The sequence below is a fragment of the Equus caballus genome, chromosome 1, assembly GCF_041296265.1.
Source record: "Equus caballus isolate H_3958 breed thoroughbred chromosome 1, TB-T2T, whole genome shotgun sequence".
NCBI lineage: Eukaryota > Metazoa > Chordata > Mammalia > Perissodactyla > Equidae > Equus > Equus caballus.
Window position 1 is genome coordinate 57541698 of NC_091684.1, and position 252940 is coordinate 57794637.

Sequence of the window (252940 nt, forward strand, 5' to 3'; positions counted from 1 at the left end):
TGGGCATGGATGTTAGCTCAGGGCCAGTCTTCCTCAGCAAAAAGAGGAAGATTGGTGGCAGATGTTGGCTCAGAGCTAACCTTCTTCAAAAAATAAAAAAAAAAATAATCAGGGGGCCGGCTCTGTGGCCGAGTGGTTAAGTTCACTCGCTCCGCTGCGGCAGCCCAGGGTTCGGATCCTGGGTGCGGACATGGCACTGCTCCTCAGGCCACGCTGAGGCGGCGTCCCACATCCCACAACTAGAAGGACCTGCAACTAAGATATACAACTGTGTACGGGGGGGTTTGGGGAGATAAAGCGGAAAAAAAAGATTGGCAACAGTTGTTAGCCCAGGTGCCAATCTTTAACAAAAAATAAGAAAATAAAAAAATAAAATAATCAAAGCAAAGAGACACATTTTGAGGTGGCCAATTCTGATCCCCTACACCAACATTCTCTAAAGACCTTTGTAGGTTAGAGGCCGTGAGAGGTGCCCATGGATTCACGTTTGTCCTTGCTCTTTCTCACTGTGTATACAGGGGTCCCTCCCACCCACGCTGCTGACCAACAGCAGCCCCAGGACCACTATCAGGTGCTTCATGCAAATTCTCAGAGGGGATAGCTACAAAGAAGCTGCCTTCTGTACCAGCCTCCCTACCCAGGCTGCTCCAGCAGCTGGACATGCCTGGCTTCCAGACTCTCCTGCAAACTCTGACTCATTCACTCAAGCCAGAGCTGCTTAGTGACTGTTCTCTGACCTTCAACAACCCTTGTTGGGCCTTTACGTCCCTAGCTGCTTCCCCTATTGTGTAAGGCCTCATTCTTGTAATAAACTCCTTCTTCCGTAATATTCACAGTGGCTGTGCTTCCCTGGTTGAACCTCGACTGAAACAAGGAATGTTTCATCCAGGCCACAGTAAAGCCACCGGAGCTACCCCTGCCAATGGCCCACACCAGTGCCTCATTGTCTGTGGGCCCGTGAGAATTAGAGCCTTTGTCTCTTACACAGTAGTTTCTATTTCCATCTGTTCATCCCTCTGCCAGGTAACATCAGGAATAAGACAGCCTTTAGCCTAATGCTATTCACAATCCAGTTGTGGAGATAAGACCCAGCACATCAAAAAACTGCCTCGATGGGGCTGGCCCCATGGCCGAGTGGTTAAGTTTGAGCTCTCCGCTTCAGCGGCCCAGGGTTTCGCCAGTTCAAATCCTGGATGCAGACATGGCACTGTTCATCAGGCCATGCTGAGGCAGCATCCCACATGCCACAAGTAGAAGGACCCACAACTAAAAATACACAACTATGTACCAGGAGGCTTTGGGAGAAAAAGGAAAAATAAAATCTTAAAAAAAAACTGCCCTAAGTAGTAAACCAGAGCCATGCTCCCCAAGAGGTGCACATGGCAGGCAGTCCATTAGAGTATGGGAAAAGATTAGAAATTTTGATGATATTTATTTTATCTCATTTTTTAAATTTCTATCTTGGGGTGTGTGATAGTGTACAATATATGAATATATACATGTATATGGGAGTATATACCAATGCTTTTTTTTTTCTGATAGGAGCATGTGGTTAGAAAAGTTGGAGCCACTGTCCTAGGTATGAGGCAGTTCAAGATTAGTACTGTTGGGAGCTCATAACAGGGGGATTTTACTGTGCTCTGGAGGAAGAAGGATTTGGGCTGGTGGCCCCACCTCTCTGAATCACCTCTTACTGCTGCCCCCTCAAAAGTCTGCTCCTCCTCCTCTGCCCGCAGTCCGCGCCCCCTTTCTTCCCAGGGTTCTTCCCTGGCTGCTCCCTGGGCCTCAGTGCACTTTTCCCAGATCTTCCCTGGCTGGCCCCGTTGTCGTCCAGCTCCTGTTCTCTCCCATCTTTGTGTCCTTGGTTGTTTGTTTGGAAACCCCAGGAGTTCAGGGGCCTCCTGTGTACTGTTCCTAGCTGTATCTCCACTGCCTAGAATTGTGTCCAGCACATAATAGATGCTCAAGAAATATTGGTGGAAAGAAAGGGAGGAGGAAAGGTCTTTGGAGGGACTCCACACGCAAAGAAAGAGGAGACACTGCTGCCCTGGCAACACAGCTCTTTTTCCTCCTGCTCATGGACTCTGGTGGGATGTTGTGCCCTCCAAAAGCAGTGGCATCAGGCCTGCTGCTTTTGTCCCTGCTCTGAAACTGTGGTGTCCGCTCTTTCGCAGTGAGCAGGTGGCTTACTTCCCCAAGGGTGGCTCTCATTTCAACCAGGTTTCAGGCAGTACCTGAGTCAGCTCGGAATAGAAGCCTGGAGGCCTCACCGGCCCAGGCCAGCCGCTCTTGTCGGCACCATGCCCCAGGGGGAAGCGCTTTTCTGTTGATTTTAGTTGGTGTTGCTTTTTTGTCTCCTCATGCAATTTCAGCAGCTTGGCTGAACAAGTTATTCTAAATGTCCAGACACCCAGATCTTTTAATTCTGAGGTTGTGTCCTGTCCCTCCGCACCATCATGTTTGATCCTTCCATCCGGGCTGGTGCCCCAGCCTCCTACTGCCCTCCACTGAGCAGGGAGCAACAATATATCACGCCTGGCTGACCGGACATCTGTACCGACCAGATTCCTAGACTATCTCTGAGTGGAACCTGACACTGGTAGCCATATGAGTATATACTCTTTTCCATTAACTTGGCAACCATATACCAACTTGTTTCATTGTTTCAAACTGATTTTCATTCATTTGCTTAATCAGCAAATATTTATTGTGCTTACTATGTGCCAGGTACTGTTCCAGGCACTAGAAATAGAGTCGATAACACTGCAAAAATCTCTACCCTCGTGGATATTAAAAACTGGTATTGTTGGTGTCTTCTTATGAATTTATTTCCTGTTTCTCCTAATAGGTTATAAATTCTTTGAGGGAAAGGGCAAATTTTAGATATCCGGGTCTTGCTAGAGTGTTCAATAAATACATATCTGCTGCTTGATAGTCTGAAGTCCTTACTCAGGCTGACCTCAAGCTAAGGAAACCAATATCATCGCCATAAAAAAATTAGCACCTTCAGGAAACACCAAATGCTTACCAGGTGTTAGCTCCTATCTTCACAATACCCTTTGAGTAGGGATTGTGATAATCTTCATTTTGTGACCAAGAAAACCAAGCGCCCTGGTTAAACTGAGCCACACAGCCAGTGGCTAGATTTGAAACCCAGTCTCTTTCTCCCTAGAGCCCATGCTCTGTGCTGCACTGGGTCTTGTCTGGAAGAGCTTTGATGTCAGGGACAGGGCCTTATTCACCTCTGTGCCCTCGGTGCCTCGAATGCTACCTGGCTCGTAGTAGATGCTCATTAAACATGCTGAGCCATGTATGCAGCGCTGTGTCAGTCCCAGCCCACCTCAGCTCAGCTAAACAGTAGGCAACAGGGCTGGTGACCTGCGGGCAGAGATCAGCCTATTTCTGTGAACCAAGTCTGAGTTTCCTTGGAGCGCCATCTCCCACTGGTGGTTTAGAATTAGTCCCTAGCCCTGAGCTCAGTGTCGGATGTACCTGGGGGTGAACCAGAAGCTCCTGAGGACTCATTGACCCTTACCCTTCCTCTTTGGAGCCTCCCACAATCCCCTCACTGTGTGCCCTCCTCCTTAGGTTTCTGGAGGCCTGTCCTGACCCTTAGTCTGGCTGGTGGGGTCCCTCATTTACCATGAGCTCTCTCCTCCCAAGAGCTGGACGCTCGCTCTTCTCTCAACAGCGGACCAGGGGCCTGCTTCAACCTACACACACCTCCGTAGCCCTGGGACCACCGCTTGATCATTTCCACGTTCCCCCTTACTTACAGCCTCCTGCATCTGCATCTCTTCACACAATATCAGATCTTTGGAAGTCAGTACCAAAAGAAAGAGAACCTGAGTTTACAATACCCCTCTGACACTGAGCTTCTGACCACGCTCCTCACGGGCCAGTTTCACCACTGAGTCAGCTCTTCCAAACCCAGCCTCCCATTGCTTGCAGGTTCACCTCCCTGCCACTGCCTGCTCTTGAGGCTTCAGTAGACCAGACAGCTGAGCACCCGACACTTTGTCAGTCGTACAACACTGCTGACTGCAGTGCTCAGTTGACAGGTGACACCCAGAGCCCCTCCTTAAGCACATTTGCCCTGTTCCCTGGTGGCTAATGCCCAGTTACCATATACTTGTCACTCTAACTCACTTGATTAATCCTAGCAAGTTTGCTTTGCTGCTAACTAATGAACAGTGAATTGCGGCCAGGTTGGTTCATGCCTCCACACTCCCTGGTGGCATGTAGGATGCTGGCAGGTCATCTCAGAGGGAAGCCAGAAGTTTACTTAAACACTTCATGACTTTAGGCCAAGAAACACCTCTAGAACATGAGTTTTCTGCAGAAGCCCATTGTAAAGAACCTCTTACCAAATCGATCTCCCAAGTGTCCAGAACCAAGTGGGTGAGAGAAATCCCATCATGCTGGCTCTAACTCCCAATGCCCCCTTTCTCCCATGCCTTACTTTACCCAGAAGATCAGGATTATTGGTTCCCCAAAGTGTTTTTCTCAAAGTGTGTCCTGAAACTGTTACCCTTCAGCAAACACAAGGAAATTCTGGCTAAACAAAGCTATGCAGGCTCTTTACTGCAGGACTTTCTATGATCCTGGTCCTTCTCAGGATGGGATATGCAGAGTTTCCCAAATTATGTGGCCGTGGAAGCTCTTCATCTCAGAGGATAGCCAAAGAACAGTTTCCACAGAAAATGTTTTTGGAAAACACAGGCTGAGTCCATACTCTTACATTAAGGAGAAGGCCATCTTAAAACATTTTAGTGGTTGATTTTTTTTTTTTTTTTGAGGAAGATTAGCCCTGAGCTAACATCTGCTGCCAATCCTCCTCTTTTTGCTGAGGAAGACTGGCCATGAGCTAACATCTGTGCCCATCTTCCTCTACTTTATATGTGGGGCGCCTACCACAGCATGGCTTGTCAAGTGGTGCCATGTCCGCACCCGGGGTCTGAACCGGCAAACCCCGGGCCGCCAAAGCGGAACGTGTCCACTTAACCGCTGTGCCACCGGGCCGGCCCCTAGTGGTTGATTTTTAAAAAAATATCCGTATGCCTTTAAACTCAAAAGTTTTTTAACTTGCTATTTTGAAATTAATGAACCAACTCCTTCTCCTCTCCATTCTCGTCATTCTTTTGAGTCCTGAAGATTGCTCTTGTAAAGTTACCTGTGAGCAAGCAAATTCTCCAGGTGTTGCCAGGGGTGAGGTAGATGTCGGGGAGAAGCATGCTGGGGCTGGGAAAACTCTCCAGGCAAAAAACTGGCTCACCAGGAGGATGCTCAGAGGCTCACCACTCAGTTCGCAGCCAGCCCAGAATTCAACTATGTATAAAGGGACTCAGGAAAGGAAGGAAGTACCAGTAGAGAAAAGGGCATTGGAGGCAGGGTCAGATTCAAACTCTGGCCTAATCCACAGTTTCTTGCCCAAGGCCTGGTGGTAGACAAATGCCTGTGAATAACCTACCTCTGCTATTTGAGTGTCTCTAATTATTGTCCAGTTAACTCACTAAAAAGAGAGAGACAGACAGAATCAGACATTGTATGCCTACTGATGGAAAAACACAGTACCTAGTAAACCTACTAAAAAATTGAACCTGAATCTTATTAGGCCTCCATATCTAACATTCAATTTGCATGGCATTCAGGGGACAGACAACTAGATTCAAGCCAGAATCATTTCTGGATTCTTTAGGAAATCAGCAAAATTCAGAATTGAGAATCTCTATAGGACATATACTGCATGAGAAAAAAAAAAGTGAAGAGGGAACCTATGGAATTAAAATAAGAGACTAGAACCATATCAGCTGTGTGCAGTGTGTGGATTTGTTTACATCCTGATCCAAAAAAACCAACCCTAAAAATATTTATGAGGCAATGAGGGAAATTTGGACGCTGACTGCATATTTGATAGTAAGGAATTATTGTTAATTATTTTAGGTGTAATAAAGATATCATGGTTACATTATTTAAGTCCTTATATTTTAGAGATACATACTGAAATATTCACAAATGAAATTATATAATGTGTGGGATTTGCTTCAAAATAATCTAGGGCAGAGGGTTGAAGTATAGGTAAAACAAGATTGCCTATGAGTCAATAACTGTTGAAGCTGGGTGATAGGCATGTCGTGGTTTATTATACTGTCCTTTCTGTCTAAAATTCTTCATAATACAAAGTAAAAGGTTGGGGGCGGCGCGAGTTGATCACGCCGTATGAGCTCCTGAAATTAGAAAGAAATTAGTCAATAGAAAATTTCAATTTCAGGGTCATATTTGGTGATACTTCAGGAATGGGGACATAATTCAGAACAGGAACAGTGTGTGTCTTCAGGTGCCCACGATCAGCACCAGTGTCTTGGGGTCAAGGAGTTGACCCCCTTGCAGTTCAGTCAAACCACTTCTCGGTTCCCAAAACCTTTTCTGGTTTTACCCAAGACCTGCCTGAAGATACGCCTAGCTGCTTCCCCTGGTCTGATCCCAGTCCTTTTATCTACTGTGTGGGGAGGAAGGGGAGAGTGGGAACTTAGAGAGACAAATGGAAGAGGCAAAAGTCCTCAAGGAGAGAGCTCCATAAGAAGGCTGTAACTGCTAATTCATGACACAGAAACATGAATATTCCAGAGGAAGGAGGAAGTTTTGGTGAATCATGTGAAATCTATCATGAACTAAAGCAATGCCACTGATGCTCTGGGTGGCTCCTGCAGAAGTGAGGATGGGTTCTGCCACGGGTAGCTCTTTGGGAGGAAGCTGGTCATGGCCATGGGGAGAGGATGCAAAATTGAATGGGCCCTAACAGGGACTTGGGTCTTTAGCTCTGCTAAAGTTACCCAATGGTTGGTGACATCATATGGACCGTCTCCCGTTTTGAGGGAGCTAGGAGAGAGACTGATTTTGCCTGGCTTCAGAGTGTCGCTGATAAATGGACCCAACGTCACATTTGGATCCTCAGAGGAAGCCCTTTGGAAAAGATGAGGCTAGAGCCTTCCCAGTCTGAGTCAGTGCCCAAACGTGGATTAGAAGGAAGGATCCTACAAAAGAAGCTATGTCCAGTAATAACTGCAGGAAATCTTGGCCAGCTTCACTGGATAATTGCCATAGCTGAGGCTATTCCAGTTAATCACTGAAGGTAATATTGTAGCTCATAAGGGGAAAAAACGTACGTAGCTGTACAAGTTTGTGCAGCTTAGATGAGCTTGGGGCCTTTTTTCAGAGACCTTCAGCATTTGAAGAATTAATCTTCCAGTGTCACCTATTCTCGAGGAAGCCCACTTGGTCATTTTGTGTAGGCACAAATTTAAATCCTGGGTTGCCAGACATAGATGTAAATCACTTAGCCAAGGAACAGATCCACCTGGCTAACCAGCTGGCGCAGGCATCTCCAGGCAGACTTAGAGCTCTTGTGGTTGAAGATGCCTTTTATGGGGGGAATTTCATGTTCTAATGATGTTCTCAAGGTTGGAGAACCCAGAAGTTTTGGGTTAAACCACCTGCAAACATCACAGGCCTATTGGACAAATCTCACCCCTGCCATTTTTTTTTTTAAGTTTTTAATAGGAAACATATCACTTAAGTTCTTGCAGAAGGAAAAAGAAAACAGAAACAGTTTTCAGTTAATTTAAGCAAAAAGGAGATATGGAATGATATGAGGAGTAGCTCACTAAATCAAAGGAAGCTTAAACAACCGCTTCTCTGGCAGGACATGAATAAAGCTGACTTGGGACCTTAGGAGCCATTGTTCTTGGCCCTGGAGCACTATCATGAGATGACTCTGCTCCAATCCATTTATCTATACCAGTCAACTCTCAAATACCCAGGGGAGAGAATCGGACTGGTCAGTTTGTCAGGTGTCTTTAGCCGTAGCTAGGAAACAGCAACATGGTCACTGGGGGGTTGTTGGTGAGCCAGAAGCCACTGTGGTTTGTATCTGTTAGAGAAAGGATGTACCTTTCATACTGCGCCGATGATGGGGATCCAGCTGAAGCTGTAGATAAAGGAAAAAAGTAACGAGGCATCTCTCAGAGACTGCGATTCTGGCTGTAGCAGAGTTCTCCAACAGCCACTGCTCTCTACTCATCTGGGAGGACTGGCCCTTCCTCTCGAGGCCCCCTCACCCAGCCCCGCTCAGAAGCAGGGCTCCTCACTTCTGTTCCCTTGGGGTTCACTGCAATGAAACTGCCTCTGACTGGGGCACATACGGTCAGGCAGGCCCATACTCCATCAGAGTGACTGGCCCTGAAGAAAGAAACCCCATCCTCAGCTATAGAAAAGGTCTTCTTCCATGAGTCATCATTTGATCTTAATTATCCAACTCTCTCCTGGTAATGATCCACCTGAGAAACGGGACAGAAGCCGTTGCCATGACTACTGCTGGCTTCCCTGGAGTTCTGGTTCTGATCGGACCCAGGGACTGGCGTGACGTATTTCTAGGTCAACAACCCACTCATTACAGGGTGCATCAAAAAATGAACCCATTCATACGGGGTGAAGATGCCTAAATCTTCCTCTCTTTGTTGAAAAACAAGAAAGATTAATAAGTCAGAACAAGGGAGAAATGAGCAAGTTAAAGAATTCCCATACAACTTTAAGACTACAGAGTTCAATGATAAAAATGTTAAAATTCAAGATTTTAAAACCAGCGCTGCTAATTCATGTCTTCTGTTCTTGTTAATTTTAACATGCCTATTTTGTTCACATTTGGCTGGAATTATCATTATTATCTTTATTGTCATTTTTAATACCCGAGATTTATTAAAAGTACATTAGCATACCAGGGACTATGCTAAACACTTTCAACATATTATTTTATTTCATCCTCTCGGCAGCCCAGTAAGGTGGGTGCTATTATTCTCCTTATTTTACAGGTGAAGAAAGTGAGGCCCAGAGAGGTTAAGAAAGTTGCCTCAAAGTCCTTCTGCCCCAAGGTGAGTGGTGGAAACTGAATTTGTCTGACTGCAGAACATAACTTCTTAACCTCTATAAAATCTTATGTCAGTCCAAAGAAAACTGGCCTGCTTAACATGAAGTCGGAACATTGAACATAATGATTCAATATTGCTACATACCAAGGAACCCACATGTCTCCCTCAGGCTGGAGACAGTGTGGTAAGGCTTTAGGGGCTTACATGTACTGCATTTGTGCTTAAGCCTCCAGGCCCTGGATAAATAGTGGCTAACCCTACCGTTAGCCTGACTTAGCCTGACAGCCAGGCTCCAACACTAGCCTCTAGTAAACAGACTCTTTAATTCAACTTATCGATGGGCTCAAAGACATCAGACTCCATTGGAAGAATGCTAGGAGGATGCTCTGAGCTCTGCACTGCCCATTAGGGGCTGTAAGTTTGTGCAAACAACCATAAAATTAAACCCACCCAGGGCGGGACATTGATTTCCAATTGGCATAGTTCGCCAGATGCTGTTTGGTCTAAGAACTACTTGACCTCTACTAGTGACGCCACCTGCCCTTGGCTTTGCAGGGTGTATTCCCAGCAGGGAAGGCCTCTTCACTAATGTTGCTGCTGGAACTTGGGCTGAAGGCATGGCAGGGTCCCCATATGTTGCAGGGGACAGGCTGGCCACGCCTGGGGTTGGATTCATCCTCTTATCCAACCCTGGAGCTAAAGCTGCCCCCAGGAGATTACAGGCGCTCCCACCCCCAACTAATTAAATAGGTGGCCTCCTGCAGCTAAAAGGGAATGGGGGCGGAAAAACAGGATGCCTGATTTAACTAGGACCTGGGTAAGTAGCTCACCAGCCGGACCCAGAAATCACGGGTGTGTGACTAAACAGCCTCTAATGGGCCCGGGTGGGTCTGTGCCTGAGGCCTGGAGTCCTGTTTATTCTCAACCCCGTTTGTAGTTTTCAAATCTTCTAGTCCGAAACCTTTGTCATAGAAGCTTTACACGTTATTAATAATAATATTATCTATTAATGAGTATATCTTACAACTGTTATTATTACAACCATTCCTGGTGTTAAAACATTGGAATAAAAGTGACTATTCAAAGACACTATTTTTTATCATGGGATAACCTGAAGATGATTCCACCACCTTACATGCATGCACGCACACACACATGCACACGCACCTGTAAAGAGCAGGCTCCTGGATTCAAAGCTAAGGGTCTGCCTAAATTACCACGGTTAGATCTAAATGTCCATGCAATTATAAGTTCAGATAGAAACTAAAATCATGGTTTGGATTAAGGAAAGAAACCTATAGCGTTTTTCCGGAGTTCAGCCTACAAGTAAATTATTAGTTGTTCTGTCTTCCATTCTGTTTTTGCTACAAATCATTTAAAAGGAAAGAAGACCTGAGAGGCAAAGAGGAAGACAGGTGTAATAATAGGAAATTGGGATAAATTAAAATGATACTAAGTCACAGCACAACTTGGCCTCTTTGCCACCAACTTTTGACATTCTAATTAGGGTAAATGGTTATGCAAATCTAGTCAGTCACTCATTTCCCCCTAGCCAGAGTGCCTGTGATTGTTTGAGTGAGGACTGTTGATGGCATAATTAAAGCTCTCCTAAAAATTAATTGGAAATTGGAGGACAGCCTCCAAAGATGCCCTAATTTGTGGGCAGCGCAGCACAGCTGTCCTTTTGTCCTGCCCGCCGCCAGGATGCCTCGAGTTACCCCATCAAGTATAATAGAATGTGACAATCGAGGTGTTCTCAAGACTCAGTGCACATGGTGGAGTGGAAGACACAGACCGAGAGGAGTCTGCAGTCCCCAGGCTCACCTCCTTCTGGGCATGTGCAGACAAGGAAACGTGGTTTCAGGTGAAGCCAAACATGGAGCACAGAACACCTGGGTTTGGGGGCATATAGGACACAAAATTAGTCATGAGTTGATAATTGTTGAAGTTGCATGATGGGTACATGGGGAGCAGGCAGAAGGATTAACTGTAGTATTTGCTTTGCTTTTGTCCATGTTGAAATTTTCCATAATAAAAAATTTTAATGCAAACGGTACCACACAAAATTGGGGTTCTCTTGCTCAATGTGCATTAAAAAGTCAATTATATGGCATCAGCTTTTGGGAAGAGATATCAGCTTTATTTTGTGAGATCCATCTGCAAGGAGTCAAGGGCCTGTGCTCTCGGATCTGTCTCCCCGATCCAGGGCTTGGGGCAGTTTATGGGATGTCGGGCAGGGCGGTCTGAAGCGTGGAGATGGATGATTGGAGGAAAGAGAAGTGAGGTCACTGATGATCTGCGCGAGCGTAGTCAAGGCTCTTCATAAGATGCGTGCTCACAAAATGGCGGCATTACCGTGATCTGAGGGTGGAGTTGTTAGCTCCTTGACATCAAAAAAGTCACTTATCAAGCATTTGCACAGGCCCAGTTGATGGGTTGGTGGTCTCAGCCGGCCTGAACTGGACAAAGGGTCTCAGTTCCTGAAAAACCACTCTTAATTACTCTGTTGATAAGATGGGGTCGGTTCAGCTGGTCATGGAGGGCCTGCAGTTACACATACACTACTGTTAAATTAATTAAACAAGGAGGCCATTAGACTGAGGTAGTTCTGCTGCCTTAGCCATCTACATGAGCAAACCAAAACCTAAGCCTATAAATGCTTCAAAGTTAAGAAATCAAAAGCTAAGGACAACCAATCACAAACAGGCAACTTAGGCTTTCCAAATAAGGCAACTGCTTAAGCTACAGCCAGTCAAATAATTGCCTTGCTCTACTTCCAAGTCTTCTCTATAAAAGTCTTGCCCCCAGCTCCTGAGGATGCAGTGCTCCTAACCACTTATTGACACCGCCCAGTTGAAATCAATTTTTGCTCAAATAAACTGTTAAAAATTTTAATATTCCTCAATTTATCTTTTAACACCACCGAAAAATAACATCTATCATGAGGAGGAAGTTCTTAGTAGCAAAAGTCAACTTATGGTTGCCCTCTTAGAGGAGAAGAGTCATAGAGTACCTAATCTTAAACATGAGTATGCTGTTCTATTACTTCTTATCACATCAACAACACATTCCCACATCCGACCCTGACTCCTCCCAGGTTTGCCCTCGCTTGGAATGAAGAGCAAAGACTAAGCAGAGGGGCTAGGAGAGAAGTGGGACCAGGTGAGAGACAGAAGAGAGGAAACCAACTGATTGGAGGAAAAGAGTGAGTTCCCCAGATAATCCATCCGGAACATTGACTGTGAATTAACTCCATGTCATAGAAAACCAATACAAGTCTATTTGACTTAAAAAGAAAAATAATTGAGAGAAGCTTTCCAAATTTAAAAAAATTAAAAGTGTCCAATAGTCAAGGGGCAAATTCTCTCATGATTAACAAGCTCCCCTTTGCAGCTATGAGTTAAAATGCAATGGGAGAAGCAGTTGGTAGTTTCAGTCCTATAGGTGGAGGCTTTTTAAAGATGGGGAGCCTCTTGGCTGCAGGAATCACAGGGCAGGATAGCTGCAGGAGATCACCATCTTCCCCAGTGCAGAATGATGCTTTTATCTTCATCTTTTAGGATTATCCATGTCTGGGGTAACAGTAATTAATGAGCTAGTAAAAAGCTGCCCCGGCCAGGCTGTGCCTAGTGTTTCCCAGCTTTGTTAGGAAAACTTGAGAGAACCAGTGTGAGCTAATTAATTGGTCTTCAGGTAGTAACTAAATCAAAGGTGTCTTGGGTAACCTGAGAAGCCAGAGTCTCCTCTTTCCCGAGAATCAATCAGCTCAAGATTGATGAAGGGCTGCTAAGGTCAGGCTTAGAAACATAAAACCATCTGCCAACTCTCTAGGGCTGGTACCTGCAGTAGAGCAATTTTAGAAGAACAGGTGTTCACTTTAACTTACCTCTTCTTTTCTTTTATGCTGAAATCATGATTTCAGCCAGAAAGAGCCTTCCAGTTGGTTGAGGAAATTCAAACTGTGTATTGTAACTTAAAATAACTTGGCCCAAAGGTATTGTGATAACCTCAACCAGCTCTTGCACAAAGTCATAGACCGCTCATCCCTGACAGTGGCCACTCTGGCCTCTCCATAAGCATTTGGAAGCATCAGGAAACAGTGACTATGAGGCGTTACTCCAGAAGGGCGACTATAGACTGAATATTTGTGTCCCCCTGCAAAATTCATATGTTGAAACCTAATCCCGAATGTAATGGCCTTTGGATGTGGGGCCTTTGGGAAGTGGTTAGGTCATGAGGGTGGAGCCCTCATGAATGGGGTTAGTGCCCTTATAAAAGAGACCCCATTTGAGGCCCCTTCCACCATGTGAGGACAAAACGAGAAGATGGCTATCTGTAACCCATGAAGTGAAGTCTCACCTCAAATCTGCCAGCAGCTTGATCTTGGACTTCCAGTCTCCGGAACTGTGAGAAATAAATATTTGTTGTTTATAAGCCACCTAGTCTATGGCATTTTTGTTATAGTAGCCTGAACAGAGGAAGACAAGGGCTAAGCCAGGAAACACTGTTTCACACTCTGAGTGTAGAACAGATCCAGTTTGGTCCGTCCACTTGGCAGAATATGCTTGAGAGCCCATAAAGTCCTTAAAAGCTGACACTTAAATGTTTCTGGTTCCTTGAAAGTATCTCTGGGTCAGTAGGCTAAGAACATTTTCAAAAGTCTTTGGTGATGGTCTATAAGCACATCTCTATGTTTGTTGACGATGGTTCAATAACTGGAGTTGCCTTTCCTCCATTAAAAAAAAAAAAAAAGATTCAAGGGACTGGCCCAGTGGCATAGTGGTTAAGTTTGCACATTCCACTTCAGCAGCCTGGGCTTTCCTGGTCCAGTCCCTGGGCATGCACCTAGCATTGCTTGTCAAGCCATACTGTGGCAGCATCCCAGGTACAAAACAGAGGAAGATTAGCACAGATGTTAGCTCAGCAACAATCTTCCTCAAGCAAAAAGAGGAAGATTGGCAACAGATGTTAGCTCAGGGCCAATCTTCCTCACCAAAAGAAAAAGAGAGATTCAGGACTTAACAACATTTTCTTCTTTTAAAAGAAGGTATTCCTTGTTCCTGCTAACCATTTACATCCCCAATTCCCCAAAATATGGGAAATTCCCCCCCCCCCAAATTTTTTTCTTTGGTAGATTATATTTTTCCAAAGATGGCTGCAGTCAAATATATCCCATCTCATACGCTCTTATTATAATGTGACATTAACAGTCCTCCATCTAGAGGTGGGATTTGTGTTCTTGCCCCTTGAGCCTGGACAGACCTTTGTAAATGCCTCCACCAGTAGAATGCGGCAGAAGTAAAACCATGTGACTTCCTAGTATAGTCGTAAAAGGTGATATAGCTTCCATTTAGCTCCCTTGGGGGATGTGCCTTGAGAGCCAAGCCCACACGGAGGAAGTCCACCTATCCTAAACCCATCATGCTGGAAACATCATGTGGAGAGACTGTAGAAAGATACAGAAAGATGTCCGAGGAGCCCTAACTCGTGTAGCTCCCAGCTGAGTGCTCCCAACACAGGCTCCAAACGTGTGCGAGCAAGACTTTGATGATCACAGCCCTGCCTTTGAGCCACCCCAACTGACACCAATGGAGTAGAAACAAACCTTCCACACTATGTCCTGTGCAAATTCCTAACCCACAGAATCTGTGAGCACAATAAACGATTGTTTCATACCTCTAAATTTTGAGTAATTTGTTGTACAGGAAAGTAACCAGAACGACCCTCTAGGGATATTCCTTGAAGTGTAGAGAGGGCATTAGATTTGTAATCACGTAGACTGGTTTTGAATCCAAATCTCACCATCTTACTAGCTGAGCCATCTTAAGCAAGTCAATTTCCTTTTTGAGCATTGCTTTCCTCAACTATAAAATAAGGATAATAATAGCTGCTTTAATATACGTCAAATTTTAAGAAGATGAAGAACAGTGTGATTAGTGAGCTACTGCTGGTGTGAGACATACGTATATATACAAAGACATATCTAGACACATAAACACACCCACATTGATATATTTCTGCATGCATAAAATGACTGGAAGAATACAAATCGGTGACAGCAATTGCCCCTGAGGAGGGAACTGGTAGATTAGGGATCAGAGGTGTGAGGGAGATTCAGTATAGAGACTCTGTATACTGTTGCATTACTTGAATCTTTTACCAAGTGTTTGTATTAACAGTTTTAAAACAATGATACAATTATAATAAATAAATGTGGGGATGTTATATGGCAAAATTTATATATTAAAGATTAAAATGTTTAATGAAGAGATAATTAAGACAGTGCAGTATTGGAATAGGAAAAACAAATGGTAAATATAACAGAACAGAGAGCTCAGAAACAGCCAATCCCATATGGATACTCTGCATATGAGGGAGGTGGCACTGCAGATCATAAGAAAGCATGGCCTTCTCAATAAATAGCTCTGAGCCAACCCACTCTCCATACAGAAAAAAAGGAAGTTATACCCCTCTCTCACACCATACACAAAAATAACTTCTAGATGAATTAAAGACCTAAATGTGAAAGGGAAAATTATAAAATTTTTAACGATGACATAGAAGAATATCTTCAGGAACTCAGAGTATGAAAAAAATTCTTAAGCAAAGCATAAAATGCACAAACAATACAGGAAAAAAGTGGTAAATTCAGCTACATTATTTGTTTATCAAATGACATGAGAGAATGGAAAGGTAAGCTTTGGGGTAGGGGAAGATATTTGTAACACCTATGACCGACAAATGACTTATTCAGAACTCCTACAAATCAGTAAGTAAAAGAGAAAACCAAATAGAAAAATGGGAAATGGATTTGAAAAGATACTTGACAAAAAAGAAATAGAAATAGTCCATAAACATAATAAAATATGGTCAACCTCATTAATAAAGATATGCAAAGTAAAACTTCAATGTGATGTTTGTAACTCACCTACCAGATTGGCAAAAATTGTTAAAAATCTGATCAAGCACTAGTGAGATATGGCACAATGGGAACTGTCATACTAGAGGGGTAGGCGTGTAGATTGGTAGAACCGCTTTGAAACCAGTTAGGCACTCTCCACGAAAGCTGAAGATACACACAGCCCACGACCTAGTGAGCACGCCACTGGGTACATACCCTTGAGAAAATTTTGCATGTGTACATTATGACACATGAAGAAGAATGTTCATAGGAGCATTTTTTGGTAATAACTAAAACAGGAAACGATTGAATAAATAGTGATATGTTCTTTCAATGGAATGCTATACAGCAATAGAAATGAACACATTACAGCTACACACAAAACTGTAGATGAATCTCACAAACATAATACGTAGTAAAGAAGCAAGATACAGAAGAACACATACAGAATGATTGCATTTGCGTGAAATTTGAAAATACACAAACTATACTTTATTTGAGGGGAATACATACACAAGTACTAAAATCATAAAGAAAAGCAAGGGAATGGTTATCATAAAAATCAAGATAACGCTTACCTCTGAGAGAAAGGAGATAATCAGGGAAGAGAACATGGGGACCTTCTGAGGTGCTGGCAATGTTCTATTTCTTGATCTGGAGGTAGTTACGTGGATATTTGCTATAAATTATTAAACTGTAAATATGTTTTCCATATTTATGCAATATTTCACAATAAAAGAGGTAAAAAAAAATTTAAGCCCAGAAATGGAGCAAAGAATCCACAGAAAATTTTAATACATGACAGAAGAGGAATTTTAGTTCAGTGGGAAAAGGATAGGTTATTTTGTAAGTGTTACTAACATAAGTGGCAATCTACCAGAAGAAAATAAAATAGCTTTATGTACAAAAATAAATGTCAGATGGATTTAAAAAACTGAATGTAAAAATTAAAACGTTAAAAATCTTGGAAGAAAATTTAGGAGACAACGTATACCGCCTGTGGTGTAGGGCAGATTTTTCTAACCAAAAGTGGAAACTCAGAAACTATAAAAGAAGTAATAGACATATTTGACTACATAAATACTTTAAAATTAGTTTGATGAAAGTCATACAGACAAAACATTGAGGAAAATATTTCCACACCTGTGACAGATAAAAAGTCATAATATACAAAGTGTTTTTGCAAACTGATAAAATGCAATTGAAAATAGGCAAAATATATGAATAGAGAGTTCAGAGATGAAAAAATACAAGTGGCAAGTAAATATATCAAAAGATGTTTAACTTCCCTAATCAGGTAAATGCAAATTAAGTAACAAAGAGCTATCACTTATCAAACTGGCAAAATTCTGCTGGTGAGGTTGTGAAAAGGACACAGTGTTAATGGCCATGTGAACAGCTCCAGCCTTTTTCGGAAAGCCATCTGACAAGATCTACTAAAATGAAAAATGCATTCTTCAAACCAGAAATCCCTCTCTGTTGAATCTATCCTGAAGAAACAAAAGTACCAGGACATAAAGAATAAATAAAGTTGCTCTCTGTAGTACAGCATATAATGGTGAAAACCTGGAAATAAAGTCAAAGGTCTTCAATAGGAGATGGATGGGATTCGTTGACTAAGTTGTGGAACAGCTATACTTTGGAATAATGTTCAACCATTGGAAAGAATAAGCTGGAGAATGAGCTACAAGATCTTCAGCAGATGACTGTTCCATGAAAGAAAAGGGAGCTGCAGAGAGGGTAAATAACATGACGCCATTACTTTAAAACGAACATATACAAAATGAAAATTGTATATGTGTGTCTGTAAGCCAATATACTACGTGAACATGGACAAAAGTATGGAAGAATATATACTATATACCAGGAAACAGTTTCCTGGGGTGGGGGAGGAGCAGGGAGGAGTACTAGTTGGGGAAGGAAGTGGGGGGAGTTGGGGTGAAAAAGAGACTCGGCGTTTACAGAGGGAATGCTGAACAAGTGCAGGAGTAGGAAAACTAAGCACTCAGCACTCACTAAAAGTCCTGAGATAAGAAGGAGGCCAGGGGCAGGGCCGACCCACAGCCGAGTGGTTAAGTTCACGAGCTCTGCTTGGGTGGCCCAGGGTTTCGCCAGTGCAGATCCAAGGTGTGGATGTGGCACTGCTCATCAGGCCATGCGGAGGCAGCATCCCAGATGGAACAACCAGAAAGACCTGCTACTGGAATATACAACTATGTACTGGGGGGCTTTGGGGAAAAGAAGAAGAAAAAAAAAGAAGATTGGCAACAGATATTAGGAGGCCAATCAGGACAAGTGGGTAGAAGAGGCTAATGTAGGGCACACAGACACAGAAGGCACCCAGGGCATAGAATCCAAGCAGGGTGAGGAGGGTACCTATGTTGTGATGGTGGGAGCCTAGAGAGGGAGAACAGGACTTCCCTGCAGGATATGGGTGGGAGATGAGAGAGATGGTTACACACAGGGTTTAGACAAATAAGTAAATATATGAAGGATAATGGAAGTGACATTTCTCGCTATTGGTGAAGGGAATTACAAATACAGAAAGGGCTGCTGATGTTGGATTAGAATTAGAGGTATTCATCTGAATTGATGGTTTTCAACATGTGTAAATATAAAAATAAATACAATTGTGTGTGTCTAAAGCATACATTCCCTAACTGTCCACTGAGAGAGGCTGGAGCAGCAACAGCCAATAGACCTAACAATTAGACTCTGGCTTCTAAATGCCATTTTGCACTAGAAGGAATCAGAGCTCCTTGGAGAAATGGCTGATTCCAGGTCTGCGGTGTAAAAAATACAAGAAGAGCTGGAATATCTTATTGTGCCAAAAAGCAAGGAAGTGCTCAAAGGACGATGTAGACAAAAGCCAGCTTGAATGGGCTCTCTCTGGCCAAATTTGGGATAATTTGAGCATCAAAATAAATACCAATAGTAATAAGTTATAATCTATTTCATAATACAGAAAACCATGAATCCAAAGAATATAAATAAATGAATGAATGAATTGAAAGTTTGTTGAGGAAGAGGATATTTAAATAGCACTTCCCCAGAAAATGCTTACAAAGGGAAAAAGAGTAACTTTACAATGAAGAAATCTAGCAGATGCTACCTTAATCAAGTCATCAGAGTAAAGGTCATCAGTCCTGGGGCTGATCAAAATCATGTGCCACCTAATAGGATGCAACAGGACACTGTGTCGGCTCTGTGATATTCCTGCCAAAGATGCCTAACCTGAATCTAACCACAAAGAGGCATCATGCAAACCCGAGTTGAGAGACATCCCACCCAAAAGCCGACCTGTAATCTTCAAAAGTGTCAATATCATGAACATCAAGGAAAGACTGAGCAACCATTCCAGACTGAAGAGACATGAAAAACTAAAGAGAACCTGTGATCTGGGACTGGATCCTCTTGCTATAAAGGGCTACTGGTGAAACGTGAATGGGGTCTGAGGATGAATGAGTAGTAATGTATCCCAGTTAGCGTCCAGATTTTGATGGTGTTATTGTGTATATTTAGAAGAACGTCCTTGCTCACAGGAAATACAAACTAAAGTATTTGGGATAATGAGGCATCAAATTAGCAACTTAATTCTTGAATAGTTCAGCGGGGAACATTTTTATACAGTACCACAAACTTTTCTGTAAGTTTATTTTGACAGAAAAAAGGGATAATACCAGAGAGAGAAAAATAACAAATAAACACAGGCATCTAATTTAGCTCAATTCCAAAATCCATTAAAATTAGAATAAAGGTATTTTTAAAAATATTTTATTAGGGAGTGAGGGATGGAGAGTTTGTGTTTTTGGGTTTTTTGCTGAGGGAACTTCTGGGGTGATGGAAATATTCTATATCTTGATCTGGATTGGTGATACACATTGTAGACATATGTTAAAATTCATATAATACATACGTGCCCAATTTCGCACATTGGCCAATTCCTTCTCCCCACTCTGGGAAAAATTGGGTGTTTTTTCTTTGGAGGATATAAATCAGAAGCTCTCTAGACCCCAGGGCACCAAGCACAGATGAGGGAGGGATGCATACTGAAAATTGGCAGATTAAGTAAACCTATACATGGCAAATGCTGCCTCATCCCACTTGAAGTTATTTTTCTTGACTTGGCTCCCTGAACTGAAAACCTTTCATCATGTCTCATTGGCTGGAGTTGTACCATATGCTCAATCCTAATCCAATGGACAGCCTAGGGAATTCGCAGAACGGGGAACGCACCCGAAATCAGGACAGCCTTGAAGTCTGTCATCACCCTCATCCTTAGTAACCTCAACACACATTTATCATGTGCTTATACCATACAGATTTGACTGTATTACCTACTGGACCAAAATTAAGTATTCCTGCAGCTACTAATCTGAGTAGCTCCTGCACCTCTCAGAATCCTAGAAGCAGCCACTACAGGGACCAGGGCCTCCAGCCACCTCCACAGTATTGCTTCCCTTGTTCAGCATCCAAATTTCCAGAAGATCGTTTTAGATTTGGCTAAACCTGAATAGCATGTCCACCCCGAGATTTGCAGGGAAGGTAGCCTCTGGCCACTTTGGCTTCCTTGGTAGAAGTTGGGCAATACCTCCTTGACTCCTAACAGTGAGAATTTCCTAACCCAAGGTGCTAGGAGGTTGATGTTCAGACGCTACATAACTCCAAACAAATGTTCACAACAACAAAAAGTCATGCGAGGCCTTTAATCTGTCTTGAGCTAACAATTGAAAACACTTTCCCTGTTAATTAGCTATCCTTCAGTTTACCTGATGCCTCTTCGACTGGATAGTCTCATTTCTTTCTCTGCTCCAACAGCATAAAGTTGTGAATCCTCTTATTGTAACTTAACACAGAGGGTTGTCCCTGGCCTCCAAGAGTTCACAATCTCCCACTCGCCTGATGCTCTCTGGTACTGAGGACTGACTCGCAGTTTTGACTCTGCTCTAAGTCCCGTTCCATCGATCAATGGCCTCTGTTTGGCACAGATTCTGTATAGTAGTTTGCATATGTATAAAACAGAAAATAGGATTGAACAATCCTCCCCTTTAACAGAATCTCACTGGAGTGCTATACATTTTTTGATCTAAGGATCGATTTCTTCTGGAGAAGATTATAATATTAATTTGCAGTGAACGTTTAACATTGCCAAGCCAGCTCCCTAATATTGCATAAAATAAAGTTTGTTTCCACTCCTCTAAAAATCAGTGCTGCTTATTCTTGCAGGTCTCAGCAGCCCAAATTGTTCTGCTTATGGTTGCATGTTTAATTAGTGATCCTTCTGTAAGTGTCTGCAATTAGCACCACGATGATTAATAAAATAACTCCTTTAAAGCTCCATTTAGCTAGCAGAACTGCACAATCAGGTATAATTAATTCATCATTAATAAATCATGGCTGATTAACTAATCTGTTTATTACCAACACATTACTGAACAGCTCCACCTGAGCACATCTAATTTTTCTATACTGAACAGAACTGGAAGGTAAAAAAAACAAAAAACCCCCGAGCTCCTCCAAAACCGCACTAAGCAGCAAGTATATTGGTATTGTCAGGGAGATTTTGAGACAATGCACATTTAAAAGTTTTTGAGCCGCTCAGGCAGTCGTCACGTGGGAGGGAAGAAAACAGTGGCTAAATCGGGAAGGCTGAATCACATTAGTGGTTCTCAAACTTAAGCGTACACCAGAGTCACCTGGAGGGCTTGTTAAAAACCAGATTTCTGGTCTCCACCTCCAGAGCTTCTGATTCAGTAGGTCGGGATGGGGCCTGAGAATTTGCTTTTCTAACCAGCTGCCAGGTGGTGTGGCTGCTGCTTGTCTGGGGACCACACTTGGAGAGCCACAGATCTACCCTTTCTCATACACTGGGGATGACTCAATTGCCATGATTCCCAAGTCCTTTCTATACCTTTTATTAGTTAAAAAAAAATAATATCTTCTAGGATTATTTATCTGTCCTTGCATTTACATGCTCTCCTTTCCACTGGATTGTTAGTTTAAGAATTACTTTCTTTTATTTCTCTCTGTCTCCATAGAACCTAACAACTGCTTTCTAGATATAGAAACTCTAGACAAAACCCAGACATGCTTGCACATTCGTCTCTGAATCTTGGCTCCGTGCCCCAGTCTTTCTAAACCCTGTCCTTCAGCACCCCCCTGACAAGGCCATAGCACTCAGTGGCTGTGCCATATGTATGCCCTAATCACAGACCAGCGCAAGTGCTCATTATCTTTTCATGAAAGGATGAACCTGGTCTCCCCAGTTAGAGTCCCTTGAGAGCTCTGTAAGCTCCCTCTCTAATCTCCTTTGCAGCCTGCCCCCCAGCTCTCCACCCCGCTGGCTTCTAGCACAGTGTCTCATACACAGGAGATGGCAAATTGCTTTTTACCAACCACACCAGACTGCTGAACAGGAGATCTGACCCACAAGCTGTGAATTCAGCTCCCAGCTGGGCACCTGACTTGCAGGATACATGGGAGCAACAGTAGAGGGGGTTCTCACCCTGAAAAGAACTTGGAAAGAGGCGAACAATCTACCATCCAAGAGTTAAACCACAGAACGAAGCAAATCCGAGCAGAGTAACAAGGTCAGCTTAAAGCAGTGGCTCTCGACCAGGGTAATGAATCTTGCCCCCTGCCTCTACTTCGGGGATATTTTGCAATGTCTGATGACATTAAAGGAATGGCTTGACTATAGTCTGGTTCAGGCAGAAAGACTGGGCTGGTGAGCAATGGTGGGCCTGGGAAGGGTTGTTCAGGAGACAAGCATCAGCAGGGCCCAGCCCAGGCAGATCTGCGAGGGAGGCTGAGCCGTGGAAAAGAGAATCCAGGCTGAGCCATGAGGCAGGTTACATAGAGAGGACTCACATCTCACACAAGTGCAGGCTAAAGCCAGCATGTCTTATAAAAAGGCTGTAAAAAATTGGTAAGACAACCAGGGAAATAGAAACATTAACTGGATATTCAATAATATTAAGTAATTGTTTCTAATTTTTTAGGTGTTGTATTAGTTTTCTACTGCTGTGTAAAAATTACCACAAACTTAGTGGTTTAAAACAACACACCTTTGTCACAATTTCCATGGGTCAGGAATCCAGGCACGGCTCTGCGGGGTCCTCTGCAAGGCTGCAATCAGGGTGTTAGCCAGGGCTGGGCCTCTGTCTCATATGAACACTTGACTGCGGAAGGATCTGCTTCACTCAGGTTGTGGACAGAATTCAGTTCCTTGCTGTTGAAGGACTGAGGGCCTCATTTTCATGCTGGCTGTCAGCTAGAGGCTGCCCTCAACTTGTAAAGGCCACCCACAGCTCTTTTTAGAGTTCCCCAACGTGGTACCTTGCTTCCTCAAAGCCAGCAAAGGAGAAAGAGACTCCAGAAGACTGGTGCCACAAGCATATGTAACATAATCATGTAACCACTTACACACAACTACATACATCCCATCATCTTTCTCATATTTTATTGGTTAGAAGCGAGTTACACAAGGGCATGAACATGAGGAGGCAGGAATCCGGGGCTACCTTGGGAGTCTGTCTACCAAGGATGTGATGCTGGTATTGAGGTTACTTTTTTTAAAAGCTCTTATATTTTAGAGCTAAATACTGAAATGAAAGTAAGTTATGTCTGTCTGGGATTTGCTTCCAAATAATCCAGGGAAGAGGGAAGTGGGCAGAGGTACAAGTGGTCACGAGTTAAAAATTGTTAAACCTGGGTGACACGTTCATGGATCTCATGATATCCATTTGTATATGTTTGACATTTTCATAATAAAATTAAAAATAAAAAGATAAACAGCATGTGTATTAGTTACCGATTGCTGCAAAACTAATTACCTCACCGCTTAGTGGCTTAAAACAACACACATGTATTATCTCAGTTTCTGTGGGTCAGGAATCTGGCACAGCTTAGCTGGGTACCTCTGGGTAAGGGTCTCACGAGGCTGCAGTCAAGGTGTCAGCAGACCAGCAGGCATCTGAGGCCTGACTGGGACTAGAGAATCCACTTCCAAGCTCATTCCTGTGCCTTGATGCCACCAACGTCAGAGGCCTCAGTTCCTTGCTCCATGGGCCTCTCCTTAAGGCTGCTCACGCCGGGTAGCTGGCTTCCCAGACAGCAAGTGACAAGAGACAGAGAGAGAGAGAGAAACCGACCAAAACAGAAGATGCAGTCTTTTATAATCTAATCTCAGAAGTCACACCATCACTTCTGAATATTCTGTTGGTCACACAGACCAACCCTGGTGCAATGTGGGAGGGGATAGGACAAGAGTGTGAATAGCAGAAGGCAGAATCATTGAGAGCCATCTTGGAGGCAGGTTACCATACGGCATAAGGCAAAAGTTGAGTGTTGTCAAAATTACCTTTGAAAATCCCATATATAACCTATAAAGCCTAGTAGACAGATATACTATTTCATAAGCCTGACACTGCCAGTTATTCTCCAGTGCTGGAAAACATCACTGTTTTGCTGAGTGCTAGATGAAGTTGTTGGCTTGAATTAGAGACTATGGTTGTTCCAAAAGTAAATATATTTAAACACTAAAATCACATTTGGCTCTGCTCTGAATGTGTAGTTAAATTCAAGTAAACTAAATACAGTATGATGGGATTCTAATGCATTGTTAAAGTAGGGAAGCTCATCATGTCTTGATGACATCTGCCAGTTAGGTCCACTTTGCTGATTCTCCTTGTTTCAGCTCCATAGTCACCAATAGCTTTCTGATTATACTTTGGCTTCCAAAACAGATATGCAAGTGGGGAGAAAATGCTCTGATGTTATCCATTCCATGGTTACATTTCTCATTGTAAAATTAAAAAGTTGGTATTCTGGCCTTATATATCAGTCTCTATATGCTAGGTTGATGTGAATCTGCATCTGATAGATTCATTGTTGGTGCATTTACATAATAGGCTTCTAGCCTGCACACCTGAGCCCCTGGACTGCGATAATTTACCCAAGTAATGCACCCTAGGGAGAACGTAGGGAGAGCCATCTGAGTGACCTGAAATCTTCCCCAGGTGTGGCAGCTATATTTACTGTACACAGAATATATCCATGAGCTCCCCACATTTGTCAGCTCCCCTTCTATTAGATGGGGGTATGTGACCAGTTCTGGCCAACAGGCTGTGAGCAGAATTGACACCTATCACTTCTGGCCAAAACAGAGTGAGGTTTCCATACACTCTTTCCTCCTGCTGCAGCAACCATGGAGGCCACATGTCGAGATGGCAGAATGCAAAATCAGCCTGGGTCCCTGTAAGACCGTAAGGAACAGAGCCCCTCCTCACCTTCACTAGACAGGTAATATGAGCACAAATAAAAGTTTGCTATAATAAGCTGCTGTGCTTTTGTAGATATTTCCTACATCAGCATAACCCAGTCTAACTCAATATGCCAGGGAGTGCTGACTTCCTGGGAGCACTTTTTCAGTCAACAGCAAGATTACGCTTAAGTCCTGGGATTCATCTCCAACAGTCTCCCTCCACATTCCTCTGCACCTACTCTCAGTAAGATCAGGTAGGCAAGAGATGAGCAGAAGCAGAAGAGGAGGGGAAAACCTAGCAGGAACTAGGTTTTTAAAGTGCCCTCAAACTGATCCTACTCACATCAACAGAAAACTCACTCTGTGCTAACGGGGGGATCAGAATTTGCCAGCCCAAAATGCGTCTCTTTGGCTTCATAATTTTTAAGAACAAAAGACTCAGAAAGAAACTTTGACCTTCCCCCCTAACAGCCTAAAAGAATTTAAGATAGAAGGCCTGTTCCAGAAAGGAGCTAATACCGAGAGATAACTATAATATTATATGAACTACGTGTGGTAGACAGGGAGGAACCTAGCAAGGGCCATTTGAGCAAAGTCCTCTCCATCTCTCATTGTCCTTACAAAGCATGTCAACATTTGTTTACCAAACATTTGCATTTCCATCTCCATGTAAATTGCCTCTCTTCCCTTTGAAGTCCCAAACCACAACCTCCAACATCCTCCTTGTCTTTAGCTGAAGATGGTATTTAAGGTGGTGGCTTTAGGAAGTTACTCAGTCTTCCTGGGTTTCTCCCATGTACACATGTTGTTAAACTTTGATTATCTCCTGTTATTCTATCTCATGTCAATTTAATTCTTAGACATCCAGAAGGACCTAGAGGGCAGAGGAATACTTCTCCCTCCCCTACACTAATTTTAGAGGCTCTTTGCTCCTGTGACCCAAAGACATCATTTCATTTCCTCTGGTTTATCTAGTCCGTGTGCTTCTCCTCCCACCCTCTTCCACCTCCCAGCTTCCCGGGCTGCCACTTTTGGGACACTACAGCCAGTATGGCCACTCAGTCAATTTCCAGCAGGCTGACCGAGTAAACACGGTAAATATAATCAGTTTCCCTGACTATTCTGACTGAACTGTCCATAGCTAAATGGACAATTTTTTAAAAATCACTTACAAAAGTGAATGTAGGGTTTGAAAATGTAGGATGAAAAGTCAATTCAGATGCTTCAAATAGCAACTTTCCTGCAAAAAAGAATTCAGGGTCATCTCAGGAATTTAGCATAGTTTTGTTTTTGTTTTTTAGGTGAGGAAGATTGGCCCTGAGCTAACATCTGTTGCCAATCTTCCTCTTTTTTTAATCTCCCTAAAGCCCCAGTACATAACTGTATATCCTAGTTGTAAGTCCTTCTAGTTCTTCTGTGTGGGATTCCACCACAGCACGGCTTGATGAGCGGTATGTAGGTCCATGCCCAGGATCTGAAGTGGCGAACCCTGGGCCACCAAAGCAGAGCACTCGAACTTAACCACTATGCCACTAGGCCCTAGCATACATTTGAGAGATAAAATTCATACCCTTTCAGCTATGCATTTATGTAAAATTATTCATACAATTTAGTCCCATGTTGGGAAAACCTGCACTTTGTGAAAACCCTGCAGTGTCATGACTCACTGATGAGTTGTGATGTGCTGTGAGGTGTGTGGCAAGTCACGGGTAACTTACTAAGTTAAAGCACTGAAGCTAATGAATTATTTATTTCATTGCAAATTAGGGGCAACACAAGATTACTGCTATAATAAACTCACTCTCACGTGCCTCAGCAAAAATAAATAAAAATGGAAAACATGATAGGATTAAGATGAAAAAAATGGGGCCACCAAAGGAATTTCTAACTGATGAGTTTGCAGTTTTTGAGATGGCTGAGAACTGCCAGCAATGAGATCACCTTAAACAAACACTCTTAACGACTTGAAAAAGTCCCCATCCCAAAGTCCATTATAGGTATTCAATATTGTAGATTTAACCGAATTTAAAGTTATGTTAAAACCCATTTTATTGAGGTAAGAGCAGAATCCCTTTTAAGTTATCACTCTAAAGCTATCTATCAAGATAAAGACATTACTTTACTTTTAGTGTTTAATTTTACTACCACACTCATACACACACATTTTTTCAAATTTCTGGCGTTTTATTTACTTAGTTAAATGTCATGATTTTTAGTATTGAACACGAGTATGTTCTGATAAAGGAAATAATTTTTTAGACACATTAAAATTACTCCCAGTCTTTCCCCCCACATATGAACAGCTTTTACTTTTCTATCTTCATGACCCATCCTTGTCCATATAAATTCATATTCTCCATAGACATAGCATAACATTGCCAACAATTTACAGTCTACTCTCATTTTCCTTCTTAGTAGTATATCATGAAATCTTTTTCTATATTTCTGCATAGTTATTGGGTCTTTTTAATAGCTGCAAAATATTCTATTTTACACCTAAGTTTAAATGGTTTGATCTTACCCCTCATGAATTTGTTCCTTGTTCTGTGATTGGTAGTTATAATCAAAGGTGACAACATTATTCCTTGTTTCCAGTTACTTACATTTCTTTTCTTTCTTTCTTTTTTTTTTAAGATTGGCACCTGAGCTAACAAACTGTTGCCAATCTTTTTTTTTTTCTGCTTTATCTCCCCAAATCCCCCCGGCACATAGTTGTATATCTTAGTTGCAGGTCCTTCTAGTTGTGGCATGTGGGACGCCACCTCAGCATGGCCTGATGAGTGTTGCCATGTCTGCGCCCAGGATCCGAACTGGCAAAACACTGGGCCGCCGATGCAGAGCACGCAAACCTAACCACTTGGCCACGGGGTGGCCCCTGGTTACTTACATTTCAAATGCATTCACAGGTAGACCCAAAACTCCATTAGTTAATTAATCAGGAAGTATTATTAAATCTCCATTGATATGTCTTCATTTTTCTAACATGAGGATTAAGTGGACTACTGTGCAGATTTGCTAAAGGCAGCCCCTTACATTTGTTTTCATGCAGAAAATACTTAGTCATTCAAGATAGCAGCACCGCAGCACTACCACCTTAGGCTGTCAGCGTGCCCTCTAACACGATAGCAACGCTTCCCCTAATGTCAACTCTTCCGTCAGGATGCAGAGAAATCTCCAGTTCTCCTCCTCGGCAGGAGCACTGACAGGCTAAAGAAAGCAAAACGAGTCACAAATTAAGATTGTTTTCACCCTTTTTAATTAACAGAACATAGTGAGAGACCTCTTATTACAAGCTCTAGATTCCTCCCAGGTCAGTTTAAAGAATAAATGCTGTCATCTGTCCATAGTCCCGCCCAGGCCACCCTCTTCTCCTGAGGATGAGAAGCCACAAACGCAGTTTGATCCACAAAACACACAGCTCCACATCTTCCCTTCCTGAGCCATTTCCTCTATCACTTTGTGTAATGCCCCAGCCACACCTCACCCATAGCTTCCTCCCGGCTCTGTCTAGGAGTAAGCGAGGACATGCGGAAAGACAGAGGCATGAACTAGAAGTCTAAGAAGATAAAGAGGGGTGGTCTTGGCCCTACTGAGAAGGTCCCATCTTCCTAGGTCTGACTAGGACAAAGTTCACTCATTGTGGTTATCGAGCAACCACACGTGTCAGGCAAACGAGGCACAGCCTCAGCCTTCCTGGAGCTCAGTGCTGGGGGGAGTAACTCAGCTCAACAAGGAGAGAACAGCCACCCTGCTCTCCCCAAATCGGGGTCACAAAGGCCTAACCCTCCCACCAAGGAAGATCCCCATCCTTTAGGGCCGGACTCCTACTTCGGTTACTGGGGCTGTGTAGTCTCCATGGGTGCCATCTATTTTCTCTGCCCCTGAGCAATACATTTATCACTAGGGGACTTAGTTCAAAAGCAACTTGTTTGATTCAATGCCATGACTAGCAATGGCAGTAAGGAACCCAGATGGTCATCCAATCTCAACTTGTCACATTATAAATAACCACTCTGGGCCAAGTTATACAGTTGGTTAATTTTATTCAACAAACACTTATTGGGCACTTACTGCATTAGAAGGATGTCTGTGTGTTGGGAGGGACGGAGGTGGGAGATGTTTGGGGTGGAGAATGTTTTTGAGTAGAGGGTTCAGGGTGAAGGAATTTAAAAACCTTTCATTTTCACACAGGTGATACATAACATTTATTACATCTTCAAGTGGATGGCACGTATGAGAAGGAATACTAGCTTAAAGTTTGGCAAATTAAAAAAAAAAATTGAAAAAGAGCTGTCCTACCATGCATGTTTTTCTTCCCCAGTTGCTGGGACCAGTAGCTGCTGAGAACGGTATGTGCAGACCCTTAAAAGAAGTGAAAAGTTATGATACAATCCTGAAGAAAACAGGGGCAACTGCGGTAAATTTATAAGTAATTACAATCAACTATCCAGTTTAACTAAATCTTCGATGATTTAGTCATTATGTTGGCCATGGTCACAGCAAAGTGTGGAATTACAAATGGAGATAGAAAGGAAGACATCGAATTTCTGGATCAGCTCCTGCAATTGACGTATTCCCTACGTCCTACACTTTCTGAAGACTGGATGACACTGCAGCTTTTAATCCTTGTCCTGTCTACAAGTTCATTATCAGCCCACGGGAGGAAAAATTAAGGCCTTCACGTAAATCTTTGTACATCTTTCAAGGGAAAATATCTCCTTCCTCCGAGGATACGCATGCAAGGAAAGGTGTGAACTCTGACAAAAGGCCAAATTTTCCACCAAGCCAACATTCCCAGGCTTTTGGTGCCAAAAGAACTTTCTTTTTAGTGAAGTATTTTTTCACCTGATTGTGCCCTAGTTTTAGATCAAAGGATAGATATTAAAATGAAGAAACAAAGTGTAAAGGAACAGCTGACAGAAAAATCTTTGTGGGAGAAAAGGACGCAGAGGAAAAGGCCCCTCCAGGAAAACTTACTAAATGTCATGGGAGGTCCCCGTAGGGTGACCAGCCATCCCAGTTTGCCGGAGACTGTCCTGGTTTTAGCGCTGAAGGTCCTGTATGCTGAGAAATCCCTCAGTCTCAAGCAAACAGAGATGGTTGGTCATCACTGTCCAAAGACCTTCCCACTCCAGAAAAGCATTTTTACAGGGAAAACAACTTGCCTTCTGTGCCAATTAAAATCCTCATTTAGCAGTTGTGCATGTGTAAATCTGCTCAGAAATTCTCTTCCATGGGGGAGGGTTGAGTCAGACTGTTTAGATGTCGTTGGGCATTTTCCTGAGTCTTTAAAAGTGCTTACTTGCTGAGTTTTGAATTTCACGTTTTGTTCCTCAGAGAGTAACTAAGTCAAGGTCCTGAAACCATCCTGGCCCTTGCCATCTGACCAGAATGGGAGCCTCGAAGTCTCTGCCCAGCCTGCTTCTGCCCTGGCTACCATCCCCTCCACCAGCCTCCTCCAACAGGCATTCCCCGCTCTTGCTGCTCAGCCTACTCTTCTCAAAGAGGATGTCAGTGGGAGGCTTCACATTCTTGCCCATCTTTGATTTCATCCCTCTGCTTCTGACTGGTAGAAAATCTCAAACACCCGTGACTCCAAACCCATCCCATCCACTTTGGGGGCAGGTCCGGGAAAGGAGGAGGGGAGGAAAATAAACGCTATTCCTGCCCCTATTTCCCACCTGCAGCCCAGGAGTTTATCCTTCAAAAACTAAATCTTGCCTAGATGTCAATGACCACACAGGCTGGTCACTGAAAAGAACAATAGGCTTTGGAAATGTAGTGGACATCAGCCCGTGAATTTTGCAAATGGCAGATCTGGAAGTGTTGGCTAGTGAGCCAGTGTTGTCATTATTATTAAAATAGCTAATGCTTATTGGGCACTTACCATGTGCCAGGCACTGTGCTAAGCATGTAACATGCATTGTGTTTACATAACCCTAAGAGGTATTATCCATGTTTTATAGAAGAGAGAACTGAAACTTTAAAAAGTTACGTCGTTTGCCCAAGGTCAATAGCTCGGAAGCTAGGATGCAAACCCAGGCTGTCTGACATGAGGGTCTAACCCTGCTACACTGCCTCCTTTATTCTATGCTTTCCATATGAGACTTCAGTGAAGGCAGGGGGAGGGGGAGAGAGGGAAACAAAGGCAGCTCAAAACCCAAGCAGCCTGAAAAGGTCATGTGAAGGGCACCTAAACAGCTGTTTGTTACCTTCTTCCTCCATTGTTTAACCTTCCCCAGGACCCAGCTCAAAAAGTACCTGTTACGGGGTCTTCCGCCACGCCAAGCCACGGCGCAAAATATCTGGAGTAAAAATCAAACGCTTGGGCCTGCCCATCAGGGTCTCCTTTAAGGGTGAGAATGAGTCCTTTCACCTTCCCTGTGTTTTCCACTTGCAGCAGATTCTGTGTGTTCACCTTCAGGTTCTCCAGAAATGACCTTGTTCATAAATGGGATGAATTATTATTGCAAACCCATTCCACAGACCTCCCACCACACAGACTGCGGAGCAGGCCAGGGTGCAGCTTGCCCAAGCAGCTCAGCAGAGGGGGAGGAAAGAGCAAGTGGAATATCTTCCTACCTGGGAATAAAACTCTCTGGCTGCATAAATCATGGTTTGACCAGACGTGGCACAGCCAGACCAAGCAAGAGCTGTAAATCGGGGTGCACGGCTCTCCCCAAAGTATACTTGTGTTTGTTTACCTGTTGTAAGTATCACTGAGCCGGACAAGGAGCTTTCGGGTGTCTGGAGAATAGCAGATGTCCTGGATCAGTGTGTCACCTATTGCAGTCTGTGAAGACAGACCAAACACCCCTCAGGAGTGCCCCCTGGGTCAAGTCCTTGATTCCCTGTGTGGGGAATGACCTCTCATGTGCATCTGCTTTGTGCCAGGCGCATCCATCATCTCCAATCCCAAGAGTTTTAGTTCAGTTTTGGGACTCAAGGTGTTGCCCAAGGAAGGCCAGTTTCTTGGTGACCAGAGGTCTTTAAGGGAGTTGAGCTTACTCAGGTCTGAGGGGCCCTGGAGTCAAAGCTCTGGATCACTACTGTCTTCTGTCTTTAGAGATGGGCGGCCTCATGCCCACCTCTTAGAGTCGTTGTGAGGATTAAATGAAATAATATAGGTGGAGTTTCTGCAGCAGTAACTAGAACATTCTACATGGCAAGTCCTCAGGTCTAGCAGTTTTAATGGAAGTAGGGACTAGAGGACTCATCTTAATGCTGCTCTGTTGGTAAGCCCACTGTTTTCACTGAGATTGTATGCTACAGGTCAATAACATAGCAACATTTTCTAAAGATATCTTGATGCACCCTTTACCGAAGACTGCACATAATCTTGTTCATATCCAAGAACACTGTTTATTTGCCTGGGGTACTTAGGGAGATTATGAGGGGACAAAAGCCCCTCAAGTCATCCTTTGGCACCACCACCAGCTGCCACCAGAGCAGATGACAGTTGCATGGTAGTTGTCTGGACATTAGGCAGCTTCAGGATTTCTAGCCCTCCCTAGGGACTGAGATGCTCCAGGTCCCAAGGCTGAGACTCCTTCTGCCTTGGGTGGTGCCTGGGCTCTCTGCCTCTGTGACCATGGCTGACCAATGCCCCTCCCCCTAGAAATGGGAACTCCTGCAGCCAGATCTCCTCTGCTCTCTGGGGCCTTTCAGTCTCTCTGAAGGGTCATGCAGCCCTTCTCTGCATGGATTTTTATGTCGATTTGAAAGTTTAATTCTCAGCTGGGAATCTTACTGCCAGATTCTAGGAACACCAAATGACAATTCTCATGATAAATAACCCTTTATCATCCCCACTGTACAAATGCTGACCCTGAGGCTTAGAGAGATAGGTTAAGTCCTGTCTACCATGAACAAAGTCTACCACTATGAATATTTTCCATTTTCTTGGCAACATGCTTAAAGCATACCATTTATGAGTTTGGCTGGCCTCCCAAAACCCAAGCCACAGGTGGAGCTGAGGGTTAAATCGGAATCCATGATGCTTGCTTATACTCTTTGAAAACTTAGACAAAGCAAGACACTAAAGAGAGTATAAATGCTATAGTTGAAAATTTACTGAGAGAAACACCCCAGTGGCACCCACAATAGGCCATTTCATGGAATCATTTTTTGTTTTTTGTCTTGTTTTTGTTTTTGTTTTTTGGTGAGGAAGATTGTCCCTGAGCTAACATCTGTGCCAATCTTCCTTTATTTTGTTTGTGGGACGCCACCACAGCATGGCTTCATGAGCGATGAGTAGGTTTGTGCCTGGGATCCAAGACTGCAAACCCTGGGCCACTGAAGCAGAGTGCATTAACTTAACCACTACCCCACTGGGCCAGCCCCCTGGAATCGTTTTTTCTCATAGAAACCCTTGCCCTAGTTCTGACTGGGGCTCTTCCATTTCTACAAACTAAGCACCTGGTTGTCCAGAGCTGCTCTGGTCCTCTGGAATCTCCATGGGACAATCGTAGTGCTACTTCATTAGGTGACAGTGAGAATTAAATGAGATAATACATGTGAAACACTTAGCATGTGGTATTGCACAGGGCATATTCTCAAAAATATTCTCTATTATTAGTTATTATTATTATTACTATTAAGCCCCACTCCCACACAGACTCCTTGAGGAGGCCAGGCTATGTATGTTGCTTTCTCCGTCCAGGTCCTCATGATTTCCTGGTCTCCTTCATCAAAGCACAGCCCTCCCACCTCACCTCAGCCCCATCCTTCATCACAGAAACTGGGGACACCAGCAGCTGCTAGGCAGTTTCCATTCTTTTCTTTCAATCCAGCCCGCCACACAGCCATCTCTCCTCCCAACCTACCGTGGAGGCTAATGCTGACAATGAAGAGTTAGGGAAAACTGGTCAACCTTCTCACCAAATAGATTCTGTAGTAAAATTCAAACCTCAAATCCACCACGAACTATTCATCTAAGCTTAGACTGGAACATTTATACTGGGAGAAAGTCTATCTTTTGGGATCAAATGGTACCGAATCTTTGTATTCAAACAGTAACTAATGACTATGTCACACCATCTCAGGTTTGATTCTTTTCACTAACCTTTATCAAGTCCTCCACTTCATGGAAGTCCTGGATGGGGAAAAAAGACAAAACCACTGTAAAACACGCAAGCTGTCAGTTGTGCACAGTTTCTGGCAACAATTAGAAAGAGCTCACCTGGGGGTGGGCTGGATAAAGAGGAAAGTCCAGGACGATCCCATCCTCTTCTCTTTTGGCCCTTAGTTCCCCACTCAGAGTGACAAAGGTTAGAGTACTATTCACGTTTTCTGGCCAAGATAAAAGTGTCTTGTTTTGTCAATTAGAAAACTCTTTGACAAGGAATCAAGAAATAGAACAATAAACTTCGTTATACATCCGCACGTCTGTTTCAATCACTGTTGTGTTGCCTGAGACTCTGGCAGCACTGTCCTTTCCTGGGATGGGGCCCAGGTGTGGGTTGCTGGGGTCCAGAGTGGGGAAAACTCACTGGATTCTAACTTGAGAACCAAGAACCTAACTGATGAGATTTGACATCATACTGCAAGGCTTCAAATCCCAGCTCCTTACTGCTCACTAACTGTATCCTTGTGCAAACTATTTAACCTCCTTAAGCCTCAATTTCCTCACAAATAAAATGGGGTAATAATGAAACCTATACTAATTTCACTTTACCAATAAAATGGGGGTAGTAATTAAACCTCTTAGGGATGCTATAATGTTTTCTAATGCAGATTTTAAAACATCCACTTACAATAACTCTATTAGTCTAAGATATGCCAAGGGAATGACAAATAGAACATACAAGTTATGAACAAGTCTGATATGAACAAATCAGATTTATTCTTAATAAGCCAAGCTATACATAAAATTGTGATTTAAAGATTGGACCACAAATGCTGATATAATATGCCTCCATGTTACTGATATAACTTGGGCCACTTATCTGACTCCAGTGTTCGTAACATTTTTAATGGAAACAGAGATTTGTGACCAAATTCTTTTCTCCTCGCTAATATTTCTGTAAAACTTAACCATATTTCAAAGTTGAGGAAATTCAGTATTGCTTATTAGCTTTCACTGAGTATAAAATTTACATTCTGAAACCCAAAGTTTAATTTTAATAATTCGGTAAGACATAATTATTTACAAAGCCTTTTTTCACACTTTATCTCATCTAACCTTAAGATGGGGGATCTGAGGGCTATCATTCCAAACCTCAGCCTCACACCAGCCAATGTGGGGTTTTCAAAAGGCACTCAATCCAACACCAGTAAAACCTACTTTTCAAGACTGAGTTCCTAAACAGTATTTCAGGATGCTTGCTTGCTTTCGTTCTTGTCCCCTGTCCACAGAAACCGAAATTATCTTTTGAAAACATAATAGACTACATCGTAGAGGGGCCTTGGCCTTACTCTCAAGTGTTGTCTCCTGCCAATCATCCCCTCGCCCAGGAATCTCTGGCAAATGCTTTGCACGTGCTGCTGCCTCTGCCCAGAATGCTCTGCCTCCCGCTCTGGCTCTTTGCACAGAGGCTTCATAGTCTTCAGTCCAAACGTCCCCTTCTCTAATGGATGCTGTTGGCCAGAATCTCATCCCATCCTGTCTCAGGGCCAGGACTATGTGAGGCAAGGAAGTACCGGGGAGATACAGAATTTGAGGAGGCACCAGCTCCCAGGTGTAACTTGAGGCCTTCATTGTCTCACCTTGCACCCGGCCCTGACCCAGCTGCCAGGAGTCTTGGTGATTGACAGCTCTCAGCTGAGTCCTGCTCTGGGAATTGCTCTTGGCTGAGCAGAGCTACTTTACCCAAAGTCAGGCCGCTTTTATGGGCCTTGGAGCACACAAAGGCCTGAACCTTTGCCTCTATTTGGAACTACACTGCTTGAAGGACCTTCGCAGCCTCAGACCTCCCTGTGGATTTGCCCAGGGTCTTTCCTTGTTGCTACCACTTTGCAGTTCAATTTCTCTGTCTGTTCAATCCTGCTTTCTTTACTCCTCTACCAATATTGATCCCAAGAATACTGTCCCAGTCCTTCCAGCATGCAAATGTGTCTCAGAGTCTGCTTGCTGGAGGATCTTGCCCTATAACACCTTCCCTTACTATCCCCATCTAAGTAATTCCCCAAAAAACTTCCTTTTCCAATTCCCCACTCCCTACAGCTACCCTCTGTCATATCATCCTGTTCATTCCCTTGTTTAATTTCCTGTTTGTTGCCTACACTTGTTCATGGCTGCTTCCATCTCCACTTTAGGGCATTTCCAGGCATCTCCTCTGCCTCACTCCCACAAAGGCCTGATCTTTATTAAACTAAATGCAGCTAAGATGGAAACCGGGAGGAGTAAGGTGCTGCCTCCTCTCTTCACAAGGTAAATATAGTCAGGGCTCATGAATCTTTAAAATTCAGAGTCAAAAAGCTCTAGTTGTGAAATAAATTTCACTGTGGATGGGGACATATTTTGGGGCAAAGTGTGCCTTTTGGTTCCCCAAAATCACATCATGTGAGACGCCTATTGTGCCTTGCGAGCTCCCCTCCTGTGCTGGTCACAGAGACTAGAGAGCTTCTATTTAAATACAATATCATTCTAGGGAACAACAACGTGGCTTTCCAACGTGCTTGGCACAAACTCGGAAAGACCAAAGTGTTATTGAAGGTTGCTGTTTTTGTTTCTGCGTAATGAATTGCGTGAAATGAAATCTGCAATGTCTTTATACTAGTCAAAAGAGTGTGTGAGAATTAAAAAACAATGTTTGCTAAGTGATAGGTTCATAAAAGAAAATCACATTACTTATTTTGTGAAACAGCACAGCTGCAGAAGCCAGGGTAGCATGGCCACAGAGAGGGACCTCGCATGCCGGCGTAAACCACCTTAATCCGAAGCGGGAACCTTCAGAGGAGGAAAAACCAAACAGAAACCAGATCATTCCCAGACAAGGGGGCTGCAAAAACTTTTCTTATTCTTTTCTGAATATTTCACTCGCATGACTAGTGGCTGAAACACGTTGTGAAAGGAGTGACGTCTAGACAAGCATCCTAGGGCTCCTTGGCGCTACATTGAGAGCCGGAACGTTCAAATTCACCAACACCTACCCCCCAGACGAACCGAAAACCAAATCCGAACCTCCCCATCTCTCTCTTATCTGCGCGCAAATAGGAAATGGGCATTTCCCTTAAATATCATTTCCTCTCTGGAAAAGCAGCTTCTGCTACCATTCAAGAACGGCTAAAACAATGCATATTTACTTTGTGTAAAGTTGTCAGTTGGGTGCAGTTTTCGGATAAAAGCAGTTTCAGACAGGTTCATTTCCGTTGCAATTTTTTGATGCATGTCTTCATCCAATTTCTAAATTAGAAACAAAAGGTTATTGAGACCCCAGAAATGCAAATCAGACTTCCTCAGACAGCAGCTGCCGTTAGTTAATCACACATTTTAGTTACATTAAGAGTTACATGCGTAAAAGGAAATAATTGCCAAGGAACTGAAGGCACTTTTATAAGGATTGTTTTTGGAAATCCATGTTTGCAGCACCCTGTGAAGAGATGTACAAAGACAGAACAGACTGAAAAGCCTACTGGCCTGGACTTTCCTTTGTCAGATCACTACCTAGTATAATGAGAGAGCGTATGCTCTCTTCTAAAAACAATCTCTATAAGTTTAAACTCCACAATCTCCCTTTCTTGTTAGATAAAGAGACCTTTGGGTAGTGACCACTCTGGGTAGTGACCACTCTGCCCCCGTCTATGCATGGTTCATTCCCTATCATGAGTCAGGCCTCAAGCAAGAGGTCACTTCCTCCAGGAAGCCTTCCTGACTGTTCTGTTCAAAAGTGCTGTCTCCTCCCTAGTGCTTAGACCACCTGAAATTACCTAATGTGTCCCTTTCCTGTCTGTCCCCCCCACCTCTGACTCTGAGCTCTATGAGGGCACAAACTGTGCTCTCTTGCTTTGTCCTGGCTTAGAACAATGCCTTGTATTCATCCCAGGATGGTAGGAGTTCAATAAACATTTCCTGAAAGAATAAATACATTGTGCACTTAATGTTCATTTAAAAAACCCTCAATATATTTTTATCCACTTACAGATGAAGAAATTAAACACAGAGAGGTTGTGTAATATCCTAAGATCACGATATGCCTAATAAGTGGTAGAGCGATTAAGAATGTGGGCTTTGCAAACAGTAACAACCAGTGAATCTACAGGAAAGTACATGGATATTCCCTGTACCATTCCTGAAACTTCCCTGTAGGTTTTTAATTTTTCAAAATAAAATGTTTTAGGGCCCGCCTGATGGTGTAATGGTTAAGTTTGTGTGCTCAACTTCGGCAGCCCAGGGTTCGAAGTTTTGATCCCAGGTGCAGACCTAGCACCACTCATCAAGCCATGCTGTGGTGGCATCCCACATAAAATAGAGGAAGATTGGCACAGATGTTAGCTCAGCGACAATCTTCCTCAAGCAAAAAGAGGAAGATTGGCAACAGATGTTAGCTCAGGGCCAATCTTCTTCACAAAAATAAATAAAAATTAAATGTTTTAAAAAAATAATGTGGGCTTTGGAAACAAACAGACTTGGGTTTGTATCCTGGGTCAGCCCCTAGCAGCAATGCAAAAGTGGGCAAGTCATTTAATCTCATGGAGCCTCAGTTTCCACAACCTTTAAAATCAGGATAATAGTACTTAAATCAAAGAGTCATTGTGAAGACACATACGTACATAGATATGCACATACACACATTCCTCTTAACTCAAGAAAAAAAATGGGTCAGAAATATGAGTTTTCCTTTTGAGAATGAAAATCAATTTTTTATTCAACAAAATGCTCACTAGTTAGATTTTGAATTTTAAAGAAGTCTGAAGACAGATGCGTTTTTGCTTTGGCCAAACTTACTATTCTTGAGCTCCTGAAACCCAGAAATAAGAATTGTAACTTTCTACTAATAAATTCATAGTTCACTTACCTGAGTTGTGTAAGTTAAACACCCTTTGTCTTTGTTGATTCAAATTCTTTTGAAACATTTTTAATACACTTTTATAATATGGCATAAAACAGTGGTTATTGTAAAAAATCAGCCATGATTTTTAAACTATTAGCTGATATAAAAATCCTAGCAGGAGACTTACTAAGCTTTTCTTAAAGGCGCACTGTATTCAAAATCTATAGAAGCTCTGTAGTCCTATAGAAAGAGAAAGCACTTAAGAAATTGATACTTATTTTCTGAAAACCTAAACATAACTCAATGGTTTCGTTTTTTGCTTGATGCTTTTCTTTCAGAAGAGTAAATCCAATAATGCACATAAAGTGCTCATCTCAGTGCCCAACACATAGTAAGTACTTGATAAATGTTACCTTTTTATTTTGAGTGGCTCAAAGCCCACGCTTTAACCTGCCATACTACGCTGCCTTCCCATAACAAAGACAAACTGTTATTGTCCCTTTAACACGCTGGAGACGGGAATACCAAGGATATCAGATAAAATGGACTCCTACAACGTTTCTGAGGGAAAGCGGCAATCAAGCAATTACTGAGTGCTGTCCTAGGCCAGTAGCATCAGCACCACTACCAAGAGAATTTGTTAGAAATACAGAGTCTCAGGCCCCATCCCAGATCTTCTGAATCAGAATCTCTGTTTTAACCAGGCAATCCCTCTGCACATTGAAGTTTGAGAAGCTCTGGTGTATAAGAAATGGCCCTGTGTTAAAGGGGCTTAGCGTCTTGGTGGGGAGTCAAGACGGACACGGAAAGCAACAGTGAGCAACACTAGAGAGTACGTCATTGAGATACACAGATTTTAACAATAAATAGCCTAGGCCTTTCAAGATGAGCCCTTGAGGTGGCCTTGGAAAAGGGCAGATTTTGGTGAGTTGAACAGGAAAATGTGGGCAAAGAGCTTTGTCTTGGGGAAGCTTCTCGGGCAAGTCACTTGACTTCACACTGTTCTTCTGTTAGATCTTTGACACTCGTTTTCTGTGAGCCAAGGTAAGGAAAATTAAGATGGTAGGAATGAAGGGGAATGAGCACCTGTCACCCCGTTGGCCTGGGCAGTGAGAAGCCCCACCTGAGTGGAGGAGTTGGAGGGCAGCCTCCCAGCCAACAAAGCAAGGTTGTTAATAATTGAACTCAAGCACTTCCCATGGCCTGTTGAATGTTCTCTGTGGAAACTGGCCCACATGCCCGTGCATACGAGACCGGAGAGAAACTGGGAGCCATTTAATTCTCTAGTGCGGAGTCTGCAATCACAGGCCTCAATGCTGATTGAGGGGGTGATAAAGAAAAGCCTGTGCTGGTCTTCCTGGATTTGCCTCCTTGGCTGCAGGAACCCACAGCGCCCGCCAGTCCTTCCTCTGTCTGAGCTATCCAAACTCCCTATCCTTCTCCTTCCTTCCTTTGTCTGTTGCTTCCCTTGACACTTACGACAAGACTCTCTAAAAGTATTAAAGCATCTCACATTGTAGCCAAGCTCACCATCTATCTAAAAATAGATTTCTTTGCAAATGGGCTTTTTTTGCACATCAGCTAAACACACACTTCACTGACCATCAGCCCTTTAATCCTCTCTGCCTTGCTATATTGCACCAACTGCAATTTGAATTTCTGGAACTGTAATTTCTGTCCCAGGACACTTAAAATGCACCTGCTATTTGCCTGAGGGACAAAATACAATTTCGGTTCCAATAATTTTTCCCTTTTACACTACAAGCTTATTTTCAAATGCAGCACATAACAGTTATAAACCAATAGCTATTCTCTTGCTTTAATATCCATTTCCTTTTGGCAATCTCACATGAGTCAAATTTCCAACAGCAAAATCAGTCATGTTTGTTTTTCTGAGTTCCAGTGTACTGCATCGGGACACTAAGGTTCCATCATCAAAATGACCCACAAAAAATTAATGATCAGAAAATCAGACAGTATAGTTTTAAAATACTCCCATCTTGTGGCAGTTTAGAAATATGACAGCCTAAACACGACAGTCCTGCTACAGATAGATTCCAGCAAAGGAAAAGCACTTGGATATAGAAAGTTCTAAATCATCCAAGAAGAAATGGAAGATTCCTTCTGAGGCATTTGGGTTTCCTGTTGGTGATGTTATGTCCACATAATGCAGCATTCAAGCAGTAGGTCATCTTCAGTTGTTCCCAATGGTTCCTTTGGTTGCCTCGTCTCTCCAGCTCCATCACAGAACCCCAAGTTCATACTCACTTTGCATACCCCACCCACCACACCCCACCAACGAGAACAAAAGATCAATAATTGTTCATTAACAGAACTTTTAGGAGATTTTGCCAAAATTTAATTGCTTATAATATTTTCACTTTCACTTAACAGATATCTATTTAGTTCCTGCCATGTGCTAAGCCATGTGTGTTGGAACAAGTCAGAACAGGTCAAGATCTCATAGAATGTGCAGTTTAGTGAGGAAGATGGGCATTGAATGAATTACAACAAGAGTGACGCATGCTGCCAACTGGGAGGCAAGGAGTGCTGTGGGAGCACATGAAAGAGGAGGACATCTCATCTAGTGGTGAGCATGGTGGGTTAAAGGCATGGGTCCTGTTGTCAGGCAGAACTGGAGTGGGATCCTGAAGTCAGCCACTTCGGTAAATTACTTAACCTTCCTCTGCCTCTGTTTTCTCATCTGAAAAATGTGGATAATAATAATAAGACCTACTCATACAGTGGTTGTGAGGGTGAAATGAGATAACATATGAAAAGCAACTAGCACAGTATCTGGATGAACTTCCCTGAAGTCATTGCTTCCAAAGCTGAGGTTACATTCCAGAAGCCAGTGAGGATACTTGGGAAGTAGAAATGCCCACATTAACATTTCCTCTTCCTTTGCATTGTGCTCTTCTTTCAAATACTGGGCAAAGGAAAACCCTTCAAAGCCCTAGAATAATCTTCTCTGCACTCTTCATCCCTTTTCTGGACATAAAAAGGAGATATGAGGTTGAAACTCCCTAGAAACTCCAGGAGCCTCTGACCCAATGTGGTCACCTCTAGCCAGGGATCCTCTATCTAAGGGAAGGCACCAAGTCTGGAAATGGCCACTGCACCACAAGCTTCCCCACATGAGTTAAAGTATGGATTGACTACAGTATTGCTATACACCCGTCTTTCCTTAAATACATAACCCACCAAGCTGTAAAGGGGCTTTTGGTATTCTCTAAATTTAACCATGAAAACTGGAACAGAAAGCAGTTTAGGAGCTAAAACTAAGCATTCCTCTTTAAAACTGTGAAGCCAATCCTCCCTGCTGTCACTGGAAATGATTGTTAGTGTTTAAAAGAATAAAACTGTACATATATGAATATTACATTTGATCCTAGCACGGTGTCCATCCAGCACATGGTAGACAGCCAGTAAATGCCAGTTGAATTGGGATAAATGTATACACTGAACACATAACAAAGTTGTTTTTTATGGATAATTTTAACAGGAAAACTCAAGAATAAACTGCTTTTTAGAAAAGGTATCCTCTGAAACAATGGTTCTCAACTGGGGGCAATTTTTGATCGTCATGACCAGGAGAGAAAGGGGGACTACTGTCATCTGGTAGGTATAGGCCAAGGATGCTGCCAAACATTGTACAGAGCACATGACAGCCTCACACAACAAAGAACCACCTGGTCCAAAATGTCAATAGTGCCGCTGCTGAGAAACCCAGCCCTAAACACACACACACATACACACACACATACAACAGCAACAACAAGTCAAAAACACTTGAGGCTTTGTTAGAATATGAAGGAGGATAAATATGAGCTCTCTACCCCTGTTGATATGTTATTTTCACTAAACATTAAAGCTGGTTTATAGAAAAATAAGTGAAGTACCACCCCTTATCACTACCACAGACCTCCGACCTATTCTAGTAGTTGGTCAGGAGTTCCTGTAGGTTTTTACACAGCTGTCATTGCAATGTATCAACTTTGTTTTTTTTATACTGTTTCTATACATTTTCCATGTCTCTATATGATCTTTATTGTCAAATTGATTGTCAGGCATTTGAGGACATTATCAATTTTTTAAGGTTTTAAATATGTTTTTCAAATATCTGTTCCATATTTCCTTTAGCCCTTAATCTGTTTTGTTTGTACCTAATGTACGGTGTCATAATTTCCTCATGCGAAAATTTTTAAAATGGACTTGTCTAGAAAGAAGACAAAGCAAAACTTTAGAATATTATAGAAGCTCTTAGAAGGTTGTTACCCAGAATTTTTTCCTTTCCTTCCAGCAGTCTTTCATTAAGTATTCAAAAGGTCAAAGTGCAACTACCTAGTCTTTAGTCTGTCCTCCAAGTTTTTCTGTGGTTAGTCTCATCTTGGTCAAAGTTTAAACAATTTTATTTATTTATTTATTTTTTTGAGAAAGATTAACCCTGAGCTAACATCTGCTGCCAATCCTCCTCTTTTTTGCTGAGGAAGACTGGCCCTGAGCTAACATCCAAGCCCATCTTCCTCTACTTTTTATGTGGGATGCCTGCCACAGCATGGCTTGACAAGTGGTGTGTAGGTCCACACCCGGGATCTGAACCAGCAGACCCTGGGCCCTCGAAGCAGAACATGTGCACTTAACCACTGCGCCACTGGGCCGGCCCCCTAAATAATTTTAAATGAAACAAAACAAACAAGACTATTCCTTTGAAGCCCTGCACTTAAAATCTGAAGTATTTTCTCCATAAAGTCCAACATTGTTCCATTCTCTGAGTCCCCATTGTACCTGGCACCTGTAGGTCTTTTAGACTCTGTGGTTTGACTATGGAATAATGATCAGGTTTACATGTCTGTTTCCTGTGCTAGACTTTGAGGACCTCGGGGTGGGCAAACTTGCTAATCTTTGCACCTCCCATCCCTACCCCAGAGCCTGGTTCATGGTAGTGTTGATAAATATTTGTAGAATATGTTAATGACAGGGTATAAACACCTACTGAACTGTGGTCAGCATTGAGGTTCAGCACTTATTTGTCTCTTAATATTTTCCTGAGTTCACTTGTGTTCTCTCTAGCTGTTTCAGGCGCTCACTGTCTCCAGCCATGGGTAAAAGAATCCAAGGGTAGAAACCACAGTTTATACTTCCATTATAATTTTTATTGATTATAAATTGGGGGAAGTGCTAAATTAGCCTCCAGGGGAACAGGATTCACATGTCCACAGAATAGAAAACTAGCAAACTAGTCTGTAGATATCTATTCAGTTGTCCCTGACAGGCCATCAAATTAGCCTGCTCTCACAAATTAGCCTGATCTCAAAGCCTGGAAGAACTGAACTGGGAGACTCTTTAGAGAGTGTCCCCAAATCACGGACTTTCTCATCTTCTTTTTGTTTCTTCTATTCATACTGAAGTATATTGCTTTGAACAATGCTAAGTTCTCTGCTTAAATTTTTATTTCCTAGTTTTTCCAAATATAAATAACATGCAAAATATATTTTAATGGAGAGATAGAGATAGACAGATAGATAGATATTCTTAAGTCTGGTGTTTAGTGAGTATACTGGAGGTAAAAGGAGTAAGTTTAGGAATAATTAATTCTTGTCACCTGGTGAAAATTGAGTACATAAATCACTTGAAACTGTTTTCAAAACTTTTCAAGGATATTATACGGGGACATGGGGCAAATATACTAAGACTTGACAGCAGTTTTAGTCAGTTCCACAATTTTTTGACGTGAAGTTATGTTTGCCAGATTGTTTCTAAAGATACTTCAAGATTTAGAATCTGGTTGTTACTTGTTCTCTCACTAATCCTCCCAAGCTCTCGTGTTACCTGATAAAGTCTATTAACTTTATTACTTTCTGCATTTTGTAGTTGGAAAATGGCAGCTGCAAGGTTGCGTAATGAATGCATCCTTAAGGTGAGGCGAGGTCTCTTGATCACCATTTTGCTGCTGCACTTGAGGGAGAAAATATGAGCACCGAGGGTCAATTAACGATATTCACCTACCTCAGTAAAGCCTCAGCTGTTCTCCATCTTGACCGCACACTAGAATCACTTGTGGAGCTTAGAAGGCCAGTGCTGCCTGGGTCCCGCCCCTAGAGATTCCTGTAATTGCTCTGGGATGTAGCCTGGGTGTAGGAATTTTTTAAGCTCCTCAGGTGATTTTATTTTATTATTAAAATCTTTTTTTTTTTTTTTTTTTAAGATTGGCGCCTGAGCTAACATCGGTGGCCAATCTTCTTTTTTTTCTTCTTCTTCTTCTCCTCAAAGCCCCCCAGGACATAGTTGTATATTCTAGTTGTAGGTCCTTCTGGCTCTGCCTTGTGGGACATCACCTCAGCATGGCCTGACAAGTGGTGCCATGTCCGCGCCCAGGATGCAAACCTGCGAAACCCTGGGCCTCCGAAGCAGAGCATGCAAACTCAACCACTCAGCCAGGGCTGGCCCCACCTCAGGGGATTTTAATGTGCAGACCAGCCTGACATTCACTGCACTCAAAGGCCCCAACACATACTTTGCCCAACTTAATAAGACTGATTTAAGATCATCAATTGCTTACTGTGTTCCTGAAGTGATTCTCAGATAATCAACTCTTGCACTAACTGCTCTGAGTGGAAGTCTTGTTTCCTAAAATCCAGGTGCTAACATAAAGCACCTAAGGTCAAGGAATATTTGATTATTCTGTTAATACTAATCCTAATCAAAAAGCCATTTTTAAAATGAGACTTTCAGTAAACTAAGTTCTTCCTATATTAGAGCTTAATTCCTTCTATCTTTCTACTGAATTACTTAATTCGTTGCAAAATATCTCATTTCTTTGCCCTGAAAATAATTTCTAATTGTCTGAACAATAGGAAAAGTTCAAGATATCCAGCTAGAATCTTTTATGCTAAATGTAATATCAGCCATGACCAGTCACATAAAACTCATCTAATTTCATTCTCCTCCACATGTGGTGCTAACTACATGAAAACAAGATGGCTAAAAGGGAGCTCTAGTTCTTTTTTTATTGGTTCTAGTTCTTCTTTACATGAATCTTCATCTCTCTGGACTTAAGCATTCTTGTCGTATAATTTGGTCAAAATCAACTTGCAGACATGAACATTGCTGGTATCAGTTAACAAAGTACACAAAGAGGTTAACAAACAGGTGGGTCTGATGTTTTTTGTGTAAAGAAATACTTGGTTCTAGAGTAATCTAGAATTTCAGGCCCTGCACTTCCAAACCAAATACTTACATTTTCTAGGAGGCAAACAGCAGCAGGATTCCCACGAAATGCTCTTGCTGTGAATGCATCTGCTATGAAAATAGGGAGCTTCATTTTCCTTGCAAGCTGTTTTCACAAGCTCTCAAAACTGCTGGCAGTCTGCTTTGCTTCTTGTTGAAAAAACTAAAAAGTTAATGTTTTACTTGGTGTACAGAAGCAACTAGCAGTTCCCAGATACAAAGTCAAGCAATTATTCTAACACACCTACGTTCAAAGATATGTGATCCCCTAATTTTTTTTTAAGCCTCTAAATAGAATTTGTTTTAAAATACTGGTTGAATAGAATATTTTCAAGTTTTCTATTGACCTTTAATACCCTACATATACTTAACATAAGTACGTTCTTTCTTAGAGTAGCCAAAACTAGCTCAGGCTACGTTTTTTAATGAAGTGCATGAAATATCCAAGGGGCACATATGTTGCTTACAGTCTCCCAATAAATATGACTATCCTTTATTTATTTATGTTAAATTGAAGTATAGTTGACATACAATATTATGTTAGTTTCAGGTGCATACTACTCTTTTAAAAGAATGCATTTTTTCTAATTATAAAAAATATGTTCATTATAAAAAACTCAGAAAATTAAGAAGAGTGACATCAGCGACATGGTGGAGTGAGCTCACCCAGAACTCACTCCCCTACAAATTACAACCAAAAGGAGCAACTTCATTCCAGCCAAAAAAATCCTAGTAACACAGAGATCGTCAGAGACCCACAGCAGCCAAATGACAGAGGGCAAAGAGGCTGGAGCCGCCCTTGGAGGAGCTGGAACCAGGTAAGAGAGAACTTCACTCCCTCCCCTAGAGACTGGGATTGCTGCGGGTGAGGGAAGGAGCGGGGGAGGGTTCACCTGTCCAATGGATCATCCAGGACTCCAACCGCCCGTGCAGTGGAAACCCTCTAATGGGGGAAAGCTTTCCGTGGGGGGACCCCAGCAAGCCAGGGCCCCAGGAGACCAGAGAGGGAGCACTGAACGGACTCCAGGTCTGCGCTGGAGAGAAAGTGCCCCTCCTCCCCAACCCGCGCTGCACCCCGGCCATCACAGCTGAAGGTGGAGGGCTTAGAACACGTGGTTCTCAACCCCCATCTAGCGGCAACAGGCTATAACTGCAACCAAATAATAGCATTATGCGCAAAAACCGCTCCTCTACCATCCAGCAATTTATAAAACCTCCAGACCAGAAGGAAAACAATAAAAACACAGAAGTATGCCCTGAGGACTTGGAAATAGGTAAATTAAGTGACAATGAATTCAAAATAGTTATCATCAAAAAACTCAATGAGGTGAAGGGAAATATAAAGAAACAAATCAACGAGTTCTGGAGGTACTTCACAAAAGAGATTGAAACTATAAAGAAGAATCAATCAGAAATACTAGAGATGAAAAATACAATGGATCAGATAAAACAGAATATGGACTCCCTGAATGCCCGTGTAGACACCATAGAGAGCAAATTAGCATAATTGAAGATAGGCAGGTTGAATGGCTCCAGACAGAGGAAGAAAGAGATCTAAAAATTTAAAAAACTGAAGAAAATCTCAGAGAAATAGCCGACTCAATGAGAAAATGCAACTTAAGAATCATCGGTATTCCTGAGGGCATGAAAAGGAAAATGGAGCACAAAGTGTGCTCAACGACATAATAGCAGAGAATTTCCCAAATCTAGGGATTGAGAGAGAAACGTGTGTGGAGGAAGCTTGCAGATCTCCTAGATTTGTCAATGTAAAAAGACCTACTGCAAGGCATATAGTAGTAAATCTGGCAAAAATGAATGACAAAGAAAGAATACTCAGGGCAGCAAGGCAGAAGAAAATAACCTACAAAGGAACCCCTATCAGACTTCCAGTGGATTTCTCTACAGAAAATTTACAAGCTAGGAGAGATTGGAATGACATATTCAAAATTTAAAGGATAAGAATCTTCAGCCAAGAATACTCTATCCAGCAAAAATATCCTTCAGATATGAGGGAGAAATTAAATCTTTTCCAGACAAACAAAAGCTAAGGGACTTTGTAGTCACAAGACCTCCACTACAAGAAATCCTCAAGAAGGCCCTCATACCTGGAAAAAGAAAAAAAGGGAGAAAGGGATCACAAAACACAGAGTGGGGAGACAAATAGATAGAACCAGAATAGGATAGCAAATATTCAACTATAGCATTAGGATAAAGGGAAGGAAATCACCAAAGCAAAGACAATATTATCACTCTAACCACAAACTCACAACACAAGTTGGAATAAGAGATGAAAATAATAATCTAGGAGAGGAGGAGGAAAGGGACTGAAACAGTCTAGGCTAAGTAAGTAAGAGACCACCAGAAAATGGACTATGTTTTGCACAAGATTCTGAATGCAAACTGCAGGGTAGCCACTAAACTAAAAAGCAGAACAGAGACACAAAGCATAAATAAGGAAAAAGCTAAGAAACCCAGCACAAGAAATTGCAGTAGTCAATGGGTAGGCTAAAACACACAGGACGAGAAAAAAAGGAAACACAGGAAAACTGGAAAATGAGTGACAGAATGACAGCATTAAGCCCTCATACATCAATAATCACCCTCAGTGTAAACGGATAGAACTCTCCAATAAAAAGACACAGAGTGGCAAGATGGGTTAAAGAACAAGATCCAACAATTTGCTGCCTCCAGGAAACATACCTCAGCTCCAAGGACAAACACAGGCTCAGAGTGAAAGGGTGGAAGAAAATACTCCAAGCTAATAGCAAACAAAAGAAAGCAGATGTCGCAATATGTATATCAGACAAAACAGATTTCAAGATAAGGCAGGTAAAGAGAGACATAGAGGGCCAATACATAATGATCAAAGGAACACTGCATCAAGAAGAAATAATGCTTATAAATATCTATGCACCCAACACAGGAGCACCAAAGTTCATAAAGGAACTACTAAGAAACTTAAAGGAAGATATCAAAAACAACACAATAATAGTAGGGGACCTCAACACCCCACTCACATCAATGGATAGATCATCCAGACAGAAAATCAACAAAGAAACAGTGGAGCTAAACGAAAAGCTAAAACAATTGGACTTAATAGACATATATAGAACACTTCACCAAAAAACAGCAGAATACACATTCTTCTCAAGCGTGCATGGAACATTCTCAAGGATAGACCATATGTTGGGAAACAAGGCAAGCCTCTACAAATTTTAAAAAATTGAAATAATAACAAGCACCTTCTCCAATCATAATGCTATAAAGCTAGAAATTAATTACAAGAAAAAAAGCTGAGAAAGGGACAAAGATGTGGAGACTAAACAATATGCTATTGAACAAGCAATGGATCATTGAAGAAATTAAAGAAGAAATCAAAAAATACCTGTAGACAAATGAAAATGATAACAAACCATACCAACTCATATGGGATACAGCAACAGCTATATTAAGAGGGAAATTCATCACAATACAGGCACTTCTTAACAAACAAGAAAAATCCCAAATAAGCAATCTTAAACTACACCTAACTGAATTAGAAGAAGAAGAACAAACAAAGCCCAAAGTCAACAGAGAGAAATAATAAAAATCAGAGCAGAAATAAATGCTATTGAAACAAAAAAGGCAGTAGAAAGGATCAATGAAACAAAGAGCTGGTTCTTTGAGAAGATAAATAAAATTGACAAACCCTAGCCAGGCTTACAAAGAAAAAAAGGGAGAAAGCTCAAATAAACAAAATCGGAAATGAAAGAGGAGAAATAACAACAGACTCTGCAGAAATACAACAGATTATAAGAGAATACTACAAAAAACTATATGCCAACAAAATGGATGACCTAGAGGAAATGGATAAATTCTTGGACTCCTACAATCTCCCAAAGCTTAGTCAAGAAGAAGCAGACAATTTGAACAGACCTATCACAAGGAAAGAGATTGAAACAGCAATCAAAAGTATCCCAAAGAATAAAACCCCAGGACCAGATGGCTTTCCTGGGGAATTCTACCAAACTTTCAGAGAGGATTTAATACCTATCGTTTTCAAGCTATTCCAAAAAATTAGGGAGGATGGAACATTTCCTAATACATTCTAAGAGGCCAAAATCATGCTGATACCAAAGCCTGACAAAGACAGCACAAAAAAGGAAAATTACAGGCCAACACTACTGATGAACATAGATGCAAAAATTATCAACAAAATTTTGGCAACCTGAATTCAGCAATTCATCAAAAGGATCAGACATCATGATCAAGTGGGATTCATACCAGGGACACAGGGATGGTTCAACAGCTGCAAATCCATCAACATGATACACCACATCAATAAATTGAGGAATAAAAAGCACGTGATCATCTTAATAGATGCAGAGAAAGCATTTGACAAGATCCAACAGCCACTTATGATAAAAATTCTGAACAAAATGGGGATAGAAGGGAACTACCTCAACATAATAAAGGCCATATATGACAAACCCACAGACAACATCATACTCAATGGGCAAAAACTGAACGCCATCCCCCTGAGAACAGGAACAAGACAAGGATGCCCTCTATCACCACTCTTATTTAACATAGTACTGCAGATCCTGGCCAGAGCAATTAGGCAAGAAAAAGGAATAAAAGGAATCCAAACAGGGAGGGAGGAAGTGAAACTCTCACTGTTTGCAGACGACATGATCTTATATATAGAAAACCCCAAAGAATCCATTGGAAAACTTTTAGAAGTAATCAACAACTACAGCAAAGTTGCAGGGTATAAAATCAATTTGCATAAATTAGTAGCATTTCTATACTCTAATAACAAACTAACAGAAAAAGAACTCAAGAACACAATACCATTCACAATCACAACAAAAAGAATAAAATACCTCAGGGTGAATTTAACTAAGGAAGTGAAAGACCTATACAATGAAAACTACAAGGCTTTTCTGAAAGAAATGGATGACAACATAAAGAGATGGAAAGACATTCCATGTACATGGATGGGAAGAATAAACATAGTTAAAATGTCCATTCTACCTAAAACAATCTACAGATTCAATGCTATCCTAATCAGAATCCCAGTGACATTCTTTACAGAAATAGAACAAAGAATCCTAAAATTCATATGGGGCAACAAAAGACCCCAAACTGCTGAAGCAATCCTGAGAAAGAAGAACAAAGCTGGAGGCATCACAATCCCTGAGTTCAAAACATACTACAAAGCTACAGTAATCAAAACAGCATGGTACTGGTACAAAAACAGGTGCACAGATCAATGGAACAGAATTGAAAGCCCAGAAATAAAACCACACATCTATGGACAGCTTATCTTCGACAAAGGAGCTGAGGGCATACGATGGAGAAAGGAAAGTCTTTTCAACAAATGGTGCTGGGAAAACTGGAAAGCCATACGTAAAAGAATGAAAATTGACCATTCTTTTTCACCATTCACCAAAATAAACTCAAAATGGATCAAAGACCTAAAGGTGAGACCTGAAACCATAAGGCTTCTAGAAGAAAACGTACACAGTACACTCTTTGACATCAGTATTAAAAGGATCTTTTTGGACACCATGTCTTCTGAGAGAAGGGAAACAATAGAAAGAATAAACAAATGGGACTTCATCAGACTAAAGAGTTTCTTCAAGGCAAATGAAAACAGGATTGAAACAAAAAAACAACCCACTAACTGGGAAAAAATATTTGCAAGTCATATATCTGACAAAGGCTTAATATCCATAATATATAAAGAACTCTCACAATTCAACAACAAAAAAATCAAACAACCCAATCAAAAAATGGGCTGGAGACATGAAGAGACATTTCTCCAAAGAAGATATACGGATGGCCAATAGGCACATGAAAAGATGCTCATCATCGCTGATCATCAGGGAAATGCAAATCAAAACTACACTAAGATATCACCTTACACCAATTAGAATGACAAATATATCTAAAACTAATAGTAACAAATGTTGGAGACGTTGTGGAGAAAAAGGAACCTTCATACACTGCCGGTGGGAATGCAAACTGGTGCAGCCACTATGGAAAACAGTTTGGAGATTCCTCAAAAAATTAAAAATAGAACTACCATACGATCCAGCCATTCCACTACTGGGTATCTATCCAAAGAGCTTGAAGTCAGCAATCCGTAGAGTCCTATGTACCCCAATGTTCATTGCAGCATTATTTACAATAGCCAAGACGTGGAAGCAACCTAAGTGCCCATGAACAGATGATTGGATAAAGAAGATGTGGTATATATATATATACAATGGAATACTACTCAGCTGCAAAACAGAACAAAATCATTCCATTTGCAATAACATGGATGGACCTTGAGGGAATTATGTTAAGTGAAATAAGCCAGCTAGAGAAGGATAATCTGTGTATGACTCCACTCATATGAGGAATTTAAAAATGTGGACTAAGAGAACAGTTTAGTGGCTCCCAGGGGAACGGTGGGGTGGGAGGTGGGCACAAAGGGTGAAGTGGTGCACCTACAACATGACTGACAAACATTAATGTACAGCTGAAATTTCACAAGATTGTAACCTATCATTAACTCAATAAAAAATTTTTTTAAAAACTCAGAAAATTAAAAAGTGACCCATAACCACACAAATGAGCAATAATTTCTTTCGATTTAACATAGTCAAAGGAGCCTCATACATTAATTAACTTTTGTGTTATTTTATAAATCTGCAAATGGAGACTGATAGAGATTTGTTAAAATAAAGCTTTTTGTTACAAGAATAATACTTTCTCTTTACTGAAAATCTACAAAATACAGAAAAGCAGAAAAAAAGAAGAATCTCCTATACTTCTACTCCCTGGAGATAAGTTCTGTTAACATTCTGGGTGTTTCCTTTGCTTTACTAGAAAGCATGGATTTGTTATAGTAATGGAGGGAATCCTCCCTCCCAAAATTATAGAACTTTTTAAAAATTCAGCAAATTAGGGGTGCTTTCTTTAAATCTAAAAGAAAATAACCCATCCTAACATGTATTTCTTGTTCTCAAGGAGGTTAAGATAAACAACCTGGGAGGCCCTGCTGGCTGCCCACACCTCCAGGCAGCTCCCAGACCTACGCCTTTCTTTTTCCTCTCGTTTTTTTTTTCCTTTAATTTATTATACAAGTGTTTTGCTTAATTTTCTTGCCAAATGCCTGCTTTTTTTCTTTTTTGCAATTGAAGTATAATTGACATATAACATTATATTAGTTTCAGGTGTACAACAGGATTCAAAATTTGTCTACGTTGCGAAATGATCACCACAATTAGTGTAGTTAACATCCATCACCATACGCAGTTACAAAAAGATTTTTTTTCTTGTGACGAGAACTTTTAAGATCTACTCTCTTAGTAACTTTCAAATATGCAATACAGTATTATTAAGTATAGTCAGTATGGTGTACATTACATCCCCATGACTTAATTATTTTATAACTGGAAGTTTGTACCCTTCAATAATTTCACTAAGTTTGTACCTTTGACCCCCAAGCAATAACATTATCATTTTAGATATATAGTGCTTAATCGGAATCTTTACCCTCTTAACAGTATAGCATGAGTATTTTCCAAGGGCACTAAATGCTTCAAAAATGTTGTTTTAATAGATATACAATAGACTTATAGATATTCTATAAATTATTTAATAGAATAATTTGGTGAATAAGTTTTTTTGTTTTTGTTTTTTGTGTGAAGATTAGCCCTAAGCTAACATCTGTTGCCAACCTTCCTCTTTTTTCCTTAAGGAAGATTATCACTGAGCTAACATCTCTACCAATTTTCCTCTATTTTATGTGAGATGCCACCACAGTGTGGCTTGATGAGTGGTGCTAGGTCCACGCCTGGGATCCGAACCTGCAAACCCCAGGCCACCAAAGCAGAGCATGTGAACTTAACCACTACACCACCAGGCCAGGCCCTTAAGTTATTTCTAATTTTTCACTCATAAAGATAATGTAGGGATCAAATGGTTGAATGTAAATCTTGGTCTGCATTTCTGATTCTTTAATTATACTAGATTCCTAAAAGTGAAATCCCTAGGTCAAAGTGTATAGATATCTTAACTTACACATACAGTTAAATTTATTTTCAGAAAGAGTGTACTGGGGCTGGCCCCATGGCTGAGTGGTTAAGTTCACATGCTCTGGTTCAGCGGCCTGGGGTTTTGTTGGTTTGGTTCCTGGGCGTGGACATGGCACCACTTGTCAGGCCATGCTGAGGCGGCATCCCACATAGCACAACCAGAAGGACCTACAGGTAGAATATACAACTGTGTGCTGGGGGGCTTTGAGGAGAAGAAGAAACAACAAAAAAAATAATAAAGAGTGTACCCATTTAGATAGCATATGAAAGTGTCCTACCCATTGCTAATCTGATAGATAAAAAATCTTGAGTTTTCATTTGTGTTTCTTGAATTATTCTAACTAGACTATAAAGAGCATAAAGTCAGAACTTGTTCTTGTTTTCCTTCACTGCTATAATTTCAGTTCCTAGAACAGTGCCTGGCACACAATAAGTATTTATTGAATTAATTAAGTGAATACACTGAGCATACATCAAAACTGGACTTTCATACATTGACTGACAGAGTTTCTCAACATGGTATCATCTGCCAGCCAACATTTCAGTTTTAGTAGCATCACCATTATTGGCAGTACATTGCAGTTTGTTTATGCAATTATTTGGAAGTTTTATTATAGGTTGCTCTGATTTTAGAAAATTTGAATGAAGAACAGAAACAAATTAAGGTCCTGATACTGAAGCATAGTTTTCATAAATTTAACAGAATTGACATTGTTATGGAAATCATAGGTGTGCCAAAAGGAACAATGTTGAACTTCATTGAACTCATTGAACTTCAGCCTCATTGGTCCTAGCCATCAGCTACATGTTCAACTGGATGAGAAAATATATATTGAAAAGATTGTCTAATTTTTCTACAGTGATCATGAATTATATGTGCAAGTTTTAAAAATAAAATGTTTGGGGGCTGGCCCAGTGGCGTAGTGGTTAAGTTTGCACTCTCCACATTGGCAGCCCAGGGTTGGCAGGTTCGGATCCCGGGTGTAGACCTAACACCACTCGTCAAGCCACACTGTGGAAGCACCCCACATAAAGTAGAGGAAGACTGGCACAGATGTTAGCTCAGCAACAATCTTTCTCAAGCAAAAAGAAGAAGATTGGCAATAGATGTTAGCTCAGGGCCAGTCTTCCTCACAAAAATAAATAAATAAATGTTTGTTTAAATGGTCTTCTGAAGTTTTCATAACCTAACTCACTACAGAAGAATAAAATTTTACAACTAAGTACTTTATCAGGCTCCCAGAAAAACTACATTGCTTCTCAAATGAAAACATTTATTTAAAGGGAAAAAATTCTCAAAGACTCTAACAGCCAACGTCATTAGCCTGTTTAACAGCCACCGCCCTCCACCCCTCCACCGCACACCCCCCCCACCCCCCTGCCCGACACACACACTGGTACTTCTCTTTTCCTAAAAGAAATCTGATTTTGTTTGGGGAGGCAATGTGCCCAGCCCCATCAATGAATCATAAATGGTCTAAGCCAATCAGGATGATCTCATTCTCCTTTGCCAGATGCTCACTATTCCACATTCTCTTGTAGCTAGAGATGTCTATATGACCCAATTGGGGTAAGATTGCTGGAGGGATTCTGGGGAAAATCTTTTGCTTTCTGATAAAAGGGCAGATCTGACAGGAGAGTGGACTGCCACTGCCCCCCCTCTTTTTCCTGTCTTGAACATGTTGCTGATGCCTGGAAATGCAACAATAATCTTTTGACCGTGAGGTGACAAATATGAAGATGAAAAGCTAACAAACTAGGTAAGAAATAAAGAGTATAGGTTCTTGATGATATAGTTAACCTGCTAAATAAACATGAGAAGCTCCTACTTCCAAACTTCTTAAGTAAACAACAAATCATTGTTAGTCCATGTCGTAGCAAAAATAATCATTCAAATCATTGTTAGTCCATGTCGTAGCAAAATAATGGCTCCCCAAAGATGTCCACATCCAAATTCCAAGAGCCTGTGAATACGTTATGTTACGTGGCAAGGGGGAATGAAGGTTGCAGATGGGATTAAGGCTGCTAATCAACTGACCTTAAAATAAAATTACTCTGGGTTATCCAGTGGGCCCAATGTCATAGGGGTCTTTAAAAAGGGAAGAGGGTGGCAAAAAAAGTCCAAGTCAGAGAGAGATTTGAACATGCTATGAGGCTGGCTTGAGGATGGAGGAAGGAGCCACAAGCCAAGGACTGTAGGTGGCCTTTAGAAATCAGAAAAGGCAAGGAAACAAATTCTCCCCTAGAGCCTCCAGAAGGAGCAAATGTGGATTAGCCAGTTCAGGATGCCATAACAAATACCATAGACTGAGTAGCTTAAACCACAGAAATTTATTTTCTCACAATTTGAGAAGTCTAAGATCAACATGCTGACAAATTTGGTTCCTGGTGAGGACTCTCCTCCTGGCTTATAGACAGCCACCTTTTTGCTATGCCCTCACATGGCAGAGGGAGGAAGGGAGCAAGCTCTCTTGTACCTCTTCTTCTTTTTTTTTTTTATTGAGTTCATAATGGTTTACATCAATGTGAGATTTCAGTTGTACATTTTTTCTTGACTGTCACCACATAAGTGCTCCCCTTCACCTCCTGTGCCCACCCCTCACCCCCCTTCCCCTGGTAACCACTGAACTGTTCTCTTTGTCCATGTGTTTGTTTATATTCCACATATGAGTGAAATCATATGGTGTTTGTCTTTCTCAGTCTGGCTGATTTCACTTAGCATAATTCCCTCCAGGTCCTTCCATGTTATTGCAAATGGGATGAATTTGTCTTTTTTTTATGGCCAAGTAGTATTCCATTGTATATATGTACCACATCTTCTTTATCCAGTCATCAGCCGATGGGCACTGGGATTGTTTCCATGTCTTGGCTGTTGTGAATAGTGCTACAATGAACATGGGGGTGCATATGCTACTTTGAATTGTTGATTTCAAATTGTTTGGGTAGATAGCCAGTAGTGGGATAGCTGTGTCGTATGGTAGTTCTATTTTTAGTTTTTTGAGGCATCTCCATACTGTTTTCCATAGTGGCTGCACCAGTTTGCATTCCTACCAGCAGTGTATGAGGGTTCCCTTCTCTCCACACCCTCTCCAACATTTGTTATTTTTAGTCTTAGTTATTATAGCCATTTTAACAGGTGTGAGGTGGTATCTTAGTGTAGTTTTGATTTGCATTCTCCTGCTGATTAGTGATGTTGAACATCTTTTCATGTGTTTATTGGCCATCTGTATATCTTCTTTGAAAAAATGTCTGTTCATCTCTTCTGCCCATTTTTTGATCAGGCTGTTTGTTTTTTTATTGTTCAGTTGTGTGAGTTCCTTACACATTATGGAGATTAACCCTCGTCAGATATATGATTTGCAAATGTTTTCTCCCAAGTGGTGGCTTGTCTCTTTGTTTTGATTCTAGTTTCCTTTGCTTTGCAGAAGCTCTTTGGTCTCATGAACTCCCACTTGTTTATTTTCTCTTTTGTTTCCCTTGTCTGAGAAGACATGGTATTTGAAAAGATCCTTATTAGTTCAATGTCAAAGAATGTACTGCCAATATTATCTTCCAGGAGTTTTATAGTTTCAGGATGTATCTTCAAGTCTCTGATCCATTTCGAGTTTATTTTTGTGTATGGCGTGAGATTGTGGTCTACCTTCATTCTTTTGTGTGGGCTTTCCAGTTTTCCCAGCACCATTTATTGAAGAGACTATCTTTTCTCCATTGTATGTTCTTGGCACCTTTGTTGAAGATTAGCTGTCTGTAGATGTGTGGTTTTATTTCTGGGCTTTCAGTTCTGTTCCATTGATCTGGGTGCCTGTTTTTGTACCAGTACCATGCCGTTTTGATCTCTACGGCTTTGTAGTACATTTTGAAGTCAGGGATTGTGATACCTCCAGCTTTGTTCTCTTTTCTCAGGATTGCCTTAGCAAGTTGAGGTCTTTGGTTGCCCCATATGAATTTTAGGATGCTTTGCTCTATTTCCATGAAGAATGTCACTGGGATTCTGATTGGGGATTGCATTGAATCTATAGATTGCTTTGGGTAGTATGGACATTTTAACTATGTTTATTCTTCCAATCCATGAGCAAGGAATCTCTTTCCATCTCTTTATGTCATTATCAATTTCTTTCAGTAATGTCTTATAGTTTTCATTGTATAAGTCCTTCACCTCCTTGGTTAAATTTATTCCTAGGTACTTTATTTTTTTAGTTGTGATTGCAATTGGAATTGTATTCTTGAGCTCTCTTTCTGTTAGTTCGTTATTGGAGTATAGAAAAGCAACTTATTTTTGTAAATTGACTCTGTACCCTGCAACTTTACTGTAGTTGTTAATTATTTCTACTAGTTTTCTGATGGATTTTTTGGGGTTTTCTATATATAAGATCATGTCGTCTGCAAACAGCAAGAGTTTCACTTCTTCATTCCCTATTTGGATTCCTTTTATTCCTTTTCGTTGCCTAATTGCTCTGGCCAAAACCTCCAGTACTATGTTAAATAAGAGTGGTGATAGTCGGCATCCTTGTCTTGTTCCTGTTCTCAGGGGGATGGCGTTCAGTTTTTGCCCATTGAGTATGATGTTGTTTGTGGGTTTGTCACATATGGCCTTTATTATGTTGAGGTAATTGCCTTCTATCCCAAATTTGTTAAGAGTTTTTATCATAAATGGCTGCTGGATCTTGTTAAATGCTTTCTCTACATCTATTAAGATGATCACGTGCTTTTTATTCCTCAATTTATTGATGTGGTGTATCATGTTGATGGATTTGTGGATGTTGAACCATCCCTGTATCCCTAGTATGAATCCCACTTGATCATGATGTCTGATCCTTTTGATGAATTGCTGAATTCAGGTTGCCAAAATTTTGTTGAGGATTTTTGCATCTATGTTCATCAGTAGTGTTGGCCTGTAATTTTCCTTTTTTGTGCTGTCCTTGTGAGACTTTGGTATCAGAGTGATGTTGGCCTTGTAGAATGTGTTAGGAAGTGTTCCATCTTCCCTAATTTTTTGGAATGACTTGAGAAGGATAGGTATTAAATCCTCTCTGAAAATTTGGTAAAATTCCCCAGTAAAGTTGTCTGGTCCTGGGGTTTTATTCTTTGGGATGCTTTTGATTACTGTTTCAATCTCTTTCCTTGCGATTGGTCTATTCAGATTATTTCTTTTTGACTCAGCTTTGAGAGATTGTAAGAGTCTAAGAATTTATCCATTTCCTCTAGGTCATCCATTTTGTTGGCATATAGTTTTTTGTAGTATTCTCTTATAATCCGTTGGATTTCTGTGGAGTCTGTTGTTATTTCTCCTCTTTCATTTCTGATTTTGTTTATCTGAGCTTTCTCTCTCTTTTTCTTTGTAAGTCTGGCTAGGGGTTTGTCAATTTTATTTATCTTCTCAAAGAACCAGCTCTTTGTTTCATTGATCCTTTCTATCGCCTTTTTTGTTTCAATAGCATTCATTTCTGCTCTGATTTTTACTATTTCTCTCCTTCTGCTGACTTTGGGCTTTGTTTGTTCTTCTTCTTCTAATTCAGTTAGGTGTAATTTGAGATTGCTTATTTGGGATTTTTCTTGTTTTTTAAGGTGAGCCTGTATTGTGATGAATTTCCCTCTTAATATGGCTTTTGCTGCATCCCATATGAGTTGGTATGGTTTGTTATCATTTTCATTTGTCTCCAGATATTTTTTGATTTCTCCTTTAATTTCTTCAATGATTCATTGGTTGTTCAATAGCATATTGTTTAGTCTCCAGATCTTTGTCCCTTTCTCAGCTTTTTTCTTGTAATTAATTTCTAGCTTTATAGCATTATGATCAGAGAAGGTGCTTGTTATTATTTCAATCTTAAATTTATTGAGGCTTGCCTTGTTGCCCAACATATGGTCTATCCTTGAGAATGTTCTGTGCGCACTTGAGAATAATGTGTATTCTGCTGTTTTTTTGATGAAGTGTTCTATATATGTCTATTAAGTCCAATCAGTTTAGCTTTCCAGTTAATTCCACTGTTTCCTTATTGATTTTCTGTCTGGATGATCTATCCATTGATGTGAGTGGATTGTTGAGGTCCCCTACTATTATTGTGTTATTATTAATATCTTCTTTTAGGCTTGTTAATAGTTGCTTTATGAAATCTGGTGCTCTTGTGTTGGGTGCATAGATATTTATAAGCATTATTTCTTCTTGATGGAGTGTCCCTTTCATCATTATATACTGCCCCTCTTTGTCTCTCTTTACCTGTCCTATCTTGAAGTCTACTTTGTTTGGTACAACTGCTGCAACACCTGCTTTCTTTTGTTTGCCATTAGCTTGGAGTATTGTCTTCCACTGCTTCACTCTGAGCCTGTGTTTGTCCTTGGAGCTGAGATGTGTTTCCTGGGGGCAGCAAATCATTGGGTCTTGTTCTTTAATCCATCTTGCCACTCTGTGACTTTTTATTGGAGAATTCAATCCATTTACATTTAGGGTGATTATTGATGTATGAGGGCTTAATGCTGTCATTATATCACTCGTTTTGGTTTTCCTGCAAGTCCTTTGTTTCTCCTCCTGTGTGTTTTGGTCTACCCATTGAATTATGTAGTTTTTTATAATGTGTTTCTTTGTTGTTTCCTTATTTATTCTTTGTGCTTTTTTGTTTAGTGGTTACCCTGAGGTTTGTATTCAGAATCTCATGTATAAGATAGTCCATTTTCTGATGGCCTCTTATTTTCTTAGTCCAAACTGATTCAGTCCCTTTCCTCCTTCCCTCCTAAGATGTTTTTCTCATATCTTATTCCAATTTGTGTTGTGAGTTTGTGGCTAAAGTGACAGGATTGAATTGTTTTTGGTGTTTTCCTTCCCTATAGGCTAATGCTATAGTTGAATGTCTCCTATCCTATTCTGATTCTGCCTACCTATTTGTCTCCTTATTCTGTGTTTTGTGACCTCTTTCTACCTTTTTTTCTTTTTTCAGGTATGAGGGCCTTCTTGAGGATTTCCTGTAAAGGGGTGGGGGGGGGGGAGTCTCATGGCTACAAAGTCCCTTAGCTTTTGTTCGTCTGGGAAAGATTTCATTTCTCCCTCATATCTGAAGGATATTTTTGCTGGATAGAGTATTCTTGGCTGAAGATTCTTGTCTTTTAAAGTTTTGAATATGTCATTCCATTCTCTCCTAGCTTGTAAGGTGTCTGCAGAGAAATCCAGTGAAAGCCTGATAAGGGTTCCTTTGTAGGTTATTTTCTTCTGCCTTGCTGCCCTTAGTATTCTTTCTTTGTCATTCATTTTTGCCAGTTTTACTACTATATGCCTTGCAGCAAGTCTTTTTACATTGACAAATCTAGGAGATCTGGAAGCTTCTTCCACACATATTTCCTTCTCTTTCCCTAGATTTTGGAATTTCTCTGCTATTATTTCTTTGAACACACTTTCTGCTCCATTCTCCTTCTCCTTACCTTCTTGAATACCTATAATTCTTATGTTGCATTTCCTCATTGAGTCAGATATTTCTCAGAGACTTTCTTCATTTCTTTTTAGTCTTAGTTCTTTTAGCTTAGTTCTTTAGTTCTCTCTCCTCCTCTGTCTGGAGCATTTCAACACATCTATCTTTGATTATGCTGATAGACTCTTCTACGATGTCCACTCGAGCATTCAGGGAATCCATATTTTGCTTTTTGTTTGTTTTTGTTTTTTAAGATTTTATTTTTCCTTTTTCTCCCCAAAGCCCCCCAGTACATAGTTGTATATTTTTAGTTGTGGGTCCTTCTAGTTGTGGCATGTGGGATGCTGCCTCAGCATGGCTTGATGAGCGGTTCCATGTCTGTGCCCGGGATGCAAACCAGCGAAACCCTGGGCCACCGAAGCAAAGCACACAAACTTAACCACTCGGACATGGGGCTGGCCCCCGTATTTTGTTCTATCTCTTCCAGTGTGTCTTTCATCTCTAATATTTCTAACTGATTCTTCTTTGTAGCTTCAATCTCTTTTGTGAAGTAGCTCCTGACCTCATTGAATTGTTTCTCTACATTCTCTTTTACCTCGTTGAGTTTTTTGATGATAGCTGTTTTGAATTCATTGTCATTTAGCTTACATATTTCTGTGTCCTCAGGACTGAGTTCTGGGTGTTTGTCATTTTCTTTCTGATCTGGAGATTTGATGTAGTGTCTGATGTTGGAAAGTCAGGTCTTTCTCATTTTGATATTATTCGGTTGCAGTTACAGCCTATCGCCACTGGGTGGGGGTTGAGAGCCATGTATTCTGAGCCCTCCACCTTCAGCAGAGATCCCAGGCATTGGAGCAGCCTGGGGCAGGTTGGGAGAGTGGAGCTTTCTCCTGCGTGAGCTCCAGGATTTCTCGATCAGCTCTCACTATCTGGTCTCCTGGGGTCTTGGCTGATGAGGTCCCCCCTGAAAGCTTTTGCCCCATTAGAGGGCTTTTGGTGATCCCACAAACAAACGACCCCTCCCCCGCTCCTTCTCTCATGGATCCTCCTGGGGTCATGGATCGCAGTCTTTAGGGGAGGCAACGAAGTTCTCTCTTACCCCATTTCAGCTCCTCCGATGGGGGCTTCAGCCTCTCTGCCCTCCGTCATGTGACTGCATGTCTCTCCAAGGTTTTTGTGTTGTAGGAATGTCTTCTGTTGGAGTATCAATGTCCCTCTTTGATGTATGTTGGAGGGGAAAGAGTCCTGGGCAAGTTCACTCTGCCATGATGCTGACATCACTGTCTTGTACCTCTTCTTATAAGAACATTAATCCCATCATGAGGGCCCCACATTCATGACCTCCTCTAAATCTAATTATCTCCCAAAGGCCCCATCTCCAAATACGATCACATTGGGGGTTACAGCTCTAAGATGTGAATCTGGTGGGGAGGGGACACAATTCAGTCCATAGCAGCAGCCCTGCCAACACCTTGATTTTAGTCCAGTGAGACCCATTTTGGACTTTTGATCTCCAGAAGTATAAAACAATAAATTTGTGTTGTTGTCAGCCACTAAGTTTGTGGTAATTTGTTAGAGCAGCAATAGTAAACTAATATAGTCCAATATTCTGTTACTTGTAGCCCAACACAATCTTAACTTCTTCAAAAATTTCCAAGAACAATAATAGTTAATACTTATTGAGCACTTATTATGTGTTAGACATGATTCTAAGAACATCTAATCCTCAGAGAACCCCCATGAAATAGATATTATTATAATCTCCATCTCCATTTTACAGATAAATAAATGGAAGCTTAGAGAACTTAAGTAACTTGCCCCAGATCATACATTTAGGCAATGCCTAAATTTGAACCCAAATAGTCTAACTCCAGAGTCCATGTTCTTAACCATTATGCCTTAGAATGTATCCAAGGATGAGAATTTGAGAGACCTCCACTTAAGGAACTAAAATCTTAGTTCCATGAAACTGTAAACTATCACTGCATAAGAGAAATTTTGTCTTAAGTATTAAAATAATTTTTTTAGACCATCATTAAAACAAAAACTCAGAGTTTAAAAATTCTCTTAGAATTTGCAGACACTCAAGAATACAAAGGACCTTGGAACAAGAAACCCTAGAAAGCTGTATTATTTTATGTATGAAAACTAAAGATTTATTTCTGAATAAATAACAAGAGTTGGCCAAGTATAAGTTTATGAAGCATTTTATTTGTTCTAGAACAGTAGTTCTCAGGTTTTAGCATGCAACAGAATCATCTGCGGGACTTGTTAAAACAGATTGCTGGACTCCATGCCCAGAATTTCTGACTTTGTAAGTGTAAGGTGGGGCCCAAGAATTTACATTTCTAACAAGTTCCCAGGTGATGCTGATGCTGCACTTGGACAATCACTATAGAAACAGCATGAAATTTATAATACCATAAATGTATAAAAAATATTTTTCTAAAATGTGTTATATGATTTTATTTTAATTTTTATTCTGGGTCAAAAGGTAGAAAAGGGAATTTTTAAATTCATCTAATTTAATCAGTTAACATCCCTATTTATATTCCATGCTGGCAGATTATGCTTAAGGTAGGCCTCACATTAACAATCTAAATTTCAAAAATTACTGTGTATTTCCTAAATTCCATGCATATACTATACTTTGGGGATAAAAGATGAACAAGTCACTAACTCTCTCTCAAGGAATTCTCAGCCAGTGGGAACACCAATGTAAAAATTATAATATGAAAGAAAAAGATATAGATAAAATGCTTAGGAACACAATGAAAGAGCAAGAGACTGTCTCCTGCCCATGAGACAGTCAGAGGGAAATCCAGAGATGAGGTGACATTGGAGTGGGTCCAAAAACACAAAAAAGTGTTCGGCAGTTCCAGTAGATGGGAACAGGCATCTTTGACAAAGTGCATGGGTGGATCACAAGGCAAGCAAATGGATGTGGAAATACAGGGAGGAGATACGAGAAGGTGAAGACGAGGCTATAAAGACCTGCTGGAGCCAATGTTCATGATTTGGTCTTCATCTTTGTGGGTTCAGAAATCCAAAGTTCAGTTCAACAGCTACTGTGTGCTGGGCTCCAATGCTAAGTGCCCAGGGAGAGGAGAGAGGCTCATGAGCCATAACTCTCTCCCTGAGGATCTAATCTAGAATTTATTTCTGAGGATGTCTCTCTTTTTTTCTCTCTCTCCTTAAAATTAATTTTTATTTCATTTCTGTGAGGAAAAACCAGCTTTAACCACCTCTGAATTGCTGAGAGAAAATTTGAGGCAGGTAAAGTTTAAGCAACTTGCCTTTCTTTACCCAGTAAGTGTGAAGCCGGGTACCTGAGGGTTACTGTAAATATTCATTAAGAAAATGATTACCTTTCAACTTTGTTCCCAACACACACATAGATGAAAAGAAGTTACTCTTGTTAATTTGTTGTTTTCTTGTTTAACCTGAGGGGTAACTCAAGGGTGACAAGGATTTATGAGCTTGTTTTGCAGAAGAAAAAGAATGCCTTCAAGGAAGTTACAATCACCAGATAACCAGCCCCCAGCTGCCCTTGACACCCAGAAGTCAGATTGCCCAAGGGCTTATCTGGAGTGAAAGAAACACGGATTACCCTTGTTTCTCCAAAACTACTTTTGTCAAGCCCCTTAGCTCCATAAAACCCCCTGCTTTCTTCTTCTGTGAAGCCAGATTTGAGAGAACCCATCCTCCTACCTTGTCATTTTGGCTGATTGGAATAAACCTTTCTCCATCTCTAAGCACTCGTCTCAGTGATTGGCTTAGTGCACATCAGCAGGAACTTATGATTAAGAGGTTCAGTATCAAGTGGGCTTGCACAAATTCTGACATCCTGGTCAACCTGATGGCTGGTCCTGAGGTGCAGCTATCAGGCAGGTCTCTGTGCAGCTATGAGGCAGAGTATTTTATTTATTTATTTAGAGGAAGATTAGCCCTGAGCTAACATCTGCCGCCAATCCTCCTCTTTTTGCTGAGGAAGACTGGCCCTGAGTTAACATCTGTGCCCATCTTCCTCTACTTTATATGTGGGATGTCTACCACAGCATGGCTTGACAAGCAGTGCAGAGGTCCACACCAAGGATCCAAACCAGCGAACCCTAGGCCACTGAAGTGGAACATGTGAACTTAACCACTGTGCCACCAGGCCAGCCCCTCGGGAGAGTGTTTTTTAAATGACCCAAATAATTTAAATTATCCTTCACTAGTTTCATTCACATTCCATTTGGACCCCTAGAGTGGCTTTCTATACCCCTCAATAATGCCAAACAAATATGCTGTTTAAATAGAAATCAATTACCCCCAGAGGGTACAAGCTCATAAATTTAAATTCATATAATTTCTCAACTAGTCATATTTTTAACTCTTTTTTTAAGTTGGTTTTTAATCACCAATTTAGTATACAGATATAATTTCCTTATAAACAATAAGATAGTACAGAAAAAACTAAAATCCCACTTGATAATTCCCTGTCCAACTAACTTTCCCAGAGGTCTATCAGGTTTATTTTTGAGAACACAACAGACACTTCCTTGAGTTCTAATCTTGGTTCCATTTACAATGTACATGTAGGGAAATCATAAACCTCTCTTGTTCAAATAGCTTAGTCATTAAACCTACCCATGGGTGTGCCTGGGAACACCAATGCTTATTTGCCCCTCTGCAATAGTCTTAGTTTGTTTACACTCTCCTGTAGCTACACACAACAGAAAGTGGATTCCTGTTATTCTGTTGCTGTTAGCATAAAAGAACCCACTTAGCTTTTGTTTATGACTCCTGCCTCAAAACTAGGCTACTCAGTAATAAATGCCAGTTTAGTTCTTTAAAAATGTAAATACTTAATAATAGAGTACTGGCATTCAAGGTGTACATCAACACTGTCTACTTTACTAGCTGGTGAAAAGAAAAGGAGTATAAAAAAGAATTAGAAATTATAAGTAAAACAAGTTTTAAATCAAAATTTGGAAGAAAATTTATTTTTAAATTAGTTTCATCTAGTTACTAAGATTTTAGATATACAGCACTCAATTCCTTTGTGTTTACTTTTATGCATATTTCCTAGACTTAATAGAGGTTCTGGAAGACTGCCTTTTTTAAAATATTTATAAGCTAGTTCTGAATTCCTCAACTACATTTATGTTCAAACACCCACTGTTTTGGAAATTTTTCACTTTCCTGTTAAAGTTTACAGTTCTCATCTTATCATCATGACTTACCATTTATCAACCAAATTTTTAGAAAATATTTTGCCTATTTGAAAACAAGACCCATATTCTTGTTTCAAGAAGTTCAAGGGGTTGAAGCAAATTCCAGAAAATAGGTTATAAACTGATGTGATTATCCTTTGTAAGCAAGAAAAACATGATTCAGTACTTTGCAGTGGTAAAACCCTTAGCATATGGCAAAAATTGCCTAAGTTCTTTCTACTGCTCTACAAAGAAGCCGTATTTGACTATCCAACTGTACTGCATGTTTATATTTTGAATTTTGAACTTTTGGACAGTCTCACAGTTAGAGACATTAATCTTTTTGTAAAGGACTGATGGAGTCTTGCCCTATCTTGAAATTAATGGGGAAAACTGGGTCTACAGAGTCTTTAGAGAAAAATACTACCTATCTCTCTACATACATACTATTTGGATTTAACTTTAGCAATGGTGGGAAATAATGTTTTTTGAAAATTCCATAATTATTACAATCTCATAAATAAGTAAACAAAATAATAACTTTTAAAACCTTCTAGTCCTCTCTACTTATATGTATCTTTCTGTTCTTTTCAAGTACACTTACAAATACATGCTTACAAGATGTATATGTATTCTTTATATATATTCATATATATGCATATATATATAATATCTAGTTAACACAAAAGAAAGCAGTAATGGAGAAATAGAGGAGCAATAAAGACATAAGACATATAGAAAACAAATAGCAAAATGGTAGACTTAAACCCTACCTTATCAGTAATTACATTAAATGTAAGTAGACTAAACTCTCTAATCAAATGGCAGAGATCAGCAGAATGGATTTTTTTTTTTTTAAGTTGTAACTATATGCTTTCTATAAGAGACAAACTTTAAATTCAAAGACACAAATAGGTTGAAAGTAAAAAAAAAAAAAAAAGGGAAAAAGATACGGCATGCAAAGAGTAACCAAAAGAGAGCTGGAGCGCTATACTAATATCAGACAAAATAGACTTTAAGGAAGAACATTTTATAACGATAAAAGGATCAATCCATTAGGAAGATATGACAATTATAAACATATACGCACCTAACAACAGAACCCCAAAATAAATGAAGCAAAAACTGACAGAATTGGAGGAAATATATAATTCAATAATTATAGTTGGAGACTTCCAATTATAGAACTGGACAGAAGATCAACAAAGAAACAGAAGACTTTAACAACACTGTAAACCAACTAGACCTAACAGACATCTATAGAACACTCCACAACAACAGTAAACACCACATTCTTCTCAAGTACACATGGAACTTTCTCCAGGATAGACCATATGTTAGGCCATAAAACAAGTCTCAATAAATTTAAAAGCTTGGAATCATACAAAGTATGTCCTTTGACCACAAGGGAATGAAAGTACATATCGATAACAAAAAGAAAAGGAAATTTGGAAAATGTGGAAATTAAACAACATTCCCCAATAATAAAAGGAACTAGGGTTCCTTGGAGAAATGGCCAATTCCAGGGCCAGGGCAGAAAAAATACGAGATGAGCCTAAAGCATCTTCTAGTACCAGAAAGTAAGGCAGTACTCAAAAAATAAAAAGGATAGGGGCATGTCAAAGGGACACAGGAGCCAATCTGAAAGGCTCCCAGTGGCTTAAGCAAGAACAATTTGAACAACAAAATAAGTAACGTGGTAGTGGCTTAGAACCCAGAGTATACAATGAATATCCATGAGTCTCTACTGACATAAATTAAAAAAGGAAGGAAGGAAGAAAAATCTCCCCTATAGAATAATTCAAAATAATTTATCTAGCTATTCTTCCTCCCAGGAAAGGGAGCTTAAATGCCCCTGCACCCTTGAGCATGGGCTGAACTCACTGATTTGTTTCCAAAGAGTGGCGCATAGGAAGAGGATAAAAAGTAACCCTACAGTGGAAAAATCTGGCAAACACTACCTCAGCCAGGTGATCAAGGGTAACATCATCAGTGATAACTCAGATTGGTAGCATGTACCCTTGACATGATATGATGAGAATGGCACTTTACCTCTTCTTCCCAAGAACCGCTGACCCCTGTCTAATCATGAAGAAAACATCATAAAAATCCCAGTTGAAGGATATTCTACAAAACACCTGACCAGAGGATGCTAAGGAGACCTGGCGACTACTGTCATGGAGTAGAGGGGTATACAGGAACTCTCTGTACTATCTTTACAACTTTTCTGCAATTCTACAACTATTTTAAAATCTAAGAATTATTATTTTTTTGTTTTTGTGTTTGTTTTTGAGAAAGACTAGCCCTCAGCTAACATCTGCTGCCAATCCTCCTCTTTTTGCTGAGGAAGACTGGCCCTGAACTAACATCCATGCCCATCTTCTTCTACTTTATAGGTGGGACGCCTGCCACAGCATGGCTTACCAAGCAGTGCCATGTCTGCACCTGGGACAGAACCGGCAAACCCTGGGCTGCCGAAGTGGAACGTGTGCACTTAACTGCTGTGCCACTGGGCCAGCTCCTAAAATCTAAGAATTACTTTTAAAAAAAGAAAAGAAAAGAAAAGAAAAAAAGGATCCAAGGCCTGCCAATAACCACGTAAGAGGGCTTGGAGGCAGATCCTCTGTCAGTTGAGCCTTGAGATAACCACAGCTCCAGCTGACCCTTTGCAGCTTTATAAGTGACGGTGAACCAGAGGCACCCAGCTAAGCTGCCCCCAGACTTCCGACCCACAGAAACTATGAAATAATAAGAGTTTTCTGTTTTAAGCTGCTAAGTTTTAGGGTAATTTAACAGCAATAATGACTAACACAGTACAATTTCTTTTATGTATAATACTTGGAAGCACCCCCTACAAAACTCAGGGACAAGTTGTATTCTGTCTGTTTGATAGTTATAATCCTCATTAGAAGTTAATAAATTCTGGGGTTGGCCCTGTGGCCTAGTGGTTGAGTTCAGTGTGCTCCACTTGGGCAGCCCATGTTCATGGGTTGGGATCCTGAGCACGGACCTACGCCACTCATCACCCAGGCTGTGGCAGTGTCCCACATATAAAAAATGGAGGAAGACTGGCACAGACGTTAGCTCAGGGCTAATTTTCCTCAGCAAAAAATAAAAATAAGTTAATAAATTCTCATTCTGTTTTTTACAACAGATTCTACAGCAAATTTACTTAGCCTGAGCCTATCCCCAAGAACTTCCAGAATATAGAAGAAAAATATATGTTGACGAATGCCAAATCTATATCCCTAGCACATATTAATTTTCTACTAGACACATCCACTTAGATTATACATGGCATCTCAAAGTCAACATACCCAACATTCCTATTTCCTATGTCAGTTACTGTCCCCACCATCCAACCCTGAACCAAAAATAATTCATCCTTGACTTCTTTTCACTCATTCACCCACAGCCCTTCTAATCAATCACTAAATAAATCACAGCTCCACTTTCTGGAAGGGAGAGTAGCTAGATGAATTAATTTGAATGATTCTATATGAGAGATTTTTCTTCCTTCTTTCTTTTTTTCCTTCCTTCCCTCCTCCCAACCTACCCCCTTCCTTCCTTCCTTCCTTTCTACTTTTACTTATGTCAGAATCAGTTTGCTAATAGCTCCTAAGTATTTCTCAAAGACATCCTCTGATATCTATCCCTAATATTATTGTTCTAGATTACTCTGATATCTATCCCTAATATTATTGTTCTAGATTAAATGATCATCGTCTCTCCTGCACCTTCTCCTTGTCTCCTCTCTTCTCCTTTCAATGTCCACCCTCCATACTCCAACCAGAATTATCTAATTTGAGGTGGATCATCAACCGAAAAACAAAAGCCAAGCTTTACAGAGTAGGTACAAACTCCTTCAAGATCTGATTACAACCCACTCCATTTATTTGTTTTTTGTGTGTGAGGAAGATTGTCACTGAGCTAACACCTGTGCTAATCTTACCCTATTTTATGTGGGATGCCACCACAGTGTGGCCTGACGAACCATGCTAAGTCTGTGCCAGGGATCTGAACCCACGAACCCTGGGCCATCAAAGCAGAGCACACAAACTTAACCAGTACGCCACTAGGCTGGCCCCTCCCTTCATTTATTTTACAATGTTCCAAATGCTTAGAGCTCCCACTTCTACCAAGTTATTTCCTACCTCCATGCCTTGGATCTTACTGTGTCCTCGGCCTTTAATGCCTTTTCTATCTTTCACAGTCCAGCTAAATTTTACTTATCCTCTACCTTCAAGCTCAGGAGTTATCTCCTTCAGAAAGCATTCCTTGAAGCCCCAGGTTGTGCTAATGGTCCTATTCTGTGCTCCCCAAACACCCTGTGCTTACCCTATCTGGTCACTGCTATAGTTTAATATACTTTATCTATTTAATGGAATGTATCTATATGCTCCTGAAAGTCAGGGACAGCTTCACTTTATGTCCTTTATTTTTTGTGGACTGAAACATATATACTAACCTACTAGGAATTCAGGAATGCTCCCAACTCAATTTCCATTTTATTAATAACAACTGCATCAGCCAAATTAGAAAAACAGCAATATATTACATGTGAAATATTACTTATTCTGTCCACAGACAGTACTTGGTATTCATATGAATTCACAGATTTCCCTGGAATAATTTTCTGCCTCCTGACACAGTGCTCGGACACTGTACTCACCAAAGAAATTCTATTAAATTCACTGTTGAAATGAGTTTAACAGGAATGAACCACGTTTATTAACAATGACATGACAAACACACATGAAACAGGATGGGGCTAGAATTATTATTATTTTAACTACTAATCTCTATGCTATATAACAATGTAACAACCCAGTTTAGAGATTAAGAAACTGAGGTTCAGAAAAGCTAATTGCAGGGCCAGCCCCATGGCCAAGTGGTTAAGTTCGTGTGCTCCAGCTCTGGCGGCCCAGGGTTCCGCCAGTTCAGATCCTGGACACAGACCTAGCACCACTTATCAAGCCATGCTGAGGTGGTGTCCCACACAGCACAACTAGAAGGACCTACAACTAGCATATACAACTGTGTACTGGGGGGCTTTTGGGAGAAGAAAAAGAAAAAAGATTGGGAACAGATGTTAGCTCAGGTGCCAATCTTAAAAAAAAAAACAAGAAAGAAAAGTTAATTGCCTCAGAATCAAACAGCTGGTAGGTAAGTATCAAAACTGGGGTTGCAACCTAGGTCTGTCTGATTTCCTATGAAAGACAATTCTAAGTTTTGCCATTGATTTTTTTTTTGTAAACTCTGGAGCATTACTTTATCTCCTGATTCTTCTATTTCTTGGTCCATAACATAGTAACTTTGCTAGACTGTAGTGAAAATTAGTTATTTAAAGTGCCTCCACCCCCAAAATGACTCATTGTTTGTATACTGAGAGGCATAGGGACATATATAATGAAACCTATACTTTTATCTACCACTCAGAAGCTTAAAATCATGTGCAGGGGGAAACAGTCTGTTACTCTATCATCTGTGCTATGTTTTCTAAGTTATTAACGTGCTTATGACACATTAAAAGCAGTACAATAATTTAACTTGAATTCCTTAAGTAGCTGTCTTCCCAGCAATCCACTGGAAGAGAAAAAAATGTTCAATATTTTTAATTACTTGCAAACATTTCAGAATGAGTGCGTTAGGTGCTTTCTTCCTTTTAAGTTTCCATTGGATAACTTAGTGTATAATTATTAAAATTTGATGAGACCTTTTGGTTTCCCTAGTCCCAGGAGAACACTTACATGACTTAAAGAAACAAAAGTAACAAGAATGTAAACTGTGTAATTAAGCCTTGTCTTGAGAAATAATTTTGAATCATGACAAGGACGATCACTACCTTCTAAAGACAGTAGGCACATATGATATAATTCAAAGAACAAGCCTTTCACAAAACCTTAATAAGACAGATTTAGTCTTCAAAAGGCATTAACTACCTTCATTAGACACGCTCCTAGAAATTTATTTGTGGGTTTTGTTACATTTTTAGCTTATTTGCCTTTCAAATAGGCAAAAGATTATGATACTCAAGTGTTTTATGTTATTTTGGAATCCCACTGGTGGGATGTGAACAACTCTCTTAATCTGTTTCAGTTAACGTGCTTCCCTCCCTCAGAAGAGTGCAATCTCTCTCAATTTCTCTTTCTCTTTCTCCTCTGGCCCTGCATGGAATTTTCCTGTCCTCTTCATCCTGATGGTGTTAATAGATGATCACATGTTCATTGTCTTGTTTTCCTCCGGGTGGTATGTGTATTTCTATTTCCTTCTCCTTTTTCCTCTTTTTTCTCATTATGGCCTCTAACAAGATCCTTTCCAGGGTCCCTCTGATCTCTATGCTAATAGGAAAGCACTGAAATGACACAAAAGAATACAAAGAGAAAAAAAAAATCCCCAAAACAGCTGGGAGCCCTTAGTTCTAACCATCTCTATGGTAACAATTCCACAGAGATCAATCTGGAAACAATTCTGTAGGGATCATTGGAGTAGTGGTGAGCCAATCTCACCAAAACCTTACTTCAGGATTCAACTTGCAAATGGGAATAGTTGATAGACGTTTTTTTAGAAAAGTAGTAAAATAGGAATCCAAATAAAAATTAGGTTTACCCCTATATAGTTCACTTTTTTCCAACTCAAAACGTCTTACTTACTGTAATAATAAAAACGCAAAATGAATGTAGGTACTAATTTCAAGTCCTTCCTAAGCATTAACACCGGCAAACAGCAGAGTGCCCAATACAAAGAAATGGTGGCCAAAAAAACACAAAGAAAACATTGCAATTTGGTAGTGAAAAATCATTAGGATGATTTTATGAGTGTGGCCCATAACCTTACAAACTATGCGGAAAGAATGCCAAATTCAATCAGGCAGTAAATAGATTGTTTGAACTCAGGCAAGGGGTGAAAGGGATTACAGAATTCCATCTACCAAATCAGATTGGAAGACTAAAGGCATAAAGTAGTGATGTGACTTGAAACCAGGGAAGAATTCCATTTGAAGTGTGGGAGCTTGGAGTCTTACTAACACAGAAATTATTAAAAGAAATGAGTGCAGGGGGCTCACAGGGTGAGTGACACCAAGACGTCAAGTTTAAGGCCTGTTCAAAAGTCTCCGGTCAATAAACGGTTAACTCAGGTCTCCTGACATCGTAACGCCAGTGTTTGTAGGGGAAGTAACTTCAACTTGCCAAAAATTATTTCCATTCCCTTAGCGCATGGTTAAATTATTTGAAACCCTAGGAAGATCCATAGTGCTTTAAAACCCTGGCCCCTGGAGTAAAACCACTTGGGTTCAAATCCTAGCTTCTACCACTAGGTGTGACCTTGGGCGACTTTTTCACTTCTTTAGAACTCAAACACCTCATCTATAAAATGGGGGTAATAATAACGACTATCCTTCAGGGTTGTAGAGAGTTAGTGAATTGCGCATAGCACCTAGCTCAAACAAGCCCTCAATAAATGTGACCTATTTTATTACATTATCCCGGCTTTGTTTTTCCCTCTGTTGTAATGATGACACTGTTCCCTTCTCCCTTTCTCTGAGGGGTATTTTGAGGGAGTAGGCTCAAGAAAGGCAATAGGGCACTATGACCTAACCAATTCTTACTGTCCCACACTTTTCTTCAGCACGTTAGGATGAATTAAAGCCATGAAATGGAAGTTTCCTTTATAAGAAGGTAACTGGGCCCCTGTCAGTTTTTGGAGAAAAAATTATTCAAGCTTCTCCACCTCTAATATACCATGAGCCCTCTCATGCCACCCTAGACGGGCCGGGCCTCCCAACATCTAGTCCAAAGTCCAAAGTCTTTGGGTGGGTATTGAAGGTCCACAACCTAGTTTCGTCCACATTTCCAATCTACAGAAACATCCCTGTGCTCACACTCATTTCCTCCTATCCCTCGTACTTCACGTACGTTCCTACGTTTGCACTTTAACTTACACTGCTTTTTTTTTTTTACCAAGACGGCCCTCCACCCTTTCTAGAGAAATTCGGCTTGCGTCTTTTTTTAATAATTAAAAAAAGGGCCACAAGGTGTCACTAGGAACCTTGGTGGTATGACAGCACAACCAAAAACTATTAGGTGTGACTTGTACGCGCAGTTTTCGAAGATGCAAAGCTCTATTCAGAAAACAGCCGGAAGTCGGCTGCCGTGAGCTGCCGATCTGTCACTACGGTTACAAAGCGGGAGATGAAAGGCAAGAAAGAACGCTAAAGTGAAACGAGAAAGCGAGGAGCAATCTGTAGTGAAACGTGGTAGAGAGGTCAAGCAAGAAGCTCCACGGATCAGACTCGCTGGGGGGCGGCGGGGGCGGCAGCGCCACGGAAGGAGGACGAGCCCCAGCCCCAAGGTTGAAATCCAGGCCTGGCGGACACTTCTCTATCTTCGCAGCTCAGAAACACGCCTACTTTCACTGCATAATACAAACATGGTGGATCAGAACAGCCCTCCTCGCGTTTGGCGGCCGAAGCACGTGGTGCCCTCTCCACGCAGGTGACGCCGGGGCAAGGGCAGGGCCTTTGCGGAATTTGCTTTTGGTGGGGGAAGAGGACCGGAGAACTTTCCCAAACCGCGACACCACGGTTCCTTCGACACACGCTGGCAGGACAACCGCTGCCACTTTACTTTCTCCCCGAGAGGGCAGAAAGGTGAGCCCTGAGAATTTGATGGTTTTACGGTAAGCAAGAGAGGCTGAGTCCGCCACCTCTTTCTCTAACCGGGCCGGCCGCGGGTTCTCCGCCTCTCCCAAGTGGGCAACCCACCCGCGCGCAGGCGCACTTCCTGACCCCCGTGCCAAGGCGGGACCGACTCTCTTGTCTCGCGAGAGCAGGGCCGGCCGGTCTTCGTTGCTCTCGCCCCACCCCCTCCTTCTCGCTCGCTTTCTCCCATCCCCCCCAGCCAGTCGCTGTGCTGCGCAGCACCCTTAGTGGTTGCCGCCGGCGGAGACGGTTGGAAGAACCGTTGTGGGGAGCGCTACACGAGACAAGCGACTTCTCCCTCCTCCCGACCGGACCCCGTGAGCACCGGCGTCGGCGCTACTGTCGCCCGACAGGGTATCTGAAGTAAAAGGGGGTAGGTTGGGCTGGTGGTTTCGAGAGCGGACTCGGGAGAAGGACGAGAGCGACGGGGAGGGGGTGGGGTGGGAGGGAAGTGTGGAGGTCGCCGCTCGGAGGCGGCCAGGCTGCGCCTCCCCCCGATCTCCCACTTCAAGGAGGGCGGCCTGCCGGCGGGAGGACTTGCTCGGGCAGAATTCGGTGGACGAAGGCGAGACCCGAAGTGGGAGTCACCCAGCATTTCCCCTCTTTGCCTGCTGGTTTGGCCTCCGCCATTTTGGGTACGGTGGCGTGGCCACCTCGGCTTCGCGCCCTTCCTCTCTTTCTACTGTTTACCCCTCAGCCTCCGAGAACTGGTTAGAAGGCCCGGGGGGTGGTGAGAGCGCCCTGGACGGGGTGAGGGTGGGAAGGAAGCGAGCAGGGAGAGGCTGGGCCCGCGGGTGGGGGAGGTGCTGGGCTGGCGGGCGCGCTCCCGATGGAAATGGCGCCGGATGCGCCTGGCCTCCCCCCGCGGCCTCCCTTCCTCCGCAGTCTCGGCTGGGCTACCTGGGCTGGCGGGACTGCGAGTGACTTCTGACGCAGATTCCCAAGATGAGAGAGGCTGGAGCTGGGGGAGGAAGGCCAATGGCGACGAAGGCGCTCAACTCCCAAATCCAGGACAAAGGAGGCGGACGGTCTCCTTTGTAATTCCGCCGCCCGGTGGCGAAGGTTTTTAAGCCAGGCTTGGCTGCCGGACCCGGAGGGGGGCAGGGGCGTCCTCTCCCTAGCTCTCTGGTCTCTAGGGCAGCTAGATAAACGAAAAGTCTGCGGGGAGGAATAAAGGACGCTTAGCCGGCCCTTATAGTCCAGATTTGGAACTTCGAAAAGAGTACGTACTCATTTTCCAAAGGGTTTTTTTCCACGCTTATCTTAACCGTATTTAAAGCCTTTGTGGGTAATTGTTTTGTAAGCAGAAAAGCGGGTGACTTATCAAATAGGAATGTGAAATGGGCATATTACAAACAGGTCTTCGGGGCCCAGTGAGCTCTGATACGTCTTTTTGAACTTGGGGTGGGGACGGGGTGGTTTAGCAATAGTTTGGTGTGGTTTGGTACGTACTGGGTTAGAATTTAAGTAGTTTTGCTGTAGGAGAACAGGTATTAGAACACAACCAGAGATGGCAAAAGTGTGTGTAGGAATTGTGATTGACTTGGAGCATTGAAGCTCCAAGAATTCCATTTTGAGTTAAGGTTCTTTTGGCATTAAGGCTGTAGAAGTAAAGTACTTCGAAATACTATTTATTTTATTTTGGTAGCTAGGCATTTTTTAAATTTAGTGTAGCACTGTGATAATATTTTGACCAAGAAAATAAGCCTGCTCAACAGAAAGACAAACTGAAAGGCCAGTCATGTGCTGTGATTTTAGTCCTTGGAGAACTGGGTCGGTAATCTTCACAGAAGGTGGTACAAAAGAGACACACAAGGCCTGAGAAGAAGAGTTTCCAAAAACGCATATGAATCTTTACAGGGAGTCTATTATCTACTTTTTCAGCTTTGAAAACAAAACCCTTCCTGTTGTTGAAGGCGTTCTGTGATTTCAGTGGACTTTAAAAAGCCCAGAGTTTCCTATAGTATATGATATAACAGCTTTCCTAGTTGGAATACCCTAGAAACCCTTTTTTTTGCCCTCTTTTTCATCTGTATCATAATCTGGAAGTCCGTCTAATTGCCATTGTATTTTTAATAACCATATTCCTTTTTGGTGTCCTTATTTTGGTAAACAAGTGGCTGAACTGAAGTAGGTGGTAACTTTGTTGTAGAAGAGAACTCATTCGTAATCATTTTGGAGACCACACTTCCTTTAGATACTAGTGGTGTATCTGTGTGATTTTTTTACTTTTTTGAATTAAGGAATAAGCACATTGGAAAGGGGGAATGATGTAAAATTTCCATTTTAATTAATATCATCACTTTTGTGCCAAAATTTGGAGTTCATTCTCGTTTTTTAGGACCAGTGGGCAACCACTTAGAAATTTATTGATGCATCAGACCCTTAGTTTATGTATTTATGCTTCGGAAGGTAGTATGTGCTTCTGTTATAAGGGAATTTTATATTTCATTGGGCCTCTCTTAGATGCTTTTTCATAACAGCTTTGAGATATAATTCACATACCATAAACTTCACTCATTTAAAATCATACAATGTGTGGTCTTTTGTGACTGGCTTCTTTCACTTAGCATAATGCTTAGGAAGTTATATTTAAAATCTCATATAAAACTGACTGAAGCTATCCTAATACTTCAACTGCTGTTATTTTTAATTGGTGCTAACACGTGGAATTCTTAAAAAGCAGAATTGTGGTTAGCCATGATACTGTTGCAAAGAAAGGTTGAGATGGATTATCCTGAATAATTAGTGATAGCTTCTGAGACAGCTTTATTAAGGTTTTAGAGCAGATTGTCTATTTGTATCCGTTTGGAGTTCTTCTTGGTTTTGTTTTGTAAGTAGAATTCTAGACTCAAATTTTGAGTTTTGAAGAGATGATAGAGTGTTGCTTTTTTTTTTTTTTACTGTGTACTCTCCATACACATGGGATGGAGAGTCACCCTGTAAAATAGTTTGTCTTCCAAATCTGGTTAATTTTTCCCCCAATTTAAAATTAACAGTGTGTTTTTCTATAGACTTAATTTGTTGTTTTTATATAGGTCTCATTGGTATAGGGTGATCCAAGAATCAAAACTAGTTTGCTTGTGAGGAATTTCTTAGAAAGTGCTGAGGTTTATAAATTTCCATCTTTTTTGTAATTTGTTTCTGAAACAGTATCTTTATATTGAAAAAATAAATGTGCTAAAATGATAAAAAGCACCACACTATAAGATCTTTTCACATCAGATTAGATTGACTTTGCACTATAAATTTTTTCATGAGGAAGTAACATTTGATGTTAGATCCACTCCACTCTTTTCCCTCTTCTGGTCTTAAATCACCGTTTATAGGAAACAGTTATTTCTTAGGTTGGTGTCATTTAAAAAAATTTTTTTTAAGAAAATGGTAAAGATCTTCAAAATGTTGACTTTTCTCTAACTGATTTGGGGCCTGCTTCTTTCAGGGCTTCTCTAGAACAGTATTTTTTAAATTGTCTAACTAGCATGTATTATAATAAACATTTCAAAAAACTCTTCTGTCTGCTTTATAATTCCTAAGGAAACTGGAAAGCATTTGTTGACTTTGGGAAAGACTTGTTTAAACAGTCCTTATTTCCTTTCAAGACTCAGAATAGTTTTCCATCCTTTAAGGTTCAGCTATTTTGTTTGTGGTATATTTCATTAGTTTTTACAGGATCCCTTAAAATCCAGTAACAGAGGCCATCATTAAATGATTACCATGCTGTAGACCAAGTACTGTGACTGATTCTTAAAACAGTCCTATGAGGTATTGGCATCTGCTATATTTTACAGTTGAACACAGAGATTAAGTAGTTTGCTTAAATTAAGTAGCTAGTGAGTGGCAGACTAGGGATTCAGACTCAGAATTTTCCTCTTAAAAGTTCATACCAGGTATTTGTGTGCCTAAGAATTAGTTGTACTGTCAAATAAAAATTTGTATTCTCATTTTGGATCTCTGTCTAGAGTGGCAGTAGGGTTCTTGCTTTTAAAAAAATGACAAGACAAATACTGAAGGTGATTCATATGCAGAAGTATTTGTAATAACCACATTTGAAAAATTTCTATATTAGCTTATTTTAAACTCATGGATTCTAGGAAAAATAAATTTTACTCTTCGCAGATGCTATCCCTAACAGCTGCACTGATAATTAGATCATGTGAAATTAAATATTAGTGAATGCTGTTGATATGAAATATAATCAAGCATAAAGGAATCAAGTGAACGCATTGTTTTGTTTACAGGGGAGGAGGTGGTGAGGGAAAGGTTTGAAATACTCAGGTGAGTAGGATTCCTACAGCTGCATAGTGAGATTTGTAAGGTCTGGTAAGTTTCTGCAGCTGAAGGACTTCTGCGTTAGCCTTTTCAAAATGTTCTGGAATTTTAAAAGAAAGGATGATTGTCTCTTGGGAAGGGAATTGGTTGGATGGGTTCTCTTGGAGGGGAAGGAGGGCTTCTCACTGTACCCTTTTTAATATTTTGAATGTGAATGTATTACCTTTTTTAAAAAATTTGTGTTTAAAAGTGAAGCAGTGAGTAGTGTGCTATGTCCGCTAACTTCCAAACAGGTGGCTTCAAAAAACACTGATAACTACTGGCAGGCATTCACTTTTAAGTGGCCTTTTACCTCAATTTTAAAACTCAGTTAACTCAGTCATTTTAAAACTTGCTCTTGAGGAGTGTTTAAACCAGATGAGTTAAAATAGAGGTGGGAATTTTTCCCCCTTCAGAAACAATTTGTTGCATTCAGAATTATAGTGCATCTAGTAAGATTAGACTTTGTACATTAGACTATTTTTCCAACATCAAAAAAGTACTCATTGTACTTTTAGGCTCTTACTGTGAGTGGGTGGTGGTACTGTGTGCAACTTTTGAGTAATTAAGTTTTAAAGAATTTGCATGACTATTCAAGTGAATAATAAAACCTGAGAAATGTGAATGAAAATTTGGGAGATGAAGAGGCTAGAGTTGACATTAAGATGACAGGATCGAGAAATTGGGAGAGTTTGAAGACTGATAGTAGAATTATGTAAATTTCCTTAAAATCAGGCAATGTGTAATGTTTGATCCTTGGAAATTGAATGCTTTTTGGTGGGAGAGCTCAGCTTTCACTGCCTTTTCCCAGTCTTTTTGCCTCCCTCCAAATAGAAAAGTGTTGGACCATTGTATGTGGCATTGTGTGAGCCATATGTGACATTTCCTATTGTGTACCACTGAGGTGTTTCTTCAGTACCTCTGGCAAGAGTATATTTTGATTGACTGCTTTATGTGCTTGTTTATTTTTTATAGCATTTAAATCAAACGGTATTGAGATGGATTGGGTTATGAAACATAATGGTCCAAATGACGCTAGTGATGGGACAGTACGACTTCGTGGACTGCCATTTGGTTGCAGCAAAGAGGAAATAGTTCAGTTCTTTCAAGGTACCTCTAGTATTAGTCAAAGTTTAGTAGTATTTTAATTTTCTATTTATATTACTCAGTTTTTAATTTGTAAAATCCATTTGTTTTGAGGATTTTGATTTGCATATGATATCTTGGTTTAATGTATTAAGTTATGAAATGTGCTCCAGTTAATGTTCAATACAGGATGTGTAATATGTAAAACCTAACTAATGTGCAATAAACTTAATTGAGAGTAATTATGTGTGATGAACCATGAATTAGCATATGGAGCATAGTTAAATTTGGTTTGAGCTTTTTTTTTTTCCATGTAATATAGGTGGGCTTTTTAGAGTGTATGTAATTTTAAAAGACTAGTCAAAAGAAAAATTTGTGTAATCCAATAATATTTGAAAAAGTCTTCCGTTTGTATTTTGGGGTGATGGGAAACTAAGCTTTTTTGTTTTGTTTTGTTTTGTTTAGACTTGTTTTAAATATTTGATTCAGATGGGAATGTTTCAGCCTTTAACACTGTTCCCCTTGATGGGGTTATTTGTCCTTGGGTTAAAGGGTTGGAAATCGTGCCAAATGGGATAACATTGACGATGGACTACCAGGGGAGAAGCACAGGGGAGGCCTTCGTGCAGTTTGCTTCAAAGGAGATAGCAGAAAATGCTCTGGGGAAACACAAGGAAAGAATAGGGCACAGGTGGGGATGGAGAGTTTGGGATGGTGTTAAATTTTTATTTTTGGGGGTTGTGGGTCACTATTGCTTAAATGGGGGGGTAACAACATTTTTCTGGGGTAGTTTTAAAGACTTGATAATTATCTAAATTTAACTTGGAAACTACAGATTTGGGTGGGGAATGATGCTAATAGTTTGCTTAAATTAAAATTAGATTGTTTCCATTTCTCTGTAGGATATTGTTGAATAATGCCTTTGTATAATCAGCTATTTTCTCTAAACACCTATCATGTACTAAAAAAAAGCTAAAATTATATTTAATTTTATGAATTGTTTTCAAATGACTAATTTGTCTATGTAAAACTTAAATATTAATTATTTAAGTTTGTAGGTGTAAAAGTTAACTTATGGTATATTTAGGCTGTTTAAAGTGGGTTACGTATCTAGATGTAGAAAAACTTACTGCATTTTGCCCAATATCTTATTTACTCTAATACATTTTTGCTGAAACTTGTACCTTAAACCATTTTTAAATAGGTATATTGAGATCTTCAGAAGTAGCAGGAGTGAAATCAAAGGATTTTATGATCCACCAAGAAGATTGCTGGGCCAGCGACCGGGACCATATGATAGACCAATAGGAGGAAGAGGGGGTTATTATGGAGCTGGGCGTGGAAGTATGTATGACAGAATGCGACGAGGAGGTGATGGATATGATGGTGGTATGTGTATCTAATGAACAAAGGTTCTGTTGTCATTTTCTTAATGTTCCTGACACTTTGTCAAGAAATATAGAAATGGCAGTAATTTCAGTACCTATTAGGTTTTAAAACCTGTTCATGAAAATACGGGTTCCCATGACCAGCTGTGGGATTGGATTGATGCACATATTGGCACCTAGATAACTTATGTAGAAATTAAAATGAAGATACTGGCATATTTTGACATTTTCTGTTTAGTATCAGGATGAAAATTAATTTTGATGTCTAAATGTATCCTTGTGAAAGACTTTTAATTTGCACCAAGTGTTAACTTTTTTTAATATCCATTAAGTTGGGAGTTGCAAAGTTGTAATAATAAGTTAACCAGACTGCTTACCACAAAGTATGCGTGTGTAAACTAGATGATAAGATTTATGTCTTGAAAGTGTATTCATGTGTTTCTCCCTTAAATTACACAGGTTATGGAGGTTTTGATGACTATGGTGGCTATAATAATTATGGCTATGGAAATGATGGCTTTGATGACAGAATGAGAGATGGAAGAGGTAAAATAAAAAGACATTCATTTTTAGGGGACTTTTGGTATTTGCTTTACAACCACTTAGTAATAATATAGTTGACTTGTATAAAAAAGTCAACTCAGGCATATTTCACTGCATGCCTAGATAGTGTTTTATACAGATGTGTACTTGAGGTTAATTCTCCATTTGATGTTTAGAACAACTGTATTGAGATTTCTTGGTTGTCAAAAAGGTGGGTGGAAGAAATATTTTGTTGCAATGCTTTCTTTTCTACATGTATTGTTAGTTTATAATCTTTGCAAATTTTATTCTGTAGGTATGGGAGGACATGGCTATGGTGGAGCCGGTGATGCAAGTTCAGGTTTCCATGGTGGTCATTTTGTACATATGAGAGGATTGCCTTTTCGTGCAACTGAAAATGACATTGCTAATGTGAGTAATTTTAGTCAGTTTGTTAGTGGTTTTATACTTCAGGTATATGAATTTTGAAGCATTCTTAATGTTCTTATCTTTTTCTTTATAATTCTAATATCAGTCCCTTCAACATGAATAGATATATTTCTGTATCCTTCAGTAGTTGATGAATATTTTTGTGTCTATTGTGTGCTGACCTACATAGGATTCAAGCAAGTAAAAGTTGAGTTCGTAAAGTCCAATTAAGAATTTAGTGAAAGACTGATCAGCATAGAGTGGTGATGACTAGAAAGAAGATTATTTCCCTTGTGTCAAGTTTTGAAAGTATAAGTATATAACAAGGCAGTAAGTTTTGGTGGTTTGGTTTGGCTTCCTTGGCTATATGGTGGGTAGAAACTGAGGGGCTGAAAACAATGGAAGTAGATGCTGCTGTTGATTTGAAACTGGTTGGTTTCAAATTGGTTAGAGAATCAGCAAACTTCAGCTGGTGGCCAATTCTAGTCATACTCATTTACCTATTGAGTAGTTGCAATAGAGACCCAGTGGCCTACAGAGCCAAGAGTATTTACTGCCTAGCTCTTAAAGAAAAATTTTGCTCTAGATTTTAGAAACCAAGTGGTCTAAGTTGGAGGTGCCTTTTAGAGAATTGCTTAAACCTAGTTAACTTGTGATTAGAACTAAATGATATTTGGGGAGCTATCCATTGTTCTGAACTCATAACACTCAATTTCTGTGCACATACTTTTAAGTCTCAGGCGACCTATTTGTATTTCAAACAACAGTTCTGAAATACCTTTCCTGGGAGTGGGGGCAGGAGACTTACTCTTCTCCCTCAGTACTAGGGTATGACACTTTTTCATCTCTTTAGGGTAAACTATTGTCTAGGTTAGAAATATTTTCTTTTTAATATCATCTAGCGTACTTTAAAGAGTAATTGCTTTGCATTTTTCCCTAAGTGTATAGTCTTATATTCCCAGAACCTCTGTAGTTGATGGGATTGTTAGCCTGGCAACAGAGGGCAGTAGAAGGGTTGGTTTTAATGGACAAAGGAAAACCAATGCATGCGGTAATTTACTTTTGATAATCTAAATAGAAAAGTAAATAACAGGTATTTTCTTTTATTTAGTTCTTCTCACCACTAAATCCAATACGAGTGCATATTGATATTGGAGCTGATGGCAGAGCAACAGGAGAAGCAGATGTAGAATTTGTGACACATGAAGATGCAGTAGCTGCCATGTCTAAAGATAAGAATAACATGCGTAAGTGGTATCATTGGCATGCTATTTTGTTTCCCAGGTGTGAGCTTACTTATATAAGAACCTTCTCATTTGTAATTCCTCAAATGTAAGAGATTCTAGGTAACTCCTGGTAGTCATAAGGACATGAAACCATATGGCCTCTAATAAGTTTAGATTTTAATGGGTTTCTAGGGGGCTTTTTATTGAAGAGTTTATTCAGACTCTTAATACTTGACAGATTATTGGAGCTCAAGTTATTAAAGAGGGAAAATAGGTATGTTATTTGCACTTGCCTTTTGCAAAATTAGTACCACTTGTTCACCTGTATGTTGATTAATTCTGTCATCAAATCAGTTAAGTTAAATTTCACCTTGACTAGTGATTCCTAAATCTGGCTGCACATCAGTCACTTGGTGTTTAATAAGTTTTCCTGGATTCTAATTCAGTTCGATGATTGTGCCTGGAATTTTTTTTTTTTTTTTAAGATTCTATTTTTTTCCTCTTTCTCCCAAAGCTCCCCCAGTACATAGTTATGTATTTTTTAGTTGTGGGTCCTTCTAGTTGTGTCATGTGGGAAGCCGCCTCAGCATGGTTTGATGAGCAGTGCCATGTCCGCGCCCAGGATTTGAACTGGTGAAACCCTGGGCCACTGAAGCAGTGTGTGTGAACTTAACCACTCAACCCAGGGCCGGCCTCTGGAATATATTTTTAAGAAATACACCAGCTGGTTCTGAAATAATGAATCAGCCCTTTTATAGATAAGGAAACTAGGGGCTGAAATACTTGTTACTTGTTGAAAGTTATACAGTTTGGACAAAACCTAGATTTTACCTCTATCTGGCATTCATTTTATCACTCCATTAGGAATTTGTAAGAATACTTTCAGGTTAATATTAGCCAGTTAACCTTTTTAATGTTTTTATTAATAAATATGATCCATTGTTCTTTTCTCTCCTGTTATTCTTACCTTTTTTCCCTAAAGAACATCGATACATTGAACTCTTCTTGAATTCTACTCCTGGAGGTGGCTCTGGAATGGGAGGTTCTGGAATGGGAGGCTACGGCAGAGATGGAATGGGTATGTAAAGTTTTTCAAATAAGCAGAGTTAGACACTTGAGCAAACAATCTCAAATTTTTTTTTTTTTTTTTTTTTTTTTTAAAGATAATCAAGGAGGTTATGGCTCTGTTGGAAGAATGGGAATGGGAAACAATTACAGTGGAGGCTATGGTACTCCTGACGGTTTGGGTGGTTATGGTAAGTGTCCTTAAGTTACTCTATTTCTGTTTGTGTTAGTCCCCATATATGGTGCAATTAAGTTTATGATTTTTAATATCTTAAACACTGAGACTTCCTACTAAACAGTTCTTAATGTCTTTTTTTCTAAGGCCGCGGTGGTGGTGGCAGTGGAGGTTACTATGGGCAAGGTGGCATGAGTGGAGGTGGATGGCGTGGGATGTACTAAAGCATAACCACCAACATAAAAGTCCTGACAACAGCATCTGGTCTACTAGACTTTCTTACAGATTTAATTTCTTTTGTATTTTAAGAACTTTATAATGACTGAAGGAATGTGTTTTCAAAATATTATTTGGTAAAGCAACAGATTGTGATGGGAAAATCTGTTTTCTGTAGGTTTTATTTGTTGCATACTTTGACTTAAAAATAAATTTTTATATTCAAACCACTGATGTTGATACTTTTTATATATACTAGTTACTCCTAAGGATGTGCTGCTTTCATAAGATTTGGGTTGATGTATTTTACTATTAGCTCTACAAGAAGTAGTATAGTGTAATTTTAGAGGACAGTGGTTCACTTCTGCAAAAACTACAAGTCTTAATAAGCAGACATCTGGAATAGAACTTGGAAAATATTAGTGTAACTTTTTTCTTTAATTTCTGCTGGACGATACTGTAAATATAAAACGTAAAGATGAGTTTAGGTGGCTTCAGGAGTATAAATTCAGCTAATTCTATATTAGTCCTCCTTTTTCAAATGTCATTTATCAGGCATAGCTCTGAAATGATGATCCTAAGAAGTATCTGAATTTCTGAATATTCCTAATTGTGTTACCTGGGGATGGGAGTGTTGGAGATTGAAATTCTAGTCCTAGATTTTAGAATAAAATCCCCTCAGCACTTGACTGAAGTACCAAAAAAATTATTCCAAAAAGTGATAGTTGTAAGTTATCTCAAAATGTCTTAGACTAGGTTAAGGTTCTCAGTGACATGAGAATTCAATACAAGTACAGAGGTATTTACTGTGGAGTATATTCTCACAGGTGTTTTTCAGTTTCCTGCCCAATAGTTAAAGCATATGGTTTTTTATAACTGTATAAATGACTACTTTAAAAAAAATGTAAGAAGTCCATGTCATAGTCTTAATTAAAATGAGAGTCCTGCAGTTGGATTTTGCATCTGGTATCTGTTTGGAGTTTTAAAGCCATTGTGTTAAAACAAAAAAATACTATATGTAGCAAGGAAAAGGTGCTTTTTACTTTTAATCCCTTTGATCAATATGGCTTTTTCCAAAATTGGCTAATGGATCAAAATGAAACCTGTCAATGTGAATTCAGTTATTGAACCTGTTACTTGTTTTTGCTAGAAATGTTAATGTAATAAATATCAATGTGGGAGATAATAGTACGCGTCTGTCCTAGAATGCTTTGTGTCGGTTACTGATTATATAATTATCACATTGGTAGAACGTACTAAATATGATGTCTAACTGAAGATTAGACAAACAGACTCCTAAGGAGTGATTTCTGCTGTTATAGAAGGTAGCTGTGATAGCCTAAAATGAGCCTTTAAACTCAGTGATTCATCTTAATGCCTGTACCCACTCCCTTAGTTACCATTTAAATATTGAGCTTCTAACACTTACCTTTTTTAAAGGTCACACATGTTTTTATTTTCCCAGGATAACCCTATTCTTTAAGCCATAAAAGTATAAAATGTTATCAATGAAAGTAGCCCTTCTAAAGCAGGCTAGTTTTTCAAATCTTTTATTTGGTTTATAAAACATTGCAGGGTAGAAGAATTACAATCACAATTCCTTGGCACCGTGATAGCATTATTGTGGTAGTACTGGCTAGATGAGGGAATGGTATGTGAAGTTTATTAAGATAAATACTTTCTGTGAGGGGGCAAACCTTGAAAAGTAAGAGTATAGGTTCGCAATCTCAAGGTAGAAAATTGAAAGTTTTGTAACATAAAATCCTAAATTAGTATAAATAGTTTTTAAATAAGAGCCCAAACTAAACGGAAGAAGTTGTATTGCTGTCATAAAATCTTGCCTCCAGAAAGCCCAACTCAATGGCAATACATCAGTTTTGAACAGAAAAGAATTTAAATGACTAGAAATCATGATTTGTTGAATGAAACCAGCCTTGGAATTTAAGCAAAACCACATTTTAAAATTTGTTCTAAGCACAGTAATAAAAAACACCTAGTATTCGAAATTTGTCATTTTTGATTATTTTCAGCAATCATAAAAATGTTAATCCATACCAACAATACAAAACAGTTCAAGAATATAATTCATATCTCTTGAGAACATTTCTATCAGAGCATTCAAGAAAGACCATCTAAATCTGTATGTCACTTCTAACTGAAGATCTCAAAAGCTGACTGGATTATGAAGAAAATCTTCAAGTAAAGTATTGGTTTCATACTTTGGCAATTGGAAACTAAATAATTTTAAACATTAATGGAGGAAAGGATCCTGCAGAAGAAGTGCCATTTTAGGGGGAAGGGCATAGCCATGATTAATTCACTAAATATAATGCTCTTAGGAGAAATGTACAATTCCTATAATGATGTGTTTGAAAGCTCCACAGACTTTAAAGTGCATGGCTGAAATTAGACAATTACAAAAACAATTGTAGGATCCCAAGTAGTGATGCTATTCAAATGATTAATTATACAAACGTAACTTACTTTTTACAGGTTAAATTCTTGGTATGCTATAAACAATATTAACGGGATTAGTGTTAAATATTGAGTCATGCTTGAAAGAGTTCAAGTATGTTTTTCATGGCAGGGCTGAGACCACCATCTTCATCTGTTCAAGACCCTGGTTTAGAGGTGCTCAGTATATGGTGAGTTTTTTACTCTCTACTTACACTGCAGTGGTAGACCACTACAATGTAATATTTCCTGAAAGTTACTGGAATAGAAATATAATACAAAATTTCCTAAATTAAGTCTGTCATATCAAAGGCAAAGTTTAACTGCATTTTAGATTTCTCTTTTAATGCTTAGAGGAGAATCAGTGAGCCTGTGATCCCGTTACTACTATTTTTCTGGGGAAGGATTTATGTCTTCAGCTTTCAAAAGGGGTGTGAGCCCTCCCTAAAAAAATTTAGCAATTTATCACGTGGCATATGGAAAGATCCGCAAGTAACTTGAGGTAAAAGGATGATGGTTTAACTTCCTTTCAAAATAATAAGGAAAAAGTTGAGGCAAAATAATCTCTCTTTAACCCTCTGTATATAAAAGGTATAGTCATGTGCCACATAAAAGCACATAAATAAAATTAGAAGCCACAGATGCACCAATACTTTTGGACTCGCATCCTGTCAATGACAGACTGCATATCTTTTGTTGGCACATAAGATTAATACCGGATAGCCTAGGTGTATAGTAGGCTGTACCATCTAGGTTGCCGTAAGTATACCTGATGTTCACTTGACAGTGAAATTGCCTAGTGACGCATTTCTCAGAATATAGCCCCATTGCTAAGTGATGCGTGACTGCATCAGCAAGTACAACATTGATTTTAGAGGAAGAAGACCAAAAGGGAATTTTCTAGGATAAAATATTGGCCTTTTCTAATGCAAAAATCGGCAAAGGAAGCGGAGGAGAAAGGGCAAATAAATATAGTCAGGTTGTTGAAATCTTATCAAGCTAATGAAAAATCTGTTGAATTGGAATATTAAAACTTGTAAAAAGTTCTGTGCATTTCTCATCTTTCTCTGAGAACTGAGAAGCTTTAAAGTGCGTTAAGAAAGTTACAGGCACCATCAAATAACATGACCATCTGGAGAATAAAACAATCTGAAGCCCTATTTTTCAGAAGGCCTTTACAAAATAAGGCAAATGTGTTAGCTATGCTCTCTGGCCTTTGAATGGCATTTTAAGATGATGATTACATCAATTAGGAGTTAGGCTAAAGTTAATTTAAAGCATGTCCCATTTAAAATTCTTTTTGAGTAACAATGGGGAAGGAAATATCAAATTATACAACTTATAATTCCCATGAGTTGAATATGTGGAAGATAAAACTGGTACCAATACTGTCTGAAAGCTGCTTAAGAAGGGCTGTCTGGATATGTTGTATACACACATTCATAACATTCACTGTAGGCATATGCTTTCATACATAAGGATTTCATTCTGGAGCCTTAGGGCAAATTAGATGAGCAGCTCTGAATCAGCAATGCATGACAGGAATCACAAACCCGTACTGGCTTTGGTGAAGAAGGCAAAGGCAGTTCGTTGTCAGAGCAAGCATTACAGAAAATTTCCCCACAGTTTCTACAGTGGTGCTATTAAATAGAAAAATCAAAAAACTTTATGAATAAAATTAGAAGCCATAGATGTACCAAAACTTTTGGACTCACTTCCTACCTCACTTACCTTTCTCTTAGACAGTGAGAATTCCTTTTCACAAAGTTTACAATGTGTTGCTTCTTTGTCTTTCAACCAAACCAGTCCCTAGTAGGAGGAAAAGTGTGAATATTAATAAATTGATAACACTAAAGATTATGTGTGAAAACATTTTTGACCAAGAACATTTTATAGGAATATATATATAGTTGAAGAAATAAAAATGAGTCCCTTTCTCACAGAGGTGTTCTAAAATACTTGCAAAGGAAGTAAGTGCAGAATTTGCTTCAAAATAATCTGTAATGGAGAAAGGGATATGAGTTGAATCTTAAATAAAACAAGATCACCATATATTGATAAATATTGAAACTGGTAGTAGTACATTTTACTCTTCTCTGTACAATTGTCTATGTTTGAACTTTCCATGATAAAATGTTTCTAAAAATATAAAAAAATCTATTACTGATGGGGATTCTCTTTAAGAAAAGAACCTTAAAGATTATCTGGTGCAACGTTTAGGGATAAATTTTCATGATGTGAAAGGCATATGAGTTTGGCATTATTTATACCTTATATGCAGCAAGTCCCTAAAATTTTAAGAGAATTTGAAAATCAGATGTTTGAGTTCATTATTTTAAGGAAGACTTCACCTTAAAGTTAGTTTTACACGGCTATTAATTTCCCTCAAGTTTATGTAACTCAAAAATTTAATAGCTACTGTGTAAAATATAGTAGAATAAGTAGTCTTACGCAGGCAGGAGTTAACTTGATACCTAAAGTTTCTAATTTGACCCATTCTTAACCAACCAAGATCTTTGCTAGAAAGAACATTTTTTCCCTACAAAAGCAACTTTGTTAAATGCTGCCAGTTTTATAATGCAAAGACCCAGGCGAAGGACGAGTCCTCAGTATTTCTGATTAATCTCATCATACGTTCCTTTTTAAAACAGCCAAGAGTAAGTCACATTGTCGCTCCTTCCAGAGACCCAAGTATAACTGAATGTAACTTGGGTAATGGAGAAAGTGCCACCTATAAAGTATCTCTGGGGCATAGGGACCTTTATCACCTAATGAAAGAAAAATTCTCCAAGCAAAAAAGCCCACAGATACATTCCCAAAAACCTGAGTTTTCTTAAAACTATCTGACAGCAGAATTCTTTGAAGAAAAAAGAAGAAAAAAGGACTAAGCATTCACAGATCAAGATCATAAGGTTCATTTCAGTATTTTTGTTTCACAGTCTTGACAACTAGCAGATATTATCTCACGTAGCAGAGGTCAGACAAATAGTGTTGGATTACTGCACTTGAGGCAGTCTAAGCCTCCTTAGAACACAGGATTGTAAGAAGTAAGGCTTTAACAAATTTTTTTTAAAAAGTAGATAGCTCATATTAGACTGACACCAGCAAAGAATCAGATGGCTTGAACTGTGAAAATTTTTTTAAAGCAAGATGGATCCTTAAAAGTAATCCAACTTGATGAACACCATAAAAAAGTAAAGTGATTTGGCAAATGTCCCAAAACCACCGAGTGGAAGCAGCTTTGTTTCCTGCCCAGGTTTATCTGTAAAGCATGGAGAGCCTGCTGTGACGCAGATTTCCAAGCAGCATCATTAGGTTCAGAAGTAAGCTTTCTGACATCAGTGCTGGGCCTTCCAGACTTATTTTAATTTGACTGAACTTATTCTGCTCCTCTCCCAAAGAGAAAAGCTGTACACTGTAGGGTAAGTGTAGTGTGTCAGCTGGAGGAGACCTCAGAGATCAGCATCCACAGGTTTCATCTTACAGATAAGAAAACTTGGGGTCCAGAGACAAAGAGAACAGATTAGTGGCTACCAGAGGAAAGGTGGGGGGGGGGGGGGGTGGGCACAAAGGGTGAAGTGGTGCACCTACAACACGAATGACAAACATTAATGTACAACTGAAATTTCACAAGATTGTAACCTATCATTAACTCAATTGAAAAAAAAAAAAGAAAAAGAAAACTTGGGGTCCAGAGAATTGAAGTTGCTTCCTCAAGTAAACAGGTGTTTTACGAGCAGGGCCAAGATTAGAAGGGAGGGGCAGCCCCAGGGCCGAGGGGTTGGGTTCACGTGCTCCGCTTCGGCAGCCCAGGGTTTTGCAGGTTCAGACCCTGGTCATGGACCTAGCACCACTCGTCGGGCCATCCTGGGGTGGCGTCCCACATGGCAGAATTGGAGGGACTTGCAACTGGAATATACAACTATATACTGGCGGGCTTTGGGAGGGAAAAAAAAAAAGATTGGCAACAGATGTTAGCTCAGGTACCAAGCTTTAAAACAAACAAAAAAAAGACTAGAAGGGAGCAAGCTATTGCTCTGCAAATGGCTGTTTCTCTGTGCCCAGTTCCAGAATATCAGCCACGCAACTTATAACCCCCAGAAAGGATGTTAGAGGATCCTCTGGAGAAACTCAGCTGCCCCAAAGCAAATTGCTGTAGATAGTAACATTTGAAGAGGGTACCCAAAAGTCTGCTAGTTAATAGATTGTTCTATATGGTAAAGCCTATCAGTCTGTAACAACCCACCCCCATTGACCCAACCAACACACACATGGCTTCCACCAAGAATTTTTGTGCCTTTTACTGAAATTGGAGGATTATCCAACATTTGAGGAACGACTTGAGTATGAGGTACCTCAGCCTAAGAAACACCCTGAGAATGGAATTAAGAAGAAACATAGAATCATAGGAGCAAAAGAAAACTTTAAAGGAACTATAATGAATATCCTCAGAGATAAAATAACAGGATACTATTTTAAAAAGGAAAAGTGAGCAAATAAGAGCCTGCTGAATATTAAAAACATGAGAGTAGAAATAAAAAGTCTCGCAGAAAGTTGCACCTGAATCTAGCCAAGCCTTTAGATTTAACTTCCAGTTTACAGTCAATAAGGGGATAGAGGAACAAGTTTAAGAATACTACGAACAAGCAATCAAAATCCAGAATGTGAGAAACTCTGTAGCTGTCCCAGACCCATCAAAACTGGTCAACAGTAAGGACAAAAAAAGAGAAAATCATGGGACTGGCCCAGTCGTGTAGTGGTAATGTCCGCACACTCCGCTTCAGCAGCCCAGGGTTTGCAGGCTTGGATCCTGGGTGCAGACCTATACACCGCTCATCAAGCCATGCAGTGGCAGCATCCCACATACAAAAAATAGAGGAAGATTGGCACAGATGTTAGCTCAGGACCAATCTTCCTCACCAAAGAAAAGAAAAACTCAAGTCACATATAAATCCATTTTCATACATTTAAAAACAAAGAAATATAGATAATATTTTGTTAAAAATAGACATGAATGATAAAACTATGAAGAAAAACAACATAATGATTAACACAAAATAGAGGATTGTTACTATAGGGAGAAGAATGCAATCAGGGAGCACATATGTTCTATTATATGCAATAGTAGAGAATATGCCAGCGTTTTTAAGATGCACTGTATGTGTACTCTTGTATACATGATATATTTAACAAAAATATTTTACAGAGTTTGAATAATGAGAGTTGGGCAGACATCCCTAGCCATCTCCTTAAAAAGTGGAAAAGCAGAATAAAGGCATATGCAGATGTGCAAATTCTTAAAATCTTTATCTTCATTCACCATTTTCCAGGAAGCTACTGAAGGATGCATTGCCCTAAACAAGAGAGTAAACCAAGAAAGAAGTTATGCGGTTCAGGTAACAGGACTCTAACATAGGAGAAAGATATAGGGGATTCTAAGAATGCAGCAGAAAGAAATGTCAGGACAGAGGTCAGAACAGACAGGAGCAGGAGAGCAGAGAACTCCAGGAGGGATGACGCCATGGAAAAAAGAAAGAACTAACCAATTACCTGATTCATTTTACCACGTGAAAAACTATCAATAAGTATTTTATAGAGGTGTTTGAAGGTATAAGAAAACTCAGATGGTCAAATACAACTAAAATTTAAAAAAAAAGGTTACATATTAATTCCAGAGGAAATAAAAAGTAGTTCAAGAAAGAAAATATAATCACTGTAAACTACCTGGCCCAGCAAAGAACAATATTTAAATAGTCATAATAAAGAACATACAGTAAATGAATTCCACAGAAACTTTTACTTAATTATACTGGGAGGACAGTGACGAGAAGACCGACCAAGCTGAGAGAACACAACTCATCTGCCGTGCTGAGCAGGCAACAGACAGGTCTAAACCAGAGAGGTCTTGAATCAAGAGCGAAGCGTATATATGTACTGCATATTATTTAGAAATAGGGGGATAGGGGCCGGCCCGGTGGCTAAGTGGTTAAGTTCGCACGCTCCACTTTGGTGGCCCAGGGTTTCACCGATTTGGGTCCTGGGCTCGGACATGGCACTGCTCATCAGGCCATGCTGAGGCGGCATCCCACGTATCACAACTAGAAGGACCCACAACTGAAAATACACAACTATGTACCAGGGGGCCTTGGGGAGAAAAAGGAAAAATAAAATCTTTAGAAATAGGGGGATAAATCCCAAAAGAAACAACTAAAAGAACTGAAAGTAGCTCCCTTCGAGTGGCAGGAGCTGGAGTTGATAAGGGAGAAGGGGGTGAAGAACAAGAGACCGTTATTTTTTTTTTAAGTCTTAGCACTATTTGACTTTTTAAATTATTTTCATGTAACACTCTGACAAGAAACAAAATGCCTTCTGTCACGGAAGTACTCACAAAGAGACTTTTCTCCTGTGTTGTAGAAGGCATTCTCGCATCTAGACACATTCAGAACCATATACTGATAAATTGTACCAATCACTTTCACATATATTAACTTACTCGATACTCAAAGCAGCCCTATGTAAAACTATACACCTATGTCAGAAGAGGAAACAGACTCCATGAGGATATGTGACTTGCTAAAGGTCAAAAACTAATACTAGACTGGCATAGGAACTCAAGGATTCTAATTCAAAGGCAATTTCACTCTATCATGCCACACTTTGTAGGAAAGTGGACAAAATTATTTCCAAGGTTATTTCCAGTATGAAAATTATTAATAATGTGACTCTAAAGGTCTAAGGAAGAGGTGAAGCCCCATCATCCCAGCTCCCCATTCAGTGCTTCTGCCAATGTACATCCCTGGGATTCAGTAATACCTTAGATTTATACAGGGCTTTACTTTATTGGATACTTTCACATCTGTCTATACCTTCCTATTTGAAGAGAACACTTTCTACTCACCTGCAATGCTTTATTGGCTTCTTTTATATCTTCTATTTTAAGTTTTGATCTAAAAAGATTACAAATAGGTCCAAATTTCAGTACACATATTTAAATACAGAACATTTAGTAATTCATTAGAAAGGTACTGGTTTTTCACAGAATAAAAAGTTGTATTTACTAAATGATTCTAATGACCTTTGGTTAGCTGGATTATATTTTATATTTTCCTATATTTTCTAAATGTCCTAAAGCAAAAATGAACTTTTCAAATTTAAAAATTGCTTTTTTAAGGAAAGAATATTGGCCTTTCCATGTGGTTATGGCAATATTAACAACACTGTCATTTATTGGAGGCTTATCGTGTGCCAGACACTATGTTATAAGCTTTGCATGCATAATCTCATTTAATCTTCAAAAAAATCTATTTTAAAGATGAAGAAAGTGAGGCCTGATGAGGTTTAGTCACTTGTAAATAAAGTGTATGGAAATATATGACTGTGTATGGCATGAAAACGGCACAGAGAAGGATAAAAATAAAAGAATATAATAACTGTGATACAATGACACTATAGGAAAACAGCCATAAATTATATAAGCCTCTGATAATCATGAAACCCCTGCTTTTGAGGGAAAAAAATGTATAAGTTTCTTTATATGGAAAGAATCGCATTTACAGAATACTGTATTTAGAAGAGTCCTGGTGATTTCTTTTTCTAAACTAAAAATTCTTGTTGGAATTAAAGTCTCAAGGAGGATAAGGGAAAAACTGGTATCATCCTCCACGTATTTTAAACTGTTAGCCATTATAGTACAGATATATATTAATTAGTCTAGATTCTCTTTCTTGAATATTCCATCCTAATATTTCATATGTTCCATGTTTTCTTCAAATATGAGTAATTTAAGTTTCAGTTCTTTAATCCTCAAATTAGATACTCTATCTACAATTAGAATTTGTTCAGAAAAATAAACAACATGTAAAGGCCTTCAAAATCTATCAAAAATTCTCTTTATAAGAATCCTTCAATAAGACACCAATAAGAGCAAAAATATTTCATTTTTAAAAGTATTTTTCTAATTAAAATTAATCATTTACATTTAAAATCGCAGGTTCAGAATGGAGAGTAATTTTCAGATCCAACCTGCTCATCTTACAGACAAGAAAACTGATATTCCGATTGCAGTGAGGAAAGGCACTGTGCTAGGCTCCCATATTTATTCTCAGTTAATTAGGAAAAGAACTCTTTGGGGATTTTATAACTCTCCAATTGACAAATGGAGACATGGGCTTAAAGGAGTTAAATAAATGACCCTAAGTCACACAACTGGTAAATGGCAGATTCCTCTTATTCCCGTGAGTGATATTAATACTAATTTTTTAATTTAGTTGTAACTTGAAAATGCAGATCTCAAAAGGTAAATTTAAATACTATTCTTTTTAACAAAATTAAATGTTTCATATTATTCTACATGACCTCTCCACCCCCCACCCCCCATTTTAAATAACACCTAAATGGTCTACATTAAAGCCTTTTAAAGCCAGTTCTGGTAAATTAAGAGCAAAGGTTAAGAAGTATTGGTCCAACCTCAGTCTCTCATCATCAACAAATTTTTAAAGAGATATTCATCATCCTGTGAATTAGGGAGGAATTTCTTTTTACTTAATTTCCATCTGATAACATCATCATGGGAGTAGGAGGATGAAGAGGAGGAGTAAAAGTGTTTCAGCAGATAAAGTGGTAATTCTTGTCACTGCAGAAGAGAACTAGAGTGGAGAAAGGATAAAATAGGTTGTGTCTCAAAATTGGCACTACTCATGTCTTAGGGACTATGGTCTCAGAAGCAGTAAAGGAAAACTAGTAAGTCTGCACCACAAAAATTCAAACATTAGCAATGAAAAAAACATACATATCATAAATGAAGTAAAAAGACAAGTGACAAACTGGGGGAAAAAGGTGTACACTGTGTACAATAATTAATTTACAAAGATCCCGTAAGAAAAAGATGAGCAACCCATCCAAAAAATGTGCAAAGGATATGAACAGGCAGTTTACAGAAAATAAACTGCTAAAACAAATGGAACACAAATAAATATGTATGCTCAGCCCTGCTCATGTTTAAAGAAACAAATCAAAATAAGATTTCAACCATCAGACTGGCAAATACAGGCACTCTCTCCTACCACTGGAGGGGTCTAACATTGAGGTGGAGGGTAATTTGGCACTATCACAACTTTTAAAGCACATTCCTTTTGGCCCAGCAATCACCTCTAGGAACTTACTCTTCAGATATATACTCATTAAAGTATACCAAGATATATCAAGATGCAAATACAAGGATGTTCACAGCAGTAGTATTTATAATATAAAGAAAAAAATTAGAAATAGTTTAAATTATAGCACATCCATCCTATGGAATATCTTTATGTACTGATATGGAAAAACCTCTAACATATTTTTAAGTAAAAAAACCCCATAAACTTCAGAAGAACATGCATACAAGTGGAGCTACACATGCATACTCCTTAGGTATGCAGTTGGCATACAAGTGGAAAATTTAGTAGTCAAAATAACTCCTGAAAATTCCTTTAAACAGCCCATAGAGTTCAGTATAGGACTGTGGAGTACATCCAATCTTCACTAGTAATTTTCACGCAAACTAAAATCTGAGACACAGTGAACCAGACTAAAGGAAAAAACAAGTCTGAATTCGGCTCTCTGGACATTCAAATGATCATGCCTTTAATACAACTATAAAGTCTCTAGTACTGAGTGGGAGATGAGTGAAAAGTAATACACATTCCTTGTTCTACTATTCTAATCTGTTTTAATATTTAACCTTTATGATCTTAATAAATATATTACTTTTTGTTGTGAGACTGTTCACTGTTGAGTCCCTAGCACTTAGGCTAGTGCCTGGCACATAGTAGAGACTCAAAAGGCATTTGTCAAATTAATAAACAGGAAATAAGGTAATAAGTACTTAGCATAGGGTCTAGCTCAAAGCACTCAATAAATGGATGCCAGATGAAAATTGAAATCTTGCTTATCAGAATCACAATACAAATTGTTCTTTGAATTTGTAGAAACAAAAACAGTTTTATCTTTTGTGTGTGTGTGTGTGTATGAGGAAGACTGACCCTGAGCTAACATCTGCTGCCAATCTTTCACTTTTTGCTTGAAGAAGATTGTCGCTGAGCTAACGTCTGTGCCAGTCTTCCTCTATTTTGTATATGGGACACCACCACAGCATGGCATGATGAGTGGTGTGTAGGTCCATGCCCAGGATCCAAACCTGCGAACCCCAGGCCACCAAAGTGGAGCACACGACCTTAACCACTATACCACTGGGCCAGCCCCAGTTTTATCTTTTTGAGAGCTGATATTTCCCTTTGTGATTTTAGTGAACTGTTCTTTCCTATGCCCTTGGAAATTGGTCTCAAGACTTCTTAATGGAATGTCATCTTTAGCAATTAAGTCTCCATTCTAGTATGATTTCTACTGAGTTTAATTTTTATAAAAGATATATATGCACATATATATAACTAATCATATCTATATTTATGATGAGATGCTCACATATAGATTTGTTCTGAGGTTAGCTAACTTAGGGATTGATACTTGGGAGGAAGGAGGCAAATTTTTTTTAATTTTATACCTTTTTGTGCTAACCATATAAAATATCAAAGGGATTTATATAGGTGATAGGAGTATAGTCATTACATGTAGCATTCTTGCTTTTACTCTTCTGTATTAAAAAAAGTGACACTAGGGCCGGCCCGGTGGCACAGTGGTTACGTTCGCACGTTCCGCTTCAGCAGCCCGGAGTTCACTGATTCGGATCCCAGGTGTGGACATGGCACTGCTTGGCAAAGCCATGCTGTGGTAGGCATCCCATATATAAAGTAGAGGAAGATGGGCACGGATGTTAGCTCAGGGCCAGTCTTCCTCAGCAAAAAGAGGAGGATTGGCAGCAGATGTTAGCTCAGGGCTAATCTTCCTCAAAAAAAAAAAAAAGGGACACTAGGGGCTGGTCCCATGACTGAGTGGTTAAGTTTGCACGTGCCACTTTGGCAGCCCAGGGTTTCACTGGTTCAGATCCTGGGCATGGACCTAGCACCACTCATCAAGCCATGCTGAGGCAGTGTCCCACATAGCACAACCAGAAGGACCTACAGCTAGAATATACAACTATGTACTTGGGGGTTTGGGGAGAAAAAGAAGAAGAAAAACAGATTGGCAACAGTTGTTAGCTCAGGTGCCAATCTTTAAAAAAAAAAAAGCGCCACTGTTTTTTTTCTAAATGTGGATGTAGTACATTCACCACTAAATTAAACCTTCCAGAGCTTACCCCAGATACTTAGCAATATGTTCAATCAGGGCACAAAAATGAAGCTGCTAACCCAAAACACAGACCACACAGAACAAGGAGGAAAATGTAAGAAAGACAGAACACCACTTCTCCTCCTTGTTTTACAGGAACCCAACAACACTTCATTGCAATAGAACCGACCACACTGCATGAAGTTAAGCCCTAACTCCAGATGGCATAGAACACCCTCCCCTTCTCCCAATATTGGTGGCTCCTTCTGAAACAGTATGAAAAAGATCTCTTCAGATACTTGGAAAATTTGACTTCTGTTGTTCTGAGGAAAATACATTACATGAGCTTCCGAATTCTCTGATTTGAAGAAATTAAACAAGAGTCTTAGCTTTTATCTCCTGGAAAACATTTAGAGCCAAGATCTACTAAAATGAACATAACTGTAAACAAAATCTCTCCAATCTACAGTCTTATTTGTTAATCTTTAGTTTTTGTTTGCTTTTGTTTTTCTTTAATAGTTCATACCTTTCTTTTCTACATTTAAACTTGTCTCCCTATTTGGTTTGGCACACTCAGACCTTTACAGAACACAACTACTTAGTCGAAGGAAAAAAGAGAAATTACTCGCTAAGTTTGTTCCCAAGTTCTTGAAGAGCTTGCTCCTGTTCATGATATATTTTTTTCAACTGCTGATTTTCATCCTGAAGGTTAAGGAACTCCTTCAAAACAATAAAAGAAAATGCAATTTAAAAGAAAGAAACAAGAAACTCCACATCATATACACACCATTAATTAAGAACACATATCCTTTAGCATTCTATAAAAAACAAAACTATATGTCCAAAGCTCTTTTATAGCCGCTCTAGCAATATCAACTATTTTCCATTCATTTAATCTCCTTACTGATAGTTTTAAAGATGATTCGTATATTCTTTTTCCTTGGTATAAATGTAAACTATGGTTTAATTCTCTTTTTAAATAACAACTTTCATCAAGATGTAATTTTTAAAGTTTTACCACCATTTACTTTTTTAAGAGTAATGATTTGTTGGGTCTCATTTCTAAGATGAGATAAGGCATCTTTCTCCTTTTGAAGATCTTCCTGCAAAGTCTGCCTCCATTCCTTCTCAATCTTCAAATCAGTTTCCAATTGCAACCTTGAATGACAAACAATACACAGAAGCTCAGTGCTATTTCTCAAAGGACAGTTGTAAGTATTTAAGAGCATCTTTTTAGTTACTTTCATCTTTGTAATGCATTTCCTTCAGTTATTTTCTTTCATAAATATTTTTTGGTAAACAAGTTCAGCAGCACAGGGTTTTGTGATCCAAAAGTATCAGTTTATTTACCAACCACAAAAACTCCTTGCTAAAGAATAATTTACGGCATTTATTAATTCTGCATACATAAAGGCTGTGTAAGCATAGAAAATGCCTGGAAGGGCACACCATGCCAATAAAACTGGTTACTTCTTGGAAATGGAACCAAGGAGAGAAATGTGGGGTTTTAATTATTTATATTTCTGTGCCATATGAAAAATTTTACAACAAACTAATGAAAAGTACCATTCTGATTTAAGAATTACAGTAGCCACTAAATCAATTAAACGTTAGTAACAGAAAACTCAGCCCCGGCACAAAGTGCTACTTTCCAGATGACTGTTGGAAGCTGACCAATTACAGGACAAATCTAAGACCAAGGAGATACTGGGAGAAAATCCACACTGCCTGGAATTGCCAGTTCACATTTGAAACCACTATTTCATCATTCTAACATTAAGTGCTAGCTGGCAAAACAAAAGTAGTCAAATTCCTACATTTTAGGATGACCAAAAATAATCATTTCAATAATTATTGCTCATAAGTCGGTATAACAGGTGAGGCATACACTAATAATGCTACAGTTTCTATTACTTTATATTTTAATTGCAATATTATATCATAATATTGAACATATCACAATATTATTTTAATATTTGTGTTAATCTTTTGATTACTTTTAATTGTTTCCTTATAAAGTTAACATTGCCATTTACAGCTACAATATTTTTCAGTCACGTAAATTTTAGATTTTTTTTTTGAGAAGATTAGCCCTGAGCTAACATCTGCTGCCAATCCTCCTCTTTTTGCTGAGGAAGACTGGCCCTGAGCGAACATCCGTGCTCATCTTCCTCTACTTTATATGTGGGACACCTGCCACAGCATGGCTTGACAAGCGGTGCCATGGCTGCATCCAGGATCCAAACTGGCAAACCCCACACAGAAGAGGAACGTGTGAATTTAACCTTAGCTGTGCCAACAGGCCTGCCCACCTAAATTTTAGATTTTATAATTCAGGTTGAAGAGAAGAGACACCTCAAAATGGAATTTACAAATTGTTGATAAATACTATCTCACTACATTTTTGAAAGGAATACAGAGCGACAAGTCTATGCTACTAACACAAGTAACCAAAGTACAGAGTGCCTTGTCAAGTGGCCTCATCATCCAGAATCAGAAAAAAGTGAGTGAAAAAGCAAAGGAGAAATTTTGTTTTTAAGTTATTGTAAATATATTGTCAAAACACATGTTGACCACCAAAGGCAGAGACTATAAAGGAAAAATATAACTATATAAACATTTTAAATGTCTAAATGAAAAAAAACACTATAAATAAAGTTTAGAAATAAACAATAAACTTAGAAAACATTTTCACTATATGTGAAAGACCCAGAGTAAATACATAAAGAGCTCTTACAAATAAATATTAACAAGCTAAACACCCCAGAGGAAAAAATAGATGATATGAACTGGCAATTCACAAAATAAAGAAATACAACAAAAGGCTGTCACTAGTAATCAAAGACACGCAAACTCAACAAAGCACAATTTTTCAGGCTAAAGGATTCCTTTAGGTTAACTATGATATGATGGTGTAGACCTACATTAATTGATATGTTACAATGTCCAAGATGTAGTAAACGCAATAAACAAAATACTAAAGAGCATGTAGCATGATCTTCTTTCTAAAAAATACAAAAAATATGCATACCAAAAAAAAGGATATTCATCAAAATATTAAAAACAAAGTGATCTCTAATTTTTATTTTCTTCACATGGTTCCATATTTTCTTATGTTTGGCCAACAGTATATAAGATTTTCATAATCAGAAACCAATAAAGTTATTTCCATTTTAGGGGGAAAATGGAATTTGTTTTTCTTGGACAAAGACCCAATCTGCCCATTTCTACAGAAACAGTTCCAATTTTTCTGAGCCATTGGGAATTCCCCTGATCTCCAAATTGTTAACATCTTCATGCGCTACCAAAATGGCAACTGAGAGACAAAATTACTATCATGCTTTCAGCAGGGGCAAACATCTCTCTGCCGCTGTGCCCAATCTTCCTGAGTAGCTTAGCCCCGCAGGGAAGAGCCAGGTCCCTGAAGCATTATTTGGGTCATGCTTTGGGCAGAGATCAAATAGCTGCATCATTGCACAAAAAATATCAGATATGTCTTACCTAACTTTAGTCAAATTCTAGGAAAGTGATTCAACAACAGAATACCAGGGTTTCAAGATTGTATTCTAGAGCCTGGGAAAGTGTTCCAGTCTTGCTTTTCACGTTTTTCATTTGGCAGGGTGCAGGAACCTAAACAACAAAGCTCTTGGCACCATTAATAAACTTGATGACTTAAATGCTCACTGTGATTTTTGTTGCCACGGGAGACCTGAAAGTGTTGGCTGTCCTTTTGTAAAAGTCTTAAAATCAAGAGAAAATGTGTGTTTGCTGAGTGTTTTTGTTTTGGGGGGTGGGTTTTAGTTTCACAATGTACAAACGATGCATGTTATCAACCAAGGTAATATTCCCTGGCCTAAAGCCTTATTCTACACACCAATTTCTCAAAATGTTATTTTTGTGGTAGATTTAAAAGGAACTTAGAATTCTGGTTCTGGACAAGATGGAGTAAACACATTTCTACCTATCCCTCCACCTAAGTACAGTTCAAAACCCCAGACATTAAATACAAACATAAGAAGATTCTAAAAGGGGGAGAGAAGAAGGCAGACCAGCTAGGAACCCCAGAACTCCAAGGGATAACATGGTGATGGGTTCCCTCAGGCTTCTCTGCCTCCTATACAGCTCAGACTGGGTGGCAGAGAAGCCCATAACGCACAAACGGCAATGGGCACAGAAGAAAAAAGCCCCAAGAAAAGCCTGCTCTCTCTTACCCAACAGCTAGGAAGAGGCAGCCTAGCAGGGACATTTGGTAATTATGAAATAAATCACAGTTTACTAAGTTGAAATCATTTGTTTTAATTTAAAGTAATTATGACAGAAACCCTTCTGACAATAAATGCCCTATTCCAGCAAAACACCAGAGGAAAAAACCAAAGGGCCTCCAACCACTATCAGCAAAGGCTAAGTGGGGAGCCCAGGTTTCCACCCTCACCTGGCAATAAATGAGGTGTCCTTCTCAATTCCCATCGCGGTAGTATCCGAGGCCAAATGGGAAGCCTGAACTTTCACCACCACCCAGCAGTAAAGAGGTGTCTCTCCCCTTCCACCCCTTTGGTATTAGTGGAGGCTACATGGGGAGCCTACCATTTTATCACCATGCATCAGTAATAAGGCATTTCTCACCTTCCCCACAGTGTCAGCAAAGGGCAAGGAGGGAGCCTAGATTTCTTCCCCCGCCTGGTAGTAACGAGGTATCTCTCCCTCTCCCCTCCAGGATAGTGTCAGCAGAGACCAAGGGGGAAGCCTGGACTTGCACTCCCACTTGATGGGAGCAAGGCAGCACTCCCCTGCTCCACAATGTCAGTAGAGACTGAGTGGAAAGCATAGATTTCAATCCCTGCCCAGTAGTTAGGCACCCTTCTCCATCCCATCCAGGATGGTCCTGGGCTTCTACTCCAATTTGGTAAAAACAGCCAGTGTGTACATTCTCCTGTGTGGTTTCAGTGGAGGACAGCTAAAATATAAGACTTAAATAAATGCAGTCTCATAATTCCCAAAATTTCCAGAATACAATCGAAAAACACTCATCATACTAAAACCCAGGAAAAATCTCAACTTGGATGAGAAAAAACAATCAACAGATGCCAACATGTCAGATAATTCCAAATTATCTGAGAAGAATTTTAAAGCAGCTATAACAAAAATGCTCTCATGACCAGTTAAGAACATGTTAGAAGCAAATAAAAGAAGAGAAAGTTCTAGCAAGCAAGCAAGCAAGAAACAGAGAGAGAGAGAAAGGAAAGAAGGAAGGAAACATAAAGAGACAAATGGAGAGGCCAGCCCTGTGGCCTAGCGGTTAAGTTCGGCACACTCCACTTTGGCAGCCCAGGTTCAATTCCCAGGTGTAGACCTACACCACTTGTCAGCCTCCATGCTGTGGTGGTGACCCACACATAAAATAGAGGAAGAGTGACACAGATGTTAGCTCAGGGCAAGTCTTCCTCAAGCAAAAAGAGGAAGATTGGCAATAGATGTTAGCTCAAGGGGAATCTTCTTCAGCAAAAAAAAGTCCATAAATAAGAAATAAAGAGTCAAATGCAAATCTCAGAACTGAAAAATACAATACTCTCACTGGATGTGCTCAATAAGAGGATGAAAATGATGAGAAAAGAATGAATGAACCTCAAAACAAAACAAGAGAAGTTATCCAGTCTGAACAACAGAGAGAAAACAGACTCAAAGAAAAAAAAAATGAATTGAGTGTCAGGGACCTGTGGGAGTACTAAAAAAAGAACATTCATGTTATCAGAGTCCCAGAAGGAGAGGAGAAAGCAGGTGGAACTGAAAAGATATCTGAAGAAATAACAGTGGAAAAATTTCCAAATTTGGCAAAGATAAACCTAAAGATTCAAGAAGCTGACCAAAGCCCAAAGAGGATAAATCCAAAGAAAGACTCTTGTGAGTAATTAGAGGATCAATCATTCAAATGACAGTCTATTTTTCATTAGAAACTCTGAAAACCAAAAGAAAGTGGCACTTTCCAAGTGCTGAAAGAACTGTCAACTCAGAATTCTAAGGCTATTCTGAAAATATCCTTCAGAAATAAAGGTGAAATCAAGACCTTCTTAGACAAAAGAAAACCAAGAGAACTTGTTGGCAACAGACCTACCCTCAAGAATGGCTAAAGGAAGTTCTTCAGACACAAAGAAGGAAACTTGGAACATCAGGAATGAAGAAAGAACAATAAAGACTTTTCTAAATTATGGTTAATGATTGAAGCACCAACTATAACATTGTCTGATGTGGCAACCTCTACTGTGTCATGTAGAGGAAATATTTAAGCAAGTTATATAATAAAATGGAGAGGGGTAAAAAGACCTAAGTAGAAGTAAGGCTTCCACACTTCACTCAAAGAAATAAAATGTTGAAACTAGGAGACTGAAAATTTTTAGATATGTAATACAACATCTAGAGCAACCACTAAAAATTCTATACAAAGAAATACATTCAAAAACACTTTAGGGGCTTGCCTGATGACCAAGTGGTTAAGTTCGCACACTCTGCTTCAGCGGCCCAGATTTTTGCCAGTTTGGATCCAGGGTGCGGACATGGCACCACTCATCAGGCCATGTTGAGGTGGTGTCCCACATAGCACAACCTGAGGCACTTACAACTAGAATATACAACTACGTACTGGGGGGCTTTGGGGAGAAGAAGAAGGAAAAAAAAAAAAGAAGACTGGCAACAGTTGTTAGTTCAGGTGCCAATCCTTAAAAAAAAACAAAACACTTCAGATAAATCAAAAAAGGAATTCTAAATAATGTTCAAGTAACCCATGGTAAGGCAGGAAAAATGAAATAAAGGAATGAAAAACAGAGAAAAAATAAAACAGCAGACTTAAGCTCTAATATTAATAATTACACTAAACATAAATAGGCTAAATACATCATTAAAAGAGAGACTGGCAGAATGGATAAAAAAACATAAATTATAAGAAACTCACTTCAAATATAATGATAAAGATTAGGCTGGAAGTAAAAATTTAGAAAAATGGAAACATTAATCTTTTGTTTAGTACATGAAAACATTAAAAGAAAATAGGAGTGGCCATATTAATATCAGATGAAGTAGACTTCAGAACAAAGAAACTTATCAAAAAGGTACATTATATAGTGATAAAAAGGTCAATTTACCAAGAACACATAGCAATCCTAAATGGGTAGACAGTAAACAACAGAACTTCAGATATAAAAAGCAAAAACTGATAGAACTGAAAGTAGAAATACTCAAATCCACAATTACAGTTGGAATATTTCAACAAATCCTCTCTCAATGATTGAAAGAACTAATAGACAGAAAATCACTAAGGATAGAGAGGAACTTAACACCTCAACCATTGGATCTACAGGCAGCTTAGCAAGTTATACATCATACATGGCATGTGGTCTGGTTTAATGATCTGTTAAACAGAATACATAACTCTATTTCCTATTATTGTTTTCTTTCTTTTTTTTTTGCTGAGGAAGATTAGCCTGGAACTAAAATCTGTGCTGATCTTCCTCTATTTTATATGTGGGTCGCCACCACAGCATCGCTGACAAGTGGCCTAGGTCTGCACCTGGCATCTGGACCTGCAAACCCAGGCTGCCAAAGCAGTGTGCCAAACTTAACCACTAGGCCATAGGACCAGCCCCTATTGTTTCCTTTTAATAAAAAAAGTGGTACATATTTACTGGGGAAAAAATTACTGACGATTAAAAAGTAAAAACTAAAATAGCCCTATCAGGGGCCGGTCCCGTGGCCAATTGGTTAAGTTTGCATGCTCTGCTTCAGCGGCCCAAGCTTTCACCAGTTCGGATCCTGGACATGGCACTGCTCGTCAGGCCGGGCTGAGGTGGCCTCCCACATGCCACAACCAGAGGCACTCACAACTAGAGTACGCAACTATGTACTGGGGGGCTTTGGGGAGAAGAAGGAAAACAAATAACCAAACAAACACTGCCTGGCAAAAGGAAGCTCTCGATTAAAAAAAAAAAAATTAAAAAAAAAAAAAATACCCCAGCAATCTGCCATCACTCCCTGAGATAATCATCCCCAGAATCTGTATTCTTTAAACTCTCCTCTATGTATATGTAAATATACACATATGCACAGTTTCAATTTTCTAAAAAATGGGATCATACCTGCATACTGTCTGCAACTTGCTTTTTTCAACTCAATAACATACAGCGACATCCTTCCTAGTTGGTTATATATAGATCTATCATATGAAGTACTAATAAAAATGTTCTCAGAAAACATCGTGTTCTTTGATAACATAAATCCCTTAGAGTTACAAAAGTCTATTATACTCAGTATCTAGAAACATAATGGCCATGAGATTAATGTTAAAAAACAGTAGAAAGAATAAAAGTCTCCTTGTCCTTGAGCAAGAAGATAGCAAGACAGTTGAAAGTGCTCTATAAACAACAAAGGGAGTAAAAATGTAAGTTTCATCATAATTATGCTTTTTAAGTTTTTAATTTTTTTTAAGATTTTATTTTTCCTTTTTTTTCCCCAAAACCCCCTCATACATAGTGGTATATTTTTAGTTGTGAGTCCTTCCAGTTGTGGCATGTGGGACGCTGCCTCAGCATGGCTTGATGAGCAATGCCATGTCTGCACCCAGGATCCAAACTGGTAAAACCCTGGACCACTGCAGCAGAGCATGCAAACTTAACCACTCAGCCACAGGGCCGGCCCCGAATTTTTTTATTTTTTAAGTAGAACTCTACAATATAGCTGGCATCATTAAATAAATGAAAATACTGGTATAATACATTATGTGCAAAAGCAGGGAGGTGGATGGGAAACATGTTAATACAAGTGTTTGTTTCCGGGAGTGGAATACTCACAGCTGTTTCTCCTTTTGGGAGATCTGTTTCTGCAGACTGTCGGATTTACTCTGACATTCCTGGAGATATTTCTTGTCCTCATCTTCAGCTTCCATTTGCGCCTTCTCAGCTTGCTGCAATCTGGTGTAATTCAAATCAACTTTGGGTAAAACTGAGGCTAGAACTAGGGTGTAAAAGGGTGAAGAAGACAAATAAAAGAAAAATGGGGAAATAGAAACATTTCTAAATGAAAACAAAGTTTGGGGGAAAACTCACAAACTCAAACGTGAAAGAGCCACACAATGTCTAGAAATTTTGTGATTTTTTCAATATAACATATAATATGCCCAGAATACTATCTTCAAATTTGTTTTATTTCTTGTTAGTAATTAACAATGCAAAGCAATACAGCCTTTACCACTTATGTAGAGCATAATGGATCAACTTTCAAAGTATATTAGGTGCGTTACTGCCTTTTTACAAAACCATGAAAGCATAGTACTTATGTCTACACTAGGTGAAGAAGCCGCATTGTTATATATTATGCTAGGATGTGTATGCCAGGAATCAAGTGTGCTACAAGGCCAGGAGCAAAGACCTGTAATTACTTCAAATAACAGCCAAGTCCTCCCTATAGGATCTTTATGCATTATGCCAAAGCTATGTGGCTGTATGAATGTGTGTGGTGTGTGTGTTTTAAGATTAAAAAGAATTTAGTACTAGTTGGCAACATTTTCTAGAGATCACTTTTGTTCCTCATCATTGAATTTTAAAAATTAGCTAAAAAAGTGACTTTCATTTTTTCTGTTTTTATTTGTAAGTCCTTGCTTCTCCCTGTGCTTAGCTCCACTCCCTACCTCCTATGGCCACCTAGGATTTCCTAGATTTAACTTCAATATATTTATAAGAAAACATCTCCCAAGTATTTAAGGGACATTAACTCCTTGTAGGGAATCGTAAGAGAAATTTCTATTAAACTAACCAAAAAAATTGCCTCTTCTTCTCTTCCTTGAAATCATACAAATGGGGCAACCCTCACACATTTCTGAAGTATAAATGCCACTTCCAAGGAAAAGAGAGTAACATTCAAGTTATCTCTAAATTTAAATTAAAAATATTACGGTGGGGGTGGCGAGGGCCCCAAGCTTATCTCTAACGTTACAGAAACTAAAATAAAAGTCAGAGTGAGGTAGGCCTTGAAGTTGTGCTATCATAGAAGAAGGCTACGGGGAACTGGAAAATTGAGGTGCTAAAGCACAGACGATGGCCAATCTGGGTTGTAAACTATTTTAACATATTAAAAAATCAGTAAAGGAGCCATTAGGCAAAGAGTGGGCCAATGAGGAAAAAACATCTGTGCCAACACATTGTGAAACCAAAGGTGAACTTATTTTAAAGCAATTTTTATATTTTCCATCAAAAAGTAGCTAAAAAGATAAAACTGCATCTGAAAATCCTGACCTCCAAAGGGTCAATACTCAAATCAGCCCTTGGGCACAAGGTTGGAGGAATGTGTTTTTGGAAATCCAAGCGCACCCACTCTGCTTTATGGCAGTGTATCACCATAGCAGTTGATCAAGAAGTGTATAGGGTTCCTAATACCCTTTTAGAATACTTAATAGCATAAATTCTTTTCTATTTAATATATTATAAAATTGTTGCTTCTCTTTTAGTCTGTTTAAATACGAGTGGTTTTCAGAAAGATATATCTTTGACCAGCTTGTACTGGTCCTGAGTGTCACTGCTGGCACATTTCACCAATGACAGTGCAATTGTCCTGGTTTGAGTTAACAAATCGTTGTCACTTCATAATGGAATGGACAGAAATCAAAGACAGAAAAAGGTAATAAAGATGTCCAAAATGTAAAAATGGGGATAAAGAAAACAAAAAAGAAAAAAGAAGAAAGAGGATGTCAATAAAAGAATATTCATGTCAATAAAGCATTAATAGTTATGTTTTTCATAAGTAGATTCAAAGAAAGCAATGATAAGACATATGTTGACACCAACATGACAGGTCAATGGAAATACATTACATTTTCCAACAATAAAAGTGAAAAATGCCAATATAAAACAATTCAATTTAAACAAAATTATTTCTTGGGTTGAGTTGAGGATCCTAGCTCAAAGAAACACAACTAAACTGCCAACTTCAGAAAGCTTGATTTCAAATAAAGAGATGGTGAATGACAAAGGATATGACAATCAATATGCATGGAGATCAATCAGGGATAATTCCACCATGATTTTGTTCATTTTTCATTTTCTCGAGGTTTTTGTTTGTGTATTTGTTTTATGTAATATATTGAACCACATGAAATTGCTGATATTAGGCCTTTTACAAAAATCTACAAAATGGTAAGTTCAAATGAATCAGCCTAATATAAAGCAACTTGATTCCATGCAACAACCAAAACAAAAAAGGCAAAATTCTGCTGGGCTTAAAAAAAACAAACCATGACCTAATCTAAATTTTCCTGATGGTTTTTGTGGCAGGTGTCAAAGCTGAATAAATAAAAGGAGAAAAGAAAGGAAAAGAAGAAACTAAGACTGGAAATGCTGTACCTTTGCTCCAGCTGCCTCATGGCTGCCGTAATTTTATTGGTTTTTTCCTCTAGTCGGGCAATTATTTCATTTTTTTCTTTCAAACCATCCTCAGAACCCTATTTAGAAAAACATAAAAACTGTAGAGGTTTTGATTTTCAAGCCTGAATATTTATAAGTTTTTTACACCATTTTTCTATGGGGTTGTTACTTTGAAAGTGAGCAGAGTTAATGGGTAGATTAAAATACTTATACGACATAAAAGCAGTAGCACTACTAGCCTTCATTTAAAATGTAATAAAGAAAACAAACCACTCGGCCCTCAATGTTTTTGGAAGACAACAGAATAAACTCTGTTAAAATATGCTGTTTCTCAAATTAAACTGTAAAGGGCTTTTGGCAACAAGTCTATTTAACAGCAATGTCACTTTATTAGAAAATTCATAACAATTATTACAGTAAAGCATTTCAGTCGAAATTAAATCTTTCGCAGGATTATACTGTATAAAGAAGTTCACAAAAAATGTCTTGCATATTTAGATTGACTTTTCCCAAAAGATTTTATCTTCATATTAAGATACATTAAGAAACATTAAGAATAATAATAATGTTAAGAAACATTAAGAAACTAACTTGGGGGCTGGCCCCATGGCCCAGCATTTGGAGGTCCTTGTGCTCTGCTTTGGTGGCCCAGGTTCGTGTATCTGGATCCCAGGTGCAGACCTACTCAACTCATCAGCCATGCTGTGGAGGCATCCAACATACAAAATAGAGGAAGACTGGCACAGATGTTAGCTCAGCACTGGTCTTCCTCAAGCCAAAAAAAGAGGAAGATGGCAATGGATGTTGGCTCAGGGTGAATCTTTCTCACCAACAAACCCTCCAAAAAACAAAAAAACTAATTTGGTGATTTTTTTATTTGCTCTTTGATACCTTTTTCTTTTCTTCTCTCTCTCTCTTTTTTTGCTGAGGAGGATTTGCTCTGAGCTAATATTTGTTGCCAATCTTCCTCTTTTTTCTTTTATGTGAGCCACCGCCACAACAAGGTCACTAACAGAAAAGTGGTGTAGGTCTGCACCTGGGATCCAAACCCAGGTTGCTAAAGTGGAGTGCCCGAAACTTAACCACTAGGCCACTGGGGCTAGCCCTGACACCTTTTTCATTGCTACATTTCTTAAGCTTCCATTTCGAAAAAAAGTCACTGGTTTTTTACTTATTTTTATTTCTTTATCTATTTTTCAAATATTGGCACCTGAGCTAACATCTGTTGCAATCTTCTTTTTTTTTCTTTCTTCTTCTTCTCCCCAAAGCCCCCCAGCACATAGGTATATATTCTAGTTGTAGGTCCTTCTGGTTGTGCTATGTGGGACGCCACCTCAGCATGGCCTGATGAGCAGTCCACAACCACACCCAGGAACCAAACCAGCGAAACCCCGGGCCACCGAAGTGGAGCACACAAACAACCACTCAGTCAGGGGACCGGCCCCCTAAGTCACTGGTTTTTATTACCAATATGGCACAGTTAAAATGGCTCATCTCTTAAAAACTAAATTCTTTATACAAATTATATAACAAGAAATTCCAAGAGTTTAAGAACATTCCTTACCTGCAACTTTTGATACATCTCTATGTTAATTGCTTTAACTTCCTCTAGTTGTTGTCGAAGGCCTATCAGAGTATCTTGTTTCTCATGGATGTCTTTCTCCAACAACTTCATGGCAAGTTCAATCTCATGTTTCATACTAACTTGTACTGCTAGCTCATTCTCCACATCCTGCAATTTCAACACATCCTCAATTCATATGCCACTTCAGAATGTCAAAATCAGATACAAAACAGTTAATGAGATCAAGAAAGAGTTTCTATTCAACATGTAGACTACACCTTTTGAGTTATAGGCCCCACAAAAGGGAATAAACCAGGTCCTATAACAACATAACATTCTAAATATTTTCAAATGCATATTTTGCTAAAATGAAAGCATTTTCTAGATTCTGCTAAATATCACTATTCTCTTGGTACAAGAATTAATATTTTTATTCCTCAAAAACTCAGTATTAATTTCCCTTAAACAAAAAACAGTCCATACAAGCGAAGGCGACAGATAACTCAAAAATCCCATTTCAGAAACAATTTTAATTTCTTCCCTTAAAGACTTTTACATCAGAAGGGAAAAAGGTTTCCCAACATTAAAGACAAACAGCACAAGGGGTGGAAAGGCTGGCAGTACTTGCTTCTTGACCTGGGTGGTGGTTACACAGGTATTTATGTTATAATCCATTAAGCTACACGTGTGTATTCTTCTGAAGGTATTATACTTCACAATTTAATAGGTTAAAAAAATGTTAATTTTAAATATGATTTTATTAATATTTGAATACATCATTCTATGTTACTTCATCTTTTGTAATGCTGGTAACAATCAATTCATTTCACAAACATAGATTTTAACACTGTTCAAGAATACTGTTTAAAAAACACTGATATGGTGGGAGCTTAAAGAATTTGAGGGTATTAGGGGATGGGATTGCTATCCCACCAAGGAAGATAAGGCCGAAAGAGATTTTAAGTGGTGCTTGCGTAAAGGTAAATTATCATTATTATTTTTGCTAATGTAACTTTAATATGATCTACCTGTCGTAACTGAGATTCATCTCGCAGCTGCCTTCTCGCCTCATTGTACATGTCATCCAGGCCCTGCCGAGAATGCTTGTATGTTTGAAGCTCAGCTTCCACATCCACTTTGGTAACCTAGGAAGAAAACATAAAACTTTTTATTCTATAATCACTACTTAATACAGCAAAGAAATAGCCAGTTTACACAAAAGTCCCCAAAAGTGGCAATTTCTGAGACAAGACAGTCTGTTTGCAACCAGTCTATACCTACCTCTAGGTGCTGCTGTGTTTTCATTAAAATCAATTTATTTTCACTTCGTAATTGATGATTTTCTTCTTGGAGTTTAATGATATTATTCTTTGCTATTGCTAACTAAAAATTATGAAAGAGGGGCAAGAAAAAAGATTTTAAACTTTTTTATTTATACTTGGTTTACCGGTTATGTTCACGGCTACAAACAATACAAAATAAAATCCAAAAACTAGCAAAATGCCTTTCATATCTACAGAAATTTTCAGAAGAAAAATGTGCTTCTATTATCCCAAGATACCAATTAAAGAAATTATACTATTTCCACTATTTCCCTTCGTAAGTTGCAACACATTATGTTAGTCAAAACATATGATGCTTATCTGATTTACAGTATGTCTTGAATGCTAAATGCCTGAGTAATGTACAAAGAATTATGCATTAAAGAAGAAGACTAAAGAATCATGCAAAGATAAAATCATCTATAAGGAAAGAAGGTTGTGCTATCATTGAAAATGTAACACAGACATCCATGATAACCAAATAGAATACCCTGTCAAATCTGGGAACAGTGAGAGACCATCACCAATATGAAACAGCTCTCATCATCAGAGTTAAATATAAAATGACTAAGTGGCTTGGCTCTGAGGCCCAGAATGAAAAGAAGGATCCTAGGAAAGGAAAGCAGGGACCGCTCCCCAATGCTGGCTTGCAAATAAATTTCTGAACACTTCGTCAGGAATACAACTTGAACTTCACAGGGCAACTAAGGCAAAGAAGAGTCACAAACTAGTGAGCAGCTCTCTCTAAATGGTCCCAATCTATCAAACTATCAAATGGTCCCAAGCTAACAAAATGAAGATGCATTCTTAACTGCAATCATGTAAACAATCATGTGCTCCCTGGTTTGGAAAAATTAGGCCAAAATTATTCTAAAAGAAATAAGAATTTTAAGGGCCAGCCTGGTGGCATAGGGGTTAAGTTTGCGTGCTCTGCTTTGGTGGCCCAGGGTTTGCAGGTTTGGGTCCTGGGCACCGACCTACACACCACTCGTCAAGCCATGCTGTGGCAGCATCCCGTAAACAAAGTAGAGGAAGACTGGCAACAGATGTTAGCTCAGGGCCAAAGTTCCTCACCAAAAAAAAAAAGAAAGAAAGAAAGAAAAAGAAATAAGAATTTTAACTAACATGGAAAATACGGGTCATAGCACTAGTAACAGATTTCTTCTTCTAGTCTAAATAATTCTTAAAATAGAAAGCAATGATTCTGTGGTTTGACAGATTTTTTGAAAAATTCATCTTAAAAGTAACTTTACAAATACTATTAAAAAAAGAGCTGAGATAAATTTCTGGTTCTGGGACCACCAGATAGCCACTTTGACAATGCAGGAAACCAGAGCACATGGAATGAGTTATACACATGGAAATGTGGAGAAAGGATAGACAAAATCATGCAGTGATGCCTGTAAAGAAAAGTAATCTGAACAGTGGAAAAAGAAGGACAGTATCATTTTAACAGGAATTTCTAACTACAGGTGATTCCACTATCTAAATACAAGTCATCCAGATTTAAAAATGAGAATCACAGCTTATAAATAGAAGAGTTTGTATGAGTTTCATCTTTGGGGCTCATTTAGAAGTTGACTATCTCAAACGATCCAGAGATTCACCTAAGAATTTGCCTGAGGATATATGGTTTCTCTAGAACTTAAAATCATCATTTACAACTATATTACAAGTGTCCGTGATAATGATGAAAATGTGTGTGTGTTTAACGCATTCATACTTAAAATGGAAAAAGATCATAAATACTAGGTAAGTAACAGACAATTATCCACGGCTGGGTGACAATACCTCTTCAATCAGCTTAGTATTTGACTTTTCTAATGAGTCAACTCTTGAATGGAGACTGCTGACTGTGCTGCTGAAAGTAATAAAGAAAAACTCATTCAAAATCATGCAAACTCACAAAGGCAAGAAAAAGTATGTTATCCTGGACTCATTATGTTGACTGTACTATCTGAATTTTTTTTTTTTTTAAGGAAGATTAGCCCTGAGCTAACATCTGCTGCCAATCCACCTGTTTTTGCTGAGGAAGACTGGCCCTGAGCTAACACCCGTGCCCATCTTCCTCCACTTTATATGTGGGACGCCTACCACAGCATGGCTTGCCAAGTGGTGCCATGTCCGCACCCGGGATCTGAACCAGCAAACCCCGGGCTGCTGAAAAGTGGAACATGTGAACTTAATCGCTGTGCCACTGGGCTGGCCCCTATCTGAATTTTTGAGTGTGGGAAATTTTATTTAGTTGGATAACTTGATTTGGCTAGGAGAGAAATAAAGACCATAGCAAGAGAATGAATATTTCTATTGAAATTCCATTTGATGCTGCTCATTACTTTTTGTTGTGTTCTTAACGGTCCTTCTTACACTTAACTTTTAGGAATGGAAATTCCACATAAAGATTAGTAAATATTGTTAAAACTAAATTTAAAATTATTTTTTAGAGAATAAACTTTAAATGTCCACTTTATAATTAAGTGGCTTAATGAAGCTTATAAACAGTAGTCTTCAACACAACCTCATTCCTGTTTCCCCCTCCACTTTCAAAAAAACTTAAAAACCTCCAGAGTCACCCATGGTTTGAGAAATGTGAATAGGAGATACCCAACATCAGGTACCAAGTCAGCCTGCAACTAAACAAACACCCTGTCTTTGAAAGATACAGTCAAAAGTTAGGGGACTGGCCTGGTGGTGTAGTGGTTAAGTTTGCACACTCTGCTTCAGTGGCCCAGGATTCGTGTGTTCCAATCCCGGGTGCGGACCTACACATTACTCATCAAGCCACACTGTGGCAATGTCCCACATACAAAATAGAGGAAGACTGGCATAGATGTTAGCTCAGCGACAATCTTCCTCAAGCAAAAAGAGGAAGATTGGCAACAGATGTTAGCTCAGGGCCAATCTTCCTCACCCCCCACCCCCCAAAAAAGACAGTTAGCTTACACCACATAAACACACTTGCTTTTTGCATTTTTGCTTAAATTGATCAAGACTGGACATTATTGTACATTTTACTGAGTCTGTTTTTCAAGGCCTGCTTGATTCTACCATTTCAAATTTTATCTAATAAAATGTAATATGTTGTATACATTATAGTAAAACCTATAACAGATTCAACAAATTTTATACCAGCCTCAGGAACAGGATTAGTATTTTAGTTTAACTGGTGAAACAAGAAAAATGTTTTCCATTCATATTAAATCATTTTTTAAATATAATCATTCTTAGGTAGACAACTTGAGTTTTTCAAACAGCACCAGGGTACCTTGATGGTGAGATCATAACAAGTACAGGACTAGGAGATGGAAGACCAAGGTTATGGTTCCTGCTTTTCTACTTCCTAACTGTGTCACCTTGAAAGTTGTAAAACCTTTCAGAGCTTCAGTTTCCTTATCTATAAAATGAGACAATAATATTTGCCCTACCTTCATGTAAGAATCAATAAAATAATAATCAAAAAAGCACTTTTGAAAACAATAATCCCTCAACAGTGATTTTCTTTGAGTAAAAGACAATAAGGGAGTTCTATTTTTTCTAATTCTGTTTTCCACTTTTGAAATATTCTAAATGTACAAGAACTACTTTCTAATTAGGAAAAGCAAGGAAACATTTTAATACATAAAATATACAAAAGTAAGACACAGTATTGCTGTAACTGATTAATATACATAATTCAAAAGAGAATAAAAAACCTCTTTTGAACCAAATGGGATAGACTCTAAGATAAACTGTTCAGTAAAAACAGTAAAGTTCAGAATAGTGAAAGAAGTATGAAACTTTATGTGCACAAGACTGAGGAGAAGCTGAGAAATATAAGAATATGATGCATCTTCTTGTTTATTTGCATAAAGTATCTCTGGAGGCACACAGGAACCTAGTATATTAACTACTCCCGAAGAAGGAAATCAGATGGTGGGAGATCTGGGAGGGAGATTTTTTATTTTATGTTTCTTTTGAAGTTTAAACCATGTGAATATATTATCTGTTCCCCAAAAGTGAATAAAAGTTTAAAAATAAATAAATAAGCAACATAAGGTTGCATTTAGAAATACAATCTCGGAATACAAATTACAAAATATACATATATACACATATTTCCTAAGTTTTTGTTTTTTTTTTTTTTTTTGGTGAGGAAGACTGGCCCATAGCTAACATCTGTTGCCAATCTTCCTCTTTTTGCTTGAGGAAGACTGTCACTGAGCTAACATCCGTGGCAATCTTCCTCTATTTTGTACATGGGATGCCACGACAGCACCTGCGAACCCCAGACCACCGAAGCAGAGTGCGCAAATTTAACTACTATATCACCAGGCTGGGCCCTGAAATCTATTATTAACACTCCATCATTAAAAAAAAAAAGACACTGATACAAGATCTCTCTTATCTCTCCAATTTCAGAGGGAAAGCAGGAGTTATGACTTATTAATTTCTTTTACTAAAATGGGAAAATGTTTAATTGTATTTTCTGATTGTAATACGTGTTTGAGTGGAACTCAGAAAATACAGAAAAGTATAAAGAAAGTGAAAATTATTCATTATCCCATCACCCAGAGATAGCCATTTTTGCTAACTATTCATTTTAATTAATGAGAACAGTCCATTTCTTACCTATGTAGCAAATATTACTCATTATACCTATGCTATCTAGTATGGTAGTCACAAGTCACATGTGGCCACTAATAAGTGCTTACAATGTGTCTAGTCCAAACTGAAATGTGCTGTTAAATGTAAAATACACATTGAATTTTGAAGACAGTACAAAAAAAAGAATATAAAATATCTCATTAATATTTAGGGTCTGGCCCCATGGCCTAATGGTTAAAGTTTCACACACTCTGCTTCAGTGGCCCGGGTTCGAGGGTTCAGATCCCACACACAGACCTACTGCATTTGTCAGCCATGCTGTGGTGGCAAGCCACATGCAAAGTAGAAGCATATTGGCACAGATGTTAGCTCAGGGCTCATCTTCCTCAAGTGAAAAACAAAAAAAGATTGGCAGTGGATGTTAGCTCAGGGTGAATCTTCCTCAGCAAAAAAGAAAAGAAAGAAAAACATAATTTTTACATTGATTACATGTTGAACTGATAATATTTTGGGTATATTGGGTTAAAGGAAGTATATTTTTTAATTAATTTAATCTGTTTCTTTTTTATCTTTTTAATGTGGTTACTAGAAATTTTTAATTACGTATGTGAATCACATATTTCTATTAGACAAAACTGCACTACACTATTTTACATACAGATCTCAGAAATTCTTCCCAGAGAGAGTATTCACTGACAGTTTCAATGACTGGGTGACACTGTAAGGAGAAAAGTTCCACCATAGAAGACAGCCACATTTACCCATGAAGCTCTCTGAAGTAGGAAAAATGAATTCTTGCATCATCAAAATGATATAAACTTCCACCCTATCTAACCTTTTCTCTCAAGAGTACAAGGATAAGTGTGAAATACTATTTTTAAATTCTCTGAAGATTCAATTTAAAAATCTGACTCTCTAAAATGCTTTCTTCTGTGTGATCCCGTGGCACCTTAACCCCAATCATGGCATTTATGAATTCTACTGTAGTTATTTTTTACATACCTATCTTTTCACTAGACTAGGAGCTAATTCAGGGCAAAGATCATGGTTTGTGCACCTTTCTGTTCTAAGAGCCTAGCAGTTGTTCAATAAACAGTTAGAAAAAAAAATTTGACTCTCATTTTCTGCTGAAAATAAATTATCTCCAATAATTCTCTGTATTCTTAATTTCTATTCTCTCTCTGTCCCCTCAACCCCTTCTCAAAGATGCTTAGAAAAAAGGAAAAGGTTAAGCTGACCTGAATAGAAAAAAAAAAAACCCTAAGACAACAGTCATAAATGTACTAAGTATCCAAGTGTCCATAATACTTACTTCAGTTGTCTATTTAATTCTTCAACATAATTCTTCTGGTCTAATATGGCAGCAATTTGAACATTCCTAGAGAGGGGGAAAGTAGCTTTGTGTTAGTTGGAAAGGCATTTATTGGGTGCCAAAATAAAAAAAACTTCTAAATCATCTAAAATTGTTTTAAAATCATAATGGTAAAATAACATTATCTTGCCTTTAAAATAAAATTCAAGAATCTTTATAATCATGTAGCAGTAAGCTCTGTACTAAATAACTATAACCTTTGTTAAGTAAATTACTAGCTAATACTAGACTTAACAATATCATTTGTATATTTAAAAATTTTTTTTGTATCTATGATTATTTTTATTGAAATATACTTGACATATAACATTGTGTAAATTTAAGGTGTACATGTTAACTGGATACATTTATATAATGTGATATGATTGCCATTGTAGCAATAAATAGCACCTCTATCATGTCACATACTTATCCTTTCTTTTTAGTAGTTGGAATAAATATATTTTAAATTTAAACACAAGGAGATCTAGAAATAAATCAGCATTTCTAAGCTTGTGAATAATAAGCTTTCATTCCTTTTATCACAAAACACAGCTGACTATATTAAAATAGGTCTCAGGAACTAAAGGTATGACCAAAAGTAATATTCACACTTAAGCTTTCTTCTTCTAATTGATGTTTGCTTTGAAAAGCTTGTAAATGGAGGTGACAATAAAACAAAGTAGGAACTACACACAAGAAAAGGAAATAAAACCATGTAAATAGATGGACCTCATACTGATTTGTAAAGAGCTACATAAAAAATACAACATATGAAATAACTTATGAAATCACACCTTTCTTTATTTCCAATATCTTCTTCATTCTTTAAATACATGGAAAAATCAATCACTCCAACCTGAAAGAAACAGTTACTTTTATTTAAAGGGGAGAAATATTAGAAGTAGCTTTAACGTGCAACTGAATTTCATTCTTAACTTTTCTTTACTGTGTAACCGCACTGTTTACAACTTAGAGCAATACCTGGATCAAGGAGGAACAGTGCAAACTGAAAATACTCCGCAGTTGGTACTAGTCACTTCCACTTACTTGTGAGTCTAAATCCTCTCCCTTTACACACAGATTAGCATCTATCACATTCAGGCCAACCAGCAGCCCAACAATTACTGCTCCTTCTTCTTCCATCATTAGTGCATGATACTCATAGAATTCACTGTGAAAATGAAAATAAAAACCTTAAATTACAAATTTACTTCAAAATCTAAATTTTAAAATCTCAGCACCTTATAATAAACATGGAACCAATATAAATTAGCTATCTTCAAACTAGCCTTCTATATGTGAATACCTTAAAAACTTTGAAATTTAGGGGCTGGCCCAGTGGCGCAGTGGTTAAGTGCACACGTTCCGCTTCGGCAGCCCAGGGTTCACTGGTTCGGATCCTGGGTGCGGACAAGGCACCGCTTGGCAAGCCATGCTGTGGCAGGTGTCCCACATATAAAGTAGAGGAAGATGGGCACGGGTGTTAGCTCAGGGCCAGTCTTCCTCAGCAAAAAGAGGAGGATTGACAGCAGATGTTAGCTCAGGGCTAATCTTCCTCAAAAAAAAAATTTTTTTTGAAATTTAGATGTCTATACAGAAAATGTAAAAAGAAAGGGACTGAAGGAGATAAAAGAGAAAAAGGAATTTTGAGAGACAGAAAAGAGAGGCAAAGAGAGATCAAAAGAAAAAGACGATTACTGAGGCCTGGAATGTTTGTGACTTTCAGAAGACGTAGTGACTGTCCTGTCGCTGTTCTGATTACAATATTTTTATTAGAGTTGAATTTTTAATCCCAGGCTTTAAGACCCTTGAAATAAAGACTAAGGTGGGGAAATGAACATATTAAAGATTTCAAAACCCATGTTCAATTCAATGTATTTGATATGTGTATTGCAAGTGTTCTTAATAGATAACCATCAATTAAAGATACATGTGGATATCTATATTCTAAAAAATGTTCAAACAAGACTTGTGAAAGAAACAGGATGGTCTAAAAACTAAAACTTGACAATTTATATTGTCAGAGATACATTCAGAGACCTAGTTATCACTGTCTCATGCCTTCCTCAAGAAGTCCCATGTATATTATTTAATCACTTTAATTATCTTCAGAATATTGAGAAATTGCAGGTGCTTAAATTATGGTCATTCTCATTGAAAGACAGAAAAACCAAGATGTACAACCAGAGTCACAAGTAAAACAAAAATGACTAAATTCTGCAGACCATCAGAGAGGCCCGCTAAGAGAACAAGGGCAGATGGAGGGGCTGCCATAGGTCCACTCCCTTTGAGGACTGATCACCTTGCTTTGAAAGTCTGTCTTAAAACATTCGTCCTTCAATTTAAACTGACAGATTAAAAAGTGCCCACAATACATTCGAAGTAGTAGTTTGGGCATTCAAGATCTAAAAAGAAACCTCTTGAATTAAAACCCCAAATTCCAAAACAAATTTTTATTCACAGAATTAACTTTAATTTAGAAAAAAAAGAAACTAACTTAGAAATACAACATACAAATTTCTCCCTTATCGGCCAACAAAAAGCTTATGGTATTCATTTGTAGGCTAGTTCCTGATCCATGTTGTCCCCATCATGCTTTTCTCTCTAATTTTGCTCCTCCTTGTATTTTTGCCATCTTATTGTATTTCATGCATGCTTTTGTACCACATCTTCAATCCTTTTTGGAAGACAGGATGTAAAAGAAATAAAAAGTGAAAAGGAACATGATTTAGTGGTACAAACCTCAAGAGATCTCTTTGAATAATTAAGCAACGCAGGTAATCAGCCATTTTTTTTTGCATGAGGGCTAATCGAAGCCATGCTCTTGCACGACCCAGGGGGGTCCTAAAAAGCAAAATAAATTGGTGAGAAAACAGCTCCAGCCCAAAGATTATAGACTACATGTTCTATCTCTGTTGAGGTACATATTAATAAAGAAAAAAGGCCATTAATCATGGTTTTGTCTTCGTTTCCACAGTGTTAGGCCAGCTCTTTGAGCATGCAAAACTAATCCCTGGGAGCTATTTGAGTCTCTAAGGTAAATCTGCACCTGTAGGACATCCAGATATCATTTCAGGCCTTGAAGAAACGACTCTCTGAATAGTGAGGATATTTCTACAGAAACATTTTGTCAGAATGGGCTTAGCCCTCTAAAAATGAATATGCAAAGCGCATCAATAAGGTAGTATAACGCCTTCAAAAGGTAACTGACATTATATCTGAATTTTAAAAATCATAACAAAGCTAAGAAGGTACCAAGCTGATGATTAATTAGAGAGAAACCACAGGGCTGCTTGCTATTTTTCAAATGTTTCTTTTATCCAGTTGTCCTTAAAAAATTAAATCTCATACCGTTCTCATCCAAGTCCTCTCATTTCATAAAAATAAAAGCAGTTTTAAAGAATATGTGTGATTTTTTAAAGAGAAAGATATCATTCAGACTTTTACATTTTCTTATGCAGAGAACATTTTCGCAGGTGGTATGCGAGGAAACTTAATCTTCACTTCTAACAGCTAATGAATTTCTCATGGCTTAGCTTTTTAATGGATACCATTCTTCAGAAAACATTTTTTACTTTTGTAGAGTTTGGCTTTTTAAAAACATTAGGAGCATGTATTTTCATATTAAAATGAAACTAAATCTTATATTTCTCTTTTTAAGTATTGAAATTCCCTTTTTTCTCTGTATTTCCTAAAAATCACTACACCTCATATACCATTATAAGAAACATCAAGTGTGAATATCACTTGCTATTTAACTTTAAAAACTGGATTTGAATCCTGGCTCTGCCACTTATTAACCATAACTTCTCTGATCTTTATTTTTCAAATCTATACAATTATTATAATAATCTCTACCCTATAAGATTGATTTAAGCACAAAATGAGATAATTTATGTAAAAGAATTATTACCCTGATACAGTGCTCAACAAATAGTAGCCATTTACTTATCACTCAATAAAGTACAACTTGCAAACATTTGGATGTTGTGATAACAGCCGGAAAACACTACCATATTCCCTACAACATATAAGATCCTAAATTGTAAAGCTATCTAAGAGAAAGCAAACTGATAATCTAACAGAAAAAAAGCATAAAAAAAGTTATCTCGGGGCTGGCCCCGTGGCCGAGTGGTTAAGTTCGCGCGCTCCGCTGCAGGCGGCCCAGTGTTTCGTTGGTTCGAATCCTGGGCGGGGACATGGCACTGCTCATCACACCACGCAGAGGCAGCGTCCCACATGCCACAACTAGAAGGACCCACAACAAAGAATATACAACTATGTACCGGGGGGCTTTGGGGAGAAAAAGGAAAGAAAAAAACATTAAAAATTTCAAAAAAGTTATCTCATTCACAAGAATTAAGATAAACTAAAGGGAGTTCTTACATCTTAATCGTACCCTGAAGAGCATAAGAACTTAGCCTTAACAACACTTATACCTGCAAAAATTTTCAAGAGTTATTAGCTAGAATATTCAGCTTTTAGGACATTTCATGTAAATTTTTGTATTGAAACAGGCAGGTGACACTGTAAGTCCCAATTTTCAGAGGAAGAAAAGTAATCTGCACAAGTCCTATGATATATAAATGGCTTATCTGAGAACTCAAATCTCTTCAGCCCTTGTCCTGGATTTAGCATACATCAGTCATTAATAAATAGTTCCTGACTCCTAGTGTCTACTACTGGAAAGGAGCTTAACACTCAGAAAACGGAAATGCGTAATTGATACATCCTATCTTAAAGGGACTTGCAATTTCTTACAATACAATGCAGAATTGAAGTAAGTGATATAATAAAGGAGTGAATATATCACAAAGAATATAAAAGAAAGAGCGGTTAATTCTTACAAGAGGCTAAGAAAAACTTCACAAAGAAAATGAAATTTGAGCTGAGCCATAAAGAACAAACAGAATTTTATCAGGAGAGAAAGGAAGAAGGCTACTTAAGGCTGAAACACGATAACAAAGTAAACACACTTCTGTGGTTAGGGGTGAACAAGTAATAAGGTTACTTACTTAAGACCAGGTAAATCCCGGACACTGGCTCCTATTTCCTCTGCTTCTGGGTACAGCTTCTCCACCAGTTCCAAAGGGCCCCAGATAGTTTTGTTATAACTCAAAAATGATTTTCTTACTGAAAAAAGAAAATGTAATGCATACAACTTCAACATATAAAATTGAAGCAACTTCTTTTTAAATATTTAGTTTCACCATTTCTAACAATATACAATTCTTCAGAGACCTTTGCTGTCTTATCACAACACAGCCCTGCTCATCAGGATTGTGATATTGTTCCCATCGGAAATATGCATCTTGGCCATTCTTCCATATCAGAAATATGCAGCAGGTAATTAAAATAAAAAGCAACTGAGCTCATTCTTTACCAGTACCAAAATAAAAAGGCTGGCAGCCATAGCATGTTGGTCTTTATCAGTTTATTACATAAACCAAGGACAAATAAAAAGTTATTTTACTTTTAAACCTGAAAAATTGTATCTTTACTTTTCCTTTTACTTTATTCTGAGATTTGGGTAATATAAAACCATGAAATCACTATATAATTCTTTTTTAATACCGACCAGATCTCCTGCAGATCCAGCGTGCCTATCATATGCACCACCCAAGGACAACCAGCAAGATTGGCAATTTTTCCTTGGGGGAGAAAATCAGTCAGCAAAAAGCAGCTTTATAATGATTCATCAAGATAAGCAACGACTATTAGGACATGCTTCATGATATTCTGTGAAGTAAAGGAAAATAAATTCAGAAAAGAATTTAAAATTTAACTATTTTGGCCATCATTTGACAAATTCCATTTCAGCAGGGTGGGGGAAAATAAAGATCTATGTCACTGCTATTTTTAAAAAATAAAAAGGAAGTTTTTCAAAAATCAAATTAAAACTCAAGGCCTGAGCTCAGAGTGGTGACTTCCTGATGTATTAAAAGAAGTATTTATACACTGATAACATCAAGAGTAGGCAAAAATCTGGGAAACACTCACATTCGCTGTTGTTTGATAAATCAGTGAAGCCTTCATAGAAGCCAGTTGCCTATATCCTTTGACCCAGGAATTCTACTCCTAAAAGTCCTAAAGAACTTCTAGCATGTGTCCAGAAATATATATACCCAAAGATGTTCTTACAGGACAATTAAATAGTGAAAAGTTAGAAACAACCTAAGAGTACATTAAGAGAATAGTTATGGTATACATATACCATGAAATATTATATAGCCATTAAAAATGTATGTAAATGAGGGGCTGGCCCTGTGGCCAAGTGGTTAAGTTCGCACGCTCCGCTGCAGGCGGCCCAGTGTTTCGTTGGTTCGAATCCTGGGTGGGGACATGGCACTGCTCATTGAACCATGCTGAGGCAGCATCCCACATACCACAACTAGAAGGACTCACAACGAAGAATATACAACTATGTACCACGGGGCTTTGGGGAGAAAAAAGGAAAAAAATAAAATCTTTAAAAAAAAAAGTATGTAAATGATAGAAAGAATAAACAAATGGGACTTCATCAGACTAAGGAGCTTCTTCAAGGCAAGGGAAAACAGGATTGAAACAAAAAAACAACCCACTAATTGGGAAAAAATATTTACAAGTTATTTATCCGACAAAGGGTTAATCTCCATAATATATAAAGAACTCACACAGCTCAACAACAAAAAATCAAACAACCCGATCGAAAAATGGGCAGGGGACATGAAGAGACATTTCTCCAAAGAAGATATATGGACGGCCAATAGGCACATGAAAAGATGCTCATCATCACTAATCATCAGGGAAATGCAAATCAAAACTACACTAAGATACCACCTTACACCTGTTAGAATGGCAAAAATAACCAAAACAAAAAGTGACAAATGTTGGAGAAGTTGTGGAGAAAAAGGAACCCTCATACACTGTTGGTGGGAATGCAAACTGGTGCAGCCATTATGGAAAACAGTATGGAGATTTCTCAAAAAATTAAAAATAGAAATACCTTATGACCCAACCATCCCACTACTGGGTATCTATCCAAAGAACTTGAAATCAGCAATTCCAATAGTCCTATGTACCCCTATGTTCATTGCAGCATTATTTACAATAGCCAAGAGGTGGAAGCAACCTAAATGCCCATCAACTGATGATGGGCTAAAGAAGATATGGTATATATATATATATACAATGGCATACTACTCAGCTGTAAAAAAAGACAAAATTGTCCCATTCACAACAACATTGACGGACCTTGAAGATATTATGTTAAGTGAAATAAGCCAGACAGAGAAAGATGAACTCTGTATGACTCCACTCATAGGTGGAAGTTAAACCTAGAGACAAAGAGAATTGATTGGTGGTTGCCAGGGGAAAGGGGGGTGGGGGGAGGGCACAAAGGGTGAAGTGGTGCACCTACAACATGACTAACAATAACGTACAACTGAAATTTCACAAGGTTGTAAACTATCGTAATCTTAATAAAAAGTTAAAAAAAAAGTATGTAACTGGAAAGATCTCCAAACCATACCATCAAGTTTTTTTGAAAAAAAAAATAAAGTCACAGAATAATACGTACGGCAAAATTCTATTTAGAGTAACAGGAAAAAAAGAAACAGGAAAGAGCTAGAAGAATGACAAGGATTTCCTTGAGGGAGATGAATGGAAGAGAATGAAGGGAAACTCTTTATATTTTGCTCTATGTGATTCCATGTTGTTTGATTCATATACCAAAAGAGTATATTTCACTACTATTTATATAACTTGAAAAAATTATTTTGTCATTAAAGAAAAAGTGGAATCTAAAAACCAAAACAAAACCGAATTCATAGATACAGAGAACAGATTGGTGGTTGCCAGAGGTGGAGGGTGGAGGTGGATGAAACGGGTGAAGGTGGTCAAAAGTTTTGTACAAACTTCTAGTCATAAATAAGTCATGGTGGATATAATGTACAGCATGATGACTATAGTTAATATTGTATTGTATATTTGAAAGTTGCTAAGAGAGATCTTAAAAGTTCTCATCATTAGAAAAAAAATGTAAATATATAAGTGATAGATGTTAACTAAACTGGTGGTGATCATTTTGCAATATATAAAAATATCGCATCATTATGTTGTACACTTGAAACTAATATAATGTTGTATGTCAATTATTTCTCAATAAAAATAAATAAATGAAACGTTTTAAATGAAGGGGCCGGCCTGGTGGCGCAGCGGTTAAGTGTGCACGTTCTGCTTCTCGGCAGCCCAGGGTTCGCTGGTTTGGATCCCGGGTGCGGACATGGCACCACTTGGCAAAAAGCCATGCTGTGGTAGGCGTCTCACGTATAAAGTAGAGGAAGATGGGCATGGATGTTAGCTCAGGGCCAGTCTTCCTCAGCAAAAAGAGGAGGATTGGCAGTAGTTAGCTCAGGGCTGATCTTCCTCAAAAAAAAAAAAAAAGAAAGAAAAAGAAAAAGAAAGGAGTATATTAAGAACATCACATAGGGTTTCTGAAATTTTGATGCTCCTTGTCAGTTTGAAGTACATTTTGTGAAAACCATGTTTAGGTAAATCTCTTCTTTTGCTTTTTGCATTTACCCCCACACTTTCATACAACATAATCAGAACCTCTAGGCCTTCCCAATTTACGTGGGCTCCTAGTATACCAACAAGAAACCAAGCTTCTTTTGCTTCATAATAGTCACCTTAGTATACACCTCTTACTCACACAGCCCTCTACACAGCTGCTGATCATAGGAACTAGAAAGAAAACTGCCAACAACTATTATTATAAGTAGTTATTATATGTAAAACAACAGTTGTTACACAATGTATACTGAATAACTAAATATGATACGAACATGTGCACATAATAATTCAATATGAACTATATAGAATACAATATCCACCATTATCATCATTTTCAGGGAGTGCTCACATTTCTACAACTCAATCCAGAAGACAATTTTTCTAGATCCATTCCTGTGTGCTAAGGAGGTTTATATTTCAACAATCAACCATTTTAATGTATTTGTTTAAAAGGGCTCAAACTAGTAACAAGAGTTCATATCAGAATTACAAAACTTAAAATTTTTAAAATAACTCTGTAATTGTTCAGAGTATGTTGAAAAAATTTTAAAGTCAAATATGCTTTTTACACAAAACACTAACAACTTCGCATTTTCTGAAGATGATCCATTAGAAAACATAAAGTAGGATATTTTCTCCCAAAACCAAGCTACTCAGTATTTTTAAATGTAAAGTAATTATGGCCTCAAAAAATACATTTTTAAGGCTGTTTCAGACAGAAGGGGAAGAATTCTAAAGCTAAGGTTTAACAGTCTCCTGATACCTTTAAGCCCGTGTTTCAGACAATGCTCCATAACAACGAAGAACTGCTGCAAGGGCGGGTAGTCAGAGTCCAAAGTGCGGCCAAAGCTGAGGGCAGACTCAATGAGCCCTTTGATGCTCAGCTTCGCCATGTTTAACAAGTTTGCTCTCTCTACCGCTGTGGGGTCTTTTGTAGCTGAAAGCACAAGAAAGGAGTCCGACATCATTTGCAAGACATGACACTGAAAAATATACAAACCCTTTCCCTCCCCTAGAAAGCCAACAGTGGTTTGTTTTTCCTTTGTGGACAAATTGGACTTCCTAACTAACCTACGCCCCTAGCTAACTTCTCTCTATGCCTCTCTCACACACACCACAGAACGTGAGAATGCCCACTCCAGCCAAAGTTCTGGAGTTATTCTCAAGACCCCTCAAATCTGCTATTCTCTGGTATTTGCTTTACTTTCGTGGTACCTCTTCAGGGAGGCTTAGTTTTTTTTAATGACCTTCTGTGGAGATAAGTTTGCAGTAACAGACAACATGTTTAAGGGTCTCATGCAAAAGATGGATAGCAGGGACGGTCCAGAGAGGAATTTCGAGGCAAAAAATGTTCAGAATAAACTGGCAATAAAATAAAAGGTAGTTAAAATTCTAAGATTCTAGTATCACCCATAACAAACATGACAGGTAAATAAAAACACACTGACAAATAGGGGGAAACGGGAGAAGCCATTCAATTCTTTCATTCATTTTAACCCTCTTCCTATCTTGTTTTTTCATCCCAACTGTCCTTCTGTATTGCATGACGCCTTTATTTTCTCAGAGGAAATAAAAGCAAGATCCAGTTTGATGTTAAAGTTCCCTGTCCTTCCACACACCTGACTCAGCTGAATACCAAGTTAATAGATGCCTTTTTTAAAGCTGATTTTTAATTACATTTTCAATTCACAAAAATATTTTCTTCTTTCCCACAAATTTTACTCTGTTTACTTAAAAATTCAGATGCTTCCCCATACTCTCGTCATTGTGACTGGCAGGAATATTTTCAGCAAACACAGATGACAACATGAAGTGCAGAAAAATGAAGCGCTTAGTATAACGTTTCATAATCTCTGACAAATTTACTAGCCCAAGTAAGCCCAGAGTCTGTTTTTCTTTCACTGAACAAAAGTCCAGGGTTCCCAATGATCTAGTATTCCGGCTGTGATCTCAGACAGCTAGGCGTGAAGCCTGACACTGAATCCTAAGCAACTTACAACGCAAACAACCGCAGCTGCCATGACCAAGCCGGCCGGGGGAAAAATCACACACATCATTCCTTCAAATCTGCATCGTGGAGTGACTCCCTCTTTTTTCGGGGGGTGAAACCACTTGATATTTCTTAGCCTGCGGCAATTCTCATTTTTCTTAACAGTGCCCATCACAATCCGTAACGTGCGATGCGACAACGAGACAAAGGGCGCGTCTGCAGCCGCTCCGAGGCCGGGCAGCGCCGGGCACCCGCAGCCGCCCCCCACAGGGGCCTTTCCACCCCGGCCGCGCCCCGCCCGGCTCGCGCCTGTGTTCTGCCGGATCGCGGCCCCCACACCACGCCAAGGGCCAGGCCCCGCATCTTCCCGGGGCCCAGAACCCCTTCCCGGCCTCCCTTCCTCCCCGCAGCAAGCCTGCCCAAAGGGCTCGGGGGGCCCCCAGGACCCTCGCGAAGGGCTCACCCGGGGTCCTGCGCGACATCGCGGCCCCTCTCCCGCCCTGGGCGTCGGGCACCCAGGCCAAACCCTGAGGCGCGTCTTCCCTCCGCCATCCCCAAACCTGAAAAGTCATCGCCCGTCCCCGACTGCTCCCCCGACCCGGGGCCGGCACCCCGGCCGGCCCTGTCCTCGCTCCCTGGAAGCCGTCGGACCCCGAGCCCTCGGCCATCAGGCCCAGAACCCGAGCCGGGGGGAGGGAACGAGGGGCGGCCGCGCGTTACCATGGCGACCCCCTGCGCCCTGGCGTCCCGGACTGCCCCCGCCCAGCCCCAGGCCCAGCCCCAGACCCTAGTTCCGAGCCGGCGGCCTCGGCGCCCACCACCACCGGTCCTCCTCGGCCGGCCGCGGCCTCCGGCCCAGGACGGGGGCCCAGCGTCCGCTCTCGGCCCGCTCCCCTTACCCATGGCGGCGGCGGCGCGGTCTCGGGTGGGGACGCCCTGGGCCCCGCCAGCAGCTCCCTTCAGGCGCGCGGCGGCCGCCACGGCGTCAGCGACGAGGCCCGCTGCGGCCCACAGCGCTCCCGGCGGCGGGAGGGCGCCCGGCGGTCCCGCGGCGCCGCGGGTGGGGCGGGGGCCGCGGCGCCTGCTGCTGGCCGGAGAAAAAGCCGCCCTGCCCAAGCCCTCTGCGTCCGGCCGGCCCGGAAGGAGGACAGGCTCGTGAAGGAGACCTCGGGGGTGAGGAGCCGGACGGCCGGACCCTGCGCGACCCCGGGGGCTTCGCCTGAGCGCCAAAGCTGCCTTTCCAGGCGGACGCGAGCCCGGGCGAACGTCTGCGTCCACACACCCGGCTGGATGTGATCCCACACGCCTGACCGCTTTCCTTTCGTCTTCACAACTCGTAGGGGACCAAGGAGTTTAGAAAATCTGAAACAGTTAACAGTGGGCAGACATCTGCTGAAACTATTTAGACAGCCCAAATCACGACCTTTAAACCGGTAAATAAATACACTGGGTTTATAAAAAGCAATGAGGAACGGTCTCACTAACCAGTAAAGCTAGCGTTTTCTCATTGCAGGGAGGAAAAAGCCCCTCATGGTCAGATGATACTAGGTTTTTCAGTTAAATCAGTTTGGGAAAGTGAGCTATTACCTAATTAGATCAGCAATTGTTAAGACGGTGACGGGGCTGGAAATAGACCAAGATACTTCGTGAAAATGGGGCGATGTTTTTCACTTCATCACTTTGGCCAGTATAACGTTTTGTCTCTTGGTTTTTAATTTTCCTAATTGTGAGATAATCATATATGGATAAAAATGTGTAAAATATATACAGTTTAAAGAATCATAATGAACAGCTGGGTAACTAGCACCAGATCAGGAGGGCACAGGACAGCCATCCTCCCCAGGACGTGCCCCATCCACCGCTCACAGTCCTCTCGGGTAAATACTGTGCCGACTTTAATAAGAATTATTTCCTTGCTTTTCTGTGTGTTGTTACCACACAAGTGTGTGCCCCTCAACAGTGTAGTTTATTCTTGCCTGTTTATAAACTTTTCACAAATGAAATAACACTATCAATTTTGTTCCTTGTTTCCTTCGCTCAACATCATCCATGTCCACGAGGAGTTTCCAGGTTGAGGTGTTTCCAAGTTGTACATATATCCTGGTGCCTACATGGAAGAGTCCCGAGGGCATATAACTAAGACTAGAATTACTGGAAATCAAGTGTGCCTTTCTTTAAATTTATTAGATAATGCCACGCTGTTTTCAAAACTCTTCTTAAAATTTACACTCCTGTCAACAGCATAGTTTTCCTGTTGCTCCATGTCCATTCTGATCCTTGGAATTGTGAGAATTTCTCCCTTTTTTGCCAATCTTGTCAGTAGGCGATTGTATGGTGGGTTTATTTTGCATTTATCTCATTGCTAATGACATTGAGCACTTTCCCCATGTTTACTATTTGGAATTTCTTTTGCAAAGAAACTGTTCAAGTTTTTAGCCTATTTTCCTGTTGACTTATCTTTCTCTTATTGGCTTGCACAATTTACTTAGTATCCTGCATACTAGTTTCGTGTTGGTTATGTGTTGCCAATATCTTCTGGCTAATATTTTCTCTTTATGGAGAACTTTAAATATAAGTTCTTAATTTTCTTGTAGTTGAATTTATGGTTTATGTTTTAGTGTCTTAAGAATTCCTCTCTACCCCAAGGTCACGAAAACACTCTCTTGAGAGTTACATAGGTTTGCCTTTCATATTTAGGCCTATTATTGCGCCCAGAATTGATTTTAGTGACTGGCTTGAGGTGGGGTCAAATTTCATTTTTCCCATATGTATAGCCAACTATCCCATTATCCTTTCACCATTGATCTTCCATGACCCCTCTTGTATCCATGAGCATGTATGTGCAGGTCAGTTCCTGGGCCAAGGTCTCATTTGATTTTCAAAACCACCCCATGAGGAAGGAATTATCTTCATTTTTCAGATGAAAATAACCTCAGAAAGGTTAAATAACTTGCCCAAAGTCACAGAACTAATAAGTGACAGAGGCAGAATTTGAACCAGTACAAAAGTAGCCTCCATTTTCATAATCTCCAAATATATCTGAAGTTTTTACAGTGTTTCAAGGAGTCTAAAACTCATGACAAATCAGTTGAAATACAACTGACTTGTTCATTTTTCTTCTCTGCATATGATGGGTGAAAAAGGAAGAGTTTGTAGTGTAAGTGCATTTAGAAAAGCAAATAAAATTAAGTATATATTTAATTATTTTATAGAACCATAAGAACAAAGGAAAAGAGTTTTTATTTCCTAGATAGCTTTTCCCCCAGGGGCTTTATGGGGAACAAGTAGGAAAGAAATTTAATTCAGCAACAGACCAACTTTATCTAAAGCAAAAGACATTTCTCCCTTTGAGGGAGTTTTTTTTTTTTTTTTTTAAAGATTGGCACCTGAACCAACATCTGTTGCCAATCTTCCTTTTTTTCCTTCTTCTTCTTCTCCCTGAAGGCCCCCAGCAGATAGGTGTATATGTAGTTGTAGGTCCTTCTGGTTGTACTACGTGGGATGCTGCCTCAGCATGGCCTGATGAGTGGTGGCATGTCCACACCCAGGGTCAGAAGTGGCGAAACCCTGGGCCGCCAAAGTGGAGCGCACAAACTTAACTACTTGGCCACGGGGCCAGCCCCAAGGCAGATATTCTTAAGCTCCAAAGTATATATTTGCTGAATACTCTAGCCCCCTTGTGTTGAACAGAATTGGAATTTAGTATGTATATTTAAACTACAATTAATAAAGTAGACGATTAATCTGTTTTGACTCTGATCTACTAATGCTAACAATCTAGGTTTTTAACTTTACAAATATCATTATGTAACAAAATACTATTTTTTAAAAGCTCACCACATACTGAAGTATGGGTGAAATTAAATGATGTCTAGAATTTGCTTTAAAACATCTCAGCAAAGCAAAAAAAGAAAGGATGTTGAAAACAATTGCAGCAAAATCTTCTATTGAATATGGTGATGGGTATATAGGAGTTCATTGTACTATTCTACTTTTGTGTATATTTGAAAATTTTTATAATTTTTTTAAAGCTCATCATAAAAGTAAACTAACGTTCAAAAAAAAATCAATGTAAAAATCTTTCATTATGTGCCAAATTAATATCCATACAAGAGCTGACAGACAGGAAAGACAAGACTTCATCCCCCGGGTCCGTCATAGAAGATTCTAAAGGTATGAGGTAGAACACAGTTAGAACTGGAACCTAGCAGACATATGGGATGGGGTATAGATTTGGTAAACAGCCACACAGGTGATGGTTAAAGCCAGTGACTGTCCAAGGAGAAAGAGGGCCAGACCAAACATAAAGCTTTGGGGAAGACCTGCCTTTAGAGAATGAGAGGTGAGGAGGAAAAGAAAGGAATCAGGAGAAGCAGCAAGAGGCAAAGGTCAGGAGGCAGCAACTCTGAACTGATTCAGGAATGGGGCCACTGAAATGGCTAGTGTCATCACATCCTGGCTTTACAGCATAAGGAAAACCTTGTCTAGGCTAATGGTACTTTTGATGTGGAACTGCACAATGTGAGTGCCCAGTAACATCAGTGATTGGAAACTATTGCTGTCTTAGTCCTTGGCATCGATATCTTACTTATCCCGCACCGTTAGCTCTTTGAGCGCCCAGTCTTGGTTTAACTTACAGCTCACCCCAAGCCTCCAACTTACAGCACCTTAGACATATGAGTCCTAACTCTCAAATGATTAAGTGACTAGAATCTTGTAATCAAGACAGATTCCCAAATGACAAGAAACAGAGAACTCCTCCTCACGTTCTTCATCCACAGGACTTGACTTTACAGGCCATACAAACCTCTAATTCAGAAGCAACCACTGTCTAAACCAAAAGAATTTTCTTATTCATCTCACTCCCAGGAACTAAAATTATCTTCGATTCCTTCCTGTTATGTAACCTCCTGATATCTAACCAATATTTAAGCCCTATCTCAGCAACTTTCTAGTTTTTCCTGTTTGATCCATAGTCTCTCCATGATCACCTCCATCCTGTGTGTCCTTCAAATCTCTTTATAATGTCAACACTCCTTGGTTTCAGATTTAGAGCATTATCAATATTTCACTTGTAACTACTGGAAAAAATGCTGGTCAACCCTGAACTTAATTATTATATAGAAATAATTGACACAGTAAGCTCTAACAGTAGAAAACAATTTATTTACTAAAAACTTCAAGTAACAGGGGGCGGCCCAGTAGTGCAGCAGTGAAGTTTGCGTGCTCCACTTCAGCTGCCCGGGGTTCGCCAGTTCAGATCCTGGGCACAGACCTACACACTGCTTATCAAGCCATGCTGTGGCAGGTGTCCCACATATAAAATAGAGGGAGACGGGCATAGATATTAAGTCAGGGCCAATCTTCCACACACAAAAAATAAAATAAAAATATAAGTAAATTTTTTTTAAAACTTCAAGTAATAATTTTCAAAAAAAGGTGAGGTAGAAGCAACAATTTTAGCATATTTAACATTCATTAACAAAAAACAAAACTCTGAGAGAAATGAGATATCCTCCCAGAAGATGGATACACTGAGGTTAAAATCAGTCACCATATACATCATTAAGCACTTTGAGGTAATTTTGTTTTACAAAACATCCTTACATAAAAACGGAAAAGTGAGTAATGCCCCTCAAAACAAAGGGACATATGAAAGCGAAAAGGTGAAAACAGGGATATACCTTTTAAATTTGTCAATTCAGCAAACAAAATTTCTTCTCAAAAAAAGAGTAAGAATTATTTTCTTTTATATCAAATCTACTCTAGAATATTGAAAACGGAAAGTAACAAGTGGGAAGTTAAGGGGAATCATAAATTAATTGGAAATAATCAATTTATAAGTAATAATTTAAATGACTAGGTTCAAAGTGAAAACATAGCTGATATCAGAAAGCAAAAGTCAAAGGAAAAAAACAGCAAAATGGCCTTTGGATCAGGGACCTCAAAATACAGAAAAGAATCACACCTTTGTTCTCATCACAAGAATGTGCTTAAATGATAAAAATAAATCATTTTCTTTACCTAATCTTTCAAATAAAATGTGGTAAAAGTCTACAAAATCAAATTAGTCTTGAAATTTTACACTTAGAAGTTTAAACCTCAGATCCAAAAGTTAATCCATCTTTAAAGCTGGTAAAATTTATCAAACTCTTTCTAGGTCACACAAAAACATTTATAGTAACTATAAATTTAGACTTTTCACAGTTTGGGGTATACCTGTACTGAAAAAATATTGTGTTAAATTTCGTATGTGATAGAACTTTATATTTAACAAAATTATACCCAAAAAAATAAAACAAAAAACTAGAACTCTGAACAGAGTACATCATTTCATACCCTTGGGATAAAAGTTATCTTCACAGTCTAACCAGGCACTGATTTTACAGCATATCCAAATTACAAATAACAGGCAATAGAGGAGATCACTATGCTAGTATGAAAAAAGCAAGGAAAACAGTGCTTTATCTTCTTTGAAAATCACCCAATATGTGACAAAGACTTTCATGTTCTGCTGATGGAAGATCGATGATGTAAAATAAATTAAGGAAGATACGTATTTAACACAATATTTAATTACATAAAAACATTTATGACTTTTATTTAACACTTTGTAAAGTGGTTTAAAGGACGGCTAAAAAATAATAAAGATTTTTTATAGCATTCTATGGATAATAATGTACTTAATATAGCATTCTATGGATAATAATGTACTTAAGCAATAAAGTTTACATATCTTAGCCTAAGACCTTCATATAATTTTTTAAAAAGATGATTTAAAAAATAAGCTAGGGGGCGGCCCTGTGGCCAAGTGGTTAAGTTCGTGCGCTCTGCTTCAGCAGCCCAGGATTTTGCCAGTTCAGATCCTGGGCACAGACATGGTACTGCTCATCAAGCCATGCTGAGGCAGCATCCCACATGGCACAACCAGAGGCACTCACAACTAGAATACACAACTATATACTGGGGGGGATTTGGGGAGAAGAATTAAAAAAAAAAAGGACTGGCAACAGTCGTTAGCTCAGGTGCCAATCTTAAAAAAATAAATAAAAATAAAAAATAATCTACAATATGACAAGGAATAATTCTCCATTTTTTAATATAATGCTTTGTCCAAGATAAAAAATAAGGTTATAAATTGGGGTGAGAAGAACCAGAGGGATAACCAATTTTCCTAGATGCGTTCTAGCAAACATGCACCTTGTTCCTAGGGCAACAGATCAAGTCCCTTTGTTCCCCCCTTTCTCACTTCAAAAACTATCCTCCTCCATCACCTTCACTATTTCACTTTTTGCTTAAAATTACTTCCTGTGAATTGTTTTCTCTCCTTCTTTTGTACAATCAGATCTTTGAAATATACCCATGGAAAACACAAGACACTGAGTTTTAATTTATACAAATATATAAATAAACTACTCACAACAGCACAATCAAATGTGACCATATACAAAACAAAAAGGATATTAACTTTTCTGAGTTTAGATGACAAAGCAGCTTCTCCAAAGGAGGATAGCGGTTTAGTGAGGGCACACATCCCAGGAGAATCAGTTTATGTTTGGCTCTGGTTATAGCAACATTAAGACGTCGCCAATCTTTCAAGAGCTCACCAACCTGAAAGAAGTATAATTTTCAATTATTTGAGTTTTCTTATATATTTGAGTTTGTTCTGGCAAAGAACACAGGTTATCTTGAACTATTTTCGTACTTTTAAAAACATAGATTGCAAAAAAGATTCATCAACACATTTAAAATTCTAAACAGTTGGAAAAACTTGCCCACAATGCCAACTTTAAATACTTTACCTTGGGGGTGATATCCTAGCCATACTTTAAAATTATTAAATACATATAAACAGTTGGAGCTATTCCCACTCATTGTAGCGCTGTTTGCAACAGTACTGAAAACTTTGTAACGAAGACTCAGGGGCGTGGCTAAATATACCACAACGCATATATACAAATGGAAAACTATGCAACTGTAAGAACAGAATGAAATCTCTTTTTGTGTACTGACATGGAAAGATCTCAAAGCTATTTTATTAAGTGGAAAAAGCAAAGCCCAGACTGTATATATTACCTTTTGTGTAAAAAGGAGGGAAGTATGAATACTGATTCATAAATGCTTGTACATGCATAAAGAAATTCTAGAAGGTTACCCAAAAAAGGCCAAAAATGTAATTATCTGTGAAGTAAGAACTGAGTAGAAGAGGAACAGGGTAGAAGAGAGACTTTTTACTACGTATATTTTCAAAACCATATGAAGATTATCACACAGTGAAGAAAAATTAATTAAGGTAAAAAATGCAAAAAAACAAAACCCCAAAACCTGGAATTATCTATAAATCTGAAAGTATATCTAAGAAAGCCTTTATATTTAAAATGCCCCTGGGCCGGCCCGGTGGCACAGCGGTTAAGTTTGAACATTCTGCTTCTCGGCGGCCCCGGGGTTCACCTGTTCAGATCCCGGGTGCGGACATGGCACCACTTGGCAAGCCATGCTGTGGTAGGCATCCCACATATAAAGTAGAGGAAGACGGACACGGATGTTAGCTCAGGGCCAGGCTTCCTGAGCAAAAAAAAGAGGAGGACTGGCAGTAGTTAGCTCAGGGCTAATCTTCCTCAAAAAACACACAAAAACACAAACAGAAAAAATAAAATAAAATGCCCCAGGGGCCGGCCCCATGGCAGAGTGGTTAAGTTCATGCGCTCCACTTCGGCAGCCCAGGCTTCGCCAGTTCGGATCCTGGGCACGGACATGGTACTGCTCATCAAGCCACACTGAGGCAGCGTCCCACATGCCACAACTAGAAGGACCCACAACCAAAAATATACAACTACATACAGGGGGCTTTGGGGAGAAAAAGGAAAAATTAAATCTTTAAAATACCCCAAACACAACAGTCAAAAGGTAGAAGCAACCCAAATGTCCAATGGCAGATGAATGGATAAACAAAATATGGTATAGACATGCAAAGGAATATTATTCAGCCTTTAAAAGGAAGGAAATCCTGTCACATGTCACAACATGAATGAACCTTGAGGAGATTATGCTAAGGGAAATAAGCCAGTCACCAAAGACAAATACGGTATGATTGCACTTGTATGAGCTACGTAGAGGAGTCACACTGAGAGAGACAAAGCAGAATGGTGGCTGCCAGGGGCTGGAGGGAGAGGGAATTGGAGAACTGTCATTCACGGGCACAGAGTTTCAACTTTGGGAAGTGAAATAGTTCTGGAGATCTGTTGCACAATATTGTGAATATACTTAACACTACTGAACTGTACACTTAAAAATAGTTAAGATAGTAAATATTATGTTTTTACTACAATTTTTTTTAAAAGAGGGGAAAAAAGTCTCAAACAAATCAGCAGAAAATACAATTAACTCACAGTTCCATCTTTATTACTTCTAACAAAAGATACTAGAATGATACTTTTGTCTCTTCCTTGGTATTTGTCTACCGTATTAACTTCGACGGGCCCGACAGAAGAACGCGCCAACAAATCATTGATGATCTTTAACTGCTGCCTGTATGGTGCAATGATACCAACAGCAGAGGGATTACATCCAGCCTAAACAGAAAAGGACACAATTGAAAATGAAACATGCTGATTTTTGTTATTTAACCGCAACTAAATTTATTAAATGTTTACATAATGTGCCTGATTGATGTTTATAATAGATGTTCTCATTTGCTCTAAATCTACATCCATATTTCCTGAGATGAAATAACTTCCTCAAACATTGCTCTCTTGATTTTTAGAGGCTCATGGCAGTATGGTTTGCATGCCACTAGAACAGTGCTGCTATACAAAAAAAAGTACAAAGAAATACATTTCACTTTCTGCTATCCCTTACACTGAGGTTTCCAATCCCCAATCATACCGACTACAACAATATTTCCATACAATCGGGATTATCTGATGTTACAAAAAGCAATCCTCGGTGGAAACCCAAAATGCCATTATAAAAAATTACATGTCTTGGACAAATTTTCTCAAAATAAAACAAAAACAATCAGGCTTCAGTCTTCTTATCTTAATAAACAAGGGTTAATGCTAGATCTAAGTTCCTTTATTCTAACGTTCCATTGCTCTGCACTTAAATATTAATTAGCCCTCAAAATTAAATCTAAATTACCTTAATAAAGATTGAGGTCAGGGAAACTATGAGTTTGGCTTCTGTTATATTGCTCACACCAGCCTTTTCAACTTGTTCTGGTGCTGGAACCTAAACAGAAAAACATGCATCCTGCTTGTAAACCCATCTGTAAAGTTAAGAGCACTGTCTGTACACAGACAGCCACAGAAACCAGACTACCAGCTGTGGAGACAGATGAAAAAGATCTTCATCGTAAAAGTTGAAGGTAAAAGAATTGACAAAAATGAGTATTAGTCACTTTCAGAAAGCCACCCAGAGGTTACCCATCTTACATATGCTACCATGCAGACTAAACTCTCCAAGAAAGCCAAGCACACACTGAGCTGCACATACCTTATCTCCCATTTTACAGGAATTAAAGGTCAGAAAAAATAAGCAACCTGCCCAAGCCCTGACAATAAATCATGGCACTAGCATTCAAACTCAGATGTGGCTCTAGTATCTGTGCTCTTTTCATTTTCTTGTTTCCTTTTACACAAATAATGGAGCAGATAAAGTTCCTCAGGTGCTGCCACAGCTGGTAAAACTCCCCAAGGACTATTTTGCTCCTACATCATCCCAAAGTGACCTTGATTATTTTTAACACAACTAATTTAGAATCCTGATGATAAGAAAGAGGAAACCTGAGTAGCAAAAATAAAGAATCTGAGCGATCATTGGTGAGGTAAATAATTATACATTATAACTAGCAAATTGGAATTGCGGTTTATAAAAGCATTCATTTGTGAGATCAGTTTATCTAAATAAATTTCCCAGAGCCCACTGCCCCTAGGTGTTAATTCTTGAACCTGAAACGCTAAGGGCAATATCCAAGAGAGTAAAAATCCCATCAGGGTACACATGGAGAGGCCTTGTTTTTAACAAACAGCTGATTCTCCCTATCTTAATAATAAAAGATATTTTAGAGTAATTATTTTTTCACTATATTTTTATTTTAACTTAGGTAAAGACTTCCAAATCAATGCTGAGAAGCACTATATAAAACAAACTGTAGGAATACAGGGTCAAAACTATGTTCTTACTTTCCAGAAATAAGAATCAAGTCATTTAAATTCCTTGGAAGATTTCTGTTTAATGACAAGTTTGGAAAGAGGTCTTTATGTGACTATGCGGGGGCAGGAGGATACAGGAAATCTCTGTACTTTCAGCTCAATTTGGCTGTGAACCTACAACTGCTCTAGAAAATAAAGTCTATCTTTTTTAAAAAAGTCTTTAAAAGGACATCAACTTATCGTTATCTTCTGTCCACTTGTAAATCCAGCCCTTTGATAGTATCAATGCTAAATTTCTTTTCTGGGAAAACTTGAGTTCACTTTCTAGCTTTCCTACTTCAAACGTCAATTTTTTTTTTTTAAAGATTGGCACCTGAGCTAACATCTGTTGCCAATCTCCCTTTCTTTTCCTTCTTATTCGCCTCCTCCTCCCCGAAGGCCCCACTCCATAGTTGTATACTCCAGTTGTAGGTCCTTCTGGCTCTGATATGTGGAACGCAGCCTCACCATGACCTGACGAGCGGTGCCATGACGATGCCCAGGATCTGAACTGGAGAAACCCTGGCCCGCTGAAGCGGAGTGAATGAACTTAACCACTCGGCCACAGGGTCAGCAAAAGTCAATTTTGCCATCTATCAATCCCCAGAATTAAACTCCTCCCAAATGTTCTGGGTCTATAGAAAGGAAAGATTCTTTTTGTGTTGAAGTACAAGAAATACACTAGGTTTAACTGATAAGCTCTAATGAAGTGTTCACTATTGAAGCTGAGGAACATAAATGATAGGACAAAGGGAGAAAAAAAACTTTTTTTTTTTTTTTTTACCTTGTCCGTATTAAGAAAACAAACAGGATTGTTTGGCTCAAATACTCCAACCAGCCAAGGATTTTCAGAATAATCAGCATAAAATTCCAGTTCCAGCTTTACATCCTTAAAGTTAGGCAGGTTTATCACTGCATTGGCTACTTTTTCTGATCCACACTCCAGCTTTCCTTCATATGTCAGTTTATTACTTAAGGACATAATTTTACTAAGGGAATTGCAAAAATAATTTTAGTTTTGGCAGATGAAAACGAACATGAAAATCACTTGTAGATAACACTGTTATGAGTACCTGTTCATTCTGTACTGCACGGTTAACTGTACGACAGCATTCTTATTCTGCTCCAGCCTCTTAAATAAGCTTTCACTCATGCCAAGAGCTCTGACAACAAATGAAATTCGGGCTTATCAGTGTAAGGAAACTGTCCCTTAAAAAGAATCTTGTTTAAAATTAAAACTTCAACGTCCGCTTACCTTGCTTCACAGTTTAGCACCAGGGGAGGAAGCTGCTGGTGGTCCCCCACCAACACAAATCTCCGTGAAAAAAAAAGTGGTCCGAGGCAAATTGGTTGGCTAATTTGAGAGGCTTCGTCCACAATACAAAAATCAAAAATTTTACGAGAAAATATTGGATGGTTTACTCCCATACATGTTGTTGCAACTATAAGCTAAAAAACAAAGAAAACAGACCACTTATTTAATATGTCCAAGAAATAAAACTTGTTTTTCCCATTTTTGAAATTAAAAGATCAAAAAAGTTTTTTGTCCCCAACAACAGAAACCTCCAATATTATTTAATTCTGAAATATTTATTGCATGCAAAAAGTTTTTAAGTTTTTACTACAAATTGAAAAAAATCAAGTAAATTTTCCAGACACTGTAACAATGCTCAAATTTGCATGTTTGCAAATGGAAATCCAAAACATTCAAGAGGCAGTAAGTCAATAAATTTTCTTTTTAAATGTCAACCAGAACTTCCCCTCTGAGAAGACAGAGTACTTTTCCTTACTTCTCTCACAAAGTATAACTAAAAACCCTGGACATTATACATGAAACAAACATAAGGACACTGAAAGGTGGAGAAAAGGTCGACCAGCTAGGGATCTTGGGACCCGGGGAAGAACACAGTCGTTTGTTCTCTGGGTTTCCTTTTTGCCTCACATATCCCAGATTTGAAACTGAAGAAGTTCCTGCACCCAGAAACGCCAATGGGTGCGGACCAAAAAAGGTCGAACAAAAGCCAAAGGAAGAGGAAAGGGAAAGCCTCGTAGACAGAACTTTTAGACAATAACCACTCTACTCTAGCCAAACACTACAGAAAAAACTGTGACTTCACCCCCCACTGATGCCAGCAAAAGCCCAGTGGGGAGCCTAGACTTCCACCTTCCCAAGGCTGTAATACAGACTCCAATACCCTGCAGAGGTGGTGTCAGCGAAGGCCAAGTAGGGAACCAAGACTCTCATCCCTGCTGGCTGGTAATAAGCCCCACCCCGCGATGTCAGCAGAGAGCACGTGGGGAGCCTAGACTTCCACTCCTATCTAGGAGTAACGAGGAGCCCCCCACCTTGTGTTAAAACAGGGTGAGTGGGGAACGTGGACTTCGACTCCTACCTGGCAGTAATGAGGTGGTGTACCCTCTTGCCCTACCAGAGTAGTGTCAGAGGAAGCCAGTTAAAACAGAAATTTTAAATAACAATACAGAAATGTTCGGATTTCATCAAAAATCACTTGTCATACACAGAACCAGGGAAATCTCAAACTGAACGAAAGAGACAATCAGTAGATGCCAACACCAAGAGGACAGTGATGTTAGGATTATATGACAGGGGCTGGCCCTGTGGCCGAGTGGTTAAATTCGCTCGCTCCACTGCAGGCAGCCCAGTGTTTCATTGGTTAGAATCCTGGGTGCGGACATGGCACTGCTCATCAAACCACGCTGAGGCAGCGTCCCACATACCACAACTAGAAGAACCCACAATGAAGAATATGCAACTATGTACTGGGGAGCTTTGGGGAGAAAAAGGAAAAAAATAAAACCTTTAAAAAAAAAAAAAGATTAAGTATTTAAAAAAAAAAAAGAATTATATGACAAAGACTGAAAGATGCCATGATAAAAATGTTTCAGTGAGCAATTATGAACACACTGAAATCAAATGAAAAAACAGAAAGTCTCAACAAAATAGAAAGTTTTGGCAAAGAAACAAAAGATAAGAGGAACCAAATGGAAATTTTAGAACTGAAAATACAATAACCAAAATCAAAAAAGTCATAAAAAAAGGCTCAATAGCAGGGGACAGAGGAGAGAACCGGTGAACAGAGACATAGAAAAATAGAAATTATACAGTCTGAATAACAGAGAGAAAATAGATTGGAAAAAAAGTGAACAGGGCTTCATGGACCCGTGGAGCATAACAAAAGATCTAACATTTGTGTCTTCACTGTCCTAGAAGGAGAAAAGAAACAGGGAGGGGTTGAAAAAGTACTAGAAGAAATCACAGGCTAAAAATGTCCCAAGTTTGGCAAGAGACACTCAATTTATAGATTCAATAAGCTGAGAAAATGCCAAACATGATAAATTTTTTAAAATCCACTACAAAACATATCATAATTAAAATTCTAAAAACTAAAGAAAAGAAAAAAATCTGGAAAGCAGTCCAAGAAAACATCAATGAGCAATAAGGGAAAAAGATTCTATTTCACATGTCACCAAATTTCTCATCAGAAACCATGGAAGTCAGAAGGAAGAGGTGGGATATTTTCCCAGTTCTAAAGGAATTATTTACCCAGGATCCTGTAACTAAGGAAACTATTCTTCAGGAATGAAGGAAGAAATCGACACATCCTCACGTTGAAGGAAATCTAAGAGAATCTGTTGTCAGCTGACCTACCACCCGAAAAGAATGGATAAAGGAAGTTCTGTAAACAGAAAGGAAATGATAAAAGACAGAAACTCCAACTTTCCAAGGAGAGAAGTTCCAGGAGGAGCCTCAGGAGGGAAGAAAGAACACAGTAAGCAAAAAATATGCATAAATACAATAAGCTTTCTATCTCCTCCAAATTATGTTTGATGGTTGAAGCAAAAATTATAACACAGTCTGATGTAGTTCTAAATGTATGTAGAAAAAATATTTAAGGCTATTATAAACAGGGAAAGATAAAGGAACACAAATGGAAGTAAGCTTTCTAACGTCACTTGCACTAGTAAAATGACATCAATAGACTATAAGTTATGTACATATAATGTAATACCTAGAGCAACAGAGCAACCACTAAAAAAGCTACTTAAAGTGATACATTCCAAAACCACAATCGATAAATGAAAACGGAATTCTAAAATTCCATAAGGCAGGAAAAAGAAACAAGAGCAACAAAAAAAAGAGAAAACAAAAAATAAAATAGCAGACTTAAGCCCTAACATGTATCAGTAATTATGATAAATGTAAATCGTCTATATACTATGTATGCTTTAAAAGTCCAGGATTAAAACACGCCAATTAAAAGACAGAGACTGGCAGAGTAGATAAAAAAGATAACCCAGCTGTATGCTTCCTACAAGGAAGTCACTTCAAATTTAATGATATAGGCATGGTAAAAGTGAAAGAATGGAGTATCATACTGATTGATTTTCATTTGTTGAATGATTCTTGCATCACAGGAATAAATCCCACTTGCTCATGGCGTATAAACCTTTTTAAATGCTGCTGAATTCAGTTTGTGAGCATATTGTTGAGAATTTTACATCACTCACATATACCCAATGGATTTTCTTAACACAGGTGCAAAAGCAATTCAATGGAGAAATGAAAGATTTTTCAAGTGGTGCTGTAGCAATTGGACATCAAAAGGTGAAAAAACTTAACTTTGACCTAAATCTCACACTTTATACAAAAATAAACCCAAAATGGTCAGACTTAAATGTAAAAGAGTAAAACTTTTAGGAAAAAAATAGGAGACAGTTTCAGCATCTAGAGTTAGACAGAGTTCTTAGACTTGACACCAGAAGCAAAATGCATGAAAGTAAAAAAGTTATATTTAGACTTCGCCAAAATTAAAAACTTTTTTGCTGCAAAAGACCCCGTGAATAGGATGATAAAACAAGCTACAGAGTGGGGGAAAAATCCAAAAATTACATATCCAATAAAGGACTAATACCTAGAATATGTAAAGAACTCTCACAACTCAACAATAAAAAATAAAATAAAAAATCCAAATAGGCAACAGATATGAAGAGACAATTTAAAGGAGAGGATATATAGAGGGCAAACAAGCACATGAAACACCATTCCCCATTAGGGAAATAAATTAAAATCACAGTGAGATATCACTAAATACCTATCAGAATGTCCAAAGTGAAAAATTGTAACACCACCAAATGCTGACAAGTATCACTCACACACTGCTGGTTACAAATGCTTTTTGGAAAACAGTTTGGTAAATTTTTTTTTTCCTGAGGAAGATTCAGCCTGAGCTAACATCTGTGCCAATCTTCCTCTATTTTTTAGTATGTGGGCCGCCAGCACAGCATGGCTGCTAACAGAGCAGCATAGGTCTGTGCCTGGGAACTGAACCTGGGCTGCTGAAGCAGAGTGCACTGAACTTAACCACTAGGCCATCAGGGCTGGCCCTGATAAATTTTTTAAAAACTAAACAGGCAACTACCAAATGACCCAGAAACTGCGCCTCTGAGCATTTATTTATCCCAAAAACACTGTGGTACATTCATATAATGGAACAATACTCACCAATAAAAAGGAACAAACTATTGATACATGCAACAATCTGAATCTCCAGAGCATTAGGCTAAGTGAAAAACAGCAACCTCAAAAGGTTATATACTGCATGATTCCATTTATCATAACATTCTTGAAATGACAAAATTGTAGAAATGGACAACAGATAAGGGGTTCCTAGGAGTTAAGGAGGGGATGGGGCAGGAAAGAAGCAGATGCAGTTATAAAAGTGCAACATGAACGATCCTTGCGGCAATGAGACTATTCTGTATCTAGACTGTATCAATATCAATGTCAACATCCTGGTGGGGATATTTTACTACAATTTTGCAAAATGTTACCACTGGTCAAAGGGTAAACATAATCTATTATTTCTTACAACTCTGTATGTAAATCTATAATTATCTCAAAATAAAAAGTTCAATTTAAGAAAAAGCCAATCAGACATACATCTTAGTCACTTCAAAATTTTTCAATAATTGGTGTAGATATTAGACAAAGGAGTTGAAGGAACTGCCTATTAAATCTAATTTATTTTAGATGATATTTTAAATAGACAGAAATATTAGTTAAGACTTTCCAGTAAAAATACATACAGACATTAAATAATACAATAAAAATTAGGTTCTATATCAAACCTATCACAAGACTGTTCACGTACCATTGCTTCTAATTCAAACTCACTAAAAAAATCTTGATTATGTATTAGTAGTTTTCTGGGTGTAATACTGTAATACAATAAGAAATATATATTTGGTCTTCCTCTTAGTTCTTGGCACAGAGCTCCAAAAACTCTGGAAATTTCCTGAGTGATAAGGGTGAGAAGAACATCTCTTGCTACCCATAATAAGCCTCTTTCAACCAAACCAGAGTTTACACAAATGAGGGAAGCTGGGAGCTGGTTGCCAGAGGAAGCAACCATGTGATTAGAAGGTTAGAACTTTCAGTCCACACCCCGCCTTCCACCTCCAGGAAGGTGAAAGGGGCTGGGGATAATGCATATCATCAATGAACAATGATTTAATCAACCATGCCTATGTGATGGGATCTCCATAAAAACCCTAAACAAAGGGGTTCAAAGAGCTTCTGGGCTGGTGAACACATGGTGCTGGGACGGTGGCTTACCTGGAGAGGGCACAGAAGCTCCATCCCCTTTCCACATACCTTACACTATGCATCTCTTCCATTGGGCTGTGCTGAACTGTACCCTATATAATATATCCAGTAATAGTAAGTAAAGCACTTTCTTGAGTTCCGTGAGCCATTCTAGCAAAGTATTGAACCCAAGGAGGGGGTCATGGAAACCCATTTTATAGCCGGCTACTCAGCAGCACAGCAGGCCTGGACTTGCAAATGAGAACTGAAGTGCGGGCAGTCTTGTGGGACCAAGCCCTTGACCTGTGGGGTTTGCACTAACTCCATTAGCTAATGTCAGAAGTGCTGGGATAAGAGAGAAACAGTTTTCCTTTACTAGGATATTTTAAACTAGAAGATGGGAGCCCTGAATAGTAAACCAGAAACCTCAGCTCAGAAGCAAACAGCAAACTATAAATTAATAAACTGGCCCTGTGGTTTACATAAATCAATCACATGCAAATTTGGTCAATGCAACTGAATTTCCCAAAGCGCCATTTCTCCCCCCATTCTGGCTACAGAAATTACTGTCAGTGTTATTCAATAATTGTACTTACTTGACTGCTGTAGAGTTCTTCCAGAAGAGCTAAGGATTTAATGGACTTTGATCTACAAATTTCCTCCTCTGTAAATTTCTGGATATCTGGATGTACCTTCTGAGTCTGACCCAAGCGCAAAAATCCTATTTTAAACTTTGCTAACTTCAAAAGAATATTATCAACAGCAGAGTGTGTATAGCTGGTCAACAAAACACTAAAACCACAGGCATAAAGAATTCTTACCTAATAACGAATAAGAGAAAGGAAAACAGCATTACTTTTGATTCCAGATAATTTTAAACATGCTTACATTTTTCAGATAGAATTAGGAAACTCAATAGAAAGCATATCTAAGAGCTGAGCCAAGCAACTTTTTTAAAATTATAAAGCCCAAAATGTTTTATGAAAATAACATGTCATTATCATCACGTTACTAATGATATGTTAATAATATATTATTAATAATTATAAAATTGAATACATATAAACTCTGAATAGTGCCTGGCACACAGTATCAATCAATAAATATTTGCTGCCATCATTATGATTATTCTAAGACTGCTCAGAAATTTACTGACATGAAAAAAAGTCCAAGAAAAATCTATTTCAACTGCCTCTGTATAATTTGCTATTTTTTAAAGGGAAGGAAAACATACAATGGTACATATATCACCAACAGAAAGAGATCTTAGACAATCCTAAATGCAAGAAATCTACAAGCATGATCACAACTATGCAAGCTCTTCCGTTTCGCATGTCATTCTAAAAAGTTAATTTGAAATAAAGCCATTTGGATTTAAAATTTAGCCCTTTTGATATCACAGATCAATTCCCTGAACTGAGGAGAAGCTGATTTAAATATTTAGTTTCTAAGCAAAAGAATAATAAACTTACGAGAGTACATATTGTAGTTGTTTTTCCTGTTCCGGGCATACCCACGATGAGTGTGTAGTCTTTTGAAAGAAGTACCTTTTTCATTGCTTGCCTCTGAGGCTTATTCAAACCTATATTTAAATTTAAAAATAACAGGAAAAAGAGTGTTGAATTTCAATGAGAAAATTAACTATTTTATAAGAAAAGCAGCCTCTACTCAAGTCTCTTCAACATATCTTTTCAAAGTAAGAAAATGTAATGGTGACATGAAAGAATATATGTAAACTACTTCCAAAGAGACTTCACTTAAAAAATATAATTCCAAGTTTAATAAATTATTAAAACTTTTGAATTTTAAAAACTACATTAATTTTCATTAATGGAGATTAAATTACAAATAGAACCAAGAAAACTTAATGGAAGCAGACATGCTGATGATAGCAGACCTTTTAGAATGCTGGCCACTGTATCCTTTGCATCATGTGGAAGAACAGAACTGAGGTAGGATATAAACTGAGGTTCGCGAAAGTCAATGATTAAATCTCGAAGTTTTTGGCTGAAAAGAAAAAAAACGGTTTAAGTAATATTCTTTAGGGAAGTGAGGTAAAATTCAGATTCATTCACTGTTACAAACCTGGTGTGAGTATTTTCCATCAATTTAGAAAGATTTCCTAACGGAGTATCTATATCACAACTTTTTTCTTCCTGGTCCAATCTGAACAAAGTTGATTTTGGGAGTACTGACAAGTTCCTACAACAGCAAAACAGATGTACGTGAACGTTTTTCATTTAATATAGTCAGGTTGTCTGTGTAAGAAATATGTTGCTGTCTACTAAGAGTAAACGGGCCAGAATAGCTATTAAAATGGTTACCAGCCCCTAATTCATACTTGCCCAAGACAGCACAAAGCCCTGGATTGGTGGGAAAAGGGAGTAGGGGAGCGCACAAGGCACCAAGGTCAAAGTAGTTAATAATCATGAACCTACAACATCTGCTGACAATTCACTTGGTCTTGCAATCTGACCTTGTGATCACCACCCCCAGAAGGATCCTTGCACATGGCTCCTCCCACCTCCAGCCTGGAGTACACGTCTCTTTCCTGACACCTTCTCCCACTCCTCTATCAGCCCCTAAGACCCTGGTGTTCCCTAGTGTCCTCTCCCTGGTCCTCTGTACTGCTCTTTCTTGTCATTTCTCCTTGGGTCCCATGCCCTCATATGGCTTTAAATGTCAAATCTACATTTTAAGGCCTGACGTCACATTCCTCTCCCCTCTGGTTCCTCATCCAAGCTTCAGGTTCGGATATCCAGCAGACAGCAAGATCTTCCCACTTGGTTAAAACCCAGGCTATGAAAGCTCAATATATTCAAAAGTGAAAAACTCTTCGTCCCTACCGAACCTGACCCTCCTTCTGTGGTCCTGATCCCAATTAATGGCACTTGCATCTACACTGCTGCCTCGAGCCTTCCCTCTCCTTAATCCTCTTCCCTACCCACATATGCAATCTGTATCCAAATGCCAGCCACTTTTACTTTCTAATACTTCTCAAAGTCATTCCATCCTCTCTGCCAAAACTACCCAGCCCTCAGTCACCTCTAGCCTAGGCCAGTACAACAGTTTCCTGGTTTCTCTGCTTTCAGTTTGGCTTCTATTAACTAACTCTATTCTCCACAATGCATCCACAGAAAAATGCAAATCTGATTATTACCATTCTTCTGCTTAAAATTCTTTAATACAGCTGAATAATTAAACTAAAAACTTCTTGACATGGTTATATAAGACCTTCTATGACCTGATCTCTCCAAGCACTCCCTTCTTTATCTTTTACATTCCAGAAATAATTGCCTGCACCTTCCTGAATACTCCACTTCATACTATATCACCCCAGCATGCCTCAGTTCAGGGAACAGGCATCATGTTTTCTCTGTCTGGTATACTCTTTTCACACTGCTTCACCAGGCTAACTTATTAATCCACAGGATGAAGATCCAGAATGATCTCTTTCAAAAAGCCTTCCCTGAGCCTCCTAAAATTGGGTTAAATGCCTCTCCTCTGTGTTCCCATCAATTCGAACACTTGTTTTATTAGTCTGAAAATGTATCTATTTGTCTACCCACAAGACTATAAATTCCCTGAGGATTTGCAAAGCACCTAATACATGGTAGGCACTAAATAAACACTGCAAGAGACTGCAAGGAATCCTAACAGACGACAGAAATATTGTGGCTCATACTCCCATATCATGAAACTCAGACTAGGGTTGGCTATGGTTTAAGTGGGATTACTGACTGGCAGAGAACAAGCCTGGATATTTCCACTGCGATTACCCAGAAATCACTGCATCCCAACTGCTGATCTCCGCCCATTAAGAAATGGTGGCACACGCCTGCACTTAAACGCAAGGAAGGCTGGGAGTGCAGAAAGAGGGGAACATGGACTGCTGAACATGGATATTAGTCTCTACCACAAATTTTCACACCAACTATTCTATTTCCTTGATATTTTTCTTTAAATGAACGTACTTTGTTTTTACTGAGACAAACATACTTTACATCACTATAATAAAGGAACAACCATTTTCTAAAATAAAAGAGAGAGAATGAAATGGTGAGTGCTCAAAGTGCTAAGAAGGAGAAACAAGCTTTATAGCTAACACCAGGTGTCTTATCCTGCCTGCTGTCCAGGAGGTTGTGAGAATTAGATAAGACTATGTCCACAAAAGCACTATGGAACATAAAGTACTAAAAAAAAGGTTAGCAGTTTGGTACTTCCTCAAAATGTTAAACACAAAATTAGCACATGACCCACAATTCCAATACTAGATACCTACAAGGGAAATAAAAATACATTCATATAAAAATTTGTATGTGAATATTTATAGCAACACTAACCATAACATCCAAAAAGTGGAAACAACTCAAATGTCCATCAGCTGGTGAATGTATGAATGGAATGTTGTCTATCCACAAAATGGAACATTCAGCCATAAAAAGAAATGAGGTACTGATAAACGCTGATGTGGGGATAAACCTCTTAAATATTACGATAAGTCAAAGAAGTCAGACAAAAACGTCACATATTGTATAGTTCTATTTATATGAAATATCCAGAATAGATAAATCCAGAGAGACAGACGGCAGGTTAGCTACTGCCAGGAGCTGGAGAGGGGAGTAGGGAATGATTACTTAATGGGTACAACACTTCCTTTCAGGGTGATGAAAAGGTCTTGGAATTAGATAGAAGTGATGGTTGCACAATACTGTGAATGTACTAAATGCCACTGAATTGTATGTTTTAAAATGGTTCATGGTTGGGCCAGCCCCATGGCCGAGTGGTTAAGTTTGCGCACTCCACTTCGGCAGCCCAGGGTTTCGCCGGTTCGGATCCTGGGCGGGGACATGGCACCACTGGTCAGGCCATGTTGAGGTGGCGTTCCACATTCCACAACTAGAACGACCCACAACTAAAATATACAACTATGTACTGGGAGGGATTTGGGGAGAAAAAGCAGAAAGAAAAAAAAACAGAAGATTGGCAACACTTGTTAGCTCAGGTGCCAATCTTTAAAAAAATAAATAAATAGGGGTCAGCCCGGTGGCACAGCAGTTAAGCTCGCATGTTCTGCTTCAGCAGCCCAGGGTTCACCAGTTCGGATCCTGGGTGCAGACATGGCATCGCTTGGTAAGCCATGCTGTAGTAGGCGTCCCACATATAAAGCGGAGGAAGATGGGCACAGATGCTAGCTCAGGGCCAGTCTTCCTCAGCAAAAAGAGGAGGACTGGCAGCAGATGTTAGTTCAGGGCTAATCTTCCTCAAAAAGAAAAAAAAAGAAAGGAAATGGTTAATAGTCAATTTTATGTTATATGAATTTTACCTCCACTTTTTCAAAAAAGGCATGAAGTACTGATACATGCTACCACATGAAGATGAACCTCAAAAACAGTATGCTAAGTGAAAAAAGCCAGTAAAAGACCACATATTATATGATCCCATTTATATGAAATGTTCAGAACAGGCAAATCTATAGAGACAGAAAGGAAACTGGTGGTTACCAAGGGCTGGGGGAATGATTGCTGAAGGGTACAGGGTTTCTTTCTGAGGTGCTGAAAATGTTCTAAAATTGATTTTAGTGATGGTTGCATAACTCTGTGCATGTACTAAAAACCACTGAATTGTACACTTTAAATGCATGAAATATACATATGTAATTCATATATCAATAAAGCTATTACCTACTCCACCCCACAAAAAAGGAACGTTTCATTACCTATCCAATAAACAGGTTACTGTTGTCATGTTAATCTCCTTCACATATCCCCGAGACAAAGCAAACAGCGTTCTCTCTTCTCCACTTAAAATAATTCTGTCACCTGCCATTAGATTTGTGATAGGCATGGCACCATTTTTACGCTGGAAATTATGTAAATATTGTCCATCACAAACTGTCTTTACATGTTCTGTTCTGATCAGGTTTCCAATGCAGCTGCCACTCTCCTCTCTGTGAAAGACAGACAGGCAGAGAGAGCGAGCTTACATTTACACCACATATACAAATACTGTATTTGCATTTTTCCACAATTTACTTGTTTATCTGACCCCTGGAAACTCTAATGCAAATACTTAGACTGTCATTTCTACATTTTCCACAACTCTCTATTAGTTCTAAAAAATAATCTCTCACCTGTAGACCTCTAGTTGAGTGCTAGGGAGCACCTCCCATGTTGCACCCACGGGCTGGGATCTCTGAACAACGTAAGCATCAGCACTTTGATCCTTGAACGACACCCCCACCTCCTGTGCTGATACACATAACATTACGGAAGACAAACTGTAATAACCTGTTCCTGAACCTGACGTGAAGAAAAAAGTAACCTATTTCTTTAGTGTTTACAAGAGAATTTATAATTATTGTTATTAAAATAATGGCAAGCAAACTGATAATTCCACTGCTTCTAAGAAAGAAGTATTAAGCATTTACAATCTCTCAGACACTACTATTAACTAGCACACAGCTTCAGAAGCTTGTTGCCATGTACACTTGACGTATTCACTGTACTCATGTAGTCTAGCGAAAATTACTGAAACTTTCTCCACTGTAACGTGTTCTTGTGTTAAAAATCTAGTATTAAGGAGATAATGATCCAATTATTTCTAAAGTCACATTATATCAATATGCATCCTGGAAAGAAAGAAATGGATCAAAAGCAACTAAACGTTACATAAAGAAAAATACTATGCAAAGATATATAAAACTACAACTTTACAAGTAACTTGTAAAAAACGGATCTCACAAAACACAAGATTGACCAACTTTAGAAAATTTGAATCTGTATCAAACCTTACTAAAAATATGAAATTTTAAATATTAATATTTAAAATATTAGGTAAAACTTCATTAATTTGCACTCTACCAATATGCTAAAATTCACCTTATGATATACTCAAGTTTATACTCCTTTGACTGGCGAAAAAAGATTTACTAATAATTTTTTTTCTTTTTTTTTTGAGGACTATTAGCCCTGAGCTAACGTCTGCTGTCAATCCTCCTCTTTTTGCTGAGGAAGACTGTCCCTGAGCCAACATCCATGCCCATCTTCCTCTACTTTCCATGTGGGACGCCTGCCACAGAATGGCTTGCCAAGCGATGCCATGTCTGTACCCGGGATCTGAACCAGCGGACCCCAGGCCGCCAAAGTGGAACGTGGGCACTTAACCACTGCACCACCAGGCCAGCCCCTCAACTAATAATTTTTTTTTTTTGAGGAAGATTAGCCCTGAGCAAACTACTGCCAATCCTCCTCTTTTTGCTGAGGAAGACTGGCCCTGAGCTAACATCCATGCCCACCTTCCTCTACTTTCTACGTGGGACGCCTACCACAGCATGCTTGCCAAGCATGCCATGTCCGCACCTGGGATCCAAACCGGCGAACCCAGGGCCATGTAAGTGGAAGTGCTGCACCACCGGGCCAGCCGCCCCTACTAATAATTTTTAAAATAAGATTTCTTGAGGGATATTTAACATACTGAAAATAACTAACAATGGTGCTCTACTTAGAAACAACTCACTGACAGCCATCTGGAGTTGGCGTGAATATATGAAGTTGCATGTCTTTAACATGCTACGTTACCTGTATTTGTCATGAATTCCTAATGCCATCCCACTAGCTAATCCAAATTACTGAAGTTTTACTATGTACTAAGTGGACCACTTACATTTCTGAAGCAGGCATTAACCATATATTTTGGTAATTCTTTTTCTTATCCTTTGATTGTGACTCCAGGGTCAACATTAGACACCAAAGGCTGAAATACTCTAGGTGTGTAGGCTTCAGATGCTGAGTTTCTTCTTCTATTTTGGGCAGCATGCCAATTGGTACTGAACTGTCATCCATCTGTTGTTCAACTGCTCTAAAGAGAAAGCTCCAAGTCAGAGACATGTATAAAGCATTTATCTGGCTGGCTATGAAATGAGGTATTTCTAAAATAAGTACACATACATGATGATCATCATAACTTATAACCACAGCTCCCAATTTTCTTTGTAAGTCATTTCAACATTTTATAAGCCAAATGGCTTTTTACAAAATAAAATACATAAGAAATTCAAAACTGCATTATTTTGTCATCAATAACTACCCCACGAACAACTACTTAAGTTTGGTATTCTCTAGTCTTTACTCCTATAGGTTGCAAGTTTTGGCTTTCTGTATGACTACATTTTTCAAAATCACACTATTTGTACATCCAGCTCTGTGCCATAAGAAAGTCAACATAAAAACATGGAAAATTGTGTTGAGTATCAATTTTGCTTATACTAACTTTTAAATTTTTATATAGACACAAATATACTATAGAATAGCATATAAAACATTGAGAATAAAACAAGATTTCAAAAAGATATGCTTGTACTACAGGCCCAGACTCCCCACAATTCACAGTCCTCTGCCATTAAGAGATCCTTTGATACACTACATTTAAAAGTCCTTTATGTGAATTATCAGGCTGAATTAGAACTTTAGTTTTGATTTGATCTTGTTTCCTAGTCTGTATTTATATCCAACTACTTTTTTGTGTTCTTCACAACTTTCACTGGCCTATGAAGGTATAAAAACATATGACTGTTCATAAGACAGCTAATAAACCTGCCAAATATAGAAAAATAGACATATATAAGCAAGACAAGTTCACTGGATCATATCAAACTGTCTGGAAGAACCAATTTCCCTGTTTTTAACTACAAAGGCCTGAAATTAAAACAGCAACTAAGAAATGGAAGACTTCTTGAAATATCATTTTTAAAAAGTTGTACTGTATTCAAAATGCCTATACTGCATCTTTCTTAGCCAGACTCCATAAGTCCTAAAATTATTTCATTTCCCCAGAATCTATACGAACAAGATTAAAATATCCACTTTTGGAAAAAGTTTGAAAAACAATAGTTCTATTATTCTCCAAGGAAACAGGTTATAAAATATGAAATAACTGTGCTTTGTTTTTTCTCTATTCCTTTCATTTTAGAAGTACTACATACAAAGAAAAATAACTAAAATGAAATCATCAGTGCCAGACCAGCCAACAATGTTAAATCATCTTGAGTTGAGTGCATACTTAACTGGAATTAATATTTTGGGAAGACCATGTGTTTACCTGCTATAAAGAGTACAGTTGCCTATTTGCGAACAATATTTACAGGTTTGCTGTTCCTCAATTATTTCTGGCAAAGGAGCAAGCTTTGTCTTCTCCTTCCCAGTAGCAGATTTGCTAATTCGGTGAAACAAAGAGAATGCCATCTGGTTTCTTAGCCTTAATAATTCTGTGGGGGGGGGAAAAAAGGGTGAGTGTATTTAAAGAATTAAGTAATATTTACTACATCTGTCTTCTATTATATAAGTAACACTTTAGATTCAAAAACATAAAAAAAGTAAAGAAAGACATTCATATTTCCCACTACACTAGAATAACTACTGTTAACAATTTGGTATATTTACTTCAATTTTTGTTCACTTGATAAGTTCTTTAAATAATTATATGTCTCATAACTAGTAAATACTGTGTTTTATAAGCTGAATGCTAAGGATAAATATAGCTATCTAGAGTGTCTTGACTATAAGATAGAAAGTTTAAAAAAAAGTTCTGTAACATAAAATTTTAAAAGGTTAATATTTTCAACTACTCAGCGTATTGTTAAAATTCTTTTTAAAAAATACAACTACAAATTACAACTTGTATTAGGCCTAGCAAGTGCAGTGAGCGATTGTCAGGTATAAATACGTATCACCAAAAGTTGAAGAAAGAACAAACAAACAAACAAAACCCAGAGAAGTAAAACTGAGGGAAAGCAGCTGGACCTCTTTTATCGAGATGGTTGGCAGGCACGGGGTACATCTGCCCAGTCTTGAGGTAGAGCAGCAGGCCGGCCTCCGGGTCAGCTCTTCTCTCTTGGCTTAGCAGTGTGTACAGAACAAGCTGTGAAAACATTGTACATTTTGTCAAACAAAACTTTAACTTTCTGTATCTCTATATACGTTTTGCAATCAACATATGTTCTAATTTTAAAACCAAAAGGTCAATTAGGCTATTTCCCTTTTGAAAATAACAAGAGCCAAAAAAGGCAACACAGGGGCTGGACGGGTGGTGTAGCAGTTAAGTTTGTACATTTCACTTCAGCGGCCCAGGGTTCACCAGTTCGGATCCCGGGTGGGGACATAGCACCACTTGGCAAGCCATGCTGTGGCAGGCGTCCCACATATCAAGTAGAGGAAGATGGGCATGGATGTTAGCTCAGGGCCAGTCTTCCTCAGCAAAAATAGGAGGATTGGCAGCAGATGTTAGCTCAGGGCTAATAATCCTCAAAAAAATAAATAAATAAATAATAAAAAAAAGAAAATATGTTTCAAATGCCAAATTACTAACTTACAAATGAACTTTTGGAATACAATCCATTTTACTGAAGGTAGTTTATAACTTAAGCTTTTTCTGTACTACCAAAGTGAAAAAAATCAAATCTTCTCAGAGGGGAAATCTATTTCTCTCCTCATCTCCAATATCTATATAACTCAACGAATTACTATAATTAATTCTTCAATGTCTCCTTGTTTCCTGCACAATGAATATGCAAAATAAACTCCAATATTTTTGTTCAAGCTTTGCTCTAGTAAATTTCCTCATTTTTTAAATACAAGAAATATTATTTTATTCCTAAAGTTCTTCGTGCAGCTTCTCTTCTTGCAAAGATGAAAGTTCCAACTGAACAAAATTAAATATATAATATTCTTTGCCTTGAAGGCACTACAACTTAGAGCAGCAACCTTAACGAGGAAAAATCTTTTAATCTAGACCACTTTAGATGCTGAAATGCTTTTATATTTCTCTTCCTTTTAGCATTCTAAAGTGATTTCAAACATGTCCTAAAAAAAAGTAAAAAAATTTTCAGTCAAATGTACAGAGAACACATTTCTTCACATCTCTGATTTCAAAAATAGCTTTTCTTCTGTGGATCTTGCAATGATTCTCCTTGCTCAAGAAGGCTTTAGTGTAGCCAAGTCTTTAGCTGACAATCTCAGCCATTTCTGTATTACCAAAGTGAAAAGCTCAAGTCTTCTAAGAGTGGAAACCTATTTTTTCCTCCACCTCCAATGTCTGTGAAACTCACTAACAGGTGAAACAACAAGGTGACCTTACTGCTCATTTCCAAACTGAAAAGCTCTCCTGAAAACCTTTGGTATCTGGTACGCAATTAAGAATGGCAAGAAAGATTTCATAAGAGAAAGACTCCTTCATCCCTGATTATACAATTCAGTATTCTGAATCTGAATCTTTTATATAAAATCTGCTGCAATGACATGTGAAATTCCAAGGGCCAAATGAAATTTAAGTTAAATTACAAATGCTATGTTATTTATTATATTATTTATTCCCTTAGTAGATATTATACCATAAAAACACAATATTACTATCTTTTAGTCTTATCTTTGCTGATTTAAAAGTATCTAGAACATACCTAAGACTGCCAATGTGGAAATGTGCAGAAGGAATGAAAATAATCAGAAAACAAAATAGAACTTTATGTTAGATACATTGATTTGTTAAGTCGCTATAATTAATATAAATTTCAGATTATTTTGAAGGACAACAAAAGATTATTTTATTTATCAAAGAGAAGAAAAGATGATAAAAAACTTGAATTTAATATAATGGTAAGATATGGACCTTATTCCATTTTAGATAAACATCAATAAAATCAGATTAAAGGCTGGACATACAAGAATAAATTCACACTGATGTTTCCTAACGAGTATCCTATGTAGATGTTACCTGAAAAAAAAATAGCTCCATGGTAAATTAGCTTTTGGAAACATTAGGTTAAACATAGCTAAAACAAATTGTATTACTATATTTTTCAGAAACTTTAATAGGGTAATGTGCATCATAAAAATCTCCAAATGTACTTGGCTTCCCCTTCTCCCCAGCTTACATAGCCAAGGAATTCCTTTTTTAGGAGCATCTGTTTAGACTGATAGTTTGGCAGCATAAATTTGGCAACACTGGTTCAGCTGTTGTATTTCTTTGCTGGAGAAAGCTTTCTGCTGCAGCCATGTATACATCTATAAGACAAACTGAGTACTCTGGATATATCGCAAATTGAAAAGTACTATACGCAACTCAAATAAAAATTACCTGAATTAAAGCAAAATACATAAAGCAGACCATGTTTTTAAATGTACTGAACATTCAGAAAATTTTCTTACTAAGATTTACCTGACTACGATGTTCAATAGAATTTGATTCTTTCCCAGTTTTAAGCTCCAATGGCATTATCTTGTATTTCGTTTTACATCCTCGATGTATTTTCACCCCAACTGTAACATCTATTTTGCCCTTCAATCCAAACCTAGGGGACCAAATGCTTTCTTCAATATCCAATGAGTTTATGACCTCAATACTACATGTTGAATTATTGTTACTACCATCACTTGGCCTAAAACAAAAACAAAAACAAAAAGCAATTAGAACACTTAGCTCATTTCTCATCTGTTGGCATTGACTCTCAATTGCACATAGAAAATGTGGGCATGGGAAAGAGTCTACATATCTTTATAACAGTGATTCTCAAAGTGTGGTTCCAGGACAAGGAGCATCAGCATCACCTGGGATCTTGTTATAAATGCAAATTCTCAGGCCCCTACGTCAGACCTGCTCAATCAGAAATTCTCTGTAAGGCCTAGCAATTTAACAAACCCTCCAAGTGATTCTGATGCATGCTCAGGTTTGAGAACCACTGTCCTCTAACTCACGTAATTTAAATTTTCTTAATATTTATCACCTATCTCTTTCAGTTCATTCTTACTACAATCTTCCCAACTCAGGCCTTTGTTTTCTCAGGCCTAGATTACTACAAGTATCACAACTTGGAGTGCTGGAGCCAAAATACCAATCTGAGTATTCTGATTTGCAATTATTACACAGATTAATATGGAATGGCTTGCATGTGGTTGCACCCTGGTTAAGCAGGAGATGTGCTCCTTCATGTAACACCATATTAAACTGCCTAAGAATAAGCTGTCTTTCTCCATTATCTATGCAGTGTGGGGCTTGGTCATCCAACACTTCATCCCCACCCTTCTCTTGCAACAATCTTTGGAGGAGCTCATGTGCTCCTAGACTTCCTCATTATTTTCCTTACTTAATCATTAAATGGATCCATCTCTGTCACCAGCAATATTTAAAACTAAGTACTCAACATTGTATTTTATATTACAAAAGAGGTTCTGATTTTAATGTCTTAACTGCTAAATAAGCCAAGAGCACAGCAAAGAAGAAAAAAAGAAACATATAAATGTTGAAGCCATTAGAAGAGACGAAAATAACTTTTAAAGCCTCTTATACTTCTCTTATCTAAGACTTACTCATTTTCAGAGAAGTTATTCTGCAGAAGTTGGACAAGAGCTTTTATTAATCCTATTTTAGACTCAAAGCCATATAAAATACTAAATCTAATGGAAATCACATGAAAAGGATAAATTTTCTAGTAATAAAACATATTTTATGTCATATAAAAATCAAGATTCAGTTGCCTGGGGTTCACTGGTTTGAATCCTGGGTGCGGACATGGCATTGCTTGGGAGGCCATGCTGTGGTAGGTGTCCCACAGATAAAGTATAGGAAGATGGGCACGGATGTTAGCTCAGGGCCAGTCTTCCTCAGCAAAAAGAGAAGGATTGGCAGCAGATGTTAGCTCAGGGCTAATCTGCCTCAAAAAAAAAAAAAACCAAGTTATTCAGATAACAAAATGTCATGAGATAAAATGTTGAGACTATTAAGAAAAGGTTAAGAAGAGTTCTTGTCAAGATGGCGCTGTGAGCAGATGTTGAACTCACCTCCTCCCACAAACACAACCAGGTTACAACAATTTTAGGAAGAATCACCCTGGATTGAAAACTGAAAACTGGATAAAAAGAACCCCCACAACAAGGGACAGTCCTGACGAAAGCAGAAGAGGCAGTAACTCTGGCCAGAGAGGAAAAAAGCCACCTTTGGGAGCAGCGGAGCTTCTCAGCTGGCCAGGCGGGAGCCAACCTAAGGTACGCAGCCCTCACTGTAGGAGTGAGGTCCGGAGCGGGGGCAATACTGCTATAACCATCCTTTGGACTCAGCCCAACTGAGAGGGGGGTCTTACTGTCTGGCTTCGCTAGCTATTAACTGCAGCGCGGACACCCCAGAAAAGCTATCGGCCGAAAGCCGAAAAGATCCGGGTCTTAAAGGGCCCACGCACAAACTCACTCTTTGCAGCAACCTAAAATCACCAGAGAGAAGGCTGACTGTCCTTTGGTGAAACGAGACTCACCTGGTGGGCTCTGGGGGCATCTTGGTGAGAGGAGGATCCTCTCCGGAGACTGAGACATTGGTAGGGGCTGTTGTTCTGAGCTCCTCCAGGCATGCTGATACGGACACAGGTGGGGGCCATTGAGGTGCGTCTCTTGGGCTGTTAGCCCAGGGGTCTGCCACGCCCACTAGAGCACAGATTTAATCCAGTTCAGCCAGGGCTGGCAACCCGCCCTAGGGACTGGCCCCATCTAACAGCAAGCCCTCAGGCTACTTTTCAGCCTGCATTGACTGAGTGCCTTGATCCTCTACAGGCAGGCAAAGGTGTCTGCCTCTGTGGGGCAGGGCTTGTGTGAGGACCAGGTGGACTGTGGGGGGCACTGGGGCAGAGGTGGGGGCCTCTGCAGTGTGGCAGTGGGGTATGCTCCAGGGGGTTGAGAAGTGTGCATGGACCAGGACTGTGTTGACAGTGTATGTGGTCCAGAGGGGGGTGAGGCTTAGCAGCAGCAGCAGACTTGTGTTTCACAAATAGCCATAAAAAGGATCAGCCCCACCTTCCAAAGCCTGAAACAACTGAGTGCCTCCATGCCAAGGGCTAGCCCTACTCAGCTGCACTCCTAAGAGAACTGACAACAGCCTTGTTGGCCTCAGGCCTATCACAACTGTACGCCCCTGAGCCTAGCAACCAGCTACACTGGGTACCAACCCAATTAAGAGGACAATTGCAATAAGAGTGTGCTAATAGGAGGGACCAAGATGGCAGAGTGAGTGGTCTTCTTTGTCTCTCCCCCATCGAATCTACAACTAATTGGACATTCACCAATTAACAAAGGATATCCAGATAGCATCTCAAGATGCCTAAGAGTCTCGTGCTACTATACATCGGAAGGCGGACGGACTTCCCCCTGGGAGGAGGTAGAAATAGGTGAAAACTCTCCGACCCCCGACCCCTGGACAGCCTAGTTCCTGCAGGAGGCTCTCTTCCAGCAGACTCCCCCATAGCATCGCCACACACCAAGGGTGGGAGTGTGCACTCACCAGCGGAGCGACAGTGGAAACAGGTGACAACAGCCCTACTCAAGCTTCCCACGATTACACCTAAGGCCAGGGAGAATCCCCAGGGTCCTGCACCCACCGGCAGGGAAGGCCTCCGCTTGCCATTAGCAGGGAGACCCCGCCCAGAATCCAGAACAAGGGGAAGCTCCCAGCGGGTGGATTCCCTGACACAGCACCAGATCACAAGCTGCTGCTGGGCCCACAGTCTCCGGCGCACGAGTCGGTGCAGGGGGCGCCCAGACTTCCCGTGGACGTGCTTGGGGACTGGGTGGAGCTCCAACACCCGGCTCTGTGGCCCGGGGGGACACTCCAGGATCCTGCACCCCCCCAGTAGGGGGGGCCTCTGCTCGCCATTGGCAGGGAGGCCCCACCCAGCATTCGGAACACCAGGAAGCTCCCTAGAGCAGAATTCCCCACAAGGCAGCAGCTTACAAGCCACCACCAGGCCCACGGACTCTGGCCGTGTCCCAGATGAGGCAAGGGGCCCAGAGATCCCATGAGATCCCAGAGATCCCGTGAGAGTGGAGTGGGGCATAGTGGAGCTCCAGTGAAATGGCTACATAGCCCAGAGGGGAACTCCAGGTTCCTACAGCAGCCTCAGCGAAAGCCTCTGCACAGCAGTAGTGGAGAGGTCCCAACTGGCAATCGCAAGGCGGGAAGGCCCTGGGGCAAAAGTAGCACAGCTAAGTGAGCTAACGACAGACTGCAGAACATACCCATAGCTCTGCTGGGACCTATAGTGGACAAGTGTGATCTTGTGGGCTCTGTTAGGGACAAAGCAGCAATTACAGGTGATCCTGCTCCTGGCTGCTAGGAAAGCCCACAACACCACTGCAGACCACAAGGAGGGAGCGCGTCTAAGTGGGCTGCAACAGTAGGCACCAGCAGCCTGAGGCCCCCTTGCGATTGACCCCACAACCGACGAGGGACCCCACAGGACCACTGTGACTACAAGGAGGGGTCCAGGCCCAGTCAGTAGCAGCTGACAGGGTTCCTGGTTGGTGCAGTCTAAACAGCTGCCCCCACACACAGCAGTCACAACAAATGGAAGCAGCGACTAAACTCTATCTCTATGCAGAGGCACAAATCCACACCATCAAGCAGTATGAAATAATATATTAAATCTCCAGAACAGAAGGAAAATGATAAGCACCCAGAAAACAATTCCAAAGACAATGAAATCTATAACCTAAATGATGATGATTTCTAAACTGCCGTTATTAAAAAACTCAACGAGTTAAAAGAGAATTCAGATAGACAACTCAATGAGTTCAGGAGCTATGTCACAAAAGAGCTTGACACTATAAAGAAGAACCAATTAGAAATACTGGAGATGAAGAACACAATGGAGGAGATTAAGAAAAATCTGGACTCTCTGAATAGTAGGGTCGATAATATGGAGGACAGAATTAGCAATTTGGAGGGTAGGAATAGAGAAATGCTGCAGACAGAGGAGGAGAGAGAACTAAGACTAAAAAGAAACAAAGAAACTCTCCAAGAATTATCCAACTCAATTAGGAGATGCAACATAAGGATTATAGGTATACCAGAGGGAGAAGAGAAGAAGAAGGGGGCAGAAGGCCTGTTCAACGAAATAATAGCTGAGAACTTTCCAAACTTGGGAAGAGAGATGGAACTTCATGTGACAGAAGCCAATAAATCTCCAAACTTTATTAACGCAAGAAGACCAACCCCAAGGCATATAGTAGTGAAACTACCAAAAGTCAACGACAAAGAGAAAATACTAAGGGCAGCCAGGCAGAAGAAAATAACTTACAAAGGAAACCCCATAAGGCAGATTTCTCAGGAGAGGCCTTACAGGCTAGAAGAGAATGAAATACTCAAAACTCTGAAGGACAAAAACCTGCAGCCAAGAATACTCTACCCAGTGAAAATATCCTTCAAATACGATGGAGAAATAAAAACTTTCCCAGATAAACAAAAGTTAGGGGAGTTCATCGCCACAAAACCTCCTCTTCAAGAAATGCTCAGGAAGAACCTCATTCCTGAGAAATCAAAAAAAGGAAAGGGGTTACAAAATCCAGAACAAAGGAGAGAAGCAGAAGGACAATAACACAAAGTAACAGCTCTCCATCAGGACAAAATGCAAAAGAACCAGAAAACAAGTGATAAAATGGCAACAGTAGTCCCCCACGTTTCAATAATCACTCTAAACATGAATGGATTGAACTCTCCAATCAAAAGGCACAGAGTGGCAGGATGGATCAAACAACAAGATCCAACAATATGCTGCCTCCAGGAAACACACCTCAGCCCCAAAGACAAACACAGACCCAAAGTGAAGGGATGGAAGACAATACTCCAAGCTAATAATGAACAAAAGAAAGCAGGTGTTGCCATACTTATATCAGACAAAGTAGACTTCAAAGCAAAACAGATTAAGAGAGACAAAGGGGGCAGTATATAATGATAAAAGGGATGCTCCACCAAGATGACATAACACTTATAAATACATACGCACCTAACACAGGAGCACCAAAATTCATGAAGAAACTATTAACAAAACTAAAAGGAGACATCAACAGCAATACAGTAATAGTAGGGGACCTCAACACCCCATTAACACCAATGGACAGATCATCCAGACAGAAAATCAACAAGGAAATTATAGAATTAAATGAAAAATTAGATGAGATGGACCTAATAGATATATATAGGACACTTTATCCAAAAACAGCAGGTTACACATTCTTCTCAAGCGTGCATGGAACATTCTCAAGGATAGACCGTATCTTGGGAAACAAAGCAAGCATCAATAAGTTCAAGAGGGTTGAAATAATATCAAGCATCTTTTCTGATCATAATGCTATGAAACTAGAAATCAACTACAAGAATAAAGCTGGGAAAGGGCCAAAAATGTGGAGACTAAACAACATGCTACTGAACAAACAATGGATTATTGAAGAAATTAAAGAAGAAATCAAACATTATCTGGAGACAAATGAAAATGAAAATACACTGTACCAAATGATTTGGGACGCAGCAAAGGCAGTCCTAAGAGGGAAATTCATTGCAATACAGGCTCACCTCAATAAGCAAGAAAAATCTTACATAAACAACCTCAAACGACACCTAACGGAATTAGAAAAAGAAGAACAAAGCCCAAAGTCAGTAGAAGGAAGGAAATAATAAGAATTAGAGCAGAAATAAATGATATTGAAACAAAAAAGACAGTAGAAAGGATCAATGAAACAAAGAGTTGGTTCTTCGAAAAAATTAACAAAATCGACAAACCCTTAGCCAGACTCACTGAAAAAAGAGAGAGAAGTCTAAAATAAATAAAATTAGAAACAAGAGAGGAGAAATCACAACAGATACTGAAGAAATACAAAGGATCATAAGAGAATACTATGAAAAACTATATGCCAACAAACTGAACACCCTAGAAGAAATGGATAAATTCCTAGACTCATACAACGTACCCAAACTGAATCAGGAAGAAATAGAGAATCTGAATAGACCAATCACAAGTAAAGAAATAGAAACAGTAATCAAAAACTTCCCCCAAAATAAGAGTCCAGGACCAGACGGCCTCTCTGGAGAATTCTACCAAACATTCAAAGAAGATTTAATACCTATCCTTCTCAAACTGTTTCAGATAATAGAGGAAGATGGAGCACTCCCTAATACATTCTATGAAGCCAACATCACCCTGATCCCCAAACCTGACAAGGACAACACAAAGAAGGAAAACTACAGGCCAATATCACTGATGAACATAGATGCAAAAATCCTCAACAAAATTTTGGCAAACCAAATACAGCAATATATCAAAAACATTATACACCATGATCAAGAGGGATTTATACCAGGGACACAGGGATGGTTCAACATCTGCAAGTCAATCAACGTGATTCACTACATCAACAAAATGAGAAACAAAAACCACATGATCATCTCAATAGATGCAGAGAAAGCATTCAACAAGATCCAACATCCATTTATAATAAAAACCCTCAATAAAATAGGTATAGAAGGAAAGCACCTCAACATAATAAAGGCCATATATGACAAACCCACAGCCAACTTCATACTCAACAGACAAAAACTGAAACCCATCCCTCTCAGAACAGGAACAAGCCCACTTTCGCCACTCTTATTCAACATAGTACTGGAGGTGTTGGCCAGAGCAATTCGGCAGGAAAAAGAAATAAAAGGAATCCAAATAGGCAACGAAGAAGTAAAACTCTCGCTGTTTGCAGACGACATGATCTTATATATAGAAAACCCCAAAGAATCCATAGAAAAACTATTAGAAACAATCAACAGCTACAGCAAAGTTGCAGGGTATAAAATCAACATACATAAATCAGTAGCATTTCTATACGCTAACAATGAACTAACAGAAAAAGATTTCAAGAACTCAATCCCATTCACGATCGCAACAAAAAGAATAAAATACCTTGGGATAAATTTAACCAAGGAAGTGAAAGACCTATACAACGAAAACGACAAGACCTTCGTGAAAGAAATTGACGATGACATAAAGAGATGGAAAGACATTCCATGCACATGGATTGGAAGAATAAACATAGTTAAAATGTCCATACTACCTAAAGCAATCTACAGATTCAATGCTATCCCAATCAGAATTCCAATGTCATTCTTTACAGAAATTGAACAAAGAATCCTAAAATTCATATGGGGCAACAAAAGACCCTGAATTGCTAAAGCAATCCTGAGAAAGAAGAACAAAGCTGGAGGCATCACAATCCCTGACTTCAAAACATACTACAAAGCTACAGTAATCAAAACAGCATGGTACTGGTACAAAAACAGATACACAGATCAACGGAACAGAATTGAAAGCCCAGAAATAAAACCACACATCTATGGATAGCTAATCTTTGACAAAGGAGCTGAGGGCCTACAATGGAGGAAAGAAAGTCTTTTCAACAAATGGTGCTGGGAAAACTGGACAGCCACATGTAAAAGAATGAAAATCAACCATTCTTTTTCACCATTTACTAAAATAAACTCAAAATGGATCAAAGACCTAAAGATTAGGCCTGAAACAACAAGTCTTCTAGAAGAGAACATCGGCAGTACACTCTTTGACATCAGCTTCAAAAGAATCTTTTTGGACACCATAACCCCTCACATGAGGGAAACAATAGAAAGAATAAACAAACAGGACTTCATCAGACTAAAGAGCCTCTTCAAGGCAAGGGAAAACAGGATTGAAACAAAAAAAAAGCCCACTAATTGGGAAAAAATATTTACAAGTTATTTATCCAACAAAGGGTTAATCTCCATAATATATAAAGAACTCACACAACTCAACAATAAAAAATCAAACAACCCAATCACAAAATGCGCAGGGGACATGAACAGACATTTCTGCAAAGAAGATATACGGGTGGCCAATAGACACATGAAAAGATGCTCATCATCACTAATCATCAGGGAAATGCAAATCAAAACTACACTAAGATATCACCTTACACCTGTTAGAATGGCAAAAATATCCAAAACCAAGAGTGACAAATGTTGGAGAGGCTGTGGAGAAAAGGGATTACTCATACACTGTTGGTGGGAATGCAAACTGCTGCAGCCACTGTGGAAAACAGTATGGAGATTCCTCAAAAATTTAAGAATACAAATACCTTGTGACCCAGCCATCCCACTACTGGGTATCTATCCTAAGAACCTGAAATCAGCAATTCCAAAAGTTCCATGCGCCCCTATGTTCACTGCAGCATTATTCACAATAGCCAAGTCATGGAACCAACCTAAGTGCCCAGCAACTGATGATTGGATAAAGAAGATGTGGTATATATATACAATGGAATACTACCCAGCCATAAAAAAGGACAAAGTCATCCCATTCACAACAACATGGATAGACCTTGAGGGTATTATGTTGAGTGAAATAAGCCAGACAGAGAAAGATGAACTCTGTATGACTCCACTCATAGGTGGTAGTTAGCATATGGACAAAGAGAACTGATCGGTGGTTGCCAGGGGAAAGGGGGGTGGGGGGAGGGCACTAGGGGTGAAGTGGTGTACCTACAACATGACTAATAATGATGTACAACTGTAATTTCACAGGGATGTTAACTTTCATAACCTTAATAAAAAAAAAGAAAAGGTTAAGAATATTAATATAAATGGAAGTTGTGCCTATTTAAAGAAAAATAAAATGTTGCCTATTTTTAAAAAAAGGAAATCACAGGGCCAGCCCAGTGGTGTACTGGTTGAGTTCACATGCTCCACTTTGGCAGCCCAGGGTTCTCAGGTTCAGATCCCAGGCGCAGACCTACATATTGCTCATCAAGCCACGCTGTGGCGGCATCCCACATACGAAACGGAGATGGGCACAGATGTTAGTTAGCTCAGTGACAATCTTCCTCAAGCAAAATGAGGAAGATTGGCAACAGATGTTAGCTTAGGGTCAACCTTTCTTACCAAAAAACCCAAGAAATAAGACCAAAACCCTCTGCACAAACTCTCCAGTGACTTCTCACCTAATGAGAACAGCAGTCAAAGTCCTGACACTGCTGACGAGGCCCCAAGAGAGCTACTTCTGCTCTCTTTCCCACCTCACTCTGCTCCAGCCACAATAGCAGGTACACATCACCTACAAGGCTTTTGCCTGAAATACTCTTCCTGGAGAGAGCTGCCTAGCTCCCTCCTTCATTTCTTTCAGGCTTCTGCTCAATGTCACCTTAACAGAGAGGCCTTTCATGACCATTCTACAGAAATAATATGTCCCACCGCATCGCCGACTCTCCTTTCCTTCTTACCCTCCCCACGATTCCACACAGCACTGACCACAATCTGGCACCCTGTCACTTGTTCAGTCGTATAGCAGCGCAGTGAAGTCAGTGGCTTTTTTTCCCCCACTACTATAATCCCAGCACCTAGAATATTACTTGGCACATATTAGGCACTCAATAAATATTTGCTGAATGGGTAAATAATGGAAAAGAAAAAAAGTATTACCTATAAATGTATATCAATGCTACTTTAAGGGGGAAAAAAGTAAAAAACAAACCCAATGCCAAACAGTATGTAACAGAGTCTATATATGACAGTAACAGAGAAATACAAATGAAATTAGGACCCCCAAAATATCTACAAATTGATTATTTTATTAAAAAAACATAGCTCCAAAAGAAATACCTACATAAAAAAATTATAAGGTTTTATTACAATGAAAGCAGAATTTTCTATTCATCAGATTATGTTTTGTCCTTGAAAGACACTCAGGACTATAATTTATAAAATAAGTAAACAAAAAGCTTAGTTGTAGTAACTTGACTTTTACAAGGCTTTAATGCAACATACGGAATAGAAGCCTGGTCTGAACATATAAACAGCATATAAACAAAACGAGTTTCTTACAGAGAGAACTGCATCTGAGGGAGGTCAGCTGAAGTGTATTTATGCATGAAATCTCCAGCCCATTTAGAAAATGAAGGCAGGTAGTCCTCTACTTCTTGTTTTATTTCATCTTGATTCAGATTTAAACGGTACCTGCAAAAGTAAGAGATTAAATACGGAAGAATAAATATGAAAAAAGTAAATAAGGACAAAAATACCCAAATAAGCAACCCAAGAACCCATTAACTAATTAATGGATAAACAATGATATATACGTACAATGGAATATTATTCAGCCCTAAAAGGAAGACAGCAGAGCCCTATGGATCCTCTAAAAGAGCTGGTTCAGCAGGGAAGACAAACTTAGCAGCCCTGGCTCTGCCAAGATTGCTTCTCCTGAGCACAACAGCAGCCTCAAGTAGAAACAGAAATCTCACACCTGTCAGAATGGCTATTATCAAAAAGACTACAAATTACAAGTTGGTGAGGATGTGGAGAACAGAGAACCCTAATACACTGTTGGTGAGAATGTAAATTTGTGCAGCCACTATGGAAAACAGTATGGAAGTTCCTCAAAAAATTGAAAATAGAACTACCATACAATCCAGCAATTCCACTTCAGGGTATGTATCCAAAGAAAACAAAAATTCAAAAAGATATGTGCACCCCTATGTTCACTGCAGCATCATCTACAATAGCCAAAATATGGAAGCAACCTAAGTGTTCATTGATAGATGAATGGATAAGGAAGATGTGGTGTATATATACAATGGAATATTAATCAGCCATAAAAAAGAATGAAATCTTGCCATTTGCACAAACATCATTGGACCTAGAGGGTATTATGCTAATAAGTTAGATAAAGAAAGACAAATACCATATGATTTCACTTATATGTGGAAGCTAAAAAAACAAAACAGAAACAGACTCATACAGACAAAGAACAAACTGTTGGTTGCCAGAGGGGAGAGGTAGGCAGATGAGTGAAATACGTGAAGGGGATTCACAGGTACAAACTTCAAGGGGCTGGCCCGGTGACAGTGGTTAAGTTCACGCGCTCTGCTTCGTCAGCCCGGGGTTCATGGATTCAGATCCCAGGTGCAGACCTACACACCGTTCATCAAGCCATGCTGTGGCAGCATCCCATATGCAAAATAGAGGAAGACTGGCACAGATGTTACCTCAGCAACAATCTTCCTCACCAAAAGGAAGAAGGAAAAAAAGGTACAAACTTCTAGAAATAAAATAAATAGGTCACAGGGATATAATGTACAGCATGAGGAATACAGTCAGTAATAGTGTAATAACTTTGCATGGTGACAAATGGTAACTAGACATATTATGGTGATCATTTTGTAATGTATAAAAATATCAAAGCATTACATTGTACACCTGAAACTAATATAATATTGTCTGTCAATTATACTTCAATAAAAATGAATAATTAGGGCCGACCCCGTGGCCGAGTGGTTAAGTTCATGCACTCCACTTCCACGGCCCAGGGTTTCGCCGGTTCAGATCCTGGCCGCGGACATAGCACCACTCATCAGGCCATGCTGAGGTGGCATCCCACATGCCACAACTAGAAGGACCCACAACTACAATATACAACTATGTACCAGGGGAATTTGGGGAGAAAAAGCAGTAAGAGAAAAGAAAAAGAAGATTGGCAACAGTTGTTAGCTCAGGTGCCAATCTTTAAAAAAAAAATTAAGAATTTTAAACAAAGAGGTGAAATTTCTCAAGCCAGGGAGCAACTGCTGATGCCAAAGTGCCCCATACAATCACACACTCAGACTACCAGAGCCAAAGGATATCCTTCCAAAAAGGTATTTGAAAACTAGGAACTTCCAGTGGATAAACATGAGGTAAGCGATGATGAGGAGAGGGAAACGAGGACTCATATACTGCCGGCAGAAATGTAAACCGGAACAATGCCTATCCAGAGCAATTTGGCAGTATAGACCAAAATTTTAAATGTACCCAGACTGGATCCTGTCCTAGAGGGGCAAAAATGCTACAAAGAACATTACTGGACAAAACTGAAATGTGAACAGGTCAGACAAAAGTATTCTACCAATATTAAATTTCCTGAAGTGGATAACTGTACTGTGTTTACATAAAAGAAAATCTTGGGCTGGCCCGGTGGCGCAGCGGTTAAGTGCGCATGTTCCGCTTCTTGGCGGCCCAGGGTTTGCCAGTTCAGATCCTAGGTGAGGACATGGCACTGCCTGGCAAAAGCCATGCTGTGGTAGGCGTCCCATTTATAAAGTAGAGGAAGATGGGCATGGATATTAGCTCAGGGTCAGTCTTCCTCAGAAAAAAGAGGAGGATTGGCAGCAGTTAGCTCAGGACTAAGCTTCCTCAAAAAAAAAAAGAACAAAAGAAAGAAAGAAAATCCTTACTCTTAGGAAATACACAGTTAAGTATGCATTATGGTTTTTTACCCCATGGACATGAGCCCTGAGCCCACTTGGCTCAGTGTCAGCGAGAACGTGTCATGAGCAAAGTCCTTGGCCAGCAGCAGGCTGACGCGCCAGGCACTGAGGCCACACCTGGCCTAACGAAGGTCACCACGTGCCTGGCCCCAGCCATCAGAGTGGTCTGGGCAGAAGAAGACCACAGAGAGGGTGAGGGTGAGTAGAGCCAGCTCTGCCCCCTGCAGTAGGAGCCCCTGAGCCCACAGGGCACCCTAGGATGTCCAGGGCTCTGCTCAGCCTGCACTGTGACCTGTGCCTTCGTGACATACAGCCTCTCATGTATACCGTGATGTATACTACTTAATCTTTGAAAGAGAATCTGCACAAACATACATATATAACAGGTCAATCTGAGAAAAGAGCATACGGATGTTCTCTGTACTAATCTTGCAACTTTTCTCTAAATTTGAAATTATTTCCAAATAAGAAGAATTTTTAAAGCACATATCCTGTGGCCTAAGAATTCCATTTCTAAGTACTGAGCCCAGATATATGCCTGCACAGGTATGAAATAAAAGATACACAAAGGTATTTATCATAGCATTGCTAATAAAAGCAAAGACTGAACTGCCAAGGGGATACTTAAATAAATTACAGTACACCCATACAATAAAACATTATACCACTATTAATTAAAAATAAGATAGCTCAATGAGTGCAGATATGGAATAATCACCAAGATTTCATCTTCCTACACAATAATGTGTATGGTATGCTACATAACAAACAAGATATAAATATACATATATGCATACTATCACATAGAAATGTTTGAAATCCTCTTGGAAGGACATACAAGAGACTGGTAACAGTGGCTGCCTCTGGGGAAGGAAGTGGGAACTAGGAGAACACAGGTAAAAAGGACTTATTTTTTATTGTGTGTCCTCTTGTACTATTACAATAACGTATGGTGTGCATTAATTTATAACCTACTTAGAAATAATTTATTATTGGAAAAAAAGAACCTGGACAATTGGGTAATCTTTTTCCTCAATAAATTTCTACAACCATCCTGGAATCATTCTTCATTGTTATGATCTCCTTAGGTGGATTCTTCCAAGCATTTTACTTTTACAGACCAGGACTCTTTTTAAAGTTTCCAAACCAGCCTATACTGGTTATTTAATGTCTTCGGCATTTAAATTCTCCCTTTTTAATTTTAGTCAAGTGACAGCAAATTGACATGTAACACCCTGGTCTTTCCTGAGATTATCAAGGTATTTAATAATTATTAAGGTATGATCTTCAGGTCTAGACTTTTACTGACATAATGAGAGGGTAGAGTTGAACAGATCTTTCTCCGTTCTAAGGGAGAAGGGTCTATGAAAGAGGGTAGAAAAGAATTCTGGAGGCCAGCCTGGTGGCATAGTGGTTAAGTTCACGCACTCTGCTTCAGCAGCCCTGGGTTTGCGAGTTCAGATCCCAGGCACAGATGTAGCACAGCTCATCAAGTCACACTGTGGCAGCATCCCACGTAAAACAGAGGAAGATTGGCACAGAAGTGAGCTCAGCAACAATCTTCCTCAAACAAAAAGAGGAAGATTGGCAACAGATGTCAGCTTGGGGCCACTCTTCCTCACAAAAAATAAAAAAAGAAAAGAAAAGAACTCTGAACCTATTATTTTAGTATTTGGGAATTTAAAAAAGCATTCTCTTGGGGCCAGCCCTACGGCCAAGTGGTTGGGTTCGTGAGCTCCACTTCAGTGGCCTGGGGTTTCGCTGGTTCAGATCCTGGGTGTGGTCATGGTGCTGCTTGTTAGCCCATGCTGGGGTGGCATCCTGCATGGCACAACTGGAGGGACTTGCAACTGGAATATACAAATACGTACTAGGGAACTTTGGGGAGAAGGAGAAAGAAAAAAAGAAAAAAGACTGGCAACAGGTATTAGCTCAGGTGCCAATCTTAAAAAAAAAAAGCATTCTCTTGAACAGGATTGATATTACTATGGATGGGCAATAATTATGAGGGAATTACTATTTTCATAATTATGAAATGAAACATATTTTTCCTTATTAACTTAGAATATCATGATAAATAACATTATTCAGTGATACCCAAGGATCTGCTAAGAATGCATTCTCTCCAAAATTCTGACCTTCAGTCTTTTATTTATTTATTTATCTATCTATTTATTTAGAGGAAGATTAGCCCTGAGCTAACATCTGCTGCCAATCCTTCTCTTTTTGCTGAGGAAGACTGGCCCTGAGCTAACATCCATGCCCATCTTTATGCCCCCCTCTACCTTATATGGGGGACACCTGCCACAGCATGGCTTGACAAGTGGTGCATAGGTCCACACCCCAGATCCGTACCAGCAAACCCCAGGCCACAGAAGCAGAACGTGCAAACTTAACCACTACGACACTGGGCCAGCGCCCCCCAGTCTTATATTTTTTAAAATAGTTTCCTCTTTCCTACATCGTAATGAAACCATCAACTCTCACGTTACGTGACTAGGAAGGTGCCTCTCTGCTGCATCTTGGAAATCAGATAACTAAGACTTTTAGATATTAGTGAAAAATAGTAACAGATGCTGAGAGTATGAAAGACGTTCCATTATGTAAGGTGCACAAGGTTTAACACATCAACCTCATGAATCCTGAGCAAGGCTGCTCTCAGAAACCTTGTTTTCCTTCATCCCTGTATTCAAGTTGGGTTTTAGACTAATCAGGGTGCCTGATATCTGAATATCTGTGGTGGTTTAAAATATGCCCACAAATTCTTTGACACTCCCTTCAAAAGATGGCACCCAATTCTCTACCCCTGAGAGAGAGGTGGACTTAGTGACTTGTACCTAACAAATAAAAGAAAAACCAGAAGTGACAATGGATGAGTTGAGAGACTAGGTTGTAAAAGGCACTGTGGCTTCCTGTTAGCTCTCTTTCTTGGACCATTCAGTCTGGAAAAAGCAGCTGGCATGTTGTGATGACACGTCAGGCAGCCCTATGAAGAGGCCCCAAATGTCAAGGACTGGAGCCTCCTGCCAACAGCCAGCCAGGAACTGAGGCCTCGTCACCACAACCACGTGAGTATGTCATCTTGGAAGCAGACCCTAACTCCCTGGTCGAGCCCTCAGACAACTGCAGCCCAAAATGGGAGACCCTGAGCCAGAGCCACCCAACCAAGCCTCTTCCAGATTCCTGACCTCCACAGACTGTGAGGCTGCTATCAGATTATGTAAGATGTCTAAAAGCACTTACCACAGCGCCTGGTGTATGGCAAGGTTCTAAAATGTTTTGAGGACAACAGATTGTCCATCAATAGTAAATCAGTTGTGTGGAATTTTGGAACACATCTTTCTCATAGAAACAGTGAAACACAAAATTACATCTGGAAAAACAGGGTTATGTCAACCAGTATGGAAATCAAAATCACCACTAATAAAAACATTTCGGTGGGAAAACGATGGACTGCAACAGGAGTCAAGAAAGAAACAGAGAGAAGAGAGCATGCCCATCCCTCTGCAGGCAGTCACTCATAAAATCCCAATGATTAGCCATTTGTGGGCTTACATACATCATCTCCATTGTCACAAAAAGTCTGCAAAATAGGGATTATCACCTTTTTCAGAATATTTAAGTAACTTCTTTAGTCATAAAACTGACAAAGCCAGAATTTGAAATTAGGTCCATCTGACTCCCAGACACATACAATTTTCAGTATGTCATACTGTTTCCAGAAATAAGGCAAAAAGGTTTTCACACTCACTGAAAGTAGCTAAGAGTCTGTTGTGCACATGTACAGAATATTTATAGATATTTTTGGCTGAAGAGCTTCCACTGCACAATTTCAGAAGCTCTTTACAGAATTGCAACGGGGTACCGCAACCATGGAATCTTCATTCTAGTATTGCCCTAATTTATATTGAATAGTCTAATAGCCAAATACCTTATAGATTCTAGGAAAGATGCTCTTTAAACAAATTGGCACCTGTAGTTCCCCTTGTAACTACTCACATTTCCTTCAGATGCCTTATTTCTTGAACTGTTTGAAAAGCAAGTTCTTGTAGCTTTTCTGGGGCAAAGCTGTCACTTATTGCTTTTTGAAATACTTCGTGGAGAACCGTACCAATCAGCATCTGGCGTGTGACTGAATCAGAGCTCTACCAAAAAAAACACAAAAATTTTATTTTACAATATATTAACAAACATGACCATATATTTATCACCGAACCCATTAAACCAATAGCCAAAGTGCACCAGTAAGAAAATGCCAAGATACTAAAGACTGTTTTTTTCTGGTGGGTGGAATTACAGGTGACTTTCACTTTCTTCTGTTCAGAACTACCTGACTTATTTTACAGGTATGAATTATGTTTAAGATCAATATATTCTCATTTCAAAAAAAATTAAAATAACCAATATGAAAAAATTCAACATATTCTCAAATATTTAACATAGTCATCTCTAATTTCACTTTATAAACTACCTACATAGAAAAGTCAATAAAGGCATAGCTCATAAACTATGAGCTATAGTAAAAGACATTATTCAAAAATTAAATTTAAACTTACAGCAGAGATTTTTGGCAAGAAACTTCTCTCAACTTAAAAAGAAACAGTACTTATCAATGAACTCTTTTATAGCCTACATCTCTCCTTTGTGGCTATCAAAAAACTAGATAAAGTTCACCAAACCATCCATCACGAATTTGAAGAATTCACAGAGGAACTCTCTGTACTATTTTTGCAAGTTCTACGTGAGTCTAAAATTATTTCAAAACTAAAAGTTCTTAAAATATTCAGGTCTGCCTTATAATTATGTGGTTAAAAGAGAAGTTGGTATTCCACCAGAACTGAAGGGAAAAAGCTGATAAACTACAAACAAGTGACAACTAAGATTATCAGACAATCCATTAAGGTACTTCTCCTTCTTTTTCTCTTCTTGCTCAGCTGTATTTTTGGTGTTCTATATACACATAGATCAAGTGTATAATTAAAACCATACTCTGTGAGGAAGAGGAAACTTGAAGAAAAACTCAGGTTCTTCAACAAACAAATGGGACTGAAACAAAGGGCAGAAGGTGGAAGGCAGAACTAATATAGATTAAAAGAAACTTAAGAGATACATTAACCAAACATAATACACAGACCTTGTTTGCTTACTGATGCTACAAAACCAACAAAATAAAATGATATTTTTGATAAAAGATGTGAGATAAACTGGTATTAGATTAATTTAAGAAATTAGTTTTATTGTACACGATAAAGATATTGTACTCATATTTTTAAAAAATCCTTGGCTTTCATTTACTTGCAAAATAATACAATGTTTGGGAACAGCAGAATGGGTACATGGGGATTTCTTATAATCATCTCTGTGTATGTTTGAAATTTTCCATAACAATTTTTTGAAAAGAAACGGTCACATTTATTTTTAGTTCATTGAGAATACATGAAGCCAAGTCTGGAAATGCCTAGATATATTAAACAAAAGATTTTATCATTTAATTTTTTTAATCATTAGGATTAATTATTTTATTAAGTATTGAAGAAGATTCAAAGGATTCAGGCACCTGGCCTTAAGTCCCAGCACTGCCACTTCCTAGCTACATGACTTTGAGCAAGTCACTTCAGCCCTCCAGCCTGATCTTCCTCATCTGCAAAGGGCAGCTGATTAACACCATCTACCTCACAGGATTGCTGGGAGATTAAAGAAAGCGTCAAAGAGCTCTGCAAACTCTAAAACCCTGCAGAAACATTAGCTATTAATATTATTCACCCTAAAAGTTTCACTCAGGACAGCTCTTCTCATACATCGAATACTACTGGCTATGCTTGTGCCAGAAATCAGCATGTCTGGATATAGAATCAAATACCCAAAATCTTCATCTATTATCCAAGTATCAGATATGCAGTCTCCCTCCAAATGAATGATGTCCCCTGGCTCAACTGGTACAGAGCACCTAAAAATAGAGCAAAGTTAAATACAGAGTTTATGTTCCTACATTTAAACATATTAAGGAGGCTTCAAAAAATAACTATTTTATCTGAAGAAATACGTATTTCCAAATTTCTGGATCTTTTAAAAAAATTAAATGCCAGGATGCAGTCTTCTGAATCAATTCCTTAGTCACTCTATTCCTGTCCTCCTCTGAAACACACCTGAATGATCGTGGGTTTTCCTTAAATCCCAAAAAAGAAAACTGTTTAGTGTTATAGTATCGCTTACTGCAAAAGCTACCAAATCTTTAAAGGTGCAATATATAGCTCCAATTATGAATTAGGTTGTTTTAATAATTAATTATCTCATTCTTAAGACTTACAGCGATATCTACAGCCTCTGTAAGTCTTGAGGCATGAAGCCACACCCGACGCAGCAAGAATAAAATCATATTTATCTAGTTCAAACCATTTAACTAGCAGCCTAGACAAAGAGCCTAGACAAAGTTAGACCTCCACCTTCCCCACATCTCCCCTTCACCCCTCACATCCCATACTTTGCTTGAGTAGAGAAATCCAAGGTTTAAGAATGTTCTTATGCTGTAATTAATTTTGCTCTTAGTGAGAACTAACATGAATTTCAAGCTGCAACCTTAAAACAAAGTACTGGGAAAAAGGAAGCAGTCATTCAATAGGTTCCTTTGAACTTGATTTTCAAGTGACAATAAAAATCAAGTTTGGGAATAATGGACTTGAGATGCTGGGGTAATAGGCAGAATTTTTATGCAGAATTAATTCAGGTTCAGATCTACTCCCTTTATTAACAAGAACATGCACACAACATTAAATTAAATTATAGCAACATTCACAGAAGCCCATGTGACGGGTTTTAAGATGGTACCCTTAAGACGGCCAGACCAGTGCTTTTGAGCATACATAAAATTACCAGTCATTCCTAAGGATGCACAGTTCTTTATATTCTAGCGACTGAGAAGCAGTGATGATAAGGTGTTTTTCATGGTTTCTTTCTTCATTCTGTACAACATTGACTTCTAACACCAGGTACCGGTTATCCACTCCTCGGCTCAGAACTGTTTTAGAAAAGGAAGCTTCCACCTTCTTCTGAAATCTAAAGCAAACACATACAAAACTAATGTAGCACAAGCATGAAATAAGAAGCCATCCAAACTCCTTTATCTACAAACCTTCCAGTTATCTAGCTTTGTTTCTTCTGGAAAGTTTATACTAACGACCTTTAGCTAAAATAGGCAAAAATTAAGAAAGCAAAGGCATAGCAGAGTTCCTATTATAAAAACTTCCCAGAAGCAATGCCATTTAAAACATGCTTATGATATGGATTTTTCCAAATATAAGCTCTATGGGGAGCTCTGTGGAACATCCGTGATTGTGAAGATTAAGGATAAACCGAAAAATATTAAACCAACAAATTCCTGCCACTGGTGCAAATCTTTCCAAAGTACAAGTAAAAGGAAATAAAAGAGATGTTTGTTATGGAAAAGCACAGTGTGGGCAGTTCACTAGAAGTCCTACTGTGAGGCACAGAATTATATTGATCTTTAAATTAGGAGCATACTTAGAAATCATGTATTCCAACCTACTATTTAATGCAGACAGTCCTATAAAATCTCATTGAGGGGCCAGCCCCATGGCCAAGTGATCAAGTTCCCACACTCGCTTTGGAGACCCAGGGTTTTGCTGGTTCAGATCCTGGGAGTGGACATGGCACCACTCATCAGGCCATGCTGAGGAGGCGTCCCACATAGCACAAGCAGAAGAACCTACAGCTAGAATATACAACTATGTACTGGGGGACTTTGGGGAGAAGAAGAAGGAAAAAAAAAAGAAGATTGGTAACAGATGTTAGCTCAGGTGCCAATCTTTAACAAAAAAATTTTTTTTAATAAATAAATAAAATCTCATTGAGGATCAACCAGCCTCTGCCTTGTAGAGAAAGCAAGCTTAACGCCTGTCACATTAGCTCATAGAGTAACTCAGAAATTTCTTATTTATAATGAGCAAGTCAATTTCATAATACTTTTATCTAATGATCCCAGCCGCCTGAAAACTTTGCAAAATAATCTCTCCTCTAAAAAACACTGAGTCCTTCTTAAATCTTCTCTGTGTGACCGCAGGAAGTCTTTATCAGTGATGGTCCAACAATGATGGCTCCCCTTTATCAGAGGGTCCGAAGTCATTCTCTCTCCAATTATTACACCAAATGCCTTTCACATTACCCTAAAATTATCTTCGTCACCTAACCCTGGGTGCTATTATTTTGTAACCGCCTCATTCACCTATCCTACCCAGCTTCAGGCCACGAATTTCCCAAGGTCAGCTGACATCTTCCAAAAAGCACTGCTGATCAAAATCCAAAATGCAAAGATCCGTCAACAATAGCTGGCTAGCATCATCATTCTTATCAAGAATAACCCCATACCATGATTGTGGGTCAAGTTTCTCCGACCATTTACGCCGAGCTGAGGGCGCAGAGTTCACCCTGGGATAAGTTCTCCAACTAAACATGGAGAAAAACATTTAGTAGTTGCAATTTCCTCTTATGAAAATAGTTAAGGTGGCTGGAACCCCTCAAATTCGGGAAAAAGATGAAATCAAGGGAAAGAATAAATTGCTGGGTGAGGAAAAATTTTCAGGCTCCGGCCTGAGTGTGGTCCCAAAGAAGACCCTGCGAAACAGACCCCCAGGTCTGGAGGTTCGTCGGGCGCCCGGCGCCCAGGCCCGGCCCGCCGCGGCTGGGTGCGGCCTCTCCCGCTCCTCTCTTTCAAATCTCCCGCTTGGCCCCCAGGCCCTCCCCGCGCTCCGCTCACCGCTCCGCCGCCGGCGCAGCCTCCTCCCCGAAACTCTTCTCTATCAGCAGCCCCAGCTCCTCCAGGGCCTCCATCGCGGGAGCGGAGACCGCAAACCACTAACAGGTAAGTCGGAGAAACCCGGAGCAACACTGAAGACGAAAAGGAGCGCGAGGCCACGAGGCACCGCGCGCATGCGCCGACCTGCCCGCTACCAAGAGCCCTGCGCGGGCGGGCCCTCCCGCGGCCCGCGCGCCTCCGTGGAGCGCACCGCCGGGGCTGCCGGGGACGCCGGGGAGCCTCTGTTCGTTTGCCTTAGGGTTTGGGAAACGGTCTTCATAGTGTGGCCCAGGCTAAATGCTCCCGCCTTCTGTCCAGACACACCAACCCATGCCCAACACACGCCCTTAGTTTGAATAGAACCATGTGCAGTTGCCCAAAGCCCAGCGTTCCGTTAGCCTTCGGAATTTTGCTTTCTCTGGAAAACAACCTCTCCTCCTCCATTTTTTTTCTGGAAAATTCATTGAGAAAACAGAAGCTGTCAGATAGGAACTTCCTCATCATGCTACCATTAAATCTATGAAACTACCAATATCGGCTCCTATCTTATAACCTCTTTTCACAGTGGGCAAAGCGTTCTTCCTGTCAGTGGACAATCCCCCTGCTTGTACTCGGGAAATCAAGGCCCCTACCCTTCTCAAGGGCGCTGCTTCTGCAATTATTTCCTCTTTCTCTTGTGTCGTCAACCTGGCCCTCACTATTGGAATGCTCCTAGGTTTGTAATGAGGCCGGTATCTCCACCTTTAAAAGATATTAACTTGGGGCCGCCGGGTGGCGCAGCTGTTAAGTGCGCCCTTTCAGCCTGGCTGGCCGGGTTCCCCGGCCGGTCCTGGGGGCGGACACGGCACTGCTTGGCACGCCATGCTGTGGTAGACGTCCCACACATGAAGTAGTGGAAGATGGGCACGGATGTTAGCTCAGGGCCAAGCTTCCTAAGAAAAAAGAGGAGGATTGGGGGCAGATGTTAGCTCAGGGCTGATCTTTCTCAAAAAAAAGGTATTACCTTGATAGAACTTACTCCATCCCTCTCTTAGGCACTCTCCAGAGCAAAACTTCTTGAAAGAATTTTCTTCAACATGCAGATGGCCAACAGGCACGTGAAAAGATGCTCAAAATCGCTAATCATAAGGGAAATGAAAATCAAAACCACAATGAGACATCACCTGACACCTGTTGGAATGGCTTTTATCAAAAAGACAAGAAATAACGTAGAAAAAAGGGAAGCCTCCGTACCATTGGTGGGAATGTAAGTTGGTGCAGCTACTATGGAAAACAGTGTGAAGGTTCCCTAAGAAATTAAAAAATAGAATTACCAGGGGCCAGCCTGTGGCCGAGTGATTAAGTTTGCGCGCTCGGCTTGGGTGGCCCAGGGTTTCGCCTGTTGGGATCCTGGGTGTGGACATGGCACTGCTCATCAGGCCGTGTTGAGGTGGCATCCCACATGACACAACTAGAAGTTCCCACAACTAAAAATATACAACTATGTACCACGGGGCTTTGGGGAGAAAAAGAAAAAGAAAATCTTTAAAAAAACATAGAATTATGATATGATTCAGCAATTCTGCTTCTGGGTATATAGCTGAAAAAAGCAAAAACACTAATTCAGAAAGATATATGCACTCCTATGTTCATTGCAGCATTATTTACAATAGCCAAGATATGGAAGCAAAAGTGTCCATCAATGGATGAATGGATAAAGAAGATGGGCATATATATACAAAGGAATATTACTCAGCCATAAAAAAGAAGGAAATTTGCCATTTCCAACAACATGGATGGACCTTGAGGGTATTAAGCTAAGTGAAATACATCAGACAGAAAAACACAAATATTGTATGATTTCACTTTATATGTGGAATCTAAAAAACAGAGCAAACAAAACAAAAAAGAAACAGCCTCATAGATATAGAGAACAAACTGGTGGTTGCCAGAGCAGGGAGGTTGAGGGGTAGAAGAAATGGATGAAAAGGCTCAAGAGGTATGAACTTCCAGTTATAAAATAAATGAGTCATGGGGATGTAATGTATAGCATGGGGAATATAGTCAATAATAGTGTAATAACTTTGTATGGTGACAGATAGTACTTAGACTTATTGTGGTGATCATATAATGTACATAAAATCAAGCACTCTGTTGTACACTTGAAACTAATATAATATTGCACATCAATTATACTTCAAAAAGAAGAATTTTCTTTAAGGCTATGTTCAATTTCAACTCATATTCACTTTCCTTGTGTTTTTAATTTTTAAAATTAAGAAGCAATTTATTTTACATACATAGAATACTAAAAACCACCTTTAAAAATAATATACTACTGGGGGCCGGCCCCATGGCATAGTGGTTAAGGTCAGTGCACTCCATTTCAGCATCCTGAGTTTGTGGGTTCAGATCATGCTGTGGTGGCAGCACATATAGAAGAACTAGAAGGATTACAACTAGAATATATAATTATGTACTGGAGCTTTGGGGAGGGGGAGAAAAAGAGGAAGACTGACAACAGATGTTACCTCAGGGTGAATCTTTCCCAGCAAAAAGTAAAAAATAAAAATAAATAATATACTACAGAATACTTAAAATATACAGAAGGGACTAGCCCTGTGGCATGGTGGTTAAGTTCAGTGCACTCCACTTCAGCGGCCTGAGTTTGCAGGTTTGGATCCAGGGCACAGACCTACACCACTTGTCAGCCATCATGTGGCAGTGACCCACATACAAAATAGGGGGAGATTGACACAAATGTTAGCTCAGGGCTAATTTTCCTCAGCAAAAAAAGAAACCAATCAACAAAATAAAACATACGGAAAGGTGTAAAAAATAATAAAATGATCTCATAAGCCTATCACTCAACTTAAAAATAATCTTGATCAGCAGTTGTCTTTCACATTCATGTTTATTCATGGATAAATTATGAGCAACTTTTTGGGAAAAAATGGAAAAGTCTTGCCTGTAATAGATAGAGATTTTGTACCTGACTGGTTTTCCTCACTCACCTGGTTTTCCTCCAACTTCACAGGCCCTCATCAATGTCTTTTACTGTCTCTTCATTTTCTATCTGTAAATGTTGCAAGTTCTCAGAGTTCGGTTCTGGACAAATTTCTCTATGGACTAGTTTCCCACGTTATTTCATCTGTTCTCATGGCTTTAAATACCATCTCTATCCTACCAACTCTCAAAATCATATTCACAGGCATGGCTTTTCCTCCGAATTCAAGATTCCAACGGCCTACTTAACGTCTACATTTAGAAATATTATTTGGGGGGTGCAGTTGGGACGCCTCAGTTATAACATGGCCAAAAATGGAAATTTTTGTATTCCCCCATGAACCTATTATTCTTCTCAGTAATAGCACTATCCACCCAGAGGATAAAGCCAGAAACCCAGAAATTATTCTTGATTCCTTTCTATTATTACCCACATCCAAGACATAGGCGGACCCATCGATTCTGCCTCTAAAACTATCTTAAATCTCTCCATTCCTTTCCATCTCCATGATCACTGCGTGATCATCATCTCTCACCTGGAAAACTGCAATAGATTCAGACCTGTGCTTCCATTCTTGTCTCCCTGCAACTCAGTCCTTTTTCCCAATACGTTAATCAGGAAAATTTTCAACTGTACAGAAAAGTTAAAAGAATTATGTAATGAAGACTTATAGACTTATCACCTAAATTTTATAATTAACATTTTTCTATCTTTGATTTGTCACATGTATATCTATCTGTCCACCCATAAATTCAAGGGTTTTTTTTAAGATTGGCACCTGAACTGACATCTGTTGGCAATCTTTTCTTCTTCTCCTCTTTCTTCTTCTCCTTCTCCTCCTCCCCCTGCCCCTCTCCCTTCCCCGGCCCCGCCCCCTCCCCCTCCTCCTCCTCCTCCTTCTTCTCCACAAAGCCTCCCCCAAAGTATATAGTTGTATATTCTAGTTCTGAGTGCCTCTGGTTGTGGCATGTGGGATGCCACCTCAGCATGGCCTAATGAATGGTGCCATGTCTGGGCCCAGGATCCGAACCAGAAAAACCCTGAGCTGCCAAAGCTGAGTGTGCGAACTTAACCACTTGGCCATGGGGCCAGCCCCTCAAGGGTTTTTTTTTTTAATGCATTTCAAAATAGCAGGCATCAGTGCATTTCACCTCTAAACACTTTAGCATGGATATCATTAGCTAGAGTTTGATATTTGTTTAGGTACTTTTAAAACTTTTATGTAAATTTTATGTATAAATTTTTAAATTTACATAAAGTGAAATGCACAAATCTTACGTGTACCATTTGATAAATTCTTACAAATGTGTTTAACCCAAACCCCTACTAAGATAGTGTTATCATCACCCCCAAAAGTTCTCTAATGCCCTTCCCAGGCAATTCCCACATCCATCCCTAATGGAGAGGCACCATTAGTCTGATTTTTTTCACCAGAGATTAGATTTGTCTATTCTACAGCTTCATATATGGAATCATATGGTATATACTATTTTCTGTCTGGCTTCTTTCACTCAGTATAAAGTTTTTTAGATTCATCTATTTTGTTACATGAATCAGTAGTTTATTCCTTTTTATTGCTGGATGGTAGTCTATTTGGCCAGTCTCCTGTTGTTGGACACCTAGACAATTTACAGTATTTCCCTATTTTGAATAAAGCTGCTACAAATATGCTTGTACAAGTCTTTTTATAGACATATGCTTTTATTTTTCATAGGTAAATACCTTGGAGTGAAATTTCTGGGCCATAAGTAGTTTATGTTTAGTTTTTTAAGAAACTGCCAGATGATTAACCAAGTGGTTGTAACATTTTACACTACGACCCACAATGTATGAGAATTCCAGTTTCTGCATATCCTTGACAACATTTGATGCTGTCAGTCTTTTTAGTCTTTCTTTTTTTTTTTTGAGGAAGATTAGCCCTGAGCTAACATGTGCTGCCAATCCTTCTCTTTTTTTGCTGAAGAAGACTGGCCCTGAGCTAACATCCATGCCCATAGTCCTCTACTTTATATGTGGGATGCCGACCACAGCATGGCTTGCCAAGTGGTGCCATGTCTGCACCCGGGATCCGAACCAATGAACCCCAGGCCGCTGGATCGGAACAAGTGAACTTAACTGCTGCACCACTGGGCCAGCCCTAGTCTTTTTAGTCTCAATTTGCATTTCCCCATCACTAATGTTATTCAGTAGTTTATCACGTGCTTGGTCATTTCTATGTCATCCTTTGTAAAATGTCAGTTCAAATCCTCTGCCCATTTTTAAAAATTGTATTATTCTTTTACTATTGAGTTACAAGAATTCTTTATATAATTATGGATACAACACCTTTGTCAGATAGGTTTTGCAAATATTTTCTCCCAGTCTATGGCTTGTCTATTCACCTTCTTAACAAGATCTTTAGATATGCAGAAGTTTTAATCTTTATGAAGTCTAAATTATCCATTTTTCTTCTATGCTTTTTACTTTCTGTGATGTAAGGAATCTTTTCCAACCCCTAAGTTTGAAAATGTTCCCCTATGTTTCCTTCACGAAGTTTTATTGTTTTATTTTTCATTTAGTTCTATGATCCATCTTAAATTAATTTTTGTGTGTGGTATGAGGTAGAGATTGAGTTCTTCACCCCCTCCTTCCATGTGTATATCCCGTTTTCCCAGCAGCACTTGTTGAAAAGACTTTCTTTCCCCGTTGGGTTGCTTTGGCACCTTTGTTAACAAATCAAATGACTGTATAAGTATAGGTCAGTTTCTGGGCTCTCTGCTCTGTTCTTTTGATGTCTGTCAGTCCTTATGCCAATACCACACTGTCATGGTTACTACAGCTTTACAGTAAGTCACAGTCAGGCAGTGTACGTCTTTGTTCTTTTTTTAAGATTTGCTTTGGATATTCCAAATCAATGGATTTATGCATTTCTGTGTAAATTTTAGAATCAGGTTGTAAATTTCTACTAAAGAACCTGTAGGAATGAGATTGCATTGGATCTGTAAATAAATTTGGAGAGAATTGATTTCTTTATAATATAGAGACTTATAATTCATAATCATGGTTTATCTCTCCCTTTATATAAACCACCTTTGATATCTCTCAGCAACATTTTGTAATTCTCAGTGTAGAGATCCTGCACATCTTTTGTTAAATTTAAGTATTTTATATTTTTTGATGCTATTATAAATGAAATTGTTTTTAAATTGTCTTCCAGTTATTTCCTGCTAGTAAATAAAAATATGTATTTTATTATATTTACCTAATATTCTGAGACCTTGCTACATGCACCTATAATTTCAAGCAGTTGTTTTATAGATTCATTAAGACTTTCTACATAATTAATCATGTCATCTAAGAATCGAGGCACTTTTACTTCTTCCTTTCTGATTTTTACGCTTTTTATTTTATTTTCTTACCTAAGTGCATGGGTTAAATAGAAGTTGTGACACTGGGCATCCTTGCCTTCAACTGATCTTAGAGGGAAAGCAGTCAATATCTCACCATTAAATATGATGGTATCTGTAGGTTTTTCACAGATACCTGTTATTGTTATGTAATGGTACATAAAAAACAAAAACAAACCTCCAAAATTTAATGGCTTAAAACAACAACAAGAAAAAAGGAACTCTGCTAGCAGACTGCCTTTGGACTACAATTGCAACTCTTCCCTGGGTCTCTGGCCTGGCAGCCTACCCTGCAGATTTTGGAGGTACTGAGCCTCGACAACCAGACTATAGGCAAGGGATTTCTGCACCTTTTGGCTCTAGGTGAGGAAAAAAAGAAGACATAAAAGAAATGACTTGGATGTCAGCATCATGGTGGAGTGAGCTTTCCCAGTAATCTCTTCCCTCCACCATAAAACCAAAAAGACATTCACACTCCAACAGAGGACATCCAAACACAACACAAAAGACCTCTGAGAGACCCACGCAGCCATACAACAGAGGGCAGAGAGGCTGGAGCCCTCCTTGGAGGAGGTGGAATGGGGTAAAAGAAAACTTTACTCCCTTCCCAAAAGACTGGGATCAGGGGCCACAGGTGGCCTCCAAGAGGGAAGGAACAGGGGAGGGGACTTTCATTTGCGGGAGCATAAAAGATCTCTGAGGGCCATCACAGCCTAGGGGAAAGCCCCTACTGAGGTGAAAGCTAATGGTGGGGTGACCTTATCAGCCCAAGACCCCAGGAGAGCAGATAGCAAGGGCAGAGTGAGAAAACCCAGAGACCATGCAGAAGAAAGCGCCTCTCCCCTCAACCTGCCCAGCACTGGCTCCAGTGCCTGGGATCTTGGTGGAACGCAGAGGGCTCAGAATATGCAGCTCTTAGCCCCCACTCAGTTGTGATAGGTGGTAATTGTGACCAAAGAATACCAAAATGCACAGAAACAGAACCACACCCTCTAGCAGTATCAAAAATTATATTAAATTCTCCAGACCAGAGAGAAAATGACAATTACCCAGAAATCCGTACTGAGGACACAGAAATATGTAATCTAAATGACAGAGAATTCAAAATAGCTATCATCAAATAACTCAATGAGTTAAAAGAGAATGTAGAGAAACAATTCAAAGAGTTTAGAAGCTACTTCACAAAAGAGATTGAAACTATAGAGAAGAATCAATCAGAAATATTGGAGATGAAAGACACAATGGAAGAGACAAAACAAAATATAGATTGTCTGAATGTTTGAGTGGACATCATAGAGGAGCGAATCAGCATAATCGAGGATAGACATGGTGAAATGCTCCAGATAGAGGAAGAGAGACAATTAAAACTAAAAAGAAATGAAGAAAGTCTCCAAGAAATATCCGACTCAATTAGGAAGTGCAACATAAGAATTATAGGTATTCAAAAGGGAGAAGAGAAAGAGAATGGAGCAGAGAGCTTATTCAAAGAAATAATAGCAGAGAACTTCCAAAATCTAGGCAAAGAGATGGAAATCCGTGTGGAAGAGGTTACCAGAAATCCCAAATATGTCAATGTAAAAAGACCTCCTGCAAGGCATATAATAGTGAAACTGGCAAAAGTAAATAACAAAGAAAAAATACTAAGGGAAGCAAGGCAGAAGAAAATAACCTACAAAGGAACCCCTATCAGGCTTTCAGCGGATTTCTCTGCAGAAACCTTGCAGGCTAGGAGAGACTAGAATGGCATATTCAAATCTTTGAAGGACAAAAACTTTCAGCCAAGAATACTCTATCCAGCAAAAATATCCTTCAGATATGATGGAGAAATAAAAACTTTCCCAGATAAACAAAAGCTAAGGGAGTTCATAGCCATGAGACCCGCCCCCCGCCCCCCCCCCCCCCCACACACACAAGAAATTCTCAAGAAGGCCCTCATACCTGAAAAGAAAAGGGGAGAAAGGGGTTACTAAGCATGGAGTAAGGAGATAAATAGGTAGACAAAATCAGAAAATTGTAGCTATACATCAGAACAGGTTAGCAAATACTCAAGGATAGCATTAAAAATAAAGGAAGGAAAACACCAAAATCAAAGATAATCTTGTCATTTTAACCACAAACTGACAACACAAGCTGGAATAAGATGTAAGAAAAACAACTTAGGAGGGGAAGAGGAATGGGACTGAATCAGTTTAGTCTGAGGAAATAAAAGGCCATCAGAAAATGGACTATTGTATTTACGACATTTTGAATACAAAGCTCATGATAACCACTAAAGAAAAAAGCAGAAAAGAGACACAAATAATAAATAAGGAGAAAAAAAGAAACACAACATAAAAAACTACATAACTCAATTGGTAGACCAAAAAACACAGGACAAGAAACACTGGAAATGCAGGAGAACCAGAAAATGAGTGAAAAAATGGCAGCATTTAGCCCTCATATATTGATAACCACCCTGAATGAAAATGTATTAAATTCTCCAATGAAAAGACACAGAGTGGCGAGATGGATTAAAGAACAAGGCCCAACAATATACTGCCTCCAAGAACACATCTCAGCTCCAATGGCAAACACAGGCTCAGAGTGAAGGGATGGAAGACAATACTCCAAGCTAATGGCAAACAAAAGAAAGCAGGTGTCACAATACTTAAATCAGACAAAGTCAACTTCAAGATAAGACAGGTAAAGAGAGACAAAGAGGGGCAATATATAATGATTAAAGGGACACTCCACCAAGAAGACATAACATAAATATCTATGCACCCAACACAGGAGCACCAAAGTACATAAAGCAACTATTAAGAAACCTAAATGAAGATATTAACAATAATACAATAATAGTAGGGGACCTCAACATTCCACTCACATCGGTAGATCAGCCAGACAGAAAATCAACAAGGAACCAATGGAATTAAATAAAAAGCTAGAACAGCTGGACTTAACAGACATATATACAACACTCCATCCAAAAACAGCAGAATACACATTCTTCTCAAGTGCACATGGAACATTCTCAAGGATAGAGCATATGTTGGGAAACAAGACAAGCCTCAATAAATTTAAGAAGATTGAAATAATAATGAGCATCTTTTCCAATCACAATGCTATGAAGCTAGAAATTAATTACAAGAAAAAAGCTGAGAAAAGGACAAAGATGTGGAGACTAAACAACATGCTATTGAACAACCAATGAATCACTGAAGAAATTAAAGGAGAAATAAAAATATATCTGGAGACAAACGAAAATGAAAACATACCACACCAACACATATGTGATGCAGCAAAAGCCATATTAAGAGGAAAATTCATCACAATACAGGCTCACCTTAAAAAACAAGAAAAATCCCAAATAAAAAATCTCAAACTACACCTAATGGAATCAGAAAAAGAGGAACAAACAAAGCCCAAAGTCAGCAGAAGGAGAGAAATGATAAAAATCAGAGCAGAAATAAATGCTATTGAAACAAAAAAGGCAATAGAAAGCATCAATGAAACAAAGAACTGGTTCTGTGAGAAGACAAATAAAATTGACAAACCCCTAGACAGACTTAGAAAGAAAAAAAGAGAGAAAGTTCAGATAAGTAAAATTAGACATGAAAGAGGAGAAATAACAATACAGAACAATACAGAAATACAATGGATTACAAGAGAAGACAACGAAAAACTATATGCCAACAAAATGGAGAATGTAGAGGAAATGGATAAATTCTTAGACTCTTACGATTTCCCAAAGCTGAATCAAGAAGAAATAGATAATCTGAATAGACCAATCACAAGGAAAGAGATTGAAACAGTAATCAAAAGCCTCCCAAAAAATAAAAGCCCAGGACCAGATGGCTTCCCTGGAGAATTCTACCTAACTTTCAGAGAGGATTTAATACCTATCCTTCTCAAGCTATTCCAAAAAATTAGGGAAGATGAAATACCTCCTAACACATTCTACACGACCAACATCACTCTGATACCAAAGCCTAACAAGGACAGCGCAAAAAAGGAAAATTACAGGCCAATATCACTGATGAACATAAATGCAAAAATTCTCAACAAAATTTTGGCAACCCGAATTCAGCAATACATCAAAAAGATCATACATGATGATAAGTGGGATTTATACTAGGGACACAGGGACATTTCAACATCTGCAAATCAATCATTGTGATACACCACATCAACAAAATGAGGAATAAAAACCACAAGATCATCTCAACAGATGCAGAGAAAGCATTTGACAAGATCCAACAGCCATTTATGCTAAAAATTCTTAACAAAATGGGTATAGAAAGAGAGTACCTCAACATAATAAAGGCCATATATGACAAACCCACAGACAATATCATACTCAATGGGCAAAAATTGAGCGCCATCCCCCTGAGAACAGGAACAGGACAAGAATGCCCACTATCACGACTCTTATTCAACATAGTGCTGGAGCTTTTGGCCAGAGCAATTAAACAAGAGAAAGGAATAAAAGGAATCCAAACAGGGAGTGAAGAAGTGAAACTCGCTGTTTGCAGACAACATGATCTTATACATAGAAAACCCTAAAGAATCCATCGGAAAACTATTAGAAATGATTAACAACTACAGTGAAGTTGCAGGGTACAAAATCAACTTACAAAAATCAATTGCATTTCTATACTCTAATAACGAACTTACAGAAAGAGAACTCAAGAATACAATTCCATTTGCAATCACAACAAAAAGAATAAAGTATCTGGGAATAAATTTAACCAAAGAGGTGAAGGACTTATACAATGAAAACTGTAAGACATTATTGAAAGAAACAGATGATGACATAAAGAGATGGAAAGAGATTCCATGTACATGGATTGGAAGAATAAACATAGTTAAAATGTCCATACTACCTAAAGCAATCTACAGATTCACTGCAATCCCAATCAGAATCCTAATGACATTCTTCACAGAAATAGAGCAAAGAATCCTAAAATTCATGCGGGGCAACCAAAGACCCCGAATTGCTAAAGCAATCCTGAGAAAAAAGAACAAAGCTGGAGGCATCACAATCCCTGATTTCAAAATGTACTACAAAGCCATAGGGATTAAAACAGCATGGTACTGGTACAAAAACAGGCACCCAGATCAATGGAACAGAACTGAAAGCCCAGAAATAAAACCAAACATATAGAGATAGCTAATCTTCAACAAAGATGCCAAGAACATACAATGGAGAAAAGATAAGTCTCTTCAATAAATGGTGTTAGGAAAACTGGACAGCTACATGCAAAAGAATGAAAGTAGACCATTATCTCATGCCATACACAAAAATAAACTCAAAATGGATCAAAGATTGAAGGTAAGTCCTCAAACCATAAAAATCCTGAAAGGTAATATAGGTAGTACACACTGTGCTCGCTTCGGCAGCACATATACTAGAGGTAGTACACTCTTTGACATCGAACTTAAAAGTATCTTTTCAAATACCACATCTTCTCAGATAAGGGAAACAAAAGAAAAAATAAACAGTGAGACTTCATCAGACTAAAGAGCTTCTGAAGGCAAAAGAATCTAGGATCAAAACAAAAAGACAACCCACCAATTGGGAGAAAATATTTGCAAATCATATATATGACAAGGAGTGTCATATATATGACACCCCATAATGTGTAAGGAACTCACACAACTGAACAATAAAAAACAAACAGCTTGATCAAAAAATGGGCAGAGGATATGAACAGACATTTTTCCAAAGATAGAAAGATGGCCAATAAACACATGAAAAGATGTTCAGCATCACTAATCATCAAGGAAATGCAAATCAAAACTACACTAACATACCACCTTCTACCTGTTAAAATGGCTGTAAACACTAAGACTGAAAATAACAAATGTTGGAGAGAGTGTGGAGAAAAGCAAACCCTCATACACTGCTGGTGGGAATGCAAACTGGTGCAGCCACCATGGACAACAGTATGGAGATGCCTCAAAAAATTAAAAACAGAACTACCATATGACCCAGCTATCCCACTACTGGGTATCTACCCAAACAACTTGAAATCAACAATCCAAAGTAATATATGCACCCCTATGTTCATTGCAGCACTATTCACAATAGCCAAGACATGGAAACCATCCAAGTGCCCATTGACTGAGGATTGGATAAAGAAGATGTGGTATATATATATAATGGAATACTACACAGCCATAAAAAAGACAAAATCATCCCATTTGCAACCACATGGATGGACCTGGAGGGAATTATGCTAAGCGAAATAAGCCAGACTGAGAAAGACAAACACTGTATGATTTCACTCATATGTGGAATATAAACAAACACGTGGACAAAGAAAATAGTTCAGTGGTTACCAGGGGAAGGGGAGTGGGAGGTGGGCACAGGGGGTGAAGGGGAGCACTTATGTGGTGACAGACAAGAAATAATGTACAACTGAAATTTCACAATGATGTAAACTATTATGAACTCAATAAAAAAAATAATTTTTTTAGCTTATGAATTTTCAATTTGGGCAGGGCTCCACGGGGAAAACTTGTCTCTGTTCCATAAAGCATCAGCTGGGAACTGGAGGATCCACTTTGAAGATGGCTTATCCAAATGGCTGCCAAGTTGAGGCTGGCTATCAGTTCCTCTACAGGGACTGATTGGCTCCCCCACAGCATGGTGGCTGGATTCCAAGAACAAGCTTTCCAAAAGACCAGATGAAAGCTATTGCAGCATTATGACATAACTTCAGAAGTCACACAGCATCACTTCCTCTGTAGTTACAGGCCCACTCAGCCAGATTCAAGGGAAAGGAACAGAATCTGTTGATGGGATGAGTGTAAATGACACATGAGAAGAGCAAGTGAGTTGGGATGTATTGTTGGAAAAGACAATCTGACAAAATGCTCTTTATCAGATTGAGGAAGGTCTCTTCTATTTTTAAGGTGATTAATTTTTATAATTAATCAATGTTGAATTTTGCCAAATCCTTTCTCTGCATCTATTGAAGGATCATGTGGTTCTTCTCCTTTATTCTGTTATTATGGGAAATTACACTATTGACTTCAGATTGTTAAACAATTTGGCATTCCTAGGATAAACCCAACTTGGTCATGATATAAACTTTTTATGTATTGCTAGATTTGACTTGCTAGTATGTTGTTAAGGACTTTTCCATCTTCGTTTTTGAAGGATACTGGTCTGTAATTTTCTTTTTTTGCGACAACTTTGTCAAGTTTGGGTATCAAGGTTATACTAGCATCATAAAATGAATTGCAAAGTGCTGTCTTCTAATTTCTGGAAGTCTGTATAAGATTATCTCTTTCTTAAATGTTCAATAGAATTATATATATTATATCTGTGGCAGGCGTCCCACATATAAAGTAGAGGAAGATGGGCACGGATGTTAGCTCAGGGCCAGTCTTCCTAGCAAAAAGAGGAGGATTGGCAGCAGATGTTAGCTCAGGGCTAATTTTTCTCAAAAAAAAAAAAAGATTGGCACCTGAGCTAACATCTGTTGCCAATCTTCTTTTTTTTCCTTCTTTTCCCCCAACCCCCCAGGACATACTTGTATATTCTGATCCTTTTGGCTCTGTTATGTGGGACGCTGCCTCAGCATGGCTTGATGAGTGGTGCTAGGTTCGTGCCCAGGATCCAAACCAGTGAAACGCTGGGCCGCTGAAGTGGAGCATGCGAACTTAACCACTTGGCCATGGGGCTGGCCCCTTGGTTGTGATTTTTGAGGCATCTATGCCTTACATCTAAGTTGTCAAATTCCTTGGCACAGAGTTATTTAGAAATCTCTTATTATCTTTTTAATATCCATAGGATCCACAGTAATGTCCTCTTTATCATTCTTGATATTGGTAATTTTTGTTTTCTTTTTTAGTTATTAATTCAGCTAGGGGCTTACCAATTTTGTCGATCTTTTCAAAGAATCAACTTAGGAGGTTTTTTTTTTAAGATTTTATTTTTCCTTTTTCTCCCCAAAGCCCCCTAGTACATAGTTGTATATTTTTAGTTGTGAGTCCTTCTAGTTGTGGCATGTGGGATGCCGCCTCAGCATGGCTGGATGAGCTGTGCCATGTCCGCACCCAGGATCTGAACCGGCAAAACCCTGGGCCGCCACAGCAGAGTGTGCGAACTTAACCACTCAGCCACGGGGCTGGTCCAAGGAGTTTGTCATTTTCTCTGTTGTCTGTTCTTTATTTTGTTGATTTCTGTTTTAACTGCAAACCACTGTTGACAAAGCAGAGTGATTTTTGCAAAAACATAATCAGACAATTTTATTCCCCTGCTGAAACTTTCAAGGGCTTCCCATTGCGTTTAGAATAAAAGACAAAATCATTACCATGTCCTAGAGAGACCTACCTGATCTGGCCTTTGTCTACTTCTCCAACCCCACTTGTTACTACTTCTTCACTCATGATACTTCATTCATGCTGGCCTTCTGACAATTCCTATGTCAAGCCAAACTTTTTCCTGTTTCAGGGTTTTTGTATGTGCTGTTCTCTTCACCTGGGCCATTCTTCCCCCACAACTCTTTGCATGGCTGTTTCCTTTTTATCCTCCATGTGTCAGCTTAAAGTTTAGCACATCAAAGAAACTTTTCCTTGACTTTTTTTTTTTGAGGAAGATTAGCCCTGAGCTAACTACTGCCAAACCTCCTCTTTTTGCTGAGGAAGACTGGCCCTGAGCTAACATCCGTGCCTATCTTCCTCTGCTTTATACGTGCGATGCCTACCACAGCATGGCTTTTGCCAAGCGGTGCCATGTCCACACCTGGGATCCGAACTGGCAAACCCCGGGCCACCAAGAAGCGGAACGTGTGAACTTAACCACTGCGCCACCAGGCCAGCCCCTTCCTTGACCATTCTAAAGTAGCTCTCTGATCCTTACACCCTACACTTATCTCTATCAGGCAGCCTATTTACTTTCTTAATAAGTACTTTCCACAAACTGTAATCATTTTATTGATTGGTTTATGTTTATTGACATGTTCAAATTTATTGACACGTTAAGAGTTTCATGGGGCCAGCCCCATGGCCTAGTGGTTAAGTTCAGTGTGCTCTGTGCTCTGCTTTGGAAGCCTGGGTTCAGTTCTTGGCGTGGACCTACACCACTTGGCGGTGGCCATGCTGTCGCAGTGACCCACATACTAAATAGAGGAAGATTATCACAGATGTTAGCTCAGGGTGAATCTTCCTCAAGCAAAAAGAGGACAATCGGCAACAGATGTTAGCTCAGGGCCAATCTTCCTCAGCAAAACAAAAAAGTTTCATTTGAATAGGATACAAGTTACAATCTTTTCTTTTTTTCAATTTAATTGATTTTTGCTTAGGTTTTATTGGCTTTTTTTTGGTGGGGTTTTTTTGGGGGGAGGGGTGAGGAAGATTGTCCTTGAGCTAACATCTGGCCAATCTTCCTCTATTTTATATGTGGGACACCACCAAAGCATGGCTTGATGAGGTGGTGTTTAGGTCTGCACCCAGGATCTGAAGCTGCAAACCCCAGGCCGCCAAAGTAGAGTGCGTGAACTTAAGCACTACGCCCCTGGGCCAGCGCCAGCAACAATATTCCTCCAGCAAAAAGAGGAAGACTGGCAACAGCTGTTGGCTCAGGCTCAGTCCTCCTCACTAAAAGAAAGAAAAAGGACCGTAAAATAGTACCTATCTTATAGTATTGTTGTAGAGAGAGAGTTAAAGGCATCAAAAGTGCTTAAAACAAGGCATGGAGGGGCCAGCCCAGTGGCATAGTGGTTGAGTTTGCACCCTTCACTTTGGCCGCCTGGGGTTCGTAGGTTCAGATCCAGGGTGTGGACCTGGCACCACTCATCAGGCCATACTGTGGCAGCATCCCACATAAAATAGAGGAAGATTGGCAAAGATGTTAGCTCAGCGACAATCTTCCTCAAGCAAAAAGAAGAAGATTGGCAACAGATGTTAGGTCAGGGCCAATCTTCCTCACAAAAAAGAAGCAAGACATGGAACATAGTAAGCCCTCAGGAAATATACATGACTTATTATTTGTCATTGATTTCTAGTGCCTAACATGGTGTCTGCTGTTCATCGAATGGATGTGAGGAACTGTGTAGAGTATACGGTTGCTACACAAGTGTGTCAGATATCATTGGCCCAACTCTGCAAGGCACTCATATAGTGCAACTCTGCACTACTCATATAATATAGATTTTATTATATGCCATTTATCCTGGCTCAAATTAGCAACCAGAAATTTCTGTGAAACAAACCAAATGACTTTACTTCTAAATTGCTCTTTCCATGGATTGTTTGTGCCTCATTTCTCCCTACGAGAATATTCCTTCTTCCCCTTAGTAAACATCACTGAGCACCTATTGTGGTGTCACATTCTGTGCTCCTTATAGGGGATGAAGGCATGGCTCTGCCCTTGAGAGAACCAATTAGGGGACATAGATAAACAGACAGTTACCATAAAGTGTGGTGCATACTCTATTAGAGAAATATCTGGTGTTAGATACAACTGGGCATCCAAATCAGACTGTAAGTACAGCTAACAGACCTCCCAAGGTAACCCCCCATAATGTTGATACAATACCTGGCACACAGTGGGCACTGAATAAATGGATGTTGAGTACTCTGGGGGAGAATGGAGTAAGATATTACTATATATACCCACTAACCTTTCCACCTCCAACAGGCAACCATTGAGAGCTCGGAGTGATATCTCACTTATCAATCCCTAGACCAGACCACTGTCCCATTGTATAGATCAGAGGACTGCCCCCACGGAAAGGCAAGAAAGGAGGAACAATGGAGATCAAAACAGCAATAGTCAGTCTTCAAATGGAAGACAAACTGGTAAGATGCACTTTGGGTTATCAATCTGAAATAAATCAGATATAAATCCAGTCATTGTTTTAAATATTCTTCCATTCTGACCACTTATGTTTAGCATTTGTGCTTCAATAACATAAATAGTTAAAAGAGAAAAAATTGTTGAAATATAAATAAAATTTATTTTTAATATCCTATGTATTCTATAGCAGACATAGAATGCAAATTTTTATTTAAAAAAATATTCACAATCCTCTTTTATTGATAACATAACTGAGATACTTATTTTATACATTTAAATTATCTTGAGATTTGATAACAATAATTAGCTACAGTATAGCCCAGAAATAAAAATATACAAAATAGTTTTAGGAACACATGTATTTCTACCTGAAAGTACACTTATAAATCATACAAAGATACATATTTATTTTAAAATAAAGACTTTGAAAATGAAACCAGTTCATCTCATTTTTACCAAGGTATGACAAGAAATCTTTTATGCAAAAAAATAAAAATTGAAGCAGAAATAACACTTTAAACTTAGTTTTCTAATGTCTTAAAAATAATATCAATTCTACAAATCACTATTACTGAGGACAGAACTATAACTGTTCTCTCATTTCTGTCATGCTTAAAATAAAACATAAAAAGTACTCTAAACACAATAAATGGAATTCTTATATTTTAAACCATTTTAATATAAAGGAGAGCAATTCAAACCATGTTTTACATTTCTACTTAAGTTTATATTGCACTAAAATTATTTTACATGGAAGAACTAGTTGATGTATCATAATACCTTAGAAACATCCTGTAACATTCACATCTATATTAATGGATATTCGATGGTCCACTTAAATAAATCTTCTAGTATACACCAAATCATCTAACAAAAACAAGTCTATAATGCTAATATGTTTTAAGAGCAAAGATATTCAGTATTTATTATTACTGACTTTGGGAAATACATTGACTTTTAAAAACATATTTAAATCACTTATAGTACCTGGTAATAACATTTGAGCAATACCCGAAAATTCTCCATTTATTGTTGAGTCTCTACGTGGCTACTTTTTAAATACAACATTTATTTTATTAACAAATGAAGAGAAAAAGTGTTTGTCCTTTTATCCAGTGGAGCAGAATTACAAGAAAAGAGATAAAAACAATACTTCATTGCTGGCTTCTAAGCTACGTTTGATATATCTTAAAAATTCAGTTCTCATCATTCTGCTGCAATATAACCAAACTTGTTTATAACAACAATAATAATAAACAATGCTAGAGTCTTTGAAAATAATGATTACAATTAAAAGCTTGGAACAGCATGATAAAGCTAATGGAAACCTCCTGAATCCCATTTTAAGTCAGTTCTACTTCCAAATAACTCTTTAAAATGGTTTCAAATAACCTAACTGATTAGCCAGCATCAGCTTAGGAATTTCTTTCAATGTTCTAAGGTATAACTTTTGGCATCAAAAAGGATAGTAAGCACTTTTGATTTGTGATGAATAAAAAAATCAAGTACTAAAATACCAGTGGTTCCTGTGACAGGGTAAATATCCCCCTTCAAGTAAAGTTCTCCTCAAAATTAAAGTAACATTTTATTTCTTCCTCTGAGAGTTTATTAAAGAAATGAAATCATGATTTGTTTTAGTTGAGGTGAAAAAACTGCTTCATAAGTTCATACGTTGTGAAAGCCACTGCTTGAGAGGGAATGCAGCGAATGTAATTAAGAGATAAACCACGATATAATCCTTTTCGAATTCCATGGTGTCCATAGACATACTTCATAGTCTCCCGCATAGTACTGAAAGACAACGGTTAAATGATGACACCCTTATGCCCACTCGTGAAGAGACAATTTCAAGATCGATAGCAGAATTTTTAAAAGAAACCAAAATGCTATCTTTAATAGCTTTTGGAAGGCAAGTATTAAAACACGCTAAAAATTCAATGAAAGAGCAATTCATTCCAAACAAGTACAAGCATTATGCACATTTGTGGGGCTCATTAATACAAGATATTTTGTTTGTACTATGCCTCTGACATTTATTGGCAATACTATTTCATAATAGTTCAACTATCGACGTAACCTTTTGAAAGGATGCATGAGCAGTTGCTCTTTAACTTTTCATTTCAGCTCAAGTTCTATACTACACGCAACTAGCAAATGATTATAGAACTGATACCTAAAGGACTATCTTTCAGATTTCAGTAATACTTTCCTATTTCAAAGAGTGTTCTTTCCTCTCAAATCAATATTTTGGGCTGTGCTTTTCCCTTTTATTAGGCAATCCGGACTGAAATCTTCAAAAACTCTTTTGGGTAAACAAAGGCAATTCAAGGTCCTGAACAAATGTTCTGCTCTTCCCTTGAGGGACAACACATCACCAATCAAACAGAATGATTCTAAATCTCTTTAGATTAGAAAACTCTAGAGTTGTACTGTGTAACGATGGGTAGCTACTGAGCACTTGAAATGTGGCTAGTCCAAATTGAGATGTGCTGGAAGTGTAAGATACACCCTGGATTTCAAACGCTTAATATAAAAAGAAGGATGCAAAATACTGAAATGATAATATTTTAGATATGTTAGGTTAAACAAAAATACTTTTAAACAATTTCATCTGTTTCTTTTTATACTTTTTTAAATGTGGCCACCAGAAAGTTTTAAATTACATATGTGGCTCATATTATATTTATATTTAACAGAGCTGCTCTAAAGTGAAGTTTTTAATAGGATTGGGACATGATTAAAATCTTATAAAGTTACCAAAATATACTATAGGAGAAAAAATGGAAGATCTTGACTACTAGTGAGACCACAGTCCTATCTCCCTACTTAAATATTACATTTCTAAAGAAAATGAACAGTAACAAATGGAGAACTTACAGGCACTTTTCAAATTCTGGAAGAACAGTTCCTAATTGCATTCGCCGACGAGTTACATCAAATGGGTAGCTAAAAGATGAAAAAGGCAAGAGGACTTAAAAATGATTTTTAGTTTTCAACTCAACAATTATTGAATACAAAGCCCTATATATGCTAGGAAATAATGTGTTCCTATTCTCTTATTGTTTTGTCTAATCTGGGAGTTCAGGATATAGGCACATGAATACAATCAAATAAAAATACAGTGATCTCTTTGCCTTTGCTTATGTAGTTCCCTCAAATTAGATGATTCTTCTCTCCCATTGGGTGCAATATCAAGTTCTAGTCACTCCTCAAGGCCAAATTAAATGGCACTTCCTGAAGAAATAAACTGAGTGCTTTTCATTGTTGTAACCCTACAGGGTTTCTCAACTTTGGCACTATTGACATTTTGGGTTGGATAATTCTTAGTTGTGAGGGGCTGTCCTGTGCATTGTAGGATATTTAGGTGCAGCCCTGGTCTCCATCCACTAGATACCAGTAACATACCCCGAGTTGGGATAACCAAAAATGTCTCCAGACATTAATAAATGTCCACTGGAGGCACAATTACCCCATTGAAGAACCACTACCCTAAGAGTGATATTCAGCAAGTCCCCCTGTACACAGTAGACCAACAAAAACTTTTCTTTAAGGGCTAAAATTAACAATACAGAAAACTGCACTTAGAGGACAGAGAACATTCTACGTAAAAAGATTGCCTGATTCTCTAACTATGTATGGCAATGGATGTTAGCTGGACTTAATGTGGTGATCATTTCGCAATATATACAAATATCAAATCATTATGTTGAACACCAGAAACAAGAAATATGTTGTATGTCAATTACACCCCAATAAAACTTTTAAAAAAGCAAAAGAAGATTGCCTGAAATGAAATATACAAAAGTAATCTCTTTTGGGAGTGAGATCCCAGGTGATTTTTTAAAATTAGTTTTATTTGCTAATATTGACTACTTATGTCAGGTGCTGTGCTAAACAATTTATGTATATTATCTCATTCCATCTTTACAAAAATTGCATGAAGTAGGTACTGTTATCCCAACATTAAGATAAGAAAACTGAGTCTTAGAGACATTCTCCAGTGTCAAAAAGCTGCTTTCTGCTTTCGTATTCAAAGCTCTCCATGGTACATAATATATAAATAAGTGATATATGACAAAAATAATTATGTACTTTTATATTGATTTAAATTTACTATGAAATAGTTATAATAAAAAAATACCCATATACAACCAGACAGTGTAAGAAATAACATTACCAATAGATGAAGCCCCCTACGCATCTCAATAGCATCTCTAGGAATTATTTTTTAACAAGGAGTAGAGAGAAGAAAAAACTTTATGGAGATAAAGGGACCAAAACCTCAACTTGAAGGATTCAGCTTCCAAGCTGGAAAAGATCTATGTGAATAGAAGGAATTGATTAATAGAGAGAATGTAAGAAGACAAGGTACAAGGATTAGAACCAGGGAAATAACAATAGAAAAGAAATAAAATAGCATTCTAGGCAAAGTTCTCAAGTAAAAAATGACAAGACTTAGTGACTGTTTGAATATGTACAATCTGAAAAGTGATTTCAAGGCATTATCAAGACTAGAAAATTAACAGTTATCAATAACAAATAGGAAAGTTGGGAACTGAGGATTGTCATGAAGAGGAAGACAAGCAAGTAATATATAAATTATGGAGTTTACATTAATGGCAGAAGTCCAAGTAGAAAGATCCAAGAGCTTGCTAGAGAAGTAATGGCGTCAGTAATGGAGATTTAAATAAAATTGGTTATCTGTACAAAGGTGACCGTTGAAACCATAAAGATAAATGAGTTATTCTAGACATTTATGGGAAGAGCAGAGCACTGAAGTCTAGCTAGGCCTTAAAAATCAGCACAGATAGGTAGGAGGAGGACATGAATCAGCGAGATACTGATACTGGGGAGGATGATCACCAAGAAAGGGCACTATTACAAAAACCAAGGAATTAGAACAATTGGAAGGAGGGTAAAAGAAGTGAGAAGGAGCCACTGGATCTGTTAAGAGTCAGTAGGTGTAGAATACAGTTTAAGAAGAGAAGTGGGAAAGAGAAGACAGATTCTAGGGATCTAAGTTGGAAAGGAATAATAAAGAAAAGGGGCAATAAAACCAAGAAGAGAATCAGAATAGCTAGAGGTGATCATGTCTCTGCAAATGAACAAGTTTCCACAGCCAGGTTTCCAAAGTCCATCACACACCTTTTCTTCTTTACCTTCAACCTAGTATGATCTGCTCCCACACGCAAGTACACTGAATCTGCTTTCACAAAGGTAACTATTAATTGTAAAATCCAGTGAACACCTTATTTTTCAGTACTTATTATTTTCAGTACTTATCTTACTTTGACTTTTCTTTTTCCATTGGATACTCTTTGTTGAGTCTTTGTGACACTACTACTCCCTGTTATCTTCCTGTTTTTCAGGATACTTTTCAGTCACAGAAAGCTTTTCTTCTTCCTGTTCCTGAAAAGTTCCTGCTTCTTAGTATTCCAGCCTCTTTTCATCTCATCTACTCAATCTCTCTTGGTCTAGAGAAATTCCCTAAGCTGCCTTCCTAATTACAATATAGTAATATCTTTATCTGTGTTCCCACTACAGTTTATATTAATATAAAACTCCATTGTATTGCTAACTGTCTTAATTAGTCTTAGTATAGGCTTCTTGAGGCAATAACTTTGCTTTTCCTTCAGTGAACCTCCCAATGTCTAATAGACTGTCTGGCACAAAGTAGGCCTCCAAGATTTAGAGCAAGAGAAGCTGTACCTACACACACACACACATAAGATAAATGGCTCCAATTTCAGAAACTTCATACAGGCAAACTCATGAGAAAATATGAAGACTATACTTAGTGTTCCTTTCTAGCTTTCTTTTTTCCTTTCTTTTAAATGAATCCACAGGAAATTGGGTAAGTTCAAACTAATTTGGTCAATTTGGTATGTAATTATTTATTATATGCTTAAAGTGCAGGTACATCTGAAAAAATATATTAAATTAATACTTATATCTTGCAAGGGATCCCGTATTTTAATAATCTATTAGAAAAAATAAAATAAGTAACCAATGCTGAAAACCAGGATTGGGTAAATGTAATTTGATTGAATTAAGTTGATGAAGAAACTTACGATATTGTCTGTGCTATTGCTCCAGCAACACCACCACAAAGTAAGTTTATGTGAGTTTTCAAAACTAAGACATTAGGATTGTCTGATGAAGGTCTGCCAAGGAGGGTAGGAGCATAGGAAAGCCCAACACTCTTTAAGGTACCAAAAGTAAAAAATGAAACACCTGAAAAACAAAATATAAATTCACCACCATGCTTAAAGGAACACAAGCTGTGAAAAGACACCATTTCTTACCTAAGAACCAATTAACTCAAGGAACTAACTATGCATTTCCTAACTTCTGATGCTTGTCTTAATCTAAAATAAAAAGATTTAATTAATGTTTATAAGTAACACAAAGATGACAAAATTACCACCTATAAAAATTATAGCATTGGTTTTCACACACTAATATATACATCAGTTCACTGAATAAAGGCAGTAGTTGAGTATAATGTCACATTATATACGAATAGAATTAAATGGTTTTGCAAGGTTTCACATGAGTAAAAGCTAAATTCATGATTAATAATTATAAGTAAATATGATAACTTATATTTACAATAATGATGATGGCAATAATGTAAGATAGGAGCAAAAAATTCAGATGTGACAAAGCATTGTTATTTTAACTTAGTGTCTAATTTTTCCTCAAGGAAGAGTTATGTCCATGAGGAAAGTGTTCATATTAGCTCATAAGACAAATGGAATCTAATAAATATTATATTAAGTTATTGATAATATTCAGTTGGTGCTTGCTGAACATTTACATGATTTTATAACAGACTCGTTAAAGTCATACATTAGTAAAATCAAGAATAGAATTCAAGGGGGCCGGCCCCATGGCCAAGTGGTTAAGTTCGTGTGCTCTGATTCGGTGGCGCAGGGTTTTGCCAGTTCAGATCCTGGGCACAGACATGGCACCGCTCTTCAAGCCATGCTGAGGTGGTGTCCCACATAGCAGAACTAGAAGGATCTACAACTAGAATATACAACTATGTACTGGGGGGCTTTGGGGAGAAGAAGAATTTAAAAAGAAAAAAAAAAGGAAAATTGGCAACAGATGTTAGCTCAGGTGCCAATCTTTAAAAAAAAAGAATAGAATTCGAGCATTCCTATCAACAAAGCATTACTCAAGATATCTTGATATCCACTAAATTTTTTTTTCTTTTGAGGAAGATTAGCCTTGAGCTAACATCTACTGCGAATCTTCCTCTGTTTGCTGAGGAAGACTGGTCCTAAGCTAACACCCATGCCCATCTTCCTCTACTTTATACGTGGGACGCCTGCCACAGCATGGCTTGTCAAGTGGTGCCATGTCCGCACTCAGGATCCGAACCAGTGAACCCTGGGCCACCAAGGTGGAACGTGTAAACTTAACCACTGTGCCACCGGGCTGGCCCCTCCACTAAATTTTAAAAACATATTTAAAAAGATACTTGATGCTTAAGAGCAAATAAGCACTAGCAAAAATTCAGTCTATGATAATACCTTAATGTATGCATTTATTCTTTACGCAAAATTTTTATAATTTATAGTATTTTGAAATGATGATACACAATTTTAGACTATTCATATACTTTTATATTTGGGAAATCTATTCCGAAGACTTCATCTTAAATACAGAAAATGCTCATGACAAGAAAATTCATAGCAAATTAAACATAAGTAGGGAAAAAAACAGAAATACCTAAATGAGGTGGAATGATCTTCAGTGAAATATGACACAATTTTTAAAAACGATGTTTGTGAAGAGTATTCAAAAATATGAAAAATATTTGGGAAATGGGGAAAAATTAAGAAAAAATTATATATATACTGTAACTATGTAAAAATATATTTTAAAAACTGAAAACTAAAACCAAAAACATTAGAAAGAGATGAAGATATAGCAAAAGATTAAAGAGTTCTGCTTCTAGCATAACGACAGTCTAGGTATTCTGAGGGACTCTGTCACTGCAGAACAACTATATCCATTGCTGGGCTTGCAAAAAGATGAGAAGGTCTCCAAGAATCCCCAACACTACCACCTCCCAAAAATATAGCTGGAGTCCCCACGGAGTTTGGGCCCATGAGAGAGGAGGAGTGACTCTACATATTGATGCCAATAGCAGCAGAGCCATTGAGATGGATCTGACTACTGGACCTACAGAAAATGGAATCACTGGGTCTGAAACTCAGAGATTAAGATCAAGTAATAAACTCATAATTAAAGACTACCAAGCATAGGAGGAGGCAAATAAATTTATCTATTTATAAAAGAGGGGGCAGTAAGGATTCAGAATACGCAAACAAGATAAGAAAGGAATACAAAGAAATACTAAAAAAAAAGCAACAAGTGGAAATCAAATAGCAAGGTACACAAACAACTCCAAATAAATCAATAATCACAATAACCACTAAGTGGGCTAATTGGCAATTAAAAGATTTTACAGACTGGATTAAAAAATATCCAACTATATGATGATTACAACAGAAAAAACATAAAGACATGGAAAAGTAAAATTAAAAAAAAGACATACTAGTCAAATATTAACTGGAATCTGGCCAAAACATAATTATGAATGGGAAGGAATCTGAACAATGACAACATACCAGATGATATTAAGAAAGTTTCATAATGATATTGGTTATGCTTTAAAAAATAAGCATAGAGAGCTGAATATTGAAATATTATAGATGAAATAATAAAGTAGATTTGCTTTAAAACAATTTGAGATGAGGGTGGAGGGAGTAATTAGGGGTATAAATGAAACGAGATTGGTCATGAGTGGACCACTGTTGAAGCTAGGTGATAGATACATGCTGGTTCATTATACTATTGTCTACTTTTGGATATATTTGAAAATTTCCAAATTTTAAGGAAAAACAAACAAATGAATAAACTCAAGGGATGCAGTTAAGGCAGTATTTAGAAAAAAGTGCTTTTATTAGGGAAAAAAAAAACCCAAAGGTTGAAAACTACTGAGGTAAGCAACCAATTGAAGAATAAACCCAGAGAAGGAAGGCGATAAGTAAGACACGAAAAAAGATCAATGAAATGGGAAATAAAGGTAGATTAGATAAGAGGAAGAAAGCAAAAATTAATTCTTTGCAAAATCTGATAACTGATAAAACAAATAAAAATGAAAAAGGGAATATGACTATAGATGAGCAGATGTAAAAAAGAAAAGTGAAGAAATAAGGAAAACCTTTTGCCAAAAAAATTGAAAACTAACACAAAACAATCAAGCTCAAAATGGTAAAGAAAGGTATGAATTACCAAAAATGACTCAAAAGATAGAAACACTAAATGGTCCTACAACCATTCAAGAAATTAAACCAGTATTTAAAATTCATCCCACAATGAAAACTTTCAAGAAACAGATTATTCTTATCATCTTATACAGGTTCTTCCTGAGGATGGAAAATGAGGACATACTCTTCAACTCATTCCATGAGATCTATATAACCATGATACCCAAACTACACAAGGATATTACAAGAAAAGAAAAGTACAAGCTAATTTCATATGAATATAGATGTAAAACTTCTAAAAGTAATTCGTAAATTGAATCCAATAGGATATAAAAAGATCATTAGGGAGCCAGCCCGCGGCCGAGTGGTTAAGTTCTTGAGCTCCGCTTCGGAGACCCAGGGTTTCCCCAGTTCGGATCCTGGGCGCAGACATGGCACCACTCATCAGGCTATGTTGAAGCAGCATCCCACATGCCACAACTAGAAGGACCCACAACTAAAATATACAACTATATCCTGGGGGGATTTGGGAAGAAAAAGCAGGGAAAAAAAAAAAATGATTGGCAACAGTTAAAAAAAAATTCATTATATCATAACCAATTTGGGTTGAAATTAGAACGTTTATTAATGTCATTCATTAAATTAACAGATTAATGGAGAAAACTATGTGATTACTCCTGTAAATGCAGGAAAAAGTGTTGATAAAATTCAACACCAATTCAGAAAAAATTCTTACCAAAACTTCCTCAACCTGATAAATGGTATATATTACAGTAAACATTATGCTAAATGAAGAAGTATTAGAAACACTCCCTTTAAAATCAGTAATGAGCCAAAATGTCTGGTATCATCACTTCTATTCGCTTTTGCAATGGAGGTCCTTAGCTAGTACAGTAAGACAAGATAAACACAAATAAATGAAGAAATAAGGATTAGAATGGAAGTAAGAAAAATGATATTATTTGCACAGGATGTGACTGCCTACACAGAAAACCCAAAGCATCTATAAGTAACACGATAGCTGGCTATAAAATCAACAAGTAGGATAACAGTTAACTGTAAGATCATATAAAAATTGAATCAAGCAATAAACTGAAAATCTAATTTTCTAAAAGACACAGCAAAGTTTATAAGGTGTACATGAATATATCTAACAAACATGTCCAAGAACTGTATGAAATTTCATTCAAAATCCCAAAAAAGATTTTTGTACAATATCAAAAGCTGATTCTAAAATGTACATGGGATAGCAAAATATCTATAGACCTTACATTCTTGAAAAAAAGAAGCATAAAGTCCAGGGACTTGTCCTACCAAATATAAGGACTTACTGTAAAACTACACTCCACTGCTTTCTAAGAAGCAGCACTGCAGACCACCGGGAAAGTCAGGACTGCTTCATAAGTGGCTCTGGGTCAAACGGTTGTCCTTGAGGAGGAAAAAAGTAATTCTAGACGGATTAGGGGCTAATTGTAAAATGCTAAACTTGAAAACTGATTCTTAGACGAAAATAAAAAAGTCAGGTTCTGCCACATTTGAAACATACCTGCATATGGAGCCATTCCTAATATAGTAGGCATCAGGCCTCTGTAGAATCCAAGGAAACCGCCTTCCTTTTGAGTGAAGAAAAGTTAGAAGTGAGACTGCATGGTGCTCATTATGATAAATATCAAAGAACAAAAACATACATTATAATGGAAAAATTATTCTGGGACCCACCCTGAAACACAGATATATTTTCATTATTATTATTATCAATAATTTAAATAAAAGAATAATTATTTAGATAATATTCAAAATATTTGCCTAAATATAAAAGGACATGTTAGATGAGAACAGTAAATATGAAATACCTTTGCATAAATTGTTTTGAACGCATGGATAATTCCCGTATAAGTGTGTTCCCCTTTCACCTGGAATGCTAGGCGTACTCTAACCATGTCAAGAGGGTAAGTGCAGATAACTGCTGTCATACCTGAAAAGAAAGGAGAAACTTAAATGTGCAAGAAGTTTTTTGACATATATATATATATATATATATATATATATATATATATATATCCTATCATTAATAGTGCTCTCAAATTATAGCAATGATGAAAAACCAATGAAATAAAGGCAATACTACTGATAGAATTATATATAATATCACCAGCTGAAAAATAACAGTGTGAGTAAAGGGTCAGTTTGTAAAATCTTTTCAAGTTCTTCCCACTGTGAAGTTTTATTGTTAGCACCAAATTAGTACAGTGTAAGTGGATCATGAGTATTTTGTCTATTCTATTACCTGTCTATTCCCAGGTAAGATATCAGAAAGGGAAAACGGACTATCCCGATAGCACTAGGCAAGCTATCTGACTTTTTACTTATTTTCTCTAGTCCTGAAATGGACAGATGCTTTATCTACCTAAGGAATTCTTATAAAAATAAAGGTATTTTTTTAAAAAACTTCAAAGCAATCATTATTTTCTTTTCAGAATTAAGGTGAATTTGTTATTGACTAAACATAATAAAAATATAAATGTTCAAAGTCATAGAAACAATTCATTATTTAGGGATAAAAATCTCCTGATAGGTAAATTTAGAATTAAGTTCTAGATTTTTCACCAATATATGTTTTCAAATTTCATAAAGTATCCAGCTGAGTTATTTTCTAAGTTAATGAAAGAGGAGAAATAACAACAGACTCCGCAGAAATAAAACGGATTATAAGAGAATACTACGAAAAATTATATGCCAACAAAATGTATAACCTAGAGGAAATGGATAAATTCTTGGACTCCTACAATCTCCCAAAGCTCACTCAAGAAGAAGCAAACAATTTGAACAGACCAATCACAAGGAAAGAGATTGAAACAGCCATCAAAGACATCCCAAAGAATAAAACCCCAGGACCAGATGGCTTTCCTGGGGAATTCTACCAAACTTTCAGAGAAGATTTAATACCTATCCTTTTCAAGCTATTCCAAAAAATTAGGGAGGATGGAACACTTCCTAACACATTCTACGAGGCCAACATCACGCTGATACCAAAGCCTGACAAGGACACCACAAAAAAAGAGAACTACAGGCCAATATCGCTGATGAACATAGATGCAAAAATTCTTAACAAACTTTTGGCAACCAGAATTCAGCAATTCATCAAAAGGATCATACATCATGATCAAGTGGGATTTATACCAGGGACACAGGGATGGTTCAACATCTGCAAGTCAATCAACGTGATTCACTACATCAACAAAATGAGAAACAAAAACCACATGATCATCTCAATAGATGCAGAGAAAGCATTCGACAAGATCCAACATCCATTTATTATAAAAACCCTCAATAAAATAGGTATAGAAGGAAAGCACCTCAACATAATAAAGGCCATATATGACAAACCCACAGCCAACTTCATACTCAACAGACAAAAACTGAAACCCATCCCTCTCAGAACAGGAACAAGACAAGGGTGCCCACTTTCGCCACTCTTATTCAACATAGTACTGGAGGTGTTGGCCAGAGCAATTCGGCAGGAAAAAGAAATAAAAGAAATCCACATAGGCAACGAAGAAGTAAAACTCTCGCTGTTTGCAGACGACATGATCTTATATATAGAAAACCCCAAAGAATCCATAGAAAAACTATTAGAAACAATCAACAGCTACAGCAAAGTTGCAGGGTATAAAATCAACATACATAAATCAGTAGCATTTCTATACGCTAACAATGAACTAACAGAAAAAGATTTCAAGAACTCAATCCCATTCACGATCGCAACAAAAAGAATAAAATACCTTGGGATAAATTTAACCAAGGAAGTGAAAGACCTATACAACGAAAACTACAAGACTTTCTTGAAAAAATTGATGACAACATAAAGAGATGGAAAGACATTCCATGCACATGGATTGGAAGAATAAACATAGTTAAAATGTCCATACTACCTAAAGCAATCTACAGATTCAATGCTATCCCAATCAGAATCCCAATGACATTCTTTACAGAAATTGAACAAAGAATCCTAAAATTCATATGGGGCAACAAAAGACCCTGAATTGCTAAAGCAATCCTGAGAAAGAAGAACAAAGCTGGAGAAATCACAATCCCTGACTTCAAAACATACTACAAAGCTACAGTGATCAAAACAGCACGGTACTGGTACAAAAACAGATGCACAGATTAATGGAACAGAATTGAAAGCCCAGAAATAAAACCACACATCTATGGACAACTAATCTTTGACAAAGGAGCTGAGGGCCTACAATGGAGGAAAGAAAGTCTCTTCAACAAATAGTGCTGGGAAAACTGGACAGCCACATGTAAAAGAATGAAAATCAACCATTCTTTTTCACCATTTACTAAAATAAACTCAAAATGGATCAAAGACCTAAAGATTAGGCCTGAAACAACAAGTCTTCTAGAAGAGAATATCGGCAGTACACTCTTTGACATCAGCTTCAAAAGAATCTTTTTGGACACCACAACCCCTCACATGAGGGAAACAATAGAAAGAATAAACAAATGGGACTTTATCAGACTAAAGAGCTTCTTCAAGGCAAGGGAAAACAGGATTGAAACAAAAAAAAAGCTCACTAATTGGGAAAAAATATTTACAAGTTATTTATCCAACAAAGGGTTAATCTCCATAATATATAAAGAACTCACACAACTCAACAATAAAAAATCAAACAACCCAATCACAAAATGGGCAGGGGACATGAACAGACATTTCTCCAAAGAAGATATACAGATGGCCAATAGACACATGAAAAGATGCTCATCATCACTAATCATCAGGGAAATGCAAATCAAAACTACACTAAGATATCACCTTACACCTGTTAGAATGGCAAAAATATCCAAAACCAAGAGTGACAAATGTTGGAGAGGCTGTCGAGAAAAAGGAACCCTCATACACTGTTGGTGGGAATGCAAACTGGCGCAGCCACTGTGGAAAACAGTATGGAGATTCCTCAAAAAATTAAAAATAAAACTACCATACGACCCAGCTATCCCACTACTGGGTATCTACCCAAAGAGCTTGAAGTCAGCGATTCCATAAGTCCTATGCACCCCAATGTTTATTGCAGCATTATTTACAATAGCCAAGACATGGAAGCAACCTAAGTGCCCATCAACAGATGATTGGATAAAGAAGATGTGGTATATATATACAATGGAATACTACTCAGCTGTAAAACAGAACAAAATTGTCCCATTTGCAACAACATGGGTGGACCTTGAGGGAATTATATTAAGTGAAATAAGCCAGGCAGAGAAGGACAATCTCTGTATGAATCCACTCATATGAGGAATTTAAAAATGTAGACAAAGAGAACAGATTAGTGGCTACCAGGGGAAAGGTGGGGTGGAGGGTAGGCACAAAGGGTGAAGTGGTACACCTGCAACACGACTGACAAACAATAATGTACAACTGAAATTTCACAAGATTGTAACCTATCATTAACTCAATAAAAAAAAATTCTATTTTTATAAAGTACCAAGGAAATGTATCTTCAGTGTAGAAACATTAGAAAATATAGACAATCAAAAAAATTAAATATATATATATTCATCCTTCAGTAATCACCACTTAAATATACATTCCAAACTCTTTATACATGTGCATTTACACAAATATAAACACACACATTTAAAACTTTTTATAATGTAATTCTATTTCATAGTTAATTTTTATACCTCATTATACTGTGAACATCTTTCCATGTGAGAAAAATATTACCTGGATGTATCGTAACTTAAAACAATCTTCTTAGACATTTAGGTTGTCTCCATTATTTATTATATGATATTGTAATAGCAAATAGTGCTTTGGTGAATGTCCTTATAACTAAATATTTTTGTTTATCATTTCTGTTACAGATAAATTCCGAAAACAGAATCATTAGGTCAAAGGATAAGGTTTTCAACAGAAATTGCTCTCCAGAGGACTGTGCCCATTTATAATGTCATCCATTAGAATAAAAGTCCAATTTCTCTGACTTCTCAGATGTATTAGATACTTATTAGGCAATTAGAATATTCAATTAGACAATTTTCCCAACATTTGATCATTTGATGGGGAAAAAGCATTTTCTCTGTATTATTGTGGCTTGCTTCTCACGTGACTTTTTTCTTTCTTTCTTTCTTTCTTTTTTGTTTTTTGGCAGTTTTATAACCTGACAATCAGTGGTCAGTTCTCATCCACATTCTGTAGTTTTGAAAGTGGTTACATATCTGGTACATTAGGTGAATCCTCATTACGTTTCCTGGACACCACCACACAGACGCAGTATGAAACATTCCTTATTCCTTTGGCCCAGATAGTTTTTTTGAGCCTGGTATCAATGTGCATATTTGGAGCTCCCATCTCCTGCATGGCAGATTTCTGGATCTCTCTGAGTACCTGAGGGGCACGCTTCCTGAAGCCCACTCCATGAATACACTTTTGAATGTTGATGGAATATTCTCTAGTCTCTACATTATGGCTGGCTGAACAGCTTTTCGTCCTGCCACCATTCTTTACAGGAACAATTCTGCTGGGCTCAGGTTGAAAAGGAAGAGCCTGAGGTATTGTCATGACTTTCTTTCTCTATGTGGACTTTTATTTATTTATTTATTTTGAGGAAGATTAGCCCTGAGCTAACTACTGCCAGTCCTCCTCTTTTTTGTGCTGAGGAAGCCTGGCCCTGAGCTAACATTGTGCCCATCTTCCTCTAGTTTATACGTGGGACGCCTACCACAGCATGGTGGGCCAAAGAGTGCCATGTCCATACCCAGGATCTGAACCGCTGAACCCTGAGCCACCAAGAAGCAGAATGTACGAACTTAACCACGGCGCCATCGGGCCAGCCCCCTGTGGACTTTTAATAGTATATTTTTAGCATGATAATTTCATCTTTTTATTCATCTTACCAAACGAAAATATAATTTTTTTGCCACAACTTTTACTCAGAATAGCAAACTAGTCATGTAAAAGCAGCAATTTAAAGTGATTTCTTTGGGGCCGTCCCCACGGCCTACTGGTTAGGTTTGGCAAACTCTGCTTTGGCGGCCTGGGTTCATTTCCTAGGACAGGACCTACACTGTTTGTCAGTGGCCATGCTGTGGTGGTGACCCACATACAAAATAGAGGAAGATTGGCACAGATGTGAGCTCAGAAAGAACCTTTGTCAAGAAAAAAGAGGAAGATTGACAATGGATATTAGCTCATGGTGAATCTTCCTCAGCAAAAAAATAATAATAAAGTGATTTCCATATTCTTGACCTAATTTAACTTTTTAGTTTTAAATTTTTTAAGTATTTGTTTAATTTTATTTAATAGACCTGAGATATCTTACCACATTTACTCAGCAAATGCTACTGTAATTTTACCTTCATTTTTATCAGCCCAGACCTAAATCTATACTAACTCTGAGTTCCTGCTGCTCTCCTAAAAGATCTAAATCAGTTTGCCATTCCTTATACATGAATTACAAAAGAATGTTCTTTCTATATGGTCTAGGTATCTTTCATGGCATCTCTAACTGGGTGATTATGACATTATCTCTAAGCTAAAAACCTACACAGCTAATATATGCAAAACATGCCACTCTTAGTTCTCTCTTGAGTGACAAAAACTCAGTTCCTTCAGACAATGAGCAGAAAGTCTGTTTGAATGATATGTTAAGTAATGTAATTTAATTTTAAATACAAGCAATAATTTGGAACTAGATTAGTCTAATGGTGGTCAGAACAGGTTAGACTCATGGAAGAAAGACTGATATATGATTGGCTTACCTGTGGTTTAGCTGTAAGTGATATTTTAAACTTTCTTTTTTTCAGTTTGCATACAGCAATAAAGACTATCTACTATATGCCAAACACACCAAACCAGGCACTTTACAAACATGACCTCTGATCCTCACATGCCAAACACCACCACCAATCCCACAAGGTGGACATTATTAGTCCTGTTTCCCAAATTAGAAAATTAGGCTTAAAGGAGTTAAGTAACTTGACCAAACTCATATAGTTTCTGTATCTTAGAGTAGGATTTGAATCTGTGTTCTGGCTCATATCATGACATACATTGCCTTTCCTGTAATTTTGCTTCCTTGATAAATATTTGCTTAGTACTTTCTAAACTTAAATTTTTAGTTCAGAAATTCCATCAGTCCAGTGACTGGAAGTGTCAATTCCCCATTTCAGCCAATTTGATTGTGAGCTGTTCATCTGAGCTATTTGTTTTCAATCTATTCATTTTCAGACTATTTAATATATTTATTTTCGTTAAAGATTTTACTTTTCCTTTGTCTCCCCAAAGCCCCCCAGTACATAGTTGTATATTTTTAGTTGTGAGTCCTTCTAGCTGTGGCACGTGGGATGCCACCTCAGCATGGCTTGATGAGTGGTGCCATGTCCACGCCCAGGATCCGAACTGGCAAAACCCTGGGCTGCTGAAGCAAGAGTGTGCGAACTTAACCACTCGGCCACGGGGCCGGCCCTAACATATTTATTTTCTACCTGTTGGTATTCAAACCAGCCATGTCTGGAAGTCAAGGCAGTGACTTTTCTAAATGGCTTATTTTAAGCTGAATCTAAACTAATGTAGTACAAACGTGGTATTCCTGAAACAAGGTTTGGCAATAACATTACATTTAAATCATAGCAAATACCTTATTATCCAGATATTTATAAAACTACATATTTTATAGGTTGGCTTAATTTTTTGCAGCAGCTGAAGATTTTGCAAGGGAAAATTTTAGAAAATACAATTAGGAGAGACTACCTATAAGTAAGTTCCATCTTTATTGGAATGCTTCATATTAAAAAGTTTAACAAATATAAAAGAGAATCCAAAGGCTGACCATTTTAAGGCTGGATCATGCCAACACAATTTTGTTTAACATCAGATTTTGCTAGGATTTTCCCAAGTCATCATTATCCATCTTATTTTTAAAACATCTGTAAATTTTTACAACTCCTATATTTTTTTTCTATTCTCTAATCTTAATCAATTTGGTTTTGCCTCTCCTATTTGCTCTCTCTGATCCCATTTATTTCTTCTCTCCTTCTCACACGCTCCTATCCTTCTCATTGTCTTCTTACTGGCTTCAAGTGGCTTAACATGAAATAACCGTGAATTAACAGAGGTCAAAATGATACATTGGTGGAAAGTGAGTACATCCAGAAATTTGTATAAGGTAAAAGAGGCATAACTTAAAAGTTGCAAGACCATGAGTCAGGCTGAGGAATTGGAATAATCTAATTGTACATCAGAGAATGGTAAAAATAACGCCAATGATTACTGGAATGCTAAACTCATGATCTACTTTTGCAAATTTTAAGCCAGTTCATTTTAGCATATTTTTATATAGTATATTTCTTTTTTGTTTGTTTGTTTTGTTTTGGTGAGGAAGATTGGCCCAGAGCTAACATATGTTGCCAGTCTTCCCCTTTTTGCTTGAGGAAAATCGTCCCTGAGCTAACATCTGTGCCAATCTTCCTCTCTTTTGTAGGTGGGACACCACCAGAACGTGGCTTGACAAGTGGTGTGTAGGTCTGAGCCCAGGATCTGAACCCATGAACCCTGGGCCACCAAAGCAGAGCATGCAGACTTAACCACTACACCACCAGGCCAGCCTCACGGTATATTTCTTTTAAATTTGAGCAATCAACCAAATCTTCCTAAATAAAAACAAAATCTTTTAACAAGGATGTAAAAATTACCAAGGTGCTGGGGCTGGCCCCGTGGCCGAGCGGTTAAGTTTGCGCACTCCGCTGCAGGCAGCCCAGTGTTTCATTGGTTCGAATCCTGGGCGTGGACATGGCACTGCTCATCAGACCACGCTGAGGCAGCGTCCCACATGCCACAACTAGAAGGACCCACAACAAAGAATATACAACTATGTACCGGGGGGCTTTGGGGAGAAAAAGGAAAAAATAAAATCTTTAAAAAAAAAAAAAAATTACCAAGTTGTTGTTTTTCGGTTGTTATTCAATATTCCTAAAAGCAACTTAATGATTTAAATGTAATTTTAAACATTGGAATGTAAGGAGAGGATTCTTAATAATTTTGCCCTCTGATAAATCTTGAAAACTACTTAATGATTTTAAATGTTTATTTATCTTTGGAAAGAGGGAGAAGTAAGAAATATTTTTCTGATAATCATATTTTACCCTTCACTCTAAGTATAAAATTATGAAGCCCTCTACAGGGCTGGATTTAAACTTGTAGAAACTCTAAATGCAGAAAAGTTTATAATGTCTTGCATTGTTCAAGCTAAAAACAATACTACACTATAAAGTAAGTTTGAGGATATCTAACTACGTTCTGATTTTCCTCACAATGACTATGTCAATGCTTTTTAAAAATACCAAATGTCCCTACTTTGCTGGGGACCTAAGCATGTGCATAGTCTACCTGCCAAGAAATCCAGCACTAGCATTATTTTCTTGGTTTTCTCATTTCAGCTAATTTATTTTTTGTTTTTCAGCTATTTACTTCTGACTTATGGTCAAAATTGGTCAAATGGTCAAAAGAGGTTAAGAGTATGGACTCTAGAGTGAGCCTGTTTGAATTCAAATCAGGCTCTACCACTAACTAGCTGTGTGACCTTGAGCAAATGACTTAACCTGGCTTTTAGTTTCACTATCTATAAAATGGATGTCATAATAAGTAGCTACTCAAATTAGGGTTTTATGAAGTTTAAGTGAGTTAATATATAAGCAAATGCTGAGAATAATCTCTGACACATAATAAATATTATATCCAAGTGTCAGCTATTATTATTCTCCTAGTCTATTTTTTTCATTTTTTGACCCTTTCCTTTAAGACCCAAATCATTTGTCTCCTCTTTTCACCAAAATTCCTCCACTCCCAATCTCTTTTTCCCTGCACATCAATCCTCAAGAATTCAAATAAAAAGAGAAGCACAATCAGAGGAAAGTGAAAACTCAGTTTGACTGCTAGTAATCAGACTGACATATATATCAGTCATGTAGAGGGTGACTGGAATTTTCAATTCGTAAAGCTAGTGTTTCCCATTTCAGTCCTTTTTCTATACTCACACATCTCCTCCTTACTATTCTACCTAGCATGGCTTTACAGGAAGGCCAAAAAAAGCCCTCCAAGTCCAAATAAGGAAAATCCGAAACTACTTACCTCAAATAGTGGTGGTGATAGTTTTCCTCTTCCCTCATTTTACAACTACAATCCAATACAAAGATCAGAATGCTTTCACCTCCCAGGAAGCAACAAGACTCAATCAAGCTGAGATGTGCATGCAATTTCTGTGTACGTGCAAACTTCTCTTTTCCTCTCTTCAGTCAAGAAACTGAGGACTTAATGATGAATCCAAACTGACTGAGACTGCTTTTCCCCTAAATTCTCATGCTTTTCTTATCTCTATAGCATAGAATTCCAGGAATTGTGGTAACCCAAGAACATACGTTGATCAGCAATTAGATTTTGCTGATTTGGAAAGCTTAGAAGCACTCAACATTACTTTCCATAATCACTGTCTACTTAAACAAAAAACAAACAAGCAAAAAAAACCTCTGGTTGCAAATCATATTTCTAACCATGATACCAAAGACAGATAATCCTTGGTCATTAAAACTTTGAAGATCATATTCTGAAAATATGGTAAATACAGTTTTTTAATTCTGCTACAGCAAGAAGCATAAAGAACTTTTCTTTTTTTTTGAGGAAGATTAGCCCTGAGCTAACATCTGCCGCCAATCCTCCTCTTTTTGCTGAGGAAGACTGACCCTGAGCCAACATCCATGCCCATCTTCCTCTACTTTATATGTGGGATGCCTACCACAGCACGGCTTGTCAAGCAGTGCCGTGTCCATACCTGGGATCCAAACTAGCGAACCCCGGGCTGTTGAAGCAGAATGTGCGAACTTAACCGCTGCGCCACCGGGCCGGACCACATAAAGAACTTCTTAACAAAGGAACTAACATCACAAGGAAGAGGCAACAGAGGGAAGAGAGGAGTGAACAGAAATTGTGTAATACAGGGTTGGAGTAGAGGAGGATCTCAACCTTAATCAATCTCCTTCCTCTTCAACTTCTCAATGAATATGGAGGTAGATTTGAGTTTTCAGAGATTACTTCCCTCCCAACTTACCACCACCCTCCCCTATCTGAGGCTACCACAGCGGGAGCAGCATCCAGAATTTATGAATACATCCAAAGAGATTGAAGTTCAACCAAAAATACATGGATTCTAAGTACACACTTTAGACAAAGGAAGGGCTCCATGCATCACAGATATAAAAGCTAAGCCACAAAGCTAAGAAAATTGATCTAGAGTAGATGTCCAAGGGAGTTCAATTCTGCTACATCCGATCCTTCAGGAGCATATCACCACTTAAAGCCTGATGATTAAATATCAGTCATAAATAACTAAAATTCACCTGTCTATAACTGTGTGCAACCTCTGATGAGTACAGTAACTAAAATTATGCTCTTAGAGAATATTCTAGGGAGGGAGAACTCAATGATGACATTCAGGAGCCACATTTGCACTCATTATTACCCAAACGAATAACTCTGTGTGACTGTGGATGCCTTTTGTACAGTAGTCTCATGTGGAAATCAGAGGTCTCAGATACTACATGATGTAAGTCAGGGCCAAAGGGCTAGAGAGCAGAGGTCTGAACACCACGCCCACCCCCTACCTGATGCACACACAAATCAGGCCTCAAATCTATTAACTAAAGGAAGTTCCAATAAAAAAAATTCAAGAGTTGGTCTACCAGCTCAGAAGAGCAATTTCTCCAAAAATATAGGAAGCTTGTTGCTTCTGACTTCTGGATGAGGGTTCAAGAGGGATAGGATTCCCTTTTAAATATAAAAGTTTCTGGGAAAGGTACCTCCAAGTCTCTTTGAGATTCTCAAAACAACAGTATGCAACCTGTTCTAATAATCACTGTCATTCTAGCTGCTGATGTCCAGCCTCTGCTCTGATTGGTTGCTGCCCATGCTATACTGGTTGTTAAATATTTTGAATATCACCTCTATTTACATCTAAAATTTTCCCTGTGTTACAAATGAGACAAAAAAAAGAATAAGGAATTTAGGTGGCTGGCTCAAGAGCATGTAACAAGTCAATGGCATGGAAGGTTTAATAACATTCCCTTGTATTTATGGAGGGCCTCAGATCTTTCAGAATGTTTTCATAGCAATTCTTTACTCAGACCCTCAGAACAACTCAGAGAAAGAGGGAGTTGGGCAACCATAAGCTCCACTTTAACAAATGGATAAATGAATTATGGAGAGCTTGGATGATCTGCCCATGGTTAAAGGACAAGTATATAATGGAGGCCAGCCAGGATCCCAGGAAATATTCTGTCCATTTGACCTCCCAGCTTTGAGCCAAAACACCAAACTGAAGTAGACCAAAGAGGGCAGCAGGCAGAACTCAGCTCATCATTTCTAGTTTCTAACAACTTCCTTCTTTTTTCTCTTCTCTTCATCCTGTCACTCGTAGTTCCATAGGAACTGGCAGAGCAAGACTGATTTCAAACAACTGAAATGTTCAGAAGGAAAGAAGGCGAAGACCTTCCTTAAATATAAAAACCTTGATTCTCAGTCTAGCTTTTCTTTTTTCTGGCTGAGATTCAACATGTACTGGATTGTAGCTGCAGGATAAGGGAAAAGGTTGAAGCTCAAAAAGCTTTAAAATAAGTGCTGTTGAAATGATCATGAGAAACATACCATTTTTTATTTTGGCAAATATAAAATTTCCAAATTTACATTCAAAGGCCACCAAAGGTACAGGAGCAAAGATAACAGATATAAATAAAATTAACCAGAACATTCATTTCAACTGTTTAAAATCACAGAAACAAAATGCAAGTTGTAATTAAACACGGTAATAAAAATAAAAATATTGGATAATGGAAGCACTAGTCTTATCTATGATAGCTAGACTTTAAAAAAAACCTTTTTCTTTAAAAATTAAAATGTATCCTTGAAATTCCTCTTGTTTACTACTGTTTTCTAATACATACCGAAACTTTGATATTAACGTGTCTTTCATTTCAGAAAAATAAAACTAGAAATACCATTGAATGAACATGCTATTCAATAATCAAGTGCCATGAAAAAGAAATAATACAAAGTCCTCAGGATTTAATTCATACTCATGATCCTATTGCATCTTGTAGAATTTTGACAGTCACTGGTAAAGCTAAATTTAAGAGACAGAAAATTAAAAAGTGATGTCAGAAATCATAAATTTCAAGATTTGGAAACTTACTAACATTTCTCTTCTGTAAAATGAAGAAAATTATAGCACTTTCCTCACAGTACTGTTCTGTGGACTACACGTCAAGTACCCAAAGATTACATGTCAAGTGTTCAGGTCTGTGAATGGCACACAGCAAGCAAACACACGTTAGCTGTTACTCATCAGCACCATCATGCCAGTGTAAAACACTGAAATATTTCTATATCAGTTGGCAATAGCTGTTGCCCCAACTTCCCAAGATCTCTCCCACCATGGCTCTGGTGGCCTCTCCCCACACCAGAAGTTCTACCCCATCACCACCACATACCATCTCCTGATCCAGCCATCAAAGAGTTAATTGGACGCTTTAAGAATCTGTGCTATTTGTTAGTACCTCTACAGTTGGGTTACTAAACGTTTTGAATATTATTCCTGGTTATTTTGACTACTTATTGAATGTGGGTCAGCCAGCCAGAAGTCAAGAAGAGCTAAATAAACATTGGATAAGGCAAAACCATGGGTAAGGTAGGTCAGATTAGACATTATAAATCTAGGTGGCAAGCTAAGGCTTGAAGAGTCATTGGTCTCAGAGTCTGAGGTAGTATCAGGAAGGTCCCTGAGAATTGTCATCCAAGACCAATGCTGTTGTCTCAACAACCAGGAAGATGATTATCTATGGCCATAGTGTCTCCAACATCTATTGAAAGGCTTTTGTTGCCTTTTGGGGCCTACTTGCTCAACGTCTGTCCCTATTCCTCTCCCCACCATACCACACACGTAGACCTCAAAGGCTTTAGAACTATTAGAATGCTTAATTGTGCATACTGAATAGCAGAGGCCCATTCGCTCAGAAAGGCCAAATAATCTAGATGCTCTGGACACGATACCTCTCTTTTTGCCACTGCTAGTACCTACCAAGGGATGATACAGAATCCTAGTTACAGAAACCTGACATTACCATGGGTTATGTCATACCATGGCTAAACCAAGAGCCAAAAAAATCAACTGAAATCCTACAAACCCTGTGATAACCCCAACAACTAAGATTTTGATAGATTACCTTCCAATGGTCTTATTTTCATTAGCAAAAATAAACACTGTTAACATTTTGGTTTATAACCTTGCAGATGTTTTTTGCTATGAATATTTACATATGCATTCACTTTTTAAAAACCAAAATATGATATTTAATATTCTCTTTTGTAACTTGCTTTCTTTCTACTCATGATATAAACATCATTCTTTGTCAATAAATACAATTTTACAAAAAATATATTAATAGGTGTGTAGAATTCTGATACGTGGATTTTTATTTTTTACCACTCTTCTATTGCTAGATACTTAAATCATCTTTTGGTATAACAGACAAAAGTGAAATGAACATGTTTGTTGCTAAATATCACTGTATACATCCTTCTTTTCTTAAATAAATTCACTAGATTTAGTATATGATAGAGGTGGTGATTAAAATCAGGGAAAGGATAAATTATTGAGTAAAAAATGTTAGCACAGCTAACTAGTCATTTGGAGAAAAATTTCATTCAATCCCCATTTCATTCCTTATATAAAAATAAATATAGGGGCCGGCCCCATGGCCAGTGGTTAGGTTCGCATGCTCTGCTTCAGTGGCCCAGGGTTTCGCTGGTTCGGATCCTGGGTGCGGACATGGCACTGCTCATCAAGCCATGCTGACGCAGCGTCCCACATGCCACAACTAGAAGGACCCACAACTAAGAATATACAACTATGTACCAGGGGGCTTTGGGGAGAAAGAGTAAAAATGAAATCTTTAAAAAGTAAATAAATAAATATAAAAAAGACCAACATAAAAAAATCAATATAAAAAAAGTTTTAGTAGAAAAAATGATTAAATGTTTTTATCATAGAACAGGGAAGGCATTTCTAAACACAACACAAAATTTTGAAGCCACAGAAGAAAAGACTAACCCACTTGGCTATGTAAAACTGCTATATCACGTTCTAAAAAATAAGGTTAAAAGACAAATCTAAAACTGAGAAATAAAATATTAGCAATATACGACAGGAAAAAAGTTATGTCCTAATTTCCAAACTCATAAAAATGAATATTTAAGAAATAGAAACAACTCAGGGTGAAAATTAAGAGAAATGAAAATGGGTCGATATACATTTGAAAAGCTGATCAACGTTACTCATAATTGCCAAATATTAAAAATTTGATAAACCCAGTGTTGGTATAGTACATAGGGGAAAAGGTCATTGAAAACATTATGGAGATCAGTTTGGCAATGTCTACCAAAATTTAAATACACATAGTCTTTGACAGATAAAGTAATTTCCTTTCTCAAAATTTATTCTACAGTTAGAGTTACACAAGTACAATATGTTATTTGTGAAACAAAAACTGAAAATATCCCAAATGTCAATCAACAGGGGATTGATTAAATAAATCATGGTACACCCATACCTTAGAATATAATACATTTCTTTAAAAAAACAAGAAAGATCTATGTAGTGATATAGAAAAGAATCTTGAGATAACTGTACAAGCAAAGTTCTAATCCAAAGAATTGTATCTGAAAAAAATATACATAAGAAACTGCTAATAGTGATTGCTTCTAGGGAGTGAAACTATTTTCATTATATAGTAGTATGCATTTTTGAAAGGAAAAAAACACAATTCCAGAAGTAAAACAAAACAAAATTCCAGAAGTAAAAAACAGAATTCCAGAAGTCACGGAGAATGTATGTTTTTCACAGTCATAAGTTTAAGCTATTCCTTAGCATCTCTCACTGTAAAATATTCTTTTTGAGTTGGGATATTAATGATCTCTTGTATTACTGAGCACAGAAAGATAATAAATGTATGCTACTTAATCAATGTCACACATATTATCTTAAACAAATTAAGTATTTTAATAGAAAATTAATTTGTCAGAAATAAAATATACCCATTCCCCTTACCTGCCATGGATCCAGCCATTAATCTGTGCACATGACCGGAAACTCCCAGCTTTGTAGTAATTAACTAGAAACCAAAAACATCAAATTAAATGAGATATTTGTAAAATGCTGTCCATTTCACTGTTTAATAATGGATTTATTTCAAAAGAGGACAGAACTAGTAAAAATAAAAGCAGTATTAAACGTAAGTGAAATGAATACAATTATATAAAATTATGATATCACATCATAAGGAGGTCAAGTATTTCCTCTGTAGCTTCTGCTCTAATTTTGTACTTTTATAGAAGCAATCTAGCTTAGAATTGTCAAATATACTATACTACACATTGATGACCACAAATACTTACAGTGTGAAAGGGAGTAGTAGGAATAAAATGCCACTATAGACAATGAAGTCTTGATATACTGATGGCATCAATTCCATCTGACTGACTAGCTTGGAATGCTGTTCCTATCTCTGCTGCTTACTTTTCATTTTAAGATACACTATGAAATTTGACATACTTAAGCTCTTTCTATCTTAAGATGTTTCGGTCAGCCAGAGAAGAGAAAATTAATCAATGAGTAGGATGGGAAAAGCTGTTTCACTTATAGCATTACTCAAGAACAGACTTTCAGGGGCATGGCCCTGTCACCAAGTGGTTAAGGTTCTGAGTGCTCTGCTTCAGCGGCCTAGGTTCGTGGGTTCATATCCCAGGCACAGACCTATCCCACTCATCAGGCATGCTGTGGAGGCATCCCACATACAAAACAGAGGAAGAGTGGCACAGATGTTAGCTCAGGGCCAGTCTTGCTCAAGCAAAAAAAAGGGGAAGATTGGCAATGGATGTTAGCTCAGGGCAGAATCTTCCTCACCAAAAAAAAAACAAGAAACAAAAAAAACCCAGACTTTCACAATATGATTTCATTATTTTATTTAATAAGAAAATCCAAAGCCACAATGTTCCTTCCTACAATTGAGGAACAAAAAGTACATTAAAAAGCTATTCATATTTTATGGATTTATCATCATCTACCTGAAGGATACTTTCGCTCTTCTTCATAAGTGTGAACATAAACAATTTACTCAAAAATGACCAGCAATTCTGGGATAACTTCAAAACCAAGTTATATTTAAAAGTTGAAACTATCACAAGTCTTAGTCCTTCAAAAGAACATTACTTTATCCATTCATCCAAAGCAACTTTGAAGGCCAAAGCAAATGCCTTGTCAACTAAGTATGTTATTCAAGGACCCAAAAGATAAAAGATAGACAACAAGATAAAAGTTCAAGTACCGTTTTATAATGCTCAAACGCCATAAACTGGATTGCACCATAGGGAAAGATCCGAATCATCATTGCACCATTCCCTTTATACAATCCCAGATATCCCTCCTTTTGAGGAACAGCACGCAATGCAGAAAATACTCCTATTTTCAGAAGAAAAATACTATTAAGACAGAGAAAACTATCTAAATCCAAATTTTCATGACAATCACAGATAAAGATGATTATGCTATCATTCATGATATAATTTTGCTTGGAGAATTACATGAATAGTAATTCCTGTATAACAGAAATTAAACCTACTTAAAATACATCATATGTCCAAATTATATAGACATATGTTGTGTAAAAATATAAAATATAGCAAAAACAGCTACAAATTATGGTAAACTATATTTATAATTATCATAAATTATATTAAACTATAGCAATTAAAAAATATTAACAACAGAAATATATCCGAGGTCCAGATATTGCATTGCAGATGATCAATTCTATCCGGAAGGATGAAGGAAAGTTTCCCAGACTGACCCAGATACATGTGTGGTTTGTTTACATAAGGAAACTGCTAAATAAAAGAAACAAATATAAAACTAGCTATTAAAAGTATTTAAGGGGCTGGCCCCGTGGCCGAGTAGTTAAGTTCGCGCGCTCCACTGCAGGCGGCCCAGTGTTTCGTTGGTTCGAATCCTGGGCACGGACATGGCACTGCTCATCAAACCATGCTGAGGCAGCATCCCACATGCCACAACTAGAAGGACCCACAACGAAGAATATACAACTATGTACCGGGGGGCTTTGGGGAGAAAAAGGGAAAAAAAAATAAAATCTTAAAAAAAAGAAAAAAAGATTTAGAAAAAATAAACAAATAAAATAAATAAATAAATAAAAGTATTTAAATTTAGGGGCAAATTTTCATCATAAGGACACCTTAATTAGGAATACTGATAAAGGCCTGAGTTCTGATCCTATATATTGACATGTTTATTATTCTATTAATCTTAATCACTAATCTATTTGCAGTACAGACTTCTCATAAACATATCACTACTTCCATTATTAAACTATTTAAATTCAGGTTCCTTGTGAAAGGTTTCAAGCAAAAATTTGATCAAATATGAAAGTAAATCACTAGGCTCATTTCAAATTTTAGGATGCAGCTAATCTTTTGATCCCATCACAGAAATTAAAATTGTAGGTACTTATTAACATCCAAGAAAAGATATATCCTAAAAGCATTTTTAATAAGATATCTAAATGAACCGTCTATTAAAAACTATTCTAATATATATATATATATATATATATATAGCTATGTGTATAACATGTAAAATTCTCCCAAAATACATGAATGATAAAACTAAATATATTCACTACTCCCCAAAAAATTTCTATTAAAGATGTCCTCTTGCTGGAAGAGGGGACAAAGGTTAAGCCCTGTTTAATTTGATTCAAATGTGTCTGTGACAATTAGGGGTAATTGGATTTAGAACAATGGCTACCTAGTAGGGACAGGAAGGCTGCTGATGAGGAAGACGTGTAGGGGAGGTTTCAACTGTACTGATAATGTTTGTTTCTGCAGCTCTGTGTGGGTCCACATATGTTTATTATACTATTCTTTAAAACTCTTTATCACAAACATTTTAAGAGAAACCATAAGTAGAAGTGAAATAGATATAGTACTTTCAAAAAAAAAGAAATCCAGGAAACACAGAGCAGGGGAGGGGCCTGGAGAGAACAGGATACAAGAAAACACAACAAACAGAAAACATGAGGTAAGATGTTAAGTGAATAAATCAACGATAGCAAAAAAAAAAAAAATTTGAATTACATAAATTCTTCTATTAAAAGCCAAAGATTCTCAAATTTTGTTAAAAGGCCAAATCTAACCATATGCTTTTTACAAAAATTTCATCTAAAACAAAATAACAGAGAAAGACAAACAGATGAAGAATGGATGTTGGCTGTTTTCAAACGGCTTTTAAATATCCATTGAGATAATTACATTATTTTTCTCCTTCAATCTGTGGTCCGTACCATTTTTACTTTGGGAAATGAACTGAGATTTTCTTTATGACATAACACTGGACCAATTTTTGCAAATGTTACAAGCATGTTTGAAAAGAACATGTATTCTCTATAGTTGCAAAGTCCTCTGTGTATCTGTTATGTCAAACTTGTGTGTTATTTAAATCCTTCTCTGTATCTTTACTTATTTTATCAAGCTAGGATTAGAAGGAACTAACATTTGGAAAAATATAAGCATATGCATGTGTATATATACATTAGCTCTAAAAGGAAATGGAAAAAAAGTGTGAAAATTCTTGATTCCAAAGAGGGAATAAGAGAAGAAGAAAACGTTTGCTTTTGTACTTTTGGAATTATGAACTTTCGAAAATATTACACATTCAAAAAATAAAAATAAATAAAATGTAAAGCAACAAAATTTAAAGTTTTTTTTTTTTTTGAGGAAGATTAGCCCTGAGCTAACATCTGCTGCCAATCCTCCACTTTTTGCTGAGGAAGACTGGCCCTGAGCTAACATCTGTGCCCATCTTCCTCTACTTTATATGTGCGATGCCTGCCACAGCATGGCTTGCCAAGTGGTGCCATGTCCGCACCCGGGATCCAAACCAGCGAACCCCGGGCCCCTGAAGGAGAATGTGCAAACTTAACAGCCGCACCACCAGGCCAGCCCCAAGATTTTTTTTTTTAAGATATGCTTTTTGGTGAAGAAGATTGGCCCTGAGCTAACATCTGTTGCCAATCTTCCTCTTTTTTTTTTCTTTTCTTTCTTCCCCAAAGCTGCAGCACATAGTTGTATATCCTAGTTGTGAGTCCTTCTAGTTCTTCTATGCAGGATGCCACCACAGCATGGCTTGATGAGCAGTGTGTAGGTCTGCACCCAGGATCTGAACTGGCAAACCCTTGGCCACTTAAGCAGAGCACACAAACTTAACTGCTAGACCACCAGGCCGGCCCCAAAAGTAAAGATTTTAAAAGAATCCTATTATGATTCATCTACTTATTTTTATATCACATTTGACCGTAAAAAGCTAAATGGAGGTCAAAGATTTTCAATAAAGTACAGGAAAAAATTCCTTACACTAACATTGTGAATTGGGGAAGGAGAAATTCCAGTTACACTCCTTCTTTTCATTCGGCCACAACAATTATTCAAAATAAAATGTCATTTTTGATGCCTTGGAAGTAATGTCACACACTTTTTAAAAGAAGCTAAAGTAGGAGTTTTATTCAATAGCACATTTTATCTTTAATTTGAATGCGAAAATTCATGCTTAAAAAAGCAAAATTTGGGGGGCCAGCCTGGTGGTTAAGTAGTGGTTAAGTTTGCACACTCTGCTTCAGTGGCCTAGGGTCACAGGTTCGGATCCCAGGTGCAGACCTATATACCACTCCTCAAGCCATGCTGTGGTGGTGTCCCACATGCAAAATAGAGGAAGATTAGCACAGATGTTAACTCAGGGCCAATCTTCCTCAAGTAAAAACAGGAAGATTGTGGGGCCAGCCTGGTGGTGCAGCAGTTAAGTTCACACCTTCTGCTTTGGCAGCCCAGGTTTCCCCCGTTTGGATCCCGGGTGCGGATCTATGCACCGCTTGTCAAGCCATGCTGTGGCAGGTGTCCTACATATAAAGTAGAGGAAAATGGCTACAGATGTTAGCTCAGGGCCAGTCTTCCTCAGCAAAAAGAGGAGGATTGGTGACAGATGTTAGTTCAGGGCTAATCTTCCAAAAAGAAACAGAGGAAGCTTGACAGCTGATGTTAGCTCAGGGTCAATCTTCTTCATCAACAACAACAAAAAAGCAAAATTTTAAAAACTATCTTATTCATGCATATAAAAAGGGAAGTACCCAGAAAAAAATACCCAAAGACATTTTAAAAAAAAATAAAAAGCCACCAATACCTTTTATTTTGGACCGTAAATTTTAAAGATACATAAACTCCACATACTATACCAATAGTTCATTGTTGCACTCCAGGATTTCCATTTCAAATTTTGCATGCCTTGTAGGGTACACTGTAACCCGTGGCATGCAGCCCTGTAGAGCGTGAAATCTAATGTGAATATGTAATCTAATGATTACAAATCAGGAACAAAACAACAGACATCAGCATGGTGAGGAGGTTAAAGGAATAAAACAATCCTGCTCAGACATTCATATGTTGGGTCATTGTAAAACACTCCAAGATATTGGGTGATATAATTCATCTCCTTTTCACCCTCAATTTAGACAACAAAAGAAAATAATTTCCTTTCTTTCCAGTTTTATATAATCTTTCAATAAGTTCAAAGGTCTGATTCTTTCTATACATGAGCAGTACACTGTGAAGACAGAATTCATTGCTGGACACAGAGATGGTGGCAATTCTTTTCTTTCAATTTTAAGTACAGACTTACTATTAAAAATATTGACAAGACAAAGAGTTATAATTAATATATAACATAAATATCCATTCCACTTTTTGAGAAAAATCACATTTTAAAAACTCAGTGGTAAAACTAACTGATTCTTACTCATTCCGTTACACATCCTTCTCATGCACTGCTGCGACGCAGGGCGCGGAGCACACATCACTGCTGTCTACTGAAGCAGGAGACCGTAAAGCCCGGAGTGGGATGAGTTAGTTGCCGCAACCTAATTTCTTTCTTGGTCTCTGTCTACATTAATTTTTTTTCTTTTAAATCTTTTTTCCCTCTAATAGAAAAAGTAATATATGTTCAACACGTATTACAAATTAGCTTAGAGGAAAAAAGTTTCCTATAATCTCACCACTGAAAATCAACCACAATGTTTGTCCTTCCAGCCTTTTGTCTAAGGACATCTTTGTTTATGTAAAATGCAATATGATTAAACCATTTTGTAATATTTTTTCATTTAACTAATACATTATGAGCATTGTTCATTGTTCCTAGTCCAACACTGAACTTCGTTCCTAGTCAATTAATATTCTTTTATAATTTTTTTATATTTGCACAATAGTCTTTAATAGACTTATTAATTTAAATACTTATTACTTACCTTAGCCAGTTCCCTATGACTGAACATTTTGGTTGGTTTTTTTTTAAGCACATTTCTAATTACTTCCTTAAAATAACCTCCTAGAACCAGAATTTCATGGCCAAAGACTATGTATCTTTTCAAGACTTTGATGCATATTACCAAAATGCCTTCCAAAAAGGCTATACAAAATTCCTACTCCCACCAATGATATACAGTAGAGAGTCCATGTTAATTAAATAGCTGATTTATATGTTTGTAAGGAACAACTAAGGGCATGATATTTTTTAACAATGCAAACTTAACCATATATACTAAGTGCTTTGAATTCTGCTTGCACAAATAGAAGGCATGTTTAACTAACGTTTAAAGGAGTAAACCTTATCTCCATCACTAGTTAGATTTTTTTTTTTTTTAAATCAGGCTGAGCTGAGGCCAGCCCCGTAGCTGAGTGGTTAGGTTCATGTGCTCTGCTTTGGCGGCCCAGGGTTTCACCAGTTCTGATCCTGGGCACAGACCTAGCACCGCTCATCAAGCCATGCTGAGGTGGCATCCCACATATCACAGCCAGAAAGACCTACAACTAGAATATATAACTATATACTGGGGATGCTTTTGGGAGAAGAAGAAAAAATAAAATAAAAATAAGATTGGCAACAGATGTTAGCTCAGGTGTCAATCTCAAAAAAAAAATCAGGCTGAGCTGTTAGGTGTGCCTGTAAAGGATGTGACTGGTTAATCCCAATAAACAAACAGTACTTACTTTAATGATTCAAAGATTTTCGTTTAGAGGATATCAGAACCCTAAAATGATAATATACAATCACTATTGCAAATGAAAAGATTAAACTTGATTAAGAGATCCCTTGCAAAATTTGCTCCTAAAGTTGAACTCCCTGTTGTGTCTTTTTTCCACTATAATTCATAACTGGAAATCAAGCCAGCAGACGGATAATGTTTTCATTCATTTTTATCTTTAGTATCTATTAACTCACCTAAATGTTTGTAATGGTGATTGTGAGCTTGCAGTAAAACCTTTACTCGATCCAAAGGAGCAACTGTTGTTTTGGCACAGCATCCGGCAATACCTAAAAAATTTTTTAAAAGTCAGGAAGAAATTGCATACCATTCCTTTCCAGATGGAAACGATTATTTGTTCAGCCAGTACACACTATGATCTCTAATCTGGTCTCCATGGGTCGAACTGCCCAGTAACAGGGAGATACAGAAGACTGGCCCCCATTCCCTGTAACTTAATAACTGAGCATGTCTGACTTAAAAATGAGTTTGAAGAATGTAAATCTGCCATCTAACACCTGACGAACTCTGGGAATCTTGCTAAATGTGGTTACAGAGACAGAAACTTGAAGGTATTTACTCAACTGTAAGGCTCTGTTTACAGTAACCTCCTCTTCTTCTGGAAGCCTTTTTCATTGAAACAACCAACTTTTACCCATAAAATTCAGTCATTCATTTATACATTCAGCAGTTATGTATTTGTGCAGACACAAACACATACACCATGTGCGGATACCGTACGCCACGTGCAGACACGTGGATGACTAAAGTGCACACATAGGCTTTGGCACAGGGCAGAACTCAGGCCAGCTCTACTAGCCTAGCATGCTTCTAAGGCGATAATATGTAAAGACTTTTTGCTATGTTGTTTGTGTCCTGCCAAAAATTCATATGTTGAAAATTAATTCCCAATGTGATGGTATTTAGAGGAGGGCCTTTAGAAGGTGATTAGGTCATGAGGACACAGTCCTCATGAATGGGACTAGTGCCCTCATAAATGAGGCCCCAGAAAGACCCCTGACCCCTTCCACCATGTGAAAACACAGTCAGAAGGTGTTGTGTATGAGGAAGTAAGTCCTCACCAGACACCGAATCTGCTGGCACCATGATCTTGGACTTCCCAGTTTCCAAAACTAAGAGAAATAAATGTTTATTGTTTATAAGCCACCAGATTAAGCTATTCTTGTTATAGCAGCGTGAACAGACTGACACTTTTGTAAAGTACCTTACATGTAGTAAGCACTTCATAAAATGAGTTGTTACTATTATAAAAAGGTAGATAAAAAGCCTTTGCTATCTTTTTTATGCTCACGTTAAGCTCTTCACCATTGCATATTCAATCCACAAGGTACAAGAGGACGAGGAATTTTGTGGGTCTCCTCCTCTACTTCATCCCCAGAGACCAGTACAGGGCCTGGCACATAATAGGCACTCAATAAATGTTGAATGAATGACTGTAGAGTCTTACTTTACAACTTTTTAAAATGTAAGACAAAATCACTCAAAGTCCACACACATTTACTTAATAGATGATCATGTAACTGATGTTAAATCCATATTCTGAGATATCCATAAATAAAATATCTATTTGTACTCAAATATTGAATCCTCGTATAAGTTTCTATATCAAACCTCTCTTCTTTGAACTAATGGAAATAACAGTCATAGCTACCCAAAATTGAGGATAAACTAAAAATAATTTGCATTTGGGTATGTTTGGTTTCAGAATATTTTGTTATATTATTATCTTCTCAGTCATATGAATTAACCATATACTGAAATTATTTAGAATGTATTCAATATGTAGTTTCCTTTAATAGTATCTTAACTTGCTTATCACATTACTTTACAGCTCAAATAATCATCACAACATTCCATTGAGTAAGGTCAAGCAGCTTTTTTCTTCCTCTTGAGCAACTGAAGTTAAGATATTTGCCCAAGGCCACTGCTAATCAATAATAATAGTTAACAAGTACTGAATGTCTATTTCGTACCAGGTGCTAGGCTAAGAGATTAAACTGCAGGCACTGTGCCAAGGCTTTTACAGGTCCTATCTGATTTAATCGTTACAACTTTCTGAGGTAGGTACTCTTTAAAGGATGGAGAAGCTAAGGCACAGGGAGATTAAGTAACCTGCCCAATGGTATTTTCTCAGACCACTTGGACCAGGAACTCCTAGACAGTCTTCAAAGTCACACATAATTCCCCAAAATCTGAAGCAGCACTCCACCAAAAGAGAGACACAGATGGCCAATAATATGAAAAGATGCTCAGCATCATTAGTCATCAGGGAAATGCAAAATAAAACTACAATTAGATACCCTTAAACACTATTTAAATGGAAAACAACACACACAAAGAGATGCACACGCACACAAACCCTGACGATACCAAGTGCTGACAAGGTAGTGGGGATACAAAATGGAACAGACACTTTAGAAAACAGTTTGGCAGTTTCTTATAAAATAAAGTTAAACATATGATACTCTTAAGATCCAGCAGTCCCTTCCTAGGTATTTACCGACGAAAAAAGAGAACATATACCCACATAAAGTCCCGTATGCAACTTAATAACCATTTTATTCAAATGGCCAAAATCTAGAAAACAAAGCAAATTTTCACCAACAGATGAAACTGTGGTAAATCTATACAATGGAATACCACTCAGTAACAAAAAGCAACACTACTGATACATGCAACATGGATGAATCTAAAACGCATTTTGCTAAGTAAAGGAAACCAGACTCAAAAGACTACATACTGTATGATTACATTTATATAACATTCTGGAAAAGGCAAGATTATAGAAAGAGAAAACAGATCATTGGTTGCCAGGGCTGGAGATGAGAGAAAAGGAATCACTAAAAAGGGAAGTGGAAATATTTTGGGGTGATGACACTGTTCTATATCTTGACAGTAGTGATCATATGGTGTCACTGTAGTGACAACATATTTGTCAAAACTCATTTAACTGTACATCTAAAAAGGGTGAATTTTGCTGTATACAAATTATACCTTAATATACCTGATTTTAAAACAAAAAAGCTATGCAAGCTTCTAAGGAAAACAACTTAATCAAGATTCCTTTGTAGAGTTTCCTATACTTCCTGTCTCCAATTCCTTTCCTCCTTTTAATAGATTTTGTTTGGTAAAATCTAAGATATATAAAGAAAAGTGCACAAATTGTTAAGTATACCCCTTAATGAATTACTGCAAGGTGAATACGCCCACATAAGGACCACCCAAATCAAGAAATGGAACATTAGCGGCTGGCCCTGTAGGCTGAGTGGTTGGGTTTGCGCGCTCCACTTCCATGGCCCAGGGTTTTGCTGATTCGGATCCTGGGTGAGGACATGGGACTGCTCATCAAGCCATGCTGGGGCCACATCCCACACAGCACAACCAGAGGCACTCACAACTACAGTATACAACTATGTACTGGAGGGCTTTGGGGAGAAGTTAAAAAAAAAGATTGGCAACGGATGTTTGCTCAGGTGCCAATCTTTAAAAAAGAAATGAAACATTACCAGACTTCCAGACGTCCTTCTCCTATACTTCCAAAATCACTATTTGCCTCTCCTTCTCAGAGACAACCAATCAGCCTTCTGACTTCTAACAACATGAATTTAGTTTCAACTGGTTTTGAACTTTACACAAACAAAACCACACAGTATGCATTGTTTTGTGTCTGGCTTCCTCTGTGCAATATTATGCTCATGAGATTCATCCACATTGTTGTGTGTGGCCGAAATTTATTCATTTTCAGTGCTGTATAGTATTTCACTGTATGATTATACTATATCTCAGTTGTATGTTCTAGCATTGATGGGTATTTGGGTTGCTTCTGGTTTGGGGCTATTGTGAATATCACAGAGAAGAACAGAAATATATATATTGGCATATATCTAGGAGTGAAAACTCCTGAATCATATGACATACAAAAGGTCGACTTCACAGGTAATTGCCCAGCCAGTTCTCCAAACTGGTTGTACCAGTTTACATTACTACCAGCAGCACATGAAAGTCCTGGTTGCTATCCTCACCTACACATTACCAAGACTCTACTTCAATGTCTAGACAACATTACAAAATGTAACATGTCCAAAACTGAATTCCTGATCTCCCCCTACAAACATGATGAAAGTTGCTCCAACTACAGCCTTCTCATTTCAATCAATGAGAGCTTCACGCTTTCAGCTGCTCAGACAAAAATCACTTTTGACTTCTCTTCCTTACTCCATCTCTAATCTGTCAGAAAATCCTATTTATTCTATCTATATCCAGATTATCACAATTTTTCACCACCTCTCTTGCTACTACCCTGATCCAAGCCACAATTATCTATCATCTGAATTACTGCAAAAACCTCCAAACTGGTCTCTTTGCTTCCACATTTACACTCTTACAGTTATTCTTAACAGAGCAGCCAAAGTGCTCCTTTTGAAACACACCGCATCATGTCACTTTTCTGCTCAAGACCTGCAACAGCTCCCCTCTTCACTCCAAGTGAAAGTCAGTATCTTTACAATGGCTTGCAAGGCCCTTCATTTTCTGCCCTGCTCTTTACCTCCCTAACCTCCTTCCTCCATAACACTGCTTGGCTCCAGCCACATAGGTCTCACTGTTATTCTTTGAGAGGTGAAGCCCTCTCCTGCTTGGAAGCCTTTGCTTTAGGTTTTCTCCCCATCTGAGCTGCTCCTGCTTCAACATCAACTTGCTAAACTCCCTCACTTCTTCAAGGATGCTCAAGTGTCATCCTCTCAATGAGACACCACAATTACCCTATTTAATCCTGACCCACTTAGCCTCTCCATTTCCTTGCCCCATTCTCCTTTTTACTTCTTCCATTGCATTCATCACCTTTTAACATACTATATTAACTTACTTTTTCATTTTGTTTATTGTCTTTCTGCCCACAACTCCCCAACCAATGTAAACTCCAGGATCTTTGTTTTGTTCCCCGACGTGCACTGAGCATCACTCAAGTACTCAAATATTCCTTGTATAAATGAATGAATGTCCTTTTTATCAGCAGAAGAACAAAATAATTAAATTCTTAATACTACTGCAGCCTACAGATACTATCTTTCTACAAGTCCTCATAATGTGGAATTTTAAAAGTTCCTAGCCTTAACAAGTAATTAAGTGATGACAACCCCGACAACAACCAATTAAGAAAGGTTAGAGACTGAAACACCTCTTTACGGGAAGGCAGAAAAAATTTCTGAGAGACAGTGTGAACCTTCTGGCTCTAGAGTCACCAATAGCAGAGCTGCACCAGCTACCTGGCAAGTAGCTATGGCACAGTTTGCTAGAATCATCGGAACCAGTTTTGTTTGTACAATTCTGCACAATTTCCCAGTCATCTTCAAAAAGCTGACCTCCGGTATTTGTTTTCTTTGAGGCAAACAGCCAAATCCAATTCTACACTTGGTCACCTACGGTCTTTATAAAAGAAACGGATGCCCAGCATGAAGCCCTGGGGTCTTTGTAAGGAACTCCCCTCTTTTCCCTGCTATCCAGCCCTGAAGAATGGGCGTGCGGTTGGGCCCCTCCACCTCCCCAGCCGCTCCCCAACAGCTCGAGGCCCTTCCTCCCCGGATCCTGCTGTCACCAGTCAAGTGATTCTTAGAAAGAGGTGAGAGCAACTCAGGGCAAACACCTGGCAGGACACTGAAGCAGCGGGAGTCCAAGAACGTCACCGCGGCCGCACGCAGCCGCCCCGCCCCGCCCCGCCAGCCCGAGCGCGGCCGGGTCCCCTCGGCGGACACCCACCTCCGGCCAGGAAGGAGCGCAGCCAGTAGAAGTCTCGGCGGGCGGCGGGCCCTCCGGCTCCTGCCGCCGGCGGCATCGCGGGAGGTGGGTCGGCCGCCGCCAGGGCCGCCGCCGCCGCCATCGCCACCATGGCCGCGTTGGGAGCTTCGGTCACCAACTTACAAACCACGGGCCGGGGCCATGGCCATGGCCGGAGCGGGCGGTGACAGTGCACCGACCGCCGCGCGGGCGGGGCGGAACGACTCGGGCGGCGCGGCGCGGGCTGATGGCGTACGCCGGGGCGGGGCCTGGGTCCCAGCCGAGCGAGGAGTCGCCCGGACTCGTCGCCTCCCCTACTCGGCCTCCCCGCGACGTCCCTACTCCCGGCTTCGCTGTTCAGACGGAGGGAGGAAAGCGTGGCCGGCGGGAAGGTCCCCCGAGACCCGCCGCCTCAGAAAGCTCCCCCGGTCCATTGACTTGTGTTGACCCTTGACCTGCAATCGCCCACGGGCTGTCTTCTGACCTCCCGAAGAGGAACGCTTTCCGCAACCAACCTTTGGTTCCTCACTCTTCCCAGGAACCTCTGAAATTGCACCGTCTCCCCCCAAATGAGCTCTGCCTTCTCAGAGCTTCTCGCTGAACCTGTTTCGGCCCTCGCGAACCCCCTACTGAGCTTCCACTGCACCCCTACCACCTCCGCCGAAGAAATATTGCTAAAGCTGATTCTTCTTTCTTTGGTGCCCTATGAATTGCGCAAATACTTCTGCCTTGTCAGGCCTTTCTGAATCTGTGTCTTCTGCTTAGCTCTCAAATTCCACCGAGCTCTACTCCCCACCAACCCCCACTCTCTGCCCTAAACCCTTAGGAACTTCCCAGTTTAGGAGCTTCCCTGACCCCACTGTGTTCGAAGAATCTCTCTTACCTACCCCTTGCAGGCACCATTCTCTTACTGTGAGCCCTTCATCAATTCCAACCCAGGCAAAATTCATTCCTTTCTTTGTAACCGAAGTTGTTCTGAACTTTTGTCCTCTCAGAAATTATTATAATTTCCCTCAATACTTACTCCAACCTCCCCATTTTCTGACACTGGTCTCCTCTTTCCATGGAGATGCCTCTGCAGGTGTTTTTAGCCACGTTTAGTCACTAATGATGAGTCCAGATTTCAGGTTTATTTTTTCCCCATGTTCCCAAGTTTCTATTTCTACCAGAAAATACAGACCCATATAATAAAATCATTATTTGTATTTTACATATCTAATGTGAACGATCGAAAGCTCCCAAAGTGGGGATAGTTGCACAACACTGTAAATGTAATTAATGCTACTAAATTATACACTTAAAAATGTCAAAGATGGTAAATTTTATAAGAAGTACATATATATATATATTTTGTGTGAGTGTGAGAAAGATTGTCCCTGAGCTAACATCTGTGCCAAGCTTCCTCCACTTTATGTGGGTTGCTGCGAGAGCATGGCTTGAGGAGCGGTGCTAGGTCCACACCTGGGATCCAAACCAGTGAACCCTGGGCCACCAAAGCAGAGTGCATGAACTTAACCACTACACCACCAGCCTAGACCCTATATGAAGTATAATTTATCACAATAAAAATACCAAAAAGAGGGGCCAGCCCAGTGGCTCAGTGGTTAAGTGTGCATGTTCTGCTTCGCTGGCCTGGGGTTTGCTGGTTCGGATCCCGGGTGTGGACATGGCACCACTTGGCAAGCCATGCTGTGGCAGGCATCCTACATATAAAGTAGAGGAAGATGGGCACAGATGTTAGCTCAGGGCCAGTCTTCCTCAGCAAAAAGAGGAGGATTGGCAGCAGATGTTAGCTCAGGGCTAATAGTCCTCAAAAAAAAAATAACCAAAAAGAAATACTTGCTCCCTAAGATTTTTTATGTAACCAGAAAAGAGAAACATCTATAATTTCATATTACATAACTAGCAAAACTGCCCCAGTTCCTAGTGCTAATGTGTATTTTTCCCCGTCCTATAGGCTGTACTAGTACATCTCTATTTCCATGCCCAATGAGATGCAGCTTACAGGTTTAATTTATCACTTAATGACCTCCTACTCCAAAACTCAATCCAGAGCAAGGATGGAAAGTTGATATAAATGATAACTGGTAGGTCTAGTTATTTAAACATCCAATTAATTCTACTCCATTCACTCAGCTGGTTACTACTAAACCATCCAACCCACAGACATCATAATGTCCCAGGGCTCAGTCCGTGGCTCTTTTCGATAATTACAGTTACTCTTGGAGATCTCACCCAACCTCATAGGTTTAAATACCCTCTGTATGCTGATGACTCCCAGTCTCCAGTGCTTGCCACCCACTCCCCAACTCTGTTGATTTATATTCCCAACATCCTCCCACCTGCATATCTAATTGGCATCTATTTATCATATCCAAAGCTAAATTCCTCATCTTCCTTCACAAGCATGCTGCTGCTGCAGCCTTCCCTCATTTCATTAAATAGCAACTCCATCCTCAGTCCAAACACCTTGAGTAATTTCCTAATTAGTCTCCCTGCTTTCTCTTGCCCCCTACTGTCTATTCTCAAAATGGCAGCCAAAGCAATCCTTTAAAACCTAAAATAATCTTGTCACTCCTTATCCCTAAACCTTTCAATGGCTTCTCATAACTTAGAGAAATTCTTACAATGGTCTGCTGGTTTCCTATTATATCTCTGGCCTCAGCTCCTAGGACTCCCTCCAGTCACACTGTCTCTTTCGTTCCTTATATACACCAGGCACTCTCCCCTCAGGGCCTTTGCACGTTGCTCTTCTTTCTACCTGTCCTGCTTTTCCCCTAGATATTCCATGTAACTTCCTCTTTCTCCCTCTCCTTCAGGTCTTTAGACAAATGCGACCTTCTCAGGGAGACCTTCATGGCTGTAATATTTAAAATTACACCCACTCCACCCTCATTCCTACCAAAAGTCACTATCTCTTTTCTCTGCTTTAATTTTAGTTTTTTCCATAGCACTTATCAGCATTACATGTATATATAAGATTTATATTATATATAGAATGTTTTTATTATCAGTTTCCCCTACTAGAATGTAAGCTCCGTGAAGGTATAGATTATCTGTTGTGTTCATTGGATATGTCATTTGACACTGAACAGATGATAAATGATGGTGGATCTACTTAAAGACCAATCCTTTCTATCTCTGTCTTTCACTGTCAGAATCTCTAGCAACTAGTAGCCAGAGGCTAAAGAAGTGGAGAAAAACCAATCCCCTCCCTCAAAGAATGTACTATTTCATGGGATGAAAAATGAACCTAATAGTAAAATAAATATAATACACAAAAAAAGTGTGGGGCTGCAGAGGAAAGACAGATCATATTTGTCAGCAGTCATCAGGGAAGGAAGTAACTGAACTGTGCTTTGACATGGTAAGCATGGGCCAAGGCAAACACACATACATATATATGCACTCGCACACAAATAAGGAAACTCAGCCTGTTCGAAGAACAAAGAATAGTGCAGCTTGCCCGTCTTAAGATCCTTGACCCCTTGTGTGTGACTCCCCAACACTTGTGTAGCAGACCGCTGACCAATAATATTAGAGAAGTAGGTCAAGGTTATATCATGAACAGTTTTAATCTTGGGCTAAAGAGTTTAGACTTATTTCAGTGGATAATAAGAAGCTGGTGACAGCTACGTTCTAGAAAAATTAATCTGGAAGAGATGAATAGGATGATTGGGAAGGCAGACACTGACAGATCTGACAGTAAGGAAGCCCGTTAGGAGGCTTTGCAACAATCCAGGCAAAAGGCTGGTGGGAGCAAGAAAACATAGTGATCAGAAGGGAAATGGGTGAAGGAGATAGCAGCTGCTGGGCTTGCTAAGGAATTAGATGTGGAGGGCAAAGCATAGGAAAAGTCAAAGCTGCTGCAAAGCTTTTTGCTAGGATTGTTAAGAGACTTGATGGTAACATTAACAGAACAGGGAAGAGAGAAAAGAGGAACTGATTTGCGGCAAGAAGGGGGTGAGGGATCTTGGCACAAACTGTAAAGATGGTGAAAACATACAAAAGTACCAAAAGACAAAGGTTTGGCAAAGGTTTCTTTTAATATAGACAATCTATGGATACCATATAGATCATATATAACAGTAACCACCTAAAAAGTCTTCTCTGAAATCTTCCCGCTATCCCACACATAGGCCGACATTTTGTGAAACAGAGGAATGGTGTGCCATTTTAACAAACATTGTCATGGGACTTAGCTAAATTCAGCTCTTCTATTAGATAGTCTCTTTTTTTTTCTTTTTTGAGGAAGATCAACCCTGAGCTAACATCTGATGCCAATCCTCCTCTTTTTGCTGAGGAAGACTGGCCCTGAGCTAACATCTGTGCCCATCTTCCTCTACTTTATATGTGGGACACCTGCCACAGCATGGCTTGCCAAGTGTTGCGTGGGCCCAAACCTCGGATCCAAACCAGCAAACCCTGGGCTGCTGAGGTGGAACACGCAAACTTAACCACTGTGCCGCTGGGCCATTCCCTAGGTAGTCTCTTTTAGATGACAGATCATTAACATTTACTTACTTATATTTATCAGGGATAAGCATCATATATCACAGATGCCTTATTAATTTCAATGACTTAGAGTCATTTTTAATTTACCCCATATAGAACATGTGATCTTTGCTCCTTTAGGATAGAATTTATCCATTGACAAAATTTAAAATATTTTAGATGCTATGCAACTTTACGTGAAATTGGACATGTTCATTTTCTTTTATACACATATAAAATATGGCATTATAGGATATTAGAAGGAATACCGTAACAATTTCTGAAAGAACACATAGGAAACTGACACAGCAATTACCTCTGGGGAATGGGGGAGGGTGGGGGAGGAGGGAGCTGCACCTTTCACCTTTCATTGTACACTCTTTTATGTGGTTTGCTTTTTTTAAAGCATACTTTGGTTATATTTTTTACCTTAGGTAATTAAATCTTAAGAAATTGCATGAGATGAACATAATTCTTACTATTTTTAACTCTAGAAATAATATTAGATATTCTTAAATTGCAACATCAGATTTCCATGGCTAATGTGCAGTAGGCAGTTGGGAAAGGTTTGTGAATCTGAGGTAAAGGGTAATCAGGAAAGCAGGAATTTTGGGAAATCACTTCAGATTTCCCTCTTATTTTTGCCTTTAGAAATCTGATATGTAAAAAATGAAAACTGAAATATTCCAGTCTTTTTCTACAGCCCACTAAATCTGTACGTTGTTTCTAACAAGACAGTATAGTGATAAAGAACAGAAGCTTTGAATGTCTACTTCTCTGCTTAGAAAACAAGCAGTCTTAAAGACTTACTAAATATCTGATCTTCAGTTTCTAATCCATAAAGTGTGGGTGATTTCTCTCCTCAAATATGATGTGAATATCAAATAAGATCATTTAGACGTAGGACCTACCACAGTGCTCAGCACATAGCAGGTGCTATATTCCTCTCACTTCCTTAGTATGTGCACCCTAGGCCTGCAGAACATTATTCATTCAGTCAGTCAACACACATTTACTGTCTACCTACTGTGTGCTAGGCACTGTGCTAGATAGTCAAGATATAAAAATGAATAAGATAGGGGCCAGCCCGGTGGCACAGCAGTTAAGTTTGCACATTCCACTTAGGATGCCTGGGGTTCACCGGTTTGGATCCCTGGTGTGGACATGGCACCATGTGGCAAGCCATGCTGTGGCAGGCTTCCCACATACAAAGTGGAAGAAGATGGGCATGGATGTTAGCTCAGGGCCAGTCTTCCTCAGCAAAAAGAGGAGGATTGACAGCAGATGTTAGCTCAGGGCTAATCTTCCTCAAAAAAAAAAAAAGAATAAGATAAAATTCCAAGAGTGGGCTGCCGGGTGGCGCAGCAGTTAATTTCACACTTTCCGCTTCGGTGGCCCAGGGTTCGCAGGTTTGGATCCCAGGTGTGGACCTACACACTGCTTGGCAAGCCATGCTGTGGCAGGCGTCCCACATATAAAGTAGAGGAAGATGGGCATGGATGTTAGCTCAGGGCCAGTCTTCCTCAGCAAAAAGAGGAGGATCGGTGGCAGATGTTAGCTCAGGGATAATCTTGCTCAATAAAAAAAAAATTCCAAAGAAACTTGTGAGAGAGGAAGCAGCTACAAAAATGTAAGTACAATTTTTCAGTTATCTATCCTCTATTAGGGGTATGCATGGTGTACTGTAAGGTACAAAGAGGTGAGAGACAAGTTCTATGAGAGGGGCAAGAAGATTAGGAAAAGCAAGAAACTTGAGCTGAGCCTTGAGAAATGAGTCAGAATTTTCCAGGAAGTTGTAGGAGAACGAATATTTCAGAAGAGGAACTGCATCATCTCAGTGGAGTTACAATTAGATACAACAATGAGCTAGAAATTATTTGGAGCACTGACCTAATTCATTCTTTCATTTGTTCAGTAGGTATTTCTTGCACAGATGCTAGGCATCAGAGATACAATAGTAAATAAAAATGTGCTTCCTGCCATTCAGGGAGCTTATTTTCTAGTGAGAAAGATAGATCTTAATCAAATAATCTCAGAAATTCATGTAAAATTGAAATTGGGATAGTACTTCCGAGAGGAGGCTTAGTGCATGATGATATAAGACCATAAAACAGAGATTTGACCTAAACGAGAAGTTTAGAGATCGTTTCCTTGAGGAAGTGATGCTTGACCCCAGAAGTGAAGCATGACTAAGGCTTAACTGAGGAAAGGAGAAAGAAAGAGCATTCCAGGAAAAGGAAATAGGGCCTACAACGGGAGTGTCTTCAAGTCTGATCACAACCTCAAATGCGTTACAACCCTATGTCCTTAAAGGATCAAGAATTGAGATGCCTTCCAGGGACCAGGCAGGTCAGTTACATTGACAAATGTGTAAGACAATAGAGGGAGCTGCTAGACTAGAGAACTATAAAAGCGCTTGCCCTGCCTACAGTGAAACTTGTCTGCAAATAAAATTTACTGGGTTACAAGAGCAGAATGATTGATTTGCTAGTACAGAAGAAAGCCATTGTGACTCGTGCGGGGAGAACTAGGAGATTTGTGACATAAGATGAGAGGCAGAAATAGGTCAAGTCTTACAGCCACTGGCAGCCTTGTAGCCCCTGTGGGAGTCTTCTCATTATCCTTAAAGCAACATCAAACCAAGGTGTTAAGCTGTGGTCAACATGGTCAGGTATATGCTTCAAAAAACTCATTCTGCCCATGACTTGGATTGTGGAACAGGGACAAAAGTGGACATGAGTAGACTCTTGCAGGATGTGGCACTTGGTCTACAATAAAGGCCATGGGAATGGTGGGAAGTGGATGGATTTGAGAGAAGTTGAAATAATAAAATGGATGAGGGGGCTGGCCCTGTGGCCGAATGGTTAAGTTCACACGCTCCGCTTCGGTGGCCCAAAGTTTCACCAGTTCTGATCCTGGGCGCGGACATGGCACTATTCATCAGACCATGCTGAGGTGGTGTCCCACATAGCACAACCAGAAGGACCTACAACTAGAATATACAACTATGTACTGAGGGGCTTTGGGGAGAAGAAGAAGAAGAAAAAAAGAAGATTGGCAACAGATGTTAGCTCAGGAGACAATCTTTAAAAACCAGACAAAAAAAATGGATAGGACTTGGTGATTGATTCAATAAAGGGACTAGGGAGATGGAGATGTCAATGATAATTCCTAAGCTCCTGGTTAACATAACTGGATAGATTAACTGAGGCAGGTATCACTGGAAGAGGATCAGTTTGGTTTTGGTTTAGGGCAAAGTGAAAGGACAGGGGAGAAGATGAGTTGCTAGGGTGGGACATATTGAGCATGCAGAGGTCTTGTAGACATCCAAGAGGAGATATTAAAGAGTTGACTATAGGGGGCTGACCCTGTGGCCGAGTGGTTGGGTTGGCGTGCTCCGCTGCAGGCGGCCCAGTGTTTCGTTGGTTCGAATCCTGGGCGCCGACATGGAACTGCTCGTCAGGCCACGCTGAGGCAGCGTCCCACATGCCACAACTAGAAGGATCCACAATGAAGAATATACAACAATGTACCAGGGGGCTTTGGGGAGAAAAAAGGGAAAAAAATAAAATCTTTAAAAAAAAATAAAATAAATAAGGGGCCAACCTCGTGGCCGAGTGGTTAAGTTCGCATGCCCCACTTCAGCAGCCCAGGGTTTAGGCAGTTCCGATCCTGGGCATGGACCTAGCACTGCTCATCAAGCCATGGTGAGGCAGCGTCCCACATGGCACAACCACAGGCACTCACAACTAGAATATACAACTATATACTGGGGAGCTTTGGGGAGAAGAAGAAGGAGAGGAAAAAAGAAGATTGGTAACAGATGTTAGCTCAGGCGCCAATCTTTAAAACAAAATAAACAAAAAATAAAAGACATGAGTCTTACCCTGTAGCTTTCAGGTAGTTGGGGAAATAGAACATTGACATATATAATACTAATGAACAGTGTCAAAATTACATACCAGTGAGTACAAATTAATGAAGTTCAACACTATTCTTCATGAGTGCAGAGGAGGGATGATAATTCAGAGGTTATGTTTGGTGGGGATGTTCAAGAGTAATTTCCTCAGGGCTGGCCCATGGTTTAACTTGCTCTGCTTCAGCGGCCTGGGTTTGAGGGTTGGGATCTGGGCATGGACCTACACCACTTGTCAGCCATGCTTTGGCGGCAACCCACATGTAAAGTGGGGGAAGACTCATACAGCTGCTAGTTCAGAGCTAATCTTCCTCAAGCAAAAAAAGGAGGAGGATTGGCAACAGATGTTAGCTCAGAGCTAATCTTCCTCAGCAAAAAAAAAAAAATTCCTAGAAGAACCAAGTTGTCAGTGGATTTTAAATAATAGAATTCTAGAGATAGTAAAGACCTTAGAAATCTTCAAAGCAATGATAAATATTTTTGAAATGCTTCTTATGTATAAGAGAAGTGGATGGTAAAGGAACTCACAGAGCCCCTGTTTTGTGTGGTCCCATAGTAGGAACTTTACATTTACTGTCATGTTTAAGGTATTGTGACACTGTGACATTTACTAAGAAATTAGCCTCATTTGTGTAAACATATAGAATTGCATAATTGCAGACATGGAATTTAGGTAGGACTTCAGAGACGCATTTAACAAAAATTTCTTGAGCTATCAGGTATCTGCCATGTGCCAAGTCCTGAGCCAGGCACTGGGAATATAAAAATGAAAGGTAAGCCATTTGAGGGGCATACACTTTGGTACCTGGAATAGAGTGAGTGAGAAGTGCTACACAGAAGCTGTGTTGAGAGAGCTATGAAGCTCCTAATTCTGCCTGGGTAATTATGAGGCTTCAGGGACAAGGAGCTCTGTGAGCCGCGTTTTGAGGGATAGGGATAAGTTTGCCAGGTCAACAGGAATGAGGGTAATAGAGAGGAAGGAGAGGACAGAACAGGAGGGTGAAGGAAATTCCGGGCAGACCTGTATCCGTCCCAACATTTCCATCCCCTCTATTCACAAAGCTGGAGAAAATATGTTTGTTGGGAGAGACTCACCAGGTAGCTTTAAATGAATTCTCAGTGGCGAGGAAGAAAACATCCAGTTGTTTTCTTAAAATAATTCAGCCAGTTGTTTTTAAAGTGCCTACTATGTGGAGGTCACCCTGTGTGACATAAAGAAAAGCATCAGAGTGGCCCCTGCATGTCTCAGGTGAAAAGGAAGGGAAAATAGATCAGGAACACAGCACATGGCTTCCGAGGTGAGAGAGAATGGGCTGCAGTTGCAGAGCAAAACATTCAGGGCTGGAGATGCAGCTTTGCAAGTCTAATGCTGGATCGGGAGTCCTGAATTGCTTGCAGTACCAAGAAGGCTCTGAAGAGGAGAGCAGCCAACACGAGAAGATAGTGAAGGCATTTTGGTTAGACAGATAGGAGGAGAACCAGGAAGGCCTATCGGTATCACAGAATTCCAGGGAGGAGACATTTTCTTTTATTTATTTATTTTTTTTTTGAGGAAGATTGGCCCTGAGCTAACATCTGCTACCAATCCTCCTCTTTTTGCTGAGGAAGACTGGCCCTGAGCTAACATCCATGCCCATCTTCCTCTACTTTATATGTGGGATGCCTCCCACAGCATGGCTTGCCAAGTGGTGCCATGTCTGCACCCGGGATGCGAACCGGGGAACCCTGGGCCACCGAGAACCAGAACGTGGGAACTTAACCGCTGTGCCACCGGGTCGGCCCAGGAGAAGACATTTTCAGATGAAGGGGGAAAAAAGGAGAACGAAGCTGTGTTGTGAATGTAACATCAGGAGAATGGGTCAGTGGACTCAGGAATGAATAGATGTTATAGGAACAAGAAACAGCAAGAAATGCAATTTGTCATGGAAAGATATAGGGCTAAAAGTTAGATGAGAGAGCAACGTCAAGCAAAGGGATGACCTGGGCATGATAAACATGAAAAACCCTAGACATCAGAGAAGGAGCTAATGAAGAAGAGACTGAAGATGCTAGAAAGAAGGTCTCATGAATGTGGTAAAAGGTGCTTAAAGTAGCATGGAGACTATGGGCTCAAGGGCACAAGTTAACAGGCAGCCATGTAACAGGCAGAAACATACGGTAAGGAAGGAAGTTGTACTGTTGAGAAAGAGAGGGAAAGATAAACATGAAATCTATTGCCTGAAGGCCTCTCTTGACAGCCTGGGCTATGGGCAGCTTTGGAGGTGAGAAAACTGAAGGTTTAGAATAGGTCTTCTGTCAGGAAGAGGCTAAAAAGCTCCCCAAACAGACATTGCTGAGGAACAATTAAGACCTCAGGCAGATTTAATTCTTAAGATTTTGAAGCTGGCTAAGGTTACAACAGAATTCTGCTGCTTGCAAGCAATAGAGAAAATGGATGATAGGGATGTAGAGGTCAAGAGGGGGGCGTTTCCAGGTTGAGTGTGGGAGAGGTTCAGAGGACAATTGAGGGGCTGGTCCGGTGGCACAGCAAAGTTCTCATGTTCTGCTTCAGCAGCCCGGGGTTCACCGGTTCAGATGCCAGGTGCAGACCCAGCACTACTTGGCAAGCCATGCTGTGGCAGGCGTCCCACATATAAGGTAGAGGAAGATGGGCACGGCTGTTAGCTCAGGGCCAGTCTTCCTCAGCAAAAAGAGGAGGATTGACAGCAGAAGTTAGCTCAGGGCTAATCTTCCTCCAAAAATAAAGAGAACCATTGAATTAGTGGGTGGAAAGGTTACCATTGAAGTTACTGGACAAGGCATAAATGGAGAAAATGGCCTAATCTTCTCATGGGAATTAGGGAAGGAGTTCACACCAAAACAGACTCACTTTGACTGCACTCAGATAATTGTTGATTTGGGATCTGGTCCTTTTGGAAGCTGACTGTAATATAAAAGATTTTGTTTCATCATCATAGCTAGAATATATTTTCATGCTCTACAGTCACTGTGAAGATATGCTGTGATTCCACTTCCTTCTAAAACCAATTCTGGCTATCCTAATTTTTTCTCCTTTAGAATATCAATTTGATTTCCTCTTTCTTCCACCTTCTCCACTGAGGTGTCTTTTGGTTGGTACCTACCATGTGTTGTATGTACCCTGTGTATTCTTGACAACCTTCAGATTCAATTTAGAAACTTGAATGAGAAAAAGGATTTAGGTCTGTGTCTGCCAGTAAATTGACTGGTAAATGCCAATTTCTGAAAATTCGCTCAGTGCAAATGCTCTGGTAATTCCCTTGGAGCTTTTTTGTTTCTTTAAAGATTTTATTTTTCCTTTTTCTCCCAAAGCCCCCAGTACACAGTTGTATATTCTTAGTTGTGGGTCCTTCCAGTTGTGGCATGTGGGACACTGCCTCAGTGTGGCTTGATGAGCAGTACCATGTCCGAGCCCAGGACCCAAACTGGCAAAACCCTGGGCCACAGAAGCAGAGCATGTGAACCCAATCACTTGGCCACGGGCTGGCCCCACCTTGGATCTTTTGTGTTTTAAATTTTTCTTCCCCTCTTGGACTCCTAGCAGAATTGACAGCATTAGTTCTTTTCTAACGGTAAACTAATACTGCAGATTTATCTTGCCCAGCCTCCCCTGCTATCTCCCAGGACCATGCAGATTGTACTTTCCCAGATCACCAAGGGACAATTAATTCTTTCCTACCTACTGTTATATCATCTATCCATCCATCCATCCATCCATCCATCCCTGATCTCCTTGTAGAGAATACTGAGTCTGTCTTCCTTAGTTGTTCTACCATTTATACTACAAGGAATGAATAAGAATTCCTCGCTAGGGGCTGGCCTGGTGGCGTAGCAGTTAAGTGCCCGTGTTCAGCTTTGGCAGCTCGGGGTTTGCTGGTTCAGATCCTGGGTGTGGACATGGCACTGCTTGGCAAGCCATGCTGTGGTAGGCATCCCACATGTAAAGTAGAGGAAGATGGCCATGGATGTTAGGTCAGGGCCAGTCTTCCTCAGCAAAAAGAGGAGGATTGGCGGTGGATGTTACCTCAGGGCTAATCTTCCTCAAAAAAAAAAAAAAAAAAGAGTTCCAAATCAACACTTAGTATTGCCAAATTTTTAAATTTTTGCCAATGGCAAACTGACATTCTTTAGGAAAGAAATGGTGTATGTGTATGTGTATGCACACGTGTATGAGTGTATGAGTGTGCTTCAGGGGAGTATATATATATATTTTTCCTAGGGCAATTAGTAAATCAGGTAATTAGTAAACAAGGCAGCTAAGATGAAATTAGAGCTAGGTCTTTAGAAAGTTAGACAAGCACAGTTCCAAGACCCACATTATATGCATTTTCACATCTCTTCTGGAGAAGTAATTGGAAATAAGACAGGAATTCTTGCTTTGTTTTTAAGAAAGAATGGGGTAAGGTAGTTGTGAGGATAGTGGGAAATTGCTTAAACGGTTATTCTTTGGTACCGAGGCTGGAAAGAATTGCACTTCTTTTCTTCTCCTTGGAAAGACACCTCATGTTATTGTTTATTTTCCCATGGCTCGTTCAACCTTTTAGTTTCTGTTACAAATATCAGACCTCTTTTCTGACAGGTTCAGATGGACCTGATGTTGTTAGGTGCTATGTTTAAGACTCAGATCCCAAGGGGGCTTTAAATATCATCTACATGTTGATGACTCCCAAATTTGTTTTTCCAAGCTGAATCTCTTTTCCAAACACAAAACTGTCCCAGACTTGGCCAGTGGGAACCATCTATCTTTTTTTAAATAGGCATTTAGACAGTTTCTAATTTTTTACTGTAGCAAAACACAGGGAAATTGTTGTGTTGCCACCGATGCAATCCCACCTTCAGGGCCTTTGTGCTTGCTCTTTCCCACCATGGAATCTCCTCCAGCTCTCTCCCTGTCTCTTTCAGATCTACTCGGGCGCTGACTGCTGTATTTAAAGTGGCAGCCTTCCCCCACCCTCTGTCCCCTTCCCTTCTTTCCCCACTCCCTCTGACCATCGCCATCTGACACACTTTATATATTCTGCTTCTTTGCCTTCTTCATTTTCTGTCCCCCAAGCCCCATGATTGAATGCAAGCTCCACAAGGGCAGAGGTTTCTTTTTGCTCACTGCTGTTTCTCAGAGTTTAGAACTCTGCCTGGCACATAGTATGGACTCTCTACTAATATTTGTAGAATGAAGAAAATGAGTGTTACCATGGACATTTTTCTGAGTCTTTGACTTACCCATTTCAATACTTTTGAAAGTTAATTATTTAAATTAATTGACAAAAGCCAGGGTATTCTATTTCATGATAGTCTTTTTCCTTTTGTTCTTTATGAAAATCAAGTTTTGAGTCAAACTCTCCCAATATTCTTTTCATCTAGGTCCTAGGAGATTTTTTCTGACAAGGTATTAACAATTAGGCTTTTGGAAACATTGATTGAGCAGAATTTATTTTTGCAGTTAAGATGTATTTCAGATGCCACATTTCTGACGTTCTCCAACTAAGGTATTTGTCTGACTGTAGCACTGAAAACACTGTAGTGAAGACACTCATTTGTTCTGCTTGCAAACTTGGAATGTGTGTTCCTCCTGGGCAGGAAGCAAATTTTATTCATCTCTGTATGCCTAGATCCTACCTCAAGAATAAATGTGAATCAATCAATCAGTGAGAAAGGTCAAAAGTTTAGGACTCTTTCTCAAAAGACCAATCTGGTTACGCTTATTAAAGCAAGTATAACAAAAAATAAAAATTATGTGCCAAATGGGGGTAGAATGATGCGGAAGGCAATGATAGGAGTTTCTTCATTTGAAGCTGGACCTGGGAAGAATGATCGTCCCATGACCAGCATTTTCCTTACCACTG

General features: G+C 39.0%; 5 protein-coding genes and 1 long non-coding RNA gene across 47 annotated transcripts; 2 read left to right on the forward strand and 4 right to left on the reverse strand.

The window, feature by feature from the left end:
• Positions 1–27121: 27121 nt before the first annotated feature.
• On the reverse strand, positions 27122–76654 carry PBLD (phenazine biosynthesis like protein domain containing). 2 transcript variants are annotated; one of them, XM_070226195.1, is made up of 9 exons: positions 76520–76654; positions 37337–37436; positions 36882–36980; positions 34272–34381; positions 34155–34184; positions 31795–31883; positions 31352–31530; positions 29390–29452; positions 27122–28297 (listed from the first exon to the last, which is right to left on the reverse strand). In XM_070226195.1, exons 2-9 carry the CDS (start codon positions 37419–37421, stop codon positions 28185–28187), a joined length of 768 nt encoding a protein of 255 aa, XP_070082296.1. In that variant the 5' UTR covers positions 37422–37436; positions 76520–76654; the 3' UTR covers positions 27122–28184. The 2 variants fall into 2 exon arrangements, with proteins under 2 accessions (XP_070082296.1, XP_023499820.1); XM_023644052.2 differs by lacking the exon at positions 76520–76654 and adding an exon at positions 46265–46405.
• Positions 46284–131521, reverse strand: RUFY2 (RUN and FYVE domain containing 2). 22 transcript variants are annotated; one of them, XR_011422865.1, is made up of 19 exons: positions 131359–131520; positions 129233–129406; positions 124932–125049; positions 122659–122760; positions 120964–121087; positions 120711–120772; positions 119875–119940; positions 115770–115839; positions 113938–114039; positions 113685–113801; positions 112657–112824; positions 111072–111169; positions 108528–108647; positions 100722–100851; positions 100319–100413; positions 96958–97136; positions 95390–95438; positions 90223–90300; positions 87572–90131 (listed from the first exon to the last, which is right to left on the reverse strand). XR_011422865.1 is itself a non-coding variant. In XM_070226050.1 (18 exons), exons 1-18 carry the CDS (start codon positions 131125–131127, stop codon positions 46367–46369), a joined length of 1929 nt encoding a protein of 642 aa, XP_070082151.1. In that variant the 5' UTR covers positions 131128–131214; the 3' UTR covers positions 46284–46366. The 22 variants fall into 22 exon arrangements, 9 of the variants coding, with proteins under 9 accessions (XP_070082151.1, XP_023499806.1, XP_070082158.1 ...); XR_011422879.1 differs by having other exon boundaries at positions 108528–110310; XR_011422867.1 differs by lacking the exon at positions 131359–131520 and adding an exon at positions 130923–131294 and having other exon boundaries at positions 108528–110310.
• HNRNPH3 (heterogeneous nuclear ribonucleoprotein H3) lies at positions 74854–87223 on the forward strand. 20 transcript variants are annotated; one of them, XM_070226122.1, is made up of 11 exons: positions 74959–75568; positions 75819–75992; positions 80906–81040; positions 81569–81707; positions 82221–82360; positions 82864–82950; positions 83243–83358; positions 84467–84602; positions 85564–85659; positions 85745–85837; positions 85969–87223. In XM_070226122.1, the coding sequence occupies exons 3-11, from the start codon at positions 80929–80931 to the stop codon at positions 86043–86045; spliced, it is 996 nt and encodes a 331-aa protein (XP_070082223.1). In that variant the 5' UTR covers positions 74959–75568; positions 75819–75992; positions 80906–80928; the 3' UTR covers positions 86046–87223. The 20 variants fall into 20 exon arrangements, with proteins under 20 accessions (XP_023499816.1, XP_070082223.1, XP_014588573.1 ...); XM_014733087.3 differs by having other exon boundaries at positions 75819–75973; positions 82221–82405; XM_005602414.4 differs by having other exon boundaries at positions 74982–75568; positions 82221–82405.
• Positions 131522–135605: 4084 nt separating the features above from the next.
• On the reverse strand, positions 135606–182338 carry DNA2 (DNA replication helicase/nuclease 2). Its single transcript, XM_001502598.7, has 21 exons — positions 182144–182338; positions 180244–180426; positions 179137–179320; positions 177373–177518; positions 170957–171088; positions 160469–160688; positions 158059–158176; positions 157358–157523; positions 155924–156118; positions 153978–154208; positions 150344–150460; positions 150156–150265; positions 149731–149840; positions 148855–149079; positions 142907–143100; positions 142725–142814; positions 142436–142640; positions 140600–140689; positions 139849–140031; positions 137924–138070; positions 135606–136992 (listed from the first exon to the last, which is right to left on the reverse strand). Exons 1-21 carry the CDS (start codon positions 182215–182217, stop codon positions 136924–136926), a joined length of 3189 nt encoding a protein of 1062 aa, XP_001502648.3. The 5' UTR covers positions 182218–182338; the 3' UTR covers positions 135606–136923.
• Positions 182339–195276: 12938 nt separating this feature from the next.
• On the forward strand, positions 195277–214623 carry LOC102147964 (uncharacterized). Its single transcript, XR_288881.4, has 3 exons — positions 195277–195454; positions 199188–199348; positions 214505–214623. It is a non-coding gene; the product is annotated as an uncharacterized lncRNA (long non-coding RNA).
• Positions 199482–239351, reverse strand: SLC25A16 (solute carrier family 25 member 16). The gene is made up of 9 exons (XM_001502612.6): positions 238652–239351; positions 233074–233166; positions 227066–227199; positions 225790–225853; positions 210487–210608; positions 210180–210246; positions 205418–205580; positions 202224–202292; positions 199482–201137 (listed from the first exon to the last, which is right to left on the reverse strand). Exons 1-9 carry the CDS (start codon positions 238779–238781, stop codon positions 200981–200983), a joined length of 999 nt encoding a protein of 332 aa, XP_001502662.1. The 5' UTR covers positions 238782–239351; the 3' UTR covers positions 199482–200980.
• Between the last annotated feature and the right edge of the window lie 13589 nt (positions 239352–252940).

Bases quoted from the DNA above. Each gene is read 5' to 3' on its own strand.
- PBLD (XM_023644052.2), bottom strand. From the start codon at position 46,348: ATGAAGCTCCCTATTTTCATAGCAGATGCATTCACAGCAAGAGCATTT. The intron at 34,185-34,271 runs GTGAGCTCTTTC...TTCCCCATCCAG, and splicing joins TTTATCCAGCCCACCCCCAG to GACTTCCATGAAGTGGAGGA. The intron at 31,531-31,794 runs GTAAACAAACAC...TTTATGAACAAG, and splicing joins CTCAGTGATACTTACAACAG to GTCATTTCTGGAGAACCTGA.
- HNRNPH3 (XM_023644048.2), top strand. From the start codon at position 80,929: ATGGATTGGGTTATGAAACATAATGGTCCAAATGACGCTAGTGATGGG. The intron at 82,951-83,242 runs GTAAAATAAAAA...TTTATTCTGTAG, and splicing joins CAGAATGAGAGATGGAAGAG to GTATGGGAGGACATGGCTAT. The intron at 85,660-85,744 runs GTATGTAAAGTT...TTTTTTTTAAAG, and splicing joins CTACGGCAGAGATGGAATGG to ATAATCAAGGAGGTTATGGC.
- RUFY2 (XM_001503609.6), bottom strand. From the start codon at position 131,127: ATGGCCGAGGGCTCGGGGTCCGACGGCTTCCAGGGAGCGAGGACAGGG. The intron at 112,825-113,684 runs GTAGATCATATT...TTGAAATTGCAG, and splicing joins ATGAATCTCAGTTACGACAG to GATGTGGAGAATGAGCTAGC. The intron at 100,852-108,527 runs GTGAGTATTCCA...TTGTCATTCAAG, and splicing joins TCCCAAAAGGAGAAACAGCT to GTTGCAATTGGAAACTGATT.
- DNA2 (XM_001502598.7), bottom strand. From the start codon at position 182,217: ATGGAGGCCCTGGAGGAGCTGGGGCTGCTGATAGAGAAGAGTTTCGGG. The intron at 157,524-158,058 runs GTCCAGCTGCTT...CCCCCCCCACAG, and splicing joins CAACCATCTCGATAAAAGAG to AATTATTAAGGCTAAGAAAC. The intron at 140,690-142,435 runs GTAAAAAAAAAA...TTTTCTGTTTAG, and splicing joins GTTTTCTTAATACGGACAAG to GTTCCAGCACCAGAACAAGT.
- SLC25A16 (XM_001502612.6), bottom strand. From the start codon at position 238,781: ATGGTGGCGATGGCGGCGGCGGCGGCCCTGGCGGCGGCCGACCCACCT. The intron at 202,293-205,417 runs GTAAGTTTCTTC...TTCATCTTTTAG, and splicing joins GCAATAGCACAGACAATATC to CTACCCATTTGATGTAACTC. The intron at 201,138-202,223 runs GTAAGTTCTCCA...GTTGTCTTTCAG, and splicing joins CCAGAATTTGAAAAGTGCCT to TACTATGCGGGAGACTATGA.